Source organism: Astyanax mexicanus, chromosome 6 (assembly GCF_023375975.1).
Source record: "Astyanax mexicanus isolate ESR-SI-001 chromosome 6, AstMex3_surface, whole genome shotgun sequence".
Taxonomy (NCBI): domain Eukaryota; kingdom Metazoa; phylum Chordata; class Actinopteri; order Characiformes; family Acestrorhamphidae; genus Astyanax; species Astyanax mexicanus.
This window is the reverse complement of record NC_064413.1, coordinates 24,254,154-24,526,742: the sequence shown is the minus strand read 5'-3', so window position 1 is coordinate 24,526,742 and position 272,589 is coordinate 24,254,154. Positions and strand designations below refer to the sequence as shown.

General features: G+C 37.2%; 3 protein-coding genes and 1 long non-coding RNA gene across 22 annotated transcripts in view; 2 read left to right on the top strand and 2 right to left on the bottom strand.

Annotated features, from left to right (window-relative positions):
- Positions 1–137,259: 137,259 nt before the first annotated feature.
- Positions 137,260–247,592, bottom strand: xylb (xylulokinase homolog (H. influenzae)). Of its 4 annotated transcripts, none has more exons than XM_022673875.2 (19): positions 247,486–247,592; positions 243,950–244,032; positions 243,355–243,424; positions 239,896–239,976; positions 239,702–239,788; positions 237,637–237,765; positions 237,259–237,324; positions 237,074–237,146; positions 234,633–234,751; positions 233,445–233,526; positions 230,113–230,153; positions 228,260–228,375; positions 221,463–221,578; positions 221,115–221,188; positions 219,125–219,221; positions 200,798–200,856; positions 180,679–180,766; positions 164,136–164,230; positions 137,260–138,472 (listed from the first exon to the last, which is right to left on the bottom strand). In XM_022673875.2, the coding sequence occupies exons 1-19, from the start codon at positions 247,537–247,539 to the stop codon at positions 138,404–138,406; spliced, it is 1,599 nt and encodes a 532-aa protein (XP_022529596.2). In that variant the 5' UTR covers positions 247,540–247,592; the 3' UTR covers positions 137,260–138,403. The 4 variants fall into 4 exon arrangements, with proteins under 4 accessions (XP_022529596.2, XP_022529597.2, XP_049336235.1 ...); XM_022673876.2 differs by lacking the exon at positions 247,486–247,592 and adding an exon at positions 246,661–246,811; XM_049480278.1 differs by lacking the exons at positions 243,950–244,032; positions 247,486–247,592 and adding an exon at positions 241,079–241,118 and having other exon boundaries at positions 243,355–243,426.
- A 2,729-nt stretch (positions 247,593–250,321) lies between these two features.
- LOC103039637 (uncharacterized) lies at positions 250,322–258,709 on the top strand. The gene is made up of 2 exons (XM_007233882.4): positions 250,322–250,637; positions 256,709–258,709. Exons 1-2 carry the CDS (start codon positions 250,445–250,447, stop codon positions 257,236–257,238), a joined length of 723 nt encoding a protein of 240 aa, XP_007233944.3. The 5' UTR covers positions 250,322–250,444; the 3' UTR covers positions 257,239–258,709.
- Positions 258,710–260,764: 2,055 nt separating this feature from the next.
- On the top strand, positions 260,765–270,241 carry nub1 (negative regulator of ubiquitin-like proteins 1). Of its 2 annotated transcripts, none has more exons than XM_007233883.4 (15): positions 260,765–260,891; positions 261,152–261,283; positions 262,105–262,272; positions 262,765–262,826; positions 262,933–262,997; positions 263,095–263,262; positions 263,430–263,518; positions 263,736–263,842; positions 263,975–264,161; positions 265,191–265,298; positions 265,448–265,600; positions 267,103–267,249; positions 267,664–267,741; positions 268,438–268,615; positions 269,418–270,241. In XM_007233883.4, exons 2-15 carry the CDS (start codon positions 261,167–261,169, stop codon positions 269,576–269,578), a joined length of 1,788 nt encoding a protein of 595 aa, XP_007233945.3. In that variant the 5' UTR covers positions 260,765–260,891; positions 261,152–261,166; the 3' UTR covers positions 269,579–270,241. The 2 variants fall into 2 exon arrangements, with proteins under 2 accessions (XP_007233945.3, XP_022529600.2); XM_022673879.2 differs by having other exon boundaries at positions 260,795–260,856.
- A 1,108-nt stretch (positions 270,242–271,349) lies between these two features.
- The window catches only part of LOC125802390 (uncharacterized), a 2,743-nt gene continuing 1,503 nt past the window's right edge, over positions 271,350–272,589 (bottom strand). The window contains exons 1-5 of one of the 15 annotated variants that reach the window (XR_007439466.1): positions 272,107–272,589; positions 271,927–272,050; positions 271,794–271,870; positions 271,583–271,667; positions 271,350–271,540 (exon numbers count right to left, since the gene is read on the bottom strand). The exon at positions 272,107–272,589 is cut by the window's right edge and continues 1,503 nt beyond it. This is a non-coding gene — a long non-coding RNA (uncharacterized LOC125802390). Of the gene's footprint in view, positions 271,689–271,779; positions 272,051–272,106 lie in introns of all 15 variants that reach the window. The other 14 variants (XR_007439463.1, XR_007439467.1, XR_007439464.1 and 11 more) reach the window with 14 other exon arrangements.

Genomic DNA, 272,589 nt, shown 5'->3' with positions numbered 1-272,589 from the left:
AGCACGTCCATACCATGCAGCCCAGCTGATTTATGGGCTAGCACCCTCTTCAGACAGTGTCCTTAGGGGACGATGTGCTGCACTGTTCTCTAATGGCCCAACCTGAAGCTTCCCATCTTCTGCCCACACACAACACAACACCACACAACACATTACCAATTTATAAAAATGCCCCTTTTCAACCATGAAATAGCCTAACAGAGGCTTCAGTGGGGAGGACCATGATCAGTGTATAATATGTTGTTAACTCCTGTATACTGATGACTTAATAAAAGAAAAAAAAGACAGAAAAACAAGACAAATTTTCATGTATTTTTTTTTTCATTTGTTAATATACAGCTGGAAAAAATGAAGAGAGCACTTCAGTTTCTGAATCAATTTCTCTGATTTTGCTATTTGTAGGTATATGTTTGAGTAAAATGAACATTGTTGTTTTATTCTATAAACTATGGACGACATTCCCCCCAAATTTCAAATTAAAATATTGCCATTTAGAGCATTTATTTGCAGAAAATGATAAATGACTGAAATAACAAAAGAAATATGCAAATAAAACAAGTTCATATTCATAAAGTTCATAGAGTTCAGAAATTAATATTTGGTGGAATAACCCTGGATTTTAATCACAGTTTTCATGCATCTTGGCACGTTCTTCTCCACCAGTCTTACACACTGCTTTTGAATAACTTTATGCCACTTCTTTATGCCCATCTTCCTCTTGATTATATTATATTCCAAAGGTTTTCAATTGGGTAAAATCAAAGAAGCTCATCATTTTAAGTGATCTCTTATTTTTTTCCAGAGCTGTATATTCATTCCTGGATTTCAAGCAGGCAACAAACTAAGAAAAACAAATAAAAATGGAAAAGATGGAACAGTGCTATTAGGGCTAGTGTTTGAAGGAAGAATAGGACAATAGAACACAAAAAACACTTCATTGCAGATTATGCTCTGTGCCAGGAATGGATGTATTGCATTGTCCATAAGGTATTTTCTGATTTGTTGTTATATATTACATACTAAGCATTCATAAAATAGTGAATATTATCCATAAATGCACTATTGGGATGCACTGACAGTCTGAGAGATATCAGAACAAACACTGAAATCATTTGAAATCAATCACGTTTGTGTTGGAGGTCTCAGAACAAACAAGGTAGTAAAACAAATCATACATAGCCTGGGGAGGGTCTCGAACAAACAATACAAATATTGGAGCCAATCACAGTCAGGGGCAGATCTCAAAATAAACAATATAGTGATGTAAATCAATCGCAGTCAGGGGGAGGGTCTGAAAAACAAACAACAATACCCTCATTTTGAATGCTATGCCACATCTCTATTATGCACAATGCAATGTCATAGGAATAGAATGCCTAATAGAATATTACACTGCCAGGCCCAAAAAAAAGTCGCCACCAAAAAAAGGGCACACATTCACTGTGGCATTGTTTCAATAAGCTTCTGCAATGTTAAAAGATTTATTTCAATCCAGTGTTGCATTAATTTTTCACCAAGATCTTGCAGCGTTTATGATGGTAGAGTCTGACCACTGCACAAAGTCTTCTCCAGCACATCCCAAAGGTCTGCACTCTGTGGTGAACTCTCTCAATCCACGTGTGAAAATGATGATCTCATGCTCCCTAAACCACTTTTTGTCACAATTCCAGCCCCATGAATACTGACATTGTCATCTTAGAATATGGCCGTGTTCATCAGAGAAGAAAAATCCATTGATGGAATAACCTGGTCTATATTCAGTATATTCAGGAAGTCAGCTGACCTCATTCTTTCAGCTCATACTGTTGCTGAAAGAATCCTAGACCTGATTAACTGCAGCAATTCCAGATCATTTACTTAGTTAAATCCAGGTGGAGACTTTTTTTTAAAACATAACAGAACTGCATTATTTTAGTGGCTCAGTCTTAGCAGAAATGGCAACACTTAAATTGAAGGGAACGTACATAGGGGCTTCATAACTCATAAATAAGCATTGAATAATGCGTTTATAAACTCATTATTTATGTACTGCTCTGGAAGAAATTAAGAGACCACTTTAGTTTCTGAATCAGTTTCTCTGATTTTACTATTTATAGGTATATGTTTGAGTAAAATGAACATTGTTGTTTTATTCTATAAACTACAGACAACATTCCTCCCAAATTCCAGATAAAAATATTGTCATTTACAGCATGTATTTGCAGAAAATGAGAAATGGCTGAAATAACAAAAAAGATGCAGAGCTTTCAGACTTCAAATAATGCAAAATAATAAAAAAATTAAAACTCACAGCCTTATGAACCGGAAAGTGACAAGATAAATCATTAGAACGATGTATATTACTAAACTGCCCATTGCTTAGACCACTAACCTGGCCGGCATGACTGATTAGAGCCAGTCAGTCCCGGCGTAGCACCGCCTCAATGTTTCCAGAGAGGACAGTGGATCCCAGGCGGCTGGGGTGAAGCCCGTCTCGGTGGAAGAGGGCTGGACGCTCCCGAAAACTCTCCCAGTTGTCCAAGTAGCCGATTCCACTAGCAGAGCACCAGTCCCGCAGCCAGCAGTGGAGAGAGTAGAGGCAGCTGAACGACTTAAAACACTTAAAACTCTTACGTTTTAAGAGTTTAGAAATCAATATTTGGTGGAATAACCCTGGATTTTAATGCATCTTGGCATGTTCTCCTCCACCAGTCTTACACACTGCTTTTGTATAACTTTATGCCACTCCTGATGCAAAAATTCAAGCAGTTCAGTTTGATTTGATGGCTTGTGATCATCCATCTTCCTCTTGATTCTATTCCAGAGGTTTTCAATTTGGTAAAATCAAATAAACCCATAATTGTCTCTTAATTTTTTCAGAGCTGTATTTGTTTACAGCTATGGCATTACTCATGACATGACATAAGACTTTGTATGAAATAAATGAGATTGTATTGATATTTCAAACATTTCCAAAACATAACTTATCTAATGAATTTTGTAATAAAAGAAAAATGTACTACCACTTTAGGTTGATTAAAATCATTTATGTTGCAACTAACAGCATAAGTAATACCATAAATATCCAAATAATGCTGTAAAAGCATTTTGTATAAACATTATTCAATGCTTATAAATGTGTTATAAAGCCTCTATGTAGGCTTTATAGGCATTAAAGCAATATGAGCTTTATAAAGCTGGAAATTAAGCCAGGACTGCTAAGTAGAACCTAAAGATATCCATTAACAATGCATGGGGAGATACACAGTGTACATGTTTGAAGAATACCATAGGATGCCCTCAATCCACAATGTCTGTTGCCAGCGTTTGGTCTCATGTGGACCGTTAAAGGTTTAATGATTGCTGTGTGTGGTCAAACTGTGGGCAAAAATATGGAGCTTTATTACACAACAGATTGCACCCTGTGGTCTCAACACTGCTATCCTGAGATGCTCTCATATTCCAAGATAATAATGCCACTGTACACATTGTTAACAGTGGCATATCATTCTCTCCTTCACTACTATGACTATATCAGTACACTTGATCGTAACAAAAGACCTATGTGACGGTACAGTGAGCTTTTTCATAAATATAAATAAGTGATTTTAAATGTATATATAATTTTATTTGTAATTTGTATCTCATTTTCTCCCCAATTTACACAGCCAATTACCCAACCCCCTCAATAGGATTTGAGGGGCCCCAACATACCAGGAGGATGAAGATTAGCACATGCCTCCTACGATACATGTAAAGTCAGCCACCGCTACTTTTTGAACATGCCAGGTAGCATCACAGCACGCTCGGTGGAAAGCGCAGCGACTCGGTTTCAATACATCAGCTCACAGATACAGCCTTGTGCTGAGTGACATCACCCTTTGGAGTGATGTGGGGAGAGAGCACCATCTACCCACCCAGAGAGAGCAAGGCCAATTGTGCTCTCTCAGGGCTCTGGTAGCTGATGTCAAGCTGCACAAACAGTATTCGAACCAGTGATCTCCTGAAAATAGAATGGTTTAAAATGTAAACGTATTTTTCAGCTACACAGAGTAGTGTGTAGCACATGTTTAATGAAGCATGCCTCTGCATGAAGTTGTAGAGGTTCCTAATGGTGTCCTGCGATAATCCATCTCATGCAGCTTGAATATTGGTAGGGATTGTGTGTCAATAGCACAATGAGGCTGACCATGTCCTAGTATCTGTGTCTTCAAGCCAAGCTCTTAAGATGGCAGCAGTATGTGGACGAGCTTTGTCCTGTTGAAATGGTGCACCATAGTGTGTGTTCAGAAGTGTGGCTGTCAAAGTGCCTGTAATGAAAACCACAAGTGATGATTCCTCTCCTGAAAACTGTTTATTTGGGTGAGTTAAGCGCTTCTGTTTATTTACAGTTAGCTTAGATTTCCAGTATGTTCAACAGCGTAGTTAGCAGCAGCGCTAGCCGCGTTTAGCAGCACTTAGCAATGACAAATAGTAGTACATAGTAAGTAGTAGACAAAGGAACCCTGAGTTGTCCGGTAACCCAGGGAGCTATCAGCTAGCGGTTCATGCCAAGTAGCTTGTTTTAACACTGTAAACATGCAGACTACAGTCCCATATACTCAACTCTGAACGGCGAAAGAGCTACCGCTGTGGTTAGCAGCTAATGCTAATACTGCTCCAGCCTCTGTACTGTAAAAAAAATCCTATATATCGCTGCAATACAGCGGAGTGGCTTTACTGCTTCTTACAATCTGACTTGTAAAATTCATACATAAAGCGCAACGGATTATAAGGGCACTGACGATTTTAGTAAAAATTAAAAGATTTTAAGTGCACGAAAAATACGAAACTGTGTGTATGTGTATGTGGTCATAGTGTATATATGTGGCAGAGTCCAAATTCCATCTATATGTCCAACTCAGGTATGGTGAATATGGTTGTCTGAAACTGTTTTGAAGTATTTTTTTGATAATATATAATGTTCATGTCTTATTATCTGTCATATTATAAGGGTAGCTCAGTGACTGGCATCATTGAACACCACAGATTCTGCAATATTACACAAGGTTTCTTTAGTGAGAAACAAGTCGAACATGAGCCATATGTTCATATTTGTGTTCTCCCTGGCATATCTGCAATTTGCAATGTGATGCAACTTCAACAGATGTTAAAGTCAACTGTTACAGGTGTTCAGTTTTCCACAGCTTACAATTCTATTGGCCAGAGGGGTATACCTCTCAGCCTTGGGTTGTGGTGTTCTTTGAAGTGATTGAGCTCAATCAGACACCTTGAAGATGCTCTGAATTGATGTTTGAGATCCAGACGGCAGTGTTACAAAATGTAGATAGGAGCTTGGCTGTATTTTCATATCTACTGTATGTAAAAATCTGTTTTTTGATCAACATCTCAGCTTTTAACATTAAAATCTCTTCCAAATTCACCACTAAATTAAAAATCTTGGACTGCTGGTGCTAGTAGATCCCCGACTTCCTCTCAGACCCACTGCAAATAGTGTGTGTAGGCAAAAATGTAAGACCAGCCATCACTTTCAGCACAGTAGTTCCCCAGGGTTATATCCTGAGCCCGCTGCTAAACTCACTGTACACTTTTGACTGTTTTTGACTGCTCTGTCACTGATTTGCTGTTGCAGTGGAAGAAATCTTTCTCAGTGTGAAAAGGACCTACCTGGAGAAAATTTAAATCTTGAGAATTTGTGCCTGGAAAACAACCTCCAACACCAGCAAGACAAAGCAGCTAACCCTGGATTGATGCATGGAACAGGATAGAAGTTACCAGTTCATTAGGATTAACAGGGTTGCTGAAAAGAGTAGACATTTTGCAGGACCTGTCATTGTCTTTCCATATGAACATATTGTCCAAAAAGGTCCAGTGTGTTTCCTTACTCTTTTTCTTTACCACTCCAAACACCTAAAACAGGTGTCGGCAATTAAGTTTGGCTGCGGGCCAGATATTTTCCAAGCCATTACGTGGCAGGCCACAAAGAAATTCTGTTTTGGAAAATGAAGTGTAATGGGATGAAGTTTTACAGACTAGTAGCTCTCCAGCCCAGAGGGTTGTTGAACCCAATTGCAGAACAGTTGATCTCAAAGCAGGTAAACCCAAGAAGATTGAACCTGGGTTATCAGGTTTATGGTCCAGTACACTACCACTGCCCCGGCTAAAAAAAAACTTTATAAGGAGATAGGGAGCCCAAGAACGGTTGGAAAAAACGAGAATGGGTGGAAACTAAAGTCATGCTGAGTGTGACAGAGAGACAGGAGAAGAATGTAAACAAAAGCTTGCCGGAGAAGCTTTTTATTTTACATTTTTTCATTATCGTTCATTATAGTTAAACCAACCTCACGGGCCAGATGTTTCATGCTTGTGAAACTATTTTTTTTTCTCCATAAGGAACATTTTGTCCATACTTTGTGTTCATTTAGTCCATATTTGTGCACACTCTCTGAATGCCAACTGACTATAATAGACACAACAGATCAGTATCACTAAAAATTGTGCTGTCAGTGCAGCCAACTGACCACTGCCATATGAACACAATGCCAAAGAAAAGGAACCATAGAAAGACCCTCAAGACTTAATATTCCTCTCCATGTTGCTGCAGAATTTCTTCACCTGTACCACTGTAAGCTAAGCCACTGAGAGGCCAACAATCATTCTGAAGAATCTAATGAGTTTAGAAACTGAGACTAGAGTAATGCTACAGTATGTATGTGTACGTGTGTGTGTGTGTATTTCTCAGTGTGTAATTCAATGCTTGCTTCATAATATACAGTCCCCTCCAAAAGTATTAGAACAGTGAGGCTGATTGCTTTATTTCTGCTGTAGACTGAAAACATTTGAGTTTGATAGTAAAAGATGAAAATGTGACAAACTATCGACTCTTCAGTTTTTATGTTCAGGTATTTACACCTGGATCTGAACAGAAATATTTCCTTTTTCCCCTCCTTCACTCCTCTATCCTATTATTTCCCTTTGACCTACTTTAGGCCCTATCTACAGATGTTTTTACCTTTAACTTCTATTACTTTTGTACTTCACTATTGTAAGTCGCTTCCGACAAAAGCGTCTGCTAAACGTAATGTAAAATAAAGAGATTTGCCTCACTGTTCCAACATTTTTCGGGGGGCACTGTACTGCAGTTTCTCTACATCTGTTATGTTTTCTGTGTACCAAGGATTTACCAATCACCAGATGTTTCTAGAATATATCTTTGTATGGACTAATCAAAATTAAGTTTAAAAAAATAAATGGGAAATGCAAAAACACAGAAATGACCTCATTCATTTTGATTAAATTGATTAGTGACGACTGTTACACAGAGAGAAAAGAGAATAATCCCATCATAATCAGTGTTCTCAAGTCTCACGCTTTGAGCACCTCACACGCCACACATGGTATTTCTCACGCTTGCCAATCCATCGGCTGTCTATGATAATGTGCTCTCCTTGAGCCAATCAGAATATAGATCGCTCTGTTGTTAGGCAGACCTAGTCAAAGAGGGTGGAGTTTCAGCCAGAGTGTCAGGCGCGAAGAACTGTCCGATTCAATCCCGCTACCCACAACTGAAGAACCGCGCGCAGACCTCCCCCCCCCCGCCAATCTCACTCCCACCAAACTTCAAAACTTGAGAGTCCTGATCATAGTTCTTTTTAGAAATCTATATTCTCTGTTTTGTTCTGAGATATATTTATTGGTTATAATGTTTGTGCAGTTGTGTCAATTCAACAAACACTATACTCAACTGTATTCTTGTCAATATTTCAAGTAATACATGGAAACCAGTGCTAATGGATCTACATTTTAAGTTCAGGCTATAATTCACACGTTTGTTTCTCACACTTAAAGGAGAATACCAGCTCCAAACCTTTAATTGGGTTTTTTTGTGTGTTTTTTCCACTGATGTTCTCTGTCTGCTCAGCATGCATTATGCAATACCAGCACATTCCTATACAACCACTGGGAATCCCTCCACAGTGATAACGAAACCCTGACTGTGCAGACACTGATGCAGGGGCTAATAAACAGACATGATCTTCAGCTGTAATGATATCTATCTGCCTTCCTTCTGCATTAGACAGCTAGTGAGAGGTCCTAAAAATAAATATAATACAAATATAATACAAATATAGTACGTGTTTGGAAGGAAACCCAGCCCAGAGAACAGCATGTGGTGCCTTTTAAGAAGTTTCTCAAGAATGACTCTTCTGTTATAAAGCCGGATATGTGTGTTTAAGTGCTGAGTAATTGAGAATTTTTTCACAGATTCACATTAAAATCAGCGTGTAATTCCAAGATTAAAAAAACATATTTACATAAGTGTGTCACATGGGAGTAACATGCAGGGAACCAACAAAACCAAAGAAGACCTGGGTCATTTAATGGAACCGTATCCCCAGCCTTTGCAGATATACAGTGGCTTGCAAAAGTATCCATACCCCTTGAACTTTTCCACATTTTGTCACCTTAAAACAACAAACCTAAATGTATTTTATTGAGATTTTAAGTGATAGACCAACACAAAATATTGCATGAGTGTGAAGTGGAATGAAAATGATACATGGTTTTTTAAATATTTATCAAACAAAAATCATAAAAGTCGGACGTACAAAAGTATTCAGCCTCCTTTACTCTAAAACCTCTAAATAAAATCCAGGTGCAATCAACTGCATTCAGAAGTCACTTAATTAGTTAATAGAGTGCAGCTGTGTGTAATTTATTCTCAGTATAAATATAAACACCTGTTCTGTGAAGGCCTCAGTGGTTTGTTAGAAAACACTAGTGAACAAACAGCATCATGAAGAATGAAGGAACTCACCAGACAGGTCAGAGAAAAAGTTTGAAGCAGGGTTAGGTTATAAAAACATATCCCAAGCTTTAAGCATCCCAAGAAGCAATCCATTGTACAAGGCATAATCCAAAAATAGAAAAAGTATTCTACTCCTGCGAACCTACCGAGTCATGGCTGTTTGCCAAAACTGACAGATCAGGCACTGGTCAGCACTGGTCAGAAAAGCAGCCAAGAGGCCCATGGTCACTCTGGAGGAGCTGCAGAAATCCACAAGGGAGAATCTGTATACAGGACTGTCATGAGTCATGCGCTCCACAAATATGACCTTTATGGAAGAGTGTCCGGAAGAAATCCATTGTTAAAAGAAACAGCAAACGTGGAAGAAAGTTCTGAGGTCAGATGAGACCAATGTTGAACTTTCTGTCTAAATGCAAGGCGCTACATGGGGAGGAAAAGTAACACTGCTCATCACCCTGAACACACCATCCCAAAAGTGAAACATGGTGGAGGTAGCATCATGCTGTAGAGATGCTTTTCTTCAGCAGGGACAGAGAAGCTGGTCAGAGTTAATGGGAAAAAGGATGGAGCTAAATACAGGGCAATCCTGGAAGCAACAAAAGATTCTGAGAGACTGGGAAGGAGATTCACCTTCCAGCAAGACAATGACCCTAAACATATAGCCAGAGCTATAGTGAAATGACTTAGGTCAAATAATATTCACGTGTTAGAATGATCCAGTCTTAAATCGCATTGAGCTTCTGTAGAGCATGGAAGATATGAAGTTGCTGTTCACAGACACTCTCTATCCAAACTGCCTGAGCTTGAGCTGTTTTGTAAAGAAGAATGGGCAAAAATCTCTAGATGTCTCTAGATGTGCAAAGCTGCAAGAGACAAACCCCAAAGCGCTTACAGTTGTAATAGCTGTGAATGGTGGCTCTACTAAGTATTGATTTAGGGGGGATGAATATTTTTCAGTCACACTTATTTAGATTTTAATTTCGTTCTACTTCACACTTATGCAATACATACGTGTATTGTCTGCGGCCTCGTGCCTATGACCGCAGCACAGCAGTGCCAATATTACACATTATAGCACTCTCTCTCTCTCTCATGTATTATTGCTTAATAGACCAGAAAATAGACATTTATTGACAGTGTGACTTATAGTCTGATGCGCCTTATAGTGCGAAAAAATATGCTAGGTTATTTGTTTGGAGCACAAAATGAAAACTGCAAGGGGTTCCTAAACCTGTATGAAGCCATTAAAATAACTTCAGTATTACTGTACAGTAGAAATGACCTGCAGTGCCTTTCAGTCAGTTTTCGAGGATTTTTTTTTAAATCTCCTTTTAATCAGACAAGCAGGGAATTAAAAGTATGTGACAAAAAAACAGGTCGAGTATTAATAATTACAGATGCTTTTCAACTGCTCAGTGTGAGGATGGCAAACTCACTTGGCATGAAGGTAAAATCAAGGTCTTTCCAGCAGTCAGGGTTTAACAATAAAACAATGTAACTCCCAATACTCACTATTGTTCTGCACTATTGTAACATCTGTATTGTATCATTTGAACATCACAACACATTAAAATTCAATAGCAAGAATTCGCTTAAAGCCTTTCCTAATAAAGCTGTCTGCTTAAGCCAGAGAAAAAGACATCCACGTGAGGGTTACTTGTACTAAATGCCGTCTTAAATGAGCCGGCGGACGTAATGAATTGTCCATTATTTTCCCCCATTACTGTTCGGCTCTATGATGGACATCATTATCCACTAGTCTCTCTATCATCCCTTCTATCAGCGCAGAGCAGATGAACCTGAGACAGAGCAGCAGTCCACCGAAACAAAAGCGGTATAATTCATTTTCTGACCTGAAATAAATCCCATGCATAATTGATGCAGCTTTGTTAAAATGAACAAAGTGAAGCCATGGGTATCATTGCTATAAATTATGAAGGACATTGTTCCCACTGCCTTCGACACATTTGGGAGGATAATGAGCGAAGACAGGGCCGGCTGCCTCCGAAAGGACTCGGCCGTTACTCTGTGGACGTAGCGTTCTGCAGAGGTACAGATTCACAAGGACTAACGGCTTACGTTCACTTGTTATGTTATCCTTGTTCTATCACCCTGTGTGTGAATATATATCTCGGCCTTCGGGCTGAAGCATTCACATTCATTCATGAAACGCGAGCGCACAGAGCCAGGTAAGCTGCAGGGAGCATATTAATGCAGTGATAAGCTGGAAACAATGGCCACAAAAGTTGCATTTTTAGTCTTTATCATTTGGCCACCAAAAAGCTTTGTTTCCTACAATTATACATAAAGGAAACTGCTACAGGAATAGAATTTGAGATTCTACCATTGCTCACAGCTCTGTGACAGCACAAATATTTAATTACGTTTGATGCAGGTCTTTATAGGTTTTTCATGTCCGCCTCAGTACAAAAAGCATAGTGGAATAGAGTAAATACTCAAGAACTTCTTTAGTACAGTATTGGAATTTTACACAATATAATACCATGTCATGAGGACTGTCAGATCAGGCAAGATGCATTTAGCATTTTTTTATATTTTTATCTTCTTTTTAATTATTACACCTGTTTTTGAAGCCAATATTACTCTTACATTGTTTGAGATATTGACATTGTTTAAACATTTCTGTGTTTGTATAGAGCTTTTGGAAAAGTACAATAGTCATAATGCAGTAAGCATCCAAATATACAGGTCTGGAAAAAACTCATTTTTTAAATCAGTTTCTCTGATTGTGCTATTTATAGGTATATATTTGAGTAAAATTAACATTGTTGTTTTTTTCTATAAACTACAGACAACATTTCTTTCAAATCAATTCTTTCAAATAAAGTAAAATTGTCATTTAGATCATTTATTTGCAGAAAATAAGAAATGGCTGAAATAACAAAAAAAAAAAATGCAGAGCTTTCAGACCTCAAATAATGCAAAGAAAAACAAGTTCAGAGCTCAGAAATCAATATTTGGTGGAATAGCCCTGGTTTTTAATAACAGTTTTCATGCATCTTGGCATGTTCTCCTCCACCAGTCTTACACACTGCTTTTAGATAACTTTATGCCACTCCTGGTGTAAAAATTCAAGCAGTTCAGTTTGGTTTGATGGTTGACATCATTGATCTTCCTCTTGATTATATTCCAGAGGTTTTCAATTTTGTAAAGTCAAAGAAACTCATCTTTTTAAAGAGGTGTCTTATTTATTTAAGAGCTGTATATTTTGTGGACAAAACTCTTCACTGACACAGCTAGGTTTGCACTGAGATTTGTCTGAAAACTATTATTCAAATTTGGCATAATTTGGCAGAACTAATAACATTGTTTTGTGCTTTATGTTTTAAACTGATCCAGCTGAGGGGTTTTGTGAATAAATGTTGAAGGAAACTTTTGGAACAGCTAGCTTGAGATGTACTGTATTTGCATTCCACCTTTTAGAATTCCAATTCCAAGTATTCCAATATGCCAGCGTTCAATTAACACTGAGGGCCCTATCTTACACCCTGCACATGGCATGTTGCAATGCTCATTCCTATCTTACACCCTGTCAACAGTCTTGTTTCACACCTTTGCCCGTGCCGTTAAAATTGCATTGGGTGGTCTGGAACTGAGATGTGTTCAGGTACATTTTTGGCATGTTGCTATTTTGGCAGCAGAAAATACAGGTGCTCCACTGACTGAAATAAACCTAGACAACAGTCAATTGTTCATTCCTATCTCAGCTTCACTCGTTAAACACACACACAGACACGCTGCAGAGTGCAAATCCGACTTTCACCTCAGCAAAAAACAGAATCAATTTTAAAATAACATGAGCTGCTGGCGTACCTTCAACTATCAACTCAGAGCCACAGTTAGAGCGCACCTGGCCCTTAAAAAGAGAGAGAGCCAACTTCCAGCTCAGAGAGAGCATAGCCAATAGTGCTCTCTCTCAGACTCTGGCTGCTGATGGCAAGCAGCATGATCCAGAATTGGTTTATATGCGATCCATCACACCTGCACATCACGTCACACTCCATCAAGAACACAGAGAGATCTCGAGCTCTCGAAATGTCTCAACTAAGCATCTTTAATATATTTACATTGTACTAAAATACATTCATTTTCAATGGGCAGATATGCAACTGAAACAGGCAGCCCAAATTTTTGGCTCTTAGAAAAATGTTGTTTTTGTGTGTGTGTGTGTGTGTGTGTGTCCGTGTTGGTGTTGTGGTTTAGTGCACTCTAGGCTTCTGTGGTACGGCCTAAATGTTTTTACCTAATGGCATTTTTTCCCATATATTACTTATATACCTATACTTCAAGTATTGTTAAACCTTAGTATTCATACTTCTACCTGACTAATAATTGTAAATACTTTTGATACCTTTGCTAAAATGTAATCACCAGGTTTACACACTGTACTCTATTTCTGCTTTAAGCCTCTATTACTACAGCAGCTTAGCTGAAATCTAACATAACATAATATAACATACTGTAAAATAGTGTGATGTTTTTTTCTCATACATTGAAGGTCACTTTCAGACAGCCATGTCCATTCATGGTTTTCACACTGAAGCCCATGAGATCATGGTATTAGCTCTGCTAATCAAGGGACACCAGCAGAGATGTGTTGATACAGCGTGGTGGTGCTGGCTTCTCGCTCGCTTGTGTTTTATCGACAAGTAGAGCCTCGACACTCTCAAAATGTCGGATGTTGGTTGGAGAGCGAGGTTAGCATGGCGACTGGGGCCTCAGCATGCGATAAGACTAACACATTCATTTAACTGCTTGTCAATACACAAACAGGGACACCCCGAGGAGGTCGGCATTAATCTCCAGTGCGAAATCAATAATGGAATTACATCTTCTGCTGATATCCCATAGTGACAAGGGACCAAGATTAGTACAGTGCCGTCAGTGGGAGTGGTGAAGAACACGCCCCTTTTGTCAACAGTGCGGAGTGTGTTGCTTAGCATCTAGTTGTCGTTAAAGAGGATAGTAGCTTAGAAAGTGATATTAAGCTGATATTAAATTTAGTGAAGGTAATAAATACTGGTGTAAATGTATATAGATGTAAATAAAAACAGAACATAATGATTTAAAATCTCACAGAACACAGAACACTTTAGGGACAAAGCTCATAAAAAAAAACTGAAGACAATTTTGCAGTTTTAAATAACTGTTTAAATAGTCTGTTTTTAAAGCAGTGTTACCTGAGGGCCTAAAGATCACCAGCACCTAATACTGAATTCTGCCCGTGTCTTTTGCCACAGAGTATTTGTGATGCACGGAAGGTTAAAAGGACAGACGTAAATGCAGGTATCAATTTATGAAGCAAACAAAATGAACAAAAGCAAAACAAGAAAAGAAACAGAGGTAGCGAAGTGTAAAAAAATGTAAAGACCTGACAGAAGCATTTAAAGCATATAAAAATATACATGACATACAAGCCACACGAAAGACATCCGCAAGGATACACTGAAACAAAGGGGCTAATATACAATATATAATATATAATATATAGGGAGGGTGAGGAACACCTGGAGAAGGAAACAGGGGGCGGGGTTACAAACAAGACACAAGTTGAAAACACTAATAACTAGGGCAGAGACAAGACAATAACACATGTGCTTGAAGATCTGCCAGATCGTTACAAAAACACAAAAAGTGCTAGTAGGTAGAAGTTTATCTGCTTCAGAGAGTCTTATTCTATTGGCAGCCTTTCTATTTACTAGAGTTTAGACAAGCAATGTGTACATTTGGACGTATAGTAAAAGACCCAATCCCATTTGACCCATTGGCCCTACCCCTTATCCCTACCCATCTGTTTTGCATGTGCACACCAAGGGGTGGGGGTGTCCCGATTTTTGGTTGGAGGCTGGAGGGGTAGGAGGGGAAGGGATAGGGCTTGTTAGCTCTTCATACAGAGATTTTTCAGAGGCACACTTCAGACTGAGGGGTTTGAGAATAATAATATAATAATAATAAACTTTATTTATATAGCACCTTTCATACATAAAAATGCAGCTCAAAGCTCACTGGTAAGATGGCGGAACAAGCGACCAAAGAAACCCACAAATATACAAGTATTTTCCTTGTTAAAAGTGACGATTAGCGCTATATTACTATAGTTTAATGTGTAGTTTCAATGTTTTATGGCTGAATTCTTCATAACAAACATAAAAAAGATTGCGAGTAGTTTGTCTCAGTAGCTAGCTAACTTTCCCAACAGATGCAACAGATAGCAGGGGCTGCAGGATTTAAGGTGGAATGGAAAAAATAAAAAAATAAAAACTAGTGAAAGCTAATTTCAGCTCCCCATCACAGAGGAATAAAGCAATGGACAATAATAATAAATTTCTACACAACCTTCCCCCTTAAGTTAACTAGTTAACCAGCAGCTAGGTTACTGAACTTTAGTAATACTGATGACGTATTGGTTGCTTGAAGGGTTGTCCCAATTCTTAGGGGGAGGATTTTACCCCTTCCCATGTAACTCTGTACACTTAAAAAAAAGGGGTAGAGGTAAGTGGTAGGGCCAAGGGGTGAAATAGGATTGAGCCTAAGTGTCTTCTTTTAAGCTTTTAATCTTTCATGCTTTATTTCTATTGGTTATTAGTAAGATATAAAGACATTATTTAAGGAAGAATGATAATGGCTTAATGGCTTTGTCTGCATTTCAATTCAACCACATTCTTTCAGAAAAGACAAGACATAAGATCATTAATATCACCTCAATTCACTGGCAATTTTTATTCACACACATGAAAATAAAAACAGGTCCTTGGTTAGGAATTCATTTTTTCGACTGCGTCTCAGCGAACCTCACAAACTGATACACAGTAAAGTATGTGGGAAGACATCGTTCCATATAAGCATTTGTTTGCATTTTCTTCTCTCCGGTGCAGGGAATTCAGCGCTTTGTCCCGAGCAAAGGTTTCTTTTGTTGGAATGAATAGAGAGCTCTGCTATACATGACTCCTGCACAAAGCCTTCATATGTATGTGTGAGAGAAAGCAAAGAGGAATGTCAATCAATGAGCGGTTGCCATGAAATAAGCAATTACCTCAGTGGTATGACATTTTGTCAGGAAGTGCAAGTGCACGGTGTTGCTTTAAAGACAATAGCGGGCTCTGTCTCCATCCAGAAGAGAGTCCAAGGCCAGGTGAATGAGTTGCTTTCTGTTTCAACTGAAGGCCTATTCTGAAAATGGTATCTTGCTGTAATGGCTGTATCTCAACAGTAAGAATGATTCAAGGCACTGCTGAATTATACAGCGTGAATGTAAAAGCTTCAATTCATTTCATTTCCAGTCTTGATTCAGCTTTTTATGAGGCTGTGTAGATGTACCAAAGCTTTTATGTGTTTGGGGTCATGCTTAGCTTTTACAGAAGAAGGAGACGTCTGTGGAGATTCATCAGAAAACACAGCAAAGCACTTAAAGCAGCAGTCCCCAAGATTTTTTTCTTTTAGATTGAAAGCAGTAGTATTCCTGGGAAGGGGACAACGTTTTCTAATCAACAATATTCAGTGTCCTGACATGAATTTCCCTGCAATATCTATTATATATTCATTCTAAAAACAGGAGTGGTCTGGTAGGTTTGGTGGATGTAATTGTTCACTATGTTTTGACCGTATTTCATATAGTTGCTTGCAAAAGGATATTAAACCCTTGAACGCTTTCACTTTTTGTCAACTTACAACCACAAATTTGTTTTATTTTATTGAGATTAAGAAGTGATAAACAAACACAAAGTAGCACATACTCATGAAGTGGAACATGAATGATACATGGTTTTTAAATTTTTAATTAATTGCCTTCAGAAGTCACTTAATTAGTCCAGCTGTGTGTAATTTAGTCTCAGTATAAATACACCTGTTTTGTGAAGACATCAGTGGTTTGTTAGAGAGCGAACAAACAGAATCACACCAGACAGGTCAGAAATAAAGTTTAAAGCAGGGTAAAAAACATATATAAAAACAATTGTTTTTATGTATGGGATATATAACAACATATCCCAAGCTTTAAGAATCCCGATGAGCACTGTTTAATCCTACTGAAAACTGCAAACTTACCAAGACATGGCCGTCCACCCAAACTGACAGATCGAGCGAGGAGAGCACTGGTCAACTGGAGGAGCAGCCAAGAGGCCCATGGTCACCCTGGAAGAGCTGCAGAAATCCACAGCTCAGGTGAGAAAATCTTTCCACATAACTTCTATAAGTTGTACACTCCAGAAATCTGGCCTTTATGGAAGAGTGATAAGTGAAGTGCAGTTTGCAGTTTATCACAAGCCATGTAGGGACACAGCAAACTTGTGGAAGAAAGTTCTAAACTCAGAGGAGACCAAATTAAACTTTTTGGCCTAAATGCAAAGCGATATATATGTCGAAAAAGTAAAAATGCTCTTCACCCCAAACACACCATCTCCACTGTGAAACATGGTGGTGGCAGCATCACACAGTGGGGATGCTTTTCTTCAATAATTTCACGTCACACGTCTCAGATTTTGATTTGATTACAATTTTGAAACCATGTATCATTTTTGTTCCACTTTACAACTATGTGCTATTTTGTTTTGGTATATTACTTTAAATATCCCTAAAATAAATTTAGGTTTGTGGTTGTTAAGATGATAAAATGTGAAATAGTTTAAGGGGTATGGATACTTTTGCAAGCCACTCTAAAGGAACTAAAGATACTAAACAATATATTAGAAACACAAGCAAGCAATTTATTTTTATTAACCTGCATTAAAATTACTCTTTCACATGCTCTGTGTAATTACACATTCTGACCAAAGAGGTCTCTAAATCCCCAAATCGTTAAGACTGTCACTTTAAGATAAAAAAAATCCTGGCTTTTCTTGTTATTTTTATAATATTTTACAGAGAAACTTTCAATTTTTTTTTATTATATAAATTTCACAACACTTAGTAGGCATAGTTAGATTTTAAGAGTGTGTCTTGTAACCTTGTAAGCGATTTTATGAAGTGATGTTATCTTACTGCTTTGGCAAAAGATATACTTTACAATACAAGGTCAAGCCAAGGGCATTAAAAAGCGTATTAACCTGCATTAAAAGTACTCTTCAACATGCTCTGTGTAATTACATATTCTGACCAGAGAGGTCACTTAATCCCTAAAACCTACGGACTGTCGCTTTAAGACAAAAAAAATCCTCCTGGCATGCTCAACTTACTTTTGATGTGTGAGTGGTTGAACAGTGATAGAATTCACAATGAATCAAACTTCTCAAGCCTCAAATGTCTTGGCCCTGCGGTACTCTAAAAAAATAAAATAAGATAATAACTCACTATCTGACTTGTGTCAGAGGAGTTAATGAATGACAGCTGAGTTGAACTCTTGTGCATAATGCATGGTCCATTCCTTCAGTTCTAATTAAAACGCTGAGCGTCTGAAAAAAAAAAAGTAGAGGGGGGCACAGGAGGGTCTCTGAATAAATCGGCCCATCTGATCTGCATTTTACATATTTCATCAATGGTTATCATGCCAAAATCAATATTAATTCAGGCAGGGGGGGCAGTGACAGTGGTTGCTGGGGGACGGCAGACATCGGTCTTTCACTCTCTCACTGGGTGAAATCCATTGCACATTGATGGACGTCTCCAGCTGACGGCTGAGACTGTGTCCATTGTAAAGCCTGAGGGACGTCTTGCCTGGCCTCATCCTTCGGCTTGCCATTACTGTTCGTCCGGGCATCTATTTTCAGGAAAAGAAAATGAAAAGCTGACAAATGTTTCCAGCGCTTTGGTCCACCACGACACCAGTGGTCAATCTGAACACTGTTATGAACTCAGCAGCTGCAGCTCAGATCATTTCAGACATATGAGGTCTTTGGAGTAGAGCAGGAACACTTGAAGGTCAGGTGTGGACAAAGTACACAACTTCCGCACTTGAGTGAAAGTACAGATAACCGTTGTAATGTACTACATGAGTGGGAGTAGAAGTCTTCGCAGCTCTGGAAAAAATAAAGGGACGACTGCAGTTTTCTATTTTGCTATTTGTAGGTAAAGGTTTGCGTAAAATGAACATTGTTGTTTTATTTTATAAACTATGGACAACATTTCTCCCAAACTCCCCAAAAAATATTGTTATTTAGAGCATGTATTGGCAGAAAATGAGAATAGGCTGAAATAACAAAAAAGATGCATATTCATAAACTTTTAAGAATTCAGAAATCAATGTTTGGTGGAATAACCCCGGTTTTCAATCACAGTTTTAATGCATCTTGGCATGTTCTTCTCCACCAGTCTTACACACTGCTTTTAAATAACTTTATGCCACTCCTGTTGCAAAAATTCAAGCAGTTCAGCTTGGTTTGATGGCTTGTGATCTATGTCTATATTAAATCATGCACAGACTCTTTCCGGACCGCCAGCACCAATGCAGTAACACGCTGCATCCCCAGCAATATCCGACAGATGCCTGTGCTGGCCAGCATCACAGTGAGAGCAATAAGAGGAAAGAGCACCATCTACTCACCCAAAAGACAGTGTTAAGCGTCTCAGGCTGCTGAGCCACTCTGAGAATCATAATGACACAAACTATTAGAGTAAAAATATTTTACAAGTTGATTCATCACACCATCAAAAAGGGGTTTCAGTTTCATTACATGTCAAAGAACTCTTTAACAGTACTATATATAGAGTGTTTTTCTGTCAAGAGAAATGTATTTGCTTAAAAAAAAATAACAATGGACATTTTATGTGATTTAAAGAGTATTAACTAGTCCCATCCCTCTCATTAAAGAAGACCAGTATATTCTGTTACTATCCAATCTAATCAGGCATATACAGATCTGGACAAAAATAAGATACCACTTAAAAATGATGAGTTTCTTTGATTTTACCAAATTGAAAACCTCTGGAATATAATCAAGAGGAAGATGGATGATCACAAGCCATCAAACCAAGCTGAACTGCTTGAATTTTTGCACCTGGAGTGGCATTAAATCCTCCAAAAGCAGTGTGTAAGACTGTGCCTAAGCTTCCTGTAGCTCCCCTATTGGTTGTTGACATTGTTCTTGTCACTATTTGCATTTGTAAGTTTCAAGACATACGTTAATTTTAAATACGGCTAAAACTTACAATACTAACCATGGTACACTGAACGATTAAGATGACACGACCGCAACTCGACTGCAACTCAACTCTAGTAAGAATCTTGTGATTTTATTCTGACTCTGGAATTTTGTCTTCTGCGGCAGTGAAATCGCATTGAAAATCATTAGATGTAAGGTCAGCATATCTCTTTAATCTTTTCCCTTTCGGCATGCGCTACAGATCCCTGCAAACAAAAACAACTTGACACAAAAATAGCTTCTTTCCCATGGTGATCATGCTTCTGAACTGTGAGTTATCCCCACTTTGGCTTTTTTCGTTTGCACTAATATTGTTGCAGTTTACTTACTCTATGTGCTTTACTCCATGCTTCGCCATGTGATATGTCTTGTTTTGTATATTCTTCTTCTTCTTATGATTATTATTATTTTGTATATTATAATAATTGTCTGTTTGCTTAATGTTGTATGGTAGAGTTAACATCTACCGAAGTCAAATTCCTTGTGTTTATTAGGTTTGCTTGGGCAATAAAACTGAAACTTGTACTTATTGGAGTATGGTATTGCTCAGAAGGAATACAACAGAAACATAATTTCTGCTCAGGAGAATGTTTAACTTACTCAGCCTGAGAAATCCATTAAATACAATAACAATCACAGGGCCTGATGTCTGTGCCTGCAAATCAGATGGCATCTGAGATAAGAACCAACCGATAAATAAACATCAATAATCCTATCTATATCTTCCTAGTGAAGGTTCCTGAAAAGCCTATTTGAAATCAATTGAAGCAATTTATGCTCAGTGTTGTAGTGTTTTTGCTGTATTTGCAATATTTAATAATTTTTCCTAAGTAAAGGAAGGCACAGTGCTGTGATGACTCAGTTCAAATTTGGGGTTTTGGGATTGGCCCATTCTATAGCTTTTTGTTTTTGGTTTTGCTGAAATGTCTTTTAAAGGAGAGTTTATTTATTATTATTATTATTATTATTATTATTATTATTATTATTATTATTATGTTATTGCAATGTCATCACTATTGTGTCCTTATTACAATGTTATTACAGATGTGTCATTTGCATCTCATTACCATGGCCAAATCAAATGCTGAATTTCCTGTGGTTTGCAGATTCACCGCTCAGCACTGGGGTCTTCGGTTCATGTCCCTACTTGGGGCCAGTTTTCATGCTCTCCCGATCTCTGCGGGCTGTTTTTTGTTTCCTCTCTGTTTTTCACACACAGTCCAAAAACATGGACATCAGGTGAATTGGCGCATGGCCAAATATGATGGTTGGTTGAGTTGATTGTAAAGCATCCCTCCCTTCTAGAAAAGAGCTTTAAAAGTGTAACATCGTCCTCCTCATTTGTGCAACATGAAAACCACATCAAAAAGACTAAAAATAATCAAGAGTAGCACAGCAGACAATAAGCATATTGATGAATATCCTTTTATTCAATATTTTATGCACCACATTCTGGTTTGGAGTGTGTTTTATCTTCACTTCAAAGTGTCACAAAGCCATAATATTTCTAGGAATTTATATTCATGGGAAAAATAATTTTTAAGAACCTTTGCTACCTACACTGATGTAGAACTCACATTCATACTGTCAACAACTAATTACAATATCAGTAATTATTAGTCAATCAATCAATCAATCAATCAGTCAATCAATCAATCAATCAATCAACCTTTATTTTCACTCGTGAAAACATTGAGGGTGACCCTCATTTACAATGTTGCCGAGCAAGTGCAGCATCAAAGGGATTGAAACATTTAATAAGAAATTAGAAATAATATGGAATAAAATAGCCAAAAATGATAAATAAAAGAAATACTCATTTTAAATCAACATTTAATTTATATATATGAATAAAATATACATGTAAAATAGAAAATTCTAAAATACCATAAAAACAAATTGACTGAGATAATATAAAATAAAGAAAAAGATAAAAGTAAAAGTAAAGTAAAATGATAAGAAATTATAAAAATAATAATAAACAAAGTACATCAATATAAAATCAATTTATAAAACATTAATAAAAAAATTAAAAGTAATAATAACAAAATAAAAATGAATTAAATAAATTAAAAATATAAATAATAAGAAACAGTCAGTCACAGGCTTTCTTATTGTGATTAGAAACTAAAAGTTTAAAATGATTCAGTGTTCCTCCTAACAAAATTGTAATTTTACAGAGCCTCAACGACGAATTCAATTTTTTTTTTGCTCGCATTTGTTTTTCAGTATTTAGTGACATAAACTTGGTGTGGTTTACTACAGATGAGTTCAGAAGTATATTATTAATGTTTCATTACATCTTTCTCTCTTTCTTGCACACATGCATGCACACACACACACACACACACACTGTTGCCGATGTTGGAATCTAAAGTAAGAATTCATATGGACCACTAAAGCTCTAAAATATGTTTGTACTTGTTAATCACTGAATATTTGTCACAGACTGAGTTGGGCCGACGTAAACACAAATATAACTTTAATCAAACATTAAAGATAAACTAAAGGAAAAAAAACAGAAAGAAAAAACAAGTGTATGCAAAACAAATAAACAAGACTGAAAAACTAGACAGAATAAACTTAACTAAGAAAACAGGAACTAGAACATTTAAGAACTGACAAGTAGCACTAAAAAAACAACAGACCTGAATACATGAAACACAGAGCTTACAAGGAACTTGAAGCGCACACAGCAAACATATCACACAAAATACTCGACCAGGAACACTCAAACAAAGAGGTTTATATACACGATGAGGGTGAGGAACACCTGGGGAAGAAATCAAGGGGGCGGGGTTACAAAAAAGACAGGAGGGAGTACAGATGACAGAGCAGGGCTATGTGTGAATCAGAATAGGAATACTACAGTTCTACATTTCTGCTGTGCTGAATGCTTATTGGCATTTCTTTGCTCCCTGAGAGGGCCATGTATTGATTGACCTTTCTCTTTGCCTAGAATTCATGGGCAGGATGTGTGATCTAATTGTGTCCCGAGGTGCAATTCTTTTATCCAGCGTCACGTCAGACATCATGATTTCCTGAGAGAGCCCCGGTGACGCTCATCTGCTGCATGAACCGGCCAAACATACAAGCTAAATACACAACGGCATACTGATACACAAAGTGTTCATTTACTCAGTAAAACACCAGTATTACAATAAATACCAATAACATCAGCATGGAGATAAAACATCTATAAAACTCTCCCCATGAGAGCCTAGTGTCATTTATAATTAGTATCACCTGGGTCTGTGAATCAGTGCTTAACGATGATAAATCAGGTGACATGAGGTTTTGGTGGAGATGACCAATGAATTCATGTGTGGATAAACAAATCAGTCAAAATTCTTAATCATTTTTTAACTCTGGTAACCTTCATCTTCCTTCCGAATAGAACTGCAAGCTGTATTTTTGTTGAGAGTATGAGAGTATTATGTATTTTGAATGATTGCTTTTGTGATAATTAAATACCATTTTTTGTAATACAAAGCACATTATGCGACACTAGTAAGCAATAGTGGTGTCACCATGTTTCCCTTTTAATTCAGCAGGTCCCACCACTGGGTGGTGATGGTGGGTAGGTTAACTAAGTTAAGAAAAGCTAAGTAAACAAAACTGTACTTCTTAAAAAAAAACGTTTTTTTTTTTATAGTGAAACGCGCGGTAGATGTTAATCTACACAGTTTTTTCTCCTGAAAACTGTTTATTTGGTTGAGTAAAGTGTTTCTGTTTATTAACAGTAAGCTTAGATTCCCCAATTTCTACAGCACTAAGGCTGGAGCATTTGCATTAGCCTTTAAGTGCCAGCCTAACAAACGGTAAGCCAGGGAGATATTAGCTAGCGGTTTGTCCAAAGCAGCTTGTTTTAACACGGTAAACACGAAGGCTACAACCCAATATACTTGCCTCTGAAAGGCAAAAGAGCTAGCACTTAGTGCAGTTAGCAACTAATGCTGCTCCAGCAGTGCTAGCCGGGGTTAGCAGCAGGCTACAGTCTGATAATACTCACCTCTGAAACAGCTAGCGCTTTGAGCAGATAGCAGCTAATGCTAATACTGCTGGAGAACTAAACTGAAACTCCACTCAACTGAGTGGTTTTACTGCTCCTTACAACCTGAATGGTAAAATTCATACATAAGGCACCCTGGATTAAAAGGCGCACTAATGATTTTTGGGAAAATTAAAGGATTTTAAGTGCGTGTGGAAATGAATATGTGTTCAAAGTGCAGGCAGTGTAGAATTACATTCTTCAGAGTCCACATTTAAAGGCTCAAAAGTAATTGGGCAAAATAATATAACCATTCATTAAACTGTCATTTTTTAATAAGTACTTGTGTTGCAAATTCGCTAATAAATGCCCACAATCTGGATTCTATAATCATCTCAATGATGCTCTGCCAGGTCTTCACTTTCTGCTAGTTTTTGCAGAATTTTAGCCTCAGTTTCGGTTTCAGGGGGTGAAATGCATGTGTGTAAAATATGTTTTAGGCTAAGGGCTTATCACAGTGTCTCAGGCATCAGCTAACGTATTTGTGTAATTACTTTCTGTGATGCAGCTCTTAGGAGGCAGTGAGTTCTTTAGACCTCTGGTTCCCAAAACCACCCCTGTGCACATTACTGACTCAATAACTTTCTCCAGAATGAAGCAATTCACACCAAACAACTCCACATTAAATTCCTAACATTTAATTACACTAAAAATGTAAACTAATTATAAAACAATTAAAAATAGCTGGAAAAGAGGCGGTGGTTAACTTTACGTGTATCGGTAAAGGCATGTGCAAGTCTTAGGGTTAGTGGCATTACTAGTGACTAGAGTTTTTCCCTTAATTTACAATGTTAGATAAATAAAAAGTATAATAAGTATAATGTTTTTTTATATGACAGCAATATTAGACTTTGTATAATTTTTTTTTTTTCAGTAAAAAAAAATGGTAAAATGTGTGAAATAAGAACTTTTAGGAGAGGTTTCACAGGCCTAGCCCAGTATTTGTGTCCTGATCATTTATAAAAACAAATATCTGTTCACACATGCAAACTCACACACATACACACAACATCTATAACAAAGCATAAAGAAAAGAGCACTTCATAAATCACATTTTGCGTGACCATGTTCCAGATACCCAGAGCCCATAGCCAGCTGAGGTCAGTGCCAAGGTCTGAGTGTGTCTCAGTGAAGAATGTGTCCTATTAGGAGAAAAGCTTCCTCTCTCCTGAGCTTAGTGATAAAACTAATCTGGAGATAAAACAGCACTGCCTCCCTCAAATGCATTCTTAATATGATGAGATAAATTTCATGCTCCGGAGTGTTTATTTCACTCCCAGTTTTAGGACTTGAATGCCTCGCAATAGTGTACCAGATATTTACATGCTATTCATACCATATTTTTCGCACTATAAGGTGCACCTTAAAAGCCTTTAATTTTCCCAAGAGTCATCAGTCCGCCTTATAATCCAGTACAGATTTTACCAGTCAGGTTGCAAGAAGCAGTAAAGCCACTCCTCTGAAGTTCAGTTTAGTTCTCCAGTACCAAGGCTGGAGCAGTATTACTTCGCTGTTCAGAAGTAAGTATATAGGACCTCAGTTGGTGCTGTTGGTCGGCATTTACTGTTAGCTAATGCTAATGTTAATGCTGCTGCACCCAGCCTTAGTGGAAATCTGGAAATCTAAGCTTACTGTAAGTAAACGGAAGCTCTTTACTCACCCAAATAAACAGTTTTCAGGAGATAAATCTGTGTAGATTAACATCTAGTGCTCAACTAGTGCATCTAGTGCTCAACCTAGCAAATATGACTCTTCATTTCTGTAACCATATGATGTTATCACAATGTCACAATAGCTAGAAATAAGAAGTTATTATATATGACCTGGCCTCCACAGTCACCGGACCTGAACCCAATCCAGATGGTTTGGGGTGAGCTGGACCACAGAGTGAAGAAGGCAAAGGGGCCAACAAGTGCTAAACACCTCTGGGAACTCCTTCAAGACTGTTGGAAAACCATTTCAGGTGACCACCTCTTGAAGCTCATTGAGAGAATGCCAAGAGTGATCAAAGCAGTAATCAGAGCAAAGGGTGGCTAATTTGAAGAAAACTCATTCATGTAATGAATGTAAATAGTCATGCAAATAAAGAAAACGCATTGAAAAAGAGAAGGTGTGTCCAAACTTTTGGCTTGAACTGTACACACAGCCTTGCAACCTTGTCATCCATGGCCTGGTACTTGAACCGCTGAGCCACCACTGTTCTAAGACAATCGAGGTGTTTAGTTTTTAAAAACACAAATTTGGATAAAGAAAGAGAGCACCTTATGAGCGGAAGTGTTAGTTCTTCTGATTTTATTGGCCTGTATCAACATAGTATTGACACAGAAAAAAAACTGTTGTCAATATTGCAATGATCATGGCCATTTGGAGTTCACATGTTTGGACATGTTCATGCTGTAATTTAAGTGCTCTATTTATGTTAAATTAATCTGGTAAACATTACTACACATTAAACACAATTCCATTATAGGGGATTTACAAGTCATTACACAGCTAAATGAACATCCTGGATTAACACCCTGGATTACATTTGTTTTAATTAGTGTCAGTACTTTCATTGGTAAGCCCTATAAAATACTTCTACATACAAACTGGTGGGTTTTCTGTTATTTCTGTTATTATTTTCAGTGTTTCGTTTGATTCAGTCTCTTTATTAATGTATTTTCCACACTATAAGGCACACTGGATTATGAGGCGCATTATGCAACACTATTAAGGAACACGGGTGTCGCCATATGGCGGGTGGTGGTGGGGGTGCGGAGGGGGTAACTAACTAAGTTAAGTAAAGCTAAGCTAAGTAATCAAAACTGCAATAAAAAAAAAACAGTCAAAAAAGCACTGGATGTTAAACTACACAGATTTCTCTCCTAAAAACTGTTTATTTGGGTAAGTTAAGCGCTTCCGTTTATTTACAGTGAGCTTAGATTACCAGATTTCCACTAAGGAAGCATTAGCATTAGTATATAGCATCTTTCTATATAGCGCCTTTACACGTTATACACAAAAGCACATTTCACATCAACACTCATCCACACACCGGTGAGAAGCGGCAGCCAATAGCGCACAGCATACTCTCAACCGGAAACGACCGTCCACCTGGAGGACTGCATCGGGCACTACAGCATTTTAATCAGGACAGAGTTCCAATCCATATCTGGGCACAGTCCTACGTACATTTATACAAACACTCGCACACAAACAAACTTACATATATACACATATTTTACACATACACACCAGATCAATTCAGAGTATCTAGTTTACCAGATAATACAGTTTAGAGTATTCCAATTTTCTGGGCAATTTAGATTATCCAATTTTACCTGATCTCCATGTTTTTGAACTGTGTTAGGAAACCGGCGTCTCCGGAGGAAACCCACGCAAACATGGGGAGAATATGGAAACTCCACCCAGATAGGGATTTGAACCCAAGACCCCTGTGTTAACAACTAAGCCACCGTGCTGCCTAAACGCCACCCGACAGCGCTACACTGTGGAACCCTGAGTGTTCCGGTAAGCCAGGGCAGTATTAGCTAGCGATTTGTCCCATGTAGCTTGTTTTAATACAGTAAATGCGCAGGCTACAGTTTGATATACTTGCCTCTGTTCGGCTAAAGAGCTAGCGCTTTGTCGGGTTAACGGCTAATGCTAATGCTGCTCCAGCAGTGCTAACCGGAGTTAGCAGCAGGCTTCAGGTTGATAATACTCACCTCTGAAAGGCAAAAGAACCTGTGCTTAGCATGGTTAGCAGCTAATGCTAATGCTGCTCCAGTCTCTGTGCTGGAGAACTAAACTGAAACCCCTGTTTAACGCTGCACTTCAGCACAGTGGTTTTACTGCTCCTTACAACCTGACTGATAAAATTCATATCTGAGGGGCACTGGATTATTAGTACATATATTATTGAAAATAAACGCTGCAGTGTTCTATCATTGTACAAATCATCATTTTTATGATAATTTTATATTTATTTTTATATAAATGTGGTTCACATTCATAAACACAATAACAGAACTATATCAGGTTTGTAAAAAACAATATATAACCCAGGTCGTAATATGTGAGGCCTGTGTGTGTATTGTCTTCGTGCGGCCAATCCGATGCATCACACACAAATGTAAATAGCACAATCAATCATGGGTGACATTTAAGAGCTGTACCTGGCTGATGTAAACAACTCTCAGCACACGCAGCATATACCCCAACCCCCTCCTCCCCTCACATCTTCTTTCCTGCAGCGGCACATATTGCATCACTTCTTCCCACTAGGCTATACGGCTGCTCCTATACGCTTGCAGATCTCCACACTGGGTTTACACCACTGGGAGATTGGAGAAGACACGTATAGCAGGAATGGCGTGGACGCACTGTGCCATCTCGCCCCAGACCAGCCGCTTGTCTGAGGGCTTACATAACGCTAGCACTCTGGCACTGTTTACATAAGCTATAAGATGTGTACGCTTGGGAGAGCCTGTTTCATGCATGTGAGATGTGATGATGTTTGGCAAGAGAGCGAGAAGAGATGTGTGCTTTACCTCCCTTTTCCCCATGCCACATGACATGCATGCTATAAAACACTGTTACTCAGCTTCTGTACAAAAAAACATATATGTTTAAAGTGATAGTTTGATAAAAATATATATATTTTAATAATTTCTATCTTATACTAGATGTAAGCCATTTAAAAGTACATCCACCATCAAGATCAGCTGGTCTCTTGATCTCTTAGTGCATTTAAAAAATGAATGCTCCTGGGATATTAACAAGTGGGCTCACTGGGCTTAGTGAGGTACAGTACAAGCAGGGTAGGAAGCAGCCAATCAGAGGCTTTTTTCCTGATTCATACACTGCAGCACTGAACAGCAGTAGCATCAACATTTGGATGCAAGTTCAGGTACGTTTCTGGTGTATTGCTATCTTGGCAACAAAAAAACAACACAAAAGACAGGTGTGCCACTGACTGAAGGCAGATGTCAACAGTCAGACGTTCATTGCTATCTTAAGGCAGAGAATTGTCAAAACAGGCGCGTGGCCATCACGCGTACACCTCTATTTGTTATGCACACATGGAATAGTGCAGCCAAGTGCAAGAGTGCGCCAATTGGCAGCTATGCAATTTTTTACATCAACAATAGACAGGTAGATTCCTGCTGTGAACGCTCAGGTCAGTATCCTCTGCTAAGGAGCATTGAACAGGTCAAGGCTGCGCCGTTGAAATAGCAAGCCACCAACATCAGACATTTATGTCACGTTACGCCCAAAACAAACCCATGATTAATGAAGATAATTACTACATGCCTTTTGTGCTTTTCGAGCTGCACAAAGCATACTTTTCCTGTCGTTATGATAGCAAATGCCTAATTTTCCTTTGGGATAAATAAAGTATCTATCTATCTGTCTGTCTGTCTATGACAAACTGACACTCCCTTAATCAAGCTGCACAGGGCACGGTTGATGGCTCGCCTGAAGTATTTTTGGATGAGTTGGAGAGTGCTCCAAATTTGAGAAGAAAAAAGTAAGTGCAAAAGCATGAAATTATGAATAACTAAAAGAAAAAGAAAAAAGAATGAAAATATTTACAAATTTAAGCAGTAATGAGCCACCTACTAAGTAGCACAAGTGATTAAATTCCACTGCTGAAACTAGAGATTAATGTTGTGTCTTATTAAAAAAAAAATAGAGATTATATCTGAGTTTTATATATATAAATATGTATATGTAAGTATACGTATTTTTTTGTGTATTTATGGCTATAGTAAGAGTCTTTACAGAAGTCTTATTAAGAGGATGAGCCAACCAACTATGTTTTCACATCAGCACTATTTAGTCTGGTTAAAATGGACACTGGTTATTGTGCACTGTTGGTGCAGTTTGTTTCGGCAGGTGTGGAAACAGTAATCATACTCGTGTGCGGAGCAAAACAACTGCATTGAGACCTTCAAGAGGAACTGGTCTAATCCCAAACAAATTTGTTTGTCGTGAGAATGTGATCCGACCTGAACTATGAAATATACTATTATGTTTGAGCTAAATGGCTGTTCAGATGTAGTTTAACTTGATTCATTATTCAAACAGCTACAGCTACAAAATCTATAAAATAATGTGTTCTTTTTACCAACGCAACTGTGTGGCCATCTACTTTGAAAACAAATATACGTGCTGGCATGCAACAAAGAAACTTCTTGCTCTATGTAGTTTTTATCTCCAACAGACAACATGCATACATGGTTAGTTGGAACACTACATTTTGTTGCACTGTTGTAGATTTTCTATTGTGAAAACAAATCCATTAACTGATTTGGACCAGAGGTGAAAACACACTTAGATGTTCATATGTTTGGTGAGCTATGCTTTCCTGTACAGACTGCAAAAAAGGTCATGGCCTAGTTTTTGTCCTTATTTATATTTTTATCTGGACCACCTAAGGTGATATGATGGCAATGACTTAATGACTGAAATCTGAGTGCCAAAACACAGCCACAGCTGGCAACAGCTGGATTGGCTTTGGTCCAAAGTAGAAATTTATATTTCACAAGGTAGGCTGCATGAGAGCCACACACATCCTCGCTATAATACCCCGAAGGACCTTAAATATGGCTACTACGGCTGGGTCAATTATGGCTTTAAATCATTACCACAGCCACCAATATGTTGGCTTACACTGAAAAAAAAAAACTCTCTTGGAGCCCCAACAGCACATATGAGTATAGAGTCACACTAATCATGAATGTACTGGAAGTGTTGGATTCTGATTGGAAGTATTGTATTCTAATTGAGCCATTGGTCGGATTATTAACGCATTATCTGGCTGCATGTAAATGTGGCCAGTATGTGACATCTATAAAGCCTCAAATAATATAAAATCAAATAATAATCTATTAGAAAAATATTACACACAGTATTAGCACCACTAGCATGGTGCTAGTTTTATACAAAGAGACAAAATTGTGCTATGGGTTTTAAATAAAAAAAAATATATAGATTCATTTAACATGACAGATGTTACAGTAGTAATATAGATAAAAATTACATACAATCTAAAATTATTGTCATGCAGAACCCATATACTTGTACAGGTTTCCCATATTATGCACATCATAAAATCACATCTCAGATTCCACAACTGAACTGAGCCTCATAAATCAGCAAATGATCCTGAATGATTCCGACAGTGTATATATATATATATATATATATATATATATACACACATAATTTTAGAGTCAAAGTTAATAGCAGCATATGAAAGTAAAACGTCCATATTCTGTTTGATATTCTTTCTATTACATAATACATAATCTAACATCATATATCATGTAGTATTCTATAATCATTATGTAAATAGCATTAAATGCAATATTTAGGACCATTCTGGAATTTCTTACACCTGAAGAGTTACCTGTTCCTTATACATATGCACATTTACTACAACATTCAATGTTGTGTTAAAAAGTTTCCTGATATTTCACCCATACAGCTACTCTACAGGGGGTTGTGAAAGGGATTTGTTTATGTAGAATTGTGATAAACATTTTAGAAGCACATTTGAAGTCTAAATGGTGCCAAAAGATACCTTGGGAATGTCGGGTTTCATTTGGTTTAAAAACAGCTGGACTCTCTGACTCTTCCACAAGGTCATATTAACTCCTTCCTGTCAACAAACTGCATCATACAGATGTTAGTGCATGTAACAGCATACAGCACCCACCAAGCACTAGGTCTGTGTAGGAAATAGTGAAGTTTTGCCTATGGCACACACACACACACACACACACACACACACACACACAAACATGCACAACAGAGCATTTTCTGATAGAAGGCACTTAAGGGCTCTCCGCTCTCCACACCTGTCTTTGAGATTACGACTTCAGACGCGGTATTAAAACATCAAGTAAACAAGTAGCGGCCAGCGCAGTTCATTAAACGCATTTCTCCCGGTTAGCCGATAAGAGTTTTAAGGGGAAAGTCTTATCTCTAGACTGATGGCACTCCGAGTAGATAGGAGGGTCCAGGACGGCACTGCAGACGGCCTTTCACCCTCTCTTCATCACAGATCAAACCCAATCACTTTCAACATCTGACACCTTCTTTATGTCCCTGTCAGTCTAAATATCCATACAGAAGTCTGATATATGACCATACTGGGGGGAAAATAATTATTTGATCCTCTGCTGATCTTGTAAGTTTACCTCCTTACACAGACACGAATAGTCTGAACATTTTGTAGTAGATTTATTTTAAAAGATAGATACAGAAAATCAACAAAAAAATCCAGAAAAAAAAATAAAAAAGGTTATAACAAGCAAAAACACACCAGGGACAAGACTGTATACCTGCGTAAGGCTGGAATGACCTAAAAAAACATCATCAAGAAGCTTGATGAAAAGGAGACCATTTTTCACAGAAGAAATATGAGATAACAGTCAGTGGCCCTCACTTTGGAGCTGCACGCAAGATCTCACCTCATAGGGTTAGAATGTTTCAGAAAGGAAAAAGGAGCTTGTTAATGATCTCAAGGGAGCTGGGAGCACAGTCCCATATAAAACCATTAGTAACACACTTTGCCTTAATGAAATTAGATCCTGCAGTTCATGCAATGTCCCTCTGCTCAAGAAGGCTTATGAATAACCCATCTAAAGTAAGCCAATTAACACCTGAATGTATCAGACAAGAATGTGTTGTGGTCAGATGATGTAAGGGGCCCCAAACAAGATGATCACATCATTCACGGCTGGCTGTGCCCATGATGATGGTTGGGTGATACAAGTGTATTTGTTTTACTCTTACATTAGAAGAGTGCCAAAACATTTAAACCCCATTAACTAGTATTGAAAATATCACCAAAAAACAGTGCTTCACCAAAATCATATGTCCAATCAGAAAGCTGTACATAAGCACACAATTAGCCCTGCAAATAACAAATCATTTGTTTTTTGACTAATCTGTTTATTTTTTGATTAGTCAATTAGTCAATCAGTCAACAATTATTTCTGCCACGCCCTCCATCTCTGATTTCTTTGGTTACAGCTTCTGTACCAAGATTTTTCTATCGCATTTAAACAATAGAAACAGCTAAATTTAAATGCCCTTTTAATACGCAGAACACATTTAAATGTGAAAAGGGCTGATATTACCTGGTAAAAATAAGAATAAAACAAATCAACCAACGATAAAAGCAACCATACCGCGTTAGCTGTAACAATTCAGAGGCAGGATGCAAAAGCAAGACTAGAACTAAAAAACAAATAACTATAAACAGACAAATGACTAACAAGGTCTAACAAAGAAGCAGAAATAAACAAACAAAGAAACAAACAAACTAAAGAAAACATACCAGACACTTACACAATCCCAGCAGAACTGAGGCATAAACGAACATCGGGGTTAAACATGACAGGGTCAAAAACAAATAGTATGACAGAACAAAGCAACATTGAGGCAAACCAGGCAACTGGAAACACCTGGAGAAGGAAACGAGGAGGAGGGGTAACAAATGTGTTTTCTTTATTTTTACATTTTTTTATATTGTATATTTAATATTGAAGACATTAAAGTTATACAGAAACATTTGTGAAATGATTTTGTATACAAAAAGTGTTAAATAAACCAGAATATGTTTTATACTTCAGATTCTTCTAAGTAGCACATTTACCTTTGAGGACAGATCTGCACACTCTTGGTATTTTAAACTCCAAGAGTCTTTATGAGGTAGAGTCACCTGGAATAGTTTTCTTAATATCTTGAAGGAGTTCCTGGAGGTGCTGAACCAGGCAACCGGACACACCTGGGGAAGGAAACGAGGAGGAGGGGTAACAAATGTGTTTTTTTTTTATTTTTTATATTGTATATTTAATATTGAAGACATTAAAGCTATACAGGAAGAAATGTGAAATTATTTTGTATACAAAAAGTGTGAAATAAACCAGAATAAACCAGATCTGCACACTCTTGGTATTTTAATCTCAGTGTCTTTATGAGGCAGAGTCACCTGGAATATTTTTTTTCTCAGCATCTTGAAGGAGTTCCTGGAGGTGCTGAACAATATTTACTGCTTTTCCTTCACGCTGTGAAGCTCCGGCTCATCCCAAATCACCTCAAATCACCGTCTCAATTGGGTTTAGATCAGGAAATTGTGGAGGACAAGAACTTTCTGTCCCTTAAATGTTTTCATGTCTTTAATATTAATCTACGATGTAGAAAGTAAATAAAGAAAAACATTGAATGAGAAGGTATGTCCAGACTTTGACTGGTACTGTATGTATATAAATAAATACATTTTTATACAGTATTTGCCAGTTAGTCAGAACATTGTAATTATGTCTTTGAAACTGTCATGTGGTTTAATAGATGTGTCCACACACTTCAGCTTCTTCTGACTGTGGGAAACAACTATTACTCCTGGAGCTTTTTTTTTTTCTGCTAGCAGCAAAGCTAAGATGCAAGAGCACCCAAGGGAAATCAAGTCCTTCGCACTTCTGCCTAGTCCAGGGAAGAAAAAGTAGTGGTTATGTATGGAGCAAACTGCCACTGTTGTGACTGTATGCATAATTAATGTGCTGAAGGCAAGCACGATCATCAGTGTTACGTGACGTGTGTACATATGTGAATCAGTGCATGCTGTGTGAGTCTATGACTGATAATACGGAGGATGACTGTGTGTGTTTGTGAGTGTGTGTGTGTGTGTTTGTATGCATGTGGAGATGTGTCAGTGTGTGTTTATCTCCTCCGAGTGTATACACACACAGCAGGAGGGATCATGAGATATAAAAGCATGTGAAGAGTTCAAATACGGGATGATTCTGGGAGCTGAAATCGAGGATACAGCCGCCGGCAAATTTGGCCGCCTGCTTAAATGTGTCTATTAGGCCATATTGCACAACGGATTGCTGTTATTCGCTAACTGTACTCACGGCTGCCTCCATAATGCCATATAGTTTATAAAAATAAATACCCTCAAAAGATATTATAGCATTTTTTATAAGGATGAATGGAGTGCAATCTTTGGCCACACTTTAAATGAGACAATGCGACACATACAGTTGCATCACTCAACTATCAACACAGGGTACCACAGCATCCATTTGGTAACACCTGAGCAACCACCTGGGACAGCAGGGTACATCATGGTAACCCTCTAGAAATAACACAGGAATTAGCATGTTCAAATTTTTGTGGAGTTGCATCCATTGCTAATACAGTTGTGAAAACGCAATCACACAGCTCGTCTAGTCCCTGTAGAGATAATGCTGAGAATAGAAAATGACTTTCTGAAGCATATACAGTACTACTGTATACACACTTTTTCATTATTTTAATTATAATAATTATTTTCTTTTCTTTCTTTCTTTTTATTTATTTTATACATACTTTTTGAGATGGGTGATTTGGGATGAGCCGGAGCTTCACAGCATGATGGAAAAGCAGCAACTATTGTTCAGCACCTCCAGGAAATCCTTCAAGATGCTGCGAAAACTATTCCAGGTGACTCTACCTCATAAAGACACTGTCATCAAGATCTGTCATCAAAGCTAAATGTGGCTGCTTAAAATAATTGAACCCATAACATATATTCTGGTTTGTTTAACACGTTTTGTTTACAAAAGTATTAATGTACAGCTTTAATGTCTTTATTATTAAATTTTCAATGTAAAAAAAATCATAAAAAGACAGAAAACACATTAAATGAAAAGAGGTGTGTCCACACGTTTGACTGGTACTGTATATAAACCAATATGCACCTTGCCTACTGACAGGCATGGTCTAAATGGGTATAAAGCCCCCTAGTATTGAGCTGTGGAACAATGGGATGTGGAACAGGTGCCCTTTATAGTATGAAAAATACAGTACAATATATAGGAATATCAAAAATGTGTAATATAAAGCTCCCTAGCATAGTTCTGGGTAACAATCTAAGGTGACAGAGTGTGTAAATTACCGACGTAGCTAAAGTGTGACACAGAGAGCATCCTGAGTGGTCTGTAAGACATGTTGAGGTACGTTTACAGAAGTAATTTTTTTATTGATATATCTAATATTATATATAATAGATCCTAACTGTGCTGCTATATTTGCAACCTTTAAATGAGTATGGATATACTCCCTGTGGACTTCATTTTAATGGCTTAAAGTTATCATGAAACATAAAAAAGTTTGAATATAATTATACTGTATATGGTTGTGATTTAGGCAGGGTTTGATGGTTGATAAAATATGATAGGGGTAATAAATAATACACTGATTAGTGCATTATTAAAAGAAATGCTGTAAGACTGCTTTGTGTAATGATCACAAACAGACCAAACAAACATCTCTTTCTCCAAAACAAGCACATTTAGACCTGTTTTAGCCTGTGTTAATGCCCGATGGAGAATAATAGTGTAATCAGAAGAACAAAGTCTTTATAGCTAGCCTTACATTTCCCTTAAAGGCAGCTGTACAGGGAGGTGGGAGGTTGCAAGGGGAAAAAATTCCTCACACTCGTCTACACGTTTCCGGGCAACGTTCAGACAAGCAGGAAAGGACGTTTCTCCAAAGACCACCATACCACACATTCACATATACACAGTACACAGTACAGCTACAAACCCGCCTCTGGTCAGATGATGTAGTTACATTTTTTTAAGTGAATCCACCACCAGAGCTCTTCCAAAACTTTTCCATTCAGAACAGATTCAATGTAAAAGACTCTGAATAGGCCATAAAGCAATGGAACAAATATTCAAGGTGCAAGCACTCTAGTTTGTACGAAAACGTTTGTGTATGCATTATTACAATTTCTCCATGCTTTTATGTTCTGAAGCAAAGCAAGGTCATTAGTCTTTATGCACATCACCAGGTTTATAACTGTAACTGCAACATCATATAGTACATAGCACAGTAGAAACCCATCTGACAAACCTGGTGCTTCTGCCACAACTGACCTTGTGTGCTTGTGAGTCATATCCAAGCACTCTGCCATCATCCAACCTATAAAGCAGTGACAGTACTTAAGTCAATCAACTCCCACTCTGCTTGTTCAGTGGAGAAGCAGGGCAGAAAATACTAGCTGTCACACAGAATACTGAAAATCAGAACTGAAAACCTGAAGGCCTCAAGAGCAGAGCTTTAAGAAGGACTAAAACTGTGGTCCAAATCTAAACACAGATAAGAAGGTTTTGCTGTAGTGCCAGAAATGTATCTGTCCAAATTACAATGCAAACACGGCCCCAAAATGCACAAAACTCATCTCAGCCAAATCCTCATTTTGCTGTGAATTTTGCCAAAGTATATACTTGTCAAGTATAACTGCCAAATCAGACCTAAATACGATGTGTAGCTGAAACACATTTTTATGATAAAGATTTTTCCACCATGTAACAGCATGTCTCCAAAACTGTTGGTCTCTTTGGCCTCATTTCCACTGCAGGGACAGGTTTGTTACAGAATGATCACAGTTTATTTTTTTTCATTTGCTGGACCTGGAAGTGTATGGTATCTCATAATAATTATGAGATTTGGAAGTGTTGTTGGAAGTGTCTGGACTTACGTTCCTTTACTGATTTAAAGTTATCAAGTTAATATATTATCTAACAGGGGCGTGCAGTGAGTATAGTGGTCACCCCTTCTGCAACCACCCACCATCAGGAGGAGGGTCAAGCAATCACGTGGAGGCAGAAGCCATTTTAAAAAGCTTTGATTGGTTGAAACCGCTGTCGGAGGAGAAGTATAAACATATACCATTCCGACACCCTATTGGTTTATACGGATCCGTCACACCTGCACATGCCACGCCCACACTCCAGCAAGAGCCTATTGCGAAGATGATCTGTGACAGAGACTCAAATGAACTTAAGCTCTTGAAATGTCCCAACTAAGCTTCTTTAATATATTTGCATTGCATTTTCAATGGGCAGATATGCAGCTGAAACAGGGAGCCTAGTGCATCCCAATTTTTTCAATATTAACATTTTAATATAACAGTCATTATGACTATAAAAATGTGTTTTGAGGGGGGGGGCGTAGTGCACTACAGGTCCCTGTGGCGTGGCCTAAGCTTTTGTCCTTAATGGCTTTTTTTCTTACATCATTTTACTTTTAGACTTTTAAGAACTTTTAAAAGTAGTATTTTTACACTTTTACTTGTGTAAAAAGCTTGAGTTGATACTTTAACTTCTGCAGAAGTATTTTTAAACCATGAATGTAATGAATATAAATTATTTTGACGCTTTTGTGTATAATCAACTTTGACATTTGCTTGTTGCTTTAATTGCAAAGACAGTTACTGTCTCACACAGATTCAAAGTGAGACTTCTGCCGGGAAACAAAGGTTAAAAACAGTCATTTTCTGTGGCATTGTTTACATTAGTATGGAAAAGCTACTGTCAGTCACCTGCAGCCTCAAATACCCTCAAAATCTCGATCTCAAATGACTTAAACTGCATCTGATATACTGTGTAGAGTTTTTATATATTATTATTTTCAAAAAATACTTCAAATGACATTTCAAATGTTACTGAGATTTCACACTTTAAATCCACTTGATAGTATTTTCCACTTCTGACAGTGTCACCACACCATCAACTGAATCAAAAGCAGAAACGTTCAGGACCTATTAGTAAATACGTAACCATGAAGTCAAGACCTTCTAGTTTGCCTGCGTTTTATAACGCAAACACAGAGATGGCACTCTGCTTTAAGGCATTATGTGCAAATGTTCCATCCACCCACACCTCACCTCACATACTGTCATTGCAGTGACGCGACTCATTAAAAGCCACAGACGTCTGCAGAGAGCAGCCCAGCAGAAACGCTCTCCGCTTCTCCAAGCTGGAGGAACACTAGGTGATTATCTACCCATCTGTTTTCAGAAAGACATAGATTGAACAGCTGTGAGGAAAATGAAATAATCTGAGGTGAAATGCTTCGGCCTTCAGGCAGCTCTACTGTTCATCTCCTCTCCCGGTTGCAGAGGCTGTTAGTGAGCTTTAATCCTGATGGGCTGCTGCTGATATGATGGTATTGTTCTGAATAAAGACCTAAATTACAATGCTTGCCTATGCTTGTACTTTATTTAACCTTAATAGATTTCAAAACATTTATAAAACTAATTGATGCACTCAGCCACTATACAAAATAATGCACCCCGGATTGCTGCAGTATGTAACTCAGTAACTCAGTATGTGGTAATGTCTCAGGCAGATATATAAATGATTAAAGGTGTGGTACGATTTGACACTGGATCTTGCTACAAAAGGGCAACAAAAAGTGATTAACTGGCTGCCCTATAAAGAGGCTTTCAGACAGGGGTGTTGCCTGGGTATGTAGATCGGGGGCTCAGCCCAGATATATATATATATTACGTTTACACATATTACACATATATATAGACATTACCACATACTGAGTTACTGAGTTACATACTGCAGCAATCCGGGGTGCATTATTTTGTATAGTGGCTGAGTGCATCAATTAGTTTTATAAATGTTTTGAAATCTATTAAGGTTAAATAAAGTACAAGCATAGGCAAGCATTGTAATTTAGGTCTTTATTAGGATCAGCTAATAAACTACACATTATAGTGTTAAACAATATATATATATATATATATATATATATATATATATATATATATATATATATGTATATATATGAATATATATGTATATATACATATATATACATATATATACATACATATATATATATACATACATATACATATATACATATATATATACATATATATATATATATATATATATATGTATATATATATATATATATATATATATATATATATACATATATATATATATATATATATATATATATATATATATATATATGTATATATATTGTTTAACACTATAATGTGTAGTTTATTGGCTGATCAGGTACAACAGGGCAAGTTAAATATATATAGTTTTTTTACTCAGACCTTGACTACCTACCTGAGCCAGCTAGTTCTAAAGTTAAACTGTATTACAAGCTGTATTTTATTAACCACACAGTGGGTTTCATCTGTGTGTTTTGTTTCAGAGACAAGTTTTTTTAACCAGCTATCAGAAACAATCTCATCACAGTTTACATGATTAGCTCCGTTACCTTTCTTTTAGAAAAATCGCGTATATCCAGATATGTTTTAACTGAATTAATTATTTATAAGGACCACAAATAATATGAATGTTTTTTTCCCCTCAAGTAAAAAACAATGCTCTTGAAAAAAGTGCATCATAAAAAGGCTTATTAGCAAAAACGTAAACAAAATGTTCAGTCTTCTTGTTAACTTAATTTAACATCTTCACAGTTTATTTCCCTCTTGTATTCCTCTCTCATACTTTTTCTTGTTTAGTATTATGCATTAAAACCACTTGTTTTGTCTCTATTACCCTTTCTTTTAACATCTCCTTTTTGTCTTCACCTCTTATACTGGTATGAAGGTTACTAATTTGTTCCACCTGTCCTGTTCAGTATAAATACCCCTTCAGTTTGCTCTCTTCACAAATATTGCTGAATATTGTATCTATTTATCTAGCTTGTCTACAGAGCATTTTCTTTGTTTCTTGCTTTTTGTTACCGGCTTGTTTTTGTTTGTGTCTCTTGATTTTTGCCTTGCCCTCTTTATTTTTTATTCTTTTGCCAACCATTTTTGTATTTTTGTACTTAGCCCTCTCTTTGTCCTTTTTTGGATTTACCCTGTATGACCCTGTTTTTGCCTGACTATGTGCTGGTATGTTGTTTATATTTGCTGCCATATTGTTACTGACCCTGCCTGCTTCTAACTTTGACTGGTCCATTCTAACACATGAATATTCCTTGATCTAAATCAGTCCACTGTAGCTCTGGCTGTATGTTTAATGTTATTGTCTTAAATCTCCTTCCCAGTCTTAAGTCTTTCAGCCTGTACCAGGTTTTCTCCCAGCATTGCCCTGTATTTAGCCCTATCCATCATTTCATCATCTTTTTAACAAACTTATCTGTCCCTGCTGAAGAACAGCCCACCACAGAATGATGCTGCCACCACCATGTTTCACTTTGGGGATGGTGTGTTCAGGATGATGAGCAATGTTACTTTCCTGCCTCACAAAGCATTTTGTATTTAGACCAAAAAGTTGAACTTTGGTATCATCTGGCCACAGAACCTTCTACCACATGCTTGCTGTACAAACATCACTACTTATGTCTTTCTTTCAACAGTGGCTTTCTTTTTGCCAGATTTGTGGAGCGCACTACTTATAGTAGTCCTGGCAAAAGATTCTCCCTCCTGAGTTGTGGATTTCTGCAGCTCCTCCAGAGTGATCATGGGCCTCTTGGCTGCTTCTCTGACCAGTGCTCTCCTTGCTCGATCTGTCAGTTTTGGTGGACGGCCATGTTTTGGTAGGTTTGCAGTTGTAGAATACATTTTTCATTTTTGGATGATGGAGTGTACAGTGCTCCTTGGGATGTTCAAAGCTTGGGATATGTTTTTATAACCTAACTCTGCCTTACTTCTTCTCCACAACTTTATCTCTGACCTGTCTGGTGAGATCCTTGGTCTTCATGATATTGTTTGTTCACTAGTGTTCTCTAACAAACCACTGAGGACGATACAGGTGTTTATATTTATACTGAGACTAAATTACACACAGCTGCATTCTATAAACTTATTCAGAGACTCTTGACGGCAGTTGACTGCACTGGATTTTATTTAGGGGGTTCCGATTAATACTAAATACTTTTGCACATCACACTTTTCAGATTTTATTTTTGATAATTTTTTTAAAAAACACGGTATAATTTTCATTTTACTTCACAATTATGTTAAACAACTTTGTTTTGGTTCATCAATTAAATTTGTGGTTGTAAGGTTACAAAATGGGGAAAAAAAATGTTGCAAGCCACTGTACAGTATGATAAAAAAAACTATTTCAATTTAAAAACTAATACAATATATAATATTCGCTATTGTAACTTGTAACTTATGCCTAGTTTAAACAAATGAAGCATGACAAATGTGTTGCATTTACCATCTCTCCAATCTGCTCTTATATAAGATGCAATTTCTCAGAAGCCCTAGAAAACAGCTCTCTAAAAAGAATCTAAAAGCGACCTGATTGTGGTTGGAACTCTCATGTCTCCTGTGGTTCTTGTCATTTAAAAATGCACTGTTTGACTTTAAACATGTAACCTAATGCAGCTGTCAGAGGCAGGCAGGCTCACAGCGGGCGGTCCTGTGGGAGTGCTTTGCAGCCAGTGCGGGGAGAGAGGAAGGGGAGGTCATAGATTAACACTGACGGCATGAAATGAAGTGCTGTTCACTTTGGTCTCGTCAAGCAGGGTGAGGAGGAGTCATGCCATCACACGGTTCACCCATGAACATAGAGGCTGTAATGAAGAATATTTACAGCCTCCGTTTTTACATGTTAAGGGCTCATTGCATGACAGCGGTGTCTGGCATATATCAGTTAGTATGGACGAGACGCACAGGCTGACTGGCAGGTGGGGGCGCTTAATGGGTATAAATGATGAACATTGGATGGAGCAGTAAGTGAATCTACTGCTGCCATTATTCAGACGCCCGCCATTACTGGGTGAAGTGGCACATCAGAGGCTGTAAACCCGGCACAACTCCACCTGAATTCCAACATATCCCACCTGTATTATAATACGTTCAGCCCATATCCCAGCAGATGCTTATTCCAACCATCTCACCCATATTGACACAAACCCCACCCATATTTTGATAATCACACCCATACCCAAATTCAATAAATCTCTCTCAATTACATTCATACTCCAACCATCTCAGTTATATTTCATCAAATTACACCTATATTCTCAAAATGTAAAATAGGTCTTAATTAGACAAAAAAAATATTTCAGAAAGATAACTTTAGGAGAGACCAAATCAGCAATTTGGTATAATTTAAAACAGGGTGTAAAAGCGGAGAGAGTCCGCATTTCTAGCGCAGAAAAACGGGCCAAAGAGTCTAAAAGTTGCCGTAATTAAGGAGTTTAATAGTAAGAGACATCATGAAATTAAACATCAATTTGAAAAAAAATTAGTTTACACAACACTGTCAAAGACGAAGATAGTTAGTCAAGTAAAATGGTGTGTAAATGAAATAATCAGAAAAAAAAAATATTATTTAAAGTGGTATATTTCATTATTTGTTTTATTACAGAGTGTGGCCCGTGACTTCAAATATATTTCTCCTTCTGGCCCCCAACAAAAAAGGTTTGGACACCCCTGCTTTAAAAGGAATGCACTGGTGAGCTTAGCAACTCCAAAAGACCTGGAAGAACTCAAAAACAATGCAATTGGGTGATTGCTTGATTCTTTTCATGGTGGAAAAAGACAAACCCCTTCACAACATCTAGTCATCTAGGATTTATATTCAGAGGCCAGGTCAGGAAAGATTTATTAAAAACATCTCAAATAAAAACCTGCAAAGTTATGAATATAGAGATGAAAAGGAATATGTTTTTTTTTTGTATTAATAAGGTGCACTTCCCTGTTCAGAGGTGAGTATGCTGGAGCAGTGTTAGCATCAGCAGTTAACCACGCTAAGTGCTAGGTCTTTTACTGTTCAGAGGCGTGTATATATATGATAGTAACCTGGGTGTTTACCGTGTTCAAGCAAGCTACATGGGAGGAACAGCTAGCTAATATCGTGCTGGCTTACTAAAACACTTAGGGTTCCTCAGTGTAGCTCTGTCGGGCGGCATTTACTAGCACTAAGCGCAGCTAGCAGCCTTAGTGGAAATCTTGAAATCTAAGCTTATGGTAAATAAACAGAAGCTATTTACTTACCCAAATAAACAGTTTTCAGTAGAGAAATCTGTGTAGATTAATATCCAGTGCTCGTTTAACTCTAAAAGATACTGTTTTTTTTTTTTAAGAATTACAGCTTTGTTTACTTAGTTTAGCTTTATCCCCGAACCACCACCAAGTAGCGAGACATGCTGAATTAGAAGGAAAACATGGCCACAACCCTGTTCCTTACTAGTGTCACCTAATGCACCTTATAATCCGGTGCGCCTTATGTATGGATATAGACCAGAAAATAGACGTTCACTGATAGTGTGACTTATAGTGCAAAACTACATTGTAGTTAATTATTGAAAGCACACAACATGATCTGTCAAACATGGTGGAGGTAGTGTTATGGCACATGATGGCATGTCTGCCAAAAGGACTGGATCCCTGGTGTGACAATGTATCAAGATCTAAAGTGTTTAGAGCTATACTTTCCTCAACAATTAAGGGGGCTGAACTAAGACCTAGGGAAGCAATGCAATGGAGAAAACGCAGCATTAGGCAATTCCCAACTTCCCAGAATTACAAGTATTAAAAAATTATTCTCTAATTCATTTTAAACTGATTAAAATGGCAGGACTGGCTGATTCACTTCAAATCCATTGTGGTGGCCTATAGAGGCAAACATATATATATTTGTTGATTGTCCAAATACTATATTGTACCCTACTTTAATTCCTATGCATATTCCAGTTATCCTGCTCAGTTTATACACTGACATGTCAAATGTCATCTAAAATGGGACTAGTATGTGTGTCCCATGACTTCTGGCATGTCAGTGAATGGTACTTCGCTTAGTCCGACCATTCCCACAGAGAACCACACCCACACACCCAGTATCATCCTGACTACACTTACACTCTCTCTGCAGTGCGACCATGTGAACACGGGCTTGATCAAAGCCACGCCCACATACTCTTTATCACGACCACACTCTTCATCAGGATCGCATACACACACGCACACACGCACACACACTCTGCTCATCGTGACCATGCCTACACACTAAATTCAGTGTGTATATATACAGTAACTGTACATTACAGCTAATGGAGGTAAAATATGATATCACCTCCATAAAAAAGAGCATGATTTATGCAGGAGTAGTATTAGCTTGGGGTGCTTACACTGACCATGCCGATATATGGTAAACACCTCAGTGAAGCTTTCCCCTCATATAATCCATGTTTCTATTCATTAGTGCTGCTTTTGTGCTGGGTTGTGCTTTTATTATCATCATTGAGATATTAAACATTAATTTTTTTTTTTTAACCCGTTATGTAACACAGCCACTGATCTGTGGCCAAATCACACCAAAGTGGTCTCATTCATTAGTGCTGCTTTTGTGCTAGTTTGTGCAATTTTAGTAATTGAGTTATTGGGCGACAACTATTTCATGGGTGACATCATGCAGCCCCTCAATAGTGGCTAAACCACACCAAAATTTTGAGCCAAACATGTAGAAAAACTAGAACATTTATTTTTTGAATGTTCTTATTCAGAATATTTTTGGAAATCTCTAACAAAATACTTTTTTATTAAAGCGAATTACAGGCTAGATATAAAAGGTAAAGATGTTATTTTTGGTTTTATCTGTAATGTCTCTAAAATCTATTTTAAATATGCTTTGAATATGATGATCCTCTTTGTAAAACCTAATTTACACAAATTAAATTAAAAATAGTTTTTTTTATGTGTTTCTTGTTGAAATTTTTATATCAATTCTCTTAATTGCCTTTGGAACACAAGGGGTTAAATTTGCTAGAGGAATGAGATATAATGTCAGTAAAAATGTTTTTGTGTTGTATGTTTTTTTTTATTGCCTTGTTTGTATTGTGATGTTTTGTGAAACTTAATAAAATAAAAAAAACACACCAAAGTGGTCTTATTAGTCATTAGTCTTATTAGTGTTGGTTTGTGCTGTTTAGATAAATGGTAAAATAAAAGGTATTTTAATAATTTCAGTAACTGAAAACACAATAAAGACTATTGTAAAATGCAATACTGTATTATTTTATATCAGCATCAGTGTAGACTGTAATCAGTCAGCGGGTGCACATTTAATCAGTCAACAAATTCCTCAATTATCACTCAGTTTGGTGCTGGAATGGTGGTTCTTACTCACTGATCAGTAGTATCAGAATTTTAGAAATCGTTATGTAGGAATTATTTACAAAATATAATACATTTTAATTAGATTTTATTTTTAATCATGTTAACTGCATTAAGCCCCACTATGGGGAATACACCAAATGTTTACACCTACTGTAGGAATCAGAGAGATCATTCATTTTACACAAGCTTTAATAAAAAACAACAGTAAAAACACCTTTAACTAAAGAAAGTACAACATATGAGAAATCCCACTAAAAAAATACTAAAATACTACTAAAAAAGCTTTAATGAGACCACTTTGCTGTGGATTGGTTTATTGGGGGGCTGTAAATAAATATTATTTTGCCAATAGCTGAATAATCAAAATACCCGAAACTTTTATTCTAACAGCAAAAAACCAGCACAAACACACGAGACCACTTTACGTTAAGACCAAATAAAATGTTTCTCAATAATATTTGCTGCACTTACGCAGCACAGACAGATGAAAACACTGAAACCACCATTGAGAGGCTGTTATGTCACCCAATAATTAATTTACACCTTATAACTCAATAACTAAAATAGCACAAACATTTATTTTAACCGCACAAACCAACACTAACACAACACTAATGAACAAGAACACTTTAATTAAAAAATAATTGTTTAATGTGTTAATAAGGATATCAGCACAAACGCTAATTTTTGCTGCACAAACCAACAGAAACGCAGCACTAACAGATTAAAACATTTTTATTTAGTTTCTGGTTGTATGAGGGGCCAGCTTCACTAAGGTATGATAGAGTTTTATTCTATCAGAAATTTTCAATGGCAATTATTGTGCTTCCCACATGCTTTCACTCAATTGTAAATGAGTTTTTTTACTTCATGTATAGCACACCAAAATATTTCTGAAATCACTTATACAAGTTTAACCATCAAAAATAAATATCACTTCAACTTTTTTGTACTTTTGAGGTGTACTAGAAGCGTAACAAAAAATATAGGCTTAGACTTAGCATGCTACACAAGTTTTAACCAGCAGCAGCACCTGAGTTTCCTTTTTGTCTTTTGTTTGCCCAAGAGTATAAAAAGCCTTATTTCTCCTCTTGGCACTGAATATATTAACACTACTACATAACAACCAAGAAACCATTACAAATATCTGAAAAAAAAATAAAGAATTGTTTGTATAAACCTGTTTTGAACCACTTGGATGGAGAGCTTCATAGCTTCATAGCTTCATAGCTTCATAGCTTCATAGCTTCATAGCTTCATAGCTTCATAGCTTCATAGCTTCATAGCTTCATAGCTTCATAGCTTCATAGCTTCATAGCTTCATAGCTTCATAGCTTCATAGCTTCATAGCTTCATAGCTTCTCCCAGTGGAAGAGAATGTTCTCTATACCCTGCAGTGACTGTAACCTCTCTTTATAAAGTCTTAGCCCCTCCCACCAGTCCAATCCATCTGAAAAACTTTAATGAACTAAAGTGTCTAACATAAAGTTGAAGGATCTAAACACAAATAGTATAAACACTGAAGCACAGGACACACACTGAATCATAAGAGAAACATAGTGATAAACACTGCAGCCTAAACTAGTAAAAATCATATTAATCATATGGCAGAAACATGAGGCTACACTATTATACCCCTTGGCCTAAACTCGGAATGGTATGACCCACTCCTAAAGGCGGGAAACTCCTCTATAAATGAGCTGATTGGTAGTACTGCTTCTGTTTGTGAGTGTCACTCGGCTCCTGCAAGTAAGTGTTTCAATGCTTAGCTTCCAAATTGTGACTAAATAAAAGCAAAGTTTAAGTAGTTTTCTGTGGGGTAGTGTGTGTTTTTTTTTTTGTTTTTTTTTTTTTAGCAAAGCAGCTAAAATGCTTTAGAGCTGGATTTTTGGCAAGGAAACTTTTTAAAAACACCAAACAAACCATGGGCCTGCAAACAGCATTGAACATTTAGTTTGTCTTCTATTATTCTTTCATAAAATTATTGAAAGGGTATGTTTTTACATCACTTCATACTAGTTATCGTGTGTAACAAGAATTTACAGAGCCCCATGTGACTAAATGGAGTCTTCAAACTTTTAAATATGCAGTTTCTCTCACTAATATTATCCAATCCAAATTATTGTAATCTTTATATTTGTTTTGAGTGTAATGAGACAATCTATCCTCATATTTCAAAGTTTTGAAAGTATTTTCTTCAGCTACCAAATCGGGGGGAAGACGGGGGACAGGCAAAACGGGAGCTTTTATATAGAAAATCTTATTTGAAATCTCTCTAGGGTAGACTATATGAACCAATCAGATGTGAGATCATTTTAAAAAACCTCTTATTTAGGAGTGCGCTTTTACAACTGAGCCCACAGAAGCGTGTCTGAGCTAAACACTGGTGCTTCTATAATGCATTAAGTGAAGTAATCATTTTTTAGAAGAAATTAACACTGAGTGGATAATTTGTTTGACGTTTAACAGTAAACAATGTACAGTATGTGGAATCCTTATCATTTACATTTATTTCATGCATTTGGGGACACATACTTCTAAAATATAATAAAAATAATGATTTGGCCCTCTAAACTAAGATCTAGTGTGTGTGTATGTATATATAAAGGAGGCAGGAGTAGTTGTATGAATTATAAAGTGTTTGAATTGGGAAGAGCTGAGTGCTGTAGAATTTTTCCCACATATTTTAAAGGATAAATTGTACATGTTCTACTGCACTATGGGCTCTCTGGTTAAAGCTGAAGCTTTACTTTAGTCTCTGTAGCTTGTAGTTTGCTGGTTATCTTGTGACTGACTTGCTAACATTGCACAGGTTGCTGGTGTCTGAATTCGTATTTTTAGGGTTGTTTTCACTAACTGTTTTAATTCTCTGTGTTGCAGTGTGTGCTTTGCAGGAGCCTGTGCTGATAGATGGTGTTCCTTTGTGGTGAACCCGCTTGGCCTTCCTCTACATTCAAAGCTTTACGCTCCTTTCCTTACAGCGAGAACTTTAGATGTATTGTATTTGATTAATGTAATGTTTTAATAATGTTGTTTTTGTTCTTAAAGAAATGTAAAAACTGATTTTTGCTCTTTGTTGTGGAATTTTAAATGATCTTGCTTTGAAAATCTCATGGCTCTGCAATTAACTGTGAACTAATGTTATTATTTTTATTGTAATATAAGTTTTTAACACCGTGTTAAACAATACAAGATTTTTTTGGGGGTGAAAAGCAGGTCACAAGCTGTTTACTGTTTAGACAACAGTTAAGACCAGCACAAACTGCTGAAAACAGGATTTCTAGGTTTAAATTTAATAGCTGGGTTTATTTTTGTTTAAATTGTTTTACATGCATCTTGGTCCTGTAAATAAATCTCTCATTTCTAAACTAAAGTTTCCATTACTTTCACATCATATAAATTGACTAGGTTTTCTAGTAGGAGTTCTAGTAATAGTATCACCTAGCTTTGTAAACCAGGTTAATTAAATAGGGTACATTTCTTTACAGGGGTTAAATTTACAGATCATTCAGGTTTTGAAGACAAATGTTTAATCGTGAGGAATGGTAATCCCTAACTGCATGCAATATATACAAAAATAGTTTCTAAATTAACATTTTTAAATGTCAAAAAGCTCACCTTTTTTAATTCAAACGTATAAAAGTATAAAAAAGGCATTTGAGATCCAGGCTGCAGCTCTGTGGTGTACACGAGCTAGCAGAGTGAAAGCAAGTTTTTAAACAAAGGTTTAGGTTAAATGTTGATGCATTTTTTGTTAAATATGTGGCTTATCATGAACCACAACACGAGTCAAGCTGAAAATATGTTCAACATAAATGTCAAATTAACAAAAAAGTACGCTCAATTGTGAACGTGTGCATGTCCCACTTGGTAACAAAAAAATAGGCTTAGACTGAGCATGCTACCTAGTTTTGACCAGCAATGGCCAGTTTTCTTTTTGTCTTTTAGAAGCCTTATTTCTTGTCTTGGCACTGATTATATTAACACTGCTACAAAACAACCAAGAGATCATCACCAATGTTGGAAATGACAAAGATTTGTTTGTATAAACCTGTTTTGAACCACTTGGATGGAGAGCTGCATAGCTGCATAGCTATATAACCTGTTTTATTCAGTATGATAATACAATCAGTTTGATGGTTGTTTGTGGTGATGTGTATGAATGCTCCAATATTAAAATAAAAGGTGTTTTGATCATTTCAGTAACTGAAATTACAAAACCTTTAACACCACACAATATAGACTATTGTAAAATGTAATACTGTATTATTTTATATCAGCATCAGTGTGGATCAATGGTGGCATCAATGGTGGAGCTTACTCACTGATCAGTAGCAGACGTAGAAAATACTGATTCAGTTGTTCATCTGTGACACAAGATTTAACGATTTATTCTCATTTAAAAATCATTATGTAGGAATTTAGTTACAAAATATAATACATTTTATATTTTAATTAGATTTTATTATTTTTAATCATGTTAATTGCATTAAGCCCCACTATGGGGAATACACCAAATGTTTACACCTACTGTAGGAATAAAAAAGAACATTGTTCATTTTACACAAGCTTTATTAAAAAAAAAAAAAAACATCTTTAACTACAGAAAGTACAACATAAGGGAAATCCCACTAGCCCAACAACAACTAAAAAAGCTTATATGGGACCACTTTGCTGTGGTTTGGACTTTATTATGGGGCTGTAAATAAATATTATTGTGCCAATAGCTGAATAATCAAAATACCTGAAATATTTATTTTAACAGCACTAATGCAGCACAAACAGATGAGAACACTGGTGTGGTTTGGCCACCATTGAGAGGCTGCATTATGTCACCCAATAAATAATTTACACCTTATAACTCGATAACTAAAACAGCACAAACTAAGACTAATCAACATTTAATGTTCAATAGTTGTGCTAACGTTGAAATTTTAACTTTGAATCAACATAATGTCCTCAACCCTCTGCCTTTAGAATCAGCATTTTACATTTCATCACCATTTCATTTCTAAAAACGGTTGAATGGAGGAATGAAACCGTTTTTTAATTCTATTTGCAGTAACTGATTTTTAATTTAACATGTTCATGTTCTAATAGTTTTACTGTTTTAGTGTTTTTGAGATCAGATGTTGAATCAGTTTGGTAGTGGTAGGTAACTTTCGTCATACTCAGCTTTACTGCAGTGATGTAAGTTTATAGTTAACACTTTGTTAACCACAGGATTTTCACATTTTTGTGAGCTATGGTTTATTAAAGGTTGAATGTAAGATGTTAAAACAATGTTGCTATACCAACATTGATTCACTTTTCAAAAACAATTAATTCAACCATAACATATATGCTGATTCAACGTCGAAATGCCAGCTTGGATAACGGGTAAAAAAATGAAGTGTTTAATATCTTAATAAGGATATCAGCACAAACACTGATCCAACAGAAACAAAACAGAAATTAAAACATTTTTTTTTTTGTTTCTAATTGTATGAGGGGCCTGTTTCACTAAGGTATGATAAACAGTTTTAATCTATCAGAATGCTTATTTTTACTTCATGTATAGCACACCAAAAATTTCTAAAATCACTTATACAATTTCAGCAATCAAAATAAATGTTTTTTATTATTTTACTTCATCAACTTTTTTGTACTGTTGATTTGCACCAGAAGAGTAACAGAAATATAGGCTTAGACTTTAGACAAGTTTTAACCAGCAGCAGCGCCAGAGTTTCCTTTTTGTCTTTTGTTTGCCCAAGAGTATAAAAAGCCTTATTTCTCCTCTTGCACTGAATATATTAACACTACTACATAACAACCAAGAAACCATTACAAATATCTGAAAAAAATAAAGAATTGTTTGTATAAACCTGTTTTGAACCACTTGGATGGAGAGCTTCATAGCTTCATAGCTTCATAGCTTCATAGCTTCATAGCTTCATAGCTTCATAGCTTCATAGCTTCATAGCTTCATAGCTTCATAGCTTCATAGCTTCATAGCTTCATAGCTTCATAGCTTCATAGCTTCTCCCAGTGGAAGAGAATGTTCTCTATACCCTGCAGTGACTGTAACCTCTCTTTATAAAGTCTTAGCCCCTCCCACCAGTCCAATCCATCTGAAAAACTTTAATGAACTAAAGTGTCTAACATAAAGTTGAAGGATCTAAACACAAATAGTATAAACACTGAAGCACAGGACACACACTGAATCATAAGAGAAACATAGTGATAAACACTGCAGCCTAAACTAATAAAAATCATATTAATCATATGGCAGAAACATGAGGCTACACTATTATACCCCTTGGCCTAAACTCGGAATGGTATGACCCACTCCTAAAGGCGGGAAAGTCCTCTATAAATGAGCTGATTGGTAGTACTGCTTCTGTTTGTGAGAGTCACTCGGCTCCTGCAAGTAAGCGTTTCAATGGTTAGCTTCCAAATTGTGACTCAATAAAAGCAAAGTTTAAGTAGTTTTCTGTGGGGTAGTGTGTGTGCTTTTTTTATTTTTTAACAAAGCAGCTAAAATGCTTTAGAGCTGGATTTTTGGCAAGGAAAGTTTTTAAAAACACCAAACAAACCATGGGCCTGCAAACAGCATTGAACATTTAGTTTGTCTTCTATTATTCTTTCATAAAATTATTGAAAGGGTATGTTTTTACATCACTTCATACTAGTTATCATGTGTAACAAGAATTTACAGAGCCCCATGTGACTAAATGGAGTCTTCAAACTTTTAAATATGCAGTTTCTCTCTCACTAATATTATCCAATCCAAATTATTGTAATCTTTATATTTGTTTTGAGTGTAATGAGACAATCTATCCTCATATTTCAAAGTTTTGAAAGTATTTTCTTCAGCTACCAAATCGGGGGGAAGACGGGGGACAGGCAAAACGGGAGCTTTTATATAGAAAATCTTATTTGAAATCTCTCTAGGGTAGACTATATGAACCAATCAGATGTGAGATCATTTTAAAAAAACCTCTTATTTAGGAGTGCGCTTTTACAACTGAGCCCACAGAAGCGTGTCTGAGCTAAACACTGGTGCTTCTATAATGCATTAAGTGAAGTAATCATTTTTTAGAAGAAATTAACACTGAGTGGATAATTTGTTTGACGTTTAACAGTAAACAATGTACAGTATGTGGAATCCTTATCATTTACATTTATTTCATGCATTTGGGGACACATACTTCTAAAATATAATAAAAATAATGATTTGGCCCTCTAAACTAAGATCTAGTGTGTGTGTATGTATATATAAAGGAGGCAGGAGTAGTTGTATGAATTATAAAGTGTTTGAATTGGGAAGAGCTGAGTGCTGTAGAATTTTTCCCACATATTTTAAAGGATAAATTGTACATGTTCTACTGCACTATGGGCTCTCTGGTTAAAGCTGAAGCTTTACTTTAGTCTCTGTAGCTTGTAGTTTGCTGGTTATCTTGTGACTGACTTGCTAACATTGCACAGGTTGCTGGTGTCTGAATTCGTATTTTTAGGGTTGTTTTCACTAACTGTTTTAATTCTCTGTGTTGCAGTGTGTGCTTTGCAGGAGCCTGTGCTGATAGATGGTGTTCCTTTGTGGTGAACCCGCTTGGCCTTCCTCTACATTCAAAGCTTTACGCTCCTTTCCTTACAGCGAGAACTTTAGATGGATTGTATTTGATTAATGTAATGTTTTAATAATGTTGTTTTTGTTCTAAAAGAAATGTGAAAACTGATTTTTGCTCTTTGTTGTGGAATTTTAAATGATCTTGCTTTGAAAATCTCATGACTCTGCAATTAACTGTGAACTAATGTGTTATTATTTTATTGTAATATAAGTTTTTAACACCGTGTTAAACAATACAAGATTTTTTGGGGGGTGAAAAGCAGGTCACAAGCTGTTTACTGTTTAGACAACAGTTAAGACCAGCACAAACAGCTGAAAACAGGATTTCTAGGTTTAAATTTAATAGCTGGGTTTATTTTTGTTTAAATTGTTTTACATGCATCTTGGTCCTGTAAATAAATCTCTCATTTCTAAACTAAAGTTTCCATTACTTTCACATCATATAAATTGACTAGGTTTTCTAGTAGGAGTTCTAGTAATATTATCACCTAGCTTTGTAAACCAGGTTAATTAAATAGGGTACATTTCTTTACAGGGGTTAAATTTACAGATCATTTAGGTTTTGAAGACAAATGTTTAATCGTGAGGAATGGTAATCCCTAACTGCATGCAATATATACAAAAAATAGTTTCTAAATTAACATTTTTAAATGTCAAAAAGCTCACCTTTTTTAATTCAAACGTATAAAAGTATAAAAAAGGCAATTGAGATCCAGGCTGCAGCTCTGTGGTGTACACGAGCTAGCAGAGTGAAAGCAAGTTTTTAAACAAAGGTTTAGGTTAAATGTTGATGCATTTTTTGTTAAATATGTGGCTTATCATGAACCACAACACGAGTCAAGCTGAAAATATGTTCAACATAAATGTCAAATTAACAAAAAAGTACGCTCAATTGTGAACGTGTGCATGTCCCACTTGGTAACAAAAAATAGGCTTAGACTGAGCATGCCACCTAGTTTTGACCAGCAATGGCCAGTTTTCTTTTTGTCTTTTAGAAGCCTTATTTCTTGTCTTGGCACTGATTATATTAACACTGCTACAAAACAACCAAGAGATCATCACCAATGTTGGAAATGACAAAGATTTGTTTGTATAAACCTGTTTTGAACCACTTGGATGGAGAGCTGCATAGCTGCATAGCTGCATAGCTATATAACCTGTTTTAATCAGTATGATAATACAATCAGTTTGATGGTTGTTTGTGGTGATGTGTATGAATGCTCCAATATTAAAATAAAAGGTGTTTTGATCATTTCAGTAACTGAAATTACAAAACCTTTAACACCACACAATATAGACTATTGTAAAATGTAATACTGTATTATTTTATATCAGCATCAGTGTGGATCAATGGTGGAGCTTACTCACTGATCAGTAGCAGACGTAGAAAATACTGATTCAGTTGTTCATCTGTGACACAAGATTTAACGATTTATTCTCATTTAAAAATCATTATGTAGGAATTTAGTTACAAAATATAATACATTTTATATTTTAATTAGATTGTATTATTTTTAATCATGTTAATTGCATTAAGCCCCACTATGGGGAATACACCAAATGTTTACACCTACTGTAGGAATCAAAAAGAACATTGTTCATTTTACACAAGCTTTATTAAAAAAAAAAAAAAAAAACATCTTTAACTACAGAAAGTACAACATAAGGGAAATCCCACTAGCCCAACAACAACTAAAAAAGCTTATATGGGACCACTTTGCTGTGGTTTGGACTTTATTATGGGGCTGTAAATAAATATTATTGTGCCAATAGCTGAATAATCAAAATACCTGAAATATTTATTTTAACAGCACTAATGCAGCACAAACAGATGAGAACACTGGTGTGGTTTGGCCACCATTGAGAGGCTGCGTTATGTCACCCAATAAATAATTTACACCTTATAACTCGATAACTAAAATAGCACAAACTATGACTAATCAACATTTAATGTTCAATAGTTGTGCTAACGTTGAAATTTTAACTTTGAATCAACATAATGTCCTCAACCCTCTGCCTTTAGAATCAGCATTTTACATTTCATCACCATTTCATTTCTAAAAACGGTTGAATGGAGGAATGAAACCGTTTTTCATTCTATTTGCAGTAACTGATTTTTAATTTAACATCATGTTCATGTTCTAATAGTTTTACTGTGTTTTTGAGATCAGATGTTGAATCAGTTTGGTAGTGTTGGGTAACTTTCGTTATACTCAGCTTTACTGCAGTGATGTAAGTTTATAGTTAACACTTTGTTAACCACAGGATTTTCACATTTTTGTGAGCTATGGTTTATTAAAGGTTGAATGTAAGATGTTAAAACAATGTTGCTATACCAACATTGATTCACTTTTCAAAAACAATTAATTCAACCATAACATATATGCTGATTCAACGTCGAAATGCCAGCTTGGATAACGGGTAAAAAAATGAAGTGTTTAATATCTTAATAAGGATATCAGCACAAACACTGATCCAACAGAAACAAAACAGAAATTAAAACATTTTTTTTTTTGTTTCTAATTGTATGAGGGGCCTGTTTCACTAAGGTATGATAAACAGTTTTAATCTATCAGAATGCTTATTTTTACTTCATGTATAGCACACCAAAAATTTCTAAAATCACTTATACAATTTCAGCAATCAAAATAAATGTTTTTTATTATTTTACTTCATCAACTTTTTTGTACTGTTGATTTGCACCAGAAGAGTAACAGAAATATAGGCTTAGACTTTAGACAAGTTTTAACCAGCAGCAGCGCCAGAGTTTCCTTTTTGTCTTTTGTTTGCCCAAGAGTATAAAAAGCCTTATTTCTCCTCTTGCACTGAATATATTAACACTACTACATAACAACCAAGAAACCATTACAAATATCTGAAAAAAATAAAGAATTGTTTGTATAAACCTGTTTTGAACCACTTGGATGGAGAGCTTCATAGCTTCATAGCTTCATAGCTTCATAGCTTCATAGCTTCATAGCTTCATAGCTTCATAGCTTCATAGCTTCATAGCTTCATAGCTTCATAGCTTCATAGCTTCTCCCAGTGGAAGAGAATGTTCTCTATACCCTGCAGTGACTGTAACCTCTCTTTATAAAGTCTTAGCCCCTCCCACCAGTCCAATCCATCTGAAAAACTTTAATGAACTAAAGTGTCTAACATAAAGTTGAAGGATCTAAACACAAATAGTATAAACACTGAAGCACAGGACACACACTGAATCATAAGAGAAACATAGTGATAAACACTGCAGCCTAAACTAATAAAAATCATATTAATCATATGGCAGAAACATGAGGCTACACTATTATACCCCTTGGCCTAAACTCGGAATGGTATGACCCACTCCTAAAGGCGGGAAAGTCCTCTATAAATGAGCTGATTGGTAGTACTGCTTCTGTTTGTGAGAGTCACTCGGCTCCTGCAAGTAAGCGTTTCAATGGTTAGCTTCCAAATTGTGACTCAATAAAAGCAAAGTTTAAGTAGTTTTCTGTGGGGTAGTGTGTGTGCTTTTTTTATTTTTTAACAAAGCAGCTAAAATGCTTTAGAGCTGGATTTTTGGCAAGGAAAGTTTTTAAAAACACCAAACAAACCATGGGCCTGCAAACAGCATTGAACATTTAGTTTGTCTTCTATTATTCTTTCATAAAATTATTGAAAGGGTATGTTTTTACATCACTTCATACTAGTTATCATGTGTAACAAGAATTTACAGAGCCCCATGTGACTAAATGGAGTCTTCAAACTTTTAAATATGCAGTTTCTCTCTCACTAATATTATCCAATCCAAATTATTGTAATCTTTATATTTGTTTTGAGTGTAATGAGACAATCTATCCTCATATTTCAAAGTTTTGAAAGTATTTTCTTCAGCTACCAAATCGGGGGGAAGACGGGGGACAGGCAAAACGGGAGCTTTTATATAGAAAATCTTATTTGAAATCTCTCTAGGGTAGACTATATGAACCAATCAGATGTGAGATCATTTTAAAAAAACCTCTTATTTAGGAGTGCGCTTTTACAACTGAGCCCACAGAAGCGTGTCTGAGCTAAACACTGGTGCTTCTATAATGCATTAAGTGAAGTAATCATTTTTTAGAAGAAATTAACACTGAGTGGATAATTTGTTTGACGTTTAACAGTAAACAATGTACAGTATGTGGAATCCTTATCATTTACATTTATTTCATGCATTTGGGGACACATACTTCTAAAATATAATAAAAATAATGATTTGGCCCTCTAAACTAAGATCTAGTGTGTGTGTATGTATATATAAAGGAGGCAGGAGTAGTTGTATGAATTATAAAGTGTTTGAATTGGGAAGAGCTGAGTGCTGTAGAATTTTTCCCACATATTTTAAAGGATAAATTGTACATGTTCTACTGCACTATGGGCTCTCTGGTTAAAGCTGAAGCTTTACTTTAGTCTCTGTAGCTTGTAGTTTGCTGGTTATCTTGTGACTGACTTGCTAACATTGCACAGGTTGCTGGTGTCTGAATTCGTATTTTTAGGGTTGTTTCTGGCACCCACACCCTTTACATTTTCACTAACTGTTTTAATTCTCTGTGTTGCAGTGTGTGCTTTGCAGGAGCCTGTGCTGATAGATGGTGTTCCTTTGTGGTGAACCCGCTTGGCCTTCCTCTACATTCAAAGCTTTACGCTCCTTTCCTTACAGCGAGAACTTTAGATGTATTGTATTTGATTAATGTAATGTTTTAATAATGTTGTTTTTGTTCTAAAAGAAATGTAAAAACTGATTTTTGCTCTTTGTTGTGGAATTTTAAATGATCTTGCTTTGAAAATCTCATGGCTCTGCAATTAACTGTGAACTAATGTGTTATTATTTTATTGTAATATAAGTTTTTAACACCGTGTTAAACAATACAAGATTTTTTGGGGTGAAAAGCAGGTCACAAGCTGTTTACTGTTTAGACAACAGTTAAGACCAGCACAAACTGCTGAAAACAGGATTTCTAGGTTTAAATTTAATAGCTGGGTTTATTTTTGTTTAAATTGTTTTACATGCATCTTGGTCCTGTAAATAAATCTCTCATTTCTAAACTAAAGTTTCCATTACTTTCACATCATATAAATTGACTAGGTTTTCTAGTAGGAGTTCTAGTAATATTATCACCTAGCTTTGTAAACCAGGTTAATTAAATAGGGTACATTTCTTTACAGGGGTTAAATTTACAGATCATTTAGGTTTTGAAGACAAATGTTTAATCGTGAGGAATGGTAATCCCTAACTGCATGCAATATATACAAAAATAGTTTCTAAATTAACATTTTTAAATGTCAAAAAGCTCACCTTTTTTAATTCAAACGTATAAAAGTATAAAAAAGGCAATTGAGATCCAGGCTGCAGCTCTGTGGTGTACACGAGCTAGCAGAGTGAAAGCAAGTTTTTAAACAAAGGTTTAGGTTAAATGTTGATGCATTTTTTGTTAAATATGTGGCTTATCATGAACCACAACACGAGTCAAGCTGAAAATATGTTCAACATAAATGTCAAATTAACAAAAAAGTACGCTCAATTGTGAACGTGTGCATGTCCCACTTGGTAACAAAAAATAGGCTTAGACTTAGCATGCTACCTAGTTTTGACCAGCAATGGCCAGTTTTCTTTTTGTCTTTTAGAAGCCTTATTTCTTGTCTTGGCACTGATTATATTAACACTGCTACAAAACAACCAAGAGATCATCACCAATGTTGGAAATGACAAAGATTTGTTTGTATAAACCTGTTTTGAACCACTTGGATGGAGAGCTGCATAGCTGCATAGCTGCATAGCTATATAACCTGTTTTATTCAGTATGATAATACAATCAGTTTGATGGTTGTTTGTGGTGATGTGTATGAATGCTCCAATATTAAAATAAAAGGTGTTTTGATCATTTCAGTAACTGAAATTACAAAACCTTTAACACCACACAATATAGACTATTGTAAAATGTAATACTGTATTATTTTATATCAGCATCAGTGTGGATCAATGGTGGAGCTTACTCACTGATCAGTAGCAGACGTAGAAAATACTGATTCAGTTGTTCATCTGTGACACAAGATTTAACGATTTATTCTCATTTAAAAATCATTATGTAGGAATTTAGTTACAAAATATAATACATTTTATATTTTAATTTGATTTTATTATTTTTAATCATGTTAATTGCATTAAGCCCCACTATGGGGAATACACCAAATGTTTACACCTACTGTAGGAATCAAAAAGAACATTGTTCATTTTACACAAGCTTTATTAAAAAAAAAAAAAAAAAACATCTTTAACTACAGAAAGTACAACATAAGGGAAATCCCACTAGCCCAACAACAACTAAAAAAGCTTATATGGGACCACTTTGCTGTGGTTTGGACTTTATTATGGGGCTGTAAATAAATATTATTGTGCCAATAGCTGAATAATCAAAATACCTGAAATATTTATTTTAACAGCACTAATGCAGCACAAACAGATGAGAACACTGGTGTGGTTTGGCCACCATTGAGAGGCTGCATTATGTCACCCAATAAATAATTTACACCTTATAACTCGATAACTAAAACAGCACAAACTAAGACTAATCAACATTTAATGTTCAATAGTTGTGCTAACGTTGAAATTTTAACTTTGAATCAACATAATGTCCTCAACCCTCTGCCTTTAGAATCAGCATTTTACATTTCATCACCATTTCATTTCTAAAAACGGTTGAATGGAGGAATGAAACCGTTTTTTAATTCTATTTGCAGTAACTGATTTTTAATTTAACATCATGTTCATGTTCTAATAGTTTTACTGTTTTAGTGTTTTTGAGATCAGATGTTGAATCAGTTTGGTAGTGGTAGGTAACTTTCGTTATACTCAGCTTTACTGCAGTGATGTAAGTTTATAGTTAACACTTTGTTAACCACAGGATTTTCTAATTTTTGTGAGCTATGGTTTATTAAAGGTTGAATGTAAGATGTTAAAACAATGTTGCTATACCAACATTGATTCACTTTTCAAAAACAATTAATTCAACCATAACATATATGCTGATTCAACGTCGAAATGCCAGCTTGGATAACGGGTAAAAAAATGAAGTGTTCAATATCTTAATAAGGATATCAGCACAAACACTGATTTTTGCTGCACAAACCAACAGAAACAAAACAGAAATTAAAACATTTTTATTTTGTTTCTAATTGTATGAGGGGCCTGTTTCACTAAGGTATGATAAACAGTTTTAATCTATCAGAATGCTTATTTTTACTTCATGTATAGCACACCAAAAATTTCTAAAATCACTTATACAATTTCAGCAATCAAAATAAATGTTTTTTATTATTTTACTTTATCAACTTTTTTGTACTGTTGATTTGCACCAGAAGAGTAACAGAAATATAGGCTTAGATTTTAGACAAGTTTTAACCAGCAGCAGCGCCAGAGTTTCCTTTTTGTCTTTTGTTTGCCCAAGAGTATAAAAAGCCTTATTTCTCCTCTTGGCACTGAATATCTTAACACTACTACATAACAACCAAGAAACCATTACAAATATCTGAAAAAAATAAAGAATTGTTTGTATAAACCTGTTTTGAACCACTTGGATGGATAGCTTCATGGCTTCATGGCTTCATGGCTTCATGGCTTCATGGCTTCATGGCTTCATGGCTTCATGGCTTCATGGCTTCATGGCTTCATGGCTTCATGGCTTCATGGCTTCATGGCTTCATAGCTTCATGGCTTCATGGCTTCATGGCTTCATAGCTTCATAGCTTCATAGCTTCATAGCTTCATAGCTTCATAGCTTCATAGCTTCATAGCTTCATAGCTTCATAGCTTCATAGCTTCATAGCTTCATAGCTTCATAGCTTCTCCCAGTGGAAGAGAATGTTCTCTATACCCTGCAGTTGCTGTAACCTCTCTTTATAAAGTCTAAGCCCCTCCCACCAGTCCAATCCATCTGAAAAACTTTAATGAACTAAAGTGTCTAACATAAAGTTGAAGGATCTAAACACAAATAGTATAAACACTGAAGCACAGGACACACACTGAATCATAAGAGAAGCACAGTGATAAATGCTGGAGCCTAAACCAATAAAATAATTTTAAACATATGGCAGAAACATGAGGCTACACTATTATACCCCTTGGCCTAAACTCGGAATGGTATGACCCACTCCTAAAGGCGGGAAACTCCTCTATAAATGAGCTGATTGGGACTGTTGCTTCTGTTTGTAAGTGTTTCTAGGCTCCTGCAAGTAAGTGTTTCAATGCTGATCTTCTGTTATGCTATAATAAAAGAAAGTTTAAGTGATCTTCAGTGGGGTAGTGTGTGTTTTTATTAACAAAGAAGCTAAAAATGCTTTGGAGCAGGATTTTTGGTACAGAAATCGATTAAAAATGCCAAACAGTATCTAACAGGATCTGTGGATTTGTTTAATAATAAATAATTTGTTTTCCTTATATTGTTCCTTTATTATAATGTACTATAGAGGTATGGTTTTACACAAGCTCATACTAGTTATGTTGTGTAAGACTTAAGATTGGTACACAATGCTGTCTGAATTTTAATGAGCCCCATGTGACTAAATGGCGTCTCCAAACTTTTGGACACCCGCAGACTCTCTGTGACTGCCTAATGTTATCCAATCCAAACCTAAAATTATTGTAATGTTTATATTTCTGTTTTGAGTGTAATGAGGGAATCTATTCTCATATTCTGAAGTTGTGGAGTTACCAGTCTGAGAAGAAAGTTGCTACAAAATAGAGCTGCTTATAGTTTCTCAGGACTGACTTTTTTTTTTGTTCTGAAGGTTTAAAATACAAACTGATTTTGAGATTTTTAAATGTCAATTTTTTTCCTCACATTTACTGCTATTATAAGAAAAAAACGAACACGCCTTTTTTGTCAGTATTTTCTTGAGTTAGCACGTGGGAAAAAGAAAAATAAAACCTTTAAAATTTTAATATAATAAAGTTAATTTTAATTACATTGTATTTTATTATTTTTATTTGTTAATTGCATTAAGCCCCACTATGGGGAATGCATTAAATGTTTACACATCATTGATTTTACACAAGCATTATTAAAAAACGACAACAAAAAAAAAAAGTTGCAAAACATACGAGAAATTTCACTAGCCCAACAATAACTAAAAAAGCTTTAATGAGACCACTTTGCTGTGGTTCGGACTTTATTGAGGGCTGTAAATAAATATTTTGCCAATAGCTGAATAATCAAAATACCTGAAACCATTACTTTAACTGCAAAAACCAGCACAAATGCAGCACTAATGCCTCACTGACAGATGAGAACACTTTGGTGTGGTTTGGCCACCATTGAGAGGCTGCATTATGTCACCCAATAAATAATTTACACCTTATAACTCAATAACTAAAGTAGCACAAACTTTTATTTCAACCACACCAACCAACACTAACAAACGAGACCACTTTACAATAACAGCAAATAAAATGTTTCATTTCTCAATAATGATTTTTGCTGCACAAATGCAGCACTGACCAAGGAGACCACTTTGGTGCAATTTGGCCACAGATGAGGGGCTGTGTTACATAACAGGTAAGAAAATACATTCTCAATAAAATTGAGAAAAAAAAAATCTGAATAATTATATTATTGTAATTATATTTCAATAACGAGGTCAGCACAAATGCTGATTTAATGACACAAACACAGCACTGACAAATGAAACCACTATGGTGTGGTTTGGCCACAGATGAGGGGCTGGTTTACATAACAGGTAAGTTAATTATTTAATTTCTCTAAAAGATAACAGCAAATAAAATGTTCAGTATCTCAATGATATCAGCACAATCGCTCATTTTTGCTGTACAAACCATCACAAACTTATGGTGCCCCTAAAAGGACTTTTTTTTTCTTTTACTAAAAAAAGTGTTGAGCACCAGATAGTATATCCACTGGTCTGTACCTGACACAGTGCACATGCTCTGCAATCCTCCATCCATTTATTAAAGTCATATTTATTGCCCTTTTTGATCTAATGTAGGCTGCTTTTGCAAAGATATTTGCTGGCTAAATTAGCTTGGCGTATGCCTTGTATAGCTCTCTGTATGATATATGGTAGGCCTGGGTGAAAGTATCCACTGTGTGCGCGTGTCTGAAAGTTTTTTCTACAAAATAATACCTCCTGACTTGAGCACTTCTAATGAGAGTTATCTAGCTAACCAGTTAACCAGTTGGCTATAAGTTAGCTCTGGGCTTATAGCTACCTTTAGCTGCCTAGCTAAAACATTCCACAGTGAAATAAAGTTGTTAACATTAGCTAACATAGCCAACTAGAAAGCTAACAACTTTATTTCACTGTGGAAAATGTAAATTTAAACTATAGCTTGCTAGCTACCATTATCTCGAGCTCACCACTTAGTATGTGGTGCTAACCACTTTTTTTTTACATTAAAAAAATACACCATATCCCTTCAGGGGCTCCGTACAAGCACAGCACTAACGAATGGAAACATTTTTATTTTGTTTCTGATTATATGAGGGGCCAGCTTGACTGAGGTATGATAAACAGAGTTTTAATCTATCAGAAATTTTCACAAGAGGAATAAATGCACACAAGCTGAAGCGCTGCAGAGCATGAAGTGTTCCGGCACTCCAAACCAGCAATAAAACTTTATTGCCAGGTTCCACACTGATTAAGTCAAACCCTTAAAGCACATAAATGATTTATGTAAGGCTAAATTGCATGTCTCATATATCAAGACAGAGGAAAATCATGCAGACCGTTAATTTTCTCAAAACAGTAATCAGATGTCAGGTCAGAATAATTAAGCTCTTACCAAGGGAGAGACATAAACACAGCAGAGAAGCGTGCTTATTTTTCTCTTCTTTATTGCTTAATGCAGTATTGATTTTGCATAGACAATGAGAAACAAAAGTGGAAGAGCACTTTATTGCTTCTTCAGCCTCATAGAATATATTTGAGAATTGTATTTACAGGTTGTGCTCTTATATACATGTAGGTTTTTATAAGAGAAAATTTGATTTGACTGCTTCTCATTTTATCTCTACACTTCCCACTTGTTCCTACTGCATACGCTCAATGTTAAAAAATAGTTGCACCCAGATGGAATCAGGTGCCAGGAATGATACTTGGGTATGTGGGTAGACGTGCCAGACTGTCATGAAGTGGCCATACTATATCTGAATGCTTACTCCGGTGCAATGCTTGTCCACATACTGCTGCCATCTCAGGAGCTTGCCATAAAAAAACACAGATGCTATGTGTAACCACATATCCCTGATTGAAAATGTGTGGGATGCTATTAGATGTTCTATCAACACTCCCCTTACCCCTAACACAAAGGGCACTTTATCGTTCTATAGTGCACCCGTTAATTCCGGATTGACCAGCTGGATTTAGGATTTCGTTGCATCTTTGGTATTATGAGGGCAAAAGACATTTACTAAATCTCTTAATTAATCATGGGTGTGTTTTGGGTGCCAGTTGTCAGAGGCAGATGTACTCAGACTTTGCCGTGTTCTTATTTTAACAGCCAGTTTGGGCTCAGCAGCTGGGCGCACCTATAGGAATAGACTCTGATGATTGACTGTTGTCCAGGTTTATTTCAGTCAGTGGCACACCTGTGTTTTCCACCACCAAAATAGAAACATGCCAGAAATGTACCTGAACACACCTCACTTCCAGACCATTACACCCATCAGTGTAGATTTATTCCTAAATTTAGATGCCAATTACATGGCGCAGGCGCAAGGCATGGAAATAAACTGTTGACTGGGTGTAAGATAGCAACAAGCATTGCGACACGCCTTGCAAAGGGTGTACGATAGAGCCAAAATCTGCGGACACTGCACAAGAATATTTAAGCTGCACTGATAAGCTGCTGACCTCTTCCAGACTCTCCCCTCACTGAACTACACTGACTGCATTTACAACTTGCTCACTTGCACTTAGCTTATTTGCACAGCTGTACAGATGTTCTTCTGAACTGTCTGCAACTTTCTTTAAACAATATTTAACATAAACCTACCTCAAGCATTTTTGGACACAATAATATTCATATGTGTACAGTTCTGATTTTTATTTTATTTTATTTCATTTCGGTTATCTCTTAGCTTCCATTGCTCTTCAGTGCCCTTTTTTTCCTTTAGTACTTTTAACTATATTCTTATTCTGCTTCTGATGGTGTTGGTACACCTCAATAACCATGAGTATACCTAGAGTTGCCCATATCAGTCTACATTTTTAATTATTCATTGCTGTTTTTGCATCAATTTCTTTGACGATAAGTTCATATACATGACAATACACAGCTGTAATAACACAAATGAACTGGATCTAAAAATACACTTGAAAAGACTTGAACCAGCCACAGCACCACCAACACTGAATCAAGGGTGAAGCCACCTTGCTGCTCTGAACGTGGGAGATAAGTCACAAGATTAACTGTGCTACACCAATGCATCACTTCAAGCCACTTGTCAGGGTACAGTGGCACACGAGATGCTCGGCTTTGGTTTTAGAGTAGCCCTGAAAGCCCTTCTCCTCAACAGGGTGGCCTGACTGTCCTTTTGTCCTCGAGCATTTACAGCTTTTTTATTGCCGGAGAGGCCATGTTTTTTAATGAGATCCTTCAAACGGACCATTACAATGAGCAAACACCAAAAGATCATGCATGCTAAATTCCATGCTAATGGCATCTGTGCTTCACGGCAAGCTGTTAACTTTTGATGTGAAAATATAACCCGATTTTCAGAGGAGCTTTTATTGTTAAGAAAAGAGATTTTTTGACCTTTTGCTCTAGACTTTAAGGTCTATTCTAATGAGGGTACCATTAAATATTTTTTTCCCAACTTGCCAAATCTCAGCCCATCTTTTACAGTCCTGATAAATGCTCTACTGTACATGCTTTCAGCATTCAGCCATAACCCCCGGATAAAGCTGGCTTTATTCACGTTCACACAACAGGATTACTGACTGATGGCATGAAGGTTTTCCTGCACTGCCGACAGCACTAATGGGTAATTCAAAACCATTAACCTTTTTGTGTGCACGCTCAAATTAAATGTCAAGATTCCTTTGAATACTGGGCTAACATGAGAATGATGGCACTGGTGACACGCTTGTTAGCCTGTTCTATGTTGCGCACATGGAATTTAATAGGCAACCACATATTTTTTTCTAAAATAACTTTCTGGTTTATTGGTTAATTCTGCTCTGATGAAGAAAACATCATGGCAAAAAACTACTTAATTGGTATTATGCATTATAAAATGACAGAGACCCTAAAGGGACATCGGTTCACACTCACATTTAGTTTTCTCTGTTTTCCATTACAATACAGTCTCTCAGATTAAAACCTACTGACATACAGCTCTAAAAAATAAGAGACCACTTTCCTTTGATTTGACCAAATTGGAAACTTCTAGAATATAATCAAGAGGAAGATGGATGATCACAAGCCATCAAATCAAACTGAACTGCTTGAATTTTTGCACCAGGAGTGGCATATATTTATCCAAAAGCAGTGTGTAAGACTGGTGGAGGAGAACATGCCAAGATACATCAAAGATGTTTAAACTGTGATTAATTTCTGATCTCTTAAAACTTTATGAATATACATTTATTTTCTTTGCATTATTTGCATTATCTGAAAGCTCTTCATCTTTTTTCTACAATATTTTATTTGGAATTTGGGGAAAATGCTGTCCATATAGTTTATAAAATAAAACATCAATGTTCATTTTACTCAAACATATGCCTATAAATTGCAAAATCAGAGAAACTGATTCAGAAACTGATTTTTTTCCAGCTGTATAAACAGCTCCTTACTGACCCACTAGTGTTCCTTACCAATATAGACCCTCAGATTAAAGGCTACAGACATATAAACAGCTCCTTACTGACCCATCAGTGCTACTGACCAATACAGCCAACACAGATATATGGTTGTTTGTATTTAAAGGCTTAATTTCGGTTGTTCACTTATAACACATTTCAGTTTCATAGAAATGACCTGTAATTTTTAGGAAAAATGTTATTCCATGATATAAATACATCAGAGGAAAATGTTAAGAGGCCCTTTGGCACTAGCTATACAGTATATGTGTATTATTACAGATTTGATTCCTGTAGTGGATCTCACTCTATTAGTTGTATAGTTGTTAAAACAGCTTTCATGGTCGCGTGGCAGCAGTGTGACTAAACATCGCAACTGGTGGGATTATTCTGAAATCTATAGATATGGATGGAGGAAATAAGCACCTATCGATTCCACAGGAGTAATCGTTGTGGGGGAGTGTGCCGTGCTACCAGATTGTGCACGTAACATAAAGTAGAAGCCAATTTCCTCACTGGTGTGGCTCGGCATAAAAATTTAATGTGGCACATTTCAAACACAAATGGAGAAGAGATGAAGAGATGGGGAGAGGAAAAACACAATACAAAAGCTGCACAATCTAGTGAAAATTTAATGTTGGCCCCTCCCACGTGATCATGGCAGAAGACAGAATGTCACTTTGGACATTTTATTGTTGGTTTCCTGAGAATCACACACTCTTTTTCACACTCTTTTTGAATCTCATCCAGTCCATTCTTTCTGATGCCACTGAACAATTACTGGAGCCCAGACCAGACTGAAGATAACCCATGAGTTACTGGCGAGTTATTGACTATAGAAGTTTCTTCTGTTCATGAATCTTTAACTGATGAATTTCACGAATCAACTTAAAAATCACTGCCCTCCGCTCCACCTTCTACCTGCACTGCAGTGTAATAAACAGCCGCGCTCCTCAAGACTCTTTTATTAAGCCGGCTGCATGGCTCGCCTGATCTTTTACTTACCACCAAGGGACTATCCATTCCCTCCACAGCGAGGCTGGAAGGTCATGGCTAAAAAGCATGGCAATGCTTCCTTCAAGTCAGTATAACAAAGTGTTCTTGCCTGGCATTACATGCTTGTATGTCTTTATTTATGGCTGTCTGAGTATAGATGTTTTATGAGAGGACTTTACATGCTCTAAACGCTCCTGAGTCACCATATCGCAAGCAATACAGCAGCAATACATATGATCATCATTCTGACCTGTGGTTAAAAGTCCAGACAAGTCCCCCGCATGTGCAGAACGAGATTAGTTCAAGAGTTGTGAGGCTGGGACAAGAGGGATTGGTCCAGTGGACTCCATTATACAACATACAGTTGCAAGAAAAAGTATGTGACTCCTTTGCGATTTCTTGGATTTCTGCATAAATTGGTCATTAAATGTGTTCTGATCTTCATCTAAGTCACAACAATAGACAAACACAGTCTGCTTAAGCTAATACCCCAAAAAATAATATGTTTGTATGTTTTTATAGAACACAACACGTTAACATTCACAGTGAGGGAGGGAAAAGTATGTGAAGCCTTAGGCTAATGACTTTTATAAAAACTAATTGGAGCCAGGATGTGATGAGATTGGATGTGTTGGTTAAATCTGCCCTTTCCTATAAAAAAAAACACACACCAGTTTTAAGTTTGCTGTCCTTAAGAAGCATTGCTTGATGTGAATCATGCCTCACACACAAAAGAGCTCTCAGAAGACCAACGTATGTTCAAGAATTGTTGACTTGCATGAAGCTAGAAAGGGTTACAAAAGTATCTCTGAAAGTCTTGATGTTCACGTGCCCATGGTAAGACAGTAAGTCTACAAATGGAGAAAGTTCAGTATTGTTGCTCCTCTCCTTAGGCGTGGTCATCCTGTAAAGATGACGGCAAGAGCACAGCGCAGAATGATCACTGAGGTGAGGAAGAATCCTTGAATGTCAGCTGAAGACTTACAGAAATCTATGGCACATGCTAACATTTTTGTTGACAAATCTACAATAAGAAAAACATTAAACAAGAATGGAGTTCATGGGAGGACACCATGGAGGAAGCCACTGCAGTCCTAAAAAAAAAACATTGCTGCATGTCTGAAGTTTGCAAAAGAGCACCTGGATGTTCCACAGCACTACTGGCTAAATGTACTGTGGACAGATGAGACCAAAATTAAGTTGTTTGGAAGGAATACACAACGCTATGTGTCTAGAAAAAAGGCACAGCGCACCATCATCAAAACCTCATCCCAACTGTGAAATATGGTGGAGGCGGCATCATGGTTTGGGGCTGCTTTGCTGCCTCAGGGCCTGGATGCATCTCCGTCATCAATGGAAAAATTAATTCCCAGGTTTATTAAGACATTTTGCAGGAACACTTAAGACCATCTGTTTGCCAAATGAAGCTCAACAGAGGATGAATGATGCGACAGGACAACGACCCAAAACATAGAAGTAAATCAACAACCGAATGGCTTTAACAGAAGAAAATACACCTTCTGGAGAGGCTGTGGCCTCATGACCTCAAGAGAGCGATTCACACCAGATATCCCAAGATTATTGCTGAACTGAAACAGTTTTGTGAAGAGGAATGGTCCAAAATTCCTCCTCACTGTTGTGCAGGTCTGATCTGCAACTACAGGAAACGTTTGGTTGAGGTTTTTACTGCCAAAGGAGACCAGTTATTAAATACAAAGGTTCACATACTTTTTTGTGGTCAATAAAACCATGCAAACATATAATTTTGTGTGGTATTAGTTTAAGCAGACTGTGTTTGTTTATTGTTGTGACTTATGCAGAAATCCAAGTAATCCCAAAGAGTTCACATACTTTGTCTTTTTCTGCAACTGTATAATGGAAAGGAATGAATGCAAATGATGCCAGTCCCTCGTATGCATGCCTTTCTTGTGTTTCTTGTGTTTTTTTTTGCGCGGTTGTGAGATATCACTTGACCATGGCTGCGTTTTGCAGTTCCTTGCTCTTGTAATATCCTGACATGGATAAGAGCAGCGGCAGAGTTGCTGTAAATTCCATCTCCGCTCTTGAACTCAGGGCTGTGTGAGCCGACCTTCCGGCAGATCTACACGAGCCATGTGCTTCTCCACAGCTCATTGTGCAGCACACCTCTTCATTTCTGATCCCTGCATCCTGCGTGCCATTACCTAGGAGACAGAGCAAAGCATATGTGAGTGTGTGTGTGTGTGTGTGTAAAGGTGAGGTAGGACACTTCTTACAAGGTGTGTTCACACTAGCCTTTTTATCTGGACCTGAGAGCACTTGTTTCACAAATTTGATTTGTTTGTTTGTTCAAATGTGAAAGCTGTTTTCAAGTCCAGGATTACCTATGAAAGTGTAAATCCAGCAGGAGTGATTCTAGAATCTGAGGTTTAAAGGAGAACTCTGGTGTAAAATGGACTTTTGGTGTAGTAAAACATGATAAAAAGTAATTACCTTTGATGAATAGCACACCTCAGTTCTCCCACAGCGTTCCAAGATCCAGAAATATTAACAGTTTGTCCAAACACCCTTCAAACTGATAATTTGCCACGATAAAACATTTTTTTCTTTGTTATCCAGCTCAAAGTAGCTCCACACCTCCTTGCTAGAATCTGGAGAGCCCTGACATTTAAAACGAGCCATTAATAACTTAAAAAGTGCACAAGAACCTTATTGAAAACCACTGTTTACATCCCATAATGCTAGCTTCAGCTCGGTGCGCCACCATCTTTGTACTGATAATGACAGGTATATATACATATATACATAACTGCTACGCCAGGAGGCAGGCTATGCAGAGTCTATGTATAAATATGTCTATGTCATTTTCAGTTCAGTGATGGCGGCACATGAAGCTGAAGCTACCATTATGAGATGTAAAAAGTGTTTTTTAACAAGCTTGTTGTGCACTTTTTAAGTTATAAATGCCTCGTTTTAAATGTCAGGGGGCTCCAGATTCTAGCAAGGAGGTGTGGAGCTACTTTAAGCCAGGATAACGGTGGAAAAAGCGTTTTATCGAGGCAAATTATGTCCAGTCTGAAAGGTGTTTGGACAAACTGTTAAAATTTCTGGATCTCAGAACGCTGTGAGAGAGCGGAGGTGTGCTATTCATCAAAGGTAAGTACTTTTTATCATGTCTTACTACAACAAAAGTCCATTTTACACCAGAGTTCCCCTTTAAAGGTGCTGAGCACTCAAAAACCCCAGCCCCAATGCCCCCTTAAAAAATAGAACTAGAATAATTTCCATTCAAAACAGACACACAGGGGACAGCTGTGTTGCTTTCTTATTAAACATGTTTTTTAGTTGATAAAACATTTTTACATATTTTTATTAAATATTGCTCTCACAGCTGCATTCTCATTCACAACCATTATCTGGTTTAATCTAAATAGGTACAAACAGGAAGCTACTCAAACTCATTATAGCTTTTTCAGGCCATTTGATCACCTTACTCTGATAATTTATATTTTTATCAGCCCAGGATGTATTAGGAGTGGGACACCACCTGTCTCATCGTATCTTCTGTTATTCTGTAACATGAATTAGCTTAAAACATACAGACAGTACTAGTCTAGCACCTCACCTTTAATATAAACACTTAAACCATGTGCTATACAGCACCACAGCTATAGCCTCTTTCACTCCAGTTTAAACAGTGAACATTAAAAATTAGAAATAATTCAGTTTAATGATAAACATTCTTGCATTTGAACATGTTTAGCTTATTTTAGCTTATTTTAAAACTACAATTTAAAAGAAACAACAAACTCAACTTTATGCTTTTACTTTTAGGGGTGCTGGAACTTGATTTAGGGGCTTAAGCACCCCAAAAAAGAGCTAGTGATGCCATTGGTTCTCAGTGCAGGATCTCAAAACAGTGGGAATAAGCTTGTTTGCAGCTTGTTTGCTGCCTCTTATTACTTTTCTTGGATAAGATCACTGCAATTTTGAGATACATTGTATTTCACCATACATAGGCTTATTGTATGGTAAGATTTGAGCTGTTACCGAGTTCTCAAAACTTATTATAGGAACTTCACACCAGTCCTATGAAAGAGTTACTAAAGTCCAATGAAAGTGTGGTTTCATTTATATTAATATAGAGATAGATAGAAATTTTGGAAATATATATACTGATGCAAAGAGAAGTAACTCCATAACTTTAAGCAGTCCTATTACAAAATGAACTAATTATGCAACGCCACACGCAGCACCAGGAGCAGTTAGATTCCACTTTTGAAGTGAACCCTGGACCACCAATTTCTGGAGGACCAGATACTGTACCAGTGCTATCCACTCCCATTGCAAGGTGTGGGGTTGCGTGATTGGTTCATTTTGTAACATAACTGCTTTAAACTTATTAGGTTAAGTCCCGTTTTCATTAGTATATGCTTAATTAAACAAACTTTCACAGGACATCTGAGATAAATGCAGCTTTGTGGAGTGAGTGTGAGTACTGACAGCATGATGTAAAAAAAAAATCACATCTTGCGCTGGTCTGCGCATGGATCAATCTGAAGTATGGAGAGACACAACTCATATAGGTGATATCAGCAGGATGTTGGATGCTGGAGTAAAAAAAAAAAAACTAACCAAACCAAATGTTTATAATGTAATAAACACATCAATCTAGGTTGGACTCCAGGTTTCAGGTGGGAAAATTCCCTCATTCTGGCAGTAAGACAAAGAAGCAGGCTAACAATTCATAGTTTATTTTTCTCAAGAGAAATCAAACCAAATCATTTCCAGTTGACTGGCAAATTAACATGTCAGTTATAGCCTTACACTTGCCAAACCATGACTTTGGATGATGGCATAAGTATGCCAACCCTGTAAAGTCCTGAAGTTACCTCCAGTAATGGCTTTCTATATGCCATCAGTCATGGCAGCCAGTGACAGGAGCTCTTTCTGCCAGCTCCATGAGGCAGACAGGAAGGTTAAGGGGCCGTCTTAATTGTCTTAATGCGCCGCCGGTTGACCTAGCATGATCCGGATCAGGAAAGGAGGCGTCTGGGGCTGAGACTCTCTCCTTTCCCTGGCTCACGGTAATGGCTGCTATTACTACGACGCGTTCCACAGCCATTCGTCATGCAGGGCCACGATGCAGTCACGCCAGAGGGGTCTGGTGGTGGGGAGATCAGCAGGCACTGTAATGGGGAGTGTGTCCTCACAGCACTGAGACGCTTTCCCCTCAACTCACCCCATCAGCTGACAGCAGGAGTGACACGACTCGGCTTTGATGGACGAGTGTCTATAGATCAAAGCCAATGGCCTGTCTGGGGGCTGCTGGAGCTAAGAGCTCCCTTTACAGGGCTTATATGGTACCCTGCAAGGACTGAGTGTGGGCACCCATACAGAGTGTCTGGGAGAATATTTCAGAAGCTACTTGAGGTCATTTCGGGTAAAACTGGTTCAATAGGGCAGATCCTCCAGTTACTAAACCTTAGTAACCCTGAGTTCTCTGACACAATTCAAATATAATGACATACAGTCGCTACATACAGCTCTGGAAAAAAAATATGAGACCAATTAAAAATTATGAGTTCCTTTGATTTTACCTAATTGAAAACCTCTGAAATATAATCAAGAGAAGATGGATAATCGCACCCATCAAAACAAGCTGAACTGCTTGGATTTTTGCTCCAGGAGAGGCATAAAGTTATCTAAAAGCAGTGTGTAAGACTGGTGGAGGAGAACCTGCCAAGATGCATGAAAACTGTGATTAAAAAACAGGGTTATTCCACCAAATATTGATTTCTCTGATTCCTAAAACTTCATAAATTATGAACTTGTTTTCTTGTTTCCTTATTTGAGGTCTGATAGCTTTGCATCTATTTGTTTTTTCAGCCATTTCTCATTTTCTGCAAATAACTTTAAATGACAATATTTTTTTTTGGAATTTGGGAGAAATGTTTTCCGTAGTTTATATAATAAAACAACAATGTTCAGTTTACTCAAATATATACCTATAAATAGCAAAATCATCAATGATTCAGAATCTAAAGTGGTCTTAGCTGTATTTAATTACCTGAGGAGCTGTGCAATGAAGTGCATTTTAAAGTTGAATTTTATTTTGTATTGATTGTTTAGGATAAATTATGATATTTTGTAATTGATTTAATGTGCTTTTTCATTACAAAAGTACAAAACCTATATTTTTTTCCCCCTTGGGCATAATGTGAATCTGGCAGTTTTGACAAAATGTCATAATAAATGGAACCACAGAAATGCTCCAAAATGACTTAGAAAGAAGGTGTTTTACATTCACTTCCATTTAAACTTCAGAAGAAAATTTCCATCTCCTTTAAAGCTCCTGTTTTCTGCCTAACAAGCACACAATATTGATTGAAAATTTAGAAACACTTTAGACTGAATTTCATGTTTTGGTCAATGAGTTACAAGTGAGATAATTGATATGATATTGCCCCAGTCTTTTTTTCTTATTGCAGGTAATAACTGTAATTTCTTGGGGGGTAAAGACTGGCTTCACAGTAATAATTATACTGTGCCAAAAAAGCTTTTTTTATTGTGAAACTCCATTAACAGGAAAATTCAGTGCAAAGCTCTGTCTAAGTGGTGCCTTGGAAGCAAATCAAAATGATTTTAGTGGTATTTAGCCACTTATACCCACAGTATAATGTAAGCTTCAGCAGAATTTCTACCTGCAAACTCTAATACATCACCAGCTTTACCTTGACCGATCATATGCCCACTTTGATGCAAAGCGTCTTGTTTTTCCTTCGTTCCTGTTGCCACTAGTTTGATCCCGCCCAGGGTTTGGCTCCGCCCCTGCGTTCCATGTATGGCAGGATCTGCAAGGGTCCACTTGTTACAAGACCTGGGCAGAAGATGGTCCAACATCAAAGATTGACAGCCCTGCTGCTACAAAATAACATTTTTATCAGTTTGTATCAACTTTTAAAAAACAAAGAAACACTGTTAGATTTAAAATCCCAAGTGTAAATTAATGGTCTTCCAAAGTCTTTCAAATACATGATACATACTACTAGATAGTACAATTCTTTTTTTTGTAACTAAATACTAATCCTAAACAAACTCAAAGCATCACGGGAGCACTCCTCTATGATAAAACGATTAGTTACGAAATTTAACAAGACTTCTCTGTGTTTTTTTTTTTTTTTTTGATGTATGGAAAATACACATAAAAAGGTACATTTTGGTAGCAGTGGTGACAGATAATTACTATTTTTTAAATTTATTTTCTTTTCTTTTTTTTCAGTTGTTAACTGTGTTTTAACAAATAAATGCCCACAAAACTAAAGTTTTTTTATTTGTAAAATTACAGAAAAACTTTATGTATTTCACACTTAGTTTTCTTAAAATTGGCAGATAAATGCAGTTAAAACAGATCATTCATGTGTTCCACTTATAGTTATTTATTTGTAAAATTGTGACACATTTTCATTTTAAGGTTATTTACTTCAGAAAAACAGTACAGGTAAAAACTTTAAACGCTTACAGGGAAAACTTGGAAAAGTGTTTTATACGTTTATTTCTCATTTTGCTTATCTGGTGGCACATGTCTGTGATGATGCATTACTGGGGTTACATGCTTTGAACTGTTAGGTAAATTAAATTTTGTCAGAATTATTGCATTTAAATATTTATATTATTTTAACTACTTGAACAAGATCACCATTTTGCAAGCATGTCATAGTGTCACAGTTAGTGGTGTAGTGTCCTATTCATATTACACCAGTGACTGATTTTGTGACAGCAGTGACTGTCATGAATGATCAGAACACCTAAAAAACACTATATGAACATTTGATCAGTTCTCCAATACAAATACTGCATAGTCATTTTCTAGAATGAAGGAAATTTTAAAGAGATTTAAAATAAAATTGATAATGGAACATAGAAAATAAATATAAAAAATAATAAAATAAATAATTATTCTACACTTTTCTGAGGTAACTAGTTACAGTAAGTATTTAACCAGCAGGTGCAGATGACTAACAGGAGGAACTGCTAGATGCAGGAAAGCATAATGAATACATACTGTAAGGATCGTTGTGTGGGGTGATCATCTGAAAGAGCTGAGCTGTGTGTTAAGAGCCTGCAGGGAAACAGGTCAGGCCCCGGTCTCCTGAGAGCAGGCTGCGGAGCGCTGAAGGCTGGGCAGTTTTTATTGGTCAAGGGTCATTTCCATCACACACACTGAAACGAACAGCTGCCTCGCCTTCTTTGGGCCATTCCTCCCACGCACTTCAGCATGTCACTCACATCATTAGTATCAGTATAGCTCGCGGCCCCGGGTTCTCAGTGCTGCGTCGCCATTGTTTGTCCATCAGATTAAATCGCCCTCTGAAACGTCCATTCTGAATGTTTTTGACTGTTTCTTCAATAAGACACAGAGGGAGACGAGTACTGCCAATGGCCAGTGGCCTTGATTCACTTGCAAAGGGCTTAGATGGAGCCTCGGTTCTAATGTTGCCTGAAAGGAAGAAGGGGCAGTAAGTGTTTTTCAATCTCAAGTACTTTACATCCAAACTGCTCCTCTAAAGCAGAGCGTTTCTCTCTTTCTGTAGAGTTTTAGCTGAAAAAAGCAGCTCTTTATAAAGCTCATAATACAAATACCACATAAAACCACAATTCTGCTTTTATATTTTTATAAAATCTAAAATCTAAGTGCTTTGAATTTGGAGGTTTATTGCAATTAAATATCTGTCATTGCCATGAAAAGCCAAACCTGCTGACAGCTGCGGCCCGTTCCCTGGGCTGTGTTTAGACGCTTGGCTTTCTGGAATCTGCCTGTTCATTATAAATAAACTAATTATTTCAATAGAAACTCTTGGATGAAGGACAGACACACACCCACTTCCACAAAGAAACACAATGTGCACGGGTCACTATCAGAATACTTTGCTTTAAAAAAAATAAAAATTTTAGTAAGACTTTAGTACACTACACAGAAATCATATTTTCAAACATACTCTCTTTTTATTTTCACATTTTTGTTTCCTCTCATCTCCGTGCATCCATGGCAAGCTGCATGACAGGGTGGACAAAAACAGGGTGGACAATTTCAGCAAAAACTGGCATTTAAAAATATATATATGGTTTTGAATTGCTCGTTGTGACATTGTTCTGTTTCAAAGATATATTAATACATTTTAATTTTCAAAATTGTCATATGTTTGAGTTAAATAAACATTGTTCATTTTATTCTATAAACTATGGAAAACATTTCTCTAAAATTCCAGATACAAATATTGTCATTAAGAGCATATATTTTCAGAACATTTGAAATGGCTGAAATAAAAAAAAAAGATGCAGAGGTTTCAGACCTCAAATAATGCAAAGAAAACAAGTTTATATTCATAAAGTTTTAAGAGTTCAAAATTCAATATTTGGTGGAATAACCCTGGTTTTTAATCACAGTTTTAATGCATCTTGGCATGTTCTTCTCCACCAGTCTTACACACTGGTTTTGGATAACTTTATGCTACTCACTCCTGGTGCAAAAATTCAAGCTTCAACTTGATTATATTCCAGAGGTTTTCAGTTTGATCAAAAATGGAAGAAACTCTTAATTTTTTACTGGTCTCTTATTTTTGCTCCAGAGCTGTTTATTCAGGCAACAAAAATATTAGAATTACCAAGACAAAAACTTTACTTGTATAGATATATATATATGCTACTATGAATGGCTGAACAAGCACATGTCTTCAGAAAATGTGTCTTCAAAAAATAAAACCGTGTGAAGGTTGTGATGCCAAAAGTCACTTTCTTAAAGGGGTCTTTATCCCAAGATTGAGACAGAGTGGATATGGGCAGTTCTTACACATTAAAACAGCTTGATATGTTTAAAAAATAAAATCTTATGTATATTATTATTTATTAGAAATGTATTGACCCACTTACTGGAAGATTCTTTTCCATATATTTGGTCATCAGATCACAGTCAGAAATAAATGCTCAGATTTAGCAGGAGCTTCTTCCCCTGCATTTAAAAGTTAGAAGCTGCTTCTACCCCTCCTCTCTTGCTGCTCTTTGATCAAAGGTTGGTATTTGTGGTTCTGATGCAATCATCAGACTGCAGGGGGCTTTGCTGTGCTACCATGTGGAGTCTACTGAAGATATGGTTAAATGCAGGGTTTTCTCAGAGACACATATCTGCTTTATTTGCACTTCCATTAATATCATGAGTATCATAATTTTACATTTTATTTTAAAGTTGTTTTAAACCCATTTAATCACAGGGTTATTATTTAAACTAGCATTAGCAAGAAATACTGAATTTGTTTGCACACAACTACATAAGCTAATAGATATAATCAGATACAAGTCAAGTCAAGTCAAGAGGCTTTTATTGTCATTACATCTGAGTACAGGTACACAGTGTGATGAAATTACGTTCCTCCGGAACCATGGTGCAACATAGAACCACAAGCAATAGACAACATAAAGTGCAGGAGTGACGACAGTGCAACATAAAATTATAAAATTATAACACTAAATAACAATAAATACAATAAATACAAAAGACGAGACAATTTAAAGACAGGACAGTGCAGTACCGATACAGTATAATAAAGTGTATAGTTGGGATAAGGTGCAGAGATGTGTGACATACTGTAACATATATAATCACAGCAGTTACTGAGGTAGAGTTTATAGTTTTTAAGAGTGCAGCAAATAAAGTCATGTCAGCCTCTGTGTGCTCACTGGGTGTGTGTGTGTGGGTGAAGTTCAGTTCTTTGTGAGTGTAAAGGGGGGGGGGGTGTACAGTTTAGTTTTGTGTAAAGGGGGGGGGGGTGTACAGTTTAGTTTTGTGCGAGTGTGTTGGGTGAGTGGTGGGTGGGGTGGGGGTTCAGTTCTGTCTCTGTGCGTTGAGAAGTCTGACTGCCTGGTGGATGAAGCTGTTGCAGAGTCTAGTAGTGGAGGCTCGGATGCTCCTGTATCTTCTGCCGGACGGCATCAGAGCGAAGAGTCCGTGTGAGGGATGGGTGGGGTCGTCCACAATGCTGGTGGCTTTGCGGATACAGACGTGTAAATAAATTAGGAATCCCCTAAAATATATTCAACATATTTGATCTTAGTTGGTTTTAATCAATGATCAAGATTTTAATAAAACTGAAGGAATATTTTTAAAAATCATTTGTAAAATTCAATTAATAGAAGCGCATGTTTTTGTGATACATTTTTTTTTCACACGACTGCATGTATAATGTTTCACAAAAGCCCAGAATCTTTTGCAGTTTTCTTCATTATCTCGGTCTGGAACCAGCTTAATAAATATTTTTTTTTATTCTGGCCCAAAAAGTACATTTAGAACAGCACTTGGCTTCAGGATTAGTAATGTAGGTTTTTATAACAAATGTAGTTTTTGGGTTTGTTATACAATCAGCACCTCAGATAACGTTCTATTTAAGAGGCAGCAATTAAAATCATTCTTCCTCATTATTTGCTGTGTGAGGATTTGTTAATGATGAACAGGAAGAGATAGATGTGTTGGATATAAAATGTGATGTAAACTCCACATAATGGTTTGGCTCCTCAGAACAAGCTACCAACATGTTTTGCTTAAAGGATGTATGAATTTGTTTAGGCATTCTATTATCTCAGGTGGTCTGTAAACGGGAAGGTAAATATTTTGAGGTAAACATGGTCCTGTATATGTTTGCGCTAAACTCCAAGATGTTTAAAATTTCTGCCTCCACCTCTACTTAGGTCAGATGATTTGGAGGGCTGTGACTTTTCAAGTAGTTCTTCATGGTGAATGAGTCTAATGTTAAGCTAAGCTAAAGGCGCTGTTGCCATGTGGGTCAGCCAGACTTCCTCCTGTACCAATTTGAGTCTTTTGAAGGTGTAGGAAACAGTACTCACCACTCTCTGACTTCAGGTTTACTTTTAGTAGTTACAGAGTTATCTGTGTTAATGTGTCTTTTTCTAGTTATTATGATAAAAGTGTGATTTTTTTACTTCTGCGAAGAAGAGCGAAGAAAAAAGAAGAAATTCTTAAACAGCAGAATGCATATATCTGCTATATTAAGCTACAGTTAAGTCTGTGTACCGAACAGAAATATAAATCCTTATAACTGACAGAAATGAATATAACTAATAATAATTTATAGTTGCTGTGCAGATTTTTAAGTATATTTTATTTTTATTTATTTTGATTCCTGAAGGCTGTGGGTGAGTTTTTTTTTTTTACTGTGGTAAGGAAGTGATAGCATGGGGTATTGTTAGTATGGGGGACTGTTGACGGGGTGTACGAAGTTTGAAGGTCTGTAAAAACTGATGGTACAGAATGTTGGTGACCACTGGGCAATATATGCCTCAGCATCTGCTAATTGTGATCTGTCATGGTATATGGCCGACCACTTTGTAGCTGAGTAGTAGCTGAGTCATTTTAAATTGCTTCCACTTTGTTATAATATCACTGACAGTTGACTGTGGAATATTAAGTAGTGAGAAAATTTTACAGCACCATGCTGCTGGAACTCACTGAGCTTTTCAGAGCGAGACATTTTTTTCACTAATGATTGTAGAAGCCCTCTGACTTCACGACTAGCTGCTTGGTTTTATACAACTGTGACCATGGAAGAGATTGAACACCTGAAATCAATGGATTTGGATGGGTGAATGAATCATTTTGGCAATACAGTCAATGCATTAATAAAGGTAAATTGTGAACATGCTGCTTACGTTTTTAATTTAAAAATGACTCATTATCTTGAATTTAATGGCTTTAAATTAAATAAGTAATAAATGAATAGCGGTATCTGATTTTTGCACAGGCATACTATTTTTTTAGACTTATTTCACCAACCTCTTGCCTATAAATTCACAAACAGACTTATCCATGTACCATGTTAATATCATATACGTTCTGGAAGGCCACAGCACTTATGCTTACCCTGTTCCGACACACTCAAATCATGAAGTGCTTGATATTTAGTCGATGAGCTGATTCATATGAGGTAAAGTACTACACCACGCAGTACTACTGCCTCTCTAATGTTCCCTCCTGCCTCGCCATCCACTTCTCTGCCCTTATACTGAGTCTTGTTGCTTTAAATCTCCTGCTTTCCCAAACTCCAGAACGACCTCGTCAGCGGTATTTGGTGCATGATGGCCGAGGCACTCTGAGAACAGTGATAAATTGCAGGAGGAAGGACATGTGGCCATCCGGTTGTGGCCTAGTGGCAGCAGAAGCGCTCAGATTTATTTGTTTGCCTGACTAAGCGCAATGTTCTTGCGTAATTATGTTATAAGAAGCCCTGGATGGCATGGCTGAAAGCCTCGGGCATGGGCATGAATTAAGCGGAATCAGTTATTCCTATGTCTCGCCCTGAAGAAGCAGAATGCAAATGTGGCGAGCTGGCGGTCATGCTTTATGGCGGTAACAGGGCTGAGGCTGGGGAAGAGCAAGCGGTCATGGAGGAGATTCATCACTGTCACTGCAGTGAGAGCAGCTTGATCTAAAAGCTCAGATGAAAATATCTGACTTTATTCCAGAGAGAAACACCCTGCAGCACTGAGGTCCAGCCTCACAAGTGTGCACAATTTACCACTTATTACAAACAGAGTCGTTCCGCTAAATGTGCCTAAAATTACACAAACTCCTTAGCTAAGTAATGGTGCTTTGTGACTAATGTAGCTTACAAATAATGAATATGCACCCATTGCAATGTTGTTGGTAACTGCGTGCTAAAATCATCCCTCGTTTGCCTCAAACTAGTGCTGGGTGGTATACTAGTTCATCTGTTAAACCACATTGCAGGGTGCATTTTTCACATACCACCAAACCACTAGAGGTGCTGCGGAGCACTGAGTAGAACAGCAACTTCAAAGAAGCTAGCTAACACGCCAGAGAAATGGTAGCTCAGCTCTGTGGAGTCAAATGCTCGTCTCGCTCTGTTCTGCCTGGAGAGAAATACTGTTAGAACAGCACTTTATTTGAGGAGCTCCTGATGCTGTTCCTATGCAATATGACTGTTTTTATCCAAGTAAAATAGAAAAAAAGCCATAGCAAACAGCAATTATTCATTTAGAAAGAGACTCTCATCCCCCAGACGAGCCCAGAGACAGTCCTGGGAGCGGAATCATTTATTCAGCACAAGTAATAAAACTCCATAAATCTCTGGATACGAGGTGCAAAAAAGCTTCAAGAGCAATAACTATAGCCCTGTATAAATATATTAATACTGTAGCTTATGCTTATAGTGTTTATGGAAGTATTTAAAAAAAATAGATATGAAAAAGAAGCCGTGTTAAAATTGTTGCTGTATCTCTTTTTAAGGTCTGTCTCTTTCAAATACATTTAAAAATGCAGTTTCTGTTAATGTGTTGCTATTTTGTTGCAAAAAAAACATGTAACAAGTTACAAAAGTTAAGTCCTCGAATTAGTCCTTAAGCACTTATTCCTCTATATTTGCATTACTGTTACATGGGTTCTGTTTTTTATATTTGTACTGTCATTCCCTCTTATTTACCCCCCCCCCCTATCACTATTGCACTATTGTCTTTTGTCTCACATATGTCTATCTGTGTCCTTGTTGTATTGTACGTATAGTGTCACCCATTCTTTTTGTATTTAAAATCTTGTTTTCTGTACTTGTTGTATTTTTTGGGACAGGAAGTGACTCAATTTATTTCTTTATTTTTTTCTTTAATTAATTTTCTGTGCATATGCAGTGTCAACAATAAATCCACTTGACTTGAAATGTACATAGCATGCAGTGTGATTTGGGCTGTAGTGAAACATAATAACTTTTGTCAAATAGTCCACCTCTGTTCACCCCATCAGGCTTACAATGCTGGTAAGAGTTAATGGTGTAAAAATAGTGATTTATTTCATAAGCAATGCTATGCCCCTATCACTAGCACTGTAAGCCTGTTGGGAGCATCGGTTAGGAACGTTGTATTTTGGAATGCTGAGGATGAACAGAGGTGGACTATTTGGAAAAAAAAAGTCCATATTCTTTATCATGCTTCACTACACCCAAAAAGCAAACATTTCACACTAAACTAAAGCTGAGAACTAAAAGAGAATACGATGAAATAGGTGCACTACAAACCCAGTGAAGGAAGAATGGAAGCTTAGGAAGTTCCTCGTTCTTTCGATGGCCCCCTCCAGTGGTACTTAGTGGCATGCATTATTTAGAGTGGCTGTGTTTTGATGTGCTCTCTGAGCCACGTGGGCATCCTCACTTTCTGTTCCTCTCGAGCTGCTTTCTCACCCCTGCTAGTGCCGCTGATAAACAAATAGTAGCAGTGCTTCAAAGACTCAGCATGCGTGTGTTTGGCTCAGGCCAGAGAGAGAGAGAGAGAGAGAGAGAGAGAGAAGCACAAGCAAGAGAGAAAGAGTGACACCATGATGGAGGGGGAGGAAGAGAAATGAAGAGAGACAGAGAGAGAGAGAGTGTAAACCATGCAGAAACAGAGAGATACCAGAGGAGGAGACCCAGAGAGAGATATACACATACACATACATACACAAAAACATATACATATCTTGAAAAAATGGAAAATGCACTGACATGACCAGTGATGGCTTAGTTACTTTAAAAAAATAATCTGGTTACTGAATACCCCTTTTAAAAAGTATCTTTTTACTAAGGAAAATTAAAAAAAAAATAACGCATAGTGACAAGTAACTTTAATCTGATTTACTGGGTTGGAAATAGTAATGAGTTGGATTTGGCTTTTAAGCACTGTTGGGTTTCGATCTGTTGCTGCCCAGATTGTGTTGGTCATCCTTTAGCCTATTGTTTCTCAATCCTGGTCTTTATATTTCACAAATACATTACAATTATTAGTGCCAATCTCAAATCCTTATTTAAACTGGCTATAGTCAAGCGAATATAGCAAAAATGAATTTGAATTTTTGTGAAAAGAAGAGGGAGAGAAAGAGAGATGATATGTGACTTTCCTGAGAATTCATATGTGTCTTGCTGTATGTAGGGGACACACTGTGGGTTAAGAAGTGAGAAACATGTTATTAGGTTGAGGCACAGGGGAAATAGTGCTTACATATCAGCAGAAACCCTTCAGGTGGTCCACAACAGTGAACATTAAAAGTGCATCAGCTAGGAAAATGGGCCTTTACCCAGTTCATTCGGCAGCCATATATTCTTATACATTACAGCATTAAATGAGGCGCAATCCACTAAGCTCTGAAAAATGCGATACTCTGCGCTGCACAGTTATCAACCGAAATGTAAATTTAAAGAGCGGCAATTTCAGGTGACGTTGTATTTGCATTATTATATACACGTATACTTCACAACAGAGCGCTCGTTTCCGTACAGAAGCTCAGGTGATGAATGGAGGACTATTTCTGGTCTTCTCCCTCAGCTTCAAAAGCTGCGTCTTATTCAAGGTAGGCTTTTTTCATGCGCCTCTTTGAATTCCTGCCATTAAACAGTGCTCTTCCGCAGTGTTTAGGACTGCAACGAGACAATGGACCTGCTGCTGGATTGAACTCCCTCTAGACACAAGCGGCAATTTAAAGTGTTCGGTTTTTCTGCCGCCTTTTCACATCCTTCTTTTATGTCTTCCTCAAACTCCCTCCATGCAGCAGCCTCCTTTGCATTCATACATACATACACACAAAATCACTACCTCTATCCGTCCGCACTCTTTTTCCCCGCTCCCGCCTATTCAATTCTCTTTTTCTCTCTTATATGCACTCGTTCCTGCTGTGTGCATACACCACCCAAGCGGTGGGAGTAACGCTGGACTCTGTTCCATTCCCCCCTGCCTCCTATAGTGAACCGGGAGTCAGGGATCAAAAGGCTTTTGTCTGCTCTGGGAGTTAAATATCAGGCCCACCCGTGAGCCAGCCGCATACACTCTTATCTGTCTGGCCAACATTGGAGCCACCACTGCGTTCTTCATCTCTCTTACTGCACACCTACACACACACACACACACACATGCACACACATATAGATTCAGTAGACCAGAGCAAAACCCACATACTGAATGGAATGTAAAGTAATATAATGAAAGTAATACTGATGCTCAATTGTATACATTAATAGTAACACCAACAACGACAGCAATTAGACAAATAACTAGTTAGAGTCCATGTAAATTTGAATATAGTCAGTAGTAGGGCTGGCAAATAATCCAAGACAGGTGGTAGAAGCTTGACTGGTGGGAGGTCAATAACTCTGAGGAAGGTTACAAGATAGAACAGAGAATGTAAAATAGTGTGGCTAATAACCACTTAACTAAAGGGAAAGAGCCAGAAGGTAACATAGACATGAGCATAACCTAAAACACCGGCATCCACCCACTCCAACCGCCTCAAATTTGATTTTGATATGGACAAAAATTTGATGTACGAGAACACTGTTGGATATCCTGATATCAAAGTGTATCGACCCTTGATTAGTTTATGTTTCTTAAAGTTTTTTTTGGCACCTGTCTCAGAGCCTTTTCACACCTGATACTCTGGACTAGGGTTCATGTCTTTGTTACACTGTGCAAATTTGGTCTGGTTGGTTTGGTTTTAACCTAAAGATTAGTGAGCGGACTAAAGAAATGTATTACATCCTGGTCATCATCAGCTATGTGGACAGTGTCTCTATTTACTTCATATTAATTGGTTTGTAGAATGTTAAGCCCTATCAGGATGGGATTAGTTTCTCAGGGGAACATCTGATAAAAATATTTCACACTTCTATTCAGTTATAAAACTCTTGCATCTGGACTGCAATTGAAAAAACAGGTGGACCAGTTTTTTGTCTTTCTCAGTGACTCGACATTGCGTTCAGTAGCTCCTCTATTTCCACTCACTGTTGTGTTTACGTTGATCTTCCTGGAAACGCACGCCTAATGCATAATTGCAGTGCGTGGCAGTGGACAAATAGCTATTTATATATAGCTATAGAGAAAAACACATACATGGTCGTTCCGGACTGGAACAAAATTACAGAGGACCCACCATAAAAGAAAAAATTACCCCGGACCCCCTGAGAAACTAATCCTGTCCAGATAGGGCTTTAGTCATTAGTTTGGCGAGTTGCTTTGCCAGATATTGTGACAAATTCTCTGTCAGAATCCGACTCCCCTTAGTGGACATGTGCATCCTGCAGCAGAATGAGTATAAAAGTTTGTTCTTTTTTATTTTATTTCTGTTTATAAATAAGGGTTAATCTATGATTACAGTAAATAAATAGATGGCCAGTCAAAGGGTTTTTGTTCGTAGTGCTGCGTAATGTGCCTGCACACCAAGACGAATTTTGGCACAACACCAATTCTTTTTTTCCTGGTTTGTTTAAAGACTGTCTCAACTTTAAGTAATTGGTCCAAAAGACCAAACCATCTTGAAAAGTGCTTTCACACTGCAGATGAACCGGACCATGGTTCAGTAGATTCAGACTGAGACCAGCTCTTTTGTTCGGACCAAACCCTGGTCCTTTGGTTCAGACCAAACAGAAAATTCTGAAAGTCCGGGCAAACAAGGAAGGTGTGAAAGGCCCCAGCCCCAGCATGAAGAGCTATCTATCTATCTAGCAGCTTTACAGAAATGTGTCAAAAATAACAGACAAAATATGGAACGTACAAAACAGAACATCCAGTGACAACAATATAGATGGCTATGGGTTCACTATTGGCAAACAAAAGATCATTGTTGTCCTTTCTATGTATGTGTTATAACTGATTATCAATCAGATTGTAAGAATTTGATGTATTCAGTAGTGCAGTGTAAGCAAATAGTCCAAACACTCTTCCAAAGTGTTTATCTTGACCACCCATATTGCAATAAAAATATGATTAATCATTCAGCCATAATAGAGGAAACACACAATGGGATCTTGACATATTAACTTCGAGATGCTTCAGTAGTTTTTCAGGGAATTTAGTTTATTCTGTATGTTCAGCCCTGAAACCACTTTTTTTCTTAAATCAGCATCTCTGCACTAATAGCATTCATTTCATTCCAGTCATTCCATCCGGCAAAGCTGAGCTACTCGAATTTCTGAGCTAGGAATGGCACACAGTCACCTAAAAGCAAAGTGAAAGACCAAGACATGAGAGAGCATACCAAGACATGAAAGCTGTGACTGACAGTCAAGGTTATTTCACCAAGTGTTTTCTAAATTCTCTTCGGTTAAAATATTGTGTTGCATAAATATAAATATTAACTTGATTACTTTCAATTATTTCAGGCCTGAAAACACCAAATATTTTTGTCATTTTGAGCAGCAGCCATTTGAAATGTCCATTTTATTTAATTACATGCCTAAATCCTGAAAAAGCTGAATATATTCTCTACCGTTAAGATACAGTTGTAAGAAAAAGTATGTGAACCCTTTGGGATTACTTGAATTTCTACATAAATTGGTCATTAAATGTGTTCCAAATTTCCTTTGGCAGCAATAACCTCAATCAAACGTTTCCTGTAGTTGCAGATCAGACCTGCACAACAGTCAGGAGGAATTTTGGAGCGTTCCTCTTTAAAACACTGTTTCAGTTCAACAATATTCTTGGGATATCTGGTGTGAATCGCTCTCTTGAAGTCATGAGGCCACAGCATCTCAATTGGGTTGAGGTCAGGACTCAAGGGTTGAGTCAAGGTGAGGTCAAGGTGTATTTTCTTCTGCTGAAGCCATTCAGTTTTTGATTTACTTCTATGTTTTGGGTTGTTGTCCTGTTGCATCATCCATCCTCTGTTGAGCTTCATTTGGCAGACAGATGTTCTTAAGTTTTTCTGCAAAATGTCTTGATAAACTTGGGAATTCATTTTTCCGTTGATGATGTCAATCCGTCCAGGTCCTGAGGCAGCAAAGCAGCCCCAAACCATGATGCTCCCTCCACCATGTTTCACAGTTGGGATAAGGTTGGGATTTTGCTTTTTTTTTCTCCACACATAGCGTTGTGTGTTCCTTCCAAACAACTCAATTTTGGTTTCTTCTGTCCACAGTATATTCAGTCAGTACTGCTGTGAAACATCCAGGTGTTCTTTTGCAAACTTCACACAACGTGCAGCAATGTTTTTTTTTTGGACTGCAGTGGCTTCCTCCGTGGTGTCCTCCCATGAACTCCATTCTTATTTAATGTTTTCCTTATTGTAGATTTGTCAACAAAAAACATCTTTAGCTAATACTCTAGGATTCTTCTTCACCTCATTGATCATTCTGCGCTGTGCTCTTGCAGTCATCTTTACAGGACGACCAGGCCTAGGGAGAGTAGCAACAGTACTGAACTTTCTCCATTTGTAGACCGTCTGTCTTACCATGGGCACGTGAACATCAAGACTTTCATAGATACTTTTGTAACACTTTCCCGTTTCATGCAAGTCAACAAAACAACACCCAGAAAGCAAAGATTAAAAGAGTGACAAAAACTTGTTTTTAAGGCTTTTTAAAGATTTCTTTGGAAGGTAACTGAAATGTTTGAAATTGCAGATTTTGTGAGATAATAAATAAGCTAATAAGCAATTTCACTGTGTTTTTAACACAGGCTTGTTTTTGATTTCAGAATTTGTTGTGGAGCACAACAACATGTTGAATGAACTGAAAATCTACTGAAAATCCAATTAAACAGAAAGTCAAAGAAAAAGGAAGAAGATTTTTTAGAGAGAGATGTGGAGATGTTTACAACATCATCAGCAATCTGAGAGAGAAGTGAGTGAGTAGCCAGTGGCAGTGGTGCACACACACACACACACACACACACACACACTGCTAATGCAACAGGGGACTTTCAGGGGCAGGTAGGAGATGGATCTTTTTTCCCAGGGCTTTCCACTTCAGCAGGTATCTGGGACACAGCAGCCTCTGCCGTCATAGATCAAGACTCTGCTCTATACATTTCCCGTCTCATTCACTAAACCCAGGTCCAGAAGCACTCTCTAATCTCATAATGATGAATAATAAAACATATCCCATAATACTTACCTTTAAAATGAGTTCTATTTCTGTAAACACTGTGGATCATTTTCTTTTTGAAAATCTTTAATTAAGCATATCAACACTGTTGGTTGAATCTGAATGTTATTATTTATATTATGTCAAAATGGCATGAAGAATGGACGAGTGTTCAGCATTTTCCTTAACATATGGTGTCTTACTGCTGACTCCTGACTGTGGCTCCTGATTCCTGAATCTGACTGCTGATTCCTAAACCTGACTCCGGAATCTAGTTCCTGATTTCTGAATCTTCTTGCTGACTCCTGAATCTGACTTCTGAATCTTATTGCTGACTCCTGAATCTGACTCCTGACTCCTAAATCTGAAGGCTGATTCCTGAATTTGACTCCTGAATTTGACTGCTGATTCCTGAATCTGACTGCTGACTCCTGAATCTGACTGCTCACTCCTGAATCAGGCTCCCCATTCCTGAATCTGACTTCTGAATCTAGTTCCTGATTTCTGGATCTTATTGCTGACTCCTGAATCTGACTCCTGACTCCTGAATCTGACTTCTGACTTCTGAATTGGACCCCTGATTTCTGAATCTGACTGGTGACTCCTGAGTCTAACTGCTGACTCCTGAATCTGACTTCTGATTCCTGAATCTAAACCCTAATTCCTTAATCTGACTTCTGATCCCTGAATCTGACTGCTGACTCCTGATTCCTGAATCTGACTCCTAAATCTGACTTCTGATACCTTCTAACAGTAGTTAGGATATTAATGTTATATTGATGTATTAAGATTTTTGTATAATGCATAATGCTGTCAGTGTCACTGCTGTGCTTATTAGGATCCACAACCCACATAATAGCTGTTCTGTGGCGGTCTCTCGTGTGGGGTCCTGACAATTAAAGAACATGGTGTGAAGCGTTTAGTAAAGTATGTAGAGAAACAGAAGTTAAGAAATTCATTACAGACATAAATTGTTGACATGTTTACTTATACACAGAAGCACTCTGTCTGAAAGACTGTAATGCACCACTGTAGAACCATTCTCCTAATTATAGGCTTCCATACCATCAAAATGATTTACATTAAAGCTGTTAACTCTAGTCTCCCAGATTCCATTTAGCTAGCTGAAGTCACTCATGCTAAACCATAATGCTATTGAATGTATATATTAGCAGTTTAGTGTTAATGTTAGTGATATAGCAGCAGATTAAGAGTCCCAAATGTGTAAATGAATCAATCACCAAATGTGTGGCTTTTTAGTTTGTTATCCTTAGTAAAAGGTTAGGTTTATCACATTGGCTGCATGAGCAGCTTAATCTCTCCATGTATATCGAGCAAATACAGGATCTGTGTAAGCAGTGTCTTACCCAGAGCACACGATTGGCACCAAACCTATCTAAGCTATCAGTCATACCCGCTGCACAGGGCATAGTCTGTGTAATGTATCCGTAATGGTATGTATTGGCTGAGCACAAGTACAGTAGATGAGTGTAAACTTTTGAAATCATACAGGGAAAAAATTAAGAAACCATTTAGAAACTAAGTGTTTCTTTGATATTCGCACCAGGAGTGGCATTAGGTTACCCAAAAGCAGTGTGTAAGACTGGTGGAGGAAAACATGCCAAGATGCATGAAAACTGTGATTAAAAAACAGGATTATTCCAGCAAATATTGATTTCTGATCTCTTAAAACTTTAAGATTCAAGAATCAGATGATAAAAGCACAGCTACTCGGTTCTGATACATCAGCTCACAGATGCCTTTTGCTGATCAACGTTACCCTAGGAGTAATTAGGGGAAAGAGCAGCTACAAACCCAGAGAGAGCAAGGCCAGTTGTGCTCTCTTGTGGCTCCAGCAGCTGATGGCAAGCTACATAACCGGGATTCAAACCAGCAATCTCCCGATCGTTATGGCAGCGCTTTAGACCAAGCCATTCATTCTTAAGAGGAAAAAAACACATATTTGTGAGGTTTGCACAAGAACCATGTGCCTGATCAAAAAGTTGTTCAATATATCTTATACATTTACACCGTACATGCAATTGAAACATTGGGAAAAAAAACAACTGGTATACAACTGAAACACACACATGTTATAATGTGTCACGTGTGCCTATGCACCAGAGAGACCTGTAATGTTAATAAAAAGAGCTTTGAGAATGGCAGACCTGAGAAAGATCCCTGCAGCCAAACCAGACTCACAGAACGTGTTAGTTGGTGTGAGAGGGTAGAAATGAAGAGAAATTGCAGAAGGCATTATGGTTCAGTTAGTAGATTTATGTAATAGTAGAAAATAGATTAATCAATAATAGAAAGCAGCTGCAGCCCTGTACTGTATTATGTTCTATAAATTACAGAAATTACATATAATGACCTTGGTAGCTCTAGATCAGGGGAAATACTGAGATGTTGTTAAATCAAACGAATAAGTGTTTCAAATAACATACTGTGTACTGCATACAGTATACGTCTCCTTTTAACAGCATGCAGTATTGTGGAGACGCAGAGTGTGGGAAGTTGCCATTTTTCTTTTGTGTGGTGTTATTTAAGGTGGGGGTTATAAAGATGTATAGGGCGGTTGTGTGTTTGTGTGTTAGTGTGTTAGTGTGCAGTTTATTAAGGCAGTTCTTATGGTATAATGTTATTAACCCTCATGAGATTGGGGTGAAGAGTGGATAAGAGTCTCCACTGATGCAGTTACCAATTTAGGAGAAAATTACATCTCAATGCAGTCGTTTTGTGTTCTGATAAATAAAGTTGCTTTTGGCAGGAGGTTAAAGGTACATTCTGTAGGAAAAGTGCAAAAACACCACAGAGGGTAGTCTGCCCCGCCCACCCCTCCCCAAACACGAAGCTACCTAGGGTTGCCAAATTCTGCAGGCTAAATCAACACAATCTACACAAAGTTTAGACTAGTAGGAGAGGCAGAGAACTTAGAGTATGAGCGAGAGTAGTGAAGAGAAATACAGCTATTTGAAACTCTTCTATCTCCTGTATTTAGCGTTATATTGACTTTATGTTACACGAGGGGACTGCATGTTACACGATGGAGCGTCGCGTCGGCGGGTCTGTGCCCCACGCGAGAGACAGCTCTGCACTCACCTTGCTAAGCTATCTAGCTCACTCAGATAAGTTACTCTCTGCATTTTTATCGCAGATGCACACAGATCACTGATATGAATGTGAACACTCTATTTTTAAATTGATTTAAACACCAGTCCCTAGTAATCACATCTAGTGGTGGTGATAAATTAATGTTACCTGACTAAATTAGCTAGCCAGTTAGCTTATCTGTTCAGGAGAAAAGTAGCAGCTCTGGGTCAGTCTTGTAGCCTTTTTGAGCTCTAAGTAAGTCTCCACCCTTCGAACTTACTGCCAATATTCACTCTTATTATATTCCTTTATTGGTCACTGAGCTTTTTTGAGGCATGCTGAGGCTTTTTAAGCTGTTAAGCAGCTGAAGTTTAACTGTACTAGCCCTGCTAGCTATCTCCTTTGCTGCAGCACCGATTGCGGGCTGTAGTGTGGGTGCTGGCAACCTCTGGGGTGGAGTTAGTGTTGGGCAGGCGGCAGCAGGCGGAGACAAAGGACAAAACTGACACAAAACTCTGGGACGGAGTGAAAACTTAAAATAGGAACGTACTGCTGAATCCCTGCTGACAAGAGCTTTCACTCAACATCTTTCCTTAATATCTGATGATACATCCTGATCATTTTATCAATTACTACTGAAAATCAGTTACATAATTGTCCTTTAATAAGAAGATAAACAGTGTAAACTGGAAACTGCCTGCCGCACATTATTTTCTAGGCCTCTTGCCTTGGGTTATAAAACTGTAATTCAGAGGAGTGCTTAAAGAACAAAATAGGTCATCTTGTCAAAAACTGACTGAAGCTGAAGTGGAGTTGGACCATGCAACATGACAGTGACCCAAAACATTGTAGTTTATCCACCAAAGAATGTCTCACTAGAAAGGAATTCAAGTCAAAGTCCAAATCATAAACTTACTGAGGTGCTGAGGAGTGACTCTACACTGATGAAGCTGCCAATTTAGGAGAGAATTACTGCTCAATGCAGTCGTTTTGTGTTTTGCTGGCAGGAGTATGGCCCAGTCTCATCACCCAAAAAAATTTGATGTACATAGCCTTGGCTGCACACTGAAACATTTGGATAGAAAGTACACAAGCAGTTTGTATAACATTCATAGCCTGTAATAGCCATGCATGGCCAGGCTACCTGCACCCTCATGCATGTGGTCAGGGGAGAGGCCGGTCTCAGGGGCGTCCTGAGGCTCCTGCGCAGCACCATGCATTATTCCTCTCTTCAGCTCACTGACAATGCAACATGCTGCATCAGCACTGCCCATGACAGTGATTTATCCTGAATGCCACACTGGCCCGTCCCAGGCATGGCTGATGTGCTAATTCATCAAAATAAAATTAAACTTGACACTTTAACTGATCTACAAAATGTGTAATTGAGAAATGCAAGGACGTGCATTATTTTCTAAAACAAGCTAAAGTAATCCCACATTATAAAGCCTCTTTAGTGATGACAGTGTTGCCACATATCACAGTGACTCTGAAAAGTCGTTTTTTTTTTTAATTATGTGCTTTAATGTATTTTTTTGTTGTTGCCTTGTTTCTCAAATTGGTGAAAAAACTTTAGATAGTTTAGATGGACTTATGGCTGCACTTACCTCAGGGTTTAAAAAATGTCTAAAGCCAGTGGCCTACTTAATTTCCTGGGAGCACCAGATTAATTAATAAAAAGATCAACAGTGTGAACTGGAAACCGCCTGCTGCACATTATTTTTATTTTATTTTATAGGAGTCTTGCCTTGTGTTATAACATGCTACTTCACAGGAGTGCTTTAAGAAAAGTTGAGATAATCTTGTCAAAAACTAAAACTGAAGTGTAGGTGGACCATGCAACATGACAATAACCCAAAACATTGTTGTTAATCCACTACAGAATGGCTCAAAAGAAAGAAATAAACAACAAAAAATAAAATGAAATATTTTCTTTTTTATATATATAATTTTTTTTTTTTCCATTTTCTCCCCAATTTACACGGCCAATTACTCAACCCACTCAGCTGCACTCCCCCTATCATTAGTGATGCCCCAACACTAGGAAGAAGACTAGCACATGCCTCCTCAGACACATGTGAAGTCAGACTCCGCCTCTTTTTGAACTGCTGCTGATGCAGCATTGCTGAGTAGCATCACAGCATGCTCAGAGGAAAGTGCAGCGACTTGGTTCTGATACATCAGCTCACAGATGCCTTGTGCTGATCAACATCACCCTTTGGAGGGATGTGGGGAGAGAGCGCCATCTACCCACCCAGAGAGAGCAAGGGCAACTGTGCACTCTTAGGGCTCCAGTAGCCGATGGCAAGCTGCATGAACAGGATTCGAACCAGCGATTTTCTGATAATTAAACATTTTCATGTTAAAATCTGTACACATGTAAGAAAGGTTGAAAGCATAATAAAGCACTTTTTGATCAGTACACACTGCCATCCTGTGACTAGCTCTTAATCTTATTGAGGTGCTGTGGGGTGATTTAAAGCAAACTGTGTATTCAAGAACCCCTTTTAAATTGAACACAGCTAAAATCTTCACTATTGTGCATGGAGGATTGAGGGAAAAGAAGTTTTAAAGACATGGTTAGAGATGGTTATAGAAAACCTTTCATTGAGGTTATTTCAGCCAAAGGAAAAAATACCATCTTTTTTGAAAATATCAAATTATTGATGTCAATTTTTTTTAGCTGATGTCTATGAATTTGGGGGATTTAGGGCCATCTCTAGTGAGAGTGGGTAATTGAACTGAGCATGCGGAAAAATCATTTTAAACTGGGGGGTGTGATGCGGTCTCCTTTCTGAGAGGATAAATCCGATTCCAGGTTATGTTCAGTCAGAGAGAGAGAGAGAGAAACTTCACTCCTTCTTTTTTTTTGTTTTTACTATAAGTGAATGAGATACTGAGTTCTGAGTATCCTCTTCTGAAGTCTCCATTGCTCCACCAGTCGCTCACGTTCAGTAAAACTGAGCCTGATCCTCTTTCAGAGGCTGTACGTGTGACGTAAGTATGTAAAGACGCGTGACGTGGCCAGAAGAACTCCCACAAAAAGTGACCAGACACCCCAGTTTTTAGAATTAATATATTACAGGCTTAGCAGGGATGGTCGTTCCAGCACACTGGTACCATTAAACACATTATTTTGTTCCTTCCCACTTTGGAAATGCTTAAAAAAAATACAGACTGCCACTTTAAATAGGGCTAACGATTTAAAGGGGTGTTCTTTTTTACTAGGTCATCTGTATTATTGTTTCTAAATTAACCAATGTATCAAAAATTCCTTTCAGGTATCATAGCATAAAGGAGTATAGTTTTTACACTGTACACATGTGTCACCGGGGAAAGGACGCACACCAAATGACAAAATAACTTTTTCGGGTATTTTATTCTGATTTTTATGAAATATAAAAATGTATATGAAATAGTACTCAAAACAATAAAAATAAAAATGAATACACTGTAAAAACCCTAACTAAGAACACAGTACAGTATTTGGTAGTGGCACTAATTACAGAAAATAGATAAATAACATTAATACCACCTTAATACCATGAACAGAGCTCTTTTTACATTTGTTTTTAAGCTCACCTCGATTTACTCAGCTTTACTCAACAAGACTTGAGCATTTCATCAAGAGAACTTGGACAAACAGCTTCTGTAACCCAGAAAAATACAAGGCTTGAACACGAGGAGCACACTACCCCACTAAAACAATGCCATCTGCCCGCATCTGGTTGTGATTCATTCAAAATACATGTTTAGAAAGGCAATATAGGCATCTACTACTGTTAAACTAAACCTTATATTGTTCAGTATTTCCTGATTTTTACCTCTTATTTCATTAGGATGGCTCTGGATGGATCCTAAAATGGAGCACCACCATTCACTACAGCTTGAGCCGGTAACACTTTATAATACTGTTCCATAGTTAATAGGTAACTAAGCAGTAACTAAGCAGTAACTAATTAATAGTGCTGCATTAACACCTAAATATTTTCTATTAACTACTAGGGAGTACTGAATAATTACTCAGTAGATAGTACTGAACTAATGATTATAGTAGTTCACTATTAACTCCACTATAATTACTGAGACTTACATATCTCCCAGAGAACTACTTACTAATGATGTCTTCTTTATAATAACTACTTATTACTTACTGCTCAAATCAACATTAACTACTGAAAACCCTTACATGCCACCTGGGGAACTATAGATCTAAATCAGTCTACACAAACAATTATTCTATCAGTGGTGATATTAAAGGCATATTTGAAGCCAGTGACACCATTTGTAGTAGTAGTAACCTTAATTACCTTATTATCATCATTATATTCCAAATATTAGCAACATATAGTAAAATACTACAGTGTGTCGTAATCTGCTTAAACCCCATTTTTGAAAGAAAAAAAAACTTTATAACGTAATATTATTACATAGTAGACATTATTTATGTTCTCCAGAAGACTCTAAGACTGACTGTACTTAATTTTGTTTTAATGGTCACTGCTTTAATTTTAAGCACCAACCTTATAAACGTTCATCTTTAGCCTTGCAGTGTAACAGACTTTTAGTGCCCATTATTAGGGTAATTACGGTAATTCCACAGCTAGCCTCTATCAGTGTGTTTATCTGCTGCTGCAGGTTATTCTATCAGTGGTGATATTAAAGTCAGTGACACCACTTATCATATATTAACCTTACTTACCTTAGTATGCTCAATATCTTCCAAATGTTAGACACACTGAAATGTGCAGTAGTCTGCTTAACCCCCATTTTTGTAATGTTCTGTCAGTGTGTTACAGGTGTTTATTCTAAACCTGTGCTCTTCTTCAGTCCTCCTGGAGATGTGCTCAGTAGAAGTGATGGCTCACATACAGCTTTACTGTAGGCTGTGTCCTAGATCCTTATTCTGGGGGAAATCATGTTTAAATGAATAAATATTTGTGTTAGATAACGGACTAGGCATCCCTGTGTTCTTCATAGATAATTAATAAGGGGTCCCTGTCTTCTTTTTTCGGGAGTTAACAGCAGCACATGGTAACCCATTACTAATGACTGAGGAGTTACTGTGTTCTTCTTTAGGAGTTACTGTAGATCATGTCACAGTATTATAAAGTGAGAAACATGTTAACTAATTACTAATTACTGAGGAGTTACTGTGTTCTTCTTTAGGAGTTACTGTAAATCATACCACAGTATTATAAAGTGAGAAACATGTTAACTAATTACTAATTAGTGAGGAGTTACTGTGTTCTTCTTTAGGAGTTACTGCAGATCATGTCACAGTATTATAAAGGGAAATATACATTATTATTATTATTATTATTAATAATAATAATAATAATAATAATAATAATAATAATAATAACAACAACAACACACATTTAACCTAGTTAACTAACACACACATTTAAACTAGCTAACACAATTAACCTACCTAACACACACACATTTCCCCTAGCTAACTTAGCTTGCTAACTAACACACATATAACCTAGCTAACAAACACACGCATTTAACTTGCTAACACACATATAACCTAGCTAACTAACCCACACATAAAAGTTAACTTAGCTAGCAAACGAACACACATAACCTAGCTAACTAACACACATTTAAACTAGCTAACTAACATACACATAACCTAGCTAACTTAGCCAGTTACATAACCTAGCTAACTTAGCTGGCTAACGCTAACTACACACACAACTTAGCTAACTTAGCTAGCTAACACACATCCTAAAGCTGGTTAACAACCCACAAAGAGTCCTCATCTGATCCGGGGGTAAAATCAGCTGGAAAAGATCTCAATATCTTGATTATTAGTTTATTTTCAATCAAATACAGAAATATGAAAGCAGCAGAGTTTCTCTTAATCCTCCCCCAGCAGCAGCAGCATCAGCACAGCAGAGAATTTACACAAAGGACCAGGAGAGCTGCGTCCGCTGTGAAATTACCGTAATTACCCTAATAATGCGCAGTAAAATAAATCTCTGTGAGACTGCAAAGGCTGAAGATGCACTTTTATAAGGCTGATACCTAGTGTTAAAGCAATGATTGTTACATTATTACAGTCTTACAGTCATTCTTAGAGTCTGAGATGCCTTCTGGAGAACTTTCATCAATGTCTTCTATGCAATAATATTACGTTATAATGTTGTTTTTTATTCCAAAAATTATTGTTATGCAGAGTAATACACACTGTAGTATTTTACTATATGTTGCTAATATTTGGAAGTAACTGAGGATAATAAGGTAATTAAGGTTATCACTACTACAAATGGTGTCACTGGCTTAATTCAAATATGCCTTTAATTAATATGCATTTAATTAAAATATGCCTGATTTAGATCTATAGTTCCCCAGGTGGGATGTAAGGGTTTTCAGTAGTTAATGTTGATTTGAGCAGTAAGTAATAAGTAGTTATTATAAAGAAGACATCATTAGTAAGTAGTTCTCTGGGAGATATGTAAGTCTCAGTAATTATTGTGGAGTTATTAGTGAACTACTATAATCATTAGTTCAGTACTATCTACTGAGTAATTATTCAGTACTCCCTGGTAGTTAATAGAAAATATTTAGGTGTTAATGCAGCACTATTAATTAGTTACTGCTTAGTTACTGCTTAGTTACCTATTAACTATGGAACAGTATTATAAAGTGTTACCGCTTGAGCCTCCTTCCCTACCATGCTCTTAGCTCCTCCCTTTCCTCTCTCAGGGTGACAACACTTCTGATTGTGTTTCTTAAAGTTACAGACACACATTTTAAAGGTGTATTCTCAATTCACCACCTGGCTACACATGAGAAGAGCTATAAAACACACAGCTATAAAACACACATATAGAATCATGCTCTAACCTAAGTGTTAAACAAATGTATTCTAAAGCTTTACACACTCTCTCATTTCCTCAAGCATCTTCATGAGAAGCCTCCAGAGACTCTTTTCCTGCAGGACTGAAGAAGCTCCTTATGCTGAATAATCTACATATGCTCAACACTTGTTGGCTTGAAAACCACTTGGTGGAGGAGTTTTTTTAAATATATAAATATATTTATGGAAAATAAATTCATAAATCCACTATTAAACGTTGTTTCACATTCAAATGTCAAGCAATTATGCATTAGGCCTTTAAACACAAACATCTTTAAGACTGTGCCTTCAATCAGGTGTTTAGACCGAGTGGACATGTATAATGGCATACCGAAAATTACAGGGATGGCAGTGTGTACTGATCAAAAAGTGTTTTGTTTCTGTCTCACCTGTATTTGCTGTGAGGTGATATCTTGCGAGTAAGGCAGAATACTTACCAGCATGCTTTTAATCTTTCTTAAATGTGTAAAGATTTTAACTTTAAAAAATGTTTAATTATCAGGAGATCGCTGGTTCAAATCCTGTTCTTAGAGTGTGTCATTGGCTACTGGAGCCCTGAGAGTGCACAGTTGGCCTATCTCTCTCTGGGTGGGTAGATGGTGCACTCCAAAGGGTGATGTCGATCAGCACAAGGTGTCTGTGAGCTGATGTATCGGAATCAAGTCGCTGCGCTTTCCTCCAAACACACTGGGTACTCAACAATGCTACATCAGCAACAGTTGAAAAAGAGGCGGAGTCTGACTTCACATGTGTCAGAGGAGGCATGTGTTAGTCTTTACCTTCCTGGTGTTGGGTCATCACTAGTGATATGGGGAGTGCAGCTGAGTGGGTTGGGTAATTGGCCATGTAAATTGAGGAGAAAATTCATTTTATTTTTTTGTTATTTAATCTTGTCTGTAGTATCTAACATATGTTTTATAGTTTTTTTTACTTATGTCCTAATGTCCTAAGTGTGGTAGTGGAAGGTTTAAGGAAAGTCATGAGTAAAGTTACTTTACATAAAATAATAAAACTCTATAGTCTTATGAATCTTGAATTTAACAGTCCTCAATCCACAGTATCACATATGTATTTGTCATACAAGGCATTACCACTCACAGTGGACAGTGTGGCCATGATAATGATCATGACCGGTGGTATCTGGCTATAATTGTCCACGCAATTAGTCAAAGGATTTAGAAATCACATCCACATTAAATGCAGGAGACCCCTCACACATATCCTGCAGGTCAGTGCAGCATTCTTTAGCTTCAGTGGAATGTGGCAAAAGTCATGGGACATGATACTAGTTCCAGTACCATGACATTTGACAGTTAGTGTATAATTACAGTCAATAAATAGATTACATAAATAGCACATTAAAGCAAAATTAATTCAATTAACAGCTAACAAAATACATGTATACCAATTTATCTGGACTAATAGAACATACAAATTATGAATGAACCTGTTGCTGAGTGCTTGTTCCACTTCTGGCTGTAAAAAGACCTTGATTCTTTATACTGCAAGTACTTAATGTGCTTTCAAGTGCTTGTAGGGCGGTACGTTTCTTAGAGGTAAAACTCATTCATTTGACTTCTTTACTTTCATGTGAGTTGTGTAGGACAGGAGTTCTTAGCCTGGGGTCACGACCCCCAAAAGAAGTGAGATAGTCTTTGGGGGTTCCGAGAGGGATGCTATACTGTGTATGTGACTGGAACCCTTGAAGGATGGACTCGAGTGCAGTTCATGCTCTTAGTTCATTATTCAAACAATGATAAACAACAAACTATATCCAACATATTACTGAACTTTGCCTTTATTTTAGTATTGAACTTAACTTTTAATTGCCATTGCATTAATTTTTCTTGCAGCATTAATGATGGTAGAGTCTGACCGCTGCACAAAGCCTTCTCCAGCACATCCCAAAGATTCTCAATGAGGTTCAGTTCTGGACTCTGTGGTGAACAATCCATGTGGGAAAATGATGATCTCATACTCCCTGAATCACTCTTTCACAATTCCAGCTCCATGAATCCTGGCATTGTCTAGCCTGGATGTCAAAAAAAGGCTACAGTTTGCTCTTTTTTCTGGACACATTTCTTCCTTGAACCCACATGGGTCCACACTATCCGTCCAGTTTTTAATAATGCTTCGGACAATTCTTAACCCATTTTAGTAGTTTTTTTTTTATCTATTTACATGTTGTCTCTGCTTGATGCATGCCAATGATTTGACCCCTCTCAAACAGACTGACATCTTTTCTTTGACCACAGGATGTGTCTTTTTTACATGATTGTTTAAGAAATGAGAAGCAACTCATTGTACCAGTTGGGGTTGAATAACTTGTTACCAGCTGAAAAATAATCGCATATGCAGTAATTATCCAATAGGAGCCTTGTAACTATTTGTTTGGTTAAATCCAGGTGGCGACTTTTTTTTTTGGACAGGCAGTGTAATTTTCATGTAAAGGGGGAGAGTTAGGAAACATGCAACATGGAAATTTATACATTTTTTATGTATTTTTTTATGCTAAACAACGTATATAGATTTTTTAGATGTTCAAAATGGCACATGTTTGATATTTTACTATTATTTACATGCTCAGCCACACTAGAAAGAATTTATGTCACTATGTCACTTCAGACACAAACATTTTGATGTACAGGGGTTGGACAATGAAACTGAAACACCTGTTTTTAGATCACAATAATTTATTGTCCTTGACGGACAGTTCTGGTGGAAACAGGAGAGTTGAGGTGCACATTGAATTCTGCCGTGATTTGTGCAGCTGTTGTTTTATGTTTTTTGGATACAATCCGGGTTAGCACCCGAACATCCCTTTCAGACAGCTTCCTCTTGTGTCCACAGTTAATCCTGTTGGATGTGGTTGGTCCTTCTTGGTGGTATGCTGACATTACCCTGGATACCGTGGCTCTTGATACATCACAAAGACGTGCACCAACAATTTGTCCTCTTTTGAACTCTGGTATTTCACCCATAATGTTGTGTGCATTGCAATATTTTGAGCAAAACTGTGCTCTTACCTGCTAATTGAACCTTCACACTCTGCTCTTACTGGTGCAATGTGCAATTAATGAAGACTGGCCACCAGGCTGATCCAATTTAGCCATGAAACCTCCCACACTGAAATGAAAGGTGTTTAATTTTCATTGTCCAACCCCTGTACCTGACTTTAGGTTTCCACTTCTGAGGATTTTCATTTGGTGCTTATTAATAATAATAATTTTGACCTTGCTCAACATCATATAGACTGGTTTACCCACCTGTTAACCCACATGTAAATAGTTCCCACCTTTAAGGACAGTCAAGTTCCTCAAGCAGAGAATTTCTAATGCTGTGAATGTTTGAGGCTATGGGCTCTCCCCCGAAAACACTTCAGGTGCTGTCGTTGTGAATGGGAACCGCATAAATTAAGGGCACAATTACCCGTGTAAGTCAATTAAGGTGCATATTAATTACCTGGAATGAGAGTGGCTGTGTGTCCGTGGGGGCTTCGGAGGGTGCAAATGAGTTGAAGGAGGTCTAATTAGGATGATGTAATCTAAGGAACAAAAAGCAGGCAGCCTCCGCAGTAATGGAGGCAGGCCTTGTTAATGAACAGTTTGCTCTTCTGTAAAGGCTGTGAAGGCTGTGAAGGCTGTGAACGCTCGACGGCCTCTGAGCAAACGGCTGCTGGAGAGGAGAGCGAGTCTGCAGTAGCTGCGGTGTGCAGAGCAGCGGCCGGGAAAAGTAATAAAATTTTAGTGTTAGCGCTTTCTGCTCAGCAGCACTTGGAATGGGTCGAGGGCATCAGAGACACATGTTCTGGAAAAGCTAAAGTAATGAAGATGAGGAAAATGAGAAACTGAAAGAGAGAGAGAGAGAGAGATTCCTTTGGGGGTACACTGTGCATTTTGGCAAATGGGAGCAACTTGATGATGAAATTGCAATCTTCAATGCACACAGAATGCCACAGGTCTGACCCTTTCCTCTATCTTGGAAAGCTTTTTACAGTATTGCAGAGTATCTGCCAGAATTTGTGCTCATTCAGTTAAAATAGCACTTGTAGGGTCCTGATGCTGGATAAGAAGATCTGGCTCACAGTCAACATCCCAATTTATCCCAAAGGTGTTTGATGGGGTTAAGGTCCCTAGTGAAAAAAGTAGATTCAATTATACTAAGCATTTTTATGCTATAGTGCTCTAAAGTGAACTTGTAGCCACAATATTAATCAGTATTTAAATATTTAAATATTGCTAAAATGGAACAACGTTTTTTGTACTTATTGTACTTTAATTGATTGAAATAGTACAAAAGTCTTACTTAAGGTGTACATAACTGTACTAAAATGGAACTATTTGGGGACGCCGAGTGGTCCAGCGGTCTAAAGCGCTGCCACTATGAGCAGGAGGTCGCCGGTTCGAACCCCAGCTGTTCGATCCATCAAGTCCTTGTCCTTGTTTACTTCCAAACATTTGATGAAAGCATAATAGTACTGTAATGTACTTTTAATATATTTTATGTAAGTACATAAATCGGTTAGTATATTTACAGTATACTTCTCAACAGACATTTCTGAATATGTTTTAATTACAATTAAGTATATATATATATATATATATATATATATATATATATATATATATATATATATATATATATAACAGGGGTGAGGGCTAATGATTATGCATCTGTCTTATGTTCTGTACTGCTCTCTGTCCTACAACAGTCCATCACCTGATATAACCCTTAAGTCTTATTCATCGCTCTTCTCTCCTGAGCTGTAGAGTTATTTAATAGAGTTAAACCCAACCCTCCTATTGCCTTTTACTTTCCTTACTTTCTGTTCTCTCTCTCTCTATACAGTATAAAAAAAAAAATATTTTCTGTGCCCGCGGCTCCAGTCTTCACACCCGTGGTTCCTGTGAAGACGGCAGTAGAGTGGCTCCCTGTCTACATGGCTGCCACCGCCCTGGAACCTGCGTCTGCGGCTCCAAGAACTGTATTTAGTCCCAGGGTTTGTGCTTCTAGTCCTGCGCCGAGACCCCCTGAACTCAACCCCAGAACTGTGCCCAGGCTGGCCTCACAGACTTCACAGACTTTTGCCAGTCCTGGGTCCTTGTCTATGTTTTGTACCCTTATCTCTCCCTGTCCTGGTCCCTGTGTCTGTCTGTGTTCCTGTTCCTGTCCTCTGTGGTTTTTCTGTACTGTGTTTGTGTCTGTTCCCATCAATGTTTTTATTTGTGTTTCCCTGTCCAGTCCTGTCCTGTCTACCCTCCCATCTGCGTCCTTGTCCAACATCCTGTCCCTGTTGCCCGTCCAGTCCCCTGTCCAGTCTCTGTTCGTATCCAGTCTCTTGTCTAACGTTTAGTCTCCGTTCACGTCCATGGCCCAGTCCAATGTCCAGTCTCCTGTCCAGTGTTCCAGCCAATGTCCAGTCTCCGTTCATGTCCCTAGCCCAGTCCACCGTCCAGTCTCCATTCGTGCCCAGTGTCTAGTCTAATGTCCAGTCTCTTTCCAACGTACAACACAATGTCCGGTCACCTGTCCTGTCCAAGGTCCAGTCTCCGTTCATGTTCAGTGTCCAGTCCGTGTTCCTCTCCCCAGTCCAGTGTCTGTCCCTGTCCCCTGTCCAGTCCTCTGTCCAGTCTGTCCCTGGTTTCGTCCTTTGTCTTTCCTAGCCTCTCTCTTCCACCTGGCCCTGGGGTTTCCTCATGCCTGTCATTTCCCCTCCTGCTCTGTCTGGGTTCATCCGTGTCTTTACCCTAACTATTGTCACCTGTATTCATTTTTATAGCTCCGCCCCACATTAATCAGTCCCCATGTGTTACCTGTTCCCTTTCCTTCCTTGTGTGCCTATTTAAGCTCCTTTGTCTTTAGTGTTAGTTTGCCGCTTCTTGTACGTGTTGCGCGTCTGTCTCGGCTGCTGCGTTTATTTTCTCTTCATATGTCAGTGAGTTCCTGATTGGTTTAGTGTTTGTTTGTTTTTTGTTTAATAAATTATTACTTGCGTGTGCGTCTGCTCTCCTCATCCTTCCTTGCTGCACCTGTGACAAATAACTGAAATAAAATAATTTTTTGATGATATTCTAATGTTTTGAGATGCACCTGTATTGCATTTCTGTGTGGGATTGGGCTTGTTTGCAATTTTTAAATTCATTAAATTCAATGGGAGCTAGTTTGAGAAAGCACCAGATACAGAGTTATTATGCTGATGTTGATTCCAGAGGCAGTTTGGAACTGTGTACTGAGTGGAGCAACAGGGGGGTGTAGGAGATATTTATTGTTATGTGCTTCAGCAGCCCTTGGCAACCCAAGTCTGTTAATTTGTGTGGTCTAACACTTTGTGGCTGAGATGATGATGATGATGATGATGATGCTACTAAAAGCTCCCAATAATAGCACTTATAGTCATCCGGAGTAGAAAGAATTTAGCAAGACATACATTTTATAAAATGTTATGGTTGTGTGTTACTGCAGAAATTCATGTATTTAAAATGCATATAAAATTAGATATCTCTGCGCCTTTCAGTATTGAGTGCTGTGTAGGTGCTACACTTGCTACACTGTCCAGCCTGTTTACTGTGTGTTGTTCTATGTATTTGTCCTTTTTTTATTCCATGTTTGCACATTTGCACTGTATGAAGCCCTGTGATGTGTTGTGTTGTTTAATTTTTGCACCATGGTACTGAAGAACGTTGCCGCACTGCACTCTACACTGTCTACACTCTATAAGTTGAAAGTGAAACAACAACACAGCTCCTTGAACTTAAACTTGAACATGATTTATGACTAAGGGGACGCAGTTTCGTTTTTTAATTTATTGCTGATCTTTTTTCTCTGTAGATCAGCAATATTTGCAGTGACTTGTACTACTGCCCAGTCTATCGCTTCACATGATATTAGCTATGGAATACTACTGTATGGAATGTTGTCATTACTCTGGAGAACTGCATTCGCTTCTGCCCACAGAGGAATTTGGAGCATCTTCAGCATCTAAGATAAATAGCAAGGCCTTATAAACGGCTGTAAGAAAACCTTGTATCTTTAATACAGTTACTTTGAGCAAGAAGAAAGAAAGTTTTTTAATAAATGTGCTTTTAAGCTTTTAATGCTTTAGACAAAACAGGTAATTTGTCATTAAACTTAAGGAACTAAACTAAATGGAAAACAACAATAGTTTTTTTTCCCTTTTTTATCCCCAATTTACACTGCCAATTAACCAACCCACTCAATATGACTCCCCCGATCACTAGTAATGCCCCAACACCAAGAGGGTGAAGACTAGCACATGCCTCCTCCGATACATGTGAGGTCAGCCACCGCCTCTTTTCATACTGCTGCTGATGAAGCATTGCCGCGTAGCATCACAGCGACTCGGTTCCGATACATCAGCTCACAGACGCCTTGTGCTGATCGACATCACCCTTTGAAGTGATGTGGGGATAGAGTGTCATTTACCCACCCAGAAAGAGCAAAGTCAATTGTGGTCTCTTAGGGCTTCAGCAGCCAATGAACTACATGCTACATAAACAGGATTCGAACCGGTGATCTCCTGATCATAATGGCAGCACTTAGCCCACTGGACCACTCTGAGCCCTGAGTTAAAACAATTTTTGTGATATAGACAAATCAATAATATACTCACTGACCCCTTTAAAAAAATACACCCAGATTGCTGCAAAACATGGCATGCAGTTGTTTTTCAGGTAGATATGTAAATCATTATGGGCATGTTCTGATTAGACACTGGGTCTTGCTACAAAAGGGGAATAAAATCGCTTCCCCTGCTGCCTGACTAAAAGCCTCTCAGAGGCTACTTTTGGGTAGTGTACCTCTTGGTGAGAGATTGTTTACTGATAAATTTGCCTCTATGATACACACTAAAATACACTTTGCCAAGTTAACAGACCTTAAGAGTGGGCATATCATTGGACTAAGAACAACAGTCACTTTCATCTTTGTTTGCAGTGATGTTGTGAAAGAAAAATCTGGACTGCTACAGACCAGATCTAATGCTACGTTCACATTACAAGCCACATTGCTCAAATCAGATTTTTTTGCTCCGATTGGATTTGGCTCAGATCTTGAGGGTTCACATTCACAAATGTAAGTGATCTGTATCTGTGTGTAATGTGAACTAATCTGTCTCTGAAACGCCTCACCATCGCACAGTGATACGTGTATAAACCTCGTCTTCTTCACAAACAACAAAAAGCGTCATATTTGAGAAACGCTCTTAGCTTTATAAAGGTGAAATGGATTCGTTAGCAGCTCATATGTGGAGCATCTTTTGCTGGAGTGTCTGAAAGCGCAGAGTTTCAGCATTCAATGTTAAAGCACAGATATTCTCGCTGGAACACAGAATCTTCTCGCTATATTTACTTTTTTCATATATGTATAATTACTCCCACCCCAGGACACAGCCTGCTCGCGTGGTTTATTGGTGCGCATTTTGGTTGGTGTTTTCATCAGCGAAAAATCCATGTTCTAAGTTTATACTATGATCAGGTTTGAGAATGTAGGCCTTGTGGTGATTGTTTCTATCCTACTTTTATTGTCGAGCGACACAGGCCTCATTCATTTTTCGGTAAACAGTAGAATGATGTGCATTTTGGCTTACTCATGTACATTTAATGAACAGCAGACTAGTTTTTTTACAGGATGTCTCTGTGTCAGCAATGAGATCCTACTGGGGCTCCTGCCATAGCTTTTCTATTTCGTTCAATCATTCAAATGTTGATGCATAGTTTGCACTGACACTTGGCACCCTGAGCCTGCAGGACACCTTGAATTTCTTTGGAACTTGATTGAGGCTGCTTATCCACCATTCGGATTATCCTATGTTGCAGCCTTTCATTATTTTTTCTCTTCCATTTATGTCCAGGGAGGTTAACTACAGTGCTGGGGCTTTAAAACTTCTTAATTATGTTGTGCACCATGGACGAAAAGAACATCAAGATCTTTGTAGATGGATTGCAAGCTTGATATTTTTGATATTTGTCCAGAAGTTTGATTCTTAAGTTCTCAGACAGTTCTCTTTACCTCTTTCTCTTTTCTGGCTTAGAGTGCCATACAATTTATTTTCATTTTTATATGGTTTCAGATGGGATTTTTCATATTGCCCACACCTGTTACAAGCATCACACGCCTAAAACGCCTTTTATATGAGTTTTCTTTTTCAGCTTTTTAGATTTGTGTCCTATACACACAAAGGAAATAAACATGTGTGTAACACAACATGTGTAAATGCAATACTTTACTGGGAGAAATGCTTCTTTATATTCTTCTTTCTATTCTTTCCTCCATGGCTGCATAGTAATTGATTGTCCACAAATGAACCCTTACAATAAAGCAAACTCAGGAAGTCGGTCAGGCTGTACTGCGTATTGTGTGGAACTACAGTGTTAAGTCGTTTATGTAAAGTGCGTAGGCTGTGAGAGTGGTTGGTGCCAGTAGGCGAGGCACAGTTGACTCGCCTTCGCCATGTGAAAGGCAGTATCAAACAGCATGACTAAACACAGGCAGCTAGTGTCTACATGTTCCTGGCAGTCACTGTGTCAATGTATGTGGAGAGAGTGTCTACCAGCACCTCGTCTTACTTTGGAGCCCGTGGCTTTATGGATGAGGAGGAGTAGCTGCTGGATTGTAACACGAGACTGCAAAATTCATTGCATATATGAATCTCTCAGCGCAGTTTTATATAGCGTAGGAGGTGGAATGATACAGTATATATGAGTGATGAGTGAAAAGGCCAGCCAGAGCCAGGTAGAAGAAGGCGAAGATTTAGTGGTGTAGCTGGATGGCGTCGGATACAGAATGACAAAAGGAACAGGTTTTACTGCAGCAGACCTGACGGACTGAGTGTGGAGGCAAGAATATGAATCTACTCTTATGAATAGATATAAAGAGCTTTCTGCTCAAATCAAGATACAGCAATCTGAATGAATAAAGCTATATCAAAACCATTTCATTATAACAAACTGTCCCTTGCACTGTGCCAAAACATCTTGATGAACGGATCTATAGAAACACTTCAAAATGACCTGAAATAAACTCTTTTCACATTGACTTACCATTGAATGTTTACAAGGCTTTTTCTCTCTACTGTAAAGTTGCTGTTTTGTATATTTGGAGAAATGTTTTTCATTGGACAGCGACGATATACTCTATATTGCCAAAAGTATTCACTCATCTGCCTTAGAGCTTAGATCAGGCCATAAAAATTTCATCCCGACCCGGCCCGAGCCCCTGCACCTTCTGTCCGAGCCCACCCCGCCCCATACACTGTCCTTTTGAGCCCGAGCCCAAATTAAACCCGACTTTTTAAATAATTAGAGCGTTGAAACTGAGCTTTTTAAAATCATTTTCAGGCTGTTTAAATGAGCGAAATCTGTTCAAAATGATGTTAATTAACATTGCAACACTGAAGAAGCATAGACCTAATATTTAAAAACAATGTATATTAAGAACCGATCTCCCTGTCTAATCTAATATACTTAACAATGTCTAAGAAAATAAAGCACTTTCAGAAAACTTTTTTAAAAAACATATAGCCTATATCAAAACACAAAAACAACAATAAGGCTACGCACTGCAGACTCATTAAACCGAAATAGACCAAAAACTATAACTTAATTTACAATGACTTTCATCTAATATTTAATTAACAATATTTTAGAAAATAAAGTACTTTCTAAACATTTTTTATTTTATTTTATACATACAGCCTCAGTACAAAACACAACACAAAAAACAGCAATAAGGCTACGTGCCGTCTTTTTGCTGTGGAATGCTGTAGGAGCATGCTGAATAACACACTGTATGAAGCCGACACCTGTGTTGTTCCCATCAGTAACTAACTTGAAGTAGTTCCATACCTCTAAATTTCCTTCGCATTGGGCCAAAGTTAGCTGACCTGATGTATTTTTTTCTCCTCACTTCAGAAGACTATGAAGACCTTTGTTTCTTTACTATATTGTGAATATCACGCCATTAAAAAAAAAAAAAATATATGTGTTTAATTAACATTACCTAAGCATTGTTAATGTATTAACTCATGTCTTATTCATGGTAACTAATGCATTAATTCATGTTAGTTAGTCAACACTTAATGTAAAGTGTTAGAAGCCTGATTTGTCACTCTAGAGAACACATCTCTAATGGTCTGGAGTCCAGTAGCAGCATGCTTTACACCACTGCACCCAGTGCTCTGCTTGTGCTTGGAGATACAAGGTTTTGGAGGTATGTAGTGATTGGAGCACCTGCATTCAATCATTTGGACATATTATATAGTGTTAGTACTAATTTGTTCACAAATCAATCTATATAATCCGACAACATCCAGAATTCAGCCAGACCATAAGGCAAGAGGCCTTCAAATGTACTCTTGTGAATAGCTCTAACCAGCTTTCTTCCCTAAGCACTCTGCTCCAATCAAAACAGACTGATCTGCATGGCCCAAGGAATATCAAAGTCATTTCATCACCCTGAAAAAGAAGAGCAAATTAGTGATGAAACACGGCCGTAAAACATCTCTCCCTCCATTATTAATATCTGCTAAAGGACTGCTCTACCTTCTTTTATCCTCCACCATCTTTTCTTTCTCCTTCAATTGAAGCAGTGTCACACAATGGTTAAGCCGTATAGTGCAGATGATGTCCTCTTACGGAGATGCTGAACTATTCCGATGATTTATCTGGGGCGAATAATCAGCAGCATCGGTCAGGCTAAAGAAAAATGGCCCGTTTAGCAAAGCGCCGCTGCCACTGCAGAAGTACTGAGGGGAAAATAGAGCTGAGAGCCTGGCCTAAACAAAGCCACAAATCACAGCAATGTTAGCATGTGTATTTTACAAAGTGCAGAAAATTGATTGGAATAAGACATATCTAAGGACACAGATGCAGTAAATCTGCACGGCTAAAAGACAACAGCTCAACAGTTTAGCATTGTAGCAAAGGGCTCTATTCTATTCTGTACAAAGGACTTCGTGATGAAGACATTATATGTGACATTTGATTCTGTTTTTTAAACGTGCTAGATATCACGATGCTAATATCATATCATAGATTATCCTATTTTATAGGATATTTAAATCTCTTCTAGGCATTAGGCATGCATTGTACACATTTGCTTTAGAGAGTGCTATTCAGTTGCATGTACTTGTATATAGTGTGCATTTGCACATCTGTGTCAGCAAATGGTGCAAATTAAAGAATACTTTGTATACTTTAACAAATGTGACTAGATGAATGACCTGTGTAACTTGATCATAAAGTCCTACCTCCATGGGACAGCTTGGGAATAATATCACCAAATTGTGAGGTGTTATCTTGTGAGTAAGGATGAATATTGGCCAGCATGCTCATGACAAGGTGACATGAATTATCACAGTTTGAGCGAAGGTCTAATAGTGGATGCTAGATTGATGAGAAGTTCCATTTCCATGTTCCAAGTTGTGTGGGCATTTAACATTCCTCAATTTCTTAATTTCACAAACAAGGGTATTTAAAGTATTAGCCTTCATTATATAGGTAGAAGTATAGTTAAAAAAATATTTCTGTAGTAGTTGAAGTATTAACTCAAGCTTTATACTCAAATAAAAGTATGAAAGTACTGGTTTTAAAACTACTTTAAGTAAGGTAATGTAACGATAAAAAAAAACATTAAGGGTAAAAGCTTAAACCGTGCTACAGGGTCCCATTGTGCACTACCCCTATAACTAGTGATGCCCCAACACCAGGAGGGTGAAGACTAGAACATGCCTCCTCCGATACGTGTGAAGCCAGCCACCTCCTCTTTTTCAAACAAAAAGGGCTTTTATTTGATAAATTCTGAATGACTATATTTTATGAATTTATCTTGTAATTTCTTATAATTATTTTAAAATCCTGAATGCCTAAATTAAATCAAATTAAATAAAGATGTATTATAATTTGTTCAAAAACAAGTTAATTGAGAATTACCTTAAATTCCAAATTACTGAATTAATTTATTGGTAAGATATATCATACATATATCTATATAAATAAAACCATATAACACTCAGCCATACATGAGGTCACATAGAAAATGAATGTGGGTAACTTTTGAACCATGTTGTGCGTTAGAGGGGTAGTGATACAAAAAGGGCTTTTATTAAAAAGTAAGACAGTAAAAAATAAAATAAGGATGTACTATGATCAAAAACAAATTCAGGTAACTGAGGAATACCTTGAATACTGAATCATTAAATTAACTTATTGCATAGATACATTAAATTAAATCTCAGCCGGGTCACTTTTGACCCATGTTGCTCATTAAAGTGTTAGGCTTCCATTGGGACATATATTTAGGCATGTCAGTGTACACCGTTTGAACAGTTTTCTCAAGTATTTGGTTCATCAACTCAGTATTATATAACTAAACTACTGCAGGCATAGAAATTAAGGCTCTTTTCTCATGATATGGAAATGTTCCTTCTTGACTTTCACAAAAGTATCATACAAACCCAAGAGCTGCTTCACATAAATAAATGAAATCAATTTTGTCTGAGAGCAGAAATTCACTACAGATTGTACAGAGCACTTCAGATTAATCACACATCATGGTGCATGACACACACACACACACACAACACACACATACACAAGAGTCACTCCACACAATTATTTTCCAGAAGCACTTATCTAGATTATGCTGGTCATCTATAGTACATACATGATGCAGGATTAATGAGAGGTTCAATACACCTCATGACGTTATACAAGCATTTAACAATATGTCTTTACATTTACTGCACAGAGACAGAGGCGCTGCTGAGAGCTGTGTGCCCTGACGCACTGTGAGCACTGCATGTACTGTGGAACATCTGGAAACTGTTACAACACTTTACTTTACTTTAACAATATTCAACATATTTGGTGTTTATTGTCTTTTGTCGTGCATCTTTTTTCATTTCCCTTTTATCCCAAAGGTATTTCCACAGGTCACATCATTTATCATTATAATAACATATAGGGTATACTTGCAGTCCATAATGAAACAAAAAGCCATGAGAGATGTATGTTACAGTATTTGTACAATAGTTAATGGGGTTCTTATACAACTACAAAATCTCAATAACATAAAATGTAAAAAAAAAAAAAAAGAATAATAGAGTATAGTAGAGAAGTATAGCCAATAAAATAAGACTCTCTGTAGGGAGCTGAGTGGTCCAGCAGTCTAAAACACTGCCACTATGATCGGGAGATCAGGGGTTCGAATCCCGGTCATTCAGCTTGCCATCGGCTGCCAGAGCCCTGAGAGAGCACAATTAGTCTTGCTCTCTCTGGGTGGGTAGGTGGCGCTTTTTCCCTCATTACCCTTAGGGTGATGTTAATCAGCACAAGACGTCTGTGAGCTGATGTATCAGAGCCGAATCACTGCGCTTTCCTCCGAGCGCACTGTGATGCTACTTGGCAATGTTCTAAAAAAGACGGTGGCTGACTTTGTATGTGTTGGACATGGCATTTGATAGTCCTCACCCTCCTTGTGTTGTACAAAAAATGACTTTTTGGAGCAAATAAATATGAACAAATTGGTACAATTGGCACGGGCTAGCGGGGCATTAAGTTTTGGAGCAGTGGAGCTGTGTTCTCTGGAATGATGCCCTGCAACCTTTTTTTTTTACTGCTCCAGGCATTTCCCTTTTAACCCAAAGGTACAGCATTTCCAAGGTAAATAATTTACACCAATAACATACTATGGATATACTAATAGTCTACATCAAGAGTGTCTGGAAACATGTAGTTAAATGGCAGTAAAAGGGAATTACATTACAGTATATAGCAGATATATACTTTAGAGAGATGCAATGCAACTAGTGTGAGAGTCTACATCACTAATGTGATTACCACATCTCTGGTGTGGTTAATGAAAACACCTGCAGTCGTTTAACAGCATGGGCTGGGCACAGATAGCATACTGGCACAGAAACAGCTAAATTAAGCAGATTTATCATTGTATGTTTTGCACAGTGCACATGAAAAAAGTGCTTAAGAGTGAAATAGCTTAAATAGTGTAAACTAATACAATAACTTAACAATAATTTGTGTAACCTACAAAATCCTAATAACATAAAATGTACCAACAAATAATTTACATGCTTCCCTCTGCTGACAACCTTTATGGAGATGCAGATTTCATTTTCAAGCAGGACTTGGCACACTGCCCACACTGCCAAAAGTACCAACTGGTCTTATATAATATTCAAATTTTATAGAACACTGATTTTTAGGTTTTTCATTGGAGAGTTGTGAGTTATGTTAAAGATAGAGACACTATTTCTGCAATTTGTGACCCAACAAGTGTGAAATTGCTGTTACTTCACATGTTGGAACACTGATCCCATGACTGATCATCTTAGAGCAATATAAGGTTTCGGCTGCATAAGAGCCAAAAAAAAAGAAGAACACATTATATGTGGAACAGAGACAGGCCAACGAAGCATCTACTCCCTCTTCAGCAACAGCTCAAGCACAGCTATTAAAATGCACTTGCCTAAGCTTATAATCAATCTCAATCTCGCTGGTACCCTGGGCTCTGCCTACCATTGCAGTGGCCCACCTGACTCCACACTACAAATCACACGCTGTACTCTGTGGGAACACTCTGCATTCCCCACTGCCATTTGTTCTCATATAAAACTAATCCAGATAATGGAAAACTGTGCATGAATACAAACGCTAGAGCAGCAAGGCTGAGGGATGGACCTCCACCGCTGACTATAGCAGCTCTACCAACTGAACTGGGGCTCAAAATGCTATTCAGGAAATTTAATCAATGCCTCCTCAGAGGACTAATCAAAATACAGCAACAGAGAACGTGAAGCTAACATCACACTGTGTTGAGTTGAGATAAGGAAGGCGTCACCTTGACCAGCTTGCAGTGCTACACACAGGTTTCAGTTGATATATGCAATGCTTTGTGAATTCAGTTGACAAGAAACTAGGTAGCAGAGATAAGATGAAAAATATAAAACCTTTAACAACATTCCTGATTAAATGAAAGTGTGTTTTGTTTGGCCAAGCTTTTACTGCAATCACATTTAGCTTTAATGATGCTCATTTGTGGGCCTTCCTGCCTCCAGTTTTGTCCTCTGTAAATGAAAATAAAATGAAAAGGTCAGGTTTTCGAGAACATTCCATTTCTTTACCTTAAGAGGCTTGTTTTAATCATTATGTTACTGTACTGTGAAGAGCTCGCATCCGTTTTACTGTATTTGACTGAATCAGAGCAACACGTAAAGCTCTGTACACTTTAAAGTTCATCTTACTACTTGGGTGGCATGGTGGCTTGGTGGTTAGCATGTTTGCCCCCCAGCACTGGGGTCTTGGGTTCAAATCCCTATCTGGTTGGAAGTTTCATGTTCTTCCTGGGTTTGCGTGGGTTTCCTCCGGGGACTCCGTTTTCCTCCCACAGTCCAAAAACATGGAGATCAGGTAAACTGAACGCTCTAAATAACCCAGAAAAATTAAATAAATGTATTTGTATATGTATAGGTATGTGTATTGTATAGGATTGTGCTCTGAAATCAACTTTTGCAACTTGGGATGTCTGCAATAACAATACTTTTTTCTTGTATTTAAAAATTGCATTTGATCAAAAACTATTTAAGCCCTATGACACTTCCAGAAATCACAGCTAATCATGCAATCTATAAATACAATACAGCTGACTCTATTTGAGACACTCCATTGCTGCTACATGTAAGTCTTTACAATGCTCAGCGTTTAAGTAAAAAAAATAAATAAATGCTAAATGTTGAACTTTCCCTGAGTAGTGTTTTAATTTACAGAGCAAGTTAACATAACTACGCTAAAATAGCTTAAAAGTGTTTGGTAAATGTGTTTGGTAAAGAAAAAAGGTTCTAACAAAATTTAACAAACTCATTTAGGTATTGCAAACAGGAAGAGCATTACCTGTCATGTCATGTACTTAAAATTCCTCTTTACACACCTCAGATCCATGACCCTGTATGTCAGTAGAAATGCTGCTTGTCTTCACTGAGCCAAAGCTCATTTAAAATGTACATTTTGCTTTGTCTAAACAGTTTATTTAACCTCAGTCCCTTTTAAATGAGGTTTGGCCCGGAGAGGATGTTCTTTTGCGAGTACAATGAAAGCTACAACAGTCAATTGTAAATTAGTACAGCCTTTAGCTAAGAAACTTAAAACAATACTCCTTTTCTCATCATTTCTCACCAAGATGTTCCATCCAGAATAGTTGCTATAAAAGAACATATTTTTGTGAACAGAGCTCAGATAAATCAAGTTCTTAATGAACAGATCTACGTGATGTGGTGGCAATGTGCACACACAGATTAACAAAAACACACACACACTCGCACTCGCACAGAGCTCTCACTGTGATGGTTCAGTGATGAAGAGTCTCTGTGGCAGCCCTGTCTTCTACAATGTGAAGAGAGCAAATGACAAGTTAACATCTGATGCAGAAACAGTTTACCTAGAGGAAAAGAACCCACAGTCCATCAAGGAGAGACCCTGCAATCAAGGTTTTTTGAGGGATACCATAATCACTTTTGGTTACATAAAGAACCATGTTAATTGTAGAGATGTGTGTTACGAATGTGTGTTTAGTGAAGAAAAAGTGGTACTTTCATTGGCATCACTCAAAGAGCCATTTGTAGAACCATTTTTTTTCCTTTGTATGATTGGGTCCATAAATATTTGGACAGCACACCACTGGCACACAATCAACCTTCAACATTGAAATGTGGTTGAAATATGGTTGAAGTAATGTCTGTTGTGGTTTCAATGTTGAAACTGTATTAAAATATATTTTAATGTTAAATGGGTCAGGCAAATGTTACAGTTTTAATGTTGAACCAACATAAACTCTTCAACCTTCTATGTTTTGAATTAGCATTTTACATTTCATCACCATACAATTAAAAAAAATGGTTGGATGGACAGATGAAAAAGTGATTTTACTTCCATTTGCAATAACTGCTTTATAATATGGCACCAATTCCTCACCATACCTTGGGAAAATGTTCATGTTTTATTTGTTTTACTGTTGTTTTTGAGATTAGATGTTCAACCAGATTGGTAGATACTCAGCTTTACTACAGTGATGTACTTTTAGTATTAACACTCTGGTGTTAATAAAGGATTCCATAGGAATTTCTAGTTTTCGCTTCTTATAGTAATTGCTTTTTGTTTGTAGTCGTACAGAGATGTATAGTCAGAGAGAGAGAAAACTAAAAATAAAATTGCTAATTTTTAAAATCATGGCGTACAATTTTGAGCATCCCAAGTGTAAGCTAGGGTTTATTAAAGGTTGTACATATGATGTTGAAACAGTTGCCATATGAACGTTGATTCACTTTTCAAAATCAACACCAAATCCAATGGTAATTCATCCATGGCATCAACACTGATTGAACATTGATTCAATGGTGACATGCCAGCTGGGCCATATCCAGCCATCCATCCATCTTTTTTACTTCTTTATCCACCATGTGTACGTTTAAGAGGCAGAAGGAAACTGAAGAATCCCACACAGATACACAAAACTCCTCACAGACAGCAACCACAACCCCAGGCCTCTGGAGCTGTGCAACACATGCACCAATACGCTGTACAGCATTGTTTTTTTTGCAATATTTCCTTTGTTCCTGATCACAGTCACTCTGAAATGAAGCATTTATGTAAACTGCAGCCATCTAGCTTTTCCTATAAAAAAAATCCATTAAAAATGTAGGAATTAGTCTATTTTTACAGTTCCATTATCTTATGCAGTTTCGTGGCCAGGTACAGCCTGCTCCCTCATTAATTTATGATTTATTAAAGCAACACTTTGCAGCACTATATTAAAATAACTTTAAAGGAACAAGCAGTAATACATTTCAAACACTGGACAGTGGCAAATGATAACATATCTTACTCTTTGGGCTGATCAGTGAATGGTCATATTTGTGATGTTTTGTTTGCACATTTTACATTAATTAATGTAGATTTTATATAACTCTTGACTTGATGCTCCCCGGGGTTGTGTAGGTCAAAGAAAAGTCCATTAAAATGACTTAAAATGCCTGTCACTACTAACGGTGACAATAAATTAACCAGCTATAATCAGCTAACCTTACTGAAGATCAATGATTACCTGTTCAGGAGAAAAAAGCTTAAAGTTTAACCAATTCAAACCCAAGCAAGTACAGCAGCAGAGTAGTGTTTTGAGGTTAAAAAAAAAAAAAAGAGTTTAGAGATGCAAGTTTAGAGATGAGCCTATTGACTAACAAACATGAGCATGAAGAAGGACTTTAAATTGTTATTGGAAAACCATTTGTGAATCTCTTGTTTGATATTGTGTTTAGCATTACACATGCAAGGAATGAAGGGAAACTTACTGGTTAATTTTAAAGACCTTTTTTACCAAAGGCTAAAATAAAGTGTTCAAAGTAAAATGTTCTTTATTTTGTCATAGAATATTTCAGCAAGAACTCTTTATTAAACTATTTAAGTGTATTGAATTAACTTCTGCACAGGTCAAACCATACCAAACCAATGTGCTGAAAGTATAGTATTTTTAGTTTAGCACGTTTTAGGCATGATATGTCTTAGATACAAACATTGTTGACTACTGTTACCCCACATTTTGTCTAGTGACTGGAATCAATAGTGTGACACAGATAACACATGAGAGAAAGGGGTAGAAAAGGGTAAGAGCTTTATTTGCACAAGAACCATAAAAAGGCACTCTTCAAAAACTACTGCATTCCCTAGTACTACACTGGGAGAATTAAACAAGGCAGCACCAAAAAAAGGAAACAAAAATCAGTCTTTATACAATGAGATTCAATATAAACTGAAAGGGGAAAAAAAATACAATCTAGTCCAGAAAAAAAAAAATTAACAGAGCAGAGTCTTGCATGGTGTGCAACATATGGATACACCATTCTTACCTGCTTGAAACCCCCGGTGGCACAATCAATCCTCTTAAATTTGTACAAAGAAATACACTTAAAAACACAGCACATACTCAACACGAAGAGTAGAAAAACTCTACTAAAATAAAGTTAGGGAGGGTGCAGGTAACCACCCAAACAGAATATCCCCAACATAGATCTATAATCAACCAACACTAAACACACAGCAGCAGTCTTCTAGCAGCCATCTTGGTTTCTCCATGTAAATGGTTGGTTCCTCTATTTAAAGGGTTGGCTCCTCCCCCAATTGGCTGTACCCAGACAGGGCTCCCATTGGACAACTGGATTTGACCTAAAGAGGCTCATGAGTAGGTATTTCTGTTGAGAGAGGAGGAGAGTAAAGGGCTCTGTTCACACTGTCAGCCCAAAACAGATTTTTGGGATGTCTGGATTATATTCAGATTGATGTTTGACAGTCTAAACCAGACCTTGGCCTTTGTCTATTTAATACCCTGCCCTTCACATATCCACCTCAGAAACAGAACTGTACTTTACTGCATGAGTCCAAGCCCTAAATAGACTAGAATTCTCTCAATGAACAAGAAAAAAGTACAAAGAAAAGACTAGAGACTATTAGACTACAGGCCAATTAGTAAATTTACTTAAGTGAATTTGTAAAATGGACTTTTGTTGTAGTAAAACATGATAAAACGTACCTCTGTTCTCCCACTTATTGCGATTATACCACAGTTCCATTTTCACTATTTATTAAAAGATTTGAGTTAAAGAAGACAAGAAAATGTGATCGGTTTTGTTATAAACACTCAGCGAGTTAAAATAGTTCCATTACTGCTCTGCTTTAGTTTAGTTTACTTCAGCTCCCGCCCCAGCGGCAAGACCTGCAGAATTACAAGAGTCTACCTTACATTCAGCTTAAAATACCCTATATTAACTGGAAAATATATACACGTAAGCTTTTTTTTAATAATAATGACTCCTAACCTGATATTAGTGGCTGATAATGTGTGTAATAATGCAAATAATGTATTTTTCGAATTGCTGGGCTTATTAATTTGTGGAACTGCGTCTTTGCCTGCACCGCCTATTGGAGACGTGGTGTTTCTTCACTGTGCCTCTATGGGACCCAGTGGCTCCCAGTGGTGTATAATAACATCGCATTTGGTTTGTATTAGGCTTGTAAGCGCTGTAAGGAGTTATACATGAGAGCTTCGGTTACATTGCATGACCAGCTGATAGCAGCACTCATAAAACACCTCTCAGCCAATCACATTGCTGGATCGGAACTAACTGTGGTATAATTCTAGAATAACACAACCCCAAAACACATCTTTTTTGAGTCCTTTGTCTTTGTTCATCACTGATCTCCATCCCTCCATGCTGTAAACCATCTGCAGGCAGATTCAACACTCCATGCTAAAGCTGCTCGTGAAGGCAGTGAGTGGAAGGTGTCAGGGTGAAGAACTAACTGCACAGCAGAACATCTGGAAGCCGGGAAACTGTGCCCACCCCACCGTCTGGAGAAGGTCATAGTGAAAATGGAGCACAGAAGCTAGAGGCTCACTAGAAGCTTTAAGTGGCATCCTCCATGCTTAAGAAGACGAAGAAGAAGAAGAAGGAGGAGGAGGAGGAGGAGGAGGAGGAAAGGCTCGGGTTTATGTGGCGAACGCTGGGCTGCTTCAAAATAAGCTGCGAGAGCAAGCATAAAATATAGACTTCCCACAAGGCTAATGGCCAGCAGATGAAATGCCTCTCAACTGTTAGAAATATTACTTTCCAGATAATCGTCATGCCGCATATGTTGCCAATAATTTCATACCCCTTCAGTCAATTTATCTTGCCACTGGGAGCACTCCATTTATTTCTTGAGCGGAAAAAATTAAAATGTAATACAGAAACTGTTTGGCGCCAGGCGTAAAAAATAAAAGCGGAATCAAATTATGCTAAACTAAATGAAAGTTGCAAAAAAAAAAAAAGGCAACCTATGTAAATGAAAATGAATGGATTGATCTCGTGCCAGCTCACTGGTGGATGTAACCTGGGCATCTGTGGTCATCTCAGCTCAGTACGGCTGTTACTTTAAGGTCACACACCCCGGCTGCTCTGAGATATGCTGTGTTTGACTCCTGCAGATCAGACCATCTGTGCCACTTCTTCAAGCCTGGGCTGCATGCTTCACTCCCTTCTCTGCTACTGCTTCTTCACAGAAACGGATGCTTATGGCCGGCAGAAAACGATGCAGTAATATTATAGTAATAATATGACAGCTTAAAAAGCTCATAGATGTGTGTGAATGTGTTTATTTGTTGTTGCTTTATTTATTTACATACTTAAAAAAGGTGGTGCACTTCATTTCTTTGGTTACAACTGTATACATCATTTAATCGTGCACCACTGACTGAAAAAACCTAGACAGTCGTCAATATTCAGACGTTCATTGCTATTTTTGCAGTGAATTGTAAACAGTCCCAGCTGGCACACAACTGACCTTCAACGTTGAAATATGACTAAAGTAATGTCTGCTGTTGTTTCAACGTTGAAACAACGTTGAATTAACATTTAAAGTCAATGGTTGCGCTATTGTTGAAATTTTAACATTGAATCAACATTTAATGTTCAATGGTTGTGCTAATGTTGAAATTTTAACGTTGAATCAACATAATGACCTCAACCTTCTGCCTTTTGAATCAGCATTTTACATTTCATCACCATCTAAGTTCTAAAAACGGTTGGATGGAGGAATGAAACCGTTTTTCATTCTATTTGCAGTAACTGATTTTTAATTTAACATCATGTTCATGTTCTAATAATTTTACTGTTTTAGTGTTTTTAAAATCAGATGTTGAATCAGTTTGGTAGTGGTAGGTAACTTTTGTCATACTCAGCTTTACTGCAGTGATGTAAGTTTATTGTTAACACTTTGTTAACCACAGGATTTTCTAATTTTAGTGAGCTATGGATTATTAAAGGTTGAACATATGACGTTGAAAAAACGTTGCTATATCACTTTTCAAAATCAACGTTGATTCAACGTTTATTCCAGCTCAACATGCGTACAGCACCACTTGTTACGCACACTTGAACAGGCAGCAGTGCACAAACCCATAGTGCATGCTTGTTGGCAGCTATTCAATCTTTCACCACCCCAAAAAAACGAATCAAGCTGTGTGGTGAGTTGTTGGTGGCTCACCTATAGATCGTTAAAATATCACCCTTAGTCTTTGATGATGTTCCAGAGGCAGTCAATGACTGGAAAGGATTTGCATTTAAGCATTTAAATATAAAACACTTCTTATATGTATAAAGGTTTTGTTTTTTTAATTAAAGCTTCAATAAATCTTGTAAGCAAAATTACAAAAGTTATGTCACCATCTAAATACTTATGGATATATATATATATATATATATATATATATATATATATATATATATATATATATATGACTGTATAAAAATGTGCTGACATGCTGTTGATTTTTACCAATACAACGTAAAGGCAAACTCGCACAGATATGTATTTTATTCCACTGAGAAAGATGTACTCAAGGCCATTGAGTACATCACTATGTGCAGGCTTTTTTCCCTTTAACAAAACTCAAATACCATCTTACACAGAATCAGTTTCACAAATGTTTCAAACGGCACCAGTGAAGGACGAGATATTTATATTTCCTCCTCTTAAAGGTTACGAATTACACCATGAGAGACACATTAAAGCACAGCTCAGCAGCTCAGTGCTCGCCGTGTTTCGCAGAGTGGAAAAAATAACTGAAATAGCGCTCCTATCTGCCTCGCCACCGCGGCGCGTTTGATCCTGGAGGACCTCACAAGGGAGATCTGTCACTATTGTTTTCCGTCTTTGATGTGCAGCATCTTTGTTCCCATGACTGGGAGCTGCTGCATTACATGGGTAAAGTGTCAGCGAGCTCAGCCCGGAGAGACTGATGCTGCATCACAGCCACTATACCTCATACCATCATAACAACAACAACAACAGACACTGTAACAACTCATTCTCCAGCTTCTCTTCTCCTGCATTACTGCCCAGCACAACACAGTGCACCACTTTCTGCTTTCTAATGTTCACAGTTGAAAGATGGCACTCATGAATTCTATGTAGAGTTATCAATTCAGTTCTATTCAATCCAAATGGATTTATATTGCGCTATTTACAACAAATCAAGTCACAAAGCACACTTAAAAAAGCAGCAGTGCACAAACCCATAGCGCATGCTTGTTGGCAGCTATTCAATCTTTCACCACCCCAATAAACCGAATGAACGAGCACGAAGGAACATGTCAATTTGCTTCGTTAGACACGTCCACATTACGCCCCAAAATCAAAAGAATTAGAATTGCATGCCTTTTATGTGTTTTGAGCCAGGCAAGGTGTGCTTTTCCTGTCGTTATGATAGCAAAGACACACTGACACGCCCTAAATCAAGCTGTGTGGTGAGTGGTTGGTGGCTCACCTATGGATCGTTAAAATATCACCCTTAGTCTTTGATGATGTTCCAGAGGCAGTCAATGACTGGAAAGGATTTGTATTGAAGTATCAAACACTTCTTATTTGTATAAAGGTTTTGTTTTTTTAATGAAAGCTTCAAGAAATCTTGTAAGCAAATGGATTTATATTGCGCTATTTACAGCTAATCAAGTCACAATCAATCAGCTTTACTGAGATACAGATCCAAGCCTCTGAGGCCAACAGTGGCAAGGTGGTGGTGGAGGTAAGAGTGGCAAGAGGTAGAAACCTTGAAAGGAACCAAGACATCATCAGATATGGAAGCCCAAGAAGAAAAAGGAACAATGACAAATAGAGATTATTTAAAGGTAGAATATTAAAGGTATTCTTTTTATTAAGTGATGATTTTAGCCCTCAAGAATTCCTACAGTGATTTAATGGTGCTAGCTAACATTTCTGGAGAACATGAAAAAATACTGTGTTTAAACTTCCACACAGTTTATTTAAAACATAAACTGGGTAGAAATGTTTTATGCTGGTTTTACTGTTTGGAAGAAGTCCTGCCGCGCTACACTGTTTTCTGAAATAGAGATTAGTTCTGCTTCTGAATTTCACTCTCTGTTTTACTTACCACCCCTCCCCTCTTCTGAAATTATGATTATGATTAGTTCTAAAGACGAAATGTCACCAGATGATTTGTTGCAATAAAAGCATCATATTACAGTATCACATTAGACTTCAGAACCACTCATTCTTTCATCATTTCATGTCGACTGCATGGTTAGGTGCATGATTTTGATCTGTGACAATAAGAGACAGTGTAATTACGGTGCATGGCAGTGCACAAATAGCTATTTTATTAAATGCAAGGAGATGGAACTCAGAGATTTGAGTCCGGACAGGACTAAAATTACCAGAGGAAAACAGAGTTCAACGAAAAAATAGTAAGTAATTCCCACCAGAAGTGAAAAGTAACAAATTACATTTACTCACATTACTGTATTTGAATAGATTTTATTAGTAATTTATAATTTTTAAAGTAGTTTTTAAAATAGGTAAATTTACTTTTACTCAAGTACGTTTTGACACAAGCAATTTACTTCGCTACATTGAAAAACTCCCCGTTACTGAGTAACAAATGAAATTCTGGGGGGAAAAAAACTAATTGTCTGAATGAAAAAAATAAATTAGTTTTGTTCTCCATGGCAGCGCAGCTGAACTTTTCCATGCAGTGTTTATTACAGTTAGCAGGAGAGACGCTGTGTGAATCAGCTGTGTAGCCTGGGGTCTGTGTGCGCGGCTCGGGGGAACCGGTGTTCTGTCGAGTTATGCTACCCATCAATACGCGCTTCTTTACGGTACTGCGCATGCGCCGACCAACAGTTTATTGTATGTTTTCATGTTTTTCATGATAATTCCTTTTTTTCCTGTTTTTATTGGGAACACTAAACAATCTGCTTGGATGTTAAAAAAATATGTAAACAGCTGTTAAGTCACAGCAATGGCAAGTTTTATAATAATGAATTGTAAAACTATAAAAATACGGTTTATAGTCACTTATATGACCAAACTTTTTAACTTTTTAACAGTAAAGAAGTATGCCACTTGTTCTTAAAATGTTTTATGGGGTGTTCTGAACAAATACTGCCTGAAAGGTCCACATTTTTATGTGGAATAATAGTTCATTAAAACGATTAAGTTACTATGAAACTTTTACTTAAAGTACATTTCAAATTGAGTACTCTTTTACTTTTACTTGGGTAGATTTTAGATGGGTACTTTTACTTTTACTAGAGTAGAATTTTAACAAAGTAAGGGTACTTTTACTTAATTACAATTTTTCAGTACTTTTTCCACCTCTGGGTAATTCTGCCTGTAATTTTCTCAGAGGACGTCTAAGAAAAAAACATACACGGTTGTTTCGGATGGGAATTAAATCACAGAGGGCCCCCCCATAAAAGAGAAAATTACCCCAGGATCCCCAGAGAAACTAATCTTGTTTGGATAAGGCTATAATTCTCCTGTCAAATTTTCATCAAATTTTACTGGACACCATCCCTCCATGACATGAACATGAACACCTTAAAAAAACAATGTCTTAATCAGCATTTCATTCATATTTTTCTTACACACAATAATAATTACATAAAATTACTAAGGATCTATATGGACCCTTTATATAAAAATACTTTAAATTCTGAATCATCTCAATAATAAACCTGTAGGCTAGAAGCACTGATCACTTTCACACATCAATTTCTCTAATATACCGACTGCCCTCATTTTCTTTTAATCTATCATGTTTCAGTTCTTTTATTCTTGTCTTTTCTGCATGACCTCGAATGTATAGATCCCCGATCACCCACAGAACATGGAGCCTGAAGGAAACTTGCAGAATGATTCCTGTCATGATTGATCACTCTTAGAGCTATTTTCAGCTCCCAGTTGCTAAGGTTACCAATTATAAATGGCTTGGCAATCATTAGCTTTGTCATAAATGAGCATCTAACATGTCAATCCAACACAGCTCTGCAACAGCAATGCATCATCATAAATATCAAGCTGCCAATCAGTTCAGTCAGGCCGGGCTCCAGGAGCTATTTTTGGAATAAGCGAGAGCATTGCCCTGCGACGGGACGCGAGAGGAGACGTCACGCTCGTAATTACAGTACAGAAATGAAGGAATGTATGAGATGTTCTGGAGTGTTACTCTGGTAGGATGTGAGTGGTCATGTGGAACATGCATTAACATCACTTAATTCCTTCTTGGCAAGCAATCTGGCTGAAATGTATGCGGATGCATGTGTGTGACACACAACCTCGGCATAATTATTAAGATGACAGGTCTTTGCTAGTGGGTACACGAGTGTGTTTGTTTGCATGCGTGCATGCTGCTCATTTGAGGGTTTTGAAGATGCTCATCATCTGGAAAGAGAAAGAGAGAGAGAGAGAAAAATACAGGTGTGAAAAAGTATTTGCTCTTTTACAGATTTATTTATTTTTACCATACTAGCATATTAGAATATATATATATTTCATTTCAGTTTTTGAATTAGTTTCTCTGATTTTGCTATATGTTTGAACATTGTTTCTCCCAAATTCCAAATAAAAGGTATTGTCATTTGGAGTATTTATTTACAGAAAATGAGAAATGGCTGAAATAACAAAAAAGATGCAGATCTTTTTAGACCTCAAATAATGCAAAGAAAACAAAGTAATATTCATAAAGTTCTAAAAGTGTAGGAATTAATATTTGGTGGAATAACCCTGTTTTTTAATCACAGTTTTCATGCATCTTGGCATATTCTCCTCCACCAGTCTGACACACTGCTTTTGGATAACTTTTTTTCACTCCTGGTGCAACAAATCAAGCAGTTCAGCCGTGTATACAGTGGCTTGGAAAAGTATTTATACTCTTAAATGTATTTTATTGAGATTTTAACACAAAGTAGCACACAATTGTGAAGTGGATCGAAAATGATACATGGTTTAAAAAAAAAGTGTGACGTGCAAAAGTATTCAATTACTTGCATTGCATGCAATCATTTGACTTTCAGTTTAGTTCTCCAGCACCAAGACTGGAGCAGTATAAATATTAGCCACGTTTGACGTTTAGAGGTTAGCATTAGTGGCCTGTAGCCTGCTGCTAACCCCGGCTAGCACTGCTGGAGCAGCATTTGCATTAGCCGCTAACCGCACTAAGCGCTAGCTCGTTTGTCGCTCAGAGGCAATTATATCGGAGTGTAGCCTGCACGTTTACTGTATTGAAACATTTACATGGGAGGAACTACTATAATATAGCTAATATTGCCCTGGGTTACAGGAACACTTAGCGCTATCCAGCGCTCGTTTGAGTTTAAAAGAAAATGCTTTTTAAGAATTAAGTTGTTTTGTTTACGTAGCTAAGCTTTACTTAACTTAGTAAATGTAAATGTTCACCAGGAATGCACACTTCCTGCACCACCTCCATCCAGTTTAGTTGACTTTCACACAGCTTTCACCATGACAACAAACACAAATTATAGCAATAATGTATGAGAATGAACAGAATAGAGAAGAAGTGGTTCATTATAGATCATTCATTGTAGATTCTAACTGTGTATGAATTAATTTGTAATATTTTGTATGTTTGATTTTAAAGACTTCAAAGTTGAAACTGTGTCATGCGCGCCAGACGAGACGTAGACATGCGCAGATACTTAATGTAAATTTTATTAGCAAAATGGTAAAACTTACAAGAGTTTCATGGGACAGGCATGGTAAATAGAACAGCAATAAACAATGTACCAAAGAAAGCAGGTTAGAGGACATAAAGGCAAAGGAATAGTCAAAAAACAAAGCAGGGTCTAAACCAAGAGAAGCTAATAAACAAAGCGCTAGGCTAAAGAGAGGTCAAACCGAAAAACAGGTCGGCAACAAAAGAAACGCTGGCCAGAAGAGCTATGAAAATATATTCAATACTCGGCAACGGGGAAAAGAAACAGAGGGGTATTTATACAAGGGGAAACAGGAAATGGCAATAGGAACAGTTACGTGATCCGGAGGGTAGAGCACAGATGCATACTGGGAAATGTAGTCTTTAGTGCAGGAGCTAGTCTCCTTTGAAGTTGGCTTCATGTGATCTGCTTCATATATCCACACAGAGGCCAGAGTGGAGGTACTGGGTTCATCAATATATCATAAAACACCATACTGCAGGGGGGGCAGCTTACCAGTGAAACCTGTAGAAGTGTCTGAGATTATTGGACTCTACAGGAGGGTATTTTACAGAAGGGTATTTCACAGAGTAATGAGGCCAGGCTATAGTTTCATAACAGTGAAAGTGACAGTAATAACCATAATAAGTTGTGGTGTTTATTTTAAATGGGAGGCCATGGATGGAGACCCATATTCATCCTTCACACTAATAGCAGGAAAGTGAATAACACACCTGAACAATATGTGTGTTATACTTTGGTAGCAATTTAAAAATAATGTATAGCTTGTAAAAATGTGCATTGTTAAGTTCTTCCTTACAAAAAGATTCAAATTTAAAATTTGTCTGCTGTTTTACACATACAGTGCTGAAACACAGTGTTCCAGCTAAAATACTGTCATAAAATCCTCACTGACAAATGAATCTTCTTCAGTTTCACGCTGCATTTGACCAATTGGTAACACACAATGTGTCTAAGGAAAAACTGGCAGACAGAACTAAAGCAAGCTTTCCTATCTCTAATTGATTCACTGAAAGAAAATGAATGAGTTGTTTGTGAAAGACAAAGTTGGGCTCTTTGCCAAATTGCTAATACTGTTGTTAGATTGTGAAAGCCAGCGATGCTGCAGTAATTCCTGGCATATTTCACCCAGTATCTTAATAATTAAACATGCATGCACTGTGTCATCATATATATTGTTCATATACACTCACTAATATTGCATTAGGAACATCATACAAACACTGAGTGGGCCAGGATACTGAATTTCTTCAGTGAATTTTTTTTTTTTTGCTCAGAATCTGGATTCAGGTCTGAATATTACCAAGTCAGGAACTCATTCTCTTGTTCATAAAACCATTTTAAGAATGTTGTGTTACAGTAACAATAAGACGATTGTACATTACTTTAGGGTGTGTCAGTGTGTCTTTGCTATTGTAGCGAATGTATAGCTCAAAACATGCAAAAGATATGTACTAATTCTCTTAATTAATCATATGTGTTTTGGGCCTATGTTGCCAAGAAATCAAAATAAACATCTGACTGTTGATGTCTGTCTAGGTCAGTGGCGCACCTGTGTTTTCTGTTGCCAAGATAGCAATACACCAGAACTTTTCTTAAACACACGCCTCATTTCTAGATCACCAAACCAATCAGCATAGATATATTCACAAGCGCATTGCTATTTAAACGACAAAAAGGTGTGAAAATAGACTGTTGACGGGGCGTTAGATAGCAATGAGCATCAAGACACACCTTGCACAAGGACTGTTGTTATATCCTTTGTAGTGCATAAGATTAGTTTAGTTCTGCAGTCCCATAGCAGAGAGTTCAAAATCATCCAATATGATACACAATACCTTTGTCTGTATTGCCCAGGGTGGGCAGATGACTGTATGCTGAATTACGATTACAGGTGTCATTTAGGGGTCTTTAATTTGAACAATATAATGTAATTAAAATATGTATTTTTATGCCACAACAAACAACACAAAACACTAACCATGAAATGCATTTTTTTGGCTGGGATGTCTGATGACCTCACCATGTGTGTGCCAGTACCACGCAGGTCAGACACACGACAGACACACAGTTTATCAACAAAGGGTCTAGACTTCCAGGAGTAGTCTTGGACAGGCAGGGTCAGTATAAAAGTATGGCAGCAAATATAATCAACATACCAGAGCGTAGTCAGGCAAAACAGGGTCATACAGGTAAAATACAGCAGATAAGGGGCAAGGCAAAAGTGTATTTTAAAAAATACAGAAAATGGTTGGCAACAGAAACAGACAACTGAAAGGGCATGGCAAAAATCGATTTTTGGAAACAAAAATAATTTGGTAACAAAAGCAATAAACAGAGAGGAGCTAGCTAACTATATTTAATACTCAGTGAGGGACAGAGCAAATAGAGGGGTATTTATACTCAACAGATCAGGCCAAACAATCAGTAACTGGGAGCGGGAACGTCATAGCATCCCAGGATCGGCAGTCACGTGTGTCCGGTGTGAGAGCATGCTGGGAATTAGAGTCTTTGTTGTGTAGTTCAGAGTCCAGAGCAGGTAGACTGACAGCCAGAAATTGAAGTTATTTAAACCAAGCTGTATTTACAGTGTATTTACAGCATTTTTTCACTGCAGCCTCAGTTTTCTGTTCTTGGTCAATATAACTAACCATTTACATCGTCTTCTTCTGTTGTAGCCCATCTGTGTTGTGCATTCTGAGACTCTGAGATCTCCACAATTGTACACAGTACACATCAACAAGTTTTTTGTTTGCAACGCCTCCTGAGGTACCCTTCAAACCAGCCCTTCTATTTTTCCCATTATGATGTTTTAATGTGAACATTAGCTGAAATTGTTGGCTCATATCTCCATGATTGCATGCATTACACAGCTGCCATGTGATTGGTTGATTAGATAAATGCATGAATGAGTACAAATATAGGCCTTCCTAATAAATTACTCTGTGAGGGTACATGTTCTATTCTATTCTATATGGTGTATTTTTCCTGCATTCACCACAGAAGCATATCGCATGCAATATGACACAGATCTTGTTTGTTAATAGGAAGCACCACAGCGGTCGCTATTAACAAATCAATTTAAAACTCAATTATGTTCTATGTGTTTGTGTGTGTGTGTGTGAGAGAGAGAGAGAGAGAAACAGAAACTGTTTCATTTGCTGGCCTTACCAGCTTCAACAACAACTTCTTAGCAAGGGCTTCCAAGTGGAAAGGTTCCAGTCCATTGATTTTCTCCACACTGTTTAGTGCAGCATTAAAGCAGCACACACACACACACACACACACACACACACAGTGTACATATATACAGCATAAGGAATGGAACCACTAGCAGCACAGATTGGCAATAATCTACTATCTTCATGAAGTCTACACACATTTTCACAGCAATATTTAGAACTGTTAACAGCATTTGGATAACGCACACATACACACACCAGTAAATATGTTATCCATTAGACACTATTGGAAATGGCGTGTAGGTTCATACTTAAGTTATTTTGTCTCTTACCTACATAACGTACATTTACAATTTACGTTTCACATGGCAGCCAGTCAGAAATGGCCAGAAATTAGTCCAATACCAAAATCTCTGTATTGAATATCAGAAAAAAAAGAAGTATAATCTGATATGATTGATTAGTCTTCCCTTAAACATAAATGTGCGATCCCTAGAACCTAGAAGTCTACAGGTGTTCAGGCATCAGACATGAATAAAGTATTGGAGACCCAGAGTTGAGTAATAAGACTATGTTCACATTACCAGGCTGAAGTGACTTAAATCTGATTTTGTTGCTCAACGTGGTTCAGATCTGATTTTTTCATGGTTGTGTGAACATGCCAAATCCCATTTTTTCAAATCAGATTTGAGTCCCTTTCATATGTGGTCCTAAATCGGATACGTATCTGATCCATAGACATGCGACATGAATGTGAACGGTCAAATTCGAATTCATGCATCTTTTTGCTTTTACGCATGCGCTACGTGCTTCTCTCTCGTACCCACACTTCATTTCTTGGTGCAGAAGAAAAAACAGCAAAAGCAAACCGCCTGGCCTTTTTTCACCTCCTTAACCTGAGCATGAACTTCAGACCAGCTGTTATGCTCTCCAGCATATATGCTGCTAACACATCCATTTCTCTTTATAAAGCGTATAAAGAGTCGACCCTTAAATAAGACGTTTTTAGTTGTTGGTGAAGAAGGCGACATTTATAAACGTGTCAATGTGCGCATGTGAGGCGTTTCAGGGACAGATTTGTTCACATTACACACAGATACACATCACTTACATTTGTGAATGTGAAACGTCAAGATCTGAGTCAAATCAGATCTGATCGAAAAATCGCATTTGAGCAATGTGGCTTGTAATGTGAACGTAGCCCAAGTGTAAAAGTGTTAAGTACTCTATCAAAAAAGTGACTTGAGTGGAAGTTAAAATGTTCTTTAAGCTCCACACTTAAGTAAAAGTGGAATTTTCTGTGTTTAAGTATTACAAGTAGTTTATTATAAAATGTACTACTCAAGTACTGAAAGTAAAAGCACAGTACTGTGTTATGTGGTTATTACAGAAATAATAATAATGTTTAGGCTAAAAGACACTCAATTCCTTAGACTGTAGCAGCAGCAGCACAATAAATCTAAATTAAAGGTTTTGAAGGCAGTATAGCTGGTTCTTCCATCTCTAAACAAACAAACAAAGCTTAAGTGTTGTAAATGTAGGCAGGCAGCAGAGCAAAAGGCAGAACGGGAGCAGTGAGGTCTTCTTATAAGATCAGCTTGATCGTGTGATTTACTCAATGATAAGGAGCTTCATCAAACCCGACAGTGCCAGTGTTGGGCACGTTACTTTGAAAAAGTAATTCGTTATAGTTACTAGTTACTTCTCCAAAGTAACTGAGTTACTAACGGAGTTACTCCACTATAAAAGTAACTAGTTACCAGTAAAAGTAACTATTGCGTTACTTTTGTGTTACTCGCCCCTGTAACCCCCACCCCCCGGCCCCCACCTTCTCAGAGCGTGTTTCATAAGCCAGATGAATAGAGTGCACGACAGCAAAGACAACAATCATTGCTTAGGCGGTTATCTCATTCTCCCCTAACGGGGTGTCGCAAATGGTAACGGTGTTATAGTGACAGTCAGAGTAATTAGTTAGATTACTCATTACTGAAAAAAGTAACGCCGTTATTCCCATCCCTGACAGTGACAGTGCAGAGAGAGCATTTACCACTCTGGCTTTAGTGATAATGTGGGTTTAGAATGAGTCCTATAATTTTTAGAATTGTAACGAGTAATGATGCAGCACATAAAAAATGTATCGGTGCAAAAGTATTAAACTCAGTATAAAATATGTAATGATGTAAAAGTGGAGATAGAAGAAATAATAATACTTCAGTAAAGTACAGATACAGCATTTTAGTACTCAAGTACAGCAGTGAAGTACTTCTACTTTAACACTATACATCTCTGCCAGGCTTATATGCCAGCATTCTAGACTCCATGAATCAGAATCAGAAATCACAATACATATATGATCATAAGATTAAGATATGTAGCTGACTGCATTCAGTAGAAGAAGTGTCCACAGCTGTAAATATAGTGTTAAAATAAGATGGTAGGAGAATTGAAGCAAACACACTTCATATTTTTGGTCTGGAAGGTGATCTTCAGGTGTGAAAAGAGAAAGTGTTTATTTTGAATGCAGCAGTTTAACAGCATCGCTTTCAGTGAACAGCACTGGTACCATTTAGTCTACCCACTGGTCAAAACCAATGAAAGAGACTGTTTGACTGAATTTCTCAGGGAAAAAAATATATTTTTAATTTAGGAATTGAAGAACGAATCTTGAACAATGTGATTTCAAACAAACATTAACATAAAAAAAAAGAATATTTCCATAATACTTCCATAAAACCGATAAGCGCCTTAATCCAGTTCTGAGTTTTGATCCAAAATTCTATATATTTTGGCACAATGACACAATTTCATAACATGTATGTTAACATATTGTTCTAGAAATCAAGTCAGATCATTCAAGAATTTGAATAACACATTTAGAAGGAGCTAGATCTATCTCAATCACTAATCCAACACTCCTACATTCTGTAAATAAGGTCACATTCCTTTCCTATGCTATAGACATAATAGGGCTAGATGTACACACATCAAATTTTAAACACATCATAAACATTATCACATGCATATGTCCAGATTAACAAAATCTAATCAGCTTTTCATCTCATTAAACTCCAAAGTAAACACATTAATGACTCTAAACAGCTATATTCATCAGACCACCTGAACACTCTCACCCAGTAAGATCGCATCTATACACACTGTCATACACTCTTAGAGCACATATGTTCACTAAGTAGTGCTGAAGGCTGGAGCTGGAGACTAATGAACAATTGATTTAAAATGGCAGTGGAGGGTCAATGGTGTCAGTGAGGGGTAATGTGTGAAACTTCGCATAGAGTATTATTAGAACACAGCTTTAGGTTAAAGCATCACACATACACATCAAGACGTCTGTACACACACATATACACACATACACACGCACACATACATGAAATAATTGCTGTGTTAAAGTGTTTTAAAGGGCAAGGCGGCGTAAAGTCGCATACTTCATTTGCCCTTAATTTCACAGCTCATGCTGGAAACATGCTGGTGGTTAAACTTGATATGGTGACAGATTAGAAACCATCAAGCCAAAGTAATGAGCTGATTCCTGCCCACTACCCAACATGAATATCTGTACAAACAGTACAGGCCAAATGTTTGGACACACCTTCTCTATTTCAATGCGTTTTTTTTATTTTCATGAGTATTTACAGATGTAGATTCTCACTGAAGACATCAAAATTAGGAATAAACACATGTGGAGTTATGTACTATATTCTAGTTTCTTCAAAATAGCCACCCTTTGCTCTGATTTCTGCTTTGTATTCTCTCAATGAGCTTCAAGAGGTGGTCAACTGAAATGGTTTTCCAACAGTCTTGAATAGGGGTGTCACGATTTCGATATTTTATCGAAATCGATCAAAATTATGGCATGGTCTCGAGCCTCGAAGCCAAAAAGAAGATCGACGAGCTCTCCCGCTAAGCTACGCAAGCGCGCGCGCTACGCAAATGGCGCAGCACACTGTAGCCCAGGGTTTTTCAACAGAGAGAGAGAGCGGCTGCATGAGCACAGCCACGACCTCCGTCAAAAAGTTCCGGCAGAACAGCTGCCTTTCAACCGCGGAGGAGAAGCTAAAAAAGCAGATTTATAGAACTATAGATCACAGTGAGGTTGATAAAAAAATCTTAAACTTATGATTGACTACACCTGTTGCTTCATTTGAATAAAAAAAAAAGCCACGGATACGCCCACACACGGCGAGTCAAGTCATCCGCTGTTCTGTCGAGTTGTGCTACCCTGTCAAACAATGCTACACTTATGTGTCCATTTAAAAGTAGAAAGACAAAAGAAGCACAATATTAGAGCATGTTTACAGTAAGAAGTTCATGTACTATATTTGTAAAGCCTAAATCACAGTTTCAGGGTAAAGTTATGGTAGCAAGAGCTTATTATACTCTGTTTTTTTTTTTATTATACTCTGATTTTTTATATACTCTGATATTTTATTGTTTATATATATATATATATATATATATATATATATATAACAATAATAAAATAAATAAAGAAAATTGTAAAAAGTAAAAGTAAAAAAAAAGAAAATTGAGAATCGAATCGAATCGTGACCCTAAAATTGGAAATAAAATCGATTCGAGGATTTAGAGGTGACACCCCTAGTTTTGAAGGAGTTCTCAGAGGTGTTTAGCACTTGTTGCCCCTTTGCCTTCACTCTGTGGTCCTGCTCACCCCAAACCATCTGGATTGGGTTCAGGTCCGGTGACTGTGGAGGACAGGTCATTTTTTGTTAAGTACATAAAACTCCACATGTGTTCATTCATAGTTTTGATGCCTTCAGTGAGAATCTACAATGTAAATAATCCTGAAAATAAAGAAAAAGCATTGAATGAGAAGGTGTGTCCAAACTTTTGGCCTGTACTGTAGATGTATCTGCTGTGTAAATCACAGAGCGTGGTATGCAGTCTGCAGGTTATTTTAAATATTTGGACAGTGAAAATGTGAGTATAGTTGCCTCTGTGCACCATTTCTACACCATTTCAATGGATCTGAAATGAAACAATGATTGACTCTGAAAGTGTTAACAAAAATATACAGACAGTTTGACAGCAGTTCACAGAAAGTCTCAATAAGCTGCTGATAAAAGAGTGAAGAGTCAATAGACTGTGAAAATGTCTGGATGTTGAGTTTCCTCCATTTAGATGTTTTGCAGGCCTTTATACTGCAGCTGTCTGCAGCTGCCGCTTGTTTGTCAGACTTTGTACCTTCAGTTTTGTCCACAGTAAGTGAAAAACACATCAAATGGGTCTGAGATTAGGTTTCTGACTCAGTCACATTCCATTTCTTTCACTTACTAAAGCTCTCGGGTGGCTTCTGTGGTTTGTTTTGTGTCTCTGCCCACATCTGTACAGTACAGCACAATCCTATCAGTTTAGCAGCATTTGACTGAATCTGAAGAGAATCCAACCCATTTCCATTCACAGTCATACATACCCTGACATGCCCTGACACTGCCTCCACCATGTGTGACAGATCCTGTTTCAAAATTTTTCCTATCATTTCTACCTAATACAGCTCTGGAAAATAAATTAAGAGACCACTTCAGTTTCTGCATCAGTTTCTCTCATTTTGCTATTTATAGGTTTATTTTTGAGTAAAATGAACATTGTTGTTTTATTCTATAAACTACGAAAAACATTTCTCCCAAATTCCAAATAAAAATAGTCATTTAGAGCATTTATTTGCAGAAAATGAGAAATGTCTGAAATAACAAAAAAAAAAAGATGCAGAGCTTTCAGATCTCAAATAACGCAAAGAAAACAAGTTCATATTTATAAAGTTTTAAGAGTTCAGAAATCAATATTTGGTGGAATAACCCTGGTTTTTAATCTTGGCATGTTCTCCTCCACCAGTCTTACACACTGCTTTTGGATAACTTTATGCCACTCCTATTTGCCTAAAAAAAAGGAAGTCAAGTTTGGTTTGATGGCTTGTGTAAACCATCTTCCTCTTGATTATATTCCAGAGGTTTTTAATTTTGTAAAATCATTTTCTATTATTTTTAGGTGGTTGTTTGTTTGTGGTGGTTTGCCTCAAAATGCATATGTGCAGGTTCTCTTGATGAGAGACTATGATAACAACAATGATATGCCTTATGTCACTCAGGAATATTCTTGGGTTGAGTTGTGGATCGTGTTTTTATTCTCCTCAATAAAATAAATTGTATATTATCTACTTTAATTGTCTTCCATGGCTTTCCAGGCCTTTTGGTGTTACTAAACTGACTAGTGTATTCCTTCTTCTGTAAGAAGCTGCTATTCTTTAACCCTCTGAGACATGGTGGTCATTAAAAGAAACCTCATAGGATTTGTTTCTCTCGTTTCTCTGCTTTCAGTAGTTTTTGAGGTCAGGTCTGGTTCTGCTAACACTGATGTTTTAACTAACACGGTAAACGTTTTATTTGCTTGTTTGATTATATTTTTGAGTGTAATGGAGTTTAAATTAACACCCAGTATAATTAATGATTTTCACCAAAATGGCTCTATTGTTATATAAAAAGGGGTTAAAAACATGTACAAAGTTATTTATATTTTTGTATAAAAAAAAAGGATTAAAATATTTTTGGGAGCTTTTCTTTTCTTGTTTTAACGTCAATGTGAGAGCTCTGAGATGGACGGTGTGTAGCTGCTGCAGTTCCCTTTTTAAAATATATATATATATATTTTAATCTATACAGAGTTAAAAACTTTGAAACATTGCTCTATAGACTTATAAATATATCTGGTGTTTTATTAATTGTATAGATTTGATAAGAAATGGTAACGTCTTTGAGTTAATGTCCAGACAAGTGCTTCACATATCAGAGCTGTTATATAATTCCTGCTCTTCATAGTAAACTGTGAACAAAACTTTTGTGTTTTTGTGTCCTAAACTCTGTTTCAGGTATTTTGCTCCCTAGATTTTCCCTCCAAAAATGTGCTATAAATATTTCTGAATATGCTCTGAACTACTGAATCTGTACACTATACAATCACGTGCATGTTGTGTGAAAAATACTCTTTGCTAAAATCTGTTGGTCTGAGTGGAAAGCAGCCCTGGTTTCTGACTGATTCACTGTTACTGTTATTAAAAACACAGAAATCACAAGTGATGTAGCACCACTTAACACCAATTAGTGCACATTAGTTACCAGAATAAACACTTCAGAAACTACTTTTGGCCCTGTATCCAGCTCTGATTTAGTTTTATTGTTTGTAATTTGTCCATATCAATAAATCTGACATTTTGATAGAAATAATCTATGTGTGCCTGAAATTGTTAATCCCCTTGAATTAATCCTGGAAATCTAAATTTCATACACGTTAAGCTTGCTTCATTTTTAACCTATTTCGATCACACATAGAGGCAAAATGAAAAAAAAAAAAAATGTATCACTGTCCAAATACTAACATTCACATACATACCTAGTTCATACATTTCTTTATAAGGATCAGTGAATCATGGTTAAGGCTTCATGAGATCATGGCACAGAGGTTTACACAGCTGAAAGGCACAGTATGAGTTGAATCATCCAGTCGTGTCCTTGAGAACTTTCTCCTCCAGTTCAGCATATCTCTTCAGGAGAGGCCCATAAATCTACAAACACATGAAATAAACATCAAGCAGAAAACATTATCAATGGAGAACACACACTTTTAAATACTGTTGCTAAAAAAGTTGCTAACACTGCCAGTTTATTATGTACATCTATCTTATATCTATATTCAATAGCCATACCTATTTAGCATAGTAGTGATACCAGCTTTTTGTGTGTGTGTTTTGGGGGGTGTTTAGATATATTCATCACCTTTTGGGTGTTCAGTTAAAATCTTTTGCCTTTTAAAAAATGTTTGCCTTTCTTGAGCCCTTTATCAGTGGTCAGTTCTGATCATAAGACTAGTGGAAAGTGCATACTGATGATTAGTACTGATTAGGGCTGGGTATCGTTTTTCAATTTTCAATACCGGTACTGGTACGGTATCTTGAATTCGGTACAGATACCCAACGGTAACGGTACTTTTTTTGATACCTTTTTCTAACCAAAAAAATACAAAAAGCGATAATTATTCTCACACATTGGATACTGTCACCACGAGAGACTCCCATACTTTTAGATCTTGTTGGAACAAAGAAACACTGAGCCTGTTTGTGGCACTTTATTAAGAACAAAAACAGCATTAATTAAACTACTTAAACTACAAATATTTTTTTCCTAAGCATATAAATGGATGCATTTCGTTTTTTGAATCCTTTTTGAGAAATATCAACATTGGATTGGCAAAATTAAATTATATTAGTGGTGTCAGTCACTGAAAAAAATGAATTTAAATCATTATTTTTTATGCAGGAATTATTATTATTAGAGTATAGTATTATAGTATTATTATTATATAGTATTATGGCGAGGGGACAGTAATACAAGTGTGATACAAGTAAGAGAGAGAGAGAGAGAGAGGGGAAGACTGTGCCTTAGTTGTTGTTTTTACCATGTTGTGTGCTCTCTCCGCATTTGGTGCGTTTATGCACGTTTCATGCAAAGTACCGAAAACAGTATATATAAAAAAAAAAGTTCGCTTAGCTTTGCTTAACTTAGTTAGCTACTCCCACCACCACCACCACCACCCAGTGGCGACAATTAGAAGTTCTGAATTAGAAGTTCCTTATAGTGTCTCTTAAAATGCACCTTAAAATCTAACCAGAAAACAGACGTTCACTGATAGTGCGCCTTATAATCCGGTGCGAAAAATACAGTAGTTGGCTTCTAGAATGTTAGCTATGAGTTCGGCGAGTTGCTTTGCACGGTGTTGTGACAAATTCTTTCTCTCTTTGCGTACACGCGCATCCTACAGCAGAATGAGTATATAATATTATTCTCAGATTCATTTTATTTCTGCGTATTAATAAGGGTTAATCTACTGTTACAGTAAATAAATGAATTCCCAGGAGAGTCGGACCAAGGAGAGTTGGATTTTGGCACAACACCCATTCTTTTTCCCTTTGGTTTTTTGTTTAAAGACTTTGTCAACTTTCGGTAATTGGTCCAATAAAATCCGAACCATCTAGAAAAAAGCTTTCACACGGCAGAAGAACCGGTAAAAAAGTCCAGAACATTTAAGTGAAAGGAAAGTGCTGCTATTTAGTAAGAAAATGTGTAATCTGTAATCAACATCAGTAATGTGCAGGTAGTGCTACAAATTAACAAAAAGTCAAATACAGACAAATATTTCTAATCGACATTGTCGATTATATCGACTCATCGTTGCAGCCCTAGTTTAAGATCCTATGTTAGATAAGTCAAGTGACCACAGATTATGATTGCTTAACGTTGTAATTCATCAGCTTCAAAGGCCAAATGAACCTTACAGTTTCACACCAGGACAAATTCTGCTATCTTTGTTAAATTTTTCCCTTCAGCCAAAGCGCAATATAAAATGAAATACCTATTGAAAAAACTATTGGGCTACAAAATGTGCCCTCTCTATTCTATCTGTACAATCTTTTAGAGTGTTTTGAAGTTTGTCCTGACAACCACTGTATAGAGAAGACCTTGGAATAAACACAGGGAGTTTCTGATGCTTTTAATCATCTCACTCTGGCCCTCCTAAGTGTCGGCGCCAGTCCTCGCTCACTGATTTGATGCCTTGACTCTTTGATCTTATTTATTAATATCATTCATTTTACTGTGGCGTTCAGACCACATCAATTTTGAGACGCTGTAAGGAGTCTTCAGATATAACATGAAATAAATCAGTATTTACTCTCGACATGAGCAGCTTAACCTTTAGTTATTTATTAAAAACCTAATGTAGCAGAGTATAAATATGTGGGTTGAAAATACATACAGACTGTTGTACATAAACATGTGATCAATTTGTCTCAAACTGGGAAAAAAAAATCTAAATCTGAAGCATCTAAGCATCTTTATAGAAGGTCCATTGCATGTGCTACCTTATAATTATAGACTTATATCTTATCTCTTTTATCTTTTCCTAGTTAGTCAAGTTCTCGATACACATTGTGTCTCAAAGTGGTGCTTATAAGTTTTGTCTTACACTTTAGATATTTAATAGTCAGATTTTCTTTGTCACCTTGACTAATGCTAATGTTTCTAAAACCACCATCAGGAAAAACACTAAACACAAATGGTGGTTGCAAGGAGAAAGACACTGCTCTGCAAAAAAAAAAAAAGTCTAGACACTGAGACTAAAATGGATTTTTGGATTTTTCTTTGTTTTAAAGGAGAAGTGTTATGTTTGGAGAGAGGAAAACACACAGTAAACACCTTATCTCATCTGTGAAACATGGTGGTGGTAGTATTATAGATCCGGTCTAATTTGCTTCATCTGGGACAGAATGGCTGGTCATCAATGATGAAATAATGAATTTTGAATATTAGCATTATGAAGGCATAAAAAATATCAGGACAATTCTGTCCATATCTGTCCACAAGCTAATTTTTAAGAGAATATAGGTTATGCAACAAGACAATGACCAATAGATCAGAAATTGTTCTTGTGTAAAAGACTTGAAGCAAGCAGTTTATGGGAGAAAAACCCACCAACAAAACAGATAAGCTGCTCTGAAGAAAGGAACTGGTATATAATTATATTTGACCAAGATTGCGGCCACTGCACTCACATGTATATTTTCAGTACCAATTGCCACTTTAGGGACCGTAGCAAAATACCAGACCAAATTAGTAATGAATAACAGACAAATGCAGACACAGCATTGTGCCTCGATCTCGGTCAAATTTAATAATATAAAAGTTAAATTCACTAAAATAAATGCAAGGTTTATTAATTATAGTTGAATATAAAGGATAGATTGAGGTTTTAAGCTGTTTTCCATTATTTACAAAGCAAAACTGTAGCTTCACTAATTATTGTCCTTTGTGATGAATGGTGAAGAAGAGTAGAATTCTAAAAAATAATAACATGCACATGGACGAAAGAAGTCACTATAATTGTAACGTTTCAAAACCTGGAGGAATCAGCTTTATAAGTGAACTACTCAGAGCAAAGTGTACATTTTCAGCAAGCTGCATTACCATGAGATGCTACATCAAAAATACATATATTGTAAAAATGGTAAATAATTCATGGGAAACTAAACCAATAAGAAAAGCCCTTGTAAACAGCCTGCGACTGCAATGATAGAAACAAAGCAGCAGATGACTGAACCCAGTAGGCCCAGGGCCTTTGAAAGCGATAGCTTATGTTTACATTCAGTACACCCAGTTTATTCTTTATGAATTAATAATCTGGGTGTACTGAAAGTATTTATATGAATAAACAAACTGAAACACACAAGATGCATCATTCAAAACTTCTTTTGTTGACATTAACCAATTAAACCTCCCAGTTTAGCCAATGACCTTAATGCTGGAGTGTTTGATAAGAGCCACCTTCAAACCCTCAACCAGACAGCTGCAGTTTATATATCTCAATATATTATCTCAATATTTCCTATAACTCAGTACTTTGGAGAGATATGCAGGGATGCAGGGATGCAGGGCGGGGGGGGGGAGGGGGGGGGGGGGCGATTAGATGTTATTTGAATTTACTAGACGGAGTAGAAACATATGAGCATTGCCTATTTCATACAAATTCACTACATTGCCAAATGTTTGTGGACACTTCTTCTAATGTATGAATTTAGCTACTTTTTAGTTGCACCCATTGCAGACACAGATGTGGAAAGAGAGTAGAGTAGTAGATTTTTCAATGAAATAGGATTCTCCGGAACAGATATTGTGTACATGACCATGCTGTGGGCCAGAGGAGCACACCCAGCTAACAACTGTTGGTTAGGAGAACTTTTCCTGAACATTGCAGCTAATGTTCCAAGAACATTCTGTTCCTAGAATTCTGTTAACATCACTGCAATGTTACTTGTGCCAATGTTTTAATTTTGCTTTAAAAAGTTTTGGGAATGCTGGGCACTGAGTGGTCCAGCAGTCTAAAGTGCTGCCACGATGATCGGGAGATCACTGGTTCGAATCCCGGTCATGCAGCTTGCCATAGCTGCCGGAGCCCCGAGAGAGCACATTTGGCCTTGCTCTCTCTCTGGGTGGGTAGATGGCGCTCTCTCCCCACATCACTCCAAAGGGTGATGTCTGCAGCACAAGGTGTCTGTGAGCTGATGTATCGAAACCAAGTTGCTGTGCTTTCCTCCAAGTGTGCTAGAGACTGGATACTCGGCAATGCTGCATCAGCAGCAGTTCGAAAAGGGTAGTATGCCTCCTGTTTCAAGTCTTATAACGGCCCTTTTTTTTTTTTTTTTTACAAATATCTGTACCTTACTAAACCACATCTTCAGAGATTCTATGAACAGCTACAGTATTATACTGTCTGTAAATGTATAATGTAATAGTTTTGTTAACTCCCTTAATTTTTAAGCTGAATGTCTGAATTATATTTCTATCCTTTGACACTTCTAGGTAACACCTCAGTTATGGTTATACAGACACCTACACCCCCACCTGCAGGAGTGAAATTTAAATGCCTGATATTACAACTGGGAATAAAAGACTGAAAAGATCTTTAGACAAACATAAGGCTCCATTTTTCACGGAGTGCCTCATAACCTTCCATCAATTCTGCTGTCTAATCCCACCATCTGCCCAAAACCGCAGTGTTATTGAGTGGATTTAACTTTATGAATCGAGGTTGTAAACGCAAAAGGCGGTTTAGCTGCTTCATCATCAAGGTGATTTTGAGGTACGGTTTGTCACGGTTCACCTTTCCAGGCTTTCAGCTTTTGGATCAATGATCAGTGTTTTTATGTGCTTTATCTAAAAGCTAATTCTTAAGATTCTACCTGTAGCCTGGTAACTGGCTTCAATTCATCACCAAAGCATTTTTTTACAGTACGGTGGCCGAGAAAGCCCAACGCAGTGCAAATTGAAAAGCGCTGCAAAAGCACAAAACACATCCATCAAAATTACAACACAGGCGCTGCAACTAGAAAAACGCGCTGCAAATAGAACCACAACACAACGGAAGTGAGTCACAACACAACGGAATTTTCCCGGGGGACCTTAAAAGATACTGTAACAGCTAAGCTGCGTCTTCAGTAATGTCTCGGACTTCACTATGTGTACAAAGGACAATAAGTGGCAAACAAGGCGTTTTGTGAAGCAGAACTTTTAATAATATGCACACAACCGTGGTAATCACAGGTAATAAACATAACTTACTTTTCAGAAGCTTGTTTGCCACTTATTGTCCTTTGTATACAGCTGGTACAGCATCTTTTAAGGTCCCCCGGGAAAATTCCGTTGTGTTGTGACTCACTTCCGTTGTGTTGTGGTTCTATTTACAGCGCGTTTTTCTATTTGCAGCGCGTTTTTCTATTTGCAGCGCGTTTTTCTTTTTGCAGCGCGTTTTTCTATTTGCTGCGCCTGTGTTGTAATTTTGATGGATGTGTTTTGTGCTTTTGCAGCGCTTTTCAATTTGCACTGCGCTGGGCTTTCTCGGCCACCGTAGTGATGACCCTACATTAGTTTTTCATTAAAAACTAGGACATCAAAGTGCAAACACAGATCCTGGATCAGCACTCTTACTTGAAAAGGGTTCATACAATGGTCCACGTGTTTGACCCACAACTTGACCTGTTCTTTGACTGTCGGTGTGGCATGTATGGTATGTATGGACTGAAAAACCAAAGGCCTTTAGACTTACATTAAAAAAAAAGCCTCCAAAGGCATAGGTCAGGGTCGGCCATTTTGACTTTGATTTGAAGGTGGCTCTGAGTTTTGAGTTGGGAGAGAGCACATCACATTTCCCTCCCTTTGCCTTTGCCTCTCTCTCTCTCTTTCCCTTGGTAAATTGCTTTTTGCCCCTTGACATGATCCATCCATTTAACGCTCTGGCAGCCCATCCCTGGGGCATAGCAAGAGAAATATGCCGCGTGTTACACGCCAACAGCATCCTCAATATGAAACTGTGACAGACGCCCAACTGGAAGTGAGACGGAGCAAATGTGAGCAAGATGGAGAGGTGAGGGAAGAAACACATGCCAATTAAAAAGCGAAAAATTGGTGTGGACCCTCTACCTCCCTCCCCATCGACCGGGGTCAACCTCAATAAGGGCACATATATAAAAAGGGCTTGTGTTTCCAGGAGGCAGTATGTTAGAAGCGAGGCACTGGATTAGTAATCCAATTTACATTTGTATAGCCAGAGAGGATGTTTCACTCTCGCAGTCAGTCAGTCAGTCTATCAGAGCGCCGGCCCCCTCAGCTAATCTCTCAAGCCTATAGGTCAGCATGGGCGAGGTGAGAAGGTTTCCTCCAGCCGGAGGTGGGCAACACTTCCAGAAATGTCATTAACGAGCAGCTCTCCTGTAACCTGTGCGCTCCTAAAGCCTGAAAAGTGGAGCAGCTTTGAGCAGGAGATTGGCAGCATTAATTAGGCCTGTTAATTGATTCAAATGGGGAAATTAACAGAGTAAGAATAGAGAATATCCCCAGGTGGAGAATAAGCCAACCACTGGGATTGACCACAGTGTTCTGGACTTTACAGTTAAACATCATACATCCAGTCTCAAGTGAGTAAGTCTTGTGTGGATCAAATTAGCTGTATATTATCAATATTTAAAAAAAAAAAAAAAAGCTTTAGGGCAGGTTTAATGCATGTTACTTAGAGGTAGTATGAAATCATAATATATCAATCCTGTAACCAATACAAGTATGTCTGACACACTAAGAAACTTCAAATATTCCTTTTTTTTATTATTATTATATATTTTTTTAAAACTACAAATGTAAACTTGAACTTCCAATTTTGTCTTTTTTTCTGGTTGCAGCAACACTGTTTTCTCAATTCTCCTTCAAGGACATGGCAGACAGGCTGTATGTATTTACATTTACATTTAGGTTATTTAGCAGACGCCTTTGCCTTTATCCAGAACGACTTACAAACTTAGCTAGTTTTTTGAGACTAGAATCAATCACACTTCGATAATATTTAGACACCTACTAAACATTTTTTTGATAAGATGAGTCTTCAGTCTGTGTTTGAAGAACACAAATGTCTCTGAAGTCCTGACACCCAGTGGAACACAGCATTCGAAAAAAAAAAAGAAAACAGCATTCCAAGACAAACAATTTACTGCTACCTACAGTAAAATTTGGTGGTTCCATCATGCTGTGGGGCTGTGTGATCAGTGCAGGTACTGGGAATCTTGTTAAAGTTGAGGGTCTCATGGATTTCAGTCAATATCAGCAGATTCTTGAGAACAATATTTAGGAATTAGGAAGTTGAAGTTTAAGTGCCGGGGCTGGGTACTTCAACAAGACAACGACCCTAAACACTCTAAACACTGCTCAACATCTACTAAAGCATTCATACAGAGGAACCAGTGCAAAGTTCTGGAAGGATCGTCTCAGTCCACAAACCTGAATATTATTTAAAAAACTGTGGTGTGATTTAAAGTGAGCTGTTCATGCTCAGAAACCATCAAACCTGACTGAACTGGAGATGTTTTGTAAAGAAGAATAGTCCAGAGTACCTTTAACCAGAATCCAGACTCTCAAGCATTTAGAGGCTGTTTCTATTTCTAATTAAAAGGAGGATCTTCTAATTTTTTTATGTATTTTTTTTGTTGGGGAGCCCAAATGTATAGCCCTGCATAATTTAGTTTAGAATTATTGCATACTTTCTGTAAATCCTATAAACTGAATTTCACTTTTCAAATATCACTGTGTTCATCTGCTATATGATGTATAGTATTTAACTGAAATTGCTGATCTGAACAACCAATGATATACAAAGGAAAATCATGAAAATCATATCAGGAGTGCCCAAATATTCAACGTCAGTTATGCTCGCAAGCTATTTCTATTACATGCCTTTCAGGCATGCTGGTGAACTGCAGGTAGCTGTCGTGTTTATTTTCTGCATATTTATCATCTGTGGATTATTTCAAATGCTTGGCTAAAAAAAAAACACAATAAATAGTAATCTAGCACTATTCACTCTTCCCTGCACTTTAATGAGGCATCAGCATTCTGATACCTGAACATATTTCCTTTGGATTGGAGCTGCCACACGAGCTGCCACTCCAGTCCCGCTGGGGTTTGGCGAATATAGCACAGAATATGTCAACGCACAACAACAACAACTCCCCGTGTCACAGCTTAAAAACTACCCGGATAAAAACTAAAGAGCGTATCTGGCAGACTCTCGCGACCCGCCTGTGTTTCCAAGCAGCGCACTCCATCCAAGAACTCAGAATGATGATTGTAGTTACTGTAAGCTTCCCACGCAGCTTTCCACATGTCGGCCCGACATCAGTAATGCGGCTGCTGAAAGCCGCGGCTCTCCGGGTCTCACGCGGACGAGCCTTCACGTGGAAGAGGAATTGAAAGCGACAATGCCATTAAGTATCAAAAAGGACCCTTCATCAAAAGGGTGCTTGGAGTGGCACACACTCTACCGCTGAGCTACAGAAGGAGAGAAAACAGGGCTGAGAGAGACAAATTAATAGCAGTGGCAGTCATTTCCCTGTAGGCTCCAGTACACTGTGTAACGATATTATGAGACATAATCAAAGGCGCCAGAACAAAGTGGCCCATTTTATTCAGTCCCCAGCTCCTGGAAAAGGTTCAGGATAAGGTGAGCCATTAGGGCGATGCCTTTGCACCAAAAAAAAAAAAAAAAAAAAGAATAAAATAAACCCACTCACCACTTATGATGCACTGAACAGAAAAACAACAGCACCAATAAAAACAAAAGAGATTTATAATTGATTTACCTTAGAAACCATGCTGTAGTATGTGCTACACCGTGCATACTGTATTCAATGAAGGGATTAATATCTCATCATTATTTATGTATTATCATAATAAATAATGCAAACAGACAACACACTGTGGTAATATGTATTCCTTAAAAGCAATGCAGTCGAATTCAGTTTTAAAAAAAAACAAACCACTCTTCAGCTCCAATGGACATATCCTAAACTATGTCTAGTAGTATTATGTGATGCATAATATTACGTAAAGCATTTTATTTATTTATTTGTTTATATTTTTTCATCCCATATTCTTCCCAATGCATAAGGCCAATTACCCAACCCACTCATTAGGACTCCCCCTATCATTATTCCCAACACCAGGAGGGTGAAGACTAGCACATGCCTCCTCCGATACCTGTGAAGTCAGCCACCGCCTCTTTTTGAGCTGATGCTGATGCACCATTGCTGAGTAGCATCACAGCACGTTCGGAGGAAAGCGCAGCAACTCAGTTCCGATACATCAGCTCACAGATGCTTGTGCTGATCCACATCACCCTTTGAAGTGATAAGGGAATAGAACATCATCTAGCCATCCAGAAAGAGCAAGGTCAACTCTCTCGGGGCTCCGGCTGCTGATGGCAAGCTACATGAATAAGATTCGAATCAGCGATCTCCCGAACATAGTGGCAGGGCCTTAGTCCGCTGGACCACTCAGAGGCCCCTTTTTTAATTTAATATTTATATATTTTAGTATCTTACTGCATTTGAGCAAAATGAATGGACAACCAGAACACCTTGAGGCATTATAGTAGTTGAGGCATTATAAGAACCATAGTTAACAAGCAAAAGGTTCTTTAAGCCTTTTTGAAAATTTTATCACAGAAAAGTGATTATATTTATTTTAGTGTAACACTGAGTTACAACTAACCCCAGGGTGTGGCTGTACTTAACATGAATTAAAATTGTAATAAAGCCACTAAAAGGGACTTTAAATACATCTTATTTTGAATTCTATGACCTATTTAAATAATGTAAAAAAAAAAAAAAAAACACTGATGAAAAAATGTTTTTTCATGGTCTTCATGGTGGATCTTGAGAAACATCTCTCAGAGTAAGGTCTACACTTACGAATGATGTTGCTATAGGAACACAAGACAAAGTCTAAAAACCTGCTGAACTTGAAAATCCTATCCACAGCCAATACAATTAAATAACCTAAAAATCCATCAATACTGGAATTACAGGCAATAATAACTACTGACTATTTGGCAACACGGCACACTGACATGCCAAATGTCATGGGAAATTGGACTAGTTTTTGTCTCCCATTACTTTTGCCAAGTTAAATTATGTTGCACTGAGCTGTTGGATGTGCATGTGGGGTGTCCTGCACTGAATGTAGGTGTGATATCTACTCCAGTTGCTTGTCTGTTTGAACAGGCAGTTCAAGCCAGATGATGCCAGTCATGATCATCATCACCCACTGCTCTGTCTACTGTGGGTGGTAGTACCTTATATGGCATATTACTGGCACACAGGTGATACTAAAAATTGAAGAATGATAAATGTCTGAATAACTTTAGTAATGGAATTTCCTATCCATCTGCCACCTACTATCAGAGCTCACTTAAACTCATGTATGGCAAGTGACCAGGCACACCCACAAGATAAAACCTTACAACTTATTCTGTTCCCTTCACAATCAATTTACACACTGGAATCCAAAGACGTATGGCACGTAAGTTTATTCAGCTTTGTCCACACAGGAGTAAGCATTTTTATGCCTTGCAAATAATTTAAATGGAGAGAATAGAATATAGCACAGTGGATAACACAGTGGACCGTTCATTTCGAGAATGGCAGAGTCATACAAATAAAGGTTCTTTAACGATTATTTCTAGAACAAATTGTTAAAATGTAAGTGGAGATTGTTGTGTTATTTGTGTTACATCAGGACTTCAGAACGTTTTTTTTTTTTCCAGAATTGTTTTTTTTTTATATTTACAGTCGTGTTTTTACAATAAAAACAATCATTAATGACCTGCTCACTAAATTTATCTGATTCAGTTTTGAGATTGGTATCAATATTCAGAAATCTGGGCTGTTAAATGACTCAAATAGAGCAGCAGAGATTTTGTGTAAAAAACTTCATAAACATGTTTTGTATAGCCCATCTACCAAAAAACGTGTACGATATTTGCCCATTAAATTTTGAGGTAAGTTTAGAGACAAATATACAGCTCTGGAAAAAATAAGAGATCACTTTAAAATTATGAGTTTCTTTGATTTTACCAAATTGAAAACCTCTGGAATATAATCAAGAGGAAGATGGATGATCACAAGCCATCAAACCAAGCTGAACTGCTTGAATTTTTGCACCAGGAGTGGCATAAAGTTCCCAAAAGCAGTGTGTAAGAATGGTGGAGGAGAACATGCCAAGATGCATGAAAACTGTTTTTACAAACCAGGGTTATTCCACCAAATATTGATTTCTGAACCCTTAAAACTTAATTTTCTTTGAAATAACTTTCAGACCTCAAATAATGCAGTCATTTCTCATTTTCTGCTAATAAATGCTGTAAATGAGAAAATTTTTATTTGGAATTTGGGAGACATGTTGTCCGTCGTTAGAATAAAACAATAATGTTCATTTTACTTAAACGTAAACCTATAAATAGCAAAATCAGAGAAACTGATTCAGAAAATGAAGTGGTCTATTATTATTTTTCAGAGCTGCTTATGTACATGAAAAATAATAGGTACATATTCTTTTAAAAAGTCAATGTAAAAGTATTTTTTCAAGCCATTATGAAGCATTTCTTGAATGAAAAAAGTGGAAAAACAGCAAAAATGGGAATGCAAATGGACATACAAAGTACTGTGCAACAGCAATGATACATTAGCTACAAGTAGGGCTGGGTATAGTTTTAAAACTTACAGATACTATATCATACTTTGAATTTGGTACCAATATCCAAATGATACTTTTTTCTAAATTGCAATAAAAAAATACAAAAACGATAATTATTCTCAAACAACGTATTTATTTAACAGCCAGAATGAGTAATCTTATACTGTCACCACAAGATATTTTACTGGAACCAACTGTAGCACCACGATGGTGTGTCGCCAGTTTAGCAAATTTATGCGTGTTTCATACAATGTATCAAAAACGGTCATCACATTTTTTTTAGACCTTTTAATATTCAGAAGTATCGACACATTTTAGTGTCTTTTTGGTATCGAATTTCAACACCCAGCCCTACTTACAAGAATCAGTATCAGCAACAAGGTGCCAATTACTGACCTAGAAATTTCATACCAGTTTATCGCTAGTCTTTATTCTGAAGATAAACATCTGTCGTGCTTTTTCCTTCTAATCTGCCGGGTTAGTCTTTTTCAAAACTTACAAAGAAACTCCAGACACTTGCATAAAGACGGTAAGGTTTGTGAACAGTTTTGATCAGCACAGATGTCTTTATCCTTCTGCATCTCATTGAAATCATGAGCAGCTGTGCATTCTCTGGAGATGATGATGAGGATGATGATCATACAGAAGAGAAGAGATGAGGAGATGAGTCACATGACAAACACACAGCCCACTCCCACGGGACATCAGTATCAGGCTTTTGTGCTGATCTACCTTTGCGGTGACAGCAACAGCTAACTGCTTGTTTAGCACAAGCCGTCACTGCAAGTTCAACCATCACACTGTGATGTTCCTGCTTCACTAAGAACACGAAGAAGCACCGAGCGGTTCCTCTTCCTGCCACAATCCAAACAGGCGACCTTCAGTGCCAAACACAGATGATGCATCAACATAAAACAATAAGCGTGATTATGATGTTTGCCTCTGAGCTGTCAGTGGGGAAACTCATGCATAATGATGAGGCTGGCGGCCAAGACCACCTCTGCCATGCTGTTCTGGAAGCACGCCGGTAATGTTTGTTCATTCTTTGGTGTTCACCAAATGGAACCGTCACTCTATCACAAGGACGATCACAGAGCAGTCAGTGACAGGTAGGGGGATCTGGACTGCCAAGTCCAACATGAAGGGCAAACCAAGCAGCAGAACTCTATATATATCATACAATCCGCTCAAAAAAAGCATTTCTAAACAAAAGGAGCTGCAAGGTCATTACATCAGAGATTTGAGGAATGCAGAACTGCATCAATCCACTTTAATAAAGGTAGAATATTAGTTTAGTAGGTTAAAATATGCATAAAATAAAACACAACTATCCCAAAGCACAACTAGCACAACTATCCCAAAAGATCACAAAAAGAATAAGTTTGTTACAATTGTGAAGCTGCAACACTGTATTTCAGCTAACCCCACCTTGCAGAGGCCGTACTTCCATTTGATTACCATATTTTTTTACACTATGAGGCAAACTTTTAATAAACGTCTATTTTCTGGTATATTTTCATACAATAGGTGCACTGGATTATAAATCACATTATTTTTAAAGTCAAAAGAGCGCTGCATGTTAATCTACACAGATTTCTCTTCTGAAAACTGTTTATTTGGGTAAGTAAAGTGCTTCTGTTTATTTACAGTGATCTTAGATTTCCAGATTTCCACTAAGGCTAGCCCGACAGCGCTACACTGAGGAACCCTGAGAGTTATGGTAAGCCAGGGAGATATTAGCTATCAGTTCCTCCCACATAGCTTGTTTTAACATGATCAAAGGGCAGGCTATAGTCCGATATACAAAGAGCCAAAGAGCTAACTAGTGCTTAGCGTGGTTAGCAGGTAATGCTAATGCTGCTCCAGCAGTGCTAGCCAGTGTTAGCAGCAGGCAACATTCCAACATACTCGCCTCTGGACAGTGAAAGAGCTAGCGCTTAGCGCGGTAAGCAGCTAATGCTAAAACTGCTCCAACAGTGCTAGCCAGAGCAGGCCATTAATACTCACCTTTGAACGGCAAAAGAGCTAGCTCCTTACAACCTGACTGGTAAAATTTATACAGAAGAAGCACTAGATTTACGTTAGGTTTACTGACAATTTTTGGGAAAATTAAAGGATTTTAAGTGCACCTTATAGTAGGAATAATGCTGTAGCTCTTACTGTAAGTTCTTACGTACTTCAAAATTGTGCTATATCCATAATTACACTGTTTATGTCATGTTGAGCTGCAAGATCTCAGAAGAAGTAGCATTCTATTTTTTCCTTTTTTTTAAATCTGCATTAGGAACTAAAAATAAAAAATAAAAAGCTGGAATTTACAATAAATATATTTTATAATACATTTTACAAAACCAATAAGTGTGCTTTTTTACAAAATAAATGTGTATATTTTAAAATCATAAATGGTTTATAATTGTACAAAATTAATGTGTGCATTATTTAACGTAATAAACGTGTATTTATAAAAAAAAAAGTTTATATTTTTACATAATAAAAGTGTATATATTTTAACATAATACATGGTTTATATTTTTTACTAAATTAATGTGCGCATTATTTAACATCATAAAAGTGTATTCATTTAAACAAAAAAATTGTTTATATTTTAACATAATAAATGTTTTGTTTTTTTACAACATGATGTGTGCGTTATTTAAAATAAAAATGTATTTATTAAAACAAAATAAATGGTTTATATTTTAACATTATAAATGGTTTAGATTTTTACAAAATTAATGTGTGCATTATTTAACGTAATAAACGTGTATTTATAAAAAAAAAAGTTTATATTTTTACATAATAAAAGTGTATATATTTTAACATAATACATGGTTTATATTTTTTACTAAATTAATGTGCGCATTATTTAACATCATAAAAGTGTATTCATTTAAACAAAAAAATTGTTTATATTTTAACATAATAAATGTTTTGTTTTTTTACAACATGATGTGTGCGTTATTTAAAATAAAAATGTATTTATTAAAACAAAATAAATGGTTTATATTTTAACATTATAAATGGTTTAGATTTTTACAAAATTAATGTGTGCATTATTTAACGTAATAAACGTGTATTTATTTAAACAAAAAAATAGTTTATATTTTAACATAATAAATGGTTTAGATTTTTACAAAATTAATGCATGCATTATTTAACATCATAAAAGTGTATTTATTTAAACAAAAGAAATAGTTTATATTTTAACACAATAAATGGTTTATTTGTTTTACAACATGATGTGTGCATTATTTAAAATAAAACGTTTATTTATTTAAACAAAATCAATGGTTTAAATGTAATATAATAAAAGTTTATATATTTTAACAAAAATTGTTTATATTTTTACAAAATTAATGTGTGCGATATTTTACATAATAAAAGTGAATTTATTTCAACAAAATAAATGTTTTTTTTTATTTTAACATAATAAAATATTATATATTTTAACTTAATAAACTCATATATTTTTTACAAAACAAATTACTATATGTTTTAACAAAATAAAAGAGTAAAAAGTGTAGAACTGACTACAGTCAATTCTCACATAGTAAAATCTTTGCAGTTCAGTCACCCCGGCACTAATTCGTCACAATGCGTTTTTACACCTCTAATGGGTAGACAGTGGATAGATGGGTTCCACTGCCAATCCTGACACACGACCATCCATCTGTGATCATCTTCAGCGCTTCTGAAATGAGCCTTTGCTAATGAACTGTAGAAGATGTGCACTGAAGCCACATTCCTTCCCCACGTAATTAAAGCATGGAAGTGGCAACATGAGCATTTTTTAATTGGAGTCTCTCTCTCTCTCTCTCTCTCTCTCTCTCTCAGCTACAGTCCTATCAGTTGATTATGTGTGCCCTCAATGCAGTAGAATGATATGTGATGCCTGGCAGACTGAGAAACGCAAATTAATTTTCATCACTGCACATAAAAGAATTATTTCACAGTGGAAACTGGGGTAAGAATTGTCAGAGCCGTGAGGGAGAGAGCACAGAAACCAATTCTAAATCATTTCTCATTACTACCGCTAATGCCACTATTACTAGCATTATCAGCATCATTAATGGGGTAAATTCATGGTTATTCATACAGTGTAATACATTGCAATTTAATGAACTCATTATGAATCTTAAAACCTTGTTTCATGGTTGAGTGCCCTACGAGTAATCGGGTAATCTACTGATTATGTTAATGTTTAATTGAGCAATCAGGGTTTCGCAAAAAGGCTAAACAATACAAAACATGAACAGAAATCATGATTGACTCCAGAGAAGTCAGGCACAGCTTTGCTAATACTGTAAAATATTTGACTGGAAAAAGATACTAAACTAAAGAGTCTTTAGAAGGACTTTATTGCTTATAAATAATTGACTTCAACTTTAATAAATGCATAAAATATTTTAATTAATGTGTCCTTCAGAGTTTGTTACTTACAGGCAGGCAGACTAGTAATGCAATGTATTTTTTTAAAATAAAGTTTAAGTAATTAATTAATAAAAAAAAAATAATTAATTTAATTTAAAAATCCAGGCAAAAATCTCTCAAAAAAAATCCTATACAGCATCCTACAGTATACGGAAGCACTGCAGTTTTTAATCACAGTTTTTTTTAAGGTGAGTAATACAACAAATCTAATCTAATACAGTTTCCCTATTATTATCAGAAACTCTGTTAAGTAGTGTAGGAGACTGAGTTGTATATTACAGGAGAAAACTATACTTTAACTACATACAACAAATCAAGAACTTTTTCGAGGACAAAATATTTTAGCGCACACTCTTTTTATGAATAAATCAGACTGGACTTAAAGGAACAATCAGTAATAAATATGAGCCAAAGAGAGTTTTTTCACATTCCACTCCTAACCAGACATGAAGCTTGCGCAGGTTGCCAGATTGACAGACAGTAGCAAGCAATGACAAGTCTTATTCTGTAGCTGATCAGTGAATATATACAATTTAGTATCCAAAATGCCCGTCTCTATTATGCTAGTGCTGGTGGTGAATGTGTTTAATTACCTAGCTATGGTTAGCAACATTACTGAAGCTCAGAGATGGCAACAAAGGGTGTGGAAAAGGTTCTAGGGGTATGGTGGTGGGCAGATTCAGAGACTAAAACCCATGCAGATTTCTGACACATACTGCACAGTTCAAACAAGAAAATACTGGCTGAAGCTCTGCTGTCAAAAGCTGCCACTTTTTAAAATCAGCATGTTTACTTAATATCTGATGATACATCCTGATCATGTTATAAATAATACAAAAAATATATAATCCTTAATGGTCCTTTAACAATCAGAGCATTTTTCAACTTATTTGAGAGAAATTGTTGCTGGTAAAAAAAAAAAATATATTATATTATACATATATATATATATATATATATATATATATATATATATATATATATATATATATATATATAATTTAAGAGTACTAAAAAATATTTTTTCCAAAAAAAGGTAATAGGTCAGTTCACTACGAAATAGAAATTCATTACTTAATTTAAGGAATAGAACACTCGAGGTCTTGTGTTATCGCAAATAACATGATGGCTGTTATTTAGTCGCAGATTATCATAGCCGTGATGTTATTAGCTATAACACACGACCTTGAGTGTTGATTTTATACAACAGTTTTTTTTTTTTGTACAAAATGAATAAAGAAAATAAAAGAAACTCAAAAAAATCATAATAAATGTGCTTTAATAAAAACTGCCAAAAATTTGTTCCACAACAAGGCGTATGGTTTATACAGCCTAACACCTCGAACATTAGCTTGAAATCAAAATTGGGAATTAGCGAAGAACAGTAAAGGTTAAGCAGGTTGGTAAATGTTTGGACCGCAAAATAACGCTGAAACTCTCCTCTCCTGCTCCACGGCGTCATCTTCATGTAAAAGAGGCGCGTTTGCGAGCATTTTTGGCTGTTTGCAGGGTGGCATTGGTTAGCTAGCCAGCTAGACTGTGGTTAGGTTAGCGTAGCTTGCTTTAACTAAGCATTAGCTTAGAGTATCCTGGCTGGTTACCGTTCTGGCTGTAAGACTGTGGTCGAGGTGACTGATAGAGGAGATGATATAAAAACGTCTTGCTGTTAACACAAATATCAGCACGGTTAGAACACTTCTCAACCAATCAGATTGTGAGGTCAGAACTAACTGTTAGTGGACTGGTTAGTGGATTTAAAGCAGATGAGTACGAACAAAGGCAGAAGGAAACCCAAAACAGGCAACAAGATACAACACAAATGTACCACCTAAACTAAAAGAAGCTAGGAGGCTAACAGACACAAGGTAAACAAGCTAACAACTATAAACTGGACAAAAACATGACATGGATTCACAGAGCTGGTTTCAACAAAGGTTAGGCAGAGCTAAGGCGCATGAAATGTGTAATGCTGAGCAAGGAGCTGAACAGAGCTAACGAGCAGCGAACGAGGTGCAGGTGTTGGTACTCAGGGGATTGCGAGCATTGAGTTTTCACTGCAGGGGCAGAAGTGGGGAAACGCTGAATGGTTGGTGGAATGTAAGACATTACAAGGTGTGCATTATCAGAAGTATTTCATTTTTTATATAATGTTTTATATAATATTATATACAAAATAATATATTTAAGCAATTTTTTTGCTTTATTAAATCACCTTGAGGCACATCTTTAAAATGATCTTAAAACTATTTAAAACGGGTAAAGCACATCACAAAATCTAAATCAGCCGCATTATGTAAAAGTACAGGTATAGTGGCTTTACTGCTACTTACAAACCTGACTGGTAAAATTCATACACATGGTGCACTGGATTATAAGGATTATATGGATTGCATTGATGAATTTGGGGAAAATTAAAGGATTTTAAGTGTGTCTTATAGTGCAAAAAATATGGTAAGCCTTCTGTGTATTCTTTGTTTAATTGCATGTACCAAACCGTACACCTCTATTGGTGAAAGAAAGAAACTTCTAATAATAACTTCTTCTAATGCAATGACAATAATTAAGATCAGATGGACTACAGATCTTTCCTCTGGACATTTAGCGATTATCTCTGCGATTTCGGTCACTTCAATTTTAAAAGCAAACTTTCCAGGAGGCTGTATAAATAGCAACCTGTAATTTATTGTGGTTTTTGTGACTTCAAAAAAGGTTGAAATGTGTTTAATCATTTCATTGCTGTAAACAGATGGGTCTGGTTAGTACCATATGCTGAAGTGTCTAAGTGGAAAAAGGCTTATCACTCACTCACTCACTCCCTCACACACTCAGTTAGGCCAGGCCTCAGCGTACTGGCTACTGTCAGCCACCGTCTGTGTGAGGTCAAACCATTTACATCACAGCACTGCATCACTCGACAGGGGATTTGCAAATGCACGGCGATCTGCAATCTGGCCGAGTCGATTTACTCCACTGACCCTTATACATTTCTCCAATTACACAGCAGACTTTACCACAGCACAGCCTTGATCATCACCTGTGAACCCTACCTCCTAGTGCTGAGCTGTATGACCGAAAATGTAGAGTATATCACGGAATGTTTTAAGATTCTGACGGTTTCACCTTATATCACATTATTTATTTGTTTTTTTCTTTTTGCATGACTGGAGTATATGTAATATAAAACACTAAGCATTTAAATGAAAGCATTTATTACTATTCAGTTTACTGTGTCCCACAAAATTACATGAATATATGAAGGAATTAGATTTCATTAGCAGAAAATCAGCCGAAGAATGAAAACAATAGATCTTAAAAAGAGACACACCTTCAACACGGCTTCCGTTACAAATCTAAATATTTTATATAGTTCCATAAACACTAGAAATTGACCTAAAATACTTAATGTTTAAGTATTTAAAAGAGATATTTTTTTAAAGTAAAAAATAAATAAATAAATGCAGTTTTAAAATCAGTCACAATTCCCTTTTTTCTCCAATTAACGAACACATTTAATTCTAATTTAAAAATGCCTTTAGTTACTGCTCTTAAAGTTTTTTTTTTTTTCTGTAGTTACCTTGTATCCAGAGTTTTAGGGAGTTTTATCACTTGTGCTGAATAAATGATTTTGTACTCAGGACCGATTCTGGGCTTTTCTAGGGGAATTCTGAGTGAATGATAGCTGTTTGCTGTTGTTTTATTTTATTCAGATAAAAAAAAAAAAACACATTTGGTGAGTGACAGGAACAGAACCTCCTCTGACTCTGCCGATGAGCTGCCGTCACTCCAGTGCTTGTTATGCTAATTGGCTAGCATTAGCTAGCATTCTGTGTCTGCTTATTTGACGGTGTTGGCCGGTGCTGGCCAGCGCTCCACAGCACCTCTAGTGGTATGGCGGCATAAGAAAAACGCATACCGATCAAAATTCCCTACAGTATAAGGTATGAACCGGTATACCACCCAGCACTACTACATTCCTGGGAAAATAAAGTGATCAACATCTCAGTGCAGAACAATTCACCATCTCTCATCCATGATTCCATTTTCACCTCAAAGCTCCTGTATTTAAAACAACACTTTCTGAAAGCATCTTATGTAGGTACACAAGGCAGTAAATCTAAATGTGGTGCAGTTTAGCTTGTATAAGCACTACCGTCCTGAGATGACCCCTCCTTCTGCGTTCTGAGCGAATGCAGAACGGTCAGAGGTTGGCATGTAATTTACCTTTACAATCCCCCATTCTAAAGGGGATGAAGCACTTAATGAAGAAGCAGTGACTCATAAAGTAGGCCAGTGGGCTGAGACAGTGGGGGAGTGTATGTGGGGGGCTGCAGACTTTAACTGCTGAGGATTCTGGGACACGTTCTGCTGTGTAACTCTGCCTCAAGCTCTCAATAGCAGTCCTCAGTTCCAGCACTGTTTTACATGCCCTCATTGATTTGTCCTCAAATGGTGCCATTAAAGGAATTCCCAACATTATTTTAAAGATGCCCTGTAATGGAAAAATTGTATTTACACTGGCATAACTGATTATAGCTGAATAACAGCAAACTCAAATTGTATAACCAGCATAGAGTAACTGTAGGGGCTCTTCATGCTGTAGATTAGAGCTGCACAATATTGGAAAAAAATTGACATTGCAATGTTTTTTTTTTTTTTCTACAATATACAGCTCTGGAAAAAATTACTAAATCAGTTTCTTTGATTTTGCTATTTATAGGTATGCATTTGAGTAAAAATTGTTTGTTGTTTGTTGTTTTATTATATAAACTATGGACAGTGTTGGGAAGGTTACTTTTAAAATGTAATCCCTTACAGATTACTGATTACATCACTCAAAATGTAATTTGTAACGTAATCAGTTACATTACTTCAAGTGAGTAACGTAATCTGATTACTTTGGATTACTTTAAATATTGTCATTTTTTTTAAGCCTGAATGAATGTAGCAACCACATATTGCATATTATTATTTTATTTTTCTTTCCAGTTAACAAATAGATAAACAAATAAAACAGCCTTTTCAATCACCCTATAAAAATACTTATGAAACCATTTCATCAAACAATTTTATAAAACACTTCTATAAATTGATGATAAAACCATTTAAAACCAAACAATGTAACAACAACCGTAAGCTATCTATTTGCAGGTTTGCCACCAGTGTTAATTTTGACAACAAATTTTGATTTAGTCTTAGTCATAGTCTTGTGACGAAAATAGTATTTAGTTTTAGTCACAATTTAGTCATCTGAAATGTTTTTAGTTTTAGTCGACTTAATGTCATAAGAATATAGTCTACTAAAATTACAGTAAATTTAGTCGACTAAAATGTAAAGGGTGTAAATGTAAATGCTTTTTCATCAGTTCCCTTGAATTATTAACTATACACTTATATGAAATGAAACGTTTAATAACCACTTGAGTAATATTGTTAATGTTTGAAAGTGAAATATATTTATATATGATTTAATGTATATTATTGTTATTATTGTAGGTGTGTGACTATACATATGTTACATTTAAAATGTTGCTCTAGAAATCAGGTCATAAAACATCTGAATAGTTAAATTAAAGTTTAAACAGAGCTGTAGATGCAAAAACAACTTTTAAAGGATCTAGTTTTATCTCCAGCACATCTACTGGAGCTACAATCTATAAATGAGATCAAAACAAACATTCAAACACTGTCCTGTAGAGATGCTCTCAGGATGTACTGAGAGACTTCATGAGTTAAAGCGAGAAACTGATGAGAAAGTGCTGTAAGGAACTTTACACAGACTTTTGGGTTCATAGATTCACTTATTTTATTGTTTTATTTTCGTTATATTATTGAGTTCCTTTCTGACCTGCTGCTGATTTAACACTAGCTATATCTTTCCCACTGTGGGACTAAACAGATGATCGGATCTTAATGAGTGAGTTCTGTATCAGTTCTGTGTTTTAGTGCACTGCCGAGTTAAACACATCAGCTCATGAAATAACATCAGCATTAAAACGCTGATCTCTGCATGGAGATCTGTGTGACTCTGGTCTGCAGAAGCTGAAAGATTAGTGGTGTTTTTACCGGAGATGGAGTCTCTGTTTACACATTATCTTGTTTTTCGCGACGTCAAAGGAGAATTATATCGCCTCTCCTCTCTCTCTTCCTGCTGAACACTGTCGAGTTAACTTCCAGTCGAGCTCCGTAAGTATCGACAGGTTAATTCCCGGGTTTGTAACTGAGCGCGCGGCGCCTCCGCTAAAGTAGCAGTGATTGGATCTCTTCCTAACTGGTCCCTACCTTTCACAGAACTAAATCAGTTCTGATTGGATTTCGTCCCTGCCAAACATTTTCGTCTCGTTTTTATTCGTTGACCAAAATGTCAGTTAATTTCGTCTCGTTGTGTGTGCGGAGCCGCTGTCTGCCCCTCCTCTCTCTGTGTGTGTGCAGCGAGACGGGAGGAGGGGCAGACAGTTCCCTGTCATATCAGAGCGATTTCACCGCAAAATGTTATTTGCGTTTTGTCGGTGTTGGATTGGAAGAGCAAAAATAGGAAAGTACCGCAATGTAACCCTTTTATTTTAGCAGAGTAACTGTAATCTGATTACCACTTACTGAAGCAGTAACTGTAACGGATTACAGTTACTCATAATTTGTAATCTGATTACGTAACGCCGTTACATGTAATCCGTTACTTCCCAACACTGACTATGGACAACATTTCTCCTAAATTACAAATAAAAATGTTGTAATTTAGAACATTTATTTGAAGAAAATGAGAAATGTCTGAAATAACAAAAAAGAAACAAAGCTTTTAGACCTAAAATAATGCAAATAAAACAAGTTCATATTCATAAAGTTTAAGAGTTCGGAAATCAATATTTGGTGGAATAATTCTGGTTTTTAATCACAGTTTTCATGCATCTTGGCATGTTCTCCTCCACCAGTCTTACACACTGCTTTTGGATAACTTTATGCCACTCCTGGTGTAAAAATTCAAGCAGTTCAGCTTGGTTTGATGGCTTGTGATCACACACCCGTGATGTCATGAGCCCCAGCCCCCATGCTGTCTCGCATCAGAGTCAGCGCTTTAAAGTCAGACACAGAGACAGCGCTGTTCACTCATGTAAATCAAAAATGTACATGTGTATCTAAACACTGTGTATCTACTTCTTAAGTCAAGCAGCAAAACATTGCAACATGACAGCTTTGATTTAACTGACTTAAGTGACATCGACAATGCTTAAGCGATATATCGTGCAGCCCTACTGTAGACTGTGATCACATGACAACTAGGCTGGAGGCAGAGTGAGGTCAAGTGAGGTAGAGTAAGGTGGAGGGCCACAGTAAACACACACACAAAACTAGCAGTGTCTTTTTAAATTCTTTTAAACAAAGTTTGGTTGTTTGCCTTTTTAAAATAAAGTAACGATGCCCTCTATAGCTTTATAATGCAAGGCTATGTTTTAGTCTAGATGAAGCTTTGTGAGAACTCAAAATAACATTATGTCAAGGACACTTTCAGCCACATCTGTGCCTATTAGCTTAGACTTCATTTTAAACACAGCTCTGGAATGATGGCTAATATTCTGCAGTGTTATTTACTGCCTCAGCACATGCTTTTATTACCTCTGCATCTGTTGCCCATAACCAGAGAACATCAAAAGCTCTTAAAACTCATTTCAGAGGCAGGAGAAGAGCCTTTCTGAGTGTATTGACTATAGAAAGGATAGTGATGTGATAAAGGCATACTAGCTATGAGTGGGTCAAACCTTTCATTTTATTAATGTATTCCAAAATATAAATCACATCATGTTTTACACTATATTATGCACATAATTTAGGCCTGGGTAACAAGGCCATAATTAGAAAAAGTGATGACAATGGTTAAAATGACACTAAAGCCATTTAGGATAGGAGAAATTTGCTAGATAAGATTTTTTTTTAACAACTTACTATTTTGTGTAAAATAGTATGAGTATTGTTATATTGACATAAACCTGAAAGTTCTTTACATTGTGTTTAAAATCATAATAAATGGACCAACAGAAATAACACCACTTCTAATAAATGCAATTCCCTAAATTAAGTGGCTCCCACTTCCGTCACAGATATGCAAATGATTTGTTTAGTCCCCGTAGGGAAGTATTGGCAATAAAATTGTCTGATCACTGGGCTGTGGAGCAGTGTAACTCTGTTCTCTGGAATAAAGGTGCTCCATCCAGTACTCATGGGATGAGGATCCAACTTCCTGATCTTACTAATACTATGGTCAGTGAATGCAGTTAAATCCTCCTCATGAACTACTCATAAACTTTTTATAGCATATGTAATGGGACACACACCTTTCAAAAAGTTCAACTTTTGAACTTTTGTCTTGTCAGTCCACAGAGTATTTTCACAAAAGTCTTGGGGATTATCAATAAGTTTTCTGGCAAAATGGAGACGTGATTTAATGTTTTTTTTGCTCAGCAGTGGTTTTGATTTGGGCACTTTTTGTCAGTCTCTTTGTTATGGTGAAGTCATGATCACGGACCTTAACTGAGGCAAGTGAGGCCTGCAGTTTTTTAGATGTTGTGGTGGGGTCTTCTGTGGCCTCTTAGATGAGTCGTCACTGCGCTCTTGGGGTAATTTTGGTTGCCAGCCACTGTTCCACATTTTCACCATTTGTAGATAATGTCTCTTACTGTGGTTCATTGGAGTCTCAAGCCATTAGAAATTATTTTATAACATCAGACCTTGGTGTGGCTAAATAAATTAAACTAAGGTGTAATAAAACACAGTTACGTTATGTTTTAACTAGGGGGGACAAACCCTTTTTTATACACAGGTTCATGAAGGTTTTTATTTTTTTCCTCCCTTAATAATAAAAACCTTCATTTAAAAACTGCATTTTGCATTTACTTGTGTTGTTTTTGACTAATATTTAAATTTGTTTAGTGATCTGAAACGTTTAAGAGTGACAACAACCAAATGAACAAGAAATTGTGAAGAGGGAAAACATTTTCATACCACTGTATTTAAAGAAGGCAATATTAGTAACAATTTTGCCTTTTAAGCAAAAAAAAAAAAAAAGTAACTATTTATATTTATACTGTAAGAATAGCCAGTTTGGAGTCATTTAATCAATAGGTGAATTGAATTTTCAATTGATGGCAACCAGCCCAGACTGTGCTGCTGGATGAATTCTCTTACCTCCTCTGCCCCCGTCGTTGGCGTCACTGCGAGTTGTGCTCCTGGGGCTTTTCTCACTGCTTCTGCGAATGACACCCCCGATTCAGCCACAAGTCCTAGAGAGAAACAAATCAGTCAGTGAATCTCCAGTGGACAAGCTTTACATGCCATTTACGCCCAATCAGCTTTATTTCTGGACCTGCTGACCTTTGGACGCATCATCACCCTTAGATCACTGGGTGCAGACTTTAACAGCATAAACAAAAATGAGGAGAGTGGGATAAATGAGGAAAAGTTTCAAATTTAGCCTGAAAGTGAAAGTAGAAATTTGAACAGAAGCCTTCCATCTCAGTTAAGATGAAAATTTGATGTGCTTACATTTCAAGCAGCATCCTTGGAGAGCTAATAATAGGTGACAAAGTGACAAAAAAACAAAACATCGCACCTTTAAAACTTAAAGCACCTGAGCCTGTGTTTCTGTGTTACATAACTCCTCAGTTTGATGCTGAATGGATGAATAAAACAGTAAAAAGAACTAATCTCATTATATCCTTGTCCCCACCATTATGTCAAGAGGTAGGGTATCCAGATTCTTGTCACTGTCGCAATAAAAGTTCTAGCACAAAGTTCACCAACATGTCTTGCCCTCAAAGTACATCATAGAAAATAAGGTGAATATAAGTAAATGAACTGGTTTTACTGGCATAACAACGGAACATTTTGAAGCCTATATTCCTTAAAATGGACCATAAACTGACTTTAATGTACCTCAAATCTGATCCTGTGCCTTAAAATATTATCTTATTGACTCTCATTGATTGCTTGGCCTCAATATAAAATCTTACGGCTTTAATATACTTTCATGTGACCTCAAAACTATATTATCACAAGTCTTTAATGTTTTTAGATCCCTCGTCCATTAAAATGGACATCGCATGTTTTCTTCATTCTTGTGTATTCTTGTCCATCAGAATAGACATTTATCGGCCAATCAAACAGCATACTAGCCCCGCCCACTGCACTGGAAAATGTAAATAATAAGGCAAAAATAAGGCAATAATATATGTTTTTTTCCCCTAAAAATAACAATGTTAAACAAATTCTTTTTAAAATGAATTTATTTTTATTCAGTATGTAATTCATTTATTTACTGAATCTTGTTTGTGAGTGCATTACAGTCACAAACAGTATTTTATTTTATCACTGGAACATAATTCAGGTCTGAATGGGTTAATAAATACCCTGAATTAGCCTCATTCTCATCTTGGGCCTCAAATATTATTTTGTGGCCTTTGTATATTAACTAATGGCCACTGTAAACTTAATACATGGAAAAAAATGAGAATTTTTTTGGGCATCGCTGCTTTAAAGCACTTCTGCCTTCAAATGCTAATATAGCACAGAAACAATTTAAAGCACATTTGACTCTTATTTCTTGCCTGATCAACTTGCCACCTTTATAAATTGTATAAAGAAAATACTGTTTTTTTGCATATGAATGGGGCTGTATAGATAAAAAATGAAGGACATTAGTTCCTGTGACACGCGTTAGTTCGTGAATTTTATTTAATGTGTGAAACTAAACTGTGAAGCTCCATCTAGCTTTTCAAAAGGTCACAGAAGTGTTTGTGTATAACACCACACACAAACAGGCCAGACAGTCAAGGATGATCAAACTGACTCAAACATTCAAGCTCAAAAGAGTTAGCTTGAAAGAGTATCTACAGCACAAGACTTCGGAAACAAAAGACCATATAAAAATACTCCTGCATTTCTACATGTGGCACTTTCAGCCATCAATGCTAACAGCTGCCTCATCAACAAAAGCGCGCAAGAAAAAAGGAAAAAGAGCTCCTTGTTCATGTGTCACCGTTGCTTATACAACGCATTATGGCATGGTGACCTTCCGCAGGCGCTAGCGGCCACCTCTGTAACATCCACTGTCTCCACAAACCCATTATCACCCTTTAATGAAAGGTGAAGGTTGGTCGAGGCTTTCTGCAGCTCTGTGAAAAGTTACCACCTCTGAAAAGAAGCCGCAGGGTGAGGGTTGATCTCGCCACATTCTCAAGACAGGTTTTATACGCAGCTGACGGATGAAATGGATCCAAGTTCATTCATGGGTCTGTTCAAGAAAGACTTTATTATTCTCATATTGTCATCTAACTGCATAGCATGAAAAAAAATACTTTTTACTTGCTAGTTTATACAATTCCACTTTTATTCTAAGACTCAAAAACAGCACTTTTGAATGTAACCATGAACTTTGATGATTGCTTCTTCAGCCTGTGACAGCTTAGCCATCCTGTTCACACTGTGAATATATGTTATAAATCAGAGTTTAAAGCAGCACACCTTAAGATTTGTTTCCTTTTAAACTGAAATTAGTAGTGTTTCTGAGTAGGGAGTGGGCAAAATATTAAAATAAATTGCATCAATATGCTTCTGCTACCATTCCTAAAAAACAGGGTGTCTGGTAGGTGCTGGTAATTTTTTCTGGATATGAAAGCATTTAGTGGTTATTTGAGCAACCATGGTGCTGCAAATCCTCACTAAAATCACCAAATTAATTCATTCTGACTAAAGACTGCGCCACAATGCATGTTTTAAAAGTATATTTTAGCACCAAAAACCTAAAGGACGGACCTTTAAGACATGATTGCACTTTTTGTACAGAGTATTAAAAAATTATTTCTCACTCCTTTAGGCTGTTTATTATTTGGCAAAGGCGCACTTAAAATCCTTTAATTTTCCTTTTATTTTACCAGTCAGGTATTAAAGAGCAGCCAAAACACCAAATTTAACAGCCCTGCTTGCCATTCACACCTGAGAGCTTGTAACTCTAACATGGGCCAAAGACACAATTGGGCACAATTTGGACATGTTCACTGTGAGGTGTGCTCACTTACTTTGCAAGCTATTTAGACATTAATGACTGTGTGATGAGTTAATTAGTGCTTTACGAGCTGTTCACTACTTGTAATTTAGAGCCTTTTTTTCAAGAAAATGAAAAATGGCTGTAATAACAAAAAAAGATGCAGAGCTTTTAGACCTCAAAAAATGTAAAGAAAACAAGTTACTATTCATAAAGTTTTCAGAAATCAATATTTAGTGGAATAATCCTGGTTTTAGATCACAGTTTTCATTAATCTTGGCATGTTCTCCTCCACCAGGATTTTTTTATTTTTCCAATGCAGTGGGCGGGGCTAAGCTGCTGTTTTATTGGCTGATAAATGTCAATTCTGTTGAACAACAGGTCTCAATCTGTGTTAAATGCTAAAAGCAAGAATACACAAGAAAAAAGAAAAACAGATGTCGTCCATTGCAATGGATGTAGGGCCTAAAAGGGTTAATCTCTCCAATAATCTCAAATAGGCTGTTAAGTAGCAAACAGTTTTACTTTATTCAATAATCAGACTGATTCAAAAGACTGCCTGGGGGTCTTTAGGAAAAGAGAATGTGTGTTCTAGCCTGCAGTCACTAGCACTGACATTATGGTAAACCGAATACACCACCATACCATCCAAAAATAATGTACAGACAAGCAAACATACACACCCACATCTCAGGTTACTGTCTCAAACTCATACAGAGGACCTTGCCTCTGATACACTTATTGAATTAAGTGCCCCATAGTTTACATTTCACAGACATGCTTATTAGTTTGAGTCTGATTAGAACCCCTGTGAGATTTAGTTACTCCTGCAGAAGCAGAAACAATAGGGCTCCAATCAGAGCAGATCACCTGCACTGCTCTCCCTCTCCCCCCCATCTCTCCCTGACCATTACGACCAGCAGGACAGCAATACTGATACTAATGCAATCACATCAAAGAAAAATTGAGACAGCAGTGTATTTCCTAAGCTGAACCTGTCCCACCCGTCTCTATTCTACACTACTGATGACTTCAGCAGAACATAATAAATAACCATTTACGCTTAAAACCGAGTGCCGGGTGTAATAAAAGCGAATACGCATCGATCAGAAGACCGGTCATTCTCTATTGTTCCTGCACTCATGAGACTATATGTAGGTCATCTGATGATGGCTAGTTTCAACCTAGTGTCTGCTTAATAACCTCATCTCCTCTCTGTATAACCGGCTTATGATAAGAGCAGATGGGTAATGAGGCAATAAGAAAGTAAAGGGATGATTAAGTTGATGTGCCATCTATCTGTGGCTTTATTAAATGATACATTTTTGAGGTTCTGAACATAACATAAATCTAGCGTCAGGCAGAATTTACTGTATCACAGTTACTACACAACTACACACTATTTCATTTATTTATTTCTAATTAATTGTTTACAAATAGGGATACACTGAAATAAAAATATTTAGCAAAAACTTTGTATTGTAAAATTGTATTGAAAAAAGTAACTTGTTTTTTGTAGGTTTTCGTGAATTTTGCCACTTTAATCATTGCATAAATTAAATAGTCTAAAGGTGTTTGTATCTTGTTTTTCGAAGCAAAAGCAATTATCAAATAACCCTTTTAAATGTTTTATTAATAACATCATAACATTTGTAATATCCATACAGATATTATCGCAGGAATTATTGCAATAAATGATTATATTGTAATTTTAAGATCATTAAATGCCACTGACATAATGATAATAAAAAAAAGCATAAAAGAATTAAATTATTTTAAAGACAACAAATATTTAAATAATCACAAATTGGGAAATTCATACTTTTTTCCTCCTTTTACCAACTGCAGTCCACAAGTTGTGCATCTCATATCCGTGAATAGACAGTGAAATAAACACAATAGACAATGTCACAATTTTCAAGTATTATTGAGGTTATGTCCATTTATCGTGCGGTGACTTGATAATGTGATTATTGTGACAGGCCTACCTCAGCTGTGCAATTCTAGTCACACAATAATATTAGCAGTGCAATTTTAGTCAAATGTTTACTTTAGCAGTGTTATTCTAATCATAAATTTACTGTACCTCACTAGTGCTATTTAAATCATAATTGTACCTCAGCAGTGCTAATCAAGTCATGCGAATTAAAATGTACACATGAAAAGGCATACAAGATTACATATTCTAGCCCTGTATAGCTTGTATCTTTCATCTCAAAAATGGACATCTAGTAAAAATTGTAAAGCACATGAAGGTAGTAAACTGATACCAAACATGATAAGTGATGCTAAACACTACGATCAGGGGATCGCCAGTTCAAATCCTGTTCATATAGCTTGCCATCGGCTACCAGAGCCCTGAGAGAGCACAACTGGTCTTGCTCTCTCTGGGTGGGTAGATGACGCTCTTTTCCCTCATCACTCCAAAGGGTGATGATCAGCACAGAGCGTCTTTGAGCTGATGTATCAGAGCAGAGTCGCTGTGCTTTCCTCCGGGCACGCTGTGATGTTAAAAAATGAGGCAAATCATGAACAACAATAGCTTGGTGGCAAAGTGCTGGGCCTGTAAACCCAACATGCTCACAGAGTGCAGCCAAAAAGTGTTGAAATGCACAAAACAGAAAAATCTCTCCACCTGGCACAGGATGGAGTACTGGAAATCATACCAGCACTGGACGCTGGAGCAGCAGAAGCACATTCTATGAAGTGATGAATGACACCTCAGTATCTAGCAGGCTGAGAGATCAATCTTAAAGAAGAACACTTCTTGCCTGAAAGCACAGTCCAAGCTGTAAAAACCGGTTTGGTCTGAAGAAGCAGATGAGAATTAATGTGACTTTCACTTCAGTCTAGCTTAATCTTCATCATACTTTCATGTGAGTGAGATCCCTTACAGCAATGTGTGCAGTGTAAACAAATCACAGCGCAGTCTAATAAAATAATTCAGACCTACACTTACTCAAACGCTGATTTACTTCAAAACTATTCTGAACAAAACAGAGTCAAAGGGGCTTCTTTGGACAGATCGGTCTTTTATGCTGGTTACATTGCTAGAATTCCTGTTCACGGAAAGCAATGCTTTCTTTCTCAGTTTGATCTTCTTCTTCACATTAAACAAGCAGGGAGTTTCAATATTTTAACTTCTGATGTGAGGTGAGATCACACACAACTCATCCTGATGTATCCAACATCCACAATAGGAGGAAAAGACTATAGAGAATATCTGACCTTGTTGGCTGAATGAAGTGGACAAAGGTATCAAAAGTATTTACATTAGGCTCTGAGTAGTCCAGCAGGCTAAACACTGCCACTATGATCAGGAGATCGCCAGTTCGAATCCTGTTTATGTAGCTTGCCATTGGCTACTGGAGCGAGAGAGCACAACCAGCCTTGCTCTCTCCCCTCATCCCTCCAAAGGGTGATGTCGATCAGCACGAGGTGTCTGTGAGCTGATGTATAATAACCGAGGCAATGTTCAAAAAGAGGCGGTGTCTGACTTTACATGTATCGGAGGAGGCATGTGCTAGTCTTTACCCTCCTAGTGTTGGGGAATCACTAGTGATGGGGGAGTCCTACTGAGTGGGTCATATTCATTACTCAGGTAGAAGTATAGATTTTAAAATACTCTTGTAAAAGTTTCAGTATCAACTCAAGTTTTTTATTCAAGTGAAAGTGTAAAAGTACTAGTTTCAAATCTACTTTCTACTGGTTTCAAATCTAGTAAAAATCTACAAATCTACTGGTTTAAAATCTACTTTATTATAAGGTAAGATGAAAAAAGTCATCAAGGACAAAAGCTTAGGCTGCACTACAGGAGCCTAAAGTGAACTACCCCCCTCCCCAAAACCCATCTTTTTAAAGCCATAATGAATATAATGTTAAGCAAATATTGATTTCTGAACTCTTAAAACTTGAATATGATTATGAACTTGTTTACTTTGCATTATTTAAGGTCTGAAAGCTCTGCATCTTTTTTGTTATTTCAGTCATTTCTCATTTTCTGTAAATAAATGCTCTAAATGACAATATTTTTATTTGAAATTTGGGAGAAATATTGTCTGTAGTTTATAGAATAAAACAACAACGTTCATTTTACTCAAACACATAGCTATAATAAGCAATATCAGAGAAACTGATTCAGAAAGTGTAGTGGTCTCAATGTTTTCCAGAGCTGTATATAATCATAATGTAAATCACATTACATTTTGTTTTTTGAAGAATAAAAAACACATGAAATATTATAGATTTGGCTGTGGAGGAATTAGTTATGTATTTTATAGATATTTATATTTTAAAGTGTTTTAGTACATTGTGATAATGTAATTCATAAAAGAGATTTTGTGTTTGTATTTTTGTATTTTGGCTGATATATGTATTTAATGCTATCCAATCACATAAATCACTACTTAAAGAGTGGAGAACTATCAGAAGCACCTCAAGGCGAAGGCACAGGGGAGCTGCTAATGCAATGAACCCTAATACAATCTCTGCAGCTTGCTAATAGAACACTGTGCTGAGAGAAAAGCAAAAGAACACTGAGAGGAAGGCAATACCACCTGGCAAGACTTTGGAATAAGTACAAAAAAAAAAACATGTTTTTGTTGTAGTGCTAAAACACCTAGCGTAGGTGAGACTCCTGTGACCAGTCACAGCTCACAGTAAAAGGCAGTTTTTTGTGAGTCAATCCAATAAATGTGTCACACTTAAAACAAAAATGTGAATCAGATTTGAAAAGCAAACAAGATTTGGGCCAATTTTATGTCTGAACATAATCCAAACAAGAAATAGTGGTTACATTCCAGCACCTATAAGAAATCCATTGGGGAAATCACCTAAAAATAAGATCTCCTTTAAAGTTTCTTGTTTTATTCTTCCATTATATCTCCATTTACACATAATCAGTTGTATTTACATTCACTCTCGGGTCTCTGAGTAAAATGATATGTAATATATATGATATATACGACTTTTGAAGTCTATACACACTGTTGGGCATGTTACTTTGAAAAAGTAACTAGTTATAGTTACTCATTACTTCTCCAAAAAAGTAACTGAGTACTTTTATACTTTACTATAAAAGTAACTAGTTACCACTAAAAGTAACTATCGCGTTACTTTTATTATTCGCCTGTATAAAAAAGAAAAAGAAAATCAATTATGTATTTACTACTATTATTATAAGAAAAATAACAAACGAAAATAAATCCAGAATGTTGAAAAAATATAATCTAACGAATTAACAAAAAAAAAAAAAACGAAATTCTCCACACAACCAAAGAAAATTACTAAAACTTGTAATACTGAAAAAACCCCCGGAAAAAACAGAAAAACACGCCTGGGGATGAAATTAAACAAACCAAGCCACACTCAAAAGAAAAATTCGTATATATACAAAACAAAATAATGGACAAAAACAACAATCTAATGACAGTTAAAATGGTATTAATATAACAGCTTCACCAAAAGAGAATAGAGCTTAGATCGGGCCCAAAAAATCCGACCCGACCCAGCCCGAGCCCGACTCAACCCGAACCATGAACTGTCATTATGAGCCCGACCCGATCCGCCCCATAAACTGTCTGTTTTTGGGCTGATTGAATGAGCGAAATATAATCAGAATTATGTTAATTAACACTGTAACATAGAAGCATAGAACTATTATTTAATTTAAATGATTTTTAAGACCAGCTAAACACAGTGCTGCAAGTCAAACGCGGAGGCGTTCACGTGCGCCCAGAGCTACGTGATTGTAACATTTTTCATTTTTATTATAGTTTAATTTTATTATTTTTTTATTTTTTCTGTTCAGTAAGTTTTAATTTGTTTTTAGGGTGGGCTTGCTCATCAGAGAGATCAATCTAAGAAACGAGAGAGAGAGAGAGAAAGAGAGAGATTTGCGTGTTTTGGTATGAGCTACTCACAGGTAAATGTTCTCACACACTGTATCTCCTGTTTCTCTTTCAAAATTGTGCCTCACTTCACCACGCCAAACCACAGGCACAGCGGCCAGAAGCTCAAGTTCACCGGAAAGAGGAGGGGTTAACCAGGGCAAAGCCTCAATGAAAAAAAGTTCATTGAGCGGCTAAAGTAACGTGCAGTAACGGGGTGTCGGAAATGGTAAAGGCGTTATAGTTACAGTCAGAGTAATTAGTTAGATTACTCATTACTGAAAAAACACTGTCTATACATTGGAAAAAACAGGCGCTTGGTAACATTTTGACCAAAACATGTCCAGTTCCAGGAAAATATACCAATTCTGCTTCCTTTTACATTTCAAATGATTACATTATTGAGCATCCATATGGCTTGTGGAGTAAAAGAGCTCATTGCATTATGTGGCTGTCTGATATAATTACTGTGTTATAAGACCTGAAGAAAAGAAAATAGTAAAAAAAAACAGCAGCACTTGTTGACTGGAGAATTTCTGATTTATTAGAGATACAAAAAGTCAGCAGGACTTTTAAGAAGTTTTAGGTGGAAGTGGTTCCTCTGTGGAATTGAGCTGTCATGTGACCTTCAATACCTGGAGTGTTTCTGTTGGTTGTTTTGTAGTAGTGTGTTTTAAAAGCTGGCATGTTATTAACTTTTGTCTTTTAACCCTGATAAAGGCCTGAGTGCCGAAACGCGTTGCTTATTTTTGTATCTCTCATAAATCGAAAATTCTCCAGTCAACAAGAGCTGCTGTTTTTTTACCATTTTTTTTTGATCAGTGAATTTATTGCCAGGCACCTTGTTGTGCAGTGAAGTTGCACCAGATCCATCTGCTTCTGTGGTCCATAAGACCTGAAACAGGAACTGACCAAAACAGAAAAAAACAGACTAGGTTTCTATGGGTTAATGCAAATAAAAGTATAATAAATGTCATAAATGATCGTTTAGAATTTTACCAGTATCCTGCCACTCAACTGCAGCCAGAAATTCAAGCATTAGTGAAACTAGAAGACTCCTGTGCTGCTGAATATATTTAAGAGTAATGGAGTCTGCACAAATTGCAATATCAAGCCGGTCGTGATGTGGCTTTGATCCTGGTTTCTTTGCCAGTGGCTCTCGGCAGGCTGACATTAAAGACAGGTTAATCAGCACTGAGGTCGTCAGCACTTTCAGGCCACAGCGAGCGCCAGGCTGAGAACCACGCGTTAACGTTATGCTTCCTGTGAATCACTATAGAGTGGGTGCCTGATGAAACCGGTGATTAGGACATTAGACGCAGCAGCTCGCAGGAAGCTGTTTGAATTAATCGACCACAGAGTCACACGCTATTACATGTTGAACGTTTCAGCACCTCACTGTTTGGTGCCTTTGTCAGGATGAAAGTACGTCAGTGCGGCGGAACGTACATAATCATTTTCCTGCCTACACTACAGAGGCAAGGACAAAAAGCCAGTTAAGAGAAGAAGCTCAGTGTACAAAACATGTTCAACTGAGGCTACGATACTTAGCGGTAATAATACATTACATTAATACGCTAAAATCTCTGAGTTTCCCCAACCCTCCCGCACGTGCGCATCCCCCGCCCCTGCATCCCTCCCGCGCCGACCATGCACCAGGTTCTGTATGCACTGTATGCACTGGATTTTTTGCATATTCATGAGAAAAGATCCTCTCATTTTATAGAACACTGGCACTTATTTAAAAGCTTTGTTTTGCAATTCTAGCCCAATGGGGAAAAGTATTTACTTAATAGCATATTAAATTGTATTTGTTTTCTATTTTTTACTTTGTAAGTTTTATCAAAAAGGGCACCATTTTATTTTTTTCTAATTTTTTAAGGCTGTGTTTTTTTTTATTTTTTATATTTTTTAAGTTTAAGTTTGAGGGTGCATTGTGTCAGTACCTAAACTGTTTGGAAAAAGCTTTCTAAAAGTTAATGGATTTTCTTACTATTTACAATAGTTTTTTGCTTGTTTCTGGTAGCACTTTAACCAAAAAGGGAACATTTTAAGTGAAAACAAATTAAATAAAAACTAGTTTTTAACCATTTCTTTATCATCTTTAGTTTGATTTTTAGTAGGGGAAAAAATCTATTTAAATTGAAAATCGGATAAAAAAAAAAAAAACACATTGCCCAGCTCTACTTCTCATCTAACATTTCTTCTGAAAGCAGCATCAGCCCTTTCCTTTCAAATTACTGTATTTCAAAAGACATGGAATGGAGCACCATCTCTACAGAGAACACAGCTCCTCTGGCTCCACTGCCCAGTGCTGGCAGCTTTATCTTAGCTGATTTATTTAGGTTACACCCTAGCCCTTGTGTGTTTTTCTTGCTTTCTGTGTCCCTCCTGTCCCTGTCCTGAGTTTCTGTCCTCCACAGCCTGTTTGTTTTGTGTTTAGTTTTCCTCCCCATGTGCGCTGCACATGGCCCTGTGTTTTTGTAATATCGCTGCCCTAGCTTCTCCCTGTCATTATAGTCTTATTTGTAACCGCCATCTTCTTTCCTCCCCAGGTGTCTCTTCTCCGTGCCTGTGTATAAATAACCCATGTGTTCCTTTGTTTTCTGTCATGCTTTTAGTTTGAGCCTGTTGTGTTCTACCCCACATTATCGTGTGATTGCTGCTAGTTTGAGCCTCAGTCCTGCTGCATTATGTAAGTTTCTGGTTTGGTTTCTTTAGTTTGTTTGATAGACCTTGTTAGTCCTTTGTTTGTTTCGTATTCTTTGTTTTTTTTTAATCTCAGTGTTTGTTTCTTTATTTTTGTTTTGTAATGGCTACTAATAAAAAGACTGACTTGCATTTGCATCCTGCCTCTGAATTGTTACAATTAAGCTATCTGTGTTAGATTCTACAGCTCTGAAGAAAATTAAGAGACCAATTCAGTTTCTGAATCAGTTTTTCTGATTTTGCTATTTATAGGTTTATGTTTGAGTAAAACGAACACTGTTGTTTTATTCTATAAACTACAGATGACATTTCTCCCACATTCCAAATACAAATATTGTCATTTAGGCATTTATTTACAGAAAATGAGAAATGGCTGAAATAACAAAAAGTACCTCAAATAACCTCAAATAAACCTCAAATAATGCAAAGAAAACAAGTTCATATTCATAAAGTTCAGAAATCAATATTTAGTGGAATAACCCTGGTTTTTAATCACAGTCTTCATGCATCTTGGCACGTTCTCCTCCACCAGTCTTACACACTGCTTTTGGATAACTTTATGCCACTCCTAGTGCAAAATTTTAAAAAGTTTAGCTTGGTTTGATGCTATTACAGAGGTTTTCAATTTGGTAAAATGAAAGAAAGTCATGTTTAAGTGGTCTAATATTTTTTCAAGAGCTGTAGACTGTAGTAATTTTACGTGTGTAGCTACAGTGGGGAAAATAAGTATTTGATACACTGTTAAGTTTTACCACCAGATCTTGCAAGTTTTTCACTCATGAACACCTGTACTCTGTGATATGACAATAAAAATCTTGAATCTTGAAGCTTCAGACTGAGGAGGACTAACAGTCATCTTGAGTTTCTTTCATTTTCTAATAATTGCACCAACAGTTGTTGCCTTCTCACTAAACTGCTTACCTATTGTTCTTTAGCCCATCCCAGACTTGTGCAGGTCTACAGTTTTGTCCCTGGTGTCCTTTTTGAGCTCTTGTGGACATATAAAGGTAACAAGTTCAAACAGGTGCTGATTAATACAGGTAATGAGTGCAGAATAGGAGGAGCTTCTCAAAGAAAGAGTGTACAGAGTGCCAACTCACCTGATCGACAAGTTTTTGTGGAAGACTGTGAAGGAAAACGACGCAAACACGGTGAGAGTACTGAGAGGCAAACATGCTAGCCACTGTGCTGCTCAATTGCATGAATTTGACCCATTGTGAACCAATAAATCCTAGAATTTAAGTCTATCATTGGTCATTGAGGAGAACGGCATGAAAATTGCATTCTCAGAATTTTTTGGAGGGGTGTTTGAAAGGAATACTGAATGGCATGTTTTAATTAAAGCAAGAATCCTCATACTGAGATGTGAATTAAAAAAGCAACAATACTTCACATTTCAGACACTTAACCTCGAGTTGAACTGTGAACAGTTTAAAAAAAAACAGGCAAAAAAAACCTAATAAATCCTGAAAAATAAAAACACATGCCTTTGCAAAATGCTCAATGTGTTCTTACAGACTAAGCATATCAGTGCAAGTTGAAAAGAGTCAGAGCTGAACTAGAGTTGGGGCTATACAGGTGAAAGAAACTGACTATAATACTTTGGATATGTGTTTAAATTTCAACAAGATTGATGTGATTTAGTACTACAAAGCAATGCATTTAATAAAATAATAACATTTTTAGGATCCAACTAAAGAAAACACAAAAGCTTAGTTTGTTAGAGCCATTACTAGCCTGTGGCTACATGGTCACTGGGGTGTTGTTTGCTAGGTGGTTGCTATGAAGTTGCCTAACAGTTGTTAGGTTGCTGCTATGGTTGCTTTGATGTTTCAAATGGTGTTGCTTGATGTGAATCTGTTTTCTAGGGGGTAACTATGATGTTGGTAGATGGTTGCTATGGTGTCCCTGCTATGATGTTTCAATGTGGCTGCTATGATGTTGCTTGATGGTTGTTACATGGTGATTAGGATGAACTTGCTGTTTTCTAGGTGGTAGATATGATGTTGGTGGATGGTTGCTATGGTGTCCCTGATATGATGTTTCAAAGTGGCTGCTATGATGTAGCTTGATGGTTGTTACATGGTGATTAGGATGAACTTGCTGTTTTCTAGGTGGTAGATATGATGTTGGTGAATGGTTGCTATGGTGTCCCTGCTATGATGTTTTAAGGTAGTTTCTAGCTGGGTGCTATGGAGTTGCATGTAGTGGATGCTTGGGGTTTTGCTAGGTGGTTGCTAGGCAGAGTTGCTTAGTGGTTGCTAGGTTGTTGCTAGGTGGTTGCTGAGCAGTTGCTATAGTTCAGGCTTCAAGTTACAGACATAGCCAAGGAGATAGCTCCCCTTACTCATTACCTGAAGAGGGTAGTGAAATAAAAGGGTGTCCTGTATACAAAATAAAAATATTTTTGATGCCTCAACAAGCTAAATTTATAGAAAGCATAGAGCAGTTTTTTTTTTCAAAAAATATAGGACTTTCTCAAACAAATAAACAAATGGTTGAGGTCAATACTTCTAATGAATGCATTCACACAGCTTATCTAGTCCCTGTAAAGATGTATGTCCAATAGAATAGGACCTTTTAGAGCAGATAAATCTGATGAACTCATGAGCACAGCTTTTGAGGTGCAGAGCTGTGGAGCAGTGGCACAGGAATAATGATTAGTGCTCCATCCAGTACATCCAGGACCTGAATTCTCTAACTCTTTTGTCACTGAATGCAATCAATTGTTTAGAGCAATGTTCCAAAATCTAGAAGAAAGCCATCCCTGGAGTCCAACAAAAGCAGGATAAACTCCTTTCAGTACCCCAGAGAAAAAGAATGAACAGTTTTGTCCAGACCTCTATGCAACGGACAGCCATAATTCCTGGTCAGTCTATCTGTATGCAATGCAGTCAGTCAGTTCTGCATTTCTATAATAAAATATATATGCAGTTTCTGTTTTTTGAGACCGTTATTAAATTCTGGCCCATATATTTCCGTTTATCAGAAGAAAAGAGAGGTTCATGGAACACAAATCTAAAGATAGAACATTTAATATCACCCCCCTCCTTCCTGCTTCATGTTTTATTGTGTGATGTATTAACTGAAGAGACGCACATGACAGCCACACAGACACGCACACCCATAAACATACATACACACACACACACATACACACTACGTGAGGATAGAGCTCATCCAGTACACAGCTCCACAGATTCTGTTGTTACAAATGAATGGAGCAGTGTGGAGGTCAGGAGTGCAGATGCATCAGCAGTCTCTGTGGAAATGGCGTGACATTTTCCAAGCAAAAGATCCAGCCTGGCTTGTGTCCCCTTGTCTTGTTTAATTAACAGGAGCATGACGCTGGGAATGCTGCTTTAGGATTCATAAACTCTTTGGAATTTTGACCTTCTTGATAAAAGAACTGACACTAGGCACTATTTGTACAAGAGCATGGATAAACTCTATAGAAATGCACATAAACAAGTAACAAAAAAGGTCTAATCCAAGAACGAATCTCTTTAAAAGCACTCAAATCAATTACTGCAAATACGCAAATACACGATGATGTGGAATGAGGTGGTATCCTATTTGAGAAGGCAGTTTTAGGAGAGTGTATTGACTCTGGTTATCACATCATATTAAAGTAATCAGACTGATCTGAGTCTATCTAGATCACAGATCTGATAGTCACTCCAAAATAATGATTCACAGGAAAAAAAAAAAAAAAAAACTACCTTCACTTATAACCCATAGACTGCAGTAACACACGTTCTCGCACACACACTCTCGCACACACACTCTCGCACGCACACACTCTCGCACGCACACACTCTCGCACGCACTCACACACGCACTCTCACAAGCACTCTCACACTGTCTCTCACACACACACACACACTAACACACAGACTTTCACACAGACTCTCACACACAGAGACTCTCACACTCTCTAATAAACACACACTCTCACAAACACGGACTCTCACACACATGCACTCTCTCACATGCACTCTCTCACATGCACTCTCACACACACAGACTCTCACACACACGCACTCTCACACACACGCACTCTCACACACACGCACTCTCACACACACGCACTCTCACACACACGCACTCTCACACACACACACACGCACTCTTACGCACACACACTCACGCACTCTCACACACACACACACTCTCACACACGCACTCTCACACACACATGCACTCTCACACACACATGCACTCTCACACACACACACACACACACACTCTTACGCACACGCACTCACACACACACGCACTCACACACACACACACACTCACACACGCACTCACACACGCACTCACACACGCACTCTCACACGCACTCTCTCACACACGCACTCTCACGCACACTTACTCTCACGCACATGCACTCTCACGCACATGCACTCTCACGCACACGCACTCTTACGCACACTCACTCTTACGCACACGCACTCTCGCACACGCACTCTCGCACATTAATACTAAACCGACACTGTAAAAAGATAAAACTTAATAAAAAAGAAAATACTACAAATATTAAAAATACTTTGTTACATGTGGCAGCAAACAGTTAAACTGGGTAATTTAACGTAAATTCAGTGTCACTTTATTTTTAACAAAAAATTAGTAATTAGTCATTAGTAATTTTCAAAAGGTCATTTTCTACAACATACTATAGGTACATGATCTCTGCTCTGATTGGCCTTTCTGTATTGTTGCAGTTACAGTAATTAATACATTTCTTTGGAATGAACTCTCTTTATAAGTTCACTGTGAATGATTAATCGTAAAGGTTAATCGTGAACTGCTGCTGGAAATATCAGCTAAAACACTGAAGTGATATCACAAACACATGAACACATAAAAAAGTGATATGATTATGCTGATTACATATCACTTACTCTCCAGTCTGTAAAAAGCTGTTTATTGAAACTAATGTTAACAGCACTTTAACAGTAACAGCACTTACATACTGCATACAGTTTTTTTATTTAAAAATATTGATAGTAATTCTTGCATGAAACTGACTTTGTACGGCTTATTAATTACAGTACACACAAACATTAGCTGTAGATCTAGATCTTACCATGCATGGCTCTGTAGGCACCACCCAGACATGCAGAGTTGGCCACATCAATAGTGTACACTGGAGCATTGAAGACATCAGATAGAACCTGCAACGATGAGAAGAGATTAAGGTACTCATACGGTTTACATGTAAATACATTACAGAGCCTATAAAAATAAAACAAAATCATAAAGCTTCCTATCTGGTTATTGTTGCCTGCATGCACATTTTTTCATCTAATAAATTACTATTAAGAACACTAGTTTAGCTAAAAATAAATAAATTAACCCAATTTTCACTTACTCTAGATGCTTTGAATCAGCTAACATAGGTTTGGCATCTGCTTGCTTCTTTAGTGTGGAGATGCTAGGCTAATGTTGCTAACAAATTTGCTTTAAGAGCTCACTGGTGAGTTCCCATCACATGTTCGCCCTTTGTTAGGGTTCAAGCACCGAAGGTGCGTAGAACCCTATTGTTTTTGCTAAGATTTTTCTTCTTATTATTATTATTATTATTAGGGGTTCGAGCACGTAGTGCTAGAAACCCTATTGTAATTGTTCTGATTATTATTATTAGGGGTTCGAGCACGTAGTGCTAGAAACCCTATTGTAATTGTTCTGATTATTATTATTATTATTATTATTATTATTATTATTATTATTATAGTTCTTATTCTTTTTCTGCCATAGAAGTGATTGGGCAGAAGAAACCGTAAGGCCTACAGGGCTGAGACTTGGTCATATGGTAGTACTTCTCACCGCTACTCAGATTCAAAAGATGAGCCCGATCGGCCTCAAGGGGGCGCTATGGCGAAGGTCAACGCGTTTGGCCTCGTAACTCCTACGCCCTGATAGCTAGAGCAAAAATTCTTGCATTATATGATTCCTTGGTTAATGGCAAATCAAAAAGGTCCACTAAGAACCACTAAGCTCCGCCCACTTAGATTTTTTGCTATTTAGCATAATATGCAAAACCTACTTTTGAGAACTTGTCCTAGGGTCATTGACCAATCCTGTCATATTTGGTGTCAAACAACTCAGCAGAGTCCCAACCTCAATAATTATCGAAAAAATTGTGAAATTTGTAAACAATATGGCCGCCATATACAAATTAATCTTACCGTGGCACACCCAAATTTACTCTAACAGCTGTAACTTTTGAATGCTTAAACCTACACTAATGCCACTTTACAACTTTGATGCCAACATGATTCTGAGGTAGCCCGTCAATCTGTGTAGACATATGCCCCCAGGGGGCGGAGCCAAAGCTAAAAATCTGTTTCTCAGGAACCGTACAAGCTATGAAGCTCTCCTTTGGCATGTATCATCTATGGCCTATGTCCTAATGTTTTACAGAAGGAAAATTTGATATGCAAATTTTTGCGATCGTTATTAGCCAATCAGATTCCAGCAAGCTTTTGACAGGCTAAACAATGACCAATCAGGACGATACTTATACCCTACATGTATCTCAGGGCCTTCTATCATCCATTAAAATATGGCGTTGATGGGCCTCAAGGGGGCGCTATAGCAGAAAATCAGTTATATCTAAAGGTACAAGTGGCCTAGGCTTGTTATTCTTTTTAGTTTTATACTTTGCTGTAGCCTTTACAACTTTGTAATAACATGTATTTACCAAAAATGCAAAGATTTTCATCAGTGGCCAAAAGAGTAAAAATTGCTCTTTTCGAACTTGTCTTTAAGTCCTTAATCAATCAAAACAAATTTGGTCTTGATGCAATCCTGAGACCCTGTAGGTAAATAATTATCAAAAAAATCTTGACATTTTAACTATTTGAGGCCCATAAACCTTGATCAAACATGTACATGAAAGCCTTTTCAGAGTTATTTGGCCAAAACTCTGTCAAAGTTTAAATCATGCCAAAACTGTTGAAGCTACTAATTAAGAATGACATTGGAAGCACATGTGCCAAGTATGAGCCAAATAAGTCTTCAGTAGGCTCTACAGTGAAAAAATAACTATTTTCAATTTATTCTATTTATCGCTATTTTCCAACCTAAATGGACAGAAGACAGGAACCTTTCACCCTATCAACACACAAATTTATACACATATATAGACTGATAATCCGATCTTGATTGCAAATTTTCAGCCAAATCGGACATGTTTTGCCTCTACAACGGCTGGAAAACTACAGCGATTTTGTAGGCCTCAAGCCTGTATTATCGCTTTTTTCAAATCTAAATGGACAGAAGTCAGGAACCTTTAACCCTATCGACACAGAAATTGACATACATATATAGACTGATGTTGTGATCTTGATTGCGAATTTTGAGCCAAATCAGATATTTTTTGCCTCTAATATGGCCAAAGAGCATCAGCCATTTTGTAGGCCATAAGCCTGTATTATCACTTTTTTCAAACCTAAATGGTCAGAAGTCAGGAACCTTTGACCCTATCAACACACAAATTTACATACATGTATATACAGACCACTTGATCATGAGTACCAATTTGGAGCCCAATCGGACTTTTCTTCTCTTTTTAATAAATAGAAACACACTGATAGGGAATGTTCTGACTTGCTTATAGAGTGATAGATTTCCAGCAGGTTATATGTGGTCTCTTGCTGCGCTCTGGTGGTCATTTGGTGAAACAGCTACAGGTGAATTATTCTAAATTAAAGCTCTGCTGAACTTAATTAATCTTGCTTGTCTTGCTTAATTGAACATCTTTATCCTTCTTGGTCATGCTGCTCAGCCACCTGGGTCATTCTTGTTTATGCTCCACCCACTTAATTTTTTTTTAAATTAGCATAATATGCAAAACCTACTTTTGACATCTTTCCCTTGCCTCCTTGACCAATCATGACATGTTTGGTGTCAAACAATTTAGCAGAGCTTGCTCCTCAATAATTATTTAATAAATCTTTACATTTGTAAACAATATGGCCGCCATATGCAAATTAGTTCTACCACAGTGCAGTAAAATGTCTTTAACACTTATAACTTTTGAATGCTTAACCTGACACTAATACCACTTCAGTCCTTTGATCATTACATGATTCTCAGATACCCTGTCAGTTTAAGTAGACATACACCCCCCCAGGGGGCGGAGCCAATGCTCGATAGCTGTTTCTCTAGAACCATACAAGCTATTAAGGTCGTCCTTGCCAATTATCATCTATGGCCCATGCACTAATGGTACACCAAATGAAAATTTGATATGGACACTTTTGTAGTCACTATTAGCCAATCACATTCCAGCAAGCTTTTAACAGGCTGAATGTTAATCAGGTCAAAACTTATGTACTATTATTGATATTATTGGTTATTAATATGTGCCCTTGTCATGCCTCACTGCTAGGCTCTCCGAATGCCCACTAGAGTGCAGCAAGAGACCCCATAAAACCTGCTGAACACTACAGCTCAATTTATCAATGCATTTCAACTAGTTTTCTCACACCACTCATCTAGCATTGTCATTATGGTCTTTATGGTCACGCTGGTCACCTAGCTTGGTTATGCTGCCCATCCAGCTAGGTCATTCTGGTCATTCACATTGGTCATTATGGTCCTGCTGGTCATTCAGCTTTGTCATCATAGCAATGCTGGTCATCCAGCTTGGTCATACTGGCCAAACACCTTTGCCATGCTGGTCATCCAGTTTGGTGATGCCAGTCAACCAGCAACATGTTTTAAGCCTAACTGGCCTCCAGGGGCCTCTTTGTCTGTAACGCTCGAACCCCGTAAATCGCCGCTTGCGGCTATATTTATTATTAGGGGTTCGAGCACGTAGTGCTAGAAACCCTATTGTAATTGTTCTGATTATTATTATTATTATTATTATTATTATTATTATTAGGGGTTCGAGCACGTAGTGCTAGAAACCCTATTGTAATTGTTCTGATTATTATTAGGGGTTCGAGCACGTAGTGCTAGAAACCCTATTGTAATTGTTCTGATTATTATTATTATTATTATTATTATTATTATTATTATTCTTATTCTTTTTCTGCCATAGAAGTGATCGGGCAGAAGAAACCGTAAGGCCTACAGGGCTGAGACTTGGTCATATGGTAGTACTTCTCACCGCTACTCAGATTCAAAAGATGAGCCCGATCGGCCTCAAGGGGGCGCTATGGCGAAGGTCAACGCGTTAGGCCTCGTAACTGCCACGCCCTGATAGCTAGAGCAAAAATTCTTGCATTATATGATTCCTTGGTTAATGGCAAATCAAAAAGGTCAATAGAACCACTAAGCTCCGCCCACTTAGATTTTTTGCTATTTAGCATAATATGCAAAACCTACTTTTGAGAACTTGTCCTAGGGTCATTGACCAATCCTGTCATATTTGGTGTCAAACAACTCAGCAGAGTCCCAACCTCAATAATTATCAAAAAAATTGTGAAATTTGTAAACAATATGGCCGCCATATGCAAATTAATCTTACCGTGGCACACCCAAATTTACTCTAACAGCTGTAACTTTTGAATGCTTAAACCTACACTAATGCCACTTTAGACCGTTGATGCCAACATGATTCTGAGGTAGCCCGTCAATCTGTGTAGACATACGCCCCCAGGGGGCGGAGCCAAAGCTAAAAATCTGTTTCTCAGGAACCGTACAAGCTATGAAGCTCTCCTTTGGCATGTATCATCTATGGCCTATGTCCTAATGTTTTACAGAAGGAAAATTTGATATGCAAATTTTTGCGATCGTTATTAGCCAATCAGTTTCCAGCAAGCTTTTGACATGCTAAACAATGACCAATCAGGACGATACTTATACCCTACATGTATCTCAGGGCCTTCTATCATCCATTAAAATATGGCGTTGATTGGCCTCAAGGGGGCGCTATAGCAGAAAATCAGTTATATCTAAAGGTACAAGTGGCCTAGCCTTGTTATTCTTTTTTAGTTGTATACTTTGCTGTAGCCTTTACAACTTTCTAATTACATGTATTTACCAAAAATGGAAAGATTTTCATCAGTGGCCAAAAGAGTAAAAATTGCTCTTTTCGAACTTGTCTTTAAGTCCTTAATCAATCAAAATAACTTTGGTCTTGATGCAATCTTGAGACCCTGTAGGTAAATAATTATCAAAAAAATCTTGACATTTTAACTATTTGAGGCCCATAAACCTTGATCAAACATGTACGTGAAAGCCTTTTCAGAGTTATTTGGCCAAAACTCTGTCAAAGTTTAAAACATGCCAAAACTGTTGAAGCTACTAATTAACAATGACATTTGAAGCACATTTGCCAAGTATGAGCCAAATAAGTCTTCAGTAGGCTCTACAGTGAAAAAATAACTATTTTCAATTTATTCTATTTATCGCTATATTCCAACCTAAATGGACAGAAGACAGGAACCTTTCACCCTATCAACACACAAATTTATACACATATATAGACTGATAATCTGATCTTGATTGCAAATTTTCAGCCAAATCGGACATGTTTTCCCTCTACAACGGCTGGAAAACTACAGCGATTTTGTAGGCCTCAAGCCTGTATTATCGCTTTTTTCAAACCTAAATGGACATAAGTCAGGAACCTTTGACCCTATCGACACAGAAATTGACATACATATATAGACTGATATTGTGATCTTGATTGCAAATTTTGAGCCAAAACAGATATTTTTTGCCTCTAATATGGCCAAAGAGCAACAGCCATTTTGTAGGCCATAAGCCTGTATTATCACTTTTTTCAAACCTAAATGGTCAGAAGTCAGGAACCTTTGACCCTATCAACACACAAATTTACACACATATATATGCAGACCACTTAATCATGAGTACCAATTTGGAGCCCAATCGGACTTTTCTTCTCTTTTTAATAAATAGAAACACACTGATAGGGAATGTTCTGTCTTACTTATAGAGTGATAGATTTCCAGCAGGTTATATGTGGTCTCTTGCTGCGCTCTGGTGGTCATTTGGTGAAACAGCTACATTTGAATTATTCTAAATTAAAGCTCTGCTGAACTTATTTAATCATTTTTGTCTTGCTTAATTGAACATATTTATCCTTCTTGGTCATGCTAGTCAGCCACCTGGGTCATTCTTATTTATGCTCCACCCACTTAATTTTTTTTTAATTTGCATAATATGCAAAACCTACTTTTGAGATCTTGTCTTTGCCTCCTTGACCAATCATGACATGTTTGGTGTCAAACAGTTCAGCAGAGCTTACTCCTCAATAATTATAAAAAAAAATCTTTACATTTATAAACAATATGGCCGCCATATGCAAATTAATTTTACCATGGTGCAGTAAAATGTCTTTAACACTTATAACTTTTGAATGCTTAACCTGACACTAATACCACTTCAGTCCTTTGATCATTACATGATTCTCAGATACCCTGTGAGTTTAAGTAGACATACACCCCCCCAGGGGGCGGGGCCAATGCTCGATAGCTGTTTCTCTACAACCATACAAGCTATCAAGGTCATCCTTGCCAATTATCATCTATGGCCCATGCACTAATGGTACACCAAATGAAAATTTGATATGGACACTTTTGTGGTCACTATTAGCCAATCACATTCCAGCAAGCTTTTGACAGGCAGAATGTTTATCAGGTCAAAACTTATACACTATATATGGGTTATTTATATGCCCTTTTTATGCCTTGTGTTTTTTGAATTTAAGAACTGAAGTTGTTTCACCAAATGCCCACTAGAGTGCAGCAAGACACCACATAAAACCTGATGAACACTACAGCTCAATTTATCAATGCTTTTCAACTAGTTTACTCACACCACTCATCTAGCATTGTCATTTTGGTCTTTATGGTCACGCTGGTTACCCAGCTTGGTTATCCAGTTTGGTGATGACGGTCAACCAGCAACAGGTTTTAAGCCTAACTGGCCTCCAGGGGCCTCTTTGCCTGTGACGCTCGAACCCCGTAAATCGCCGCTTGCGGCTATATTTATTATTAGGGGTTCGAGCACGTAGTGCTAGAAACCCTATTGTAATTGTTCTGATTATTATTATTATTATTATTATTATTATAGTTCTTATTCTTTTTCTGCCATAGAAGTGATTGGGCAGAAGAAACCGTAAGGCCTACAGGCCTGAGACTTGGTCATATGGTAGTACTTCTCACCGCTACTCAGATTCAAAAGATGAGCCCGATCGGCCTCAAGGGGGCGCTATGGCGAAGGTCAACGCGTTTGGCCTCGTAACTCCTACGCCCTGATAACTAGAGCAAAAATTCTTGCATTATATGATTCCTTGGTTAATGGCAAATCAAAAAGGTCAATAGAACCACTAAGCTCCGCCCACTTAGATTTTTTGCTATTTAGCATAATATGCAAAACCTACTTTTGAGAACTTGTCCTAGGGTCATTGACCAATCCTGTCACATTTGGTGTCAAACAACTCAGCAGAGTCCCAACCTCAATAATTATCGAAAAAATTGTGAAATTTGTAAACAATATGGCCGCCATATGCAAATTAATCTTACCGTGGCACACCCAAATTTACTCTAACAGCTGTAACTTTTGAATGCTTAAACTTACACTAATGCCACTTTACAACTTTGATGCCAACATGATTCTGAGGTAGCCCGTCAATCTATGTAGACATACGCCCCCAGGGGGCGGAGCCAAAGCTAAAAATCTGTTTCTCAGGAATCGTACAAGCTATGAAGCTCTCCTTTGACATATATCATCTATGGCCTATGTCCTAATGTTTTACAGAAGGAAAATTTGATATGCAAATTTTTGCGATCGTTATTAGCCAATCAGATTCCAGCAAGCTTTTGACATGCTAAACAATGACCAATCAGGACGATACTTATACCCTACATGTATCTCAGGGCCTTCTATCATCCATTAAAATATGGCGTTGATTGGCCTCAAGGGGGCGCTATAGCAGAAAATCAGTTATATCTAAAGGTACAAGTGGCCTAGGCTTGTTATTCTTTTTTAGTTGTATACTTTGCTGTAGCCTTTACAACTTTGTAATTACATGTGTTTACCAAAAATGCAAAGATTTTCATCAGTGGCCAAAAGAGTAAAAATTGCACTTTTCGAACTTGTCTTTAAGTCCTTAATCAATCAAAACAAATTTGGTCTTGATGCAATCATGAGACCCTGTAGGTAAATAATTATCAAAAAAATCTTGACATTTTAACTACTTTAGGCCCATAAACCTTGATCAAACATGTACGTGAAAGCCTTTTCAGAGTTATTTGGCCAAAACTCTGTCAAAGTTTAAAACGTGCCAAAACTGTTGAAGCTACTAATTAACAATGACATTTGAAGTACATGTGCCAAGTATGAGCCAAATAAGTCTTCAGTAGGCTCTACAGTGAAAAAATAACTATTTTCAATTTATTCTATTTATCGCTATTTTCCAACCTAAATGGACAGAAGACAGGAACCTTTCACCCTATCAACACACAAATTTATACACATATATAGACTGATAATCTGATCTTGATTGCAAATTTTCAGCCAAATCGGACATGTTTTGCCTCTACAACGGCTGGAAAACTACAGCGATTTTGTAGGCCTCAAGCCTGTATTATCGCTTTTTTCAAATCTAAATGGACAGAAGTCAGGAACCTTTGACCCTGTTGACACAGAAATTGACATACATATATAGACTGATATTGTGATCCTGATTGCAAATTTTGAGCCAAATCAGATATTTTTTGCCTCTAATATGGCCAAAGAGCAACAGCCATTTTGTAGGCCATAAGCCTGTATTATCACTTTTTTCAAACCTAAATGGTCAGAAGTCAGGAACCTTTGACCCTATCAACACACAAATTTACATACATGTATATACAGACCACTTGATCATGAGTACCAATTTGGAGCCCAATCGGACTTTTCTTCTCTTTTTAATAAATAGAAACACACTGATAGGGAATGTGCTGTCTTACTTATAGAGTGGTAGATTTCCAGCAGGTTATATGTGGTCTCTTGCTGCGCTCTGGTGGTCATTTGGTGAAACAGTTACATTTGAATTATTCTAAATTAAAGCTCTGCTGAACTTATTCAATCTTGCTTGTCTTGCTTAATTGAACATATTTATCCTTCTTGTTCATGCTGGTCAGCCGCCTGGGTCATTCTTGTTTATGCTCCACCCACTTATTTTTTTTTTAAATTTGCATAATATGCAAAACCTACTTTTGAGATCTTGTCCTTGGATCCTTGACCAATCATGACATGTTTGGTGTCAAACAGTTCAGCAGAGCTTACTCCTCAATAATTATTTAAAAAATCTTTACATTTATAAACAATATGGCCGCCATATGCAAATGAGTTCTACCATGGTGCAGTAAAATGTCTTTAACACTTATAACTTTTGAATGCTTAACCTGACACTAATACCACTTCAGCCCTTTGATTATTACATGATTCTCAAATACCCTGTCAGTTTAAGTAGACATACACCCCCAGGGGGCGGGGCCAATGCTCAATAGCTGTTTCTCTAGAACCATACAAGCTATCAAGGTCATCCTAGCCAAGGTCACTATTAGCCAATCACATTCCAGCAAGCTTTTAACAGGCGGAATGTTAATCAGGTCAAAACTTATATACTATATACGGGTTATTTATATGCCCTTTTTATGCCTTGTGTTTTTTCAATTTAAGAACTGAATTTGTTTCACCAAATGCGCACTAGAGTGCAGTAAGACACCACATAAAACCTGATGAACACTACAGCTCAATTTATCAATGCTTTTCAACTAGTTTACTCACACCACTCATCTAGCATTGCCATTATGGTCTTTATGGTCACGCTGGTCACCCAGCTTGGTTATGCTGGCCATCCAGCTTGGTCATGCTGGCCATTCTCATTGGTCATTATGGTCCTCCCGGTCATTCAGCTTTGTCCTCATAGTAATGGTGGTCTTCCAGCTTGGTCATACTGGCCAACCACCTTTGCCATGCTGGTCATCCAGTTTGGTCACTATGGTCTTCCAGCTTGGTCAATATGGTCAACAAGTTTGTCATCCAGATTAGTCATGCTGGTAATCTAGCTTGGTCTTCACAGTCATGCTGGTCATCCTCATCCAGTTTGGCGATGCCGGTCAACCGGCAACATGTTTTAAGCCTAACTGGCCTCCAGGGGTCTCTTTGCCTGTAACGCTCGAACCCCGTAAATCGCCGCTTGCGGCTATATTTATTATTATTATTCTTATTCTTTTTCTGCCATAGAAGTGATTGGGCAGAAGAAACCGTAAGGCCTACAGGGCTGAGACTTGGTCATATGGTAGTACTTCTCACCGCTACTCAGATTCAAAAGATGAGCCCGATCGGCCTCAAGGGGGCGCTATGGCGAAGGTCAACGCGTTTGGCCTCGTAACTCCTACGCCCTGATAGCTAAAGCAAAAATTCTTGCATTATATGATTCCTTGGTTAATGGCAAATCAAAAAGGTCAATAGAACCACTAAGCTCCGCCCACTTAGATTTTTTGCTATTTAGCATAATATGCAAAACCTACTTTTGAGAACTTGTCCTAGGGTCATTGACCAATCCTGTCATATTTGGTGTCAAACAACTCAGCAGAGTCCCATCCTCAATAATTATCGAAAAAATTGTGAAATTTGTAAACAATATGGCCGTCATATGCAAATTAATCTTACCGTGGCACACCCAAATTTACTCTAACAGCTGTAACTTTTGAATGCTTAAACCGACACTAATGCCACTTTACAACTTTGATGCCAACATGATTCTGAGGTAGCACGTCAATCTGTGTAGACATACGCCCCCAGGGGGCGGAGCCAAAGCTAAAAATCTGTTTCTCAGGAACCGTAAAAGCTATGAAGCTCTCCTTTGACATGTATCATCTATGGCCTATGTCCTAATGTTTTACAGAAGGAAAATTTGATATGCAAATTTTTGCAATCGTTATTAGCCAATCAGATTCCAGCAAGCTTTTGACAGGCTAAACAATGACCAATCAGGACGATACTTATACCCTACATGTATCTCAGGGCCTTCTATCATCCATTAAAATATGGCGTTGATTGGCCTCAAGGGGGCGCTATAGCAGAAAATCAGTTATATCTAAAGGTACAAGTGGCCTAGGCTTGTTATTCTTTTTTAGTTGTATACTTTGCTGTAGCCTTTACAACTTTGTAATTACATATGTTTACCAAAAATGCAAAGATTTTCATCGGTGGCCAAAAGAGTAAAAATTGCTCTTTTCGAACTTGTCTTTAAGTCCTTAATCAATCAAAACAAATTTGGTCTTGATGCAATCTTGAGAGCCTGTAGGTAAATAATTATAAAAAAAATCTTGACATTTTAACTATTTGAGGCCCATAAACCTTGATCAAACATGTACGTGAAAGCCTTTTCAGAGTTATTTGGCCAAAACTCTGTCAAAGTTTAAAACATTCCAAAACTGTTGAAGCTACTAATTAACAATGACATTTGAAGTACATGTGCCAAGTATGAGCCAAATAAGTCTTCAGTAGGCTCTACAGTGAAAAAATAACTATTTTCAATTTATTCTATTTATCGCTATTTTCCAACCTAAATGGACAGAAGACAGGAACCTTTCACCCTATCAACACACAAATTTATACACATATATAGAATGATAATCTGATCTTGATTGCAAATTTTCAGCCAAATCGGACATGTTTTGCCTCTACAACGGCTGGAAAACTACAGCGATTTTGTAGGCCTCAAGCCTGTATTATCGCTTTTTTCTAATCTAAATGGACAGAAGTCAGGAACCTTAGACCCTATTGACACAGAAATTGAAATACATGTATAGACTGATATTGTGATCCTGATTGCAAATTTTGAGCCAAATCAGATATTTTTTGCCTCTAATATGGCCAAAGAGCAACAGCCATTTTGTAGGCCATAAGCCTGTATTATCACTTTTTTCAAACCTAAATGGTCAGAAGTCAGGAACCTTTGACCCTATCAACACACAAATTTACATACATGTATATACAGACCACTTGATCATGAGTACCAATTTGGAGCCCAATCGGACTTTTCTTCTCTTTTTAATAAATAGAAACACACTGATAGGGAATGTTCTGTCTTTCTGATAGAGTGATAGATTTCCAGCAGGTTATATGTGGTCTCTTGCTGCGCTCTGGTGGTCATTTGGTGAAACAGCTACAGGTGAATTATTCTAAATTAAAGCTCTGCTGAACTTATTTAATATTGCTTGTCTTGCTTAATTGAACATATTTATCCTTCTTGTTCATGCTGGTCAGCCGCCTGGGTCATTCTTGTTTATGCTCCACCCACTTAATTTTTTTTTAAATTTGCATAATATGCAAAACCTACTTTTGAAATCTTGTCCTTGGATCCTTGACCAATCATGACATGTTTGGTATCAAACAGTTCAGCAGAGCTTACTCCTCAATAATTATGAAAAAAATATTTACATTTATAAACAATATGGCCGCCATATGCAAATGAGTTCTACCATGGTGCAGTAAAATGTCTTTAACACTTATAACTTTTGAATGCTTAACCTGACACTAATACCACTTCAGTCCTTTGATCATGACATGATTCTCAGATACTCTGTCAGTTTAAGTAGACATACACCCCCCCAGGGGGCGGGGCCAATGCTCGATAGCTGTTTCTCTAGAACCATACAAGCTATCAAGGTCATCCTAGCCAATTATCATCTATGGCCCATGCACTAATGTACACCAAATGAAAATTTGATATGGACACTTTTGTGGTCACTATTAGCCAATCACATTCCAGCAAGCTTTTAACAGGTGGAATGTTAATCAGGTCAAAACTTATATACTATATACGGGTTATTTATATGCCCTTTTTATGCCTTGTGTTTTTTCAATTTAAGAACTGAATTTGTTTCACCAAATGCCCACTAGAGTGCAGTAAGACACCACATAAAACCTGATGAACACTACAGCTCAATTTATCAATGCTTTTCCACTAGTTTACTCACACCACTCATCTAGCATTGCCATTATGGTCTTTATGGTCACGCTGGTCACCCAGCTTGGTTATGCTGGCCATCCAGCTTGGTCATGCTGGCCATTCACATTGGTCATTATGGTCCTGCTGGTCATTCAGCTTTGTCCTCATAGTAATGGTGGTCTTCCAGCTTGGTCATACTGGCCAACCACCTTTGCCATGCTGGTCATCCAGTTTGGTCATTATGGTCTTCCAGCTTGGTCAATATGGTCAACAAGTTTGTCATCCAGATTAGTCATGCTGGTAATCTAGCTTGGTCTTCACGGTCATGCTGGTCATCCTCATCCAGTTTGGCGATGCCAGTCAACCGGCAACATGTTTTAAGCCTAACTGGCCTCCAGGGGTCTCTTTGCCTGTAACGCTCGAACCCCGTAAATCGCCGCTTGCGGCTATATTTATTATTCTTTTTCTCCTGAAAAAACAGTTGTGCAGCCTAAACCGTAAGTCATAGAGAAATGAAACTTGGTAGGTAGATGTAGGATCAGTGCATCTCGGTGGACAACAAAAATGGCACCGATTGGTCAAGTGGTGGCGCTATAAACAAGGAAATTCATTTTTCACAATTTTCTCAATAACTCAAAAACCATAAGACCTACATTCAAAATTCTTTTTTTGATGGATTCCTTGGGTCAATACCAACAACTTTCCAATTTGGACCATGCACTTCCGTCTATATAGATTTTTTGCTAATTTGCATAATATGCAAAACCTACTTTTGCAAACTAGTCCTAGGAATTTTGACCAATCCTGGCATGTTTGGTATCAAAACACTCGTGAGAGCATGCGCTTCAATATTCATTAAGAAAAAGTTGAAATATGTAAACAATATGGCCGCCATATGCAAATTAGTCCTTCCGGATATATGCCCCATTCACTTCAAGAGGTAAATTTGGAGCACTGTTTCTCAGCAACCGTGCAACCTAGCAAGTTGAAACTTTGTATGCAGAATCTATCATACAGCCTCTAAAGGATGTTCAAAGGGCAACTTAATCAATCAACATGGCTGAACACCATCAGCCAATCAGCATTCAGCAGACATTTTGGCAGGCTGAATGTTGCCCAATCTGGATGATATTTGGCAGTTATGTTCAGGTGGAGACACTGTAGTGACCTGCAAAGTGCTGAAACAATCCGCCCACTGGGGGGCGCTGTTCCAAAAAAACGAGTATATGTCAATCATGCTGTACTATTTTGACATCTAATTGTTTTTGCCATATTTAGTACAGTGGCTCTGACAAATTTCTCAATACAACTATGTTTAAAAAGTGCTTTGTTCATTCATAATTGCTAATTGTTTGAAAATAGCTATATTGAAACTACTCTCTGGATATTTGGCCTATCACCTCCATTTCAGTCTTGCTGCACACTGTAGAGTCTCTAGGTAAATGTTCATTAAAAACATTTGTGAAAATTTCACATACAATACTCTCCAGGCATCAAGCAATCTGTGCGTCCTTGGAATTTCTAACCTAAATTGCTGTAACTCTGCAGTATTTGCTGTAATCTCACAATGTTAAAGACCTCTGTACAATATCACTCTGATGAAGCGCCATTTAATACAGAACTAGATTAAGAATAACTTGACATTACATGTCATATCAGAACATTCACTCCTTTGTGCCTCTTCTCAACATTAATAACAGGTGAAAGACTTTTGATCATTTCTAAATGTCACAGAATGTCTCCAATTGTGTTAGACCTTCTTACACATCACCATCCTATGCTCTAGTAGGCACCATTGTGCTAGTTGGTGCTTGATGAAGCGCCATTTAATTCAGAACTAGATTTATAATAACTTCGTAATTACATGTCATATCAGAACATTCACTCCTTTGTGTTAATTTAAACTTGTTTGGTCAAACATTTCAGCTTGTTCTGCAAAGGTTCAAAGGTCAATCTGAATACCACTTTGTGAACATTCTGGTTGAAGCCACCTGATCAATACCAATAACATGTAGACACCTTTTGACTAGTTCTAACTCACTTAATGAATATCCTACAAAGTTCACTAGATTTACATGTGAATTTAAGCACTGATCAGGTTGAAAGGCCTCTGCTCAACACTAATAACAGGTGAAAAACTTGATAATTTCTAAATGTGACAGGGCATCTCCAATCATATTAGACCTTCTTACACATCACCATTCAATGCTCCAGTAGGCACCATTGTGCAAGTTGGTGCTTGAACCCGATGATTGCCGCTTGCGGCTATATTTTTTTTTTGTTTTTTTGTTGGGGTTGTGTGGTGTGTGTGTGTGTATGTGTGTGTGTGTGTTTAGCTTAGCAGTAGCAGTTTCACTGGTGGTGCTTTTCCACCCTCATGATGTTGGGGTAGAGGGTGGATAAGAGCTTCACTGGTGGAGCCACTATTTTGCAACAGATTTTACTTTTAGGCTTTATGGCTTTATGGTTTTACTATGGCCCACAGTGATTAAAGATTGCTGAAAATTGTTATCGCAATATTTTGTAGCATTTTCATTTGCAAAAATGCAAACATAATCAATACTTGGTATTTAATATGAATATTTTTATTGAAACACAGCTGCTCTAAGATGTTAATCAAATAAATATGGTAAACTTGAACTGAAGAATATTGGTTTTTAAAATTCTGTGAATCTCACACCAATAAATACATAATTCCTGGTAATTGCTTATTTAGGACTATACCAGTTAAACTACAGTAATGCTAAAATAACAATCTATAACCAAGGGCCCTATTGTTTACCCTGCGCAAGGTGGGTCACAAAGCTCATTGCTACCTTACACCCTGTCAACTGTCTATTTATGCGCTGTTAAAATTTAGTCACAGTTTAGGAATATATCTACACTGATGAGCGTGGTGGTCCGGAGGTGAGGTGTGTTCAGGTAAATATCTGTCGTGTTTATATCTTGGTGGCACGGTTGAAACACATGTGCGCCACTGACTGATTAAAACCCTGACAACAGTCAACAGTCAACCGCCCAATTCCATCTCTTAGTGTGTTTATATATCTCGCTCGATACACACACACACACACACACACACAAAAAAATGTGCTGCAGCATTCAAATTCAGTAATTACATCAACAATTAACAGAATAAAATAGCATTGCTATTTCCTTAAATGAGCTGCTGGCGTACCTTCACAGCGTGAACACGCAGGTCAGTATCCACTGCTGAGATGCTTAAAAGCATCTGCGCTGTTAAAATATCAACGTGCCAAAGACAGAGCGCACCTGACTTTTAAAGGGAATGACAACTGGTACACTGATTTAAACACTGGTTTAATTCACGTCACGCCCAAAACACAACCATGGTTAATTAAGAAAATTAGTACATGCCTTTTGCGTGTTTCAAGCCGCAAAGACACACAGACACGACCTAAATCAAGCTAATGATGCGCAAATGATCAGTGCGCTATAGATCGCTAAAAAAAAAGGTCCCCAAGTGATTGGTAGTAGCATTGGCCTGGCATCTCCAATTATAAACTAAAGAAGCATAAGTCAGAACATTCAATGAAAGACTGACTACAACTAATAAGAGTAATAAATAATCCTAATTTGATCATTTTACTTATTTCATTGTGTCTTTTTAAAAGAACTATCCACGATTCTTTAAGCCATACAATTGCAGTTCTTTGAGAACAGACGCTCCTAAGAGCTCTTTGTACACAAAAAACAATGCTATGAAGATCACTAAAGCTTCTTATTAGCAATATAACAGTACTACTATAAAACGGTTATTTTACATGTGATCATACACTATCATGCTTCTGATGTAGGCTTTATAGCAATTAAGATATCTAAAAAAATGCTTGTGTGAACATTCTCTCTCATGCATTGTTATATAGGAACCGATGATGTAATGGCCATGAAACAACTGAATAGATAATGGTCCAGCTACTCATTGTTCTCTGAAAAGAGCTGTAATTCATATTCCCTTTAAAGCAGATTAAAGCTTTAATTATTTAAGCAGATGCTATGCAGTGATATTCCTCATAGCTTTATGATGGCTGGAGAATGGAGAAAAACAGCAAAAAGCCATACTGTTAATGCAAAATGTGTTAATGCACAACAATCAGGCCCAAAATATTGTTCCCAATGCCATATTTATTCATACAAACAAAGCATCAACTAGCATAGCAGACTGCATTAACATTTCTGTTAGCTTTTTTCATCATTTTATACCTCTTCTGAGACGCTTTTTCCCTCTCTTTCTCTGTCTTTTTATAATTTTTATAATTATAACATAACAGTAATATAATATTCATATTATGTGTTATAGTTTAATGGAGTTTCTGCACAAAAAAAGGTTTTAAAAACTATACAAATGTATACAGCTCTTATTTGTGGTTTTTCACATTCAACTGATGTCTTCCCACCAAAACACAGTAAAGTCTGAACAAGCCCACACCGTTTACTTCAAATAAAAGCCAGTTATCTGCCTCTGAAGTGCTATATCAATTCTTCTGACAGTAGTTTTCTTTCATTGATGGAATCTAAGTGATTTAATTAAGATGCCAGGGCCAGGGAAGCAGGTACTACTATCATCAGTCAGAAACCATTTACACAATCGTTTACAGTCTCTCCAAAACTCACACCACTCTGGCACTTCACATTGGCTACATAAGGCCATACAGTACACAGTCCATTTCATCAGCATATACGAGCAGTTTATATGTATCTGCATACTTTATTATTCTCTTTTCACCCTGTTCTTTAAGGACAGGAGCACCATAGAGGAAAATCAACCAAAGAACTTAGGTATTATTCGGCAGATCATTCGGTAGATCATTCTCAGCATTGCAGTGACACAGACACATTAATGTTTTAATGTCTGTTCCGTTGGTATGAGTGGATCAGACACAGCAGTGCTGCTGGAGTTTTTAAAAGGTCTCATTCCATTGTTTTTCATTAATTTAAAATGTCTAATCATGGTCTCTAATATAAATGAATGCAGTGTGAGCGTTTTTTTTGCATAAAAAAACTGGTGATCCGGTATAACGCTGCTTTAGTCCGAAGGAGGAGTGGGCGGAGGGACACGATAAGCAGGGTTCATACACTTCTTAACCAATAAATTTCCATGATTTTGTTCATGACTATTTCATGCCTTCAAGGCAAGTTTTCATGACCATTTTATTTTTTAAAGAGAGCAGACATGGACACTAAAACCAAAAATCAACTAAATAATTATAATAGAAATTGATTACAGTAGGCCTAAAATGAATCTGACACACAATCTTTAATAATAAAATGTGTAAGATCATGAGAGCACCATTGTGTAGGTCTAAATTACTGATTTAATCTGAGCTGATTCATTTGTTAACTCAAAATAGATTTTTTCAATTAATAAACTGAAACACAAAGATTTGTAGATTTGTTTCCATGACAGTTTAAAAACGTTCTGGGTATTTTTTCCAAAACTTATTTAGGCCTGGAAATTGCTATTTTCAAATTCCCAGGATTTTCATGATCGTAAGAACCCTGGGTAGAAATTGGCTCTTGCATATATACATACATGCAAACATATCGCTTCTGATTGGCTAACAGCACTGTGACATCAGCGAGACGGACAACAGTTAGAAACATTTTAAAATAAAGACATTTTTACACAAAGAACAATCTTTGCAATGTCATATGTTACTTTACAACATGTATAATGCCCTGCTTAGTGTAGTTCAGATTCTAAGATTCTCTGTAAAATGCAAAATTCACCGGAGATCCTATGTAAACATAGCTACTTACACACAGAGGTGGATAGTCCAGGTCCAGAAAGTAAAAATATACCTGTGATTTTTAAAATTAAATCTACATGGGGTGGATTTTTACTTTTTTAGACCTGGACTACCCACCTCTGCTTACACAAAATGGCTAGCTAGCTAAGTAACTAATGTAAACAAAACTGTTCTAAACATATACACACCTACCTATTCTCATTGTACCTCGCTGGTGGTATTCCATAGAAAATTCTAACAATTTGTTCCTTAGCTCTGAATTACTGGACAAAGCATATAGCACTGACGTGTTATTTGCACAAACAACACAGGAATGAACTGCCATGTTGTTCCTAGCGCTGTTAGCTCCTGTATGACGAGATGTGCCTGGCTGCGTGGCTTCAGCTCTGCCTGTGAGCAGTCGCGAGCCAAGATGGGCGAGGCCATGAATACTAATTTACGAGTTGATGTAGAGACGGGGCTTTTCCTGATCGACTTGTTTCTGAATATTCTGAACATTTTCTTTTTCTAGCTACTGCAGAAAATGGAGGCTGGGGATAAGTTTTATGTGCAGCATGAATATACAACTCAGTGAGACAAGAAAAAAGTGGATTTTAGAGGAAGTACAGCTTTTAACACCTCAGTGTCATGGCTGGAATGGGAATAGTCCACCAACCAGAAAAATCCAGCTTACAGCATCTTATGGACAATGTCAGTGAGTGGACACAGTGTTTAAAAACTCCAGCAAACAATATCTGATCTGTGGTAGTACTGTCACTCACTACTGGACAAAACGTTTGTAATTGTAAAGGATTTTATTTTTTGGAGAATTTGCATTGGTTCCATTCACCATAAAACTCTGATTTTGGCGCAATTTAAGAATCACATTATCAAGTCAAAATAAAAAAAATTGAAGCTACAAGGTTTTTATCCGACAGCATCAAATGAATGCGAAATACAAATGCTAATACATGTGGTGCATTAAGAACAATACCCCATAGCCACTTTATATTTGTGTTCTTTGTTATGCACTTGGGGACACATCTCACTCTATAGCACATGCAAATATATGTACAGTACATTCATAAATATGTATGCATTAAAGCCCACAGTCTGCAAACAAAAGAATACATAAATGCATTCAATCACAGCTGTGAACTCCACCCTTCTTTCTATATGCACCACAGCATCAGTATGCACACATACATACTGTACATCCACTGTATGAAGAATACGTCAGGTCAGGTCAGGGTGCATTGCTATCAAATTTAAAGAAGCAGAGTTAGTTATTATCAGGTAGGCACCTGTGAGGGAAAGAAACAATCACACACACACACACAATCCTCACACACTGCCGCTGTTTGAGTTTCTCCAAGCGCGACAACAGTTCAAAGAATGTAATTTCAATCCTGTGAAAAGCAAGTACTGAGAAACCTACAAAACTGAGCTTTTCAGAATTCATATTGGGGTCAAAAAATAAGCACGCATTTGTCAAGCTATTTTTTCCTTGTTTTGTTGCATACCTGAAGGATGTCCTTGTTAGACGAGGCCCCTCCCGTCGCCAGCACGCGCGTTCCTGGAACTAAAAAGAGGAATACATTACGGTAATGTCAAACCAGCGCCTCAGGTGTGGAGTCTTTTAAATCTTTGTGTGCGTGTGTGAGCACACATTTTATTCCTGTATCGTTTCATGGATTGGTTCTGCTAATGTTTTCTGAGGGTGGAAATGACTAATTAAACTTTATTTTGTTTAAGGAGAACAAAGAGGACTGTAGGAAGATGAGGGCCACAGAAGTGAAGGGCAACACACATCAGTGGTATGTAAATTATTGTAGTACCAGTTAAGGCATCCCACTGTTTAGGTCTGATATTTTCTGGCATGCATGAGGCTTTATGTGGGAACTGGTTTCTTAAGTAGCCAAACACATACTGCTATTATCATGCATTGTGTTTTGAACATTGTAATAGACACTGATGTCACGGTACAGAAACTAGTTTCGTGTCCCATGACTTGTGCATGGATGTGATTTTCTTCATCACTTGTCTGGTTCGTGGTTCAAGCTGACAAAAAGGCTACAGTAACTCAGATACAATTGTAGTGATCAGAAAAGTATCTTAAGCCCTGTCCCATTTCAACCCTTGGGCCTACCACTTTCCCGATTCTTGTTAGACTGGAAGGGTAGGTTAGAGGGAAGGGATAGGGCTTGCTAGCCCTTCATACAGAGATTTTTCAGATGCACACTTCCAACCGAGGGGTATGAGAATCACTGGTAAGATGGCGGAACAAGCGACCAAAGAAACCCACAAATGTACAAATATTTTCCTTGTTAAAATTGACGATTAGCGCTATATTACCATAATTTAATGTGTAGTTTCAAAGTTTTATGGCTGAATTCTTCATAACAAGCACAACAAAAAAGATCGCTAGTAATTTGTCCCAGTAGCTATCTAGCTCGGCTAGCTAACTTTCCTGTTCCACCTTAAAAGGTGCAACAAACAGCAGGGGCTGAATAATATAGCAGGGGCATAAATAAATAGATAAGGCAGAATAGATAAATAAAATAAAATAAAAGCTAATCAATGCTAATTTCAGCTCCCTGTCACAGACAAATTATGGAATGGACAATAATAATTAATATTTTTACTATCTCTCTCCTATCTGAAGCCCTAAAGTTAACTAGTTAACCAGCAGCTACATTATTGAACTTTAGCGCTCCTAATGACATATTGTGTGCTTAAAGTAGTGCTGGGCGATAAAACGATATCGATAGTTATCGAGGAAACTATATATCGCGATAAGTCGGGGCGAGAAATTCGATAAACTAAATTTTCTATTTCCCGTTTAAGTAGCGTTGTGAAAAGGCGCAGCACGAGATCAGGCAGCACGCTGAACTGCTGCTCAGCCCAGTACAACCCCTCCCCTCCCCTCTCCACCATCCCCCTCCGCCCCACCCCCCGAGCCCCTCCACTCTGAACTCCTCACATAGCGGCTCCTTCTCTCCCATTTACTGGATAAACTTCATTTATACTATTCAGCGGCGCTACACTGGAAAACTCACCTTTTAAATATGAGGCATGCGTCTCCAAGATATTTAGAGAGGTGAGCTTGTTCAGATTTCTGAAGGCAGGTAAACGCTGCTCTGTTTGCTGCTAGTTAGATTAGCTTGTCTCCAGTTTAAAGTTAGCGATGTTTAGGTGTAAAAGGGATCTGTGCAATCTGTCATCATTAGCTAAGATGCTTTCACTGCTTTTTACATTCTAATAAACTAATGGGTAACGCACGTTAGCCGTGTTAATCCACGTTTCGTGTAAATTAAGGTTAACTTCAGCACGAGTGAGGGGTTAGTATATAAACACACAGAAAGGAAGCACTTTCCATCTTTTTTCCTAACTCTCACTGTTTCTGTTAGAAAACCCTGAGGGCAGCATTCTCCTCTGTCTTTGTGTTTTATAGTTTTTAACAGATAGAGAGTCTGTTATGCTGGATATTTTACTAAATACAGAAGATTATATAATCTGTCTAGCTGTATTTGAACTGAGCTAAACATTGCTGTTACTGAACTGGAGTTTTAAATACACTTAAGTAATGTAAGTCTAGTCTACTGAAAGCCAGTAATGTTAGTATAAATCTGTACTGCAGTAGAAGTGGATCATTTCAGAAACTTGACTTTATTCCTCCCACCTCCATTATAGGCCACTTTTTTTTTTAAATATTTAAATGTTAGCTTAATTTAAATGAAAAAAAAACTAAAGGCTCTTATTTAAAAAAAACATAAGCAGTAAATTATCTAAAATTACAACAAATAGAAAATAGAAAAACAGTAAAACATATGTAATACATACTTTTTATATGACCAAAATTAAACTAGACTGAAATCTGACTAAAACTAATAATATCCGATAGACTAAAATGTAACTAAAACTATTATACATTTTAGTGAAAAGACTAAGACTGTATCAAAATCACCTGTCAAAATGAACACTGTGATATACTCTTGTATTTTGCTTTATGTAGTTGCCTGCATTCAGGGAGGGGAATGATCTTTTGATTAAATATAATTTTATAAAAATAAATAAAGTGTTATTGCAATTTAAATTAAACAGACATATAATGTAAAGGGTCTTACATATTTTTTAGTTTATATATTTGTCCCCTTTTTAAAATTAATTTAAAAGCTGTACCCACCTGGCAAGATGTTAACATCCTAGTGTCTGTCCACAAGGCTCTGAGCCTGCTAGTGATTTTGTCCATAACTCCCTTATTCTGTCACTTCTGAGTAAAAATAGAAACCTTTAAGTGTAACAGAAAGTGATTTGATTTATATCGTGATACATATCGATATCGGCTGATATGAAAAACTATATCGTAATAAGATTTTTTTCCATATCGCCCAGCCCTAGCTTAAAGTGCTGTCCAAATTCTCTGTTCCAAGGCGAAGGGTTTCACTTGAAAAGAAGGGGTAGGGTAAGTGGTAGGGCCAAGGGGTGAAATGGGATTGGGCCTTAGAATACACAACATTATGAGACTAGAGGCGAGTTCTGGTTCAGTCCACCAAGAACATAAAACTGAGGCTAAAGTGGCCACAGTCCTACCAAACACTAAAACTGTGTAAGAAAATGTTGCCAACATGCTAATATGGAGATCACATGGGTGGAACAAAGGCTAAGTGGGTTCCAGGTAGGCATATGGGCTCTCAGTGGGTTTGTATATGCATTGTTACAGGTATTGTTACTGGGACCCTGCTGGGCTTTTCAAACTGGACTCATCAATGGAGCCCACCCTAATCTCTCATATACAGTGTACAACTCAAATGGGGCCCATATTTACCCCCTCTTAGGCCCATCACTGACCCTGGCAAGCATCCATATGTGGGGCCCACATAAACCCTATGAACAAAACTTTCTAGTTCCCAGTTGAGCTAAATATACAATTAATACCAGTCATTCTTTGGGTTTTTTATTTAACATTTAGATAAAATGTTATTCAAATATTTGATTATTTAAATAAACTCATTCATTTTTTAAATAATTCCACAGGAATCAATTTTTAACTGCTGTCAAAACAAAAGCGTCTATCTCCATGTGTTTCACATAAATTAAAGACAGCAGCTGCCCTTAACATTTCAATAAACACTGACCCCTATGGAAATAGTCTAAAATGCCTTGGAACAAAATCTTATTAAATTAAGTTAAGAGCATTTCCTTTCACTGGAGAGAAACGAGAAACGCTTCAGGCACCAAAATATTGAGGCTTCTGGTTTCAAGGCCTCATCAGTTTAGAGAGGCCCAAGTGGAGTTCAGAGGAAGCACCTTATTTCACCAACACTGTGGCGGCTCAATCTTTCCTGCCCTGCGGTTCTGCAAATCCAAGCATAACTGCGATCCCTGTATGCTGGCGTCGCTCCCCACCCGAGCCGCATGAAAGGGAGCGAGGCCCACAATGGCTTTTCTCGCTCTTGCAGCACATTATCATCACCCCGAACTGCCACATGGCACTACCCCTTCCTGCGTGCACTATTAAAACCTGTCACGCCGCCGAGTGTAGCCTTGGGGTGCCAATAAGAATGAAATGGATCCAGTCTGAGCCTTGCACGATTGATTTGTTGCTTCGTTCCCGCTCTTTCATTGACCATCAATGAAGGCTGTACATCAAAGGTCGGTGTAGGGAGGAAAACCAATTATAATTACACAGAGAGAGGGACGGAAACCGCACTAGCATGTAGGAGTACGGATAAAGCACCAGAAAGAAATGGAGAAAGACAGACAGAAAGCAAAGAAGAGAACATAAAAGTCTTGAGTTAATGTACGACTGAAGCTGAGCTTTGATGAATGGATGTGGTGATGGGGGAAGGGCTGCAGGTATCTACGTCTACTGGAGAAGGATGAACCTGCGTCTTCTGTGTTATACAGAACAGCTGACGAGCCACAACAGAAAGAGATAGTGCTGTATGATATACCTAGAAATAGGATATGTGATGTGAGATGAAGATGATGTTGGAGATACAGATACTGAGGTAAAACACGATAAATAAAAAAAATCTATCTAAATTAACTTATTAAAAGCTCCTCAAAGGTTTAACCTGCAGTTAGCTTGGCTGCACGCATTTGTTGCAGGCTAAGAAATAGTTTGGTGAGAGGTTGACTGTGAAACTCACTTTGCCTCACTCAACGTTGCATCACATGATCACAGTCTGCAGCATGAAGACTCTGTAGCTGCACTTTTGAACAGTCTTTAATAGCAAATATCATATTGCTTTTTCATGCATCAAATTGGATTCATAAACACTGGAATGCAATGATATGCCAAATGCAATGGGACAGGTACCTGGTGCCCAAGGAACACAGAAGCTAAGGAAAACCTGAACTAACCAGCAAGATATGTGTGGATTTTACTTCGGCAAGAGTATTTGGTTGTCTTTACTCACTGACAATTCTAGTCAGATGCTGCTGGTCACGATCATTACCACCCATTACACAGAGCACTATGGGTGGCACAGCCACATGTGACCAGTACCCTTCAGTTACCCTACTATCTACTGACTTTGGGCATGTCAGTGTAGTTTACCATATGTACTCTTCAGATGTTCTAAGATATAATCATTGAACACACACATTAAAATAGCTCTCCCTGTTGCTGCATGCTGGTAATACAATTTGAGATTGCTGTTATTCACTGCATTATAGCAGTGAATCAATCATGAATAGTGTCCTTAAAGTGTCCTTCCACTAAAATCCACTTCACAATACAAGAGCTGAAGCCAGGCAGCGACACAGTCTCAACAGACTAAGGAGCTAACAGCTTTAGGAACAACACGGCAGAACAAGTTCATTCCTGTGTTATTTGTGCAAATAACACATCAGAGATTGGTGTGTATGTTTAGAACATTTAGAATTATTGTGCTATGACCCAATGGTCTTTTTAAATGAGGTGGAATTAAATGGAATTCAAGCCATAACTCGGTAAAAAGCAAAATTCAGTAAACAGTGTAAATTAGCCTATTAATAAATATTTAGAACTTCCCATTATCTCAGTGTTTTATTAGTTACTCATGAGATAATTTAAATAGTTTTGTTTACTGTAGCTACTTAGCTATCTTTTGTAAGTAACTATAGTTGTTCATCGGATCTCCGGTGTATTACTGTTTTACTGAGACTCTAGGGCTAGTGACCAGGAAAAATTCATAAATCAATAATTGTTATTTGCTTATTTAGGAGATTTTTATCCTCTGCATTAAAAAGTATCATAGAGTTTGTTTTGCGATTCATTGAGTATTGCAGAATCACAGTATCATCATATTATTGTTATTGTGGACAATGTATCGTGATAATGTTGTATCGAGAGATGCCTTCTGATTCACATTCCTACTAATAAGTGACCATGAAAAAAAAGCTGATGATGCCCCAATCTGTATAACACAAAAAAGACAAGCAAGTTTATAAACCAGAGCGGATTACCAAAGATCCAGAATCCAAAAGGACATTTGGTGTGGCGGACATCGTTTTCGTCTTCACTGCACCGCACAGTCAATAATCCCATGACTATTACTATTGACAGACACAGCAGCGGAGTAAACATGTGGCCACACCAAGCTGTTTACCTTTGCATCTTTCATCTTCTGAGAGAAGGAAATCGATACAGTGTTGCATGTAGGAACACAGCGGCCGCACTGGTGATTTCGGCATGTTCACAGGAAGGGTATTACTTAAGGCTTGTCTCAAAAGGCATGCTGAATTACATGGCACAGCTCATTACTGCCTTGTTCTGCCTTTAAAAGCATACACAGGAGGTGCAGATAGCTTGCACCACATCAATGTAAATGTAAGAGGTATGTCTATAATTCATAATAATCAAATAAATTATTATTTAAACTCATGCGATTTAAATTTGTAATGTAAATGCATTTCTTACATTTCGCTGTCCAATGAAAAACAAGTACTGTATTTTTTTGGCAGTATACGGCACACTTAAAATTCTTTATTTTTCTCAAAAATGCCAGCGCGCCTTATAGTCCAGTGCAACATTTAACCAGTCCGGTTATAAGAAGCAGTAAAGCCACTCCGTTGAAGTACAGCGTTATACAGGAGTTTCAGTTTAGTTCTCCAGCAGCTTTAGCATTAGCCACTAACCAGCATTAGCATTAGAGGTGACTATTACTGGCCTGTAGCCTGCTGCTTATGCCAGCTGGCACTGCTGGAGCAGTATTAGCATTATCCGTCAACCCCGCTAAGCGCTAGCTCTTTTGCTGTTCACAGGTGAGCATTATCATTAGCATTACCCGCTAAGCGCTTGCTGTTTTGCCATGGGATTATTGACTGTGCAGTGCAGTGAAGACTAAAACAATGTCCGCCACACCAACTGTCTTTTTCAATTCTGGATCTTTTGTATTCCGCTCTGGTTTTTAGACTTGTAGTGTGAAAAATATGGTAGTTGGTTTGTAGAATGTTAGCTATGAGTGCGTTGAGTTGCTTGGCCAGTTGTTTTGCCAAATTTTAGCTCTCTATCCGAATCAAGACTCCCCTTCGTGTAAATGTGCACCCCCCAGAGAAAAAGAATCGGAGGACAATCTTTTATGCTTATTTCAGTTTATTAATAAGGGTTAATCTACTTTTACAGTTAATACATTAATTTCCAGCCTAAGTGTTTCTGTGTTTCTGTCGTGCATGCATGCCAAGGAAAGTCAGATTTCGACACAACTCATTTTTCCTTTTTCTTAAAGGAAAGCCTGCCTTAACTTCTTATAATTGGTCTGAAAGTCTGCTGTTTCTTACAGCAGAGGAACTGGCTCAGTAGATCCAGGACCAGATCAAACTTTTGTCCTTTGGTCTGGAGCATGGTTCCTGCCCCCTTTCAGACTTTTACTTTGGTCCAGACCAAACAAAGACCCCCTAAAAGTTTTCCTAAAAATCTGTTAGAATGTACTCATGATGTAGAGCTCTTCAAAGATCACTTACTCTCCTAACACCTTTAACAAACTAACTACTTCTAACCTCATTTCCTTTTTGCCCTCCTTTACTCCTTTATCCTATTATTTTGACCTCCTTTAGGCCCTGTCTAAACATGTTTTTACCTTTAACTTGTATTACTTTTTGTACTGTATTGTAAGTCGCTTTGGACAAAATTGTCTGCCAAATGTAATGTAATGTAATGTAATGTAATATGCTGGGCACTTAAAACTTTACTCTGCCCAGCTGAAGCCTTACAGGCTTAAAGGCATCTGGAATGGACCGTCACACAGTGGAAATATCTGCAGTGATCAGGTGACTCAGTATTCTACATCTTTTTTGAAAGAAAAGGACATAGCAACTGTTACTAGCAACACCCTCAAATTGTAGCATTTGTTATGGTATGGGGTTGTGTCAGTACTGGTCTATGATGACAGCACATTAAAGCATATTACACACATAACTAAGAGCTGTCTTTATCCTCTCCAGGGTCATCACACATGCATTTTTCAACAAGACAATGCAAAACCATACGTTGCATACATTACAAGGAAATGTCTGTGAAAGAATCTTGGTCAGAAACTGACCACTGATGAAAAACAGACGCGTATGCCAATATAACTGTGAATGATGGAAACATGCCAGAGCCAGCACAGACTGGAGAAGAGCATCTCAGATCTTCTCAAGGCTTCTAGGATCAACCGGAGTGGCCTGGGTTAACCTTCTGCAAAGGCTCAGAGAATAAAGCAACTCCAGGCTGCTCTGAGCAGAAAATGTGAGTGAACAGAAGGAGACAGGGCGGGTAGTGAGGCTAACAAAGCCAGCTCTTCCTGATTATTCCTGCCTTTTCTCTGTGGAAAGCTCCAGTAAGAAGCCTACCGCTGCGTACACAGAGTGACGGAACGATTGAGATCACCCTTATTTGCATTAATCAAATATTTATGAAACCCGCGCTGCTCTCTGCCAAGTGTGTTTGTGTGTGTGTGTGTCTACACATTTACAGCCTTCACAGAACATGCAAAACCCAGAACACCAAACAAGCAAGCAGTGAATAATACCAGGCCACCGCATAATCTCCAGTCCATCATCGTCTGCACTCTTATGAATGAGCATGTCGTCAGCGTTGCATTTTAGCAGAGATGTTGGTGACGCTGCGATACGCAGGCGAACGCTGCAGATATTAAACATGTCATGCTTCAACACTGTCTGTGTCTGTGCTAGCCTTGGCTCTGGCATTTCAAATTAAACCCACCGCAAAGCTCGACAAGCTGAATTCTGTAGTAGATACTGAATATCCAGAGGGAAATAAAACAATAAGCAATAAGCATAAAGCTCAAACCGAGAGGTCTGGTCTTTTGTTACAAATATAAAAAATGAAACATGGAAAATTAAATCTTCTAAGTAAGGTAAAGAAGTCATTTTTGAAAAATACTGGAAGAAAACACATGCTAATGAAATGAACATGATGCCAGGTGTCAGTTTGAGCACTATAAGCAGTGGAACTGGACTCAGTGGAATGATTCAGGTGCTCCATTCAATACAAATTTTTGGCATGAGCTGGAAGTTGAAGGTTGAGATGATGATCATCCAATATTCTGAATTCATTAGCGCTCTTGTTGCTGAATGAAACAAAATCCTATCAACAAGTCTCTAAAATCCAAAAGAAAGTCTTCTCTTGACGGTAGATACAATTAGTCCAGAAAGGATTAGGACAAAATCCATTTTAAGAATCTTGATTTCAAACTAAACAATGAAATAGAAACACATATTCACCTCTTAAATGGAATGTCAACTGGCACACTGATGGTTTATTTCACGTAACGCCCAAAACACACCCATGAAAATAAGTACAAGCCTTTTAAGCGTTTGAGCTGCGCAAGGCCTATTTTTTGCACACGTGATACCAATGACCAGTGTGAAATAGATCGCTTACATAGGGCCCTTAGTCCCCCTTTGGTGAAAAAGTGTAATTGCACATGTGACCATGTGAACAGTATTTTTCTTTAAAATTTATTACAGATTTTTTCCCCAATTTTTTCTCCCAATTTGGCTACCCAATTGTACCCCTTTGTGAGACCCCATCACCAGTGGTGCCTGCAGACGAGCACATGCCTTCTCCGACACATGTAAAGTCAGTCACCCATTTTTTCAAATGGCTAAAGTTATTTGGAGGAAAATGCACCGACTGGGTTGCGATACATCCGCTCACAGACGCCTCGTGCTACCCGGCGCCAACTTTGAGCATGATGGGGAAAGAGCTTTATCTACCCACTCAGAGGGAGCAAGGCAGAGCAAGGTGCTGGCAGCTGATGGCAGAGCTACATGTACGGGATTCGAACCTGCAAACTTACACTCATAGTGGCAGCACATTAGACCGCTGGACCACTCGACACCCCCCCATGAACAGTATGTTTATGTAGACTAATGTAAATTAGTGCTGTGTGAAATTGTGCGCATTTTGTTTATTTATGAAATATTGTGAAAATGTAGCGAGCACTTCCATGCAACATGACTCTGTTTTAAGAATAAATATATGAGACGATGTAGAGATGGCCTTGACAAAACACTGAGAGCACTAATTACAATAGGTTGTAGCCTCCTATCTCAGCAATATTACTGCTTTCTACCACTGCTATAGGCTTTACCAAACTGAGAAGCTGAGAATTTGAAGTCAGATGAAAACACTGAAACACTGAACATTTTGTCTCCAAACGCCACTTATTATACCAGCCACAAAACTTCCAAAATATCCACACAAGTACATCATATCGACTGCTTCACAACCTGTACTGCTCACTGTAGAATCCACTTCATTCTAGGAGCGGATGATGCCACACGCCTGCCAGAGAGCGCCAGCACATGTCGATCTGGAATAATCTGATGGACAGTGCATCAAGATTCAATACTGTCAACTCACACCACAGTTTGAGGAGTAAAAACTGACAGCAATTTGTTATATTGTTTGTGTGCGTTTGTTCACTGCTGTGCTGCAATCAGCTCTAACACAAACTGACATATTGTGTGTGTACTCATCTGTGTGCTCTCTTCATCATTACTGCAATTAATCTTAATGCTTCAGCAACACGTTCGTTTTGACAGTCACACCAATGGAGTGAGCTGGAGTCAATTTTTTTAAAGGAGAGGGGGCATGTGAGAAAGAGAGAAAAAAGAGAGAGAGAGAGAAAAAGAGAGAGAGAGATACACCTGACTGAGTGACCAGTGCAGATCAAAGAGCACGGTGAATAATTTACAGCAACATCAGGCAGAGAGGAAGAATCAATGTCCCTTAACCAAGAGATGGATTTATTGCACATACATTCCATCAGGAGGCCAGAGAGACAGGCTGAAAATAGGGCAGAGGATATGAGGATGAGCACATCTTTTCCTTCACTGCAAATCACAATCATTATCTATGCATCATCATTCAGTCCAGATGCTACGTTTTTATTTCCAGGGACGGGAGAGGGTTACTGTGAAGGGAATGTACACCAATCCACCAGTTTCTTTCTATATTCACTGTCCATTAGCTCTATCAGCTCCACTGACCATATAGGAGTTCTTTGTAGTTCTATAATGACAGACTATAGCCTGTCTGTTTCTCTACATACATTATTATCCTGCTTTCTCCATTTTTTTTCAATGGTCAGGACCCCCTAGCACTACTCATCACTGCAGTGACACTGACCTGGTGGTAGTAGTGTGTTGTAACTGTGTGTTGTGCTAGTAGTACAAGTGGATAAGGCACAGCAGTGCTGCTGGAGTTTTTAAACACTGTGTCCACTGACTGTCCACTCCATTACGCACTCCTACTTAGCTAAGCAATTTGTAGACGTAGACCCTATCCTACACCCTGTGCAAGGCGCGCTGCAATGTGCATTGATATCTTACACCCCACCAACCAACCGTTTAAATAGAACAGATGCTTGTGATTATAGGTACGTTGATAAACGTAGTGGTCTGGAAATGAGGTGTGTTCAGGTTCATTTTCTGGAGTATTGCTATCTTGGCAACAAAAAACACAGGTGCGCCACTGACTGATTAAAAACCCTGACAACAGTCACCCCTTCATTGCTATCTTGGCAATGCAGGCGTGCATTCAACCCCACTCACTACACACACACATACACACACACCCCTGGTCACCACCTTTAAAGTGTGAACAAGCAGGTACATTTCTTTAGTTCATAAGCGCAGCGTCCTAAAAACAACAATTCGTTAGTGCGCATCTGGCTCTCGAAGAGAATGGCGAGTAAAACGCTGATTGGTTTATTTTTCATTATGCCCAAAACACACCCATGATTTATTAAGAGAATCAGCACAAGCCTCTTGCACGTTTCGAGCTGCACTAGGCATACTTTTACTTTTACAATTGTTACGATAGTAAAGACTCACTCACACACCTTCAGATCGTGAAACAGATTGCAAAAATGGCGCTAGATGGTAGATGGCGCTCTCTCTCCACATCACTCCAAAGGGTGATGTGGATCAGCACCAAGAACCGAGTCGCTGCGCTTTCCTCCGAGTACGCTGTGAAGCTTCTCAGCAATGCTGCATCAGCAGCAGCTCAAAAGAGGTGGTGACTGACTTCACAAGTATCAAAGGAGGCATGTGCTAGTCTTCACCTTCCTGGTGTTAGGGCATCACTAGTGATATGGGGATAATGTGATAATGAGTGAGTTGTGTAATTGGTCGTGTAAATTGGGATAAAATGGACTAAAAATGAGAAAAATATATATATAAATACACCAGTCAAACACATGGACTATCTAAATCAACTGTGCTGAATATCATTTGAAAAAATTAATGCACTGGTGAGTTTATTCATTGCAAAGGGTTTCCAGAGTTTTTTAATTTGGTAAAATCAAACAAACTCTTATTGTTTCTAGAGCTGTGTGTTACACATCTGGATTAAAATATCCTATTTATTTTACTTTTAATATATTCCCATGAAGCACATCTGTCACTTTACTTAGTGTACAAAGACACATTAAAATACATAAATTAATATAAGCTATTATAGTATTTAAAAAATATATAAAAGTGGTTAAAATCAATTACAGCATTTTTTGTTAAAGCAGCGCAGTTGAGGTTATTGGTATTGATGAATAACATCTTATGAACACAGCTGATTATGCATTATGATCACAACTCATAATGCATAATGATAAACTTTATGAATACATTATAATGTGTCATGAGTATGTTCATTAAGTCTAATAGATATGACATTCACAGAAATTATTGCCAAAGGCACTGTACAATATTTTAAGAAAAAAAACAGCACTGGTCTGGGATCTGTACTCATAATGAGCTGTGGAATCTAAATCAGCAGTGGGAGACAGTGCATTTTGAATTTAAGCACTGCTGTAAAAAATGACTAGTTATTAAACATGGTGTACAGTCTGTTCGAGAAAGATCTTCTCTCTCTGGAACGGTCATGAGATTTTGATGGACATGTGTAGAACATGTCTGTCCTCGCTGTATTTCTGTATTCATTTCCTAAAGGTACAATATATAATAGAGATGTTTGCGTACACTTGCGCAAGATTTCTCAACCACAGAGTGCATTATTAATAATTATTGATAGCGCGTTAGTGAGCAATACAAAATCCTCCTGTGAGAGGCCAACTGACCTTCAGCCGAGAGAGAGAGCGTGAGAGATATTTCAGCTATCTGTGTCTCCAGCTAAGAGCCCTGCGGCAAGCCCAAATGTCAAAACACCCTGAGCACAAATCAATAGACAAAGTGGCAGTATGAAAAATATATATATATATATATATATATCAAATATCAAAAATGTTTTAAATTCTCACTCCTGTACCTCATGCTGGAGAATTTTTTTTGGAAAGACGTTATTCCCTGATTTCCTGTTACACTATAACGTTTATTGATAGAAATGTGAAGTAAAAATATGGTTTTGGTTGTAGACCACAGTTACACATCTGTATTATAGTAACCAATAATACACTAGCTGAGTTAAGCCAAAAAAGAGATATTTGCATTATAATAATAGATATTAGGGCATATCATTAGCATAACAATTAATTAGCCCCTACCATACATCTTACAAAGCAGATAGGTCAATATATACTGTAGATACACAACAACAAGCATCAACAGTACTGACATTAATGTGAATTAAATTATTGATGAAACATGAAGATATCTTAAATATCATTCCATACATAAATATAAGCACTAAAGCTATTTCAGTAGTTCTATTTATTTAAGAATGAAAGGTTAGTTGTCAAGGATGGGGGTTAAGAGGATTGACTTAAATGCAGGTATATTTTATTGAAACTGAATAGCTATTGAAACTGGAAAACCACTTGGATGAAAAAACAAACAAACCTGATATGAGAACATGCAGCTTACAAGGTATATATTTAATAATTGAAAAAAAAAAAACGCAACAAGGAACACTTACAGGTCTCATTCCATCGTTTTTTCATTAATTTAAATGTCTAGTTGTGGTCTCTAGTATTGAATAGTAATGAATGAATGCAATGTGAGCCATTTTTTGAAAAAAGAAAAAAAAAAGAAATTTAGCCCTGCTGTAGCTCACTGAGTTAGTGGTCTCTGAAGAAGACAGATTTTCGGCTTTTGCTCATGAATATTCATACATGCAAACATATCACCTATCGTATTTCACAAAGAACAAGAAAAAGTGTTTTTAGCAGCAGGAGACCTATAAACAAAGGTGATTATATACACGCTGAGGGTAAGAAACACCTAGGACCAGTAACAAGGGGGCAGGGTAACAAACAAGACAGGTGGGAACACAGATAACAGAGTGGGGCTAAGGCGGAGACAAGACAAAATTCATGAAAATTCAAAAGTCATGTGCTTGAAGAGCACATGGGTAAAAGATAACAAAAAAGGATAAAAGTCAAGACAGGAACAGGAAGGACAGAAAGGAAACACAGAAGACACACAAAGGCTTAAGGTGTGACATTAGTAGTTTTATTATGGCTAGCAAAATATTTTTTCTAAGAACTATCATTTATTGTATGTTATTTTTTTTCCCAATTTACACAGCCAATTACCCAACCCACTCATTAGGACTCCCCCTATCACAAGTGATGCCCCAACACACCAGGAGGGTGAAGACTAGCACATGCCTCTTCCAACACATGTGAAGTCAGCCACCGCCTCTTTTCCAACTGCTGCTCATGCAACATTGTCGAGTAGCATCACAGTGCGCTCTTGGAGGAAAGTGCAGCGACTTGTTTGTGATACACAGGCTCACAGACGGCCTGTGCTGATCCACATCACCCTTTGATATGGAGATATGGAGATAAGGAGAGAGAGCGGCATCTACCCACCCAGAGAGAGCAAATTGTGCTATTTCATGACTTCGGTAGCCGATGGCAAGCTACATGAACAGGATTCGAACTGGCGATCTCCTGATCATAGTGGCAGCGCTTAGCCTGCTTAACCACTCTGAGCCCCCATTATTATTATTTTTATATATATATCTTATTTTACATTTATTATGTGCCAGAATAAATTATGATAAATCACCAGATTGACTGCGATGCATCAGTAACTGAATTAATACTAAAAATAACAAAGATTAACTGCTCTTGTTGTGCAATAAGTCTGAGAAAGAAAAGCTACAGTGGTACAGAGTTACTGCAACACTTAGTGTGGGACTGACTGCCTCCAGTCATTCCACTGTAATTCAAAGAGTCTTCTCAGAGTTGGAGAGATTGAGCTGCTGAGCGGTTCTATATTTTGAAGAGCAAGTGAGTGAGAAAGCAAGATAGATAGATAGATACTACAAGAACAGATAGAGAGAGAGAGAAAAAGAGGGAGAGAGAGAGAGAGAGAGAGAGAGAGCGCTGCAGAAGGGCCAAGCAGTGAGCAGGCTGATAGTCTGAGGAATTTCTCTCAGGCTGGGACGAACTCCCCTCTCTCAGCACCTGATCGCGCTTTAATTAAAGTGTGTTTGTTTCACCGGCTGTCGGCAGCAAGCCTCCCCGCTTGTAATGTAATTACCCTCACTGTGATTTCAGCTTCAACAAAACTGACGGGGAAAGCCCAACACTCAGTAAAATATAATGAGAAGAAAAAGTAACAGCTGTGCTTTACAAGGATTTACAAGGAAAGTCAGAGCAAGAGTAGCAAAACAAACCACTATCGACCAATAATGAAATGTGAAGAGGCAATTTTGTTCAGTGTACTGGTGAAGGTTCTCTGGTGTTTAGTGTTCAGAGACTAAACTGTTTCAAATTTCCCTGCAGAAAGAAACCAGAGCTCTGGAACATAATCAGACTGCAGTGTTCAGGAGCTCTTCCCTCATCTAACTGTCCCTGGGTTCCGTTGTTAAATTTTCGATACTGATACCAGTATGGTACCTTGAATTCGATACTGATACTCAAACTGTACTTTTTTCGATACCTTTTTCTAAATTGTAATGAAAAAAAAAAACACAAGAACGATAATTATTGTCACACAACGGATTTATTTAACAGCCGATATGAGTGATCTCATTCTCATACTGTCACCATGACACTCTACCATATTTTTGGATCTTGTTGGAACAAAAAATAAGCATGATTGTGGCATTTTATTAAGCACAAAATCAACAGGGTTACTTCAACTGTTTAAACTATAAATATTTTTCACGAAGTATATTACTGTATGCATTTCAGTTTCTATAAGTTCTTTTCAAGGAATATCAGCATTAGATTAAATTATCAGCAAAATTTAATTATATTAGTGGTGTCAATTACTTACATTTTTTAAAAATCATTATTAATTTGTTTTTATGCTGGAATTTCCAAGTATTATTGTGAGGGAACAGTAATAATAGTGTAGTGGTTTAAGTCAGGTAGATTAGATATATCTCTGAATAGAGAGAGAGAGAGAGAGAGAGAGAGAGAGAAAGGCGGCACAAGAAAGAGAGAGTGAGTGAGTGGTTGAGAGACAGAAAACGAGCGAGAAAAAAGGAGAGACAGCACGAACGAGAGTGAGTGAGAGAGAGAGTGAGAGATTTCAGCACAGCCTGTGTGGACTATTTGAATGGTCCATGTTTCTGAGCGCACTCTCTGCTTTTGTGTGGCAGGAGGCTGAGTTTCATGCTAATTGTTTTAGCCTTTTCGATACTCGATAGTACTGAGACATTTCAGTCTGTCTTTTTGGTATCGATTTTCGATATTCAGCCTTATGTGCAGTACTTCGTTTTTTTGTGGCGGACAGACAGACAAGACATTTACAGATGGACAGGCATACAAGATACACTATAAGGGGAGGACTATTCAAGCATCTGTTAATTTGTTATTTCTTTCAAAATCAATCGTATACAAAATATAGTTTATATTGCTTTGTTGGAGTAACTGTCTCTACTGTCAGAGAAAGACTTTCTACTAGATTTCAGAGTTCTGATATGAGGATTTGATTGTTCTTAGTGATAAGAGTGTTATTGTTACCAGCCCACCTTATATCCAACTCCCTAACTGATCCCAAAAGTATTGGATAGAGCACAATGTTATATACCCACATGTCTCAAGCCTGGCATTAAGCATGATGCCTATAGGTTTATGTTTATCTGCTTCCGAGAGTTCCATTCTACTAGAAATATTTCTCTAGTAGCACTTTCTGTATGTCATTTCAACATTGAGCAATTGGTGTACTTTAAAGCGTCTGAATTCATTCATTAGAACAGCTGGGTACCACTTTAAAATAAGACAACCTTTATAAATGGTTTAAAAATGGTTTACAATTGGTTTATTAATGGTTACTAATTAGGTTGTAAATGCCTTAAAAATCATTAATAATCAGTTATAACACATAATTAGAAAGGGCAACAATATAGATGGCTGTGGGTTCACTATTTGGCAAACAACAGGTCATTGTTGTCCTTTTTACGTATGTGTTATAACTGATTATTAATGATTTTTAAGGCATTTACAACCTAATTAGAAACTATTAATAAACTAATTGTAATTAACCATTTATATACCCTTTATTAAGGTAGTCTCATTTTAAAGTGGTACAGACATATGATTATTGGTCAGAAAGACAAAACAGAGTTTTGTATTTTGTGTATACTTATTTTGGAGACTTATAGGAGACTGATAGACAGACACACCGACAAGACAATTCCACAGACAGTAAAGACACTGCAACAGAATGAGACATAATCAACAGATGAAAAGAAAGACTGACAGAAAGACAGACAGAAAAGACAGTAGGACAGATAAAAAAATAACTGTTCCACAGGAGGACAGAAACATAGACAAAAAAGAAACATAAACAGACAATGGGGACAGACAGACAGATCAATACAAAGACAGATAGATGAACAGACTTATAAAACAGAACCATACACTGGCAAGTAAGATCCATGGAGACAGACAGGCAAGGGGACACAGACAGATCAGCAACCAGAAGAGACAGACAGAAGGCATATCCACAAACAGACAAACAGAAAGGGGAGACAGATCTACAAATAGATTGAAGACAGACAACATGATTCATAAAGAGACAGATAGGGAAAAAACATGTTCAGATAGATGGATAGAGAGATATAGGTGGGTAAGTATCTAGCTGACCAGCTGACTGGCCGAATAGATGGATAGACAAACAGACAGAGAGAAACAAAAGGGAAGAGCGAAAGAGATCTACAAATAGACAGAAAAAAGATTTAGAAACAGACATGACTCAAAGACATCCACAAACAAGTCAGAAAAAAGTCACAGATAGACAGATATATAGGTAGTTTAAAAGCTTTAAATAAGGTAACAAACAGCTGTGAAACTGCAGGAAAACTGTAGTGTTGTTGAAAGAAAAAGCAGGAAGAAAGATGCGAGAGAGACTACTGCAGCAGAGAGACGACACAAAGAGATAGAGAAACATGAGCGAGAAAATGAGGTTGAGATAAAGTGAGAGTGAACACTTACTGATCTTATAGCCCAGCTTCTGGGCATGCACCCTCTTTGCCAAGAACTGTCCTTCAACCAGAGCTCGAATTTCCACCTCCCGGGTGAAGGTAGCTACCTGTGCAGGGCCCGAGCACAAAGACAGGCTTTAATGCAGGAGAGAAGACTGATTCCCGACTTCACAAAGCTCTCTTTCACTGCCCAGCCGTTCCCACCGATGAGCCGGGCAGCAACGCTGACCTCAGCTCACACTATAAGGCAGCCACAAATCCTACTGTTGATTGAAGCTGCCCTTTCACACTGATCTGAGAGCTGTTTCCAGCTCAGAGTCTGAAAGCGGGCAGGGTTGCAGTAAGGGCAGGGCAGGGCAGGGCGGTCCTAGATCAGTGGTAAAGGGCAACATCTACCCAGCGGTTCACCCACAGTACACCATGCAGAGAACGTATGGACATAACTGGCTGTGAGGAGAATCCTGATGAAAACACTTCTACTACTGAAAGATCTACTGAAATAGAAATCCAAGGAAACTGTTCCTTTAAGAATAACAAGAAGGATCATTTTGGCAACAGCGCACCATGGTGCATTTTGCGAATGACTGGTAGTTGAAAATAGAGATTTGGAATCTCGTGATTACAGTATATTACACAAAATTATTTTAAAATGACATGTTGCCAATGTTGAGCAGTGTACATTAGATTAGCAGTTCTCAGCCCTCTTCACCTCATAGCCCACCTGCTTACAGCTAGAAAACAGAACAACTATAAACAAGACAAACCTAATGTTGTATATAAAATATTTTTTCTCTTTCATTCCTCACATGCTGACATTTGAAAACATGGTATGAACTATATATATATTATATATATAGTTATATATATAATACTTTTATATATGTTATATATATATATATATATATATATATATATATATATATTTTTTTTTTTTTTTTTGCTTTTTTCTGAAGAACAAGTCATCATTCTTTCTTCATTTAAGAGACTTCTGCATCTGTGGTCAGCCAATAATGCCTTAATTTTCTTAGGGCTATTCGACTGAATGTGTGACATTTGCTTGTTGTAACTCTTCCAAATTAAACTTATTTTTTAAAATCTCTTTTTCAACTCTGAATCTAATAACACATGTATTTACCTATTAAATACATCTACTGGTCAAACTCAGGCAGCTTTTCTTCATTTTTTACACGGTTTCTAAACTGAAGTTGGTTACAAAACTCATGTGACATTTAAAAATCATGTTTAAAAGCAAGTCCGCCAATTGACTTTGAAAGTCTTTATTTAAAAGAAAAGGTTGACTGCATGTTCAAATAATTGATATTTATGACTGGCACTCATTAACTCAATAATTTTTATGTGTTGAGTAATAGAATTAGCAAAAGAATAGCATAGAATTAGCAAAAACATGAAAAATAGCTAAATGTTGGCTATGCTTTTTAGATCACTTTAAAACATTTACCGTTAGAATCATTTAAATGTAACAAAACTTAAAGGTTATTGTTTTAAAAAACATTAGCAATAAATAATAACAAAACAGCACACATCTAAAATAGTAAAACCATAAAAAAACGTAAAACAAACTTTTAATCTGTTAAAGTAAATTGTTATAAAGTTGTAAAAAAAATAAACTAAACTAAAACAAGACTAAAACTAATAATAACTAAATGACTAAAATGTGACAAAAAATACTATATATATTATAGTCAAAAGACTAATACTGAAACTAAATGCTTCATGGCCCACTAGTGGTGACCACAGGTTAAGAGACACTGCATTAAAGCACACATTACATTAGCCATAACAATAAAACCACCAGCCCTATATTGCATGATATTCATGCATGTCCACCTCGTGTTTCTTAGTGTTTTTGTTTTTCTTATGTCAAATATGTCGATTTCACATACCCAGTCAATTAAAGCATGCCCATATTGGTCCAAACGCCCTGTATAACATCAGGACAATCCAACAACCAAAATTAAATACACAAAGGAACGACCTACCCATCGGCCATGCTTATCAAATCTGTGAACCCCAACGGCCGGAGGTGTGATCTCCATTGCATCGAAATAAATACCTGAACAAAAAGTAGAAAAAACAGAGAGAAAAAAAAGGCTTAGCATAAAGTTATGGTTGATAATTTTTTAATTCACATATCACCCCTCATTCACTGAGACTCCTTGATGGGACCCTGACAACCCTGTGAAGTGCATGAACACGTCTGACCCAATTTCCCCTTGATTAAGCCAGACACTGATGCACAAACTAAACATGATTATCACTTCAGTGCTGCACTTATTGGTTACTAATGTTTTTACTGTGTAAAGTAAATGGTGTGGAACGACAGTCACCTATATTTCCATTGTTTCCTATAGGAACAGACCTCAGGGCTCTGGAGAAACCTTCCCATGATCCTTCGGCACACTCGTTACGGATCCTCTCCCTAGTCAAAGAGCCATTCTTATAGCTGAAAAGAAGAGGAGGCATCACAGACGACAGGTTAGAAGTGAGGCCATCCAGGTGCACACTAACTAAACATCAGTGAAGGGATACAGTGTGTTTCTATAGGCTTTTATTACCCATTGTCAACAGCCAAGGACCACGAAGTAAAAAAAAAGGGAAATGGGGTAATTTCAAGGGTCATTTGGGTTGGGTTCACGTAAAAGAAAATGAACGACAAGACCATCTTGGCTATTAAAAGGCAGGGGAGGCTAGTGGCTGGCAGTCAAATTGATTTTTCCAGCTGCCAGTCTGGAACAATAAACAGGACTAGAGGTCAAAAGCTAAAAGACATATCTTGATATTAGTGTAGGACTACTAACAACAATCTTACTGAAATACGGCTGAAATTACTTGCTAAAGTCCCATTAATAAATGTACTTTAATTTGGGATAATGGCAAATAAACAGCAAGGAAAAAAGTGAACATAAAACAAATATGTGTACATAATCTCAGTCCCTATCACCCAGCAATTTTTTTAAGGCCCATTAATGTGAGCTGGAATGTCGACTATGTTTAAAAACTTAAATTATGTTTCAGAATATAGAATATTTTAACATTTCTAATTACAATTCTAATACCTAAATATTTTTAAAAAATGAAATGTAAAACCAATTAGTGGCTTAAAAGGGTCATGAAATATCGATAATATTGCATATCATCAAAATCTATTGGTTATCATTACAGACACTACAAATTAAAACACACTAGGGCTGCAACGATTAGTCAATATAATCAACAATGTCGATTATTTAATATTTTCTGTCTTAACGATTAGTCATCGACTAATCGTTAAGACAGAAGCGCAATGGGAGATGGGTAAACGTCTCACTCACACAGTTTACACTCAAGTTAGTCTCTGTCTCCAGAAGTGCCCAAACACAACAGATTACATATTTAATCACTAAATATCAGGACTTTTATCCTTTAAACAACATCATTTTCTTAACAATTCTCACTGTAGAAATTACATGTTGCTAAGAGATTTCAAGCTGTGATACTGTTAAGTTAAATGAGGTGCCCAAACTCAGGCCTAGAAAAGAATATATTTTTATTTTTTAAAATGCACCAAATCTCTTCAGAAAATAGAAAACATGATATTTGTACTTAAATCCCATTATGACTGAAAATTTAATTCAATTTTAACCTAAATAACTTTGGCCTCTGACTTTACCAAAATACTCCAAAACAGAAAGAAAATCAATGCTGACTAAATTTCAGATTATCCACAAGGTCAGTAAAGACCGCTACAGAACAAAGAGGCTTAAAACATGTTGCATGGAGAGAGTACTTCACCATAAAGAAAGAGTGTAGCTATGTGTGGGTGAACTTTAGTGTTGTCTCAGTCAGCAGCTAGTTTTATATTTCTCTACAATCAGTCATTCACACAGCGCTAGAGTGCTGAGCACTACAGTTACTCTGCTGCTTTAATGCCCACACAGCTATAAGACTTACTTCTACAAACATTTTATTCCTATGGAAAGACACATCCTTTTTTTATTTCCTTCTCCAACTACAACTACATAACAGTACATAACAGGAACAAATAACAAACGAAACCAATGCCAATGAAGGCTGTTAGCATTATGAATAACCCAGTCTAAGGGAAAACTGTTATCATTGTGACTAATTAAGGCACACTATCAATGAATGTTTATTTTCTGGTTTATTTTCATACAAAAGGAGCACAGGATTATAAGGCGCACTAAGAGACACTCGTTAGTCACAGGGTGTCGTCATGTTTTCCTTCTAAATCAGCAGGTCTTGCTGCTGGATGGCAGGACCTGTAAAGCTAAGCTATGCAAACAAAACTGTAATTCATAAAAAAACATTTTCTTTAAAAGTCAAACGAGTGTTGGATGTTAATCTAAACAGTTTTTTCTCCTAAAAACTTTTCCTTTGGGTGAGTTAAGTGCTTCCGTTTATTTACAGTAAGCTTAAGATTTCCAGACTTCCAGGCTCTCACTAAGGCCAGGAGCGGCACCATTAGCATTAGCGGCTAACCGCTAGCGAATTTTGAGTGTTTTGGTAAGCCAGGGCGATATTAGATATTATATTGTGGTTCGTCCTACATAGTTGGTTTTAACACAGTAAACACGCAGGCTGCAGGCTGATATACTCACCTCTGAATGGCAAAAGAACTAGCACTTAGCACGGTTAGCAGCTCATGCTAATACTGTTCCAGTCTCGGTGCTGGGGAACTAAACTGAAACTCCTGTATAACTACTGTATATCTGTACTTCAGCAGAATTGCTTTACTGCTCCTTAAAAACTGACTGGTAAAATTCATACATAAGAGGAAAGTTTGAGGATTTTAAGTGCACCTTATAGTGTAAAAAATACAGTAGATTAAAAACAACAAATAATACATAACATCCATTGTTTTTTTTTATTTTATTTGGATTTTATTTCCAAATATCTACATTCAGTTAATATTTTTACGTCTAATTTTTGATTATATATATATTAACAGCATCTGTTACAGACTGATGTACATTGTCCATTTCATGCAGACCTAGTTCAGTTTACTTATACCTTTTCCCCACTGCTCTTCTTGATGTACACCAAAGGGAGCACCTCCACTGACCGATCAGTCATAATTCTGAGGTTTGCAAGCAACTACAGTGACTGGTTTCATCAGAGACAATGTTGAATCCTCTCACAGGGAGGTGGTTGAACAGAAAGTCCTTTGGGGTAATCATAACCTCTTGGAGCTCTTGGAGCTCTCTGTACATTCAAAACTATACAGAAGACAGCGGACTTCAGGAGAAGCCCCCCACTGCTTTCAGACCTCACTTAAATCTCTGATACAACTGTGACGGCTATGAAGTTCTTTAAGTTCCTGAGCACTACAATCACCACAGGGACCTGAAGTGGGAAATCAACAACTCTATCAAAAATAAAAGCCCAGCAGAGGAAGGATGTTCTTCCTGTGTCGGATAAAGAACTTCAACATGCCTCAAGAGATGCTGGTACAACTCAAACACTGTGAGGTCTGTCTTTACTCCTCCCAACACAGTGTGGTTCAACTCCGCCAAATGAGATATTCAAAAACTGCAGCACATCATCAGATCTTCAGAGAAGACCATAAGACCTTCAGAACCTAGACATTTGCAGAGACGACATCTTCACTCTCACAAACAATACATAATAGGAGTGGGACAATATATCGATATGTCGTTACAACCGTATTGTATTGACCGTATCGTATAGATTTGTGGCATTAAATATTGATTTCCTTATGTATTTTATTGAAACATAGGCCCTCTAAACTCTCCCTCTATGATTTGCCTCCCAATTTGACATACTAAAGTTACTGCTTCATTACTCCACATGGTGGCGTTAATCAAATGAACAGGGTTAAAAACTGCTGTAAAGAATATTGGTCTTCAAATTCGGTGAAACTCACATCAATAAATCCATAAATCCTGTTATTTGCTTGTTTATGAATATTTATCCTCTACAATAACACAGATGATGTTAAGTATCATACAGAATATTGTCTTACGATATATAGTATTGCAAAAAAAAAAAAAAAAATGTACAAACAATGAGTATCATATCGTGAGTACATAAGCATTGAAATGGTTCTTTGAGTGGGGAACCGTGTTTGTACAAATGATGTGAGAGTATAGAACATTTATACTCATTCATACTCATACCCAAAAAACATGGGATAGCAGAATAAAAACTGATCATGAGGTGAAAACACACATGAATAGTCTCAAGACAAGAGGAACCATTGAAGAACCAGCTGCTGCAAAATAATGCCTGTGTGTACTGTATATTTACAGGTATGGATGTATGTGTGTGGTAGCTCTCATGTACAAAAGCCTTAGTGTTAGTTCAAGTATGAATGGTTAATTGTTGAATTTAGTGCACGGTGAGCTATTGTGTAACTAATCATACACAAATTCATTGTATGCTAAAAAAATCCTGACAAGTAACTTTTAAAAATGTTTTAAAACTTCCTATGTAAACTGTAGAAAATACTGTCTATGGTGCTGCCACTATGATCATGAGAACACTAGTTTGAATCCCTGTTATGCAGCTTGCCATCAGCTGCCAGAGCCCAGAAAGAGCATAATTGGCCTTGCTCTTTTTGGATGGGTAGATGGCGCTATTTTTCCTTATCCCTCCTAGGGCAATGTCAATCAGCACAAGGCATCTGTGAGCTGATGTATCGGAACCGAGTTGCTGCGCTTTTCTCCGAGCATGCTTCACCCTCCTTGTGTTATGGCATCACCAGTGATGGCAGTGATGGGGGATATATGGGTGGGACAGTTGGCTTATGCCACACAATAGTACTAGTTCTGATCAGATACTGATCGGCACTCCAGCTACCCTAAAAAAGGTATTTTTCGACGCATTATCACTCCTAAAAAAAATGCCAATTTACTGCTACACAGATAAAATCTAGGGTGCATTATACTCCTTTAGCACATACAGGGCATTGAGTCCAGTGACCAAAGCATACCACTCGTATGGCAGCACTCTTCCGTTAAAACAGACACATAGACAGTTTAACATGTGGATACAATTGAGCACCTGAGACAGCAATGTGTGCACCTTAAAGTAGTTGAATTCAGAATATACAAGGAATGTCTATATGCTAGATATTTTACGAATATCTATTTTCATTTATGAGATTTACAGGTATATGAATGCTTTCAGTTCTGTTCTGTTTGAATAGAGCAGTGGATTCTAGAATAATTAAAAATACACTGCTGTGCACTGAACTGTGCACTTTTGTGGAATGAATAAAATACAGCTATAAAGAAAGAATAACAAAAAACATTTACAATGAACTGCCTTTTCTTGCTGAAAGTAGTCATAGGAACCATCAGGCACACTGTGTATATAAAAACACTACAGTATAATGTTTTCATATACACAGAATATGAAACATCAGTATAAGCAGTCATTTATACTTATATGCCATGCCACATGTAATAGGACAGGAACTATTATCATTTCCTATTTTATCATGTCTCAAGTGAAAGAATGCTGGACTGCATTAAATAAGGCTGCAATTTCTGTTACCATCACTTGTCTTACATAGACAATTCAAGCAAGACGCCACCAGTCTCGATCATTACCACCCACTGCGCTGTCCACTGTAGGGGGTAATGTCTTGTTAAATGCACACAAACTTTAGAAATGAAATGTTCTATCAGTCTGGCTCAAACCCCAATTACATTCACATTGACTTGTCATGAGCAGTGTTCAGTTTCAATCACAAGATTCTCTCACAACTTATACAGGTGAGGGGGTTCCCAAGAAACAATTCTTGATCAATTAACATACCACTTTCTTATTGTAGCATATCAGTGTATTTAAAGAGTTGCATGTAATATATTCTTTCATTTAGATAGTTAAAAAAACAATATAACAATGTAAAGATTATTGTTGTTTAATACAGTTTTCAGTTGCTTTATTAAATTATATTTTTGCTTTCCTTAATTTCTTTCTGCTCCTGTAAATTAGTAAGAATTAACTTTCTTATTTGTGAACACAAAAAATAAATATTATGTTTGCAGTGGATGGTAGGGGATAACAGTATCTGCTTCATAGCCCTTCAATGCTAATATAGCCCCAAAAATAACAATTAAAAAAATGCTTTAAAATTAACTGATTTCTATGCTGTGTAAAATGTCAGGATTATGTAAACTAGAAAAATAAAAAATTACATTCATACAAAAAAATACATATTTTTTTGTCTGTAGAAAAGGATTTAAACACATTTACTGAATAAATTGTGTAATCAACAAGATATTTCTGTTTGTCCCCACTTAAAGCCTAAAGAAGGGAGAAGATACTGGTAAACTGACAAACATATCCAGCTCTGGATATGTTTGTCAAAATTAAGAGACCACTTTAGTTTCTGAATCAGTTTCTCTAATTTTGCTATTTATAGGTATATGTTTGAGTAAAATGAACATTGTTGTTTTATTCTATAAACTAGGGACAACATATCTCCCAAATTCCTAATAAAAATATTGTCATTTAAACCATTTATTTGCAGAAAATGAGAAATGGTCAAATTAACTAAAAAAAGCTTTCAGACCTTAAATAATGCTAAGAAAACAAGTTCATAAAGTTGTAAGAGTTCAGAAATCAATATTTGGTGGAATAATCCTGGTTTTTAATCCATTTTAATGCATCTTGGCATGTTCTCCTCCACCAGTCTTACACACTGCTTTTGGATAACTTTATGCCACTCCTGGTGCAAAAATCCAAGCAGTTCAGCTTGGTTTGATGGCTTGTGATCATCCATCTTTCTCTTGATTATATTCCAGAGGTTTTCAATTTGGTCAAATCAAAAAGTGGTCTCTTTTTTTTTCCAGAGCTGTATATTATATTAAACTACCATCAACACATACAGTAATGGGCTTCTCAACATCAAGGATTTCTATATAGACTCATATTTCTTAGAATTGTGGTATTTGTTAAGTCACAGAAACTACTTATTTCTATTTGAATTGCTTTCTTGCAGCATTTTAGTTATTTGATTCAACAACAGGATGTCAGCCTGATTACAGCTGCTTATCAATAAATTCTAGTGTACATCTTTTTTAGTACTTAATAATGTGTTTAAAAGAACCCAGAAATATCATGTACATAGCTGTAAACCTTTAGAACACATTACCAGATCAAGGCCATGTAAGAGTGACAGTCGACAGGGTTGCAGAAGATATGGCCCTCCACTGTCGGTCTCGGCTCCTTGATCCAAAGGAACACGGTATCACTGGTGCCCAAACTCACCTGTCAGAGGAAGAGAGTTGAGCTGATATGAATTCTGCAATCTATTACTTTGCATTATGGACAAAACTGTATGGATAGTCCATGAAACCTTGGAAATTACACTGGAGAACTTTGATTTAACATGATTAAATTATGTTTCTTGGATAATCTGCATACTAAGATTCATTATACCATCCATTATCTCCAGAAACAGTCAAATGGAATTTCTGAGATTGGTCACACTGTTTTCTGCACAAAGTAAAAGATCCGCTTTAAATTATGACCTTGATTAACAAAAAATATATTGCCTGGTTCTACTTCCCTATATTGTATTTAATATAAAGGTCATTAAAAGAAATCACAGCCCAATTGTTAAAGTTTGTCAGTCCAGGTGTACTAGGGGTGTTTCATTTAATAAAATACCAATAAACTGCACTGGACTTCAACTGCCCAAAACCAACTATGAATACTCTTGTGGTACAACACGACTGTAGTACATTTTTATTTTTTCCAATAAAATGTGCTGATCGACAATACCCTTAATGTGGAGTGATGTGGGGAGAGAGCACCATCTACCCACCCAGAGAGAGGAAGGCCAATTGTGTTCTCTCAGGGCTCTAGTAGCTGATGGCAAGCTACATAAACAGGATTCGAACAGGCAATCTCCTGATTATAGTGACAGCGCTTTACCACTCGAAGCCCCTCTGTTAGTTAATAACATCGTCAGTACCATTTGTTACAGATACTTTAGTGACTGTCCTACTTTCCAAGTTTGTATAAACCTTTTCTTCACTTCAAACATAATTTTTTATATATTAAATTCATAACATCAAAAATGAAATATAAATTATCTTTAACCCATAGGAGCCCAAAACCCATTTGTGAATACTGATACCAGCTCATTCATGTTTTTTGGTTAGCACATGACTGTTAATATTATAAGGTTAAGATCAATTTCATAATTTTAATTTAAACAATTGGTTTTAGAAACATGAACAGAACTAGTTTATGGAACGTAAAATATTTCATTTAATGGTTAAAACGGTTGGAACTCTTAAAAAGAAGCTAGATTTATTTCCAGCCTAACTAACCACTAACTAACAAAAATGAAAAAAAAAAACACAAACAGATGAGTGCTGCTCATAAAGGATATGGACAAGGGCTTGGGGACCTGAGGGAGAACATGCAATTGGATATCAAATAAGTAAATGAACTGGAGTAGAGAGGAGACACAAGGGGTTAAAAAAAAACTATACAAGTGTGAGCAAGTACGACTGCAGATTAGAGTGTAGTTATCTGCACTGAGGCAGTACATAAGGTTTGGTGGTTGTTTAAACACAGAAACTATATGGCTTGGGCATGTGTAAAAATGAAGGGAGTGAATAAAAAAAGCTACAAGGGATGAAATGAATAATGAGAAACTGAGGAGTGTGTGGAAGTATAGCTTGTTAATATTGCAAAATAAATGCAGCCAAGACCTTATATTTTTAGATTGGAATCTAGTGGTTTCCAACCCTACACATTCCTGCTATAGCACACTTACTTCTTCTAATCATTTCATGAACACACCAGGGTTCCTCAAGTGGGAATAACACAAATGTGTGAAGAATAAAGGTATTCTAGGGCAAGGACTAGAACTGAAAACCGATAAAAATGATAAACACTACTAAAACTAAACAAATAAAGCTAAAGTCTGTCTCGCCAGGAAAAAAAAACAAAAAAAACAACACATTTTCACTCCATTAAGAAAAGACTCACTGCTATATCTCCCTCCTGGAGCCGCATCCCAGCCAGTGATCCTGAAACGAGAAAATCAAATTACTCTCCCCACTTATTTTTACAACTGTCACTAGTAAATGACTCATCTCCCGATCTGGCTGTTTTCCCAAACTGTCGCATTCTATTATAAACATTTTCCTGCAGATGCTTAGAGAAATCAATCTCATATACTATCTTGGCAACCGCAGTGATACTGATGGACAAGCACTGAGAATGAGGGGAAGAAATGCAATCATGTTTCCAAACAAACCTTACTGAGAAAGCGTTGGGGTGTGAGTGTGTGTGCGAATACGTGTGTGTTTGTGTGTGTGTGTGTGTGTGTGTGTTCAATGTTTTGTAGCCAAACCGCAGATGCTGGCCTGAGGGGGGTATCAACTGCCTTCTGACATCTTTTACATGTTTTAATTTAAGCGGCAGAGGGCGGACTTGGTTAATTTTTAATCTCAGTGAGTCTTTCCATTGGTGACCTTGCAGGGGAAAAAAGCACACACACACACACACACACACACACACAGACACACTTCTTTGCGAGGCTAATGCTTCTCAAGAAAAATGATCGTACAACAGCATTTCAATACATCAGGGGCGACGCTGCCGTCCATTTATTCTGCAGCAAAAAGCATTCATTTTCAGCACTTCCCTTCTAGCCGTCAAGTCTAAACTCATCTTAAAGTGTAATGGGCTACAGTCATTATTCAGCTGCTCTCTGCTTATGTCACCAGTCTGTAAATTATACATGGACACTTCAGCCACCACTGTACACTAGCTCCAACACTGACATATCAGCAATTTATTACACACAGCAAAATCTGCCACTGAACCCATTTTTCAAGCTTTTTGAGTTTTGAAACGCTATTTTATTACACTCAGTTCTTTTTGTACTTCCTTTCTGACAACAGAATGTTTTTTTTCCCCTCAAGAGTAAGACATCTCAGCTGTCAGCGTTGATTAAATTAGTGTTCAATTTGTCAATTACTGATTGATATATTTTTCATCAGTTGGACAGATGCGCTGATTGAGCGAAAATTGTGCTTTTTTTAAGGCATAATAATATTGGATTAAATAATACCAAGCTCTCTATGCTTGTATATTTACAGTTTATAAAAACTGTGTTGCTTAAAAAAAAAACATGTTGAAAAACATGTTGCTTAAAAACCAGCAATGCATGTCTAGCCTGTCAAAGCTTACATATTTACCATTGAGAAAAAATCTTGCAGGATAGGGGGAAAACCTTCTGAATGTTTAATAGGCGTCAATGTAAAAAGATTTGGTATCAAGTCAAATTTGAGCATTTTTATTGGTTTTAATACAATATAAACAACAACTTCTAGATTATAATTACATATGTTAAAAAGAGGTACACAGATTGTATATCCAAATGTTTGTGAACAACTCTTATAATGCCTCCATAATGCCATACAGACCATGAAAATAAAAAGCCTCAAAAGATGCTACAGCTTTATACATTGTTTCTTACGGTACACTATCTAATGAATGCCATTAGCCTCTTTATGTTGGACAGAAATTGCTGATAGAAAATGCACAAAAACAGCGTGTCTAATTCCTATGCATTGCAAAAACTCTATTGGCAAAAACTAGACAAAATATATACAAATTAAGACAAATATATGTATATTAAGCAAAAAAATCTGCCAATGGGGTAAGCAAAATTTTCTCAATAAGATTTCTTAAAGAAAGCAATGGCAAAGTCTCAAAATGAGTGAAGTAACACAAAAATTAAGCAAAAAAGTTACTATTTTTGGACACAAGAATCAGAATAACTTGACTGCTGCTTGGTTGTGCTTATTTTGAGTTAAAATTACTTAAAATAAGGTACACATTCTAAGTAAGAATGATTAAGATAATTATCCCTAAAATTAGCAAAATAATCTAACACTTACAATGCTTAGTAAGACAAAAAGTCTTATCAGAAAGGAAATTAAGATTTATTTTCTTAAATTTAGAAAATTTCACTTGCTAAGATTTAGTTTTTTGCAGTGTGGATAATTACTGTCTCTCTGGGGCAGAAATACATAAACCTGTTGGAGCCATGCCTAATTCCAGGCGTGGGCTAGAGGAGTAAAAAAAAAAAAAAACAGCACTAAGCTGTGGAGCAGCGGAACTGTGTTCTCTGGAATGATGCTGCTCCATCCAATACTTCTGGGATAAGATAAAGAGCTGGAGATCAACCCATCCAATGCTTTATGTGGAATGTCATTGAATTAAATGGCCTAAAATTTAGAAGAAAGCCTTCTATTGACAGTAAAGTAAAGTTACTCCAACAAAATCAGGATAAAGCCTTATTATAGATAATATTCTTTATTTTAATATAAACAACAAAAGAAAAAACATCCCAATATTTTGTCCATATAGTGTATGTGTCTACTGGGATAGAAGGAGAACTAATAATATTTTTATATATTATTAATTGAGTAATAGTGGCAGCTCTATAATACTCTGCAGTATAACCTTACAGAAATAGGAGGCAACAGCCGTATCAAACACAGTGGTGTAGCTCTCCTGCGGTCTGGGCGTCCACATTTTTATTGGTCATAAAGTCCATTTTATGCAGATTACCCTGCTGAGGCTAGATGCCATTGGTTGCTTGGTGTCAGGGTCACTTTTATGTTTATGCCTGCCAATGGTGGATTGTAATTGAAAAACGTCACCCCACCCTAAGGGAGTAATGGGTGTAAGAGAGTCAGGCGCTTGGCCAGGAGCCATCTGCTGTTCTCTTCATCATTCCCCTCGTTCCTCTCTCTCTCTCTCTCTCTCTCTCTCAGTTAATGTGTGGTTTACATGCCGCTCAGAAAGGGACGTGACCACTGCCCTCACTGGAATCATCCAAGAGGAGGTGCTGGGGGGGGGGGGGGGGGGCTGAGGGTAAATAAAACAGTGCCGTTTTACTGACATCTACAGGCAGTACGGCCTTACTGAGAGTAATGGGCTCGTAAATATGAGAAATCAAACATCTGAATAATTCCCTCTAATAGACTGCCCAAATAATCTGAAATAAGAAGTGTGTGTTTGTACTGCACATCACCTGTTAAACATCAATGTTTTATTGTAACAGAATACACACATACACATGCATACACACCTTACTAATAGTTTTACATTAATACATATTACAGTTACAGTACAGTTTGCAATCATTTTTTAAATTGAATTACTATCCAACAATAATTTAAAATATTGGCCATTAGCCAACTACTTACATCTTATGGCATCTCATTAAAAATATGTTATATAAGATAATCCTTCTATTTTTTTTATAAGATAAGCCTTAACATACATGTTGGTAACCTTACCAGGGTTGTCTCCAGTGAAAGCCACCACTTTACAATCTTCTGGAAACCCAAAGCGCTCAATGAAGTATGGAGAAACAGAGCCCTAAAGAATGGAAACATACACAACTTAAAATTATAAACCAGCGTTTCTCAAGCCTGGTCCTGGTGGCACCCTGCCCTGCACATTTTTGTGGCTTCCCTGCTTTAACACACCAATAAAACTGTGAGAGGGCTTGTTAATTTGTTAATAAGCTGATTATTTGAATCAGAAAAATTGGGAGAAGGGTAAACGATACAGGAATAAGCACTGCTATAAGTTAGCTAGATCCAAGAGTGGGCAACATATCACCCATAATAATAATCATAATAATATCATGAGTATTATCTACCTTTTTGTATATTTTAATTTCTTTTTTAAATGATAGAAGTCAGTTACTGAAAGAAATGTGGAATGGTTGTGAAGCTAAAGTTGATTCCATTTACAGGCAGTTCCTTTGCTGTTGATACATGGTTCAATGTGGTATTCCTGTTGTTGCAAATGGGTTGCTATGGTGCTGATAAGTGGATGCTAGGTGGTTGCTGTAGTATCCCGGTTGGCTTCCATGGTTGCTATTGTCTTGCTAAGGGGTTACTTTGTGGTTGCTATAGTGTTGCTAAGTAGTTGCTCTAGTGTTTTTAAGTGGATACTAGGTGGTTGCTATGGTACTAATAGATAGTTGCTGTGGTATACCAGGTTAGCCTTTGTATTCCAGGTGGCTGCTAGGCTGTTACTAAGTGGTTGTTAGGTTAGGTTAGGTTAATTTTGCCAAGTGGTTGATGTGGTAGCCCAGGTGTTTGATATTTTTAGTGAAGGTGGTTATTAAGTGGTTTCTAAATATAGATACTTCACAATGTGTAAATATAACAACAACCAATAGTTTACACTAACTATAGAGCACAGTTAAGGGTAAAACAACAATAAACAACCCCAACTAAAGTGAACAAATTGTATTTACTGTATAAATGCAAATATCCGCACAGAATTAAAATAGTAACATTTAGTACTAATAGTTTTTTTTAAGGTTTTTACCTTTACCAACTTGTCCAACAAGCTCAGAGAACAAATTATTATTATACACATTTTCTAATATTAAACATTGTCATACCGCCCACATTTGCTACTGTTCTCCAAGCCAAAAGAAATAGTCAAAAGGGAAAAGAGAACAGTACCAGAACTGCTGTGGACGGCTTGGGCTCCTTCAACTTCTCTGCCAGTTGAGGTACTGTAGCATTCATACATGGCTGTGACCACTTCTTGGTGAAGATGTCCATTAAATTCATCCCTGAACCTTAAATTAATGACAACATTCAAACGCATAAATGGGGGTCTTTGGTTGTATCATGCCTTACTGTACATCAACATCTCAGAATAAAAGATTTTGGGGCAGTTTCCCAAACATGGATTGGGCCAAGTTGTAGACATAGATCTAAATATTTCCCTTTCGATGGAAAATCCCAATTCAAAATGCTTTATCCCTTAATCCCTGTCTGGGGATCTGCTCCCTTAAATCTTAATGAACAGGTCTGGACATTTTCATAAATTAAGAACATTTTTGACCAGTCTTTTAGATATACAGCTCTGGAAAGAAAATTAAGAGGAAAAATTCTGATTCAGTTTGTCAGATTTTGCTATTTATAGGTATATGTTTGAGTAAAAGAAACCAAATTCCTTATAAAAAAAAAGTAATTTAGAGTATTTATTTGCAGAAAATTAAAAATGTTTAAAATATTTAAAAAGACGCAGAGCTTTCAGACCTCAAATAATGCAAAAAAAAAAAAAAGTTCATATTCATTACCTTTAAGAGTTCAGAAATCAATATTTGGTAGATTAAACATGTTGGCATGTTCTCCTCCACCAGTCTTACACACTGCTTTTCGATACCTTTATGCCACTCCTGGTGCAAACATTCAAGCAGTTCAGCTTGGTTTGATGTCTTGTGATCATCCATCATCATTTATAAGTGGTCTCTTATTTTTTTCCAGAGCTGTATATATTTTAGGGCCCTACACATCCCTAGACATAACACTTCACCAGTGCTTCCCCTCAGTTAGCACGTTACACTCTTGACTTTGACTGCTAACAGAGAAAATCTGATAGGGTCTCTGTAATCTAATCGTGATGGTCCTGGATAAGCGTGCCATAAGTTAATAGTTCTCCAACTCGCAAATAAAAATCAAATCCCTTTCATCCGGGAAACACTTCCATATCTTAATGTATCCTAACTTAATGTAATGTTAATAAAACATACTGACCTAGAAAACTAAACAAACTCTATGCTGACTATAAATGATAAAATACTGAATAACATATTTAAAAGACCAGAGCACATGCCTTCTAAATGTATATTTGTGTGGGGCTAACATATTAGCTGGTGGCTAAAGAATTCTTGTAAAATATTTGGTCCCACTTTTAATATTAAGTGTTTCTAATAAATTTAAATGTATAATAATTTGGCAATAACATTTAATCTTATGAAATATCTGGCTACACTTTACATTAAGTGTTTGTAATAACTGGGTACAAATTAATACCACTTGAAATAGTGTTGTGTAGTTTATTAGTTTAATAGTTTATTGTTTCAAATAAATTACAGTAATACACATTGTTTAAATACACAAAAAATTAACCAATAAATCATTTTGATATATGTAATAGCTTTAACAGGAGAGTCTTATTTCTGTCGGATAATACATGTGTAATAAATTAAGGTACTGTATTTTTCGCACTATAAGGTGTGCCATATTATAAGGTGGACTATCAATGAACGTCTATTTTCATACATAAATCGCACTGGATTATAAGGCACATTTTAAGAGACAAAAAAGGAGCTTCTAGTTCAGCAGGTCTCACCACTGGGTGGTGGTGCCGGGGGGTAGCTAACTATGTTAAGTAAAGCTAAACTAAGTAAACAAAACTTAATAAAAAAAAGTGCTAGATGTTAATCTACACAGATTTCCCTTCTATAAACTGTTTATTTGCGTGAGTAAAGCGCTTCCATTTTTTACAGTTAACTTAGATTCACAAATTTTCCAGCACTAAGGCTGGAGCATTAGCATTAGTGGCTAACCACTCTAGCAGTGCTAGCCAGGGTTAGCAGCAGGCAACATGTCGATAATACTGGCCTCTTAATGGGGAAATAGCGGTTAGTGGCTAATGCTAATAGGCTGGAGAAACTTCACTGAAACTCCTTTATAATGCTGTACTTTAGTGGAGAGGCTTTACTGCTCCTTACAACCTGACTGATAAAATTCATACATATGATGCACTGGATTTAAAAGGGCACTGACAATTTTTGGAAAATTTAAGGATTTTAAGTGCGCCTTATAAAGCAAAAAAAATACGGTAACTGTGTTTATATGACTTGCTGCTGTTCCTGTTACAGCAATATAGATATAGCATCAATAGTTAATATTAATATAAACTTGTGTATTACCACAAGCTCTACTCTTGTAATTCAGCTTTAATAGTATATTCTTCAATAGCAGTTGCCATAACATTGTTTTTATATGATTGTCGTACTGAATCACATCATAAGCTCTGTGAATCATTACACCCCTATAAAGAAATCAATATTAAAATATATTTTGAAAAAGCTAAAATGTTGCCTTACCATCACTGTAGTCTATAGCTGCATAGTCTCCAAGGAAGAGAGAGGCAGCAAAGCTACTGACCAATGAGATTCTCTGATTAAAACAAAGATTAAAAAGTAAATGTTAAATACTGTCTGATAAAATGACTTGCTTGATGCTTCTTCTTGTAAATTTGCTCATAATAAGTTCAAACATCTCCCGGTACCTCAGTTTCATTGTATTTATCTGTCTGGAACTGATGGATCTTGGCAATCTGATTTCCAGTGAAACGCTAAAAAGCATGAATTCAAACACAGGGAGATTATTAGTAAAAAAAAATTAAAAAGTGTGCATGTATTGGGAGGGGAATACACAATTTTCCAGTAATCACACAAATATTACACTGCTAAAGCGATGTGAAAATGGTATTACCCATGTAATTACCATTATTACCTGGTTAGATAAGATAGTGGTAAATTATATAACCTGCCAGAATTGCTCATGATGACCTCTAAATATGTCTACACTGCCTTGAGCATGTGGCTGGAACAATAGGTCCACGTGGTTCACAACGTAGTAGATAGACTATGTAATCCATACACACCTCATAGGCCCGTGACCCAGTGATGTCAGCAAGTTGTTGAGCACCCCCTACTGCAGACTCGAGGCACTGACACTGCTCTGTAGTACTGGAGTCCATCCACACTGGACTGTCCTGGACAGCAAAACTACCCTAACAAAAGAAAGAGAGAGAGAGAGAGACGCTAGCTCTGAAGGTCATAGAAGCTTGTTGAGAAATGCACTGTCATTGCTCTCCTGACAAAACTAGTATTACTGAAATGGCCATTTTATAAGAGAAAAAAAAAAAAAAAAAAAAAAAAAAAAAATATATATATATATATATATATATATATATATATATATATATATATATATATATATATATATATATATATATATATATATATCAGGATCATTTAAGACCTTTCTATTGGTTTATTTATAATGACATTTTTTATAAATTGCAGTTACTTTTTCAATTTCATATTTTACTGGTTTTATCTCAACAAATTAACGAGAACATTAGCTCATAGCAAACTGTGGAAAATAAGAGTTAAAATAAGAGTTATCTGATAAAAGTTTTTAATACCTCATTGTAAATAACTGCTGGACTAAGAATAGTTCACCAATAGTGTTCAGTGAGCAGCATCCTGTGAGCAATGATGAGGGACTAGAGGATCACCAACAGATGAGCCTTACTTCATGTTTACAAGGTGGAGCAGCTAGGTAGTAGTGTTTAAAACTTCAGCAGCACTGCTGTGTCTGATTTACCAGCAAAACACACACTGATATAAAGATTTGAGTCACTTCAGCCTGGTAATGTGAACGCAGCCAAAAAAAAAAAAAAAAAAAAAAAAACGTGTCCTCCTCCATCTGCTGGCTACTTTGGGGTGTGTTGCTTAAAGAAGCAAGCATGCTAGTCTGCCGCCCACACAAGTGTGTGTAGAGTTGTAGTCAACTGTCATTCTTATCAACTGCTATCAACCAATTATTATTATATTTTTTTTAATACTTTCCGCTAGTTCTGAGGGTTTTGGATGTATACTGCAGTATAAAACTGCAAATATAATCAATATGCTCATATTGTGGTGAATCAGCTTTGGCTGTGATATCTGTGAATGCTTTATATGCTAAACATTTTATTGATAGCTAATTTTAACATGATGAAAAAATGATTAAGGTTGCGTTGTGTAGCCCATCAGCATGAACAATGATTCCATCCACCCATCTCTATGCTGCGTTTTATAAATAGCTGTAAAAAAATACGCATTTAGCTACCTTAGCTTTAGCAGCACCTCCATGTGTGTTTTGTGCGCATGTCGCTGATCGGCTACTGCACAGCTTAACTCGCTTCTCATTTGTGTAAAGTTGAAAGTATCTCAAATTTTTTGCTACCCACTTCAATAGAAAACAGTGCATTTTGGGTTACACACTTACTTTTCCATTACAACATTTTCCAATACAGAAAGATGGTGGTTGTGGCTCTTTCCATGGAAGTAAAATAGTTTTCTTGGTTATGTAGGTTATGTATTAGGTTTCTTGATTTTATCATCAGCTTATACTTTGCTGTTTGAGTTTACATACAGGTTGTATATTAACATAAGTAGTTTTAGATTAATGTTCATTAAAACTAGTTAATTGTAAGGTTTATTTGATTTGATACAGCCTTCTAAATTTCATCAGCACATCACACACTTTATATATCCTGTACACATCTAATCGATACAGACTAAATCTTTCTCCTATTGCTGCCAGTTCTCTCCTCTGGTAGCAACCGGGGCTCTCAAATTCAACAGGTAAAACAGGTAAAGAAAACCCTCCAGATATTGACACAGTAATCAATAGTGTTTTAAAGAAGGATTACTGAATTAATACAGAGTTCTCTATTCCAGTCCAGGTCATGCCCTCTCTTCTTATTCACTCTGTGAAACATGTTCCCGGCCTCTTTTAAATATTAACACTAAAAAGTCACAGTTGTGTAACAGCATTAAGCAGGCCCAACAGGACTTATGCTATGCCTTAGATGAACCTTGAGCTCTCTGGAAAAAAAGCAGGCAACGGGAAGCTTAAACATCCCCAGTGGAGGTATTGATCCAAACGACCACTACCTGCAGCATGCTGTGCAAATCTCTGCCTGGATCAAGATGCTGCAGAGCCTGCCTCGCTCCTTTTCTCCAGTACACACTGCCATGTTGCTGCAAAACATTAAAACAGATAAAATTGTTGAGCCTAAATAGAGAGTAAATCATCATGCTTTATCTTCAATACATTTCAGTGCATGAACCAATCAGAGGTAATTTACCTGCCCACTTCCTGAAAGTGCTTTCACATTGGAGAAGTCAAAGCCAGCGTTCTTCATCTTCTCCAGGATTAAGTCCAGCGCCTGGGGTCACAAATCTCTACTCAGTAAAAGGTTTCATTGTAAATCATTGTGCAAAGTTAAATCTTAAGCAGAAGAAACAATAGCTAAAGAACAACATTTTAGTAATCTGTCAAACACAAGCTACAAAACATAAAATATATCACAGAAAATGCATGGTTTGCAAACATACACTCACTCATCTTCAAAAAGAATAATAGTTGCACCCAGGAGAAAGTGTTTTATTGTAAAAGTATGTTTATAAGGAAGATAAAGGATAGCATTTGTGTCTTTGAGGAAAGCGCTTTAGATGACAGCAGTATATGGATGAGCATTGTCCTGATGGAACAGCAAACCAGTGTGAGTTCAGAAAAAGTAGTCTCACTGGTTTCAGCACTTTATCAAGAAAATATTTGGCTGTCAAAGTGTCTTTAAAAAAGACCAAATTATGACACCAGGCCTCCTGGATGTGGGAAAATGTGTAAATTAACCATTTGCTCCTCTTAGAACTAACCACAGTGCCTTCACAAACTATATTTTTGGTCAATTGAATTTGAACCATTTGGTCAAGTAAACCATATCTAGAGTGAATTACGTTTGAGTCAAGTTATACCACTAACTGAATGTAGACATAGGAATCCTGCAATATGATTCTTTTTGATGTTGAGTGGTGTACTAGGAAATCAAACCCTGGTCTGCCAGGGGAAGTTGATTTTGTTAACCACTACGCTACACAAACAACTACTATGGTCAATACTAAACAGTGTATAAAGTATTCTGTTTGCTTAACTTAAAAATGACTTAATAACACATGATAACAGGTAGCTGAACTGGCTATATTTCAACTATGAATTTTGGAATAAAACATACTGTATTTACTTAGTTGAAAGGTCTCATTCCATTGTTTTTAAATTCATTTTAAACAGTCTAGTTGTGGTCTCTAGTATGAATGAATGTCATGTGAGATGTTTTTTGTGAAAAAAAAAGTGTGCAGGTGTTTCTATTTAGCCCTACTTTAGATCACTAAAATAGAGGTCTCTGAATAAAGACAGGTTTTGACTTTTGCTTACACATGCAAATATATCACCTCTGATTGGCTAACAGGACTACAGCAGAGAACGACTACCTGCCTCTCACCACCCACAGTCAGTTTTACAGCTCTAAAACTCAAAGGAGAAAATGATTCAGAGATACAGCCTTAATTAAAGACAGTACTTTAATCTGCTGGAAAACCCCAGATTTAACTAATTTAATCATTATTAAATTCTTTATGTAATGGGAAAGGTGTGTTATAGCAAGGAAACATACGAAACTGTGCACAGCCCACAGAACTAATTTTGGAAACAACAATCTTATCCCTTAGTAAGAAATAGGTCTAGTTTATTATTGCACCCCAACACAAGGGTCTTTAGGGGTTGGCTCAAACTGCAGAGGCTCCTTGATGATTTATTCTTCTGCAAGGTGCATTTGCAAAAGACACAATCACCACTCAAGGGTACCCAGAACCTGGGGGTGCATCTGAATGACACGCCAGACTGGACTGGACTGATAAAATAGGTACACTGTTTAGGAAAGACCAGAGAAGGCTTTTTCTATAGAGGGAGGCTAAGGTCTTTCAATAACTGAATCTGGCAACTAGAGTTATTACTGCTATAGCCAGAATTCTGTCCTCTGGGTTGGTCTGCTGAGGGACAGTTGCAGTTGCATTGCATAAGAAGTTGAGCGCCTTAAAATACCAATTGGAAAGCCACCACCATAACAGAATTGACCCTGGACAAGGGTGTGTCATATCATACTGTACACAATACTATACATTTATAAATATTGTTATCACAAAATACCCTGAAATATTATGATATTATTTTAGGGTCATGTGGTCCATCAGGGTACAACCTTTTTTGTTGTTTTTTCACACTGTTCTCAATTCACATTAAATATCTGCTAGAGACAGATAAAATCTGTCCAATATCATTGAAAATCTCAATTAATGGTGTGCCATATCATATCACCAAAAAATATATAATGTTTATTTTGTTGCAGCAGTCCTTATGATGAAAACACCCTGATATGTCACACATTTTCTTTTACAGCCAACATTACCCACTCCTACCCTTTGCTTTAGGCAGAACCATCTTTACAGCAATTTGCAATACTTTTAGGGCTATCAACAGACAGGAAAAGCTATGGCCCACTTAATAAGGGATTAAAATTTTGTATTATCCTAATGACATCCACTATATATCTGGGAGCACAAATGCAACAGTTATTAGGGAAGAGTGCAGAGAAGCAGAGAGTGCAGATTTTTTCAAAAGCATTCATAGGCCAGTCATTTTATGACTACCAGTGTCATCTTATAAATTAATCTGCATTGCTGTATACAAGCTTGATACTTGTGCAGAGTTTAAGGATATATAGGGAAAATAAGTTAGTAAAGAAACATTTTATATAAAGGTAACAAAAATTGATTATTTGACTGTATGACAAATAAGAGGAAATCTATTAAAACAATACAATACAGGATCTCCATAAGGCTTAATACATAACTGTTTATTTGAAAACCCTTTTTCCATATTTTTGTCCAATTTAGCTTTAGCAATATTCTAACTTCTTTGTCCTAATACAAGTTGGGTGCAGTTAGTTATAGTGGCAAACCAAACCATAAAAACAAGAAATACAAACATTTAGAGAAAGCAATAAAGTCTACTTACTATAAAGCTAAGTGTATTGCCTAAAACATAAACATAAACTGGATAGTGGGTTTCAACAATCTAAGAACTGAAGTGAACATTGTTCTATTTTGCAATCCTCTCTAATTTAATGCAAGCGTTTTTATTATTCTTTGCAGATTTGAATGAAAGAGTAGAGTCAGATTTTTGCTCTCCACTGCATAATCATGGCTAACATTTGAGCAGTTGGATTCTATTTCTAAAATAAATCTGCAGGGGTCCATGGATTTGTTTCCCACACACTGGAAGGGGTCCCTGGCTGCAACACATTTGAGAAGCATGGCTCTAGGAGGTGCTACTGGGGATAATTTGTGCTGACTGCCATCAGGCTCCACAATGCCCCCTCTCAGCATGCCACCAAATCCCCAGCCTCTCAGAATAATGGAACTAGATGTTTCCATGCAATTAATCATTCACATGCCACATGTAACAGAGTTTTTGCACACATGTTAATGTTTTTCCACAATAAGCCATGTAAATCTGTGAAAGTTTCATTTAATATCTGCAGTTAGTCTTAACAGTTTAGGTTCGGTACAGTATGTAAACATGGAAATTAATTTTATGCACTTTTATATAGCACATAATTAAATGATCCCTACTCATTTATGAGTGCCTAATGTACAGAATGAAATTTACAGAAAAAATGAATTATCATGAAAAAAAGAAGATACACTACCTTCACCCACATGTGCACTGGGGAGGTCACTGTCAATCGGTCTTCATGAATGTGTACTCCCCCCTGAGTCCTTTTTTATATATATATATAAAAAAAAAATCAATGTTATGTGAAATTATATTAAATGAAAATTAAGTGTAGCAATAACAAAACAATACAACAGACAAAATGTACATTCATCATAATACACTGCCTGACCAAAAAAGGTAATATGTAAGAGCCTCTCGTTGGTTAATTACTGCATGACTGATTCTGTTTTAGTTGGCAACCAGTTATTTAACCCTAACTTATGCAGTGAGTAGCTTCTTATTTTTTAAACAACCATTTGTAAAAGAAAAAAAAAGTTTCAGAAACTGCACTATACACAGGAAATTTGGCAGTGTTTAATCAACACTGTTAGTGTTAAATTAACACTTATTAGTGTTAAACTTTACACTCTCAGTGTTAATTTAACACTAACAGTGTTGATTTGACACTGCCAAATTTCCTGTGTAACTAAAGATATTTTTAATAATGAAAGTATTAAAATGCACAGTGTGAAAGAAGCTTAAAAGGTTAATGAAGTTGAACACTAAATGTGATCACTGGGGCCTACCTGAACTCTGGTAGATCACTGTCAAACTGGACATTGCTCTGGTTAGTAACTTGAAGGTTTCCATCAATAGCGACCACTTTCAGCTGAAAAACAAAAAGAAAATGAAAATGAAAATCTTTTTTTTATGTAACTAAATAATTTCATATAATATTTTTAAATTCTTCTTTCAAAGTCAATCACCACCAGTCAATCACCGCCTCTATTTGAACTACTATGGATGTAGCATTGCAGAGGATGCAAAGCGCAGTGACTTGGTTCTGATATATCAGCTCACAGAGGCCTCATGCTGATCAACATCACCTTAGGAGTGATGTGGTGAGAGAGCACCATGGCCTATTGTGCTCTGTTCTCTTTCTGGGCTCCAGCAGCTGATGGCAAGCTTCATTACTGGGATTCGAACCAGCAATCTCCTGGCTCCTGGCTGCGCCTCTGCTGGACCACCCGGAGCCTTTAACATTTTTTAACATTTTATTTTGTTGCAGTATTATACTTTTGAAATCAATAAAATATGTTGCGTTATATCGTCAAGAATATTGTTATTGCAATATAAATATAAATATAAATATATATTTATATATATATTTATTCAGGATATTATAAATATAATACCCTGAATAATTGTAGTATTATTTTAGGGCCATATCACCCAACCCTAATGCCCATAAGACAGAGGGTACACTGGCACATATTACACCTTATATGATGCTCACATTATGATGTGTCTGTCAAACACAAAAAAGAAACATCACACATTGTACTGTTTTAACACAAACAATTTGGAGTGCTTGTTTAGAGTCCCTGTAAGAAACTGTCCCTGTATTAAAGAGGCTTAAAAAACAGTGACTCCCCCCAATTAAATATTTGCAGAATTACCCTGAGGTACTCATAACATCAGGGAAGCTGTCTAACACCTCCTCTGAGGAAGCGATGGAACAGTGAGTACTAGAATATGAGTCTCAGTCGGTATGCATCACCACTTTGTTCCAGTGTCTTGTCTTCACCATTGTTTAGTAGCCTCCAGAAACTGCCTTAGGCTAAAAAATAAAGTCTCACTCCTTCCATCTTACAGCCATTTCCTCCCTGGGGCTATCCCACTGCTACCAAAAGCAGATATCAACAACAAAGCTGTAAACTAACTAAATCTGAGAATACTGGGCCCACTGCTTTACCAACACAGAGTCTTAAAGCACTATTATGTCTTTTGTTTACATATGTGTACAAATATGCAGGTACCCCCTGACAATTGTGAATTTACAGCCACTGCTTACATGGGCCTTCGCCATTGCACACAAAATATTAAGCACCAGCTAGAGGCGTACAAGTCCCTAGGTACCTACATCACGGGCCTGAGGTGCCCTCTTTAGTGATGGATCTCCATTCATAGCCTATTTGGATAAGTTGGAGTGGCATCCATGTTTTGGACAGTGGACATGTGTGGACAGTTTTGATGGTACTTTTATGTGTCTTTACTTACTGAAGTGTTTCTATTTGCAAAATCTAAAAAGTAAAATAAATATGCAACATGTCAAAATACAATAAACACAAAACAATTACACCAATCCAGGTTCAGCATGCACTTTGTTTTGAACTTGACCCGTTGGGCATACCAGTGAAAGTGTACGTTTAAACATCACAATAACAGTGAGACTCTTTTAAAATTACTATGCCTGCTTAAATCATGGAATATATTGAAAATTTAAATGTACTGCAGTATAGTAAAGGAAACCTCGTTGAGTTGTAATTGTTGCATATTTGTAATTGTTGTTATTTTCAACAATTTATTTAGCATAACCTGTTCTACCAGTGGAAACTGATTGACATTGTTTTGTGTTTATGACCAGTTTAATAGATGGTTTCAGACTTAATAATGATATTCTATTAAAAGATTGGTGACAAGAGTGACACTGATATCGAAATCACGATAAATCATATTGTTTCGATCATATTGTTATGTCTTGTCAAACATCAATATTTTTATAGAAACATAGGTGCTCTAAACTCCCCAAGTTACTGCTTCATTACTTCACATGGTGGCACCCATCCGTGTGAAACTGACACCAATAAATTCATAACTCCTGGTCTTTGCTTGTTTAGGTTGCCAATATTATTGTGTACAATAAGACCCCTACTTCCAATATGTCAAGCATTGCAGAAACATAGTATCGTGATAATCACTATCGAGAGCAGCGTATTGTAATAATATTTTAAGTGATTTGCCCTGTGAATTTACAGTGCGCCTTATGTATGAATTTTACCAGTCAGGTTGTGAGCAGCAGTAAAGTTATACAGGAGTTTCTGCTCACTTTTACAGCACCAAGACTGGAGCAGCATTAGCACTAGCCGCTACCCGCACTAAGCGCTAGCTTTTTCGCAGTTCAGGTGAGTATATTGGACTGTAGCCTGCTGGTAACCCAGGCTAGCACTGCTGGAGCAGCATTAGCCACTAACCGTGCTAAGCGCAAGCTCTTCGACCATGCAGAGGTAAGCATATCAAACTGTAGTGCGTGTTTACTGTGATTAAACAAGCTACGTGGGACAAACCACCCTGGCTTACTGAAGCACTCAGGGTTCCTAAGTGTAGCTCTGTCGAGCGGCATTTACGTCCCATTAGTGCCAGCAGTTAGCAGCTAATGCTAATGCTGCTGCACCCAGCCTTAGTGGAAATCGGTAAATCTAAGCCTACTGTCAATAAACAAAAGCTCTTTACTCACCCAAATAAACAGTTTTCAGGAGAGAAAACTGAGTAGTTTAACATCCAGCACTCATTTGACTTAAATGTTTTTTTGTTTTTTTTTAAGTTTAGTTTATTTAGGCGCCCCAGCAGTGAGAACTGCTGAATTAGAAGAGAAACATGTCAACATGTCGCTTAAAATGCGTCTGGTGCACCTTGTGTATGAAAATAGACATTCATTGATAGTGCACCTTAGTGCAACATATAGTGCAAAAAAATACAGTAAATACATTTGGGTATCTCTACTGTAACTCAAGTAGCTAACCTAGCGTACATGGTTTTGGGTACTTGATCTACCACTGTCAATGACCAATAACATCAGTAACAGACACCACTAATCCTCATATAGCTAAATGCTATCAAATGACCACGGTATTGTTACAAAATGTAGCATTAATCTAACGTGATACTGCAAAATAAACAAATTGTAAAATTGCCTGTTCCTACCCTTTATTTCAGTCTGTATTTTGGCTCTCTGTATTAAGGTCAGCTGTACCATCAGTAGGGGAAAGGAAAGGGGGAGGGCAGGGGGGTTAAATTGTTTGATTGGGTGGTCAATTACAAAACATCCTCTACAGCTGCTACGACTGAAATAAACTGTGTAGTTTAGATGAGAAATAGCTTTATTTACTCTGAATAGCTCAGGTTCTGTTATAGAGTTACACTATGAGCTCTGGAGCTTTTAGTTTCTCCAGTAAACTCGGGTCCACCGCTTCTCTTCCGCCCTCAGTTCACGCATGTCTGCTGCACACGCGCAGATGAAGGGGATACGCTTTAATAGAAAATAATACAGCGGGAGTTTTACCTGCTGAGTGCTGAAGTCAAAGCCCAGGTAGCAGCAGTCTGCCGGTGCAGCCATTCGGAGCTGTGTGTGTTTTTGCGGGAGAGTTAAACGCTGCTCTCTAGCTGCTCTCCTGTATTTAAAGTGACAGTACACATTTTAAGCGAATTCGCTGAGTAAGCAGTTCACTGAACTTTACCCAACAGAGACTCTCTCTATCCACCTTATTCTGAGTGATGACAGGGGAGGCCGCATCTGTTTACTTAACATTAGATTACATCACATTACATTACAATTAGAGGACACTTTTATCCAAAGCGACTTATAAATAATGATGTACATTTAGCAATACAGGACATAGAAAAAAAACAAAACATTTTTAGACAGGGCCTAAAGGAGGCCAACAGGAAATAGTGGGATAGGGGAGAAAAGGAATGGAAGAAGGAAATGAGGTTAGAAGTCTTTAGCTTGTAAGAGGTGTGACGGGATTTGTTTCTCAGGGGGACGTCTGTGAAAAATACTCAGTGATAAAACTCTTGCATACGGACTGCAATTGAAAAAACAGGAGGACCAGTGAGTTTTTTGGCTTTCTCAGTCACATGACATTGCGTTCAGCAGCTCCTCCATTTCCACTCGCTGTTGTGTTTACGTAGACCTCTGTTTAACGTGCGCTCAAAGTGTAATTACGGTGTGTGGCAGTGGACAAATAGCTATTTTACTAAACGGGAGGTGACAAAACTCAGAGATATACGTCCGGGATGGACTAAAGTTCCCGGAAGACCACAGAGTTCAGCGAAAAACAGTAGATAATTCAGCCTTTATTTTTCTCAGAAGAGAAAAAAACACAAATGCAAAAGAATACAAAAGAAACTTTTAAAAGTATCAGAAATCTTGAAAGTGACAGGTCATGTAACTACAGCATATTTATCCTACAGACATTCTACCATTACATGAGAAAACTTATCCAGCATTAAGTCACACTTTTGTAGAAAAGAAAATTGCAACTTGCTCTTATTGCCTAAAACATGGTGAAGAGGCAATAAATAATTTTCTGAATGTGCTGGTCAATCATCTTAGTTGTACTAGTGAAGCAGCATGACTGGTGTAGTTGTTGGTCATAATGGTCAAACAAACAAAAGCATACCCTTGTCAGGGCTTAAACTGGTCAACCAGCATTAGTTGGCCAGACTGGAGTTTTTAGCAGGAAGGAAATTCATGGCTTATCTGAAACAATTCACGGAAGTGCAAGTGAGGGTAACTACAGTACACTGGGTGAAATGTTGACAGTGTCTTGGAGCATCAGTGAAAGCTGGCATGACCTGCTCTTATAGAAGCCCAAAATCTAAATTAACGTAAATGTGATTTTATTGAATGGAAGTGGATGTGAATGTGATAATTAACTGTGAACATAAAGCTTGTGTAACCTCTTTAAATGCATTTCCAGTTAAATTGGATACTCTGGCACACCCAAAAAAAGTCTAATATGGTCACCATGCCAGGCATTGGATAATAGGGCATAAAGTCCCCAAGATGCATAGATAATTGCATGTGTTTTCTAAAGTGATGGAACCTCATTTAATATCTTCGTAATGAGCTAGAGCAGTGTCTGTAATCCATGACAAATCCACCATTGCCCCATTAATGTGGTCTCACCAAAGATTTTGTGTTTTAATGTAAACAAATTCTCAGTATTCAAACAGTTGGTCTAAAGGTTCAGAGAAGAGGGCTGTAGAGGTCATCATTGAAGTAAAGAGGTACAACTCATGAGAACCTTGTCAGAAGGGACGTTTAGCAGATAAGCAGGTACCTATTAACATTATTTATTCAACTTAATATAAGACTCAACTGTGCAAGGGTTTCCAAATCCGTTTCTAGGAGTTTACTATTTATTTGTATATGTTTGAGTAAAATTAACATTGTTGTTTTATTCTATAAACTACAGGCAATATTACTCCCAATTTCCAAATAAAAACATTGTCATTTAGAGCATTTATTTGCAAAAAATGAGAAATGGCTGAAATAACAAAAAGATGCAGAGCTTTCAGACTTCAAATAAGTTTTAAGAGTTAAGAAATCAATGTTTGGTGGAATAACCCTGGTTTTTAATCACAGTTTTTATGCATCCATCTTCCTCTTGATTATATTCCAGAGATGATCAATTTGGTAAAATCAAAGAAACTAATAATTTTAAAGTGGTCTCTTATCATTCCCAGATATGCATATGATTGTTCATAAAGTCTGTGATTATGCCTGTACAGTGCCTATATGATTAATTCAAGCTTGGGCTGTGGTTTGGCTTTATTCACTCTCATTATGTGAGGAAACACAAAGTTCAGCTTGCCTTTTCTTATTCTACCACTTTAGTGTCAAGTGAATGAAAAGACAAAAAAGGCGAACCTTGCCTTTAATGACTGTCATCTCAGGACTCACCCTTTGCTTCAACAGTGCTGTGTCAACATTGGTCCTCTAAAGCCCACTACTTCAGTTCTCAGCTCTGATGCAAGGACAAGCTAGACTTTATTCGCTAAATAAAGATACAGTTTTAAAGTGAGAATGCAGATGTCAATTAGTCAATCAGAGGTTGCTATAAATTACATATATTATTAGTTTTCTCAATGTGTGGATAAAATTAAATATAGGCCCTTAACCAGTGAACTAAACATATAATCAATATAATCAACTAATAATAATAACTGGGCATAAATGGAGATGTTTTGCACTGTACAACAGTGTAGTATTATCATATATTGCCCTCCCTCCACTTGATACTACCCCCTTTGTGTAGATAGTCCCTAGATTATCTAGATTATGGAGCAACCTTGAATTGCCCTCCTTTATTTGCACATATAGTCTCAACGGTGTACCAGCGTTCCCAAAGTATACAGCCAAACTGACTTCACACACAGCACAGGCGTGCAATAAAGAGGCATGCGTGATTAAAGAGCAATAAAACGGGCAAATTAAAAAAATCCATGCTGGCAGGATGTCGTCAGGCTGCTGCCCCAGCTCTGTGTGTCTGTGTGAGGAGTCAGTGATAAGATCCGGAGCAGTGCCGGAGGAGGAAACCAGCGACGACGAGGCGCCGACCAACATGGATATCGCGCTTTTAAAAGAGCAGTATAACTCAATCAGAGAGAAACAGAAGCGGGAGACACGGGTGGTTTGCTTTAGAAAAGGTGAGAAGTGTGTCTTTTTGCTCTGCGAGAGGAAGAAGAAATCTTTTGTTGGTGTGAAAACTTGCCCTGTTGGCAGTTTTCCACTGACTGGAAGACTCCTCAGGTTTCTCAGGTTTCCTGGTGGAGGAAGTTTTAGCCTATAGCCTGATTTAAGAACTACTTTTCTTTCCTTAAGTATTTAGTTAGCTATTTATTTAATGATTTAATTAAAGCTAACCGTAAACCGTAAACTAACTGTATTCAGGTTGTTCAGATGCTGAACTGCATGTGTGGATAATGATATACATACAACCTAACTACTTTGGTTTAGCTCATCCCAAAAAAAATCAGAAGACTGCAGGTGTATAATTTGGCGGACTAGCTAATTTAACGTTAGCTGTTGTTTATGCAGTTTTAACTTTCCGTTCCACCTTAAATTAAGTTGGAGAGGTAGCTATAAAACCTGACTAGCTAAGCCTAGTTTAAGATGCGGTTTAAATCATCCCAAGAAAAGAAAGAAGACAGGTGTAACTTAATTACTTAGCCAGCTAGCTGTTGGTGTGTTTGTTTAAGTTCTAACTTTCCGTTCTACCTTAAATTGTTGAGGTAGTTAGATATTTAACTATATAACCTAATTATTTAAGCCTGGTATAAGATATAAAACTACGTTGGTTTAATTAAACCCAAGTAAATCAAAAGACTACAGCTGTATATTTTGGCTAAGTAGTTGTAGTTTGTTTGTGCAGTTCAAACTTTCCGTTCCACCTTAAATTTTGGAAAGGTGGCTAGATAAGGGTTCATCCTAAGGAAAGCATTTTAGATAGCTAACTTACACTCTGGCGCCTGTCTATTAAAATTATAATAATATTATTTACGTATTGCTTGTCTTTATATTGCGTGAGATAGCTTATGTGCAGCTCCCTCAAAGCCTTTTATAATATGAAGTCTTCATGAGTCATTGCTGCCTGGTATGGTTGTTTGTCATGCGCTTAAGGGTCACTCCATCACTTGTCAATACGGATTTTCCTGTTGGTTAGCCAATGCCATATTTGTACTGGCATGAATGAAACAATTATACGTTCTGTTGAACTGTTTAAATATTCTTACATTAGCTCAGTAATTATTTTACTGGTCACATGGGTGCCACAGTGCACAGAAATAGGTAAGCCTGTCAAAACCTGGAAGACCCTTGTTCATCTAATGCAGCTTCTGAAATCAAGTATTAGTAACAGGTAACAGAACGCCTTGGAGCATTGCTGTAAGGTATTGATGTTGGCAGATTAGTCATGGATGCAAATGACACTGCAGCCCACCTCAAATCACTCTCGAGGATGCACGAGAGATGTATAGTAACAAATTAGAACCTTTTTAAATACTGTACTTCAGTACTAAAATACTGTATCTGTATCTACAGGAGTTTTTTTTTTCCTTCTTTCGCTTTTACTGCCCTACATATTTTTGAAGAGTTTAATACTTAACTCCGATACCTTTATTTACATGTTGCATTATTACTCATTAAATTTATAAAAATGTTCTGAATCATTCCAAACCCACATTGTCATTGCCAGAGTGGTAGATGCTCTGCACTGTCACCGGGTTTGATTAAGCTGCCTTATCATTTAGCGAATCAAACGGTCTTATATTAAGACAGTATGTGCTTCCGTTCTGCTCCGTTCTTGCTTTATAAACGTTTGACTGCTTTCTAATAACTACATACCACAATACTTGTAGTTATACATTCAGTACTTAAGTAGTACATTTTAGAACAAACTACTTGCAATACTTAACAAAAATTTACTTCTACTTAAGTGTGGAGCTTAAAAACACTTTAACTTCTATTCAAATCAGTTTTTTGATAGATTAACTTTTATTCTAGCCTGGGTCTCTAGTACTTTATACATCTCTGAGTATTGGTGACCTTTGGCTCATGTGAGGCTTCTCCAAATTGTCCTATTCTTTTGGCAATATTTTGTTTCTGTCATCCAGGTCCAGACTGGATAGTGCTTGTGTCAGTGGTTGTATTAGGACTGTTCAATATCCACCTATCGATACTCCTTTTAATCATCTGTACAACATAGTGCTGGGCGATATAACGATATCGATTTGTTTCGCGATAATTTTTCCCTCGATGACGATGATAAGCCTGTGCAATAGAATTCGATAAACATTCATTTCCATTTCCGTCTAAGTGGCGCGGCAAACAACGAAAACACAACGTGTAATCAATCCAGAAGACGCTGGAGCAAATTAATAAATAGTTAAGAAAATTGTAATAGTTATTCTCATGCATGCAACAAAAAACCCTAAAGAATAGTGGAGTATGGCCCGACACACGCAAACAACCATAGTGTTTGTACTTTGGGAATAAACGGCCGCACTGTTCAGCACGTTTTAAATAAATTTTAAGTAAATTTTAAGCACTAAATGTAATTAATTCAATTTATATTAGGACCTCGGGGCAGGTGCTGCAAAAATGTGTATGTGGGGCGCGGATTAAAGGAAGAGGTTTTTTTGCGGAGCGGTAACAGGACAAAAACACCTTAACGGTGAATTTACACTGCTCCGACGCGACAACGCACACGGTCGCACTACCCCCCTCCAACCGGTCGCATGTGGGCGTGACAAAGGCTTTCCCTGCGTCGTCCAATTAAATCGTTTTAATAAATGGGAAATGCTTTTTATATAAGCTATTATTATTTCCAATACTTAATAAATATAAATGTGTCTTTATAGATATAAATGTTTGAATGAGCTTCATTACACTGTCTAGTGAGCAGTATATAAGCTGAAAAAAGCAAACTTTTCCAATTAAATTACATATTAATATTTTAAAAACCCACCAGAGACTCCAACAATCACAGCAGCCTTTCTCCTCGCTGACAGAGTCCCTGTGAATCAGCGGGGATTTTATAAAGAACAGGGAAGCCTGAAACTTCTCTTCCAGGCTTCTCTGGACGCTTGAAAGCGGAACTAAAATGTTTTCATGCGCTGCGCTGAGGACGCGTTACAGGCCAACACCTGCTCTCTGATTGGATAGACGCATTGCGTTGGACGGACTCATTTGCATAAAGTTCAGCTCGGCTCAACTTTTCATCGCATCGCATCCCCCGCTCTCGACGCGTCGGACCCACGATGCACCGCGCGACTGCGTCTGACGGAGGCGGCGCTTCCCATTGAAAATGAATGGGATCCGTCGCTGTGCGTTGTCGCGTCGGAGCAGTGTAAATTCACCGTAAGAATGATGTCTAAATGACTTTCCTCTAATCTAATATAATTTAACATGGTTTAAGGATATAAAATAATTTCTAAACAAACGAACTTTTTAATATTGAGCTTATGGCCCAAGTGCAAAAACACAAAATCATTTATCATTTAGATTATCTGCCTGAACGCGAGCCCGAACCCGAGCTTGAACGCCAGCCTGACTCAGGCGCTGCATGAACTCGGGCCGGTCGAGAACACCGCTTTCCTCTCAGATTAGGCGGAAGAAAATGGTCTTTTTTTTAATGTAACAAATCACACTGTGATTTTTGTGATATTTCCCCAATTACAGCTCAGCTGCGCGTTTAAAGCTCAACGCATGAATTAATCGGTGCGCTGTGCGCCGCGCGTGCTCGCGGGGGATTTGACGCGTCTGTCAAGCAAGTTAATGGACCGTTTTGGGGGCAGAGATTAAGAAGTACAGCAGGTACATCTCAGATTTGTAGTTTAATGCTCTACTAAATTACTGGCTTTAAAACTGGCTCATGATATGGTCGGTTCTGGCTGGATTTTTTCCTGCCTACAGGCTGCATTTGACGGAAAGCAGCTCCTCAGTCAGACAACAGTGTCAGCATACAAATCGTGTGCGTTTCCTACAGGACAAACCATTTAAAAGTGCAGATAAACTCATTAAAAAAATCACACAGTGTCTGTCTGGCTTAAAATACTTTTAATAAGGTACAGCTTTTAAATTAATAAATCAACATTCATTAAAAATCCGTGAGAAGTTCTGTATGCTAAATGACAAGCTAAGCTAATAAGCTAATAACATTTAATAATAACAGAAAAATAGATATGAATTTGGAAAATAACCAACTAAAGTGAGCTCAAAATACAATAATAAATATAATCTAACGAATTTCAAAATATAAATTAGAAATATTGAACTTCAATATTAAATTCAACTTCAACTACAAAAAACGCAAGGACCGATAGAACATAACGAACAGAAAAAAATAAATTTGAAATTGGAAAAAAAGTTCAAAATGCTAAAAGAAATAAAACCTAACGAATTTCAGAATATAAAATCTAAATATTGCACTGCAGCAGTACAAAAGCCTAAGTGCTTAAACAAACAAACCAAAAAACAGCCTATCACAAATCATTTTTTGAGCCCGACCCAGCTGAGGAAAAGGTGGGAAATCTTTTTTTTTCCGGCTGGGTCTTGGAAAACTTTGTGGTGAATTAAAGGGGCCGAGTTGCAATTTTTGTTTTACTTTAATCAGTTTTTAATCCGTCTTTTTAAAAACAAATATTCCAATATTGGCTGCCAATCAGTGCCCAATATTCTGAGCTCAAAAAACGCTATTCGGGCCAGCCCTACTAATCTAATATAATTTAACATGGTTTAAGAATATAAAATAATTTCTAAACAAACGAAATATTTAATATTGAGCTTATAGCCCAAGTTTTTTTTTCAGTCATGGAAAATTGGAAAAAATTGGAAAAAAGCCCGAGTTCATGCAGCGCCTGAGTCAGGCTGACGTTCAAGCTCGGGTTCTGGCTCGCGTTCATGATTAATTTGTTTTTTTTAAAAACTAATATTGGAATATTCGCTACCAATTACTGCCAAATATCCGGAGCTCAAAAAATGCTATTCGGGCCAGCCCTAATAATTATGGAGATTAGGGATGCAAATTATCGATTAATTCGTTAATCATTAGTTGATTGATCTTATCGATCGACTTTCGATTAATTGATAAGCGGCGTTTTTACCTGAATTTTAGTGTTTCAATAGGGCCTTTAAAAATACCAGCTAAATAGTTAAAACACTGAGCTCAAAAAGTATATATTATATTATGATTATTATATTATATTATATTATATTATATATTCCTCAAGTAATTATGCATTAGGAAAAGAAAGCAGACTTTTTATGGTATAAGAAAATACATTCTTTCATTTAAAAAAAGAAATAAATTAAGGATCAGTTTTTGCGTTTTTGTAACATTAGACATATTAAAAAAAAAAAAAAAAGAATAGAAGAAATTAAATAGAGAGCCAAACAGATTATTATTGAGCCTATAGATTATGAAGAAACTGCATCTAGGCTATTAATTAGGAAATCCTCAACAATCCTCAATGCAAAGAGATCCTGAAACCCTGTACCGTCAACTGTCTTGATTGGCATCAAATCTCTCTTGATCATGCTGCATATCCTCTCTGTAATGTCCTCCGCCCTTCTCTCATCACACGCTCGCGCTCTCAGTGAAACTGTGACGGCGTTCAAATGATAACTGAGTGAGCTAGTGGAACTGTTGTATTTCAATACCGCATTACACAGAGAACATTTGACTTCTTTGCCTAAATTAACACTGTTGAAATGGTCCCACACCGCACTTATTTTCGCCCGCTTCATTTTGTTTTCAACCCTGGTCTCTCGCGAGTCGTGTTCACCTCTCGTTCTCACGCTCTGTTCAAGTTACTACAGTAGCGCCCTCTAGCGATTAATCGCGAGTAATACATTTTGTTCGAGCAACCTCTTGATCGACAATTAATCTAAAGTCGATTAATCATTTGCATCCCTAATGGAGATACAGAAAAAAATATTGTGATAAAACTTCCATCACTCCCTTATTCTCTCACTAATAAAAACAAACCTTTAAGTGTGACACAAAGTGATTTGATTTATATCGTGATACATATCGATATCGACTGATATGGAAAACTATATCGTGATAAGATTTTTTCCCATATCGCCCAGCTCTAGTACAACACCTTCATATAGTTTACCTTTTATTAAATTTAATATTTTCTAGCATTCTCCTACACAATAGGAATATCTTGTTAAAAGCACTAATTCTCTCTATGTGTGTTCTCTTTTTAACCAGCTGCATCAAACAATGAGGAGATCTCCGGCAAGGCTCTGGTCAATGTGGTTCCCATGCGACAGGCCAGGCGCTCTCTAATGAGGCAGGCCTCTCTCCAGGACACTCACTTTGATTTTGTCAGAGATCATGAAAGCTCCCCCTGGCGCACTCACCTGGGAATGTACCGGAGGACCTGTGCAGCGGTTGATCCCAATCAACATAAACACACCAAGGTCAAGACCAGCACCGGAGACTCAATATCATCGACGTCTGTAGGCAATGGGGAACACAGTGTCGAAATCACAGATTCAAGCGGCCATTTATCTGAGGAATGTGAAGGGGTTGATGATGACAAATGTCAAAAAGACTACAGCTCTGAGGAAACCAGGAAGTTTTCTGCACCTGAAATTCTAACCAGGCGGCTAAGCAGCAGCAGCAGCTGCCGGTCCAATCACTCCACGACAAGTGCATACCATTACCCCTTCCCTCAACTCAAAAGTCCCAGGAAGTCTGAGGCTGCACGCAGACTCGGACTTTACTCTTCATTCTAATGAGACTCTACAAACTGCTACAAAAAAAGAGCGATGTGCAATACATTTTTTTAAACCTAAATCTTGATCACACAGATTGTAACGTTGTATGTTAGTACACCAGGGGCTAGATACATGAAAAACTCCACAAAGAAAAAAAAAGAAGAATCTTAAAATAAGCACTTATGAAGTATCAAATATATTAAATATTTCGTATCATGCCACAATTTCTTGCTTTTTTTTTTAAAGGAAACAGCTTTAGTGTAATATGGAAAAATGGGCCTCCTTCACCAGTATCATCAATATCAAGTTGTTGATAAAATCTAAACAAAAGGAATATCAGATTCATCATGCTTCATTCATGCTCTTATAATGATTGATTCTTGTAAATGGAACAAATCTCACATTTGAAAACGTAGGTGAATGTTAGAATCTTCACAAAAACTCTGAAATGGGTTTTGGGAAGAAATTTATTAAAAGAAACTGTTGGTCATGTAGGTCAACTTATTTTAAACCCCTGGTCCATACAGTTAAAAAAAAAAAAGCAAAATATGTTATTTTGAAATTGTCACAGAAACTAATGCATTTATCTCTTCATTACCTGTACAGACTGGCTGAAGCAATTTGGCCTATATTTACACAAAATCACAAGGAGTGATTGACACATTAAAGGACAGCTAATAAAAACAGAACATTGACAAAAACAACTAGTTTAGTAATTCATTGAAAAATTATGTTGAAATAAAGCCCAGACTTTCTTGAATCTCGTAAAAAGCATTTTAATGCACCTTAGGAACATTAATTGATTTCTTATGTAAACTACATGTAATTTACAGATATCTATATATTGTTTCATATTGTTTTATATCTTAATCTCAGTGTGATCGTTAATGAGCGATTAGAAGCAATTCAGTTTCTCGATTTCTGTATTGTAAAAGTTCTAGGTTTTCTAGGTTCATTAGATGTTACATCTATATCTTATAAAGGCTTACATTTCAACTTACAGTCAAGGACAAGGCTGCAATATCTTACAGCAAAAATAAAAGAATGTAGCATTTTAGGCAAATACTTACAATTGACAAGACAGAATTAATAGATTTCTTTAAAATATTTTTTAAAGAACAGGAATTTGTATAAACTTTTTGATTGGGGAAAAAATCGCATGTAAGAACATTTCCTTTTTGAGCACATGAATCCAGCCCCTGAACTGCATTTGAAGTCTACGTATTGCCCTGCAGTGTAGTTGTGTTTTAGAAGTAACAGCATTGTCATTCTGTGTACATCAAGTGCTTAAAAAACATCTGCCTCAGAATTTGCTAATTACTAGGCTTAGTAAAGTTTAATAATCACAGAATAGTGCAGTCAGTATGATCAGGGTGTTTCTAGTCTTTGATAGTTTTCAGTAATACTGTTCAGTAAGTTGTTGTCTGACAACAGATGTCATATTTCTGTTTGTACTGTATGTTTTAAAAAAGATCTTCACACAAGCTTATGAGGTTTTGAGGTTTTATGTTTATTGTGCAAGTGTTTCTTTCGTGTCTCTTAGCTGCAGTATTTAATGACTGGTGTCCATCCAACGGGTTACCATCTCACCCAGTTTCACACACTTAGAATTTCTCCAGTGTCTATATATCCATTAGTGCCTTTAGTACCTGGATGAGGTGTGTGAAAATAGTGGGGAGGTAAAGTCAGCAGGGTGGTAGATGTACAAGACTAAGAATGAGCATGACTGTTTGAAGTAAATTATGTCTCAGCCCTTTGCCTTTCACTCTTAGTGACCTCTTGTGGTTGATCCAGGGAAATCTTTGCTTTCTTTTTCTACTCTGCTCTGGGTTTTCCAACAGCATCTTAGCACAAAGATGGTTCTGAAATATTTGACTAAGAATGAACACTGTCTCTAACAGTTAAGATGGTAAAACTAAGATGCCTTTGGGAAACTGCAATAATAGATTTTTTAGTCCTGACAGCCTTCCAAATGTTCTAAGTAGTTGAATCAGGTTGTTTGAGCATGAAAATCATAAGTAAACTGAACTGAACTTTGTTTTTCCTGAACTAGAGTTGGTTCTGACGTGATTGAGTATGGAATTACAGAATAGCCGAAACACAAACTCATATAAGAGTAGGCCTAATGTAACTTGAATCAAACAATTACTTTAAAAAAGCAGCATGATAAACAACTCGCACATAGAAGCACAAAAGTATAAACAAAAGGCCAGATCCTTCAGAACCAAAAGACCAGTTTAGATCAAATCAGTAACCAGTAAAAACTGGTGTTAATCTTTGTTTTTTTCTACACAGAAAATGTAGGTGACAGTGCAGCATGTTCATCTAATATTGATTTAAAAATAAATAGAAAACGTTTAGTCTCTTGTCCTCTTACAAATCAAATTTTAAAAAGATTCAAGATTCAAACAGTTTAATGTCATGTGCACAGTAAGAAGTTTCCTCGCACAATGAAAAATGGCCCCTTTCAAAAACTTTTTTTTGAAAAGAGATTTGAATTAGATTATTTCATGATTTCATTATTATTTCATGAGCATTAAACAGTCAAATATACATGATGAAAAGTGTTTTTAATAATATTAAATTAGTAAAAATTAGCTCTTACTTTGCCTCATTGGCTATAGAGCTCCTTGGCTCTAGTGCTCCCATATCCCAATGTCTGAGTTGCTTGCTTTTTCCAGTGCAGTGAGTGGGTCTAAGCTACTGTTTCATTGGCTTGTAAACGCTTTCATTGGCTTGTTCATTGGTTTATTCTGATTGACAACAGTCTTAGTTGGTGTTATGTGCAACAGAACCTTAAAAAAGGAAAAACATGATGCTCATTGTAATGGAGGCAGGGTCTGAAAGTGTTCGTTTCAAGCCGGTCTTTCCTTTTCAGCACACTAGATGGCGTTTATATCATACATGAACTCTTGTTTTAAATCCACACACACAGTGTTCAGGATTGTGGAGGACTGACTGTCTCAACCGCCCCTAAACGCTCTTTGTTTTCGAGACGTGTTTAAAAAGATACGAAATATTTTTTTTACAGATTCTAATATTTTTCTAAAACAGTTCAAATGCATTTGAAATGTAAAAAAAAAAATCAAGAATATTATTTCTTTTCCAAATCAGTTTTTTAAAAAATTAAATCTAGTTCAAAACAGCTTTCTCTTAGCTGTCTTTTTCTCTCGGAGTCTGTGTTAATTTCAGGCTGGTATTTCCTTTTCACTAGGTGGCGTTTAATAAATATATCATACATGAACTCTGTTTTAAATCCATATACACAGTGTTCAGGATTGTGTAGGACAGACTGCCAGAACTGCCCTGAGCTACACGTGTATGACTGTGATACGCAGCGCTCACAGCTGTGCTCCAGGATTACAATATGCACGCGCTTAGAGGAGGACCTGTATACCGTGAGCGCATACTGTGTTTTGAACAGCGTGTACAACATGTAACGATCTGTAAATCATGCGCACTTACACACAGTGCGCTGTACACACAGTGCCCCGTATGAGAGGAGATGACGTGGAGATCGGCGAGCCTGCGCAGTGACGGTGCGCGAGCCTCGAGCCTGCAGTGGAGAGGGGAGGGGGGACCAAAACAACATCACATGGTGCGACTGTGGAGTGGAGTGGGTACTGAGCTACTTCAGTAAGCTAACTCTCAGTTTAGCTGTAAAACCAGAGGTAAATACAGAAGCAGAGTGTTGTAGAAATGTCGTGTTCAGGGTTATAATTCGTTCTTTAGCTGCTTGACTGGTTGACGGTCGTTAAGACACCCGTAGTTAACCTAACGTTATCTGTTAGCTGTTCTTCCCCCACAGTGACTCAGTAGCGTTAGCTGAGCTAAGCTAAAGCTAGGAATTCCCCAGGTGTTGCTCCTTACTTTCGTTTTCACTAAGACTCAGTCTTTTCTCGGTTTTTAACTCACTAAATTTGCTTTTCAGCGGCAGTCTGAAGAAATGGCAGAGGACATTCAGTCCAAGCTGGTTTCGCTGCTCAAACAGGAGAAAATTCATCTGTGGAAGCCACCTTTCACAAACGCTGACACTAATGAAGCTGGAACAGAGCAGCTGCAGGTAAATACAACATCCACACACACTGCAAGACTCTGAAAAGACTCTTAAATACTCTGAAAATATTCTTCTAAAAGACTGAAGTCTGCAACTCTCACATCTACACAGTTTGGCATTTATCAGATTTGTTTTTTTTATAGGGTCGCCGTTTACAAAACTGTATCTAGTGCTGTGTTCAGAATGGTTCACTCATTATCTCACCAAGAGCAAAGACCTGATAATTTGTTGTTGTGGAAATTTGACTCATAAACTGCCAGGCCCAAAAGAAAAAAACTCGCCACCTAGATTTAACTAAGCAAATTATGTGAGGTTGCTGCAGTTGTTCAAGTTTAGGTTCAGCAACAGTATGTGCTGACTACCTGAATATACTGAATATAGACCAGGTTATTCCATCAATGGATTTTCTCTTCCCTGATGTCACGGCTATATTCCAAGATGCCAGTATTCATGGGGCTGGAATTGTGAAAGAGTAGTTCATGGAGCATGAGATCATTATTTTTACACATGGTTTGGCCACCACTGATTCTGGTGTGTATATCTGGAATGATGGTGCTCCATCCTATACTTTTGGGATGAGTTAAGTATAAGTTTGGATAGTGATTAGTATAGAACCTGTGAATGAGCAGGTGTCCCAATACTTTGTCCATATACTGTATGTTTATATGATGATGTAGGTCATTGGGCTTTGGTCATTGGAAATTGAACAAACACACAAAAAAGAAAACACTGCTAAAACCTGCGTAACAGTTGGTCATTACAGCTTATTGTTCTTGGATGTTAAAATGTGCATCTTACTGGTCTCATCTCTGTTCATGTGTTTGCAGGAGCTGGCTGTTAAATATTCCCAGGAAGTGGGATTTCCTCTGAATGATGTGGCGAATGCCCTGGAAGAAATTAGATCCCAGGCCATCAAAAGAGGGAGAAGCAACATTGCCTACAGAGAGACAAATATCGCAACTATTGAACTCTTTTTACCCAAAGATGTCAAAAAGGTGATAGACATAGTTACGATATGAGGGGGTTAAGTGAATTCTAGACCAGCAGGGATGTATTTATTCTTGTTAAAGTTGTTATACACACATACATAAAATGTGGAAAGGAGGGCTCAAGTTGACTTCCATCTCCTCAAAACACACAGCAGGTGCTGTGACCATGCTAAATTGACCCTGGGTATGAATGAGTATCTGGTACCCTTTGATAGGAGGAATAATGTCTAGGAGGTTTTGGGTACCTTGTGCATGGATTGAATAATAAATAGTCATATTTAATTCCTATAAACTAGCTGGAATCCCTATTGTCACACATTGTTGTCAGTAATAGGAGAATGAAGGCTTATATGCCTATATTAGAAAGTTAATACTGTTCCATCATCTGACAGATGCCTGGAATGACTAGCATTGCATTGCCATTTTCTGTCTCCAGTTATGTCTTTGTTAAACATAACACTGCAGGTGTTGTAATATATAGTTTGTGTCTATTTATAGGGTAGTAAAAAACACCACATAGAAACAAAGCTGGATGTCTCCACACAGGATCTAGTAAATAAGTAAGTGTATCTTATTTGCAGACCTTTTTTCCAGTCTGATTGCAGCCAGTGTTTTCAGTTAAAAGTTTAAAATCTAATCTTAAATTTCCATCCTTTTTTCTGCAAGGATTACAGAGGAGTTTGGCCTGAAATATGTGAAGCTGATTTTGAATGGAAAGGCTCTGTCACATGGTACGTATATTGATCAGTGGAGTTTGTATGTGTGTCTCTTTAAAAGAGTGAAAAAGCTGAAAGTGTGTTTCTTCATTACTCATCCTACTGCTTCCAGATTTGCGACTAGATGAACAAAATGTAAAGAACAACAGTAAGATCATGGTACTGAAGCAGGGAGAACCAGAGCAGAGAAAGGAAATTGTAGAGGTAGAGGAAAAGAAGCGTAATGAGGAAGAAAGTTTCCAGAGGACTCAGAAAGGTTTTCAGATCCTCTCAGAGAGAGGTGAGCTCACAAACACAGTCCTTTTAATGATGTAAATCTCTGCATGCAAATGAGTGGCTATTATCTACTAATGTAAATTACACGGTAATGCTAAATTAGCTTTAAGTCTTAATTAAGAACTTTTTTGTTGAATTTAATAATATGCAGGACTTTGTTGCACATTTCAGATGGCAGTGAAGATCCAGCAACCACGCCATTTTTGGAGATAGCTGATCAAAAGGGCAACCCTATCCAGATACCACTTGCTGAGAAAAAGGTAAGCAAATCTTTATTTGATCACATAGATTATTTATTCATTTTTATATTATGAAAGATTTGGTAACTGTTTCAAGTTTGATCAGGAGCAGAGGCTGTGTTTAATTCTTCTAAAAAATAATAATAATAACACAACAGACTCCAAAAATACCATGTAGATAATGCCACTTGTACTTGTATCTCATTTCCCTCATTATTCCCTGGCTGGTGTTTTTTAGGCTCTGATATTGGCCATGGGCTTCCATGAAAAAGGCAGAGCCGTAATGAAGAGAAAGGAGTACGACACAGCTCTTAGTTACCTGTTTCTGGCAGATGAGCAGTTTCGGTACATCTTCCTTCAGATCACTATATTCAGATTTCAGAATGTGATTGAAATTAAGCCATCTACTTTAGTTTTATTATACTGTTGATAAATGAGACAAGTTTGTGATGAAGTCTGTTTTTTCTGGTTATCTAGTAAATGTGGATCTGATCTGCTGAACACGGTAGATAACTATGCAGTGTTGCAGCTGGACATTGTATGGTGCTACCGTGCTCTGAAGGCACTGTCCCACCTGGATGATGGCAAGCAGAGGCTGCAAAAAGCTGAGGACTGCTTCCTTAAGTGCTATGGAGAACAGCAACAGAGACTACGGCAAATCAAGGTCTTTAACATTTTTCTCTTTAGTATTCTTATCATTGGGAACTTGGGTTATATTCAGACTGTAGGCAAATTTGTTTCACAAATCAGATTCTGTTTGGAGGACTGTCTGCACTGTAAATTTGCAAATTATCAAATCTGATTTTTGTGCCTGGACACCACAAACCTATTTGCACAAGTTGCTATGGTAACGAGGTCAGAATCAGTACCTTGGATTTGGACCCCTGCTCTTCAGTTACTCTGGATTGAATGATGATATACAGCTCTGAAAAAAATTGAGAGACCACTTCAGTTTGTAAATTAGTTTCACTGATTTTGCTAATTATAGGTATGTGTTTGAGTAAAATTAAAACTGTTCTTTTATTCTATAAACTACAGACAACATTTCTCCCGAATTCCTAATAAAAATACTGTCATTTAGGGCATTTATTTGCAGAGAAGGAGAAATGGCTGAAATAACAAAAAGATGCAGAGCTTTCAGACCTCAAATAATTCAGAGAAATCCCGTTTATATTCAGAATTTTTTTTCAGAAGTCAATTTGGTGGAATTATCCTGGTTTTTAATCACAGTTTTCATGCATCTTGGCATGTTCTCCTCCACCAGTCTTACACACTCCTTTCGGATAACTTACACCAGCTGTGATCATCCATCTTACTCTTGATTATATTCCAGAGGTTTTCAATTTGGCAAAATCAAAGAATCTCAAATGTTGGGTGGGATTTTTTTATGTAAATTATGTTTTGAGTTATTTAAAAGACATATTGGAATCAGATTTGAGTATACAGAGGGTCCAAACTGAGAGCCACCTTCAAATGTAATTTGTATCTATTTTGCAGAGATATGATCGTATGTGTTTTTTGACTCTCAAGACTATACAAAAAAAATCAATCTGTGTACAATGTAGATATGCCAAGCATCAGATTTGTGCTGGAAGTCTGGACATAGCCTGTCTGACACTATAGAAAGCGTTTTATGTTTTGAAGATTGCAGTCCTGTTTCCATATAAATAACTCTTTAAATACTATTTGTCAGGGGAACACAGGAGGAGAAGAAGTCCTGTTCCTGAGGCTCTATCTCCTTCAATCTCTTCTGGCCTATCTGGATAACAGAAATGACCAAGCTGACAGGAAACTCAAACAGGTATTTTATTAGCTGTCATAGCACTCACTGAACTACGACAGTCTATGAGTGAAAAATATCCAAACAGTGGGTCTGTGTTCATGTTGTTGCTGCTTTTCCTTTCTCTCAATATCTAACTCTAGCATTTCTCTCACACTGGTTCCCTGCAGGCTCAAGACCTTTATAGTCACCTTTGTCTGGATCCAGAGAAGATGAACCAGCTGATGGGTATGGGCTTTTCTGAGCAGGATACTCGTCTGGGCCTGAGAGCCTGCAGAGGAGACATAAATAAAGCAGCCCTGCACATCACCCAGAGGATTCAGGTAAGAAATATGATATGCACATATACACACAGACACACATACTGCACAAACAAGTTTACAACAAAAACAGCAATAAACCAATGTTAGTGTTTTCCCTGCATTCTTCTGTAGCCCTTTAACATTCTGCTCAGCAGTTGAGCACATTTTGGGTAACTTGTATGTTATTGAAGAAGGTGTTGAACTTTGTTTTTGATTGTGCCATTTTTACCAATCGGCAGAGGGTTTTAAGCTAAATTAAGTTCAGATAACACTTTTTAAACCCCCACTAGGAAATGTCAGAATCTTAATTTTTTTAATGACTGAAATTGTATTTTTTGTTTTTGACTCAAACAATTATAAAAATGTTTAATCACTTTTTTTGGTAAGGATTAAAGGGTTATTATCATCTTTTTAAAATGTTTTCCTTTTATGTCAGTCAAATGCAAACATCAAACAGCCTATTGTGACTGTTTTTTCCAACTGAAATTAGTGCTGGGCAGCATACCAGTTCATACGGTATACCGGAAGGAAATTTAGAACCGGTATGCATTTTCACATACCACCCTCCTGCTAGAGGCGCTGGGGAGAGCTCTGTAGAACAGCACCAACAAAAAAGCACAGTAGAAGAGCTTAGCATAACAAGCTAACACAGCTTGGTGGAGCCTCACGCTCTCCTGCCTGGAGAAACATAAGAACAGAACTCCTGAAATATCTGCTGCTGCTGCTGCTTACAATATGAGTAACTTATAGCCCTGTTAAAATATATGAAGTAATTGCTTGAAGGATAGTATTAATGTGCACTGAACTGTATGTATTTGTTAACTGGAGAACCAAGGGAATTGTGATATACAGCTATTTAAATACTGTAATGCCTCTAATGGCTTCAATAATGATATATTGTAATTTGATGTTAAACCTGTGTCTTACTTGTGCAATAAAGCTTATATCGAAAGAGAAATATCTCTTTTAAATAAACATTATTTGAGTATTTTAGGCCCATTTATAGTGTTTATGGAAATATAATATTTAGCTAGTTTTGTAAACTAAGCATTTTTTAAGTTGTTGGAATATCTCTTTTTAAGGTCTATTGTTTACATACTTTAGCTGTTTTTCTGATAATGAAGTCTGATTTCTTCATATGTTGTATAACTTTGCAGGACTAAGTAAACCCAATAGTAACCAAAGCCTTAATTGAAAGGCTTACTGTTTTATATTATATGCACTACTAACAGTACAGTAAGTCACAAACCTATATTTAATCCCTAGTTCAATATAAATAAATAATAATAAAAGTACCGTGATATACTGTGAAACTGTCAGAATATTTCAGCATTTTTAGTCATATTGCCCAGCACTAACTGAAATATTAAACAAATAGTCCACCATCACAACCTAGTGCACTAATTTTGGCCTCAAGGTGCTTTCAAGAAAATGTATGGCTGCGTTTATGCCGAATTGAGATTAAGATCAGACTGTAAATAAAGTAACATTTGACTGGTTTAAATTCCTTTGATCTCTCACAGGAGCGGGACGAAATAAAAAAGAAAGAGAAAGAGAAGAGGAGGCAACGTCTTCAAGCCATCAACACCCTGGTCGAACTAGGCTACAACAAGAAAGCAGCAGCCAAGGCCCTCCATGCCACTAATGGAGATGTGGATGAAGCTTATAGGGTGGGAGAGTTTGTGTGCTTACTGTCCCAACATGCCCTCCACATAACCCCACCCCCTCTGCTTATTTCTATTTAATTAAATACTAATATTTTTCTAAATTGTTAGAAATACTGTAGTCCTATTTTGTTAGTTTGTAGTCCTATATTCTATGTTTAGAATATGTAGCACACATCTTACATAGATGCTATTATTTCTTGCTCAAGTTGCAGTCTGTAAGTTTTTGGTAAGAATGTGTTTTTGTACCAAGCATGCTAAAACATATTTTTACAACATGCTCTGTGGTGCAGTCTCTATTTAGAGTGAATGCAGATGTCATTCATTATGATCTTTTACCCTTACTCACAAGTCAGGAGTACTACTATTTTCAACTTTAATTTGAAAACTGCTTTAATTTGTTTGTTTGTTTGTTGCTAGCGTCTACTGGATTCAAGTGAAGCCAGCAGTTCAGGGACGTCTCAGCCAGACGTAGACATACAGACCAAAATGGATCAAGTAAGCAGCTTGCCAGGAGGAAAAGGCCAACTAGTAGCTTGTCTATTCTTCATATTATATCATATTGAAATGCTATAGTTTTATTTATATTTATCATTTTTGGTTTGATTAAAAGTAACCTTGGTTCTCTTTTAGTTTGTTTGGTTAGAGTATATATGAATACTTCATTTCACTGCACACTAATCAAGCTCTAAATGAGCTCTGGTGCAGTTCCTTATTAAACATGTGTACATCATTAACATATGAATGAGAAGTTATAGCCCTTATAATACCTTGTGATTCAATAATCTAGGTTTAAAGGTTAGATTTATTTTTTTTCTCTCTGTGCAGTAGTTCACTTGCAATAAATGTATGCTTTCCTGCTTCCACAAGCAGGCAGTGATGTATGAATATAGTACTGCAGATTAAATATCGCCCCTAGGCATTGGGTAGATTGTTAGAAGACTAATACTAGTATGTTTGCTTCAATGCTGTTTAAATAGGCCTTTGCTTCATCATTACATAGTAGATTCAGCTCATTCCATTCATGATTTATCTGTGTTTTTAAATATTTGACAGTACTGACAGATAAATAAAAAAAAATATATGAATACATATTGATTTTACAATAAAACAACACTTAGCTCTACTGACAAAATGCATCCCTTATTTATTGTTCTTTTTATTGTGTGCTTATCTGTGCATTTGGATCTATAGATGGCATACCTCGGTTTCCAGAGGGAGGCGGTGGAAACGGCTCTGAGGCTCGTGGATGGGGATGTTGTTCAGGCCACTCAGATTCTGCTAGATAACACAGGGATGATTCCTCCAGAGTTACTGTCTCCCTCACCTCCATCTTCTTCATCAGAGGAGCCCAGCACCTCCGACTCTACAGGTTAGCAACCATGACCGATTTGTTGTTTGAATAATGTATTTGGTATTGACTGTAGTCTCTAGTGAGCCCTTGCAGTGATGTTCACCGTTGGATTTATTTAAAAAATCCATCTCAGTTTTGGCTATTTTTTCACTTTTTTGGCTATTTTAATCTGCAGTTGTTCTTTACATTATGCTCCAACATGATTGGGGTTATATTCTTTTACATAGACTTTAAATTAATTTTGAGAAGTTGCCATTTTGGAGGTTTCTCATTACAAGATCATTTATTAGTAAAAGCCTCCACAAATATAGTATATTACAACTTGGAAACTAGCAAATTAAAAGATTGAAAAATGTAAAGTGTGTAGACATTGTGTTCCAGGGGGTTTTAACTTAGGGTCCTGACGTGGTCCCTGCAGGCTAATTAATGGCGTTTTCTTTGCAAATTATGCTCAGAACATTATTTAAAGTTCTCCTTTCCAGGAACAGAAGAACATAAAAATAGATAGAAATAGAAAAATATAAATATTAAAAAATATTTTTAACTCTATAAATGGGTTGCACAGTAGAAAAGCTTAAGAACTTCAGTTGTATTTTATCTATTATATATTATGCATTTGTTCACAGTAATGGTAAATATATTTTGCTGGAAAAAGAAAAACAGAAGTAAACAAATAAAGAATTTTCTCAGGGTGTTATTTACAAGCAGTATAATATTTATTAGATTTTTTTATATATTCCTCCAAGCTTTTAAGTGTTTTATTATTTAATTACTTTTTTATGCAGCGTATATACAGTGAATATATTTGTGTTGTGTGCAGCCTCAGGGTCGAGTAGCGTGGACGCAGACTTGGTGAATGAAGTGTTGGAAGACATCCCCAGACATGAGGAGGATTACCTAGACGTGACTCTGGAGGAGGAGAGTGAGCTCATTGGTGTGCTGAAGTCCTATCTAGAGAAAAATCCAACTCCCTCCACCTGAGAACTCCTGTCTCTTGGAGTTTGCTGAGGTTAGATTAGAGTGTAATGTTATCAGTAGGGTTGTTATTGTTTGGAAAAGATGCCTGATCCTGGACCAGGACTTGGTTTTGTCCAAGTAAAAGCCATTTCAAAAGTATTTGCATTCAATACCGATTTAAATTTTGATGGTGATCTTTCTTTAATTGCTAAAGGTTTGGATAGAGGAAAAAATAAGGACTATTTTGTTAAAAGAAATACTTAACTATAATTTCAATTAATATACATTAATAAGACTAAGTAATTTACTCTCTGGAGTAAAATGTAATTTTTCTGTTTAGTAATTTTTTAATTTTTCTGTTTAAAGTATTGCTCTTTAAAAGATTAATACTAAAAGTGATTCTTGAACCTTTTTCATCCTATTATTATTCCAAAGTATCATAAGGAGTTGAGTTATACTTTCAGTTTCTTTAAAAAAAAAAAGCTGTCTTAAACGTGCAATTAATGACGAGCTCCAAACTTTCAATGGATATATTTTCTGTTCATTTAAAATAAATCTAAATATTCAGCAACAGAAATTATTTAGCTGAAAATGGAAAAATGAAAAAAAAAAAAAAACACTATACGTGTTCACGACTCTGTTATTACTGTTTATTGTTGGATTTTGAAATAAAGAGGACAGAAATCAGTCTGTTTGGTCTATTCGTAAAATAGTCTCATTCTATCAGGTTCCCACTTCTGCTTTTAAAACAATATCATACTCCACACACTCCAGTTCATAATTTCTCATTTATCAGTGCTGTAAGCAACAAACAAAACATTTGGTGATGCTACAGATTACAGCTCTGGAAAAAATTAGACCACTTCAGTTTCTAAATCAGTTTATCTGATTTTGCTATTTATAGGTATATGCTTTAGTAAAATTAACATTGTTGTTTTATTCTATAAACTACAGACAACATTTCTCCTAAATTCCAAATAAAAATATTGTCATTTAGAACATTTATTTGCAGAAAATGAGAAAGGGGGGTGGGTTGTATTTTTTTATGGATATTATTTTATTTTTGTAACCGTGTGTACAGTGTTTCGTTTTGATTTTTTGGAATTCGTTAGATTATATTTCCTTTAGCATTTTGATCTTAGTTTAGTTCATTATTTTTTTCATTTCATATCCATTTTTCAGTTTTTATTAAATGCTGTTATTAGCTTAGCTTCTACCCACTAAACAAAGAGACGTTGAAACGACGTCTTTTCTAGGTCATTTTTGCACGTCCAATTTTGGTCTCCTGAAGGTGCAGACTGTGACGCCAGACGACGTCATTTTCTGACGTCTTCTGCACGTCCAGTATTGACGTCCCCCAGACCTCCGGATAAGGGCTAATTCTAGTTTAAATTAAGTCGTTGTGGACGTCTTTTCTACGTGAAATTTACATATATACGTTTTTATAGACCAACTACTTTGAGGCTCCCTGCATAACTGTAGTGCCATTTCAGACGGTGGCAACTGTTCCATTGTTCCAGCTTCAGCAGATAACTGGAAACGCATACAAAGCTAAGCCAAACAATTAGGTTCACAACCTTCTGGAACTAGTTATGCACGTTAGTTATACACAATATGCTTTACAAATAAATTGCATTTCAACCCTCTCACTTTTTCCAAAACATGTCAACCTGCAAAGAACCAGTAAAAGCAAGGAATAAATTAATTACCCCCATCTTACCACTGTTGATTTTAAATTGACCCTTTCTGTTTGGGGAAGCATTAATATAATAATAAAAATAATGAGTAAATCTCATTTGGGGTTAATGCCTTTATTTTACATCAACATAACATACACCTTAGATTCACACCATAACAATTTCACTAAACATTTACCTTCCCTTAAAACTATTACAGCTTTACATTACACCTTCCCTTAACAATATTATACCTTCCCTCAACACTATTACACCTTTAACATTACACCTTCCCTCAACACTATTACACCTTCCCTCAACACTATTACACCTTCCCTCAAAACTATTACACCTTCCCTCAAAACTATTACACCATTACACCTTCCCTTAACAATATTATACCTTCCCTCAACACTATTACACCTTTAACATTATACCTTCCCTCAACACTATTACACCTTTAACAATACACCTTCCCTTAACAATATGATACCTTCCATCAACACTATTACACCTTTAACATTACACCTTCCCTCAACACTATTACACCTTTAACAATACACCTTCCCTCAAAACTATTACACCTTTAAGATTACACCTTCCCTTAACAATATTATACCTTCCCTTAACACTATTACACCTTTAAGATTACACCTTCCCTTAACAATATTATACCTTCCCTTAACAATATTACACCTTTACATTACACCTTCCCTCAACACTATTACACCTTTAACATTACACCTTCCCTTAACAATATTATACCTTCCCTCAACACTATTACACCTTTACATTATACCTTCCCTCAACACTATTACACCTTTAACAATACACCTTCCCTTAACAATATTATTTCTTCCATCAACACTATTACACCTTTACATTACACCTTCCCTCAACACTATTACACCTTTAACATTACACCTTCCCTCAACACTATTACACCTTTAAGATTACACCTTCCCTTAACAATATTATACCTTCCATCAACACTATTACACCTTTAACATTACACCTTCCCTTAACAATATTATACCTTCCCTTAACACTATTACACCTTTAACATTACCCCTTCCCTCAACACTATTACACCTTCCCTCAACACTATCACACCTTTCCACTACACCTTCCCTTAACACCATTACAACTTTACATTACACCTTTCCATTACACCTTCCCTTAACATCATTATACTTTCATTAAGATTCTAGGTCCTGAGAGACAGCGGTGTGTCCTCCACGTCTTTGTGGTGCATGTTTGAGATGCTCCGAAGTACACATCCGTATGAAGTCCTCGGTGGCTGTCCCGTCACATTTCATGACTCCATCTGCACAAGTAGAAAAAGACAAATTAGAAATC

Excerpts from the sequence above, each read along its gene's own strand:
- xylb (XM_022673875.2), bottom strand. The coding sequence starts at position 247,539 with ATGGCTGCACCGGCAGACTGCTGCTACCTGGGCTTTGACTTCAGCACT. Across the intron at positions 244,033-247,485 it reads TTGACTTCAGCACTCAGCAG|CTGAAAGTGGTCGCTATTGA; the intron begins GTAAAACTCCCG and ends TTTGTTTTTCAG. Across the intron at positions 228,376-230,112 it reads TCCAGGAGGGAGATATAGCA|GTGAGTTTGGGCACCAGTGA; the intron begins GTGAGTCTTTTC and ends TTCCTCTGACAG.
- LOC103039637 (XM_007233882.4), top strand. The coding sequence starts at position 250,445 with ATGTCGTCAGGCTGCTGCCCCAGCTCTGTGTGTCTGTGTGAGGAGTCA. Across the intron at positions 250,638-256,708 it reads GGTGGTTTGCTTTAGAAAAG|CTGCATCAAACAATGAGGAG; the intron begins GTGAGAAGTGTG and ends CTTTTTAACCAG.
- nub1 (XM_007233883.4), top strand. The coding sequence starts at position 261,167 with ATGGCAGAGGACATTCAGTCCAAGCTGGTTTCGCTGCTCAAACAGGAG. Across the intron at positions 267,250-267,663 it reads ATGTGGATGAAGCTTATAGG|CGTCTACTGGATTCAAGTGA; the intron begins GTGGGAGAGTTT and ends GTTTGTTGCTAG. Across the intron at positions 268,616-269,417 it reads CAGCACCTCCGACTCTACAG|CCTCAGGGTCGAGTAGCGTG; the intron begins GTTAGCAACCAT and ends TGTTGTGTGCAG.